The 288358-nt window shown below is 39.0% G+C and overlaps 4 protein-coding genes across 9 annotated transcripts; all 4 read right to left on the bottom strand.

Moving 5' to 3' along the window:
• Window positions 1-106461: 106461 nt before the first annotated feature.
• On the bottom strand, window positions 106462-106800 carry CTXN3 (cortexin 3). Its single transcript, XM_009476329.2, has one exon. The coding sequence runs from the start codon at window positions 106798-106800 to the stop codon at window positions 106507-106509; it is 294 nt and encodes a 97-aa protein (XP_009474604.1). The 3' UTR covers window positions 106462-106506.
• A 36758-nt stretch (window positions 106801-143558) lies between these two features.
• On the bottom strand, window positions 143559-175313 carry PRRC1 (proline rich coiled-coil 1). Of its 4 annotated transcripts, none has more exons than XM_087741916.1 (9): window positions 175178-175313; window positions 166542-166655; window positions 162325-162711; window positions 160886-161043; window positions 156914-157016; window positions 152786-152949; window positions 151316-151419; window positions 148617-148719; window positions 143559-145112 (listed from the first exon to the last, which is right to left on the bottom strand). In XM_087741916.1, exons 2-9 carry the CDS (start codon window positions 166633-166635, stop codon window positions 144903-144905), a joined length of 1323 nt encoding a protein of 440 aa, XP_087598042.1. In that variant the 5' UTR covers window positions 166636-166655; window positions 175178-175313; the 3' UTR covers window positions 143559-144902. The 4 variants fall into 4 exon arrangements, with proteins under 4 accessions (XP_087598042.1, XP_087598041.1, XP_087598039.1 ...); XM_087741915.1 differs by lacking the exon at window positions 175178-175313 and adding an exon at window positions 174913-175044; XM_087741913.1 differs by lacking the exon at window positions 175178-175313 and adding an exon at window positions 174721-174836.
• A 1850-nt stretch (window positions 175314-177163) lies between these two features.
• Window positions 177164-178213, bottom strand: LOC148050522 (E3 ubiquitin-protein ligase Topors-like). The gene has a single exon (XM_087742403.1). It carries the CDS (start codon window positions 178166-178168, stop codon window positions 177164-177166), a length of 1005 nt encoding a protein of 334 aa, XP_087598529.1. The 5' UTR covers window positions 178169-178213.
• A 1519-nt stretch (window positions 178214-179732) lies between these two features.
• Window positions 179733-286669, bottom strand: MEGF10 (multiple EGF like domains 10). Of its 3 annotated transcripts, none has more exons than XM_087742231.1 (25): window positions 286409-286669; window positions 260129-260260; window positions 257211-257312; window positions 256343-256443; window positions 246259-246351; window positions 231686-231932; window positions 230918-231038; window positions 228908-229044; window positions 225245-225457; window positions 218719-218893; window positions 217731-217851; window positions 215202-215365; window positions 211902-212004; window positions 202002-202148; window positions 199688-199822; window positions 199189-199317; window positions 195996-196124; window positions 194184-194312; window positions 191414-191542; window positions 190652-190888; window positions 189193-189320; window positions 188900-189023; window positions 186944-186988; window positions 185141-185347; window positions 179733-184185 (listed from the first exon to the last, which is right to left on the bottom strand). In XM_087742231.1, exons 2-25 carry the CDS (start codon window positions 260242-260244, stop codon window positions 184025-184027), a joined length of 3393 nt encoding a protein of 1130 aa, XP_087598357.1. In that variant the 5' UTR covers window positions 260245-260260; window positions 286409-286669; the 3' UTR covers window positions 179733-184024. The 3 variants fall into 3 exon arrangements, with proteins under 3 accessions (XP_087598357.1, XP_087598356.1, XP_087598358.1); XM_087742230.1 differs by lacking the exon at window positions 286409-286669 and adding an exon at window positions 286003-286071; XM_087742232.1 differs by lacking the exons at window positions 186944-186988; window positions 286409-286669 and adding an exon at window positions 286003-286071.
• Between the last annotated feature and the right edge of the window lie 1689 nt (window positions 286670-288358).

The raw sequence follows: 288358 nt of genomic DNA, 5'->3' as shown, positions 1-288358 counted from the left end.
TTAAAACTTTGCCAAGGGCTTTCTTTTGCCCAAAAAATACAGAACCAGCTTCCTAACAGAGGATAAAGACAAAAGGCAATGGCATTCCTGAAGTCCATCTGGGAATGTGTGGAAAAGTTTGAAAAAGCTATACTATTCTTATACAGTTCTGCCTAGGTATTAGATACTTCCCCTATTTTTCTTTCCTTATTGTACATTACTAAGGATATTTACTTGAAGACAGAGTCTTTGTTTAAGTATTCATCTTTCTTTTTCTACTTATTAAAAATGTGAAATCCTAATCCTCTGTTTGTGACATCACAGCAGGACTGCTATGGAAATTATTACACTGCCAAAACTCAGAGGACTATGACACCAGGTAGAGAATAAACAGGAGAGGCGGATGAACTGTTGGGAAACAAGGATCCCTTTTTATCCAAATATTTTCATTAATAAAGAACAAGGGAAGGGAAGGAAAGTACATTATATGTTTCTGAGGCCCAGCTGCTCTTTTAACCAAGCATTCAGGAGGATGAAGTGTGAAAGGGCCCTGTCACTCATAAGAGAAAGGCTTTAGTTTTGTGTTTGTTTTCTTTTTTTTTTTTTTTTTTTTTAATCTAGACCTCTGGCTCCTATGATTTATTTACATACCTTGATATTTTATTCTTTGAAGTCCACAGGCACCAGTGTCAGGAACGGTCACAGACAGTCATTTGCTGTGCTAACTGACCTCCAGAAACCTCTGCCAAGGACACAGTATTGTCAGTTACCTTCAGAAATCCTGAGTGAGTTCTCCAAAAATAAAGATATTTAAAAAATTGAAATCTTTATACTTCTTTCCTGACTTCTCTGCTTCTACAATAGTGCGTCGTGTTTCAAACTTCTCTTTCATAAATGTGAACACACATCAGATGAAAGTTCACATTTTCAATTGGCATTTAACCGCAGAGAATGGGGACTTTAGTGAAAACACTGAATGTAAATTGATAATGGGCAGGCTTTAACTCCTCAGTAGCAACTGGCTGCTTCTGTATGGTAATGGCTGTACTGGACTTCCACTGTATATTCATTTTGTTGATAGAAAAGTCACTGAAAACGAAAACTGACTGGGCTAACAGCCATCAAGAGTGTTATGAAACAGGGATATATAATGATAAAAAAGTAAAAATATTATTTAAGGTACATAAAGGACTGACTGGAAATGGAAGCAAGTTCCAAAACCAAATCAAGTGTATTCTCTTCCTGACCCCATGTCCAGCAGACAGGTGGTATAAAGAAGGAAACAGAGAAAAGAAGCACGTGGACAATTTTTTCTAAAAAAGTAAGGAAAAGGAAGGGGTATATTATAAGCAGATTCTAAGGTAAATAGCACAAGAGATTGTAAAAAAAGAAACTAAGGCTTTAGCGAGTACTATTCAAGGTATGTTAAGGCAAAGAAAGATGGCAAGAAGGGTATATGTCCAAAATGTAGGATCTATGGCCAAGCACTAAATACTATTAATCATACAGTGGATGTAGTTGGAGAAGAGTGTATGGCAGATTTCACAGTGGAGGAGATTAGTTGCCTTGCAAGAGATATCTTCACAAGAAAAGATCACTATCACTGTGGTCCAGACAGAGCTGTAAAGAAATGTGATACTTTACTCACTATTGCTCATGAAGCATGGGTGAGAAGATCAGATAAAACTGTTGCACACAGAACAAGAGGTAGTACTTTACCAGGGACTTTTGTCTCCCATTTCATGGAAGAAAACTTTCCAGTTGAAAATACAAAGAAAAAAAAGAATAACAAATGCACTCAGTTGGACAAAACCAGGCACTTGAAAAATATAAGCCTTGCTCTAATTATTTGTTATGCAGTAGTACTTCCAAATGGAACCACTGCTCTGTACATTGGAAACTGACTATATCAGGTCCACCAGAAGGCAACAGTGAAGAATCTCTCTAAAACGCTGAAGAAGGCAATAACGTTCTAAATATGAATGCCTAGATGTAATCTGGATCTGTGTCGGTAACTGAGCTACCCCTACTTTTTTCACTCCGACTTCTCAGGTGTGTGTGTGTGGGGAATATAACTGTAATGTTTGTTTGAGTCAGCTGGTGTGAGTTACAAATCCAGCTGATGGTGAAAGCAGAGCAGAGCAAAACTAATCAAGAATGAGCAATCTGGAGCAACTAGATCTCACAGGCAAGAACTGCTCTTTTATTTGCATGCTTACAGCATCATGCAGGCTCTATCATGCCTGAGTGCTGTGTGGCTAGTCTATCTATAACTAACTGAATGTCTCTACTAACATATGTCGGAGGAAAGGAAACATGGTACTGTAGTGTCCTTTACTCAGTCATGGAATAGCCAAACAACAGTTCATCTCCAGCTCAGAACTGAAATGAGCCCTAGCCCTTGTGAAGATCCCCGAAGCAGAAAATTCAAGGAACGTAAGGCAGAGTTCCTGGCTCTTCCTCATATGCGTTTAGGAGGTATGAGAAGGGCAGAAACTATACGTGAGTGTTCCAACCAGACACACCTGTGTACACAGATTAGAGATCTAATATAACTTTGATGTCATGATTAAGTCCTAGTCACAGAAACATAGGATATGACTTGGTAGCATTCATTACTGAGTTCTGCTTTGAAAAGTCTCTGAAAAAATGGGCTTGGGATTTCTGTCTGTATTATTTCTGTTTAACCTATCTCACATAGGCTTGGTTTATGAATCAAAAGTTTGTTAGTTGTCTCTCCAGTACCCTTCATCTGCTCATGCTTTACTCTGACTCTTGAGAGGACAGATACATCTCTCTCTTCTTAAATAGGCCAAGTAGTCAAACAGGGATTGGCATGTTCTCTCAAAGACATGGGACTAACATTTACACTGATGGTTGCAGAGTGCAACTCTGATAATAGGAATTATCAGACTGTTCTGGAGGTGATGGACCAAAATTAAGCAACTTTCACTCATTCTCCCAAAACTGGCCTGGTTTAGCAGTGCTGCTGGAAATAAAATGTCATAATATTATCTCTGAGCTGATTTGGCAGGGGTGGGGCAGGGTGTGCCTCTCTCCTTCCCTGCTTCTCCTCAGTGAAAATCTCCAGTTTGGGGTGGAAAACTCCAAAGCAATATTTTTCAATTTGGAAGCCTTATGGTCTTCTACATAGCATTTGTAGTTCAGAGGTTGAACATTCCTACTTTTTTCCTAAAGACGACTTGGGTTTCATCTACGAATCTTCACAGCAGTCTTCCTTCTTGCGGAAAAGATTCTGGTGCCCCCAACGCCACCAGGTGTCATGGACAGCAAAGTCAGGTTGGGAAACCTGACTCGTAGAAAAGTCAGCATGGTTACCTAAGCTACAACTCAGGCACTAGCCAAGCATTTCCCTACATGAACTTTTCCAGTTTGATACTGGAATGTTTTCATAGGCAGCAGAAACTTTCAAAAACAAATCCCAAATCATTTTCCACTGAGAAACTGTGGAAAATTCATAGAAGATTTTCATCCAGTTATAATAAAAAGAACATCACTGGCAAAAAGTAAGCATATAATACATGCAAGTATCAGTCCAATTAAATGAGAATGCTAACTTTTCAAAGTAGCAATAGAGATGAAGATAAAATGCTGAAGAAAAGTGTATTATTGTAGGTTTTTGGCAAGGAAAATCTTACAGCATTATTTTTACTGGAAACATAGCACAAAAAGTTCAGTCTCAGCAAGGGGTTAGGAGGAGAGAGGGGAAGCTAAAATATTTCCTCGAAATGCATGCTCTGTCTTCTGAATATCATGAATGGTTAAAATGATTTTCATGCGTGTCCATGCATTCGTGCGTGGATAAATCCATAAAATCCATCATTTCTAATATGCACTCACATTTGGGGAAAGAACATTATAATTAGACTGTTATCAAATAATATATTTCAGTAGGGTGGAGCATCATCTTATTAAGTGATTTTAGCCTTTAAAGGATTTCCCCTCCTTCAGATTAAAACCTTTGGTTATACCATAATATACTGATCACTAGTAGTCTTCTGCATATAATCATGTATTTTTTTAAATAAAAATCTAATAGCATTCTCCCTGGAGCTCAGATGTTTTCTCCTTTCTTCAGAACCAAAGAATATTTTAAATTAATGGGATGTTGGCTTAGACTTCTGACTATTATTCAAAAACAAAACAAATAAACCCCCCTTGAATTCTAGCATATAGTTACACCAAGAGTGCTCAGTCATGAAGTACTCACATTGCACTAACATGACATGAAGAAGCAATATAGACAACCCATGCTGCAAAGCTCACAGTGGAAGATTGTAACTAGATCATACATGTGTTTATATAAGGCCATACCGGCTATAACAAAGAAAGGCAAGTGGGTTTTTTTTGTACTTGTAGCACATGCAAGCGCTCTCTGTTCAATTTATTGCACCTGGTGCAAAGAAAGAAGAAAACAGGAGGAAAAAATACTGTGTAATAAACAGACTAGCTGTTAGCAGAGATTACCGTGATCAAAATAATCTGTAACTTGTGTTAATAAACCCTGTAAACTATTGCCTAATGCTAGATTATTTCTGAAGCTAAATGAAAGATTGTTCACAGCTGCATCTACTTCATCACATAAATGCAGATTAAAGCAGATTTGAAAGCATCATTATGAATAATGCATTATTTTTAAAGAACAAAGTGAATAAGGTAGCCAGCCTGTATAAACCTGGAATAGGAAAATTTTCAATCAATCAGTTGCATCATTCTCCACAATAAACAAAGGACAGCAGTTTCTTGAGATAGAGAGAGGTTGTGCTCATGAATGGGTTCAGCTCCTAAAAGGCTGCCAACAAGATACAAGGAGGGAAGAGCACTTAAAATTTTTGTGGAAGTTTCTCAGGTGGCACTGTGACTGCATTGTCACACAGACTGCATCTTCATCCATGTCTCTCTTAGTCAAGGATCTCCAAAAAGGGGAAATGGAGGTATAACTAGGGGTAAAGTTGAAGTAATGCCAAAGAAACTTTAATTTTCACAACTTTGCACAATCTGTTCCAGAAAGTCTTTCCATTCCATTCATAAACCTTTTTATTATATAAGAATTTCTGAAATAAACACCCTCCAAAAATCCATTCTGCCAGTTTGTATTGCTGGTCCTGTATTTGCTGCATTTAGTGATTCAATAACACCTTGAATATTAGAACTATGAATGCTCTAAGCATTGTATCTTGCTCTTAACAGTCACATTTCATAAATATTTATTATCCATGCAACTCAGAAATTCTTCAGTCTTCACTCAGGGAAAAGATCCTTTTGTATTTAGAATCAACAAGTTTGAATAAAGACAACTGGATTAGGTCCTTCCATTTGAAAATATGACATATATATGTGTGTAATTTTAAAATATACATATTATATATAACATAAATACAACATACAATATATCAATTATTTACTTGTATGAGTGCATTCTTTATATGTATATACCTGTATATTTAGGTATATATATACACCTATATATTCATATAAAGCATATATATAATCCATATATGTGATGGTATAGTGATCAGCAAATTAGAAATAAGAATAAGCCCTTAAAGAGTATCTTTTGCAATCACAGTCACACAGTGTACATTGTAATGAAACAGTTTGACTGATATGAACAATCATTCTTAGTGTAAAATTCTAGGCATAGTTTCCATTGCTTTTAAGATGAAAATCTGGAGGCCTATAGTCCACAGAACAGACAGCCCATCCCTGTGACAAGAATAACTATGCCATAATATGCTTCAGACATCTGGAAAAACAACCAGAACAATACCACTGTTTTACTCTGAAACAAGACACTCTTTTCCTTTTAAAGTCAATACTTTTTGAAACAATACATCTTGAGGTAACTTCACTAAAAATCTGCATCAACATACCCCATGCACTGCTGTAATTTAGTGAACAAGTATTGTGTGCGCAATCACATCAGTATCTACCATGTCATTGGTCAGTCAACGATCTGTGTTAGTGATAATGTCCTTAGACCTTTTCTGTGAACTCTGTAATTGACGGTTCATTGCATCAATGCTAGAGAATACAAGAACTAAATACTTTTGTTCAATTATTGTCTAGAACTTTTACATTAAATAGTTAAATGAAAGAGAAAAGATTACTGTCTGAATACCTAAAGCCATAGGGGCCAAGTCCTGGAATACTGCATAAGTTCAGAAAAAACACCTTTCCTAGACCTCTGCAAAGGACATTTAATCTTATCACCTTTTCCTTTCTAAGATAAAGGGTTTTCATATATACAAAAGTTATGCTATGAAGTGTGATAGCTTAACCATGTGTCATGCACCTGGTACAACATTTGCAGCTCTCATGGCCAAATATGATCAGTGTTTTGAGAGTATAAAATTTCATAAATTCAGGGGGTGAGCTGTTGTAGGTTGGAGTCTAACAGGGTGTGTCTATATAAAGGGATGAAAGAGGACTTCATGAACACTGTTTAAGGAAATGAAAAATAAATTGTTGTGGGTTTGTGTTTTTTTTTTTTTTTTAATCTTCACATCATACTTATCAAGATCCAGATCCAAGGACATAGGCTTTTTCATTTCCCTCTATTATGCTTTCTGTAAATCACTGGAGATTAAAACTTCCTCCCTATCTTGCTCTCTCTTTTTCTTTTTTTAGGGAAAGTTAGTATTCTTTAGAAACTACCAATTGTTCTTCTGCTCACATAGGCTCTTGTGCCAATTTGGGAAATCACACTGGAGTAAAGCAAAGACTAATGACTTCTGTCTGTTCTTTAAAAGCACTTAACAAGTAGTTTCACTTAATTGTTCTTCATTGTACTTGATAACTTTACGGACCACCCAAAGTGAATGAGGTTTGCTATTCTGTAACAGGTCAGCCACAGACCTATGCAATTTCACCCCAAATCTTGATCTTTCTTCCCTCCTCCCCTCTCCCCCACTTCTCCTTCTCCTCCCACCTCTCCTCTCCTCTCCTCGCCTCTCCTCTCCTCGCCTCGCCTCGCCTCGCCTCGCCTCTCCTCTCCTCGCCTCGCCTCGCCTCGCCTCGCCTCGCCTCTCCTCGCCTCTCCCTCTCCCTCTCCCTCTCCCTCTCCCTCTTTCCCCTTCCTCTCCCCACTTTTTACCCTTTTGGCATGCCAAAGCACCAATGCATATTTCTAGGGAAAACTGAGTAAAGGCTTCAGGATCTGACTCTTCAAAATAGGGCCATCTTTCTGTTCAAACGTCATAGCTTTAGAAATCACTGATTCATGTGTTATTAGCTACCACAATAAAGAATATTTTTTTCATGTATATAAAGAAACAGTTTTCCCTTACATTTTTAAAATTTATTTTTAACTACTTATGTTTGGCTTTTTTTCAGCCTCCTTTCCCTTCTAAAAGAAAGCAAGTGCTTTTAATGACCTTAATGCTAGGTCGGTGGTCCCTACTCCTCCATCTCCAACAACTCATAAGGAAAAAAATGGTCTACAATCACCACCTTCTTTTGTAATTGAGCTCTTCCTGAACTCTTTGTCGGTAACCAAAATGAGAATTTGCCTGTGATATCCACTTTCAGCCTAGCTGTTCTGACCAATGTAAATCTTTTTTTGATGTTGTTTTCCTGAATAATTGTGTATAAACATACTGGTTTAAAAATGTAATTTGGTAATATGAAGCTTGGTAAAAAAAGTAATAATACCTTATCACCTTTATCAAGGGCATCATTTTAGCATCAGCAGTAGTGCTGTTTGGACACTTTCAATCATAATATGGAAAAATATAACCTCCAGCTATGTTTTGAGAGCATTTGTGTTTGTTTACTGTCATCTGCTGCCATCTGATTTTTTCATTCACATATAAAAAGCAGTTCCCAGGAGTGTTTGGAAAAACAGTCATTAGTTAAATCTCTGCTGTTTTGACAACTTTTACCCTAAGAATAAGTATTTTTTCTGATTCTGTTATTTTTCCTATGTCCAGTCTTGAGCTGGACACCTCAGGTACAATATATCTGCAGTACCTTCAAGTTCACTCAGCACATCCAGGAGACAGAAATTTTCTAAGAGCTTATTAACTCTCTACTTTCACAGCAGCAAGCAGTATTTCTTTATCACATTCAGCAGTAATCAGGTTTGCCATAAGATTTTTGACCAACTAACTGAAAGAAATATTCAACAGAAAGATGTTTTTCTTGAGAAAAGTCTTTTTGCCTGTTAAAGCAAAAGCTTGATTAAAGATATGTTTCTATGGTTTGGTTATGTTCTTTGATATGAGCAGACTGCCCCCATGCCATCTACTCACCCCAGACTCCCTCTTGCTCTATAAACTATTCCATTGACTGCCATTGTGCCTGTTGGGTAGAGACAAGTTGGTCAGAACTCGTTTACTCAGTGCTTCTGACCTCAGTCAACAACCCCGTCATAATTCCAGCAAATGTTACTGCTTCTCAAGGCCAAGGTAACCTTAAAAAAAAATGCAACCCAGGACTCCTGGAGCAAATATTAATAAAATAGCTATTTAAGCCCTTCACTCAATGTCAGGAGGACATCTGCTTTTTGTTTTCATATAAGCTAATGTTTTCCATTAAAAATGTACTTGTTACCTTCTTTCCCATCTATTCCTAAAATATAGGAACCAAAGCCCCTGCTTTAGAAAATTACCACTATTAAAGAAAACATTTAAACACCCATTTAAATGCCACCAAAATCAATGGGAAATAGGTACATGTCTTCATAAGTCACATTCACAGTGACTGTCTTACAGTCAACACTTTGCCTTTTCCTGGGGCTTGTCTTTGTTCAAAAACCAATTAACATTTGCCAGACCTAAATGCCTGTAGGGTTTTTATCTCAGGCCTGCTCAAACCACACCAAGTTTCTTCTTCTCACCTCTTTACTCATATCTCCCCTATGTTTGCATTAGGTGAGGCATCATCAGTCTTTGTCAGACAGGAGAACACATTTAACCCTTTCTCACCATGGTCAATGCCTCAAAATTGGTGGCTGGTTCAGCTAATCACTGATAGCTTTTGCCAACTCAAAAAAAGTACTGAATCTCAGATATGAACTGAAAACTTATGATATGGGTAATATGACCACCTCTCCTTTAGTGTTTGCATTTCACAGCTTCCTTTAAGTTCGTCCTATATCCTATAGTGAGCCCAGGAGTTGGGATATAAAATTTCTGAGTTCATATTGTTTAATTACCATCCACAAACATAAGTTTAGAACTCACACTACTTATGCAGTTATGCTGCATTTCTTTTTAGGCCATTGCCCTACCAAAATCAAAGCCTATATTGAGGCTTCTTTAGTTAGATGCCTGTTTTATTAAAAAAAACAAACAATGCAATTCACATGTTTATTTCATTGTCTGTTTTAGTGCTGAGATAGTGAAACTTGGATATACAATTCTTTCAGTCTATTTAGATCATATTTTTTTTCATAATCACCTTATTTCTTTTATAAAAGAAACTTGATTTTTTAATGGAATAAAGACAATTGTTTGGCTTGACTATCTCTAGCAATCTTATAGAGTTTTTTTGTGAATTGTTCTTGGCATTTACCAGATACCAAAGGTAAATATGCATGATTCTACCAGCTTTCCCCTTACTATCTCGCATGGTTATCACAGGCCAAGAACCACATTGTTGTAAACAGGTGCAACTTCACCTACTTCAGTGACAATCTGGTTTAGCTTAAAAGAACTACCCCCATCTGTCTATTCTTTTTTCACCAAAGTGAGCAGGAAGATACCCAGACACCTAAATCACATCCAAATTCCTACAGTTCTTCCATTAAAATCAGTGAAAATGTTCATATTTTCACATGGCACTTCTAGATACAAAATGTCCTAGCAGAAAAATTCGTGATTCCCTTTTTAGATGATAAACAGAACTAAGGATTTCTATCAATTTCCTCTTTTGCCAGTCTTATACTCACCACATCTCCTTTCCTCTTTCTTTCCAATGGAATGCTTCATTACCTTGCAAAATTTATTTTATTACAATTTATTATAAAGCAAATAAAAGCTGGCATTATTATTATTTACCTTTCTTTTTCTTCTCTAAAAGAGAACTCAGTTTCAGGTGCTGGCATAATCTACCTAGTGAAGATGAACCTTTTTCTGATTATATATTTACATTGATCAGAATATTTTCTAGATTTGAATTGAATTTGCAAAGGAATAACAGATCTTTTGAAATGAAAGCCAAGCTGAACAAGAACTAGCTCAAAGTATATAGCTAATTTAAAACTCAAAGAAGAGAAAAGTAACTTTATTTCCTATTCTCTTCAGAAAAATGGGAACAGACATGAAAAAAATTCTTTCCTGCTTCAGCTGAACATAGGAAATCCTGAAAATCTTACAAGCGTCTATCTTTGACAAGTTTCTAACTCAGCTCTCAAATTTTTGAATATGTGTCAAGTAAGATTCCAAATCCCTGCAAGGCCTACCCAAATTACGGACTTCAGGCTTCTGTGAAGCAGCTACATTCTAGTTCCTTTTCAGCATCAGAAAATAGAGACAGCAAAGACTTTCATAATAATTTTGGAGTTCTTGAAAAGCAGTATTTCAAAGCCCCACTTTACTTCCTCAGAGCCTGGAGCAATAGGCACTTGGACACTTTCTGGATTTTTGAAAAATTATTTCACTAGTAAATACAAATAGGAGTTTTTGTTGGTTTTTTTTTCAAAGGAACCAAATTTTTGAAAGGAGGAGGCTTGTACCTTCTGCCTTCAATATTCAGAACTGTCTTTGCAGCTCAAGAGAACAGCTCTCTTCCCTACTACTCATCCCACTCTCTGGTGGGAACCAATACTCAAACCTTGGAGTTCAGTGCTTTTACCTTTCTTCAGGGCTTGAGAATTACTGTTTTGGAGGACTAGATCAGATGACTTACAAGGTGTTATTAGTCCTTCTGTTCCTATGTGAAAGCATCACTGTAAAGTAAGCAAAAAGAATTGCTGCCCTGTGCAAAACAAATACTCTAATGTAGATTTGCTGCCCTGTGCAAAACAAATACTCTAATGTAGATTCATCAGTTTCTTACCATGGTAACACTTCTTTTCTGGATCACATTTTACCGCACTGCCATATTACCCAGCTCCTTGATTGACAAGATTGCAGCTTAATTCAGGAGTAGGAGGCAACTGGCTAAATTGGCAGCATTTCAAATGCATTCCCTAAGGTCTTAGTCCCTAACTCTTGTTCTGTGCCATGAGTGTCTGCAAGACGGTTATCACAGCTGGGGCAGATGGAATTTCATACAACCCACGCTTTTCCTCTGGGAGAGTTCCTACAAAAATTGGAAAAACAAGAAGAAGCAATTACGTTTCCTTTAAAAAAAAGTGGCACTATAACATTTCTTCTACTCTAAGAGGATCTAAGGAATAGCAAACTCAAGAATCTTGTATGTGATGCACCCCCACCTGTTCTCTCTCTTAGTTCAACTGCAGCTGAGTGGATAGCAGTCATTGTAACAGCGTAACTATTACTTTGGAGATTTTGAGCCAGTCCGAAGAACTTCTGCCTTAAAACAGGTATAAGACAAAACAGATTACCTCAGCAAAAAGCAAACCATCACGGCGCGGGGGGGGGATATCACAGCACCATCCAGCAGTCTAGTTCAGGGACTGAGGGAACCATTCTGCTTGCCTATATTATTAGTTTAGCTAAACACCTCATCATGCTGAGCTGAACAGTCTGTCCCCTCCCAAAACCTGAAGTTTCTGTCCAAATAAGTATCTACATAATATCTTAAAAAATGAAGAGCTGAGAATTTTCTCTCTGAACCTATTAAAAGAATACCCTCCATCCAAGAGGAAGGCATTTCTAACACGCTTAGAAGTCTCGAGAAGAAATGCAGCAAATAAAAATTGGACTGAGCATCTTCAAGTGGATATAATGCCATTTCTGGGCTTTATTTTGACTATATAATGTAATAGTCTTATTTCAGGGGGAAACCTATATAGTCCTTCAGAACCAGTCATCGAAAGGAAATTAAACAGCAGAGATAAGGGAAATATAGATATTCTAAAATTCAAGGACTATATCAGTGTGGCCAAAAGGCAGTTCTTGGATACTGCACACAGGAAAGAACTCAAGTGAGACTGCAGTTTCAAATCTGGAGAAAGGCTTGCGTGCCTACAAGTTTGACTGCTTTTTCTAACTGTACTAAGTAGCTGGCATTGGTCTGGCAAGGTACTATCTTACCTAGAAATTTTGCCCTGCCTCATAATTTTACAGCATCATGGCTACAATAACTGTATGGAGAGTTCTATCTTTCCTCTCTAAAGAAAGAAAAGCAGTTAGTACAAACTAACATAAACGTGCACTTGCATTAAACACATCCGTATTTGAAGGTAAACAGAAAATTCTCCTGCGTTGATTTCTCCCTTTTTATCCCTCCATTATCTGTGGCTACAGTAAAATAACATTAAAAATCCCCAGTAGGGATTTTCTGAAATTCTCCTGTTTCTGTCTAAGCAGCATCATCAGTGCTGAGAAAAGGCAGAGAAAAGTGTCTGTGGATCACTGATACTGTTACTGTCAGATTTGCCCATCTTCCACAGTGTAGATCCAGACAAACAGTAAAAAAATGACAGCCTGCCCAATATGGCTAATGCTTTACTGATGCTAGAGCAGTACTGCAAAAATTACAGGAAAACCACAATGAATGCTGGTTCTTAATGATGAAGACTTCATAGTTTTTACATTATCTAACTAAGAACAAGCTGGGATGAAGACGGAAGAAATGGCAGGGATAAACAGAGCAGGAGGCATTCAGCTGTCTCCTTGTCACAGCTGAGGTCTACAAGCTCAGGAAAAGAGGCAGGAGCAGCAGGTGCTTCTGAAAATCCTCCTGGCACATTGCCACTGGCACACGTTTGCTGGATCATGCTGTATGAATCAATAAAACCACTCTCCCAGTTAATGAGACACAAGTGTTCTAACGAAATAACCTGTACCAGCCAGAAATGGTTTTCTTTTGAGACTTGGAGGACTTGACCTAAGACACAGAGGAGATAACTGCAATATTCCCAGTGATTCCATGAGCTTTGAATCAGCTCCATAAACTGTGGGAAAGAAGTGCACAGAAGAAATGTCACCCAATGGCCTGCCTGGGAATCTGCTCTCCCAGGCACTATGATTGTCACTGACCTTCATGGGGGCAAGCAACAAACCAAGTTTTCATACATCTGTTTTCAGTTGATCTGTTTTCAGTCAATTTACTTCTCTTGTGGGCAAACCTCTTGCGAAATAATAAAAGCAAAACATCGGAGAAACGCACACAGGAGAGAGGGATTTCTACAGGAATCACATATACGAAAACCTGTATTCAGGTAACTGTGTAAAAGAAAGAAGTGCGCATTCTGAAGCTAGTTGGGAAAGCAGACAATTACAAATGGGTCTCAGCTGTAAGCTTGCAGGCTACCCGTGAACAAATGCAACAGAGAAGTTGTCTGCCTGCTTTTTCTCCCTATCTGTGCAATCAGATAATACCTAAATTGCTATAAGCAGAGACTTGCTAAGAAGATGGGCTTCACATAAAGATCAAATCACCTGGAAAAGGTCAGGACCTAGATAATGGGGACACAGACTCCGCTGCCTGGGGCACAGTTTCTTGTGTTGCCATATCAAGAGCAGGTTGGCTTCTGCTTTTACCAGGTAGAACATATACAAATTAAATATATACAAATTAAAGTTTGTAGTTCTTTGGAATCACTTTCTGTTGCCATTGTAGTTGCATGCTTTACTCTAAATCCTCTCCTAATAGAATGGGGCAATAATAATTAAATACATATAAAAATTATTATATACAATAATAGTTATCAGGAAAAATAAAGAAGGCAGAACCAATATAACACTAGCTCTCAGAAAAAAAATTGGTTTTTGTCTCTGGCAGAGAGAGAGCTCTCTCTGTGATTTATACATATCGGTGAAAAATTTGAGATTCTTTTCAAATGTGGGTATCACGTTGTTAAAATATTATATGTATTTTTATTTTGCATATATAAATTCTCAGAGTACACCCTATAGTATATTCGCTAATAATGTATAGCACCAATTTACTGGCAGATGTTTACAAAGATTTTCTGGACTCTTTGATAACTCAAATACTGAATGAAAAATTTAAATTTTTAATAAATATCTGTCTTTCATTCCATTTTACCATGCAACAGAGCTAGAGGATCTAAAATAATTATCACTATTTCCCTGCATAAATGTCTGTATATAGAAAGTGGCCTCTGTTGGCAAAGAAGCTGAATTATTCTGTTGTTGAGTTATTCTGTATAGCATGCTGTACAGCACATTATTTTTTGCCACATGAATATACAGAAATCCTGCTGACACCTATAGCTCTTTGTGCAGGAAAAGACAGTAGATAACATTGTCAGTCAAATGGTTTATATAACACTCAGAACAAACATCTGTTTGTATAGTAAAAATAAATAGATATTCAGAAATTGAGTCATTAATGCCTTTTTACAGTCTCATTGACAACATTTGTTCTCCAAAAATATAACTCTACCCATACTAAATAATATTTCAGTCTAATAATTTTTTATTCCCTCCTTTCTAGCTGTTTATTCCCTAGTTCAGATGTTGATTATCTCTTAGTGACATCATATTGAGGTGCTGTTGAAACAACCGTCATGTCATAAACAGATTACTTACTTCAGTCACAAAAATGGGAAAGAGGACAATAAGTTTCTTAATACCAAAAGTTTCCTTTCAAATATGTTTCCAACAATGTCTTTCCAACAATGGAATTCAGGTTATTTTAAAATTTTACATTTTAAAAATCTCTCTGAAGTAAACTCAGTGGCTTTTCCAGCACCAGGCACTGAACCAGTTCTGCTCTCAATTGCATCAACACAATCCTCTAGAAGTCAATGTCATTACACCATTGTAAAGCTAGGGTGAGATTTGGTGCAAGCCTTCTTACTCTTTGAATGTGAGTATTACAGACCTTCTTTTTCTTTTCTTCTTTCTTTTTTTTTTTTAAACTCAGCTTCAACTTTTCTTTTTTTTTTTTTTTGAGCACAATTTGCCCCAGGCTTAAGTTCAGTTTGGACAATCTGAGCTGAGAAAAAAAAGCAAAACAAACACTGTTTGTCTCCTTTTGAAAGTTATTCAGGGACCAGGGGCTAGGTCTTGATTAATGCTCTCTTTTGAAGCCATTGTTATCTAAGCTCTTATACAATTTGTTTTGGAATTTTCCTTGTTTTCAAAAGTAGTGTTGAAAACTCAATGAAGTTAACACAAAGAACTACTGTAATGAGGTAAGACTGTGTCCATACCAACAAAAGGGACAAAAATGAATTATTTTATATGCTGCCAGTGAGCATCAGTGTTAAGGGAATATATGAACAGTGAAAGTTTGATTCAGTTGCCTACACAGGCATCTAGTGACATCTGAGTTGCCCTAGGATTTCCCACATGGCATTCATATGCAAATCCAAAAAGGCATAAGTCTTCCTTATTTTCTTGGGGTATCACATCTGACAGGCCTATGCAACCTCTCCAGTGTCTGAAATGATGTGAGAGAGTTTTGCTGAGGCAATTGAATCAAGCCCTAAATGTCTGTGTATTCTGTCACTTAGTCATTGCCACAAAAAATTAGCTTTACACTTTGTCGATGAAGGACACACCTATTAAATTCTTTAAACACATTTTTGAAAAATCTGCTCAATATGAATTTTACATAGTCTGCAAAGCATGAACATGAAAATAGTGAAGTCCCAGTATGGTTATGCCACATGCTTTGTTCTCTTGGCTGCCAAATTATAGCATATTCCCGTGGGGACAAATACAACCATGTTGTGGAACCCTAGTGAACCATGTAAAAGCCAGAAGTCCAAATCATCTGTTGCATAATTAGATACAGCCCCTGTGACATTTGCAAAGTTGCTCCTGTTTCATGTCATGGTGAATTGGTTGGTAATGAATTCATCTGGGTTTTAACACAATTACTGAATATAGGTATTACAGGCTTGGTTCCATCAACATGTGAAGGATTAGAGCACAGCCATATCATAAACTGCTTCCCAACCATATGCAGTGTAGAATGTTTATAAATTAAAATGAAATATTCTGAACAATTCAGTTTATAATATGAAATATATTTTTTATTCTAGATGGATCATCTAATGCTTACTTTACCCTTGCTATAGCATTTGTTATGAATATTAGGAGCACATTTTGCCCTACTCTTTCAGAATGAAAGAGTTTCAAAGTGATCTGTTTCCATTTAGTGTATGAGAAAGCTTCTTTTGAGACAGTGTTTGCACTACATAGACAAAACACAGTGTCTGTTCTGCAGCTGTCACTAATACAAACGCTTCAACCCTTTAATATGGATAGCAGGTCCATTATGTTTAGCAAACTTTGTCATCTTGTCCAAGTCACTGTGACAAGAACAGTTTCTTTTTAGCTTATTTTCTGGTTAGCTTCCTTGTCCATAGCCAGCTTGCCTTCACCTCAGCTGCTGACTCCTCCATACTACCCTTCTTACCTTACAAGGAGTGGCATGCTCCTCATTGCTCACTGCACCAGCTAACCTAGTGTTGGAGGCACTCCACCTCCAAGTTGATCAATTCATCCCATTACTGTCTCTTGGCTCCAAACAGGACCAGCTGTCAGAGCTCCAGTTCTGCTTTGGTAACCTTTTGACATTGTGTCCTGTTGTACAATGATGGCTTGTACTACCAAGAATTATTAGTGACATTCAACATGGCTTTAGAGGAGTCACTCAAAGGCAGATCATAATCTAAGTGTAAGCTCCTTTCTGTAGTTCGTTTATTTTATTCTTAATGTTACTTAAACTTAGATTTCTCTATGCTAATGTAACTATGATTATACTGACCTCTAGGGGTTTGCTTTCTTTAGCTACAGAACAGTGAGGTCAGTTTCCTCCTTGAGTTGTGCCAGCAGAGCTATATTCTCACTTTTTTTGCACATTGCAGTTTCTTTAAGAAGTAAGAAAGACAGGAAATGAACACTAAAGTGGTAAGACAGAAAAGCACATACATCCATTTTTGTAGGGGACCAGGTGAGATACAACGCTTATCTTGAAAGATGAAGAAAGCCTTGGACAAAATTGGTACACTTTTAAGGCCTGCTAGATGCAATGTCTTATGAATATAATATGAGCAATGCAATTCTGAAATCTTTTCATTGTCCCTTACATTCATCCTGGTATATTAATGGGATTAACACCACTAATTTTTATTCCATAGACCTTTGTTCCTTCTGAGAATCATTAACAAAATTTTTAGGAAGAAGGACTTGGACAATTTTCAGTGACAATTCACCTTTTGTCAAAGGTGTGCATTTGTCATATATGAAGACAAACTGGTTGCTTTGAATGATGCAAAACTGGCTTCTGAGTTATGAAATTGAGCCTTTATATCACAATGCCACATTCTAACAATACAAATCTTTCTAAAAGGACTTTTGGCATATATATAACATTGTCTAGTAGTGTGCATCAACAACAAATGTATTCAACAAAAACATGGTGGCCTTAGCACCTCTCAGCAGCACAAGTTTTCCTAGGAAAAAGTCCATAACATTAACACTACTGCAGTAAGATTTCATTTAAACACTATAGGTCAGCAAATGTAGAAATCAATGTTTCCTACTGCTTGGAAACGTACTGAGACAGTCTTTAATTACAGGATTTCATATAGATGCATACAATTTGATGTTTTTAACATGGACCTATAAACAATCTCTTCACTAGTGTACTCCACTTCATATTTGCCCAAATGAGCAGTCAATTCACAACTCACCAAATCTATTATTCATGAGTGAAAAACAATTTTCAAGCCATCATCACTTCTGACAAATCAGAAACAAGTTCTGCAAAAGCTTCACGAATTCTAACTGTGACTGAATCTAAGTTTCACTGTCACAATGTACATAGTTGGGCAACATTGATGACTCTTACCACTAGTGCCTCAGCTATAATCATAACAGAACAGAGGCCAAAAAGTTACTGTCTAAATTTGGAAAAGCACACTGGCTTTGTGCCCAAAATAAAAGACCCTCACTTTCTGCTTTTACTTGTACATCTGGAATCACCAGATAATCAGGAAATCCGTAGGTGGAAAATGGGAAATGCTATATTCTTCATCTGAAAGGGAATTCCACTGTGGAAAACCATATCAGCTAACAACAGGACTAGATACAGTATATAAAAATAACATTTAAAAAAAAAAAAAGATATTTAAACTGGGAAAGTTTAAATAAAGGGCAGAAACACAAGCAGCAGGAGATTAGTATCTGTCAGTTAAATTTGAATTTACTATGGTAGTATGATAAAATTCTTAGCTGTTTTATAAATCCCAGGCAAGACAGCCTCGGGCAATAATATCAGAGAACATTACACCTGGAGACGAATGCTGAATTCCAGTCAAGGACTGGACATGTCTCATTTTGCTCATCAAATTCAAATTCCTGGTCTTCCTTCTTCAGATTCTTTTAATACTGTTTTTAATTTCGCTTTTGTTTCCTTCAGTCACATGTAGACTTTTTATACTGATTAATTTTCCTCTAAAATTTCATTTGGGGGCTTCTGTCCCAGGCCTGTATTGACATAGCCTTTTCCTCCCCTGCCCCTGAGTCCGCTGACTGGTCCTCTGTCTTGAATTGTTTTGTATTATACTTGGGATGACTCAGGCCCCACACCTGCATGGTTGGCAATTCGTTATCTTTTTTCACTGCAAACAGACTCACTGATAGCAGACAAGCAACACACAAGCAATAATTCTGTACCAACCAATACCTCTGTGTGAATTATGATTTCTCCTTTCTTTTATCGAACACCAAGGTCTCTGTGCAGCTACCATCATCCAGTGTAAATTATAGCCTTTGAAATTCAGAATCATTCAGAATCATCCTTTTCTATTATCGGTCATCAAAACAAGCTCAAATCCTGTGCACATTTTTGGTAGAATATCGTATAGCAACAGATGACTGAAGAAGCAAATTCTGGCACATTTTCCCCAAATCATCCTATGAATGGGGTGGATGGTTTTTTTTTAGGGAAAAAGAGCTGCTATTCCATTCCCAGAAACAGTGGGAGTCCTACAAGAATCTTCCTGATGCTGTCAAGTTTGGGAGTCTCTGTTAGAGAGCTGTTCTGTAACAGCCTAGCTCCAAAGAAGCAGGGTTAGTATATAAGTACAAATGAGATTTTCTGATATGAAATGGACTGCAGAAGAAGTAATTCTGTTTAGATCTTGTAATGCATTACAGCAACCTAGAAAAAAAAAACAAAAAAACCCAAAAAACAACAACAACAACAAAAAAACCAAAGTTGGCAGTATTTTACGTGGGTTTAAGGAGATTCAATTGCAGAATGTCCCGTTGATGGATGATCTGAAATGCAGAAACATGATTACAACTTCTCTGTGGTTAACAGTACATAAAGTAGTGAAAAACAGGGATACAACCATGCAGAATCTCTATTTGATGAAAGGCCTATCAGACCTGCTTTTATAGTAAGTAATATAAACTCTAGTGCTCATCAAAAGGCTGAAGTAGAAAGTAGTACAAATACTGCACACTTAAAATTCATTTGCAGTTCTTTTTTTTTTGCTCTTCCTGTAAACATAGGAGGAATTTAGTCAGTAGTTCTAAATATTATGTTGCTAGGTGCTGCCTAAAACTAATTCTCTGTGTTGCTGTGGTCCAAATTAGAATCAGCAATAAGCAGACACTATTTAATGAACAGCTTGAAAGCTATTCTCCCTGACACTGCCTAGGGAGCTAAATGAAGAAAATGTGCGGTTTCCCAGCTTCACCTTTAAAAAGTGGGCTATTATTTTACACAAAACTAAAAGGCGGTTGTTGGTGGATAATGGAATAAAACACAATAAAGAACAAAACCTTATAAACATAATACACAATAAAAATGTTGTAGATATGATTTGTATACCAAACACATAGTGTGATAAATACCAGTTTTGTTTGACTAGCTAAATTATATTTTCCTATTCCACACTTTGCTACGTAAGCAAAGTGCTTTATGGTAAATACTTATTAACCAACTCTTCTAGTTAGTGACTGTTGACACAGCCATTTCTGAACAAAACTGAGCATATTTAGCTTAGTGAATTACATATAGAATATGTAAGCTGGAAAAAAAATGGACAATGACTGAGTCTTGAGAATTATTTCCTTGTATGTTTCTTTAATTGCAAAATGCTTGCTGTTATGGGCCTTCTTTCAGTACTCAGTCTCCAGCCAGTCATGCTTTGATACAGTAACATACATGTTTAAATTGTACAAAAATTCACATATGTTGTTTTGTTTTGTTTTGTTTTTAAAGAAATGAATAGGAAATAATCCTATCAGGAAACAAACATGGTATTCTAAATGAAATCATGTCCAGTACATTATTTCTAAATGAAAGGTCCTCTCTGGAATCTGAGCTTGCTGAATGAAATTGAAAGTCCTGTCAGTGTAGTTATGCTAATGTCATCACTGGAACTGACAAAAATCTCAGTTTCTTTCAGCCCATGTGAAATTTATATAAAGGAATGCACCAAAGATATTTAAAATTATGATGCACTTGAACTAACATTTGTGAGACACCTGTGTCTTGACAGCTTTTATTGTAGCTATTTACAATTACTTCTGTATGGACTTTTTAAAATTTTCCTTGGCTTGCTCATTATAAAATGGCTGTGCTATAATCACAAAGTCCATATTAGTCTCTTGGCAAAGTAGAAAACCCAATGGGCCTAAAATTTGAAAGAAAAATGCCATAGAAAATGTAATATCTGCATGGTTACATCTAGTTAATCTCAATACTACTCAGTGTGATCTATCACACTAAGAAGGGTTCTCTCATTCTTTGCTGGAAGAGCTGCAAAATCTTAGTGTTAAAAAGGTGTTAAATACAATAGAGAAAAGCTGCCTATAATAGTGAGAATTAAACCAAGTGCTAAAATTTATGAGAGAGTTAAAATGACATCCTTACCATTAATAGTGACTAGTACAAAGTTATTATTTGTTTATTTATTTATTTATTTATTTTTACAGATGACTAGTAAATTAGCTGAATTTGCTTATCAGAATTCCTTCTACCAGATTCAGTGGAAAATCTTCCCTTACTCTTCTAGCTGTTAAACAACTGTCATACATCTCACAAGGTGCAATTTTGCATTTAATAGCATAGAAAGGCATTCCTCTTAAGAGTGTGACCTCTGGATGTCATTTATTTTTAAAATTACTTTGTCATGCAAGCTTAATATATCTCACACACTGAGAGTGAGACTCACAGAGATGGCTTTTCAGCTTACCACTGTTCATCAGCTAGCTCAGTTGTCTCCAGAAATAAATGATGGCCTTCGTTCCACAGAGCTGCATGCAATGTGGCCTGATCAGTGATCCACTAACCAACTCTGGGTGGAGTTACACGGAGCAGCCAGGTCACAAAACAGCGCTACACTACATTGTTTTTAAGGTGAGCTATACAGTGAGGGTCCATTCTTGAAAAGGCAGTGCTACAGTACAACCTGGCACCTTGGCGCTTTCCGAAGTTGTGTGATCTGATTATTCCTGTTCCTTTCCTATTCCCATACATTGGGCCCCATTTCTGAATGTGACATGTCTCAGTTCAGAAAAAAAGAAATTTAACTGCATGCACTTCGTTTGAATAATCTTAACAAGGACACATATTAAATATCAAGTGTCTTAGCTCAGGAGGTACTCTGCGTGTGGGTTGCCCATGTTGGAAGAAAAGCCTGCTATCTACTCACATTATATAATAGCAAAGATTCAGAACGATTCATAGCATTTTTCATATTTCAACAATTCAGTAGCTAAATTAGTGTTGGCTAAACTTTGGACTGATTTAGACAGAAGACTGCGAAGAAACAGTGCTGCTATATATTCACTATGTAAACTATAGAGATGTAGTAGCATCAATAAATTTGCTTAGCTATTTCATTCTACAGTTGCAACAAGGTGTACTAGCCATACACAAGTTCCTTCAGTTGGTTCCCAAACTGCTTTAACATGAGGAACTCAAAAAAACCCGCTAGTCTAGAAAAAGCAACATATAATACCCTATTGTTGAAACTGATGAAATGCCTTAATTTATACTTCTAAATGAAACTTATTCCTGTAAATGTGTAACACCTCAGTCTGAAAAACTTATCACACTAAACTCTAAAATCTGTCTTTTACATACTACTATTGTACAACACATCAAAGCACTCTGAACAGAAGAAATAGCTGGAGTTGTAAACTCCTGTTATTCAGCAACATCTTATGCAATTCACCTTTATAACTTCCTGCCAGTTGCATTTAACCTTTGATTTCACCACTGGAATATTTTCTGTAATAGAGGCCAAAGCAAACAGCATGTACGGTAGAATCCTTTCCCATATCAGCTTAACTTTCATTCACAGAAACACACAGGGTTGGTTTTGTTTTGTTTTTTTTTTTTTTCCTTTTTTTTTTTTTAAATAAAGTTTGTTTCCACTTGGCTATCAAGACTTGTCATATCTTACTAAGCATGCTGAAAAAATGAAGCCTCAGCTAAGAACAGTATTATTTCTCTTACCTGCTTTGTGGACCAAAACCTCAAAACTAATTATCAGTCACATAAGTAAACATTGAAAGCCAGTTTCTGACAATGGGCCAGTACTGTTTAAGAATGGAAATCAAGAAAATAAGGCTAAAAAACAATCCCTACATTCTTAGCCTGATGACCAACAACTGATAAGGAAGCTTCCCCTCATTTGTTAAAAGGGGAGTCTTAAAGTACTACAAATTTTAAAGTTAGATTGGTCCATTTTCAAAAATAGTGGGAACAAAATATGTAAATCTCCCTTTTAAAGTCTTAAAGCCTAATTTAAAATGTTGATGCTCTTCAGCTGTATAAGGTTTCACCCAAATATAAGCTGTCACCCAAATGAAGATGCAATTTACTGGAAACTGGGTGCATCAAATCCTTATTGAAGTTTCTGTGATAAATCAACATCAAATCAGATCAGAGTTAATAAGAGCCTACTTGTAGAGGGTGTGCATATAAGAGAGAACTGAGAGCTCTTTCTTTCTCCTAACTACGGAATTACTGTGAGGTCATTTTTGTCTTTCTACCAGGAGAGAAATTTTCTTCCCTCCTTTTGTTCTTTTTACGTTCGAAGAGGTTTATTATGATGAGCAACTCCTGTAGAATTGTTCACAATTATTTTAGTAGGACTTCTCCCTGTCATATTCAAGAAATTTCCCAACTATGTCTTGTTTACTCTTCCACCTCACTCATCATAACTTCTGTGACAGCAGTATTGTTTACTGATGTACTAGAAAAATGATGGTAGAATATAAAGATTTCCAGAACCCTAAAATTGTATATTGACCTTGCAGGACTTTTTGTGAAAAAAAGTAAAAAAAGAAAAAAGAAAAGCCATAGCTATTAACATTCTAAAGATGACTCAGAATGACTATTTCAATTAACATCTAATTAACTTACAACATTAATTAGGGGGTTGTTTAGGTGGGGCAGTCTTCATATAAGTGTGCCTGATGAAAAAGAAATAACATAAGCAGAAAAGTCATATGTGTTAAAACTGTCACATTAAAAAAAAATGAAGTGTCTTTATTAAATGTTTTCCTCTTCACTAAAAATTGCAATATATGCTAGAAATGTCATCTGTGTTTTACATGGTAAGTAAACATTTTAAGTGGAACATATGGGAACCGTATGGGAAATTTTTAGTCCATTCACATTCCTGCTTTGACTTTTTCTTTTTAATTTTTTCATTGTTAATTTGTAAGTGCTTTAGAGTAATTAAGAAATGATTCAAATAAACTTGAATTCAAAATGCCTGCTGTTAATCTAAAATGACAAAAATAAAAACATTTTAGTATCATTTTAGTTCAACAGTAATGCTACTAAAGTTTTCAGGTAAAAACATAAAACCTAAACCATGTACTCTGCTTTCTATTTATCTTGCCCTTGTAAGTTATCTGGTGAGTTTGGTTAGATTCTATAAGTAAGATAAGCAAAAGTAAGTAATAATGAAGAACAGTGCACAATTTGATTCAAGAGTATGTTTGAGTGTACTCTATTTTCATAATTATTTCATTAGCTAAGAATTTAGCACAACAGGAAACATGAATATAGCTCCAAATTGCAAAGATTTTTTTATGGATACTCCCACTTGCTTCTTTCCAAAGTCAACGTTCCACTTAGGAAAAAATCTTTTCTGAGGCTTCTGAAGGTGTATGTCACAAAAGACCCTCTGGTAAGCAGGGGAAAGAAAGGTATCACGTCTTTTTAATTTGTCCCAAGGAGTGTAAAAAGATAGCATCACGCCTGGCAACTCTTGAGCCCTTTCTTCTCTTTCCCACCATTATTTTGTATTTGTGGCACCTGCTGACTCAGTCACCCTCCAGCATCACTGCTGGCACAACATCCTACAAAACAATAAAGAAAACAAATACACAGGAACACTGGCTTGGCCGCTGGCTGTCCAACACATTAAATACATAAAGACCAGCAATTTTGAGTGCACCCTGCAAAAGCTCATCTCACTAAAACAAGACAATTCTTTCTCTCTCACAGGCACACACTTTTTAGCTTAAACATCAACCATGCAAAATAAAATGGGATACCTATGTCACAGTTGAAGTTTTTATGATACACAAAGACTCTGAAAGATTCTTTCCTATCACCCCTTTCTGGGAGTGAGAGTTTGTTAATTTTCTCTTCCACAACAGTGATATGAAGTCATGACTTTAATTTCTTGTATATGAAATCAGAAGCTCGTTAGAAGAACTGCCACTCAGTACAGTGATTACAGCAGAAGAGCTATCTGTTTAGAAATCTCTTTGTGTACAGTAATATTGAGAGTTGAAGCATGACAGGAGCTGCCAGGCCTTGCTACAATAGAAACAGTAAATGGGATTGAAGACTTGGTTTGGAGGCTTCAGAACTACCAAAAAAGTGGACTATTACCTTAGGATAAGAAACTGAGTAGCAGTATTACAGGGGAAGGCAGCTATTAAGTGGAGTAAGAATTAGCTGAATGCACAGTTAGCTGGAAAGACCTAGTTTAGAAAAGTCATGTTCAGTGCTTTGAAACGTGTTTCAGTCATCACACCCACATGGGAAACTCAATACTCATCCTTGGGACAGACCTTCTGTACTGGGGAAAAGTCTGTGTGAGAATCCTCAGCAAGTATGCAGCTCCAGTTTCAGTCCATTATAATATAGCTAGTTTTCCAGCTCTTCAGTAAAAACAAGGAAAATACGGTATTTCTGAAGCAAAAACACCCCTATGGCATGAAAACCAAACAGGACATGATATTCCATAAGGTATAACCACAGCCACTATGATACATGCTTTAGGGCCAGTATGACAGCTGTATTGACTTTTGCTTGGAGAAATAACACAGAAATCTGTCAATGTGTTCAGGTGTGCATAAGCCTGTCAAAAGGGGACTAGTTATAGAAATGTGTGTGTTCCTTTAAATTCTTATGTATGGACAAGTCTTGAAATTGGCACTTTATTAATCTGAATTGCTTTTGCTTTTTTTGTACATCAGTGCATGTATGATTTTAGACAGATTTGTAACCTCCTGAAATGAATGAAAGCACACTTAAAGACGTGTCATGGTTTAACTCCAGCGAGCAACTAAGCACCACAGAGCCACTCACTCACTCCCCCACCCCAGTGGGATGGGGGAGAGAATTGGAAGGGTGAAAGGGAGAAAACTCATGGGTTGAGATATGAACAGTTTAATAATTAAAAAAGAAATAATAATAACAATAACAATAATAATAATAAAATGTAAGGAAAAGAAGGGGGGGAGGGGAAACAAAACCAGAGAGAGAGAAAAATAAAACCCAAGAAAGACAAGTGATGCAAATGAAAACTGTTGCTCACCACCAACCAAACGATGCCCAGCCAGTCCCTGAGGAGTGACCCCCCTGCCAACCTCCCCCCTAGGTTTACTGCTGAGCATGACAGTACGGAATATCGCTTTGGTCAGTTGGGGTCAGCTGTCCCAGCTGTGTCCCCTCCCAGCTTCTGGTGCACTCCCAGCCTGCTCGCTGGTGGGGTGGGTTGAGAGGCAGAAAAGGCCTTGACTCTTGTGTAAAGCACTGCTCAGCAGTAACTGAAACATCTCTGTATGATGAACACTGTTTTCAGCACAAATCCAAAACAGCCCCATACTAGCCACTGTGAAGAAAATTAACTCTATCCCAGCCAAAACCAGCACAACATGTATACATGGTTGAATCGAGGTGTATGAAACAAAACAGGTTTAGTTCTGATTACCTGAAAGACATCTGCGTGACCTTCTCTCATTATGCAAAATGAGCTACTTCAACTTCAACTAATTGCTTCTTTACCTTGAATTGGAAAGGACTGGTCTGCAAAGTATCCTTCCCAAGAGCTTATGGCCAGTTCAGCAGAGCCTAGGTCAGATGATCCTTTGAGTACTTTGCCAGACCACCTACTCAGACCAAGGGTCTCCCCTAAACAATCCTGGTAGGCCCTTCAGCAGGCATCTTGCTTAAGGCTGGAACACAATATGGACCAAGACATTTGTCTTGCAAGGGTTAGTAGTCTCTTTGGCCAGTGGCACTTACAAGGATGTGTTTTCTTAGAAATTTATCTAATTTTCACACTTTACTGACATAATACAAAATGCTGTTTCCACCAGAAGTACTTGCAGGAAGATATCAGGTTAATTTAATGCAGTCTTAGGACAGCTGTTTTGTTTGCAGGAGTAAAGAGGGAGAGAGAATGAGGAGGCAAACCAAAGGCTGAACTATGCAGCTACTGAACTTGGCATCAGCTTTAGAGGTTTCACAGCAGAGAAACTATACACTTTTGGAGAAACCACAATTTGTTTGGGCAACCAAACTAGCAAAATAGTCGTTAAGCAGCAATAAAGCTAATAGTAGATTAAATGACAATGTAAACAGAAGTTGTTTGAATAAAGAATAATACTGGGTGGGAATGTAACTGATAGCAAGATTTGTACAAAACCAGATACTATCTAATATGGAAATACCCAATGCACCTTTGAGAATACTAGTACAGTTAATATTTCTTCTGTTTCTGACAATTTGTCTACTGTGCTGCAATGATAACATGTTTAGGCCACTTCTGCAACTCTTTACAAATAGGAAAATTCCTACTGAATTTGTTGTGGAATTATATATAACCCAAAAGGTAGCGAATGAGAAGAAAGGCCTCCATAGTGTTAGCACTCAATTTAGCTCTTCTTTCCTTCTATGATTTAAACAGTGTTAAAGCCTACAGATAGCAAAGAATACTCTTTTCCCACCTTAGCAAAATCTTTTGGATGTTATTTTAAAGCATCTAACGTGGAAGTCAGTCATTCCAGGTCGTAACTGTGGCATCATGAGCAAGTTTCACTTTTAAAGCCTCTCATGCTGATGAGGGGAGTTAGTGTTTCTTTCCGCGGAATGCATAGCCCTTCACCAGTAGCCTCATAATTGCCCGGGTAACATTCTTTGTACTACTTGAGGGATATGAATCTAGCACAAGTTAACTGAAACCCTGGGAGAGGGGCTGTCATGTCAAACTCCAGTTGTTAAGACAGAAAGACAAATCCATATGAGGTACCTACAACCTGTTCGGGACTCAGGGGTTGAATCTGTTTTGCTTAGACAACAAAGAACCATTGAACTGCTTTGCTGAAAAACATGTTACCAAATAATTCCGTGGATAATAAGAGCCGGGGGAAAAAAACAGAACAAATTTACATATGGTTTAATCTGTATTATTGTTACAGTTCACACTGTGTTTATATATTTTTTGTAGCAGTAAGAAGGAAAGGAAATGACTATAAATTCATCTCTTCCGTTCATAATAAACTGTGACCAGCCTCAGAGTTAGGGTTTTTTTGTTTCCCTTTTTCACTCAAACTGCCCCATACTCACAGGGTATTGCTAGAATACCACATTAATTAGCCAAAGGGTAAAGGACGTGAAGACCCTCTATGAGTATACAATGGCACAACTAAGTTAATGTATAGGTTACAAATATATAGTGCCTTTTCAGCTGAAGAGAGAAACTAACCTGAAAAGGTCAGGTCACTGAGAAAGGTGGTTGCATAATTGTATACATTCCTGTTCTAATGAAAGATTTGATCTACCTCTGCTTGTCTGGGTCCAGCATGGAAAGTAACAAGTCAGGCAGTGTTGACGATACTTTGCAGCCAAACAAGTTCTTCTAGCCTCACCTAATTCTTTTACAGTGATTAAATTTTTAGGAGCAGAAGGGTTATATATCAACCATCTTTGTAACCCTTTCCCATCTACATGACATTTTAAAACTTGTTGAGGCTCAAAGAATTTAAGTAAGTCTAGTCCCTCATCAGAATGATAAATACAAACTAAACTACTGTGCTGAAGTCACGTCTAAGGTAGCTTGTCTGTGACACCCAGACTTTACTATTAATATGGCTAATTAAAAATTGTCATGTCATTTGGCTTTGTTTTGATGTGATGGGTCTTATTATACACTATGATATAGAGTAGGGGGAGGATTGCAATGTTCTACTGTGGCAAAGAACCATCTTATAATGGTCTTGGGTTAGTAGGAAAACATAAACATTATTAATCTTATTTTAAAAACCTTTAAGCACGGAAGTATAGAAAAACTTCCCCAAACCTTCCATCAAGGCTCTACTGTCTGCGTTTAAGTATGTCTTTAATCAGACTGTGTTACAGTGAATTGAGCAGAAGGGGACAGAAACTACCATTGTACCCGTTTCCTTCACAATTTTATTGCAGATTCCTGTCATAGTGACTATTCCCGAAAGTTTGAATGCAATCTTCTTCATATAGTAAGCACTGCTGCAGATGAGGACACGTAATAATTTGTGACAGTGGCAGAGTTTAAGCCTAATGCCACAAGATAAGAAGGTCTTCGATCTGATTTATTCCTGCTTTCTTTGAGACTAAAGAACTTCTAGTTTCTAACAGAGGAATAGCAGCAAAAAAAGAGGTTCAAAAGGAAGAGTGTTGGTAGTTTATTGGATACTTTTCTGGAATGGATGGGGTATAGAGAGTTTCCTTCTTCCTTCAAGTTAGCAGAGATCAAAAGTAATTACCACAGCACAATCCAGTAAAGCACTTTAGCATGTGTAGCACTTTAAGAATGTAAATAGTTTAATTTGATGGAACTTGCATTCTTCAGATGACATAAATGCATAAGCACTTTGCGGGAGTAAAGAAGACGTTGGTTATTTGTCATGTTGACAAAAAGGGAAAAGTTATGATTGTCTCAAACAGCAAAAATGCTAACCTCGCACTTTAGTCAACAAAGGAAAAGTCATGGTATTGTTGTACTTAAACTAGCACCAAAACATATTTCTAAACACCAAAAGATATTTATAAGTTGAATAGACATATTTTTGCTTGCAATAGAAGGTTTCGATCCAAGCAGTGTTTAGTATAACAGTATTAAAAATCCCTACTCAAGCTCCTATAACTTTTAACTGTGATATGAAGTCATGTTCAAAGTCTATTCAATCCTTGTTTGTTGGAAATGCAAAACAAGAACTTTTAAGTAAATAATTCCCAATATTATGGTCCTCTATGCTGAAAAAGGACAATAGAAAAAAATCCAGTATATAATAATTATACAATAGGACTTAGAGAATGAAGTTGGTCTAACCTCTAGGCCAGGTTAGGCCATCAAGAAAAAATAGGGGGATAAAAGGGGAAAAGAGTCCTAGTGTCCATGATTCAATAATTGGCCAACATTTAAAGAAAAAAAATTGCTGATGATCTCCTCACGGTGGCAAATCATGTCCCAGTGAAATCAGCAGAAGAGTCTTAATGATTTCAAAAGGAACTGGACCAAGCTCTTTCCTAAAATCTTACAGGTTTTTTACATGTGCTGTTACACCACTTGATCAGTTCAGGCTGGCTCCTATGATTTTGTTGCTGTTAATTTGTTCCAGAGATTCTGTCAATGCTACTGAGCATCTGCCAAGCAGAAACTTTACAGAAAAAGCAATGCTGGAGTCAGACAGGGAGAGAGTGAAGGTCAGATATTGTAGCAACACTGTAAGAACATGACTGATATGTAGGATCATCCAGCAAAGCATCCTTGCTACCATCAGGAAGCAGTTGCCCATGCACATACTTTGCATATTAACTCATTTAAATGAGATGTTAACTCTGACTTTTCTTGCTACAGTTTAGAATAATCACCAGCACCCACAAAGTTAACTCTGAAAACTCAGAATCCCCTTATGGTTAGTGATACATATAAAAATTTTTTTTAGCTACATTTACAGCTAGTAATTAACTGTGGTTGGCTTGGTTCCTTGATTTTGTTGGTTTTGGTTATAAAAAAAGATCAACTGGGCTGTTCAAAAGTAAGAACCTGTAAAGGTCACAAGTACTTCACCATCCTGTTCTGAAGTCTCCTCCCCATCACATGCCACTTAGCTCTAGCTTTTCATTATAAATTGATGTTTGCCCCTGCCATAGGTGAAGTTCCCACATTTACATAAATCAATATATATCCTATAGGCACTTTCACAGAAGTGGGCTTAATAGTGCAAGCATCACTATATCTGCACAGAGTTTAGTTTTATTTTAAAATCTGTGGCAGCTACAGGTGGCCAACTGTTCTCTTCCACCACCTTCCTTCCCTGCACTGGCAGAACAAAACAGTGGTTAAAGCTGTTACTTGCTAAAGATTTCCTGCTGTTCACTTTGCTCACTGTTTGCTCAGCTGTGGTGCTGGTTAACGAAAGATAGTCATGGTAATCTGTGGTCCAATGAGAGGTTATGGGAATAATTTTTTCATTTCATTGATACTGTCAGAGATCCTGCCCTTTTGTCTTTCCACTGTCAAATAAAAACCTCATATACAGTTGAAGTGGCATTACAAACTGGGCTAACTTGTCTCACTGGCTGTGTAATACAGTGGTAAGGCTCTGCTTTAACTTAGACAAATGTGCAGTAAAGATGCAGGGTAAGTCATTCAAATCAACAGATTTTCAGTGCCTTCCCACAGTTTCCCTCTCTTCAACAAAGCAAAAAACTTCTCTGACCAGTATTTGCAAAAGAATCATAAAAGAATCATTTTACTAAAGCATGGACATCTATACCATATGCTGCAGACATCATAGTGATGTACATGCTTTAGGGGAAACAATATAATCTGATAACTCAGGCTTAGCTTTTGTGTAATTTACAGCTATGCGAAATTTTCTAAGTAGTAGCTCTCTGGAGTAACTCTGAACCATTCAAACATTCATAGTCCAGTGCTTCAAGCACCCACTAGTAGACAGGTGCATATTTATTGCAGTGATTAAGTTACATTTGCCATACCCTCTGTGTCAAATGATGAAGGGTTGAGGGCTGGGGAAAGCTGTGTGCTACACAGCCCCTCCAAACTCGAACAAGTGTTGTTTTAAATGAAATGTCAGCAGTGCTACAAGTATGTGTAATGTAAATGTTTTACAATAGCATGGCTCTGTCTTCAAGCAACACAGAAATGGCTTGGCAACACCCTGACAGCCAAACCAGACTCTATGGAATTTCCTTAGTACAGCATCATAGCTCTTTATATTTAACAAGTCATGGGGTACAGTTCCACATCTGAAAACAAACAGAATTTCTTAGGCAAACTCTAGCATAAAAGGGGTGTGTGAGACACAAGGGAGGTACACATCCAAAATCTGAAATCAGAAACCCTATCACTAAATTATATCCTATACTTTTTTCTCCAGTAAGCTTACTACAAGCTGAAACTTTGCTTTTCCTCCCAAAGAGGTACTTCTTATGGCAGGAAGACTGCTACAGGAGCTGTCTTCTGTACAAAGCTTGTGAAGATAAGGCTGTAGTTTTTGGCACAACATAGGCAGGACAGTTCAACATTTGATGTGGATATTGTGTTGGATATAATGTTGAAATAGCCTGGTTACAGCAAGGTAGAAGAGGCAAGACTTTACCTCCAGAAAAATCCTAGTGGATTTTTATGTAAATTCATGTAAATTATATCATCATAAGAAAATTCATTAAAAACATGCTGATAAATAACATAGGCTTCCCTTCCACTAGGAGCATGTATATTTTGGAGTCAAGAGAGGATTCATATATTTTGAAAGTATTTGCACAGTGTCAGTCCAGATGGAAAGTGGCCTAGTGCACTATATATGTCTCTTTGTCTCATATACTTACTTAATGACCAGTGGCAACAGAAAAGTATTAATTATATATAGCACTCCACATATTTAATTAAATCATCTCCTGAGCACTTTTGCATGACTGTTGTTCTGGCAAGACAGTGGTATTAGCACTTTACTAATTAAATCAGAAGACTCCAATAATTTAAAAAAAAATAATAACTTGCCTGGAGAAATGAGCAAAGAACCAGAAGTAAACACTGATTGCCTGATTGCACAATTGACCACCGTGCGAACCTCATCAAGCAACAGCAAATATAAGGCTCCCTTTAGTTCTGCATGAGAGCCCTTTGCAGAGATCATTTAAGAGAAAATGGATTCCTAGGTCTCTCCCAGCATGCCGTAATGATAAAAACAAATAGATGGTAAGAAAACTACAGAGCTGCACTGTAGGCCAAAGGAATTTGTACAAAAAAAGATGGAAGAACTTTTCAGTAAGAAAGATAATTGTCTAATTTTGCCAAGGAATATACCACTATTTTTCTTTGTATTTTTCATGCTTGTCATAACAATATACATGCTTAATGCATGACAGGAAACGGTGGGATGGAAGGATAATCCCACACATATAAACTTGATTGCAGTATGCATTCATTCCCTACCTTATCTGATTTGTGTTTTGGAAGTAGTTTGTTTGCTTTCCTTTTGTTCTAAATGGGCTTAAAGTGAAGTAACAAAAGCATGAAGTGGGTATCAAGTTTTCTCTCCCTCAAGCATGGCTTTTGAGACTCAAGCAACACCTCTGACTGCTGCCTTCTAAGTGTTGCTGATCAGAGCAGGCCGATAACCAAAGCACTTTGAAAACTCAGTTTGTATATCCACACTGGTCTTTATTCTTCTTATTGCCATCATAGCATGTTGAAGTAATAGTATTTAACCTTGACTATGGCTATGGTACTACACAAATGCAGAACCAAAATCACTTACTACTGCCTCTGAAATTAGAGAAGCAAAATTTACAGACTTCATCCATGGACAAAAAGTTTTTTTCAGGGTGTCTGGTCCAACCTAAATTAGTTTTTATCTAAGGAAAGCCTGTATTTGCATTCTTTACATACAATCCCGTATTCAGTACCTTCCAAACTCATACTATTACTAAGGCACACAAAACAATGCAAAAGCCAGCCTTCCAGTTGGCAAAGTTTCAATGGCCCTCTGTTCAAAAAGAAACATTCCCCTTTTCCCCAAGTAGTCCACTGCAAAATTTTTACTTCCTTCTGGGCAGGTTTTCTTTGGCTGCCACTGTATCCAGTTTATAAATTAATGCCCAAAATTTCAGGCCATTTCCTGACATTCTGGGGTCTTCCCCTTTGGAAATCAATGAGACGGGCAATTCTGTCCATCAGGGTATCCAGCACTTGGTGTTAAAAACCTTGTGTACTCTATAAAGTTAAGAGATCAGCAGTGGGTTACTTGAACTAGCTACACCCTTTAAAAAAGAGCAAAGGCATGGCATAAACACTGTTTATGCAAAGCATTGCAGTATGAAAATAAATCTAAAATCTATTGTACATAAATGTGCTAAAGGAAGCAAAAGGATGTATCTGTAAACACTTTTTCACTTTTGAAACTAAAACAAATGGCAACGATTTCACATACTGCTACTTCAATTAGTGGCTACAAGTCCCCTTCCTTCCCATCTATCCACAAGAAATATAAAGACGCAGAACAGAGAAATTTAACCTTCATAGAAGAGGGGTTGAGAAAAGCAGATTGCTAAGTACCTGAGATCTGCATCTTATTAGCATATAAATTTTCACATGCATTGCTAATAAATTTAATGCAAGCAAAGCAGATTGCTATTTATAGAGCACTGAAACAGTATCCAGGTCTCTAGAGATCATATAGAAAAGTGAGAAAAACTTCTGGATGCAAAGAAAACTTGTTTCTCTGAAAGCTGACTCTGGAAGTCTAAGCTTTCCACCTGACAGGATAGAAATGAGGGAGCAGCAGCAATAGTGGAGTTTGGGGCTTTTTGACACTGATAAAAGTCATATTTGCTAACCTGGAAGTTTGCTGAAATAAAGATGCTTTGTTTCAGTTCGACATTATTCTGTCTCTGCATGAGCTTCTACAGTGCTTCTGGCAAAAAGTAGTTCAAATTCTGTGTTTTCCTATTCGTCTCTTTTATGGGTAATGTTCCTGACCTGTCTCTTCTGTAATGTAGTGTGGCACGCACAATGATAGTTAAGCCAAAAAGGCATTGCAGTGTAGCATGAGAGCAATAGCTACACAGAGAACCCATTTGGGGGATTTTTCAGAAGACAGTTTTGGTACCATTCTGATGTAAACCCAGTCATTTGTGCTCCAGACCTGCACAACTCTGGGAATCCTATTACAGTTCTCCTTATTCAACATTCAGTGAAAAATGTGAAGTTCATTTCCTTGCAAGACAGAAAAGGAATTTGCCTTCAGGACCTGAAAAGAATTTTAGATGTGACAAAAGACCATGCAGGTACAATCTACAAGCATATCAAAATGTCATTCTTCTCAGTCAGAACATCTTTCTCTGAAGCGAGAAATTCTGTGAAAAGCATCTTAACTTTGTATCTCAGAATGGCATACTTTCATTTATCTTCTAGATGAATACCCCATGGAAATCAAAGGAGGCAGCTACCTGCCGTTCAGGAGGAAAACAGATACGACCTTTGTAGTTTGTATTAAAAAGCCGTGCATCAAGACTTTGATGCTTTTCATTTAGGAGTTTCTATATGATAGAATTTAAAAAAATGTGTGCTACCGTCATATTGTACCAATGTATTTGATGGCTTGGGCTTATCATCCAATAAGCTCAGTTTAAAATTTCTGTAACGTTTGATGATTCCATTAGTAATGCACATTACAGAATAGTTGAGTGTGTGTACAACTGTGCAGAAAGAGAAACTTCAGAATATGGAATATAATGGAAACAAAAATTCATTACTTTGAGCTGGTGTGCAGTCACATAGTCAGTTTGCCCTCAGTCTTTATATTAAATTTTAGCTAACAAAAACCATTGTAACTGCAGATTACAAACACATAAAAGAATTGAACTTTCCAATTCTAACTTCTTGTATAGTAAAAAAAATAAAATTAATAGCTAGACTTTTATTACAATTATGATAATATAACTACAGATATGCATGATTCTACACTCTAAAGGAAAAAGTACAAACCCAAAATTATTATCAAAATGCAGAGGCTGAGATATAACATGCTCACATGGGAAAATAAGTACTGGATTTTCATATTTGTGTGCCTTGAATGAAGAAACTAAAATCTACTGTTCGGAACCAAAATGTATGCTGTAATTTTAAGTGCCATATATTTGAAGCTGCCATTTGATTTTAATGGGTTTGCTTCTATGTTTTACTAGCAAGATCAGAACCAGCTCCAAAGGTATGCTCTTAGAAATGTTTCAGGACTCAGTCACCTTCGATTCTGTGAAAATTCTCCCATCTTTTTGAAGGAGGGAAGACTAAGTTTGACGTATTTCTAGTTTTCTGCCTAGGGTCTGACAAATATAGGTGAGAGAAGTAAAGACATAACTTGTAAAGGTTATACATGACTGGGCAAATCAGTATGTTGCTGGAACCAAAGCAACTTCAGCCCCTCTCTAGCCTTATGTGCTAGTTTAAATACACTCCTTACTGGTCTGTAAGCATCCTGTCTTCCCACCCTGCAAATCTGAGCCCTGAACTAGATCTCCTCTTTGTAAAAATAAGCAAGTATATAGTGCTGTGAATAGGTAATTAATTTTCTGCTCTTTAGGCTTACTAAAAGCTTACAAAGTTTGGATTTTACTTTTGCTTGTATGTTTTAGAAATCACCCAGTTATTTACCCCACCAGAGCTGAATAAATGGTAAAAAGAATTTGAATACATAGTTCAAGTTGAAAATGTAATTTCACTTTATAAATGATCTTTGAAGACACCTAATTTGTAAGAGGTTACATCAGGGTGTATGAGAGAAAACAGCTTTTTGCAGTTCTTCTGTTGAGCTTAAATCATTATTTTCAGTGTTAGTCCAATGCAAATTTGAAAGAAAACTTTAAAAATAAGTATTCAATGGTCTAAACATTCATTGTTTATGTGATTACAATTTATTTGGACTACTTAAAAGTTTTAATTTTTTTTTAAGTATTTAATTATTGTAAAATGACCACTTCTTCCCTGATTCTCCTGTCCTCCCCATCTACTGTAGTCTCCTGCTATGCTTTTCATTTCCAGGATCACTAAGGTGTCTAGATGACAAAGTAGGTATCTACTTTTAAAGGCAATGGCAGTCAAAAATAAATCAGTATACTGTGTTAAGGCAGGAAATCTTTGCAGGGTATAGATGAGATAAAAATGCAGGGCAAAAATGTCCCAGTCTTTTCATACAGTGCCATTGTAGTGCATAGACAATACATGATCTTTGAACACACATACAGTAAGGTGTACTGGTTTTGGCTGGGATGGAGTTAATTTTCTTCACAGTAGGTAGTATGGGGCTATGTTTTGGATTTGTGCTGAAAACAGTGTTGATAATACAGGGATGTTTTTGTTATTGCTGAGCAGTGCTTACACAGAGTCAAGGCCTTTTCTGCCTCTCACCTCACCCCACCCCACCAGTGAGCAGGCTGGGGGTGCAGAAGAAGCTGGGAGAGGACACAGCTGGGACAGCTGACCCCAACTGACCAAACGGATATCCCATACCATAAGACATCATGCTCAGCATATACAGCTGGGGGAAGAAGAAGGAAAGGGGGGACATTCAGAGTGATGGCATTTGTCTTCCCAAGTAACTGTTACACTTGTTGGAGCCCTGCTTTGCTGGGGATGGCTGAACACCTGCCTGGCAATGGGAAGCAGTGAATGAATTCCTTGCTTTGCTTTGTTTGCGTGCGTGGCTTTTGCTTTACCTATTAAAGTGTCTTTATCTCAACCCACGAATTTTCTCACTTTTATGCTTCTGATTCTCTCCCGCTTTCCACTGGGGGGGAGCGAATGAGCAGCCGTGTGGTGCTTAGTTGCTGGTGGGGGTTAAACCATGACGTGAGGAAAGCAATAAGTGTTTATGGTCATGATTAAACTTCAAAGTGTGTTTTGTACCAAACACTTTAACTCTTGAGACTATTTGAAGTATGCCAATCTTTTATAGGCAGAGTTGATTCCCGGAGTCATTATACTGATAGTATGACAGATTATGGTGGCTAGATAAGGCCTCAGCTCTTGTAAATCTTGCTTTACAATTCAGGGGCATTACAAAGAGTATTTATCCAAGAAGAAATCTCAGTTTGGGACCAGGTGCAACTTTCACTAGTTTTGGTAACCACTCAATTTGCAATGATGTCACCATGTAAATTGCTGAGTGCTGAGAGACTTCCAGTACCTTCCATTGCTGAGAGCTCATGACAACAGAGAAATATGCCACAATAAAGCAGTAAAGAGTTACAGATAGTTCCTACTCCTGTGAAGAAAAGGAATATGTCCTAATGACATGGGACAGACTGTTCAACATGTTAATAAATTATGTGAGAAAAACAGTGATACTGAAGTGACAAAGTTTTCTCTTTCAACTATGGTTATTCAGGACAGTAAAAATAAGCTATAAGGAAGCAGAGAAGAAAAAGGGTGACTTGGGCAATAAAATAGGAGATGAAACGCGGTGCAGATAAAAGCAAAGTGAGGCACAGGAAAACGGTAATCCTAGATTTACATGTACAGCGAGTGACTGCAAGTTGAGTCACTCAGTGAGGATTGGGATTTTACGTTTATGACAGTTTATCTAGTTCTGTGAAAACGTTATGTCAGTTCTTGATAGTAGAAGAACAAAGCAGGGAACAGAACAGAAAATCTCACTATTTTACCATATATAATGCAGTATTAAAATAACTACAGTTTGAATATTGTGTGCATTTCTTATGATTTTAAGATGCTACCCATCTTAAAAGGATATAGTAGAACCAAAGATTATGGACAAATGGGCAAAAGAATGGCCAAAGATATGGGGTAGATTTCCTGTGTAGGTATCTCAGCCTGGAAAACAAATGACTGAAGAGGGATATAATTAAAGACTATAAAGCCATGCATTAAACAGAAAAAGCAAATAGAGATGGCTATTTACTGTCTTTCCTAATACAAGAGTGAATGTGCATTAAATGCAATTATGAAGTACTTAGTCAAAAAGAAGTAGGTGGGTTTTTTACACAGCTTGCAGTTAAGCTGTGGAACTCATTGCCACAGGATATTGTGCATCCTCCCCCAAAAAATCAGTGTAAAAGAGATTAGACAAATTAACAGGAAATATCTCGCAAGGACTATTAAATGAAAAGATACCACCTTTTATGGTGCGTCTGAACAAATGACACCTGAGCTGGCTGTTACTGGTAGCTGGGAAATATTGGAGAAGTATGGCTACAATACGCTGTTATACTTGTCTAAGATATCTCTACTGAACATAGGACACTGGGCTAGATGAACCTGTGATATGTTATAGTGCAGCCATTTTTTGTCCTAACAGAGCGATGACAGTATCATTAAGGATACAGTGACTTCCATACGGCTTTGCAATATGGCAAACCACAAATGTCCAAGCTCAGTGGCAGATCAGCTGAATTAATGCAGCAATGAAGACACAGCCCCTGAGAATTTGATGAAAGCTTCATCTGAGAGCTTTCTCTAGACCAGCTATAAAGTAACTGCTTACACATACAAGGTCAGCTGAGAACTTTAATAACAAGACAGTAATGTGTGCATATTATATAACACTGCTGTTTGATTTTAAATTATAGATAGCCAAAAGTTAATGTCAACAGTATGGATGATAGTTCCAGAGGCTAACTAAATGCTATTATTGTCCTGTAATGCCATGAAACAATGCTATTCTGTCCTAAGAAAATATCAAAACACCCAACGCTAGCCTCCGGCAACATAAAGGCAAGCGCTTCGCACAATGTGTTCTGAAATGTCACAGAAGCCTCTCACCATAATTTGAGCCAAACCAGGTGACTTTTAATCGCAGTTCCAACTCTGATGTATTTTCTAAGAGTGATATTACCATAACACTAGAGGACTAGCGATAATCATTGATATTTCTGCTATGTCTAAGTTAGCAGGAAATTTGGTGCAACAGGAGTCAAGCAGTAACTCAGAGGTGTTGTTGCTGAGACCTCCAACATCAACACATGATGGAGTTTGGGGGTTTTACTTTAGACTAAATTTACTCTGCCCCTCTGAATTTAACATGCATATTGCACACACAGCCCAAAGCTGCACAAAGCTCCACAGCTGTTTCTTTGAATCTGTATGTCCAGTTAGAGGCTGGGGTGCAGCTTGAGCACAGCTTGCAGTTTAGGTCCCTCTGAAAAGCATCCAGGGTTTGTGCATACCAGAGCCACTTGTGAACCAAACCAATGTGTAGTGTAGATAGGTACAACAAAGGGATTCTCTTTATTACTGCTCCACTCTTTACACTATGGCCCCAAACCACAATACTAATTCTGATGCCCATTCTTTTGCTATCAAGCAGCAGTCAGGGTACAGTCTGTAATACAGAGAATTTTTTAACCACTCGTTAAAACCAGTTAAGGAATTGTGTTGGTTAAGTACCACAGAATCACAGAATTGCTGACTTTGGAAGGGACCTCTGAAGGTCTCCTTTTCCAACCCCCTGCTCCAGCAAGGCCACCTAGAGCTGCTTGCCCAGGGTGGTTATTGAATATCTCTAAGGATGGAGACTCCACAACCTCCCTGGGCAATGTATTCCAGTCCTCGGTCACCCTCACAAATAAAAAAGTGTTTCCTGATGTTCATATGGAACCTCTTGTGTTTCACTTGGTGCCCATTACCCCTGGTCCTGTCACTGGGCACCACTAGAATGAACCTGGCTCTGTCTTCTTTGCACCCTCCCTTCAGGTATTTATATACGTTAATAAGAATGTCCCAAGCCTTCCCTTCTCCAGGCTAAACAGCTTCAGCTTGCTCAGTCTTTCCTCACATGTGAGGTCCTCCTGTCCCTTAATTATCCTTGTGACCCTTTGTAGAACTCTCTCCAATATATCCATGCCTTTCTTGTACTGGGGAGCCCAGAACTGGACACAGCACTCCAGGTATGGCCTCAGCAGAGCTGAACAAAGGGGAAGGGTCTCCTCCCTTGACCTGATGGCAATACTTTGGCTAATGCAGCCGAGGATACCATTCTTCTTCTTTGCAGCAGGTGCATGTTGCTGGCTCATGTGCAACCTGGTGTCCACCAGGACTCCAGGCCCTTTTCTGCCAAGCTGCTTTCCAGTTGGGTGCATGGGGTTGCTCTTCCCCAGGTGCAGGACTTCGTACTTCTCCTTGTTGAAGTTCGTAAGGTTCCTGTTGGCTCATTTCTCCAGCCTGTCAAGGTCCTTCTTCGATGGCAGCATGACCCTCTGGCATATCAGCCACTCCTCCCAGTTTGGTTTCATCTGCAAACTTGCTGAGGGTATACTCTGCCCCATCATCCAGCGCATTAAGGAGGATGCTAAACAGGTCTGGACCCAGTACTGACCCCTGGGGTACAGTGCTAGTCATTGGCCTCCAACTAGACTTTGCGCTGCTGATCACCACCCTCTGGGCCTGGCCATTCAGCCAGCTTTCCATCCACCTCACTGTCTGCTCATCCAGCCTGTACATCAACAGCTCGTCTATGGGGATCTTACTGGGGACTGTGTTAAAGGCTTTAATGAAGTCCTCTCCCCTCATCTACCAGGACAGTCACTTCATCATATAAGTTTATCAAGTTGGTCAAGTATGATTTCCCCTTTTTGTGTCTGAGTTTGGCCAGGAGCTACTTATTCATCCACACAGGACTCCTGGCATTTTTGCCTGACTTCTTATTTGTTGGGATGGAGTTCTCTTGAGCTTGGAGAAGATGATCCCTGAATATTAACCAGCTTTCTTGGGCTCTTCTTCCCTCTAGGGCCTTATCCCACAGGACTCTTCCAAGCAGATCTCTGAAGAGACCAAAGTCTGCTCTCCTGAAGTCCAGGTCTGTGATCTTGCTTTTTGCTCTGCTCACTCCCTCCTCTCTGGGTCCTGAACTCCACCATCTCATAGTCACTCAGCCATGGCTGCCTTTGACCTTCACATCCCCAACAAGCCTCTCCTTGTTGGTGAGTATGAGGTCCAGCACAGCACCTCTCCTTGTTGACTCCTCAATCACTTGGAGGAGGAAGTTGTCATCAATGCACTACAGGAACCTCCGGGTTTGCTTATGGCCTGCTGTATTGTCCCTCCGGCAGATATTGCGGTGGCTGAAGTCCCCATGAGGACCAGGGCCTGTGAATGTGAGGCTGTTACTATCTGTCAGTAGAGGGCCTCATCCACTTGTTCTTTCTGGTTGGGTGGCTTATAGCAGATACCCACTACACTGTCACATTTGCTGTCTTCTCTTCAGTCCTAACCCATAAACTCTCCATTAGCTCCTTTTCCATCCACAGGCAGAGCTCCATACACTCCAGGTGTGGACTCACATAAAGGGCAAATGTCCTTCCTCTTCCCTTGCCGTCCTTCCTAAAGAGCCTGTATCCCTCCATTGCAATATTCCAGTCATGGGAGCCATCCCACCACATCTCCACGATCCCAACAAGATCATAGCCCTGCAACTGCACACAGATCTGTAACTCATCATGTTTATTCCCCATACTGTGTGGGGACAAACAGTTAAAGAAATGCACTGCTTTACAGTTTCAGTTTTCTGACATTAAAGAATTTAATTTAGAACATACTTTTTCACATTTATATAGATTAAAAAGTCAAAACTCCTTAACAACTGTATATCTATAATCAGATATTCTGCTACATATTAGAGATGGAATACTTGGCCATATCAAGTATAATACTAATGGAGGTATTTGATCACTGATTGAAGAGTGTGGCAGGAAATGGAAATCAGGGTATGACAGGAATGAATGACAGTTAAGATTTTTTTCTTTAGCTCCCATATGAACAAATACTACAGCATATAGAACAAAAGAAAAAAAAAAAACACTAGTGCTTTGGAACCTATCAGATAAAGCTGCCTAATGATTGAAGATAGTGTAGTAAATCAAAAACAGCACAAAGAAAGTCTGAATGAGAATCCACCTGTTAAGATTTGGGCAGTTCATTAGTTTTAAGTCACATACGTAACAAATGCTGTCAAAGCAGTAAAATAGGATGTATACATATGGCCTTATCATTAGCACAGCTACAGAGCAATTAACATTTCTAGAATGAGCAGTATTTCAAGGAAAGTACATTTGTATGAAGACTATTTTAAAAATCCAGCCTCTTTCTGGTGTATATTTTGTCAGTGGAGAGGCTGAAAAAACATCACACTGAATTACACAGGTCATGTGGCTGTGTAAACTATAGAACAACTGTAGTTGGAGGGAGTGACACGATACAAACGCTGGCAGGGAGGAGGAAGTGCACAGGTCTGACTTTTTTCTTGTTGGGAGAATGTGCTCGGACATAACTAGGAATATCATCCTCTAAAGGTGGAATTGGCCCTGCTAGTTTGGCAACCTAAACTCCCCTGTCACTGAGTTTTTGGGTGTAATATTTTCTCTGTACAAAGAAAAGATAAAAATACATATGCAAAACACTCACAGAGCAAGTAATGAAAATGATTGTAAAGTTACTATGATGTAAGGAAGTCCAATCGCCTCAGCCTATAGTTTCAGAAATATCTGCAACACTCAGGTGCTTGCACTTTCAGATGGCAGCTGTTAAGATAGTTTTCAGACCAGAAAGGGAGTAACAGCACATAGTATGATTCTTGTCACCATTTTATTGTACATTGTCTTCCTTGCTCTGAAATTTCCAGTACTTCTAGGTGATCTGTCTGGTGAGGAAGGAGTTCCTTCTATAGCCTGTAAGACGTATTGGCTTCTTGGCCTTTCTTCTTTTTTTTTTTTTTTTTTAACTCAACATAGTTTTGAAAAGCCACTTTGCTTCCTGAGGATTTTGCTGTACTTACAGGCAAGGAAGACAGGGTTTGGTTTTGTGGGGGTTTTGTGGTTTTTTTTTCTTCCTGAAGTGCCAATTCCCCATGCATAAAACTCAGAATATTTGAAAATAAGACTACAGAAAGTCCCAGCTATTTTGTCTGTACATTTCTTCTTGGTTTCGGCTTTGGAGACAATGCTAGGTTGCTCGGGGGAAAGATGTTTACTAAGTGGTATGATGACTGAAACGATACCCAGGATTGCTGGATGAAAAGGGGGCTATAAATAGGTGTCCCTGCAGAAAAGCAAAAAAAAAGGACTTAATGTACCAAATTCTGCTCTTCTCTATACCATATGACTCTCGAGTTATCAGACTGATTTCCGTGGCGTTCCTCCAAGCTTAAACTGATGTAGCCTGAGCAGACTTCACCTCACAGTAATTAGCTGGTTTTCTTTAAATGTCATATTCCAGAGAATGCAGTCAGTTGAATACACAATTATTTTCCCAATTCTTTTATGCCAGTTTTGGAGAAATATATAATCTATGAAACCTATGGTATTACAGTTTTCCAACAGGGCATGTTTGAAAGACTTCGCACTGTCAGATCACATGTCCTCATGACATACTAAACTTTCATTTGTTGAAAAGCAAGGGGTGACGATAGGCCAGAAACTTAATGACAATAACATAATATCTCCTGACATTTCTTCCAACCCATGTCGTACTACTGATTTTTATCTATTAGAAAGTGTTGTTAAGAAAAAAAGATAATGAAGAAAGGAGGAAGTGGTGGAGGAAATTTTTTTTGTAACCGCTGAAGTGCTTTTAATGATATGGAAAATTTTTCCATGCCCCCCTTTACAGCCAAAGGTTGGTGTAGTAAACAAACATCCCTCTCAAATTCTCTCTCATGTGCATGTGGTTTTTTGTATGTGTAGTCCTAGTCATGACATAAGTTAATGGAAGTCGTGTTCCTATGCTGCTTCTCAGCCTCTCCAACAGCCATGATTAAGCCAGTTCTCTAAAGTTTCCTTTTTGCTGTAATCTAACGAATCAGTACTTGTTTGTTTGCTCACAGTGAGAAGCATGTTTACTTTCTGGTTTTATTACACTCCTAAAAAGAGAGTACACTGCCCATTCTTATTCTGTAGGTAGCAAGATTCTATCTATTCTATTTCAGACTTTAAAGAAATTGTTTTTCATTTTTATCTCACTGCTTAACAAAAACAGAAATTAACTTGAAAAGGCTTTATGCTGCTCTGAATCTAAGGACTGCTTTTCTAGGAAATAATATCCAAGTTAAACTTAATTGTGTACCTCATTTCAAAGCAAGCTGTCTCCATATTTCAACTAAGATTGAGCATACTGTTATGTTTTCAGTATAAAGGGCATGATTTGGTTTTCATTAATGTCAGCACTAATGACTGTTTGATATCAATGCCAACAGTCTCTGATTCTGCAGAAAGCAGTAGTTTTAGCAAGAGTGTGATTTATTCATAGTTATGTCCAAAAAAGCCTACTCTAGTTATAGTAGCCTTAATGACTTCAATATTTTTCATATTTCTATGTTCATTATTAGGTAATTTAAAAAAAAACATGAAACTTACATGATCTTCAAACTCTTTCCATGAAATTTATAGTTCTTTTAATCTCTTTATATACTGAAAAAACAAAAAAGTACTGACTTCCTGCTGAATGATTACGTTTATGTCTGTACATATTTCAGATCAAAACTAAACTGTATGCTTGCCATGGCACATTACAGTTAAATGAACACAGTGTATTTCTTGAAGGTTATAGTTTGATGTCCCTTTGTACTGTGTGTAGGTTTCACTGCGAGAACTACTTTATACTTTAAAAGATCTCCAGAGACTTTTAAATACTATTCCAGTTTTACAGATGATAGGCAAATTGAAGTCAGAGCTGTTAAAACTATACAAATAATATGCAGCAGAGCAAGAACTAGAACACACTGGTCTTGACTGCCAGACTTCTCCTCAAACTAGAATGATGCAAAATGCAGGTTGAAAATAATAAGCCATAACAAAAAGGCAGAAAATGATCTGAATGAGATGACTAGTAGCACTGTTGACTAGCTAGATTTTATTGTACATGCACAGCCAGAAATCAACGTGTTCAGTGAATGAGTTTATTAAGCAGACAGAACAATCCATTGTGATATGTCTTGACTGTTAGTGGTGCTGGCAGCTCAGCTGAACCTTACGGGGTAATTAGCTAAGGATAAATTAATCTGTTCTCAAATGTGGCCTGCTGATTTTTCCCAGGTTGTGAGCCCTGCTTAAAAGCATGGTTTCTTTTTTTTTCTAGTGTTTAATTTAGTCTTCTTTGGAACTTGAGTAAATAGTTGCATCTGCAGCTATGAAATATTACTTTAACATTTTAAAAGAATTTTCCTGAGTGAAAAAGCTGCATGTATTGGATTAATGTCAGACCATTTTCCAGTTAATACTGAATCTTTAGATTCTTTGTGCAAATGTTCTGCAGGAAATATCACATAGCTAGTCTCAAGGAAGACAAATATTTAGTTTTTGCAATATTGTCCTTAAATGACTACATGTAGCTTAGGCAAAAAAAGGATTTGGCACAAATCTCCGTATTTTACTTTAGCTGCCATAGATTAGGTTTGTTCACAGTACTTGAGGTTTTTAAAACTTGGGATCTTGGATCTTTTAAGCTATCCTGGAACATACCTAGTTTCTGGCATATATTACTGTTTCAAAGATTCTGCTTTAATGGTAGCTATTTCCAAATACTCTTTGTGACACTTGGTCTTATAGGTCTGTCTTATTAGAGCTGGCAGGCTAAAAATATAATTGATATTTTAATTTTCTGCAAAGCATTTTTTGAAAGGAAAGAAAAAAATGGAGAACTGCATTCAGGATACCTATTTTCTTTTAAAATCCATTGAAATCACTTCCCATTAATCCAAACTGGAAATGAGGTTGTTCTGCACAAAGAACTAATATAATAGGCACCCTCTCTCCCCATATACACCTTCATTAAAAATTAAGGTTTATTTGAACTGCTAAACATTGGATTCCCCCCCCCCCCCCATGAATTCTATTGTGTATCCCTTAAAAACCTGATTTTCAAGTAAGCTCTCCTTCACACTCAGTTTTACAGCCATTGGTGACAGGAGCAATTCACACCATGCAGAGAATATGCTAATTGCTTGCACCTACGCAGACTGTCACTGGGCATCTATTTGAAGTGAAATATGACAGCAATTGTTTTTGCCTAGAATTAGTGGGTTGTAAAAGCAGCTCTCCATTGCCTCATGAAACATGCTGTCAGCTGAGGTATAAGCACAGATCCCTCTGCGCATCTGCAGGGTTGAGGGTTTGTGCAGCTGCAGAAGGATACATTTCTGGTACTCTGCTGTCTGTGGATTCACTCCTGAACAAAAGAACTGCAAACAACTATAATTTTCCACATGCTAAGCCTCCCTTTTTAGGATTCCTATATGCTGCTTTTTAAGTTTAACCTTAGGCTTGGCTCTGTGTTTGTTAATTTTTGTTTGTGTCATCCCCATACAGATTTTGGCCCAGAGCTGCTGCTGTTGGAGACCAGCAGGCTGCTTCTCACACAAAGGTGTGAAACTTTGTAAATTTGGTCTTGAGTATTCATGCAAAATTCCACTGTCTGTCATGGGATGGTGGCTCCACACAATTACTAAATATGCGCTTCTTTATTTAAATGGAAACATGTTATACATATAACCTGCTGGAGACACACCTCCGGCTCTGTGTCTGATTGATGGTGGACATAGTGTTGGTTAGAGGACATAGGCTTTTCCTGTAGCCTTTTATACCTTGGGATGAAGCCTGTTTGCGGCCAAGGCCAAATTGAGGAGGAGGCCACCAGGGCCTGGCTTCATGCTGGAGCGCCCCATCTCACCTGTAGGCCAAGCACCCCCCACCCGCACAAAGACTGTCAAATGGAGAGGAAACAGAAGTAAAAGGACTGTAAACAGATTTTCTCACCATGCCTTCCAGGTCATGTCCTTTCCTCCTGGCTGGTCCCAGCCCAGCAGCTCAGGGGCAGACTGGGTTGTGGCGTATTTTGTGCCACTGCAGCCAGGAGCCCTTGGATGTCTCCTCTCCCCTCTGAGGTACCTGGCTGCGTACCTGCTTCCTCCTCTTTCCCATGGGTTGGCAAGCTTTGCAGTCCCCGAGGGCTCACTCCTCACTTGGTCATTTCCTCACACCGCTCCCCCGCACCACCACCACCTTCTAGAAGGTTCCCCCAGGGAGGGCTCAGCCCTCTGCTCCGTCAGGAGCCTCCTGTCCTTCCCAGCAAGGACGAGCCAAGCCCGAGGCCTCCTCTGCTGCCAAGCTGCACCCTTGGGTAGGAACACAAAAGGCTGCATGCAATAAACGGCGAACAAACAAATTAAAACAGATATGGCATTTCACAGCTGGTAACTCTTGTGGAAACTGCAGCACCAAGGGACTGGTAGCAAAGCTGAGGTGAGGAAGGCACCAAGCAGGAGCAAATACCCCCAGGCCTCACCTGCTGGCCCCACTGCTGTGGCAGGCAGTGGTGTCTCCACGGTGCTGATCAGCAAGGCACTGTGGGGAGGAAAGCACGTCTGGGCATTAAGATGTCCATCTCTGTGAGTGCTACAGTGACTTCAGCTGCCTTCGGCACCAGCTGCCTGGCAAATCTGTCAGAGCATCTTCATGAGATTTGCAAGACCTCCCCGGCTCTCCGGCCTCCCACCGAGCAGGGCCTCATCCTGTGTCTCAGGTGTGGGCGAGCTGGGCCTTCCAGCAGGAGGCCTGAGCCCAGACCAAGCGTGCCGCCACCGGCAGCGGCTTTCGCACACCGCCTGGTGGAGAGGGGAGGTTTGAGAGAGGTCTTCCACATGCTCATTTGGCTTTTTAAAAAATTTTCACTATTTGCAAGGGGTTATTCGCGGCTTTGGGAGCTTTCTGGGCTTGCAGCTCAAGTCCTGAGATGTGTAGCTGATTTTGCCCACTGCTTTTGCTGTAAGATAGATGTTGCAATAGTTTCCTGTTCCCCTGAGCAGTGTGCAGAAATCAGCTGTCATTTTTTCATGAAAACTGAAAATTAAATGAAAACTGGTTTGTACTAGCGAGTTCAGGCTTGGCAGCTTAGCTCGCCACTGCTGGTGTGACTGCCTGCATGACCACTCAGTATCTGCTTCAAATTCTTCACCTTTTTGTTAACAGTTTCCAATAGTCCATTAACAGCTTCCTAGCAAGGCACGTGGTCAGGCTGTTGTCAGCCGTGAGACTGATTTTTTCTGAAGTTTCTAAGTTTGTTCTGACAGCCTGGTTTGATTAATGGCAGCCCTGTGTCACTGAACACAGCAGGGCCAGAAAAGGCAACATGCTCCTTTGGCTCAGATTCGACTGATGAACCAGAAAAAGCTGCAGTGAGTGCAATTTTCTTTTTACATGGAGCTTGCGATCAAAACTGTTTCAGTGCATATTAACTAACAGCAGCAGGTTGGGCAGTTAATAAAACCTTCACATCAGAGGAGAGATGGGCAGAGAAAACAAGAGCACAACCTTGGGTTTCTTGGCCTGCACAGCCAGTGCCAAGCTACTTTCACATACCACTCAAGATAAGTGAACAGGGATATTAAGCATAATCAACAAGCAAAACTAGGTTGTATGTGACTTATAATTAGGATATGCTATTACAAGGCTTGTGAGATATTAAAAAAAAAAAAGAGATATAATGATAAAATACATTTAGACATCTTGTTTATTTAGGAATATTTATGTATTTAAGAAATAAAATCATCATAGGGCCATGGAATATGAGGCTGATAAGATAATTCAGGCTGGGAGGGAGCCTCAGAGGTCTCTGGTCCCATGTGCTGCTCACAGCCATGGTCAGACCAGGTTGCTCAGGGCATCATCCAGCTGGGATATGCAACCCTCTGAGAAGGGAGGGAGCCCGCACAATCCTCCTGGGCAGCCTGTGATGCAGCTTGCCTAGCCTTCTAGTGGAAGGGCATTCTTACAGCCAGTCTTCACCTTTCTTGTCCCTCACCTTCCCACCATGCCCCACTAAGAAATGCCCAGCTCCATCTCCCCAGTAGCCCCTCACAGGCACTGAAGACTGCTGTTAGGTGCCCCTGAGCTAACCCTTCTCCAGGCTGAATCAGCCTGATCCCTCGGCCTCCATTCACATCCCATTCAGACCCAACAATCTCAGTGGTCCTCTGCTAAACTTGCTACAGTTTGTTTATGTCTTTCCCATACTGGGGGCCCCAAATGGAAGACAGTATCTCAGTGTGGTCTGATGAAGGCTGAATAGACGAGGAGTCTCCTCCATTAATTGACTGGCCGTGTTCCTGTTCATACGGCCTAGGACACAGTTGGCCTTTGTACCTGCCAGAGCACGCTGCTGGCTTGTGCTCAGCTTGCTGTCCACCCAGAGCCCCAGGACTTTTTTATCAGAGCGGCTCCCCAGCCTGGCAGTCCCCACCCTGTATCACCGCAAGGGGTTGTTCAATCCTAGGTCAGGGCTTTGCGTCTGTCCTTGTTGAATTTCGTGAGGTTCCTGTTGGCCCATTCCTCCCGCTTGTTTAGGTCTCTCTAGGTGGCAGCCCTCCCCTTGAGCATATTGACTGGTGACCCCAATTTGGTGTCATCTAATTATAAGTTATAATAATCCATTTAATTTTTAAATTGTCCTCTTTATTTTTATTTTGCAAAACATTCCTGGGCAAAACAACCTTCAGAGGGGACTTCTACAGGAATTCTGACTTGTCTGTTAGTGGGACAAACTAAGTAGAACTTGTTTTATGGCTATTGGAAAGCTAAGAAAATTAAGCTGCCCTTGCTGTAAGAGGATTTTAGCAACATTTAATAACGTTTATGGCTTAAAGAGTGTATTGACCTCCTGGAATTGAGCTTTAGTTCACAAAAGCTCAACCACCATTTTGTATTCAATTTCCATGATTCCTTAAGCTTAAAATAAATTTTTGTGTTACAGTCAATGTCATCTTTGTTCAAAAAGTGTTTGAATTGAGAATAATTGGAATAATTGAGCCGAAAAGTGATAAATAAATAAATAAGATTTCATTTCTTAGCCTATGAAACATTAAGTTGCTCAGAAATGAGAGACAGAGTATAGTTTCTCATAGTTGCATTTTTCCTTTAATTTTGGAGATGTTACTATAGCTTAATGTGATAAGCTGTTTAATATTTATAGCCCCTGTGATCTGCACAGTGGTATGAGTCTGTAGATGTCCTCGGGTACTGAAGAAGGACCAAACCATTAAAGAACAAAGAAGAACATTTATGTATCAAGTTCCCTTTTATTTCATAAACCAATTTTGATAATTTTTTCACTTGTTGGCAGACAAAAATGTGATCTGTACTGTCTTCAAAATCAGATAAAGAGAAGGCTCCAGGCAAGTCTGGGAGATCTTACACTGCAGGGAGGGAGTGGGTGACTTTTGAGACAAATACAAGTCTCAGCTAAACCATACAGGGTTCACAAATCTCATTCAGCATTGAATTACACTGGTAACTACCCATGCTGCTGGCAGTGTAACTAATAAAAGAATTTTAAAAGTACTGACTGAACCCCTGCATAGAACAGGTATTTCCAGACACAGAAGTATGTAGAGTTGGTCAAACTAGTTTAGGTGTTATGTCTAATTTAGGAAAACAGCAAAAAATAATTTATTTCCCTTCCCCCCCCTTGTCTTCCTCCCTACTTTCTTTTCTCAGCAAGCTGTGTTTAATTTCCTAGAGGTTTTAGATCAAAATGCTTCAAAGTAAAAAAGGACAAAGTACAATCTAATCAAGAGCTGCCATGCTAGGCACAGTTTCCATTAATTCCACTGATAGCTGAATATTGGATGTGTTTTGGCTAGGGCCTGAAAAAGCCAGAGAATCATTGTGGAAATAATTTTAGTAGCTTCTAGCCTTTGAGTTATGCCTTTGAGAGGCATAATAAAACTTTTAATCACTTCAAGTGGGTGTCCACATCAGGAATCCCAGATGTCAGGATCTAGAAACCAATGAAGTCAAGACAAGATCTTCTGTAAATCTTTCTCCACCAGGATTATTCTCAAATAAAAGACTATTTTATTACAGTGTATGTTATTTATATTATATTAAATAAAAGGCTTTGCCTGTTAGCTTTCCATTTTATCTCCCCCACAGCCGCCTTTGCTAAATGTTCTTCTTCCATGGTGGTCTCTTCTGTGTTTTAAATGTTATCTTTTATGAAAGGAAATCTATAGGGTTCTCATGAAAAACATTTTTGGCAAAGTATTTTTAATGGTTACTGTGGCAAGTTTGCGTGATATCCTCAAGCATACTGTATCTCTGTGTTAGATCTACCTGAAGTGCACTAATTCACCCACATGGAAACAAGGCCATCTCTTACCTTTTGCACTAAACATATCCTTTCCTAAATTTGCACCAGGCCAAAAGATGTCAGTGCTCAAAAGTGTTAATATTGCTATACAAGAAGATTCAATGGTACAGATCTCTATCACACATTATATTATGTTTTACTTTGCATCAGCCAACCTAGAGAAACATTCCTCCAGTGCATAGCTGCTTACTGTATAAACCTGCATACTCTGCCTGAAATATTGTATGCATTTTTTTTGCAGTTCATAAAATACTAGATCTCCTCATCCTGTGTCTTCTTATTGTAGGTATTAAAACTAACAGTATTTGTCTGTCTTCTGCTATCACCCCAGTTTTGGAATCTGAGCACAAGTTTCTTCTCTTGAGCCATATGAGCAGTTGCTACCCAGTTTAAAAACCAAATTCTGTTTCTGTTTGTAATCGGCAAAGACAGTTCCTACACACTGAAAGCAGAATAAGATTAACAGACCTCTGGTTCCATCTGTGTCTTGCCATTGACTGGAGATGGAGCCTACACAGATAATATGAACTCTATTATCTATCTTTCAGGCAGCTAAAGCTAGGTGAAATTGTATTAACCAGATTCTCAGTGGATTAGTCAGTTTTTTAATCTAGAAAAACTGTATTCAGACTTCCTGTTTTCTTAAAATTCATAAACCTTCTTTTATATACCCAGCTTTTTTTTTTTTTTTTTGATAGACTACTAAATGAAGTTAAACTTACTTGCTAAAACTCAACTGTATGGATCAGACAGGTGTCTGATAATAGATTTTTTTTTTTGGTCATTCTGCTCTATGACTCACATGTCTGTGGCTTGCACTTTAGTCCATATTTAGGCCATGTGTGTATACATTAACACATCTGGAGTGCGATACCTTAAAAACACTTGTGTGTGATAGAAGTTGGTCAGTGCAAGCAAAAAAGTGGCATGATTCCGAAATTAATGCTAAATCACCATTTATTAGGCATTACAGGATGTTATGCTCTAGGTCATCTTTCGGACCAACAAAAGAAACCTGAGGCCCTTATTATTTGTGGTCTTGTTGTTTTTCAGCACTGTAAGATATGTCTACATGAATCCTGGTGTTCTGGCTTCATTCTATGTCATTCTATCTGGTAAAATTCCCCTCCTAGTTCTATTAGCATGTTCCAGTTGCTATTGTGTAGCATACACGACACTGAGATTAGGCAATAGCTGCCTGCACACAGTGAAGTGACATTTAATTCTTGCAGGTGTTAGGAGGATGGATGGGTATTTTTATGATTCTGTCTTTACTGCAGCCTTTTACCTTAAAATGGTCTGTGCCAACCTAGCCACCATGCCCTGAGGTCTAGGGCAGACCTCAAATTACCTTTCCTGAATACTGATAACAAAAGATAATTGCTGTGAAAATGTGCAGACACTACCATCACAAAATCTGATACCTGATTTTCCTCCCAGCCCTTCCATAAGCTTCTCCAAATACATGCTCCCAAACACATGTTCCTCCCCTCTTGCTGTACTGTGACCTGTCCCACCTTGCCAGGAGAGACCTAAACTTCGTATGGGACTTCACTGTTTTCAGTCCCATCTCCAGCTGTCAGTTTCTCTGCTTGCACTCTTCTGTCTGGTTTTAAGTAAAACAAAACACATACTTCAGCCTCAATAAAAAAGTGATGAATCTGGTTTTTCGCATCTAAAGCCGGATTGTATCAGAATGTAGGTTCAGCACTGGCCTAATATGAGGGCTTTAATCTCTCGCAGAGAAATTCTAAACTGTATAGTGTTCTGTCAGAGTAGCGGGAACTGGTAACGGGATCTAGCAAACCAGCTGGCAATGCACAGAGGTGATGAAAAGGCTAAGGATAACAGTAAGGGATCAGCTGCCACCATACAGACCTGCCTTTTCCTGACAGTTTGGTCAATGTGGACACCTTCAAAGGTTGGTCACACATCTCCAGTCAAGAGAAGGAGTACCCTTGCCTCTCCTTGTAACCCAGGGATCTCTTCCGTAGTCGGTACAAGAAAGACCAAGCAGATGCACCTCTGTTAATAGCAGCCATTTGGGAGAGGCACAATCAGACAATTGCTGCCTAAAAGTTTAACAGCTGTCAGTTGTTTAGGGAAGAACAGATCCCCATGGTAAGCATTTAACAGAACATGGTCACACTGGATTTTCAGGGTCTAGACTCAGTCAGTCAAAATACCACCTGAAGGTCAGCTTTAGCCTTCTGTTTGATTGTCTCCAGCCAGGCACCTTTCAGCAAGAAGAGAAGGAAGATAGCTGTTTAGTGCAGGTAGCATGCCTTCCTGTGTCTACCTGTTGTCACCTCTGTACTAAGAGAAGCAAGACCCCGTTGCTCGTGTGATTCCCAGCTAAACTGACCTGGGCCATGGGGAACTGGCATTCCACAACAGGAGTTCAGATACCTTTGGCTGTTGAGAGCAGAGCCATTCTGCTCTAGAGCATTTGTTTCTTTAATCTCTTGATTTGGCAGGCAGGCTAGTCCATCATCTTCTGCAGAAATGTGTGGAATAATACAATGATTTACTGGTTTAGAAATCCTGAGATAAGCTGCTTGTTCTACTGATCATAGCCAAAGACAGGCCAATGTGTACACGGGGCATGACACTAACATACTTATATTTATATGTGGTTCTATTGCTGCATTTTGAATTGCTACACACAGACTAAGTGGCAGTCATTTTACCTATGATTAGTTTCCAATGAAGATACAGCCTACACATCTCTCTGAAAAGTTTTAGATGGAAGGTTATACAAATTATTTGTCCAACCCCGAAAATCCACAGGAAAAGAGAAACACAAACTATATTGTGTGTTGAAGGCACAAGCGTATCTGTGTGCACCATTCACACCACCGAAAGCATGACATTTAAGACTAAGCAAAGCCATCAGTTATGTAATTAGTTAGCAGAGGCAAACATCCTGCCTGAAAAAACAAGAACAAAAGCTGTTTTGTTTTATCTTTGCCATTCTCTTTAAGCCAATATGCTGCTCCAAATACAGCACCACTGTACCAGTGTTCGTGTTCCTTCCTCACTAACAAAGCTGAAGTCGTGCTGCAGAACAATTCTCTTGTAGTGACATCAGATACAAATGGCCTCAGAAGTAACATATTTGTTTGAAGAAAGTCCCAGTTACTAAAATTAGCTGTATAACTGCATTTATCATGAGAGATTACTGTGTCAGTGATGCCACGCTGCTCCCTGGGAGACTTACATAATAGGTTTTTCTGTCACCAATAATTCTGATTTGGGAATTCTCTGATCATCTGGGTATAACACAAAACTTAAGCCTGCGTTCAGGCAGAATTAACTGGATAGAGAGATAGAAAGTTCCAATTACTTACATTAGCTGTATGACTACATTTATTGTGAGAGATTACTCTGTCAGTGATGCTGTGCTGGTCCCCACGGGACTTACCTAATAGGTTTCTCTGTCACAAATAATTATGATTTTGTGATCTTGTGATCAGCTGGGTATGACACAAAACTTAAGCGTGTGTTTAGGCAGAACTAGCTGTAGAGAAGGAATTTCACTTTTGGCTCTACAGAAATAATAGTGTTTATGCACTTTCACATATAAACACTGCTGCTAAGACTAGGTTACTTCAAACAAACTTATCCTCATTAGATCCAGTGTTCTATTTAAATGCTAAAACACAATAGGCAGTGCATATTTGGGCAATCATTGCATGCATCAAATGATGTTTAACCACCCATCAAGCACAATAATCCCCTAGAAATGCACCGGCTGAAATACCGTATTGCTTTTATAGACCTGAACTCACAAAGAAATAGAAAGACAACAGTCTAAATGGGCACTGGCCTAAATAGGGTACCGCCACAGCCAAGCACAAATCTTTGTTTATATCAAGTATTCTGGAGCCATTACACAATTTGATGAAGTCTCCAAGGTATTCTCAGTAATGTCCCTAGTCAGGGCTAGTTCAGCAGGATAGCAATATGGCACAATGTGTAAGGCTTTCAGCATTTGACTAAAAATCTGGTTGGTCTATATTTGTACGGATTCCATAATCACCTGGAGAGATCTGTGATAGAAAGCTACCGTTGCTGGTGTCTGGGAGAGATAGTCTGGTTGAAATGTGGAGATAAACTTGTCATTGTTATAGTTATCTTTATTTTCTTAAAAACTAAAATTATGTCATGAATGCAGATCAGCAAAAGAGGAGAGAGGAGTGATTCTACTCAATGTTAATGTGGACTTGACCTTGAAGTTCATTGTCAATTGTACTGACACAGAGAGAGGAGTCAACATAATTCAGAGGAAAAATCAATTGAACAATTCATAAATCAGGCAGTTCTCAAGTTACTAGTGAATATGCAGTTTTCTCGCTTTCTTTGTGCTTATGTTCATTTGTACTAGCAATAAACTGAAACTTTTCCAGGGATATAGTTTTGTGTTGAAAAAGACACCATAGACAAGCAGAACTAGATAAGCATGGGCTATAGCTGTCGTACTGATAATATATGTATATGAGGGCATATTGATAACCTTTAATGAATTGCATACACTCACACATGTAGATATTACTACATTGTATCTGTTACCTTGTACCAGGGCCTTGGTTATGTCTTCAGGAGTCTGATGCATACACAGGCAGGTCCAAATTAATGATAAAATCAGAGATAAGGAAGATTCCATTGCTACTTTTCTAAGCATTAATCTTATCTGTTTGACAGTGGTCAAAGACCAAAAGGAAACAAACCTTCTTGGATGTACTTTCTGAGACTCTCAAAAGCAACAGAATTTCTTGGAACTAGAACAGTCTGCTCAGATCCATTAAAGACAGAGGTTGGAGACAAAGGAGACGATGGAAACCCATGGTATTTAGTCATTCTGAAGGAAGATAAGAATCTTGGTAAGAACTCATTCGTCTTATCCTATTTATTCTCTTGTCCCTACTAGTGGTGATTTATTAGTGACATATTTAAAAAAACAAACAAACAAACAAAAAAACACAACAACAAAAAACCAACAAAAAAACCTTTTAATTTGATTGTCTGGACATTCTCAGAAACTTTAATGTTAACTAAGAGTGAACAGACTGCAGATCACTTAATTAACAAGTACTGGTCAGTCAGTACCAGCTGCCTACCATAGCACAATGTATTTTAGTTACAATCTCTACTATACATTTGGCAGAGTTCTATGAGTATAAAACCCCAGAAGAATTTCAGGACTAGGATTTGGTTTATTCCAGGCTTCCTTCTTCCTGGTAAAATGTACTCCCAAAGAGATATTCCCTTTGTTTTTCTCCTTAGGTTGTCCATCAAGATTAGGGCTCCAGCTACTTTTCTCACCAAATTGCTTTTAAGTGGGAAATATCTCATGAGACAATGCTGCACTCTGTACTAGACTCATACCCAAGTAATGTAAGGAAGTTATGGAGTAGTGCTATAACAGGGAGTCAAGCTGTATGGATGAGTAATGGAGAGGAGAATAATACAGAGGGGTTAAAAAGCTGGGTTTGGTATAGTATCATATACATAGAAGCACACACACACAGACACATCTCCCAATGTCAGAATGGTTTGGGTTGGAAGGGACCTTCAAACATTGTCTAGTCCAACCCCCCAACATGAACAAAAACTGGTTAACCAGATTATAGTAGTTTTTCCTAGGTAATAGGCATGCTATCAAAGACCTTTCTTTTAACAATTTTTTTGAGGAATAACACTTGTGTGTATATTAGCAGTCTAGAAAATAAATATTTGAACTGTTTAGAAAGTAACAAGTATCAGTTAAGGGTGCAAACCTCAGATTACCTGTTGTTTCTAAGAGAACTGTCCTGCTTCTCATTGTCTGTCTTTTATATGATAGCTTTTTATCTTTTATTACCTAGCAATCCAAAAAGTAAGTGAGCCCTTCTGACAAGAAGGGCACTGAAAAGCACACAAGCAAGAAAGCAAAATACTCTTCTTCAGTGTAACTTAAGTCTGAGTTTAGAGAAAAAGCACAAGGGTTATAAGCCCCACAGACACAGTCACATAGTACTTATTCTTCCCATTCATTTCCTGCTCAGTGGAAAAACAGGACACTTGCTTAAAATCCTCAAGAGCTCTTCTATCACCACTTCTACAATGACTCACACAGATTTTACTAGCTAATTACAGCTCTGCAAAGATGCCCAATGGCAGCTGGGCCCATTTTCCCTGCTCATATGAGCCTTTTTAGCAAGCCCAAGGGTAACACTGGATATAACTCTCAGATCAGGAGGTCATTTCTGATCTGATGTACACTAACAAAACTGATCAGAATTTGGGACTGCGTAATAGTAATGTCTCTACAGTGGTTTAAAATTAATGTAAGGAGAATCAAACTCATTGATTTCAACGGAGTTTCTCATCAGAGTAAAGCTGTCAGGACTGACCCTGGGAATCTTGTGACACAATGTTCCAGGAAGCAGCCTTTGTTTGCACACACTGTGGCTTTCATTTATTAATATGCGAAGCCAACAATGCCTATTGTCTCTTTTCATATTAGTATGTTGTCACATGAGCAGTTCAAGTGACACCAAGGATTGCAAGGCGAAGACAAGTGGTTCTCTCTGGCTCCAACTGGAAACACTGTATATTTGAATACATTAATACTCAACAAATATCCCTTCAGATTAAATCACTCACAGATTTTTTTTTTAAATTAAAAACCACCTAAACAACTATGCCTGACTAAAAGTTACTTTACGCACCTAAACAAAGGTTTTATTATGAAAATCCAGGCACAATATCTATATTTTTAAAAATATTTAACTGAATGATCTGAAATTAGGTTACAAGTTATTTAGTGCAATAAAATACCAAAAAATACCCACTTTGTTCCTGCGCCACTGGGAAATTTTAAGTTCAGAAGTATAATTTTTCTATGGAGTTTTGTCTGCTGTTTGAAAGACTCATTTTTGTCCCTTTCTCACTAGCATAGTTTAGTCTTACAAAATAAACAGCCTATAAAATATTTAACCTTATTTACATGAGCCCCATTATGTATAGTTTCATCAGAGTTTTTTCACTCTATAAACCTAGAACAATCCATTCTTTTTTGTCTTACTGTTGCTTTCTCCCCATATTTTAAGTGAATCAGTTTTGCATAACTGCATCTATTATTCCTTTCAAGAGAAGAGATGAGGACTCTTGTAAATGGTATCAGGCTAACTTGAAATTAATACAGCTAAGCCTTCAGCTAGTGTTATAGTGCAAGGAGTAACCTGGCTCCTATACATTTCATGATGGAATAAATGAAGAAAAACAAAAAGGAGGCAATGAAATACAGAGGAATTATATCTGAATTGTACTTGAAACTATCTAAACCATTGGCATGTAGACAGTACTGAGGAGATACCCTGTCCTGGAAAAGATAGGAGCAAGTATATAGAAGGTATTTTCAGAAATGCCAAAGTGCATTCCCTTTTGCAAAAATTTATTAAACACATAGACTCCAATCACCAAACGCTCCCCAGACACGGATTTCAATAGGAGTTATACACCAAAATATTTTTTTTTTTAATCTAATCCTTGAAAGCCTAAACCATATTTTGTATACTAAAGGCTAGGTTCAAAAAGTGTCTTAGATTTTAAAAATGGAATGGAATAGCTATGTCCAACATTACAATGCCACTGAGAACTTTGATATCCCTTACACTTGCCTTTTAAATCTAGTGTCTCTGTGTTTGTGGCAGGAATGTGCAAAACTTCCCAAACATCCAATGTCACCAGACTGTTGGCTCTAAACCTCAGCAGGCAAGAGAGACAAGACAGAGGAGAATATGGAAGATCTCTTTTTCAATTAATATTCCTTTTATGCAAATTAAAGCAAGTTCAGTTAGGTGCTGAAATGTAGCCTAGCAATAAGAACACTCATTCTATATGAATAGTACCTTGCTTTATATAAACAGATATCCTTGAGTGGATTGAGACACCCACCTACTTTTGAGAGCTGAGAGCTTTTATCAGTATTTCCTGAAGCTGAATTTAAGCAATCTTCCAGTCAGTTTATTGACTTCCGTGAACCCCATTTTAAGGTGAAGACTTCTTCCTGTGTCTGTCGCAGATGTTTATGTATCTAGCTCAGGACAGATAATTCCTTTAGACACAGGATCCCCCAAATGCTGAACATGCCGATGCCCAGGAAATTCTGGATGTTTCTAGCTCACATTGACCTTCAAGCATTTAAAAATCCTACTGTTTGGATTCTTAAATGTTTAAAAATCTTTACAAGTCTGGCCGTACGTTCCTTAGTTACTTAAGGTACTTCTGAACATTGTATTTCTAGCTTTGCTGTACCATTTAGATAACATTGTATAACATATGCATCCAGAAGAGATCTCTCAAATGCCAAAGGCATTTAGCATTAACCTGATTTTAAAAACTTAGGACAATGATCTCCCTTTCCCTTTCATGACCTGGGGCTCTATGGAGACAGAGAAAGGGAAGGCACAGAGCCAGGAAATAGCTTATCTAAGTAGTCTGAGTCTTTCATAAATCAACAGTATTACCATTGGAGAATGCAGCCAAGAGAAGAATAATGCCAGCATCACTGAATTGCAGCCACTGTGCATCCTCCTTGTAGGGGAGGGTAGTGTTATTGAATGGCAAATTATGCAGCTTAGAGGGAATAGAAAACAGAATTACATCTTCTTGTGGATACTCTGAAATGTACATCTCTCTAGATGAAAGGAGAATCTATAGCTTCACTACAAATATGAAGAACTGGTTTCTAAGAGTCTGCCCATGATTCTGCTGAAGTGAACAGAAGATTTACCATTTTCTTCTGAGGAATTCAGGACCAGTGCGTGATTTTTTTTGTATACCAAATGTTTGCCAGCTTATCTCTTAGAAGCCGCTACTCTCAAAACCCATGTACAGCAGTGGAATAAAATTCCAGAGATTTTTGTTGCACAGGCAGCTACCATATTTTATAATAGTTATGCAACAGGCACATCTCTGTTGAAGGGCCATGTTCTTTTAGATTCTCATCACGTGCTGTTGAAGTCTTTGCGAGCTTTGCCACTGACTGAATGGGCTCTGGATCATGTCCTTACTGCTAAATCACTCTGCAGTGGTAGATAAGATAGCTGGCAAGGAAGAACAGTGGCACCCAGTGGTGATTCGCTTTTTCTTTTCAAAATATGTTCTCATGAAAGACTTTTTCCATAGCTTTTTGAGCAGATGCCCCCATATAATATACAGCTTAGTTTACACAAAGAATATACAGACATCTATGCATCTATTATACAACAGTATACATACATGCAGATGCTGTAATTCATAAAGTAAAAAGTGCCTTTTATAATTATAATGTAATTATAATGTTGATTTAAAGGGAAATAAACAATCAAATTAATTGCACTTTAGAAAAAAAATCACTTCATGTAAAGTGCTTAGGGTGACTCTACTTGATTAATAGTAATGACATTTCTGCAGCAGTTAAAGAAATTCTGTCCTAATGAAATGTTAAAAAATTAATAAAAGTTTAATATTTAAGTGCAGGTAGCTACCCTTTATCTTTTACCTTACTGCAATAAATAAGAGGTGACCATGTTCTCACTTATTCTAGAAGAATGCCAGCTTACATTTCCACTTTTTTTTTTTCCTAACTTTGCAAATTTCACCAAAAAAAGGATGCAGCTTCTTGTAACAGTGCAATTCTTGTTTCATAAAAATCCTCTTTGGCACTGATTCATACTCCAGTTTATTAATTATTCAATCCAAAGTATATTTATTTGCTAGTCACTTTGAAAATGCTGGAGATGATTGTTCTTTGGTTTCAGCTACAGTACCCAAGCCAAATTTCTCTTTAATGTTACCTAGTTTCTTATTGCTCTTACCTGGTGTACTGCAGGAGGTACTGGGTTGTCTACATTTTTGGCTATGTGCCCATCACATTAATGCTGCATCTATACTATTAGCTTAAATGTAGTCAGGGTTGTTATCTGATGTTAAAACAAATTGACAAGGGAAGGCTTCTACATACTGTTAAATTTTTTAGTCTCCGAAACACAGGGGCTGCAAGCAAAGAGCTCGTTTGGAGGGATCCATAGCCCTTGCTAATCCCTGAGGCTCAAACAGGAATTATTAAAAAGAGTTAAGTGGCTCGGGCCACAAATATACCAGAGGTCATTATAGCAATTTCTCTGGATGGACAGTTCAGAGCTAATGCCTTGGAACATTCTCAGACTTTGCTTAAATTTTTAATATATGCATATCCTATAAAAATGCTATAAAGACCTCAAGATTTCTGAAGTCTATGGTGGTCCTGTCATGCTTGAACATGCTTTTTAGGGCTGCGGGTAAGAGTGGGGCCTGAGGTCTGAAAGACATTACAAGTCCTGGAGCAGAAAGCTCTAGACTGATGGAAAGTCAGAAAAAATTGTTTGGCCCTTGGTTGAGAGCGAGCGAGCTGTAACCAAAAGGATCAAGACGCAAATGTAGATAATGTTTAATTTTCATTTTCTGTTCTGTTGTAGTTGCAGCCCTTTGTTTAAAAAAAACTATGGGTAATAACATGGAGAAGATTATATTGTTGAAACGGTGCATAAGTTTTGGGCAAACTAACTACTCTATCAAGGAGTATAGTACTTAACTTCACCAGTACATTGCAGCCTTAGGATTCATTCTGTAAGACTAAAATCACGGAAGAACAGTAGCAGCTGCCTGGGCTGGACACACGACAGCCCATAGCACTGGGTCACATGCAGTTTGTTTGATCCTTTGCCATCCAGCAAGACAGATAATGGAATCCTGGGATTTGATACCCGTGTTTTGTAACTGGAGCATTACTAGAAAAGGAGGAGGGGAGCAGACAGCTGTCCAAGTAGCTGCACGATCAAGAATTCAGAGGGTGGACTTCCTTTAGGAAAAGGGATAGCACACTATCACATATTTTTCTTGCTTTTCTTTTATAAAGTTAGCATTGTAAAATATTTAATTAATTATTCTTGAATGAGGGTTTGTAGTTGATTGACCACCAAGACAGTCTTTCAATTTTCCAGCATTTTCAGAAGGGGAGGTTAAGCTGCTATTTGTTAAGAGGCCCTTCATTGAAAATTGTCAGGCCCTATCAAATTAAGTCCTCACTGAGTGAGTAGACCAGTAGCAAATTAGTAGATCTAAGTTTTACCTGATTTCTTTTGCAAAATCATATGAACTTGACATCAGATGTGGCTTTTGTTATTTTGATGACATTTTAGCAAGCAAAGCAAACCTTTCTAAACTGTTGAACTGTTGTAACATTTTCTGCCTCATATGCCAAGTGCTGCTATGTTCTGCAGCACAGACAGAGCATGCCTATTAGTTCAGCAAGACAATCTTTATTTGAAATGTTAGGCTTGTTTTCTAAACAGTAGTACATAAAGAAAATGTAGGATTTGAGTAAGAAGTGCTGTGTCACATATGTATTTGCAATTACAGTCTTATAAGACCTGGTTTTTTACTTACACAGTACTACATATGCACAATGTCTGTTACTCCACTGTTCAGAATACCAAATGCTAGGTAACGGTGCTGACAGCTTGTAAGAAAGCAGTGCTGTTGACCCCAATTACTACAATCTGATTAAGAAGCAAACAAAATGAAATTCACTCACAGTCTAAAATTCGTAATCTCCTGTCAGTATAAATTAACTGATGCCAGCAGTTCTGGCTAAAGCTGCTGTAACGCATTCATGTCCAACCCAGCAAATCTCCTCTCTGAAGTTAACATCAAAATTGTCGCCCTAACACTGGTTCAGTAGATTGTGATTTCTCATATCTTAATAACATACTGCTTTCAAAAGCAAGAGGATGATCAAACACTATCTGACAAAAAGGTAAAAATGGCAAACTCGAAGGATGTATGATAGACTCCTATTCTCTGTTTTTGAAAAGAGAACCTTGAAAGTAAGGTTCCTGAGAACTTACACTAACCTAGAAGAGCTTAATAGAAAAATGAGAAAGTTCCTCTAGTTCTCTTGGGCAGTCTCGCAGCCAGTTATGCACAGCCTCACTGTGCTCAGACAGAATTCCAGCTTCCAGAAAAGCCAGGAGCTGCTCTTCTTCCATTGCCACTGGGGAGAACTGCCACATCTAGCTTTAGCTGACTCCCCTCCATCTGCTAAATGCAAAGAAATCAGCACTACTAGCAAGGACTCACAGGGAAGGGCATCAGTCCTGGAGAGAATCAGTTTCCAAGCCAAGACCAATGCCAGACCCGTGGGCAGAGAGACTCACCTGGCCAAAAGCATATCTAAAGAACCCTAGCTACCAGTTTGCCAAATGCCAGTGTCTGAAGTTTATTTCTTCAACAAGACTAAAGATTTAGAAATTGGTTTTTTTAAACCTTCAAAATGTCTCCTGGATATGAATACTATCTACAAGCTGACAGCTTTTTCCCAGGAGTACCTGGTCCAACCCTCCCACCATGGGCAGGAACATTTTTCACCAAATCAGGTTGCTCAAAGGCCCCTCCAACCTAACACTGAACACATCCAATGCTGGGGCATCCACAACTTCTCTAGACAACTTGTTCCAGTGGCTCACCACCCTCATCATAAAAAATGTCTTCCTTATGTCCAAATTAAATCTACCCTCTTTCGATTTAAAACCATTGCCCCTTGTCCTGTCACTACAGACCTTGGTAAAAAGTCTCTCTCTACCTTTCTCATAAGCCTTCTTTATATATTGAAAGGCTGCAATAAGACGTCCCCAGAGCCTTCTCTTCTCCAAGCTGAACAACTGTAATTCTCTCAGCCTTTCTTCATAGGAAAGGTGTTCCAGACCTCAATAGGAATACATGATATCCATTAACTTTGTTTTTCTTTCAAATTAAGATAAATGGAAAGACTGATGGTTTCACAGATAAATTTTTGAGTGTATATGAATAAATTGCTTCAGTTTTTGAAGAATATATATTGATAAAATCAGAGAATAAACTTTTCAAAGTTTAACTTCATCAATTAGCTAGCAATATGTCCACACTGACTCTCAGTTTGAAACATCCAAAGTTTGAGATGTTCAGGTCAGGCCCTGAATTATTCAGATCTCTCATTCATAAATTAGATTCTGCAAATACAGGACATACTTCTCTATCAGTGTTGAACAGAAGTAATACTCCAGAGTCGACAAATCAACAAAACTGTATTTGAAAAGATGTACATAAGCTGAACCAAAATCATAGAAAGCTTTAAGACTACTGAAAACATTCCCTAATCGATCTTACATCACTAAGGGATTTCAAGACTGTCAGTGCTGTGCAGAGTGGCCAGCTGAAAGTTCATAATAGTGAAATAGTCTTTTTAGTCCTTTTAAGAGAGCACTTATGCCAAAAAGAGAGAGCTTCTCTGATTCTCTCTGGGTCAATCAGGCTGGACTTAGGTCAGTAGTATAGTACTCACAATTTAATGACTGTGGTTCATACCATTGGAACAAAGAATGAATTAAATGAATTATGGAGGCCTCCTAGATATACAAATCAGGAGCAAATTCACAGTCAGAAGTTTTAATCTGTAGTGGCAAAATAAGGCATAGGCTGAAAGCCCCAGAGCACAGAACTCATCAAAATGCTTGAAAGAGCTTAGAACGGACTAATCTGCATTAGCAGAAAGATAAAATAGATCTTTCACTGACTGTAGATCTGTCAGCAGTGGGTGATTACTGAGAGAATTTGATTAAACTTTAAATCCATCCTTATTTAAGTTTTTCCAAGTTCTGCTTTATGCAGTTTGTGTTCCTTGATGTTGTTTCGTAGTACAGTTAGTGGAGCAGAGTCTGAAATATAGACAAGAACAGGCAGCCTGTGAACAACATTCCATCTTATTTTGGGTAATTGCCAAATAACTCTTAAGCACCATAATTTTATTTTAAATTTCTGCCTTGAAAAACTGTCTGCATTGAAAAAACCCTTGAAATAATAATGAGAAGAAATGCTGAGTGCTAAAATTACAGAGCATTCAGTGGGCTCAGGTAGAATCATTTGGAGAAAAGTATTTCTCAATACAAAGTCTAACATTTCTGTTTGGGTGTGAGAAGAATCTCATGAATAATAAGTTTTCATTTTGTTATGTCAAGACCACACAGAAATGCTGTCATTGACCCCACAGAGCGGTAGCCATGCTGTCAAGATTTTATTATCTATCTCCCAATTTTGGTGCTGAAGAGGATCTTTTAAGTGGAAAACACCACCAGACAGTCAAATTGAAATTCAAGAAATTAGTCCAGTTCAGTTCTGTACTTTTCTGTGTCTCTGTGCTTGGAGTACTGTTGTGTCTTTGTAAGGAAAATTTCAGATTTTCACTCTTGGTCTTCAAAGCTACTCTGTCTAGTAGAAATAGGAACACTACTGACATCAGTAATTTGGGCAAAGGAGCCAAGAAGATGGAATGTACTTTCACAGCAAAGAAATTCTATTGATCTGGGAATCAGCTGAGGTGGAACGAATTTTTTTGCATTTGGAGGACACACAGAGAAACTCCATGTTTCAGTGAAGAAACCATGTGCAGAGTGGAATAAATTTAGCCTCTTTGCAGGATTATGGACAAAATCAAAGGAATGACAGGATTCAAATTGAATTGCTGGATATAATATTGTCCCAACACCGTTGTCCTCTTACTCATATTTTACACAGAACTGGGATAGTTAATTTTGTATGGAGAAATATACTTCAATGTGATCAAAGGGCAAATATTCATTATCTTATATGCAAAAAATTACAAAGACTGAGATTTCTCATGCTTGGTAGGACATGATGAAGGAGAGTTGGATTAGATCAAATGAAGAATAGAAAAGAGGAAAAAAAAGAAGGTATGCATTTGTAAGGCATAAGATATTTGGAAAAATGATGACCTGGGAACAGAAAAAAAGAAAGATCTAGAAATGATCCAGAAATGAAGAACTGGAACTGTCTTGTCTGTATTGTGGCAAAGAGGGTTTTCATTGGCAGTGAGAACCTTCATTTCAAGCAAAACGTTAGGGATCCTCAAATCTCCTCCATTAACCCCCGTAACTCCCTCAACAAATAAACTAGGAGTCTGTTGTATCATTCCTCATTCTTCTTCTTCTCTAGAGTTCTCCATTGTTGTTCCTCTCACCCTCCCCGCCCCAAAAAAACCCAAGCTTGCACTTACTACTATCCTGTCTGCCATATTAAATATTATCATCAACAGTGCAGTTAGAGGCTGTTTTACCTGCTACAAGTCCTTCAACAGAAGAAAATAAGTTTGTTTGAGAAATCCAAAGTTTGGCTGATAAAGGTGTTGACAGAATATGCTTAAAATTCTTGATGCTGATACTTTAAATTCTTAAAGCTGTTCAACTTAATATTATGAAGCAGACTAATAAAATAACAAGTGCTGTATAATACGGAGATGGAACATACTGCATTAATATAACTTCATTGTTAATTAAGAACAATTCACTGTTGACAGTGTTTCTGTTAGGATTTAGACGTATATTGTCTTGGGACTGTTGCTATATTTCCTACCAATGATAAAGTAGATTTTTTGTTGATAAACTCTGTCTGTCAAACAACAGTTCTCTTCATACAGCCAAATAGAAAATGTCTATATTTGGAAACAAGGGACATAAACTGCTGTTCTATCATGCTGAATTATACCCTCAGTGGAAGAGCAGGAAAGAACTGTGGTATAAAGATGCTTATACTGGTAGTGTTTATTTTTCAGACAGGTACTCTGATAATTAGATATTCAGATAAGAATCTTTTCCTATCATACTAATTACATTCACACTGAGAATTTTATTTCTAGTGGCAATGGTACAGATTCACAGGACGAATGGTCTGGCAGCTTGGGCTAGGCAACTTGGGCAAAGAGCATGTAGATAAGGGACATTTTCAATCAACTTTGGGGTACTTAGCTGACAATCACCCCCAAGACAGGCTAATGAAGTGTCAGTTTGGGATACGTAGGGTTTACTAGTTTGTGAGCCCTGCCGTGTGAACATAGCTAAACTAACTGCAGAATCAATTCAGAACTTTAGTGACTTAGGAACACCCAAGGCAAAAAGTCTGGAAGGTCTGGGAATCTCTCTTCTGTGCTCCCCACTGCCCTAGTTTACAAAAGTCTGATTAAACATGATATAGTGAATAGCACTTGGGTGATTTCTGAAATTTTATTGCCTTTCATTTGAGCCAATATATCTCACCAGACCTAGAGTTCTGGGAATTGCATTAAAGCAACCAAAAAGGGCTTGCAGAACTCGGTGTGAGTGCTCTGTGTGTATCACATATTATTTATATTATCCAGATATTTCTGCTCTTTAAGATATCTACATCCCTAACTGTCCCAGATAATGGAGAGCTAAATAAAGTCTCTTCATTGTATTTCTCTAGTTCCCCAGTTATCAGAATCACAGAGAAACTTACATTCTTTATCTGTTCTCTCTTGCCTGGGCTAGGAAAACTCAATTCCTTCAAAAATGCATATTCCAGATCTCTTCTGACACAATCACTCTCACAAGGCATTGCCAGAAGAAAGCATTGTAACCCTTCACATCTTCCATGTAGCAATACCATTAATACATAGGAAATGCCTTCTTTTTTTAACTAACACTTTACATCTTTGCTCATATTTGTTTTGTAATCCACTACGGCCTACAGATTTTTTCCTACAGCACTCCTACCTGGGCAGTTATTTTTCATTTTGCAAGGGTGCTTCCTAATTATAATATTGTATGTTATGTATATGCAGCTTATCTTTTACGAATTTCACCTACCAGCTTTTAGAGAAATTTGTCATCAATCTCTGACTTACTTAGACTGTGCTTGTGACTCCGCATAGCTGATTGTTGCTCATAGATCATAAATGCACTCCTCTGTCATTACAGCAGTTAGTAGCAATGTGAGCAAGACCAGGGAAAGATCGGATTGTCTTCCCATTGACCAGACTGTCCCCAAATCTTCTATATACCCCCATAAACCTGAGATGTCCCCCAGTCTGACAGAAAATAATTAAAAATTTGCTTAAGTGCTGTTTTACAATCAGGTATAGTTCTGCCTTATTGTCACTTCATGAAGCCTTATCTCCTTAGTTTATCACAAAAATGTCACATAGAACTGTTCAAAGTCTTACTGAAATAAAGGCAGAATTTCTCCTGTCCTCTTTGGTAGAGATGCTGATATGCTGCCTAAGAAAAGCACTGGATATGATTGTTTTTCTTTGATACAAGTATATTGACTATCTTTTATGTCTTTTATGTTTGTATTATTCCCTAAATGCTTGCAAAGTGATTCATATCTTTCCAGTATATTTCTGGATAACTAAGCTGATTGGCTTGTAATTCCCAAGATAATTCCTCTCTTCTCAAAATGTACTGTTTGTCCTTCTTCAGCCCACTGGAATCTCTCTCTGACTTTCCTGAGTTGTCTGTAACAGCCTGAAATGTTTCATCTAGTTCTTTAAATTTCCTCACACATATTTTATGTAACCTTTTCCTTTTGCTTTTTTCTCATCTTGCCCATTTTTTCTACCTCTCCATTGAAAATTATACAAACATCCAGCTTTTTTCTAATCTACATTTTTAAAGACACATCATAAAGTGTTATGTTTTTATCAGATAAATTGTATTTAGACAAATATGAATGATATATTAGACTGCATGTAATAGTAGATCAGATAACTTATCATGAATATTATGGTATTGACAAATGCTTAAAAGCAGAAATGTAAAAAAAAATGCTATAGATGGACTGTGGCCAACTACTTTCCCACATCTAGACTGGCAAAACCTGTCCCCTGCCCCCTTACTTGCCCTTTTCTAAAGGTCACTCAGATGCTCACAGCCAGCCAGAATCAGGACACAGAAATATTTCTGACATATTAATTCCTACTGCTGTTTTTCCCAGTCATGTCATTCTTCCAGCCCTCTTATCATACAACCAAAATGCAGGCAGCTGGTAACACAATCAGCACACACAAGTGCATCAGGAACCTAGTCCAGAGGACCATGTGACAAGGACACGTTTTGTCATGTGTTTGTGAATGCTTGCATTTTGGTCTAGCAATGGGCACAAGGACCTAATATTTGGAGCAGAACCACCTCTTTCAAGTATCTCATAGAAAAGTATCCAAAGCAGGAGGAAAACAAAAATTTTAGTGTTTGTTCAGCTGATGGAATTACAAATATCTTCTTCAGTAAATCCCTTTTTCCTCTGCTACTATTCTTAAATGATTAAGAGTTTGGCTGGAACTAAAAAATCAAGTCATTATTTTCTGAGAAAACGTTCCTGGCAAACTAAACTGTAAATGAACAGCTAATGTAATTTGAGATAATGAAGGTTTATACTTATTATTCCACTTACACATTTTTTCCATATTTGCCTGTCAGTTATATATGGCATTCTTTATAGAATCTGATGGGTTGAAAGTTAGCATTTCTTCATAGAAACCAATGACTCTTTGTAACTTCTAGAAATCATATGATAGGATTATTTTTTGTTAAGTAGTATGAACTATGAAGGAGGAATTTTGACCTGATCTGGAGGTACTGGAAGAATATCGTTAAGCAGATTTCAAACTTCATCTGTAGTGCATAGCTGTGTCAACTGCAAAGATAAACAACTGACGGATATTCCTTTAGAATGGAAATCATCCATTCCTTCTGCATATGCCAACAGGGATAACAAGAGAAATATTTTTTAAACGTCAAAAATCTGTCTGCACACCCTTGTATACAGAACAAATACTACAGCAGCTGAAAGTCCGTGATAGGGAAGGACTCATTTCCTGTATTTGCTTTGTTTGGCACTCTCATATTGTAATCCCACCAGTCCAATTCACTAAAATTTAAGCTGAGCAAGTGTCTAGGTACAAGCTGCTGTATGGCAGGTCTATACAAGAAATGACATTACTTAACTACCACCTAGAACAAAAAGGAAAATGCACCCACAGTGACCCTGTAGCCTTGAGGCTCTGCCATCACGTGATGTACTTGAGCATGATGGAACAGTAATATAGCTCTGAAAGTCCACATGTTCTAAGCAGTGTGCATGTATTTAACACATTACCTTGCATAACATTAAGCACAAAACTAGCTGTTTACAGCATCCATCACACTGTGCCTGCAATAGTGAGCTTCTGAGTATTTTTGTCAGAGAATTTAGAAGAACCACAAAAAAATTTGCCTTCTCCAGTAGTATATAAAAAGAGTCAGCACTCAGACTGAAGGACAAAGACAATTAGTTTATAACAAGCCTGGTCAAAAGCCAATAAATTTCAGTGAAATGCTTTATTTACCTTCCACAGGCTTTAAATTAAGTCTGCTAGACAAATTAAGTTTGTTTTTCCCTGTTGCCTTGTTGTAGTTAGTATCTGTATAAGGAGGGGTTTTTCCACTGGTGTTATAATCCCTTTTAAGATGGAAACTAAATTATTTTACTTCCATTTCCTAGATTTAGCTAGATTTCCATTGTATTCATGTGACTATATTACTCTAGACTTCAGTTTCTAAAACACACTAGAGTTTAGCATTGTTGCCTGAAATAATACAGTTAAGGGCCTTTTTATAATTAGTTATAACAAAGTTTCATAATTAATTATAGCAAAGATCAGATCTCTTCTAATATCTTATTTTTATGGGGAAAAAAGTATTTCACTTATTCATTGATTACTTTAGTATCATTTATGGAAGCAGTGTTTATATTTTATTGACATACCCAGTGTTTCACTTTAAAAGTCTAACTTGCACGCTTAAATTATTTGTTGACTTCTTTCTTTTGTATGGTAGATTGTGCTAGCTTTGAACTTCATATCTATAAAAATGTTCATCAGGTAACTGAATGATGTGAAATAAAGCATATCCAACTTAAACTTTTTCTTTAACGTCAAGATGTCAAAGCAATAGTGAATAAGCAGGTAGTTCTCAGGGAAGGATGTACAAGAGAAAGAATAATAGAAGGAAAAGACAGGCAAAAAAAAAAAAAATCAAAGAAATTGAAGCTTACAATCAGATATTGTCTGTCTTTCTTTTTTTCAATTTTTTTCCCTCTTCTTTCCTGATGAGAGATAGTTGACCTGGAAGAAAGCTCAGCCTACTTTAATCCTGGAAAGTGATTGGGGCTTATATCTTCAGGTGTCCAGAAAAGTAGGGCTATGAACTAGCACTCTCTTGTATTTCTGTTGCCACTTTTAAACAAGTAACTCTACCTCCAAAAGGATTTAGATTTCTCTCCTTTCTTTTTCATGTGTGTTCATTTTCACTCACCTTCAAACAGTCACCCTGAACTACATAAATACAACACTTACTGTATATGCACTAATCTCTGAACTTTCTGGGGCATTTCTTTGAAGATTAGTTTTCTCCAGGAGTTTAATTTTCTCCATTCTCTTGAATTCCAGGCTTCAAAGCAAACTTCACTGTCCAAACTGCAAACTCAAGTGTTACAATGAAAACAGTGAGTGAAAAGAACTTGAAGAGAAATTTAAAATTCAACAGAAAATGGAATAAATCCCAGAAAAGCCATACAAACTTTTTTTGTCGAAAAAAGTCTTCTCCTCTTCAGGGTTACACATATAATTCTGATGCCATAGAGTGAAGGGTGGGATGTGCCACATACTCTCTTAACATCTAGATAAAACTAGACGCTACTTTATTGGTGTGCTACATTCCATTTTAAGTAGGTAATGGGAATCAGAGATATTTTGCCCTTAATAAAGACTTTTACTGTCTTTGTAGTCTGTCAAATCATTAGTGTACTCTGAGCAGATATTTCCTCTGCTAAGCAATATGGAATAGAGCAAAACGATGGAAAATGCAGTGATGATTGTTAAGCACAGTCGTCACTTCACCTTTAGAAGACCACGCAAGTGACCCACATAAGAAAACTGGGAGAGTCGGGAAGTGGGGGGGAGAGTCTGAAAGCCATTCTGAAATGTGCCACAACTGATTACTAGAACCTCTACTGGTAAAACAAACAAAACCCTTGAAAACCAGCCATTTCAGAAGAAAACAAAAAACAATCAAAATTTCTAGACCAACCCAGTCCTGGGTTATGTAAGGCACCTATAACAGGCATGCTGTGCCTGTCACTGTATTTGGTGTTTAAATGAAGAGGCAAAGAGATACCTTGATGAACGCCAAACTATTTTATGCTCCCACATTTCTTTCCTCTCTCCATAAGGAGCAAATTTCACACAAGGAGCTCCAACCACCACTCAGCTGTTTTTGACGATATGTGAAGGAGAACGTAGGGGTTAAAAGGAGTAGAAATAGGAAAATGCTGATCTCCAAAGCACACAGATTCTCTACATAGCAAACAGCAAAACAAAAGTTCTTCCACTGGTCTAAATGATGGACTGTAGGCAAAAAGCTGATTAAAGCAGGACATTACACTCTAAAGAAAATCAAAGGTAATAATTTTAGCTATGTTAATCAGTTCTGTTCTCTGGGAGTCAATAGAGCTATGTCAGCTCTGCAGCAGCAAGGAGCTAGCTCTAAAACTTTAGTAACATATTAAAAGCTAGATTTCCCATAACCTCCAGTGGTCTGGTTGTCACAAAGCTGTCCAATTTGACTTTTTCCCATGAGAACAATTCATTCATGCGGATTGTTTACAAGGCAGGACGTTACTTTATTTCAGACAGGAACATGGAGCATGTGAGAAATGACTGTCCTCAGAAGAGAGTGTTCACTTTCAAATTGTGAGAAAGCAGAGAAGACATGCCAGAAGGCGGTTCTTAAATAAGTTACAGGCTGTGAAGTGTGAAGTAAGACAAGTGACTTTTCAGAAGTCTCAAATGCCGTATACTAAACATATGTCCCGTTATTTTTGTCTCCTTCACACTAACTACTGTAGCATGATCACTGGCCTTGACTTATTATCCACGTCGGAGAAGGGCAGACTGGCTCTTAAGGACAAAGATGTTACGCCGGTACTACACCATTTTAAGTGAGGGGACTTGCCTTTAGAAGTTGAATACCAATTCCATTGCTTATCTTAGTGAATAGAGCATGAGGCCCAAAAATGCAGCAAATCTCAGTTTATCCATCCCATGAGTTCCCTTTGTTTAAAGAGAAGTCAGTTCAATATGCTAGGCAAATTAAATATATTTGAACAAATTTTTGGCCGATATGCAAAATTTGTACTGACTGTAAAAATTTACTCATACTGTTCCCTGAAATTTCAATGACTTTATAAAATTTCATATATTACCAGTGCCAATGTACCAACAATTACAAACTTTGATTTAGCATATGACTTTTATATGACCATATAAAGACTACCCTTTATACCCACCTGCAATAGCCAATTGACTATTCAAGATGAAAATTCAGGTTAGGCCCTTTTGGAATTTATGAAAATATTTCACCTTTATGTAGCATACATTTTCAAAATCTGAAGCAATCCTACCAGTCCCTGTTCAGCCCTGAAAAACTCAATTGTCAGAGCAGCAGATTAGGATGAATCTTTCCACAGCGCAACTCCACCAATTCTCCAAATTGGTTGTCCAAGATAATACCAAGCTAACTCAATTTAGATCAAATGAGACGTACAGCCATTTATTGTCATTATGTGACAAGCAGCATTTGCAGCCCCAAGAAAGAGTCTCAAGCAAAATTTTTTCCATTGTTCAGTAGCCTGATCACTCCAGGTATCTAGGATATTATTTCCTAATTATAAATCATTAGAAAGCTCATATGCCAAATTAAAAGGTGGTGAGTGATAGCACACTGAGGTGATATTTCATATTCACATACATGAGCTAAACTTGTCTTGCCTATGCATAAAGCAGTAACCAGTGTGAAAAGACTCAGTCAATTAAATACTCAGATCTAAAACTTCAGGCTCAGATAAAGACTTAAGATATCCCAAATGAATCAAAGGGTCAGAGAGCATAGAAGCCTCTACAATTGTCTTCATGGCCTAATTATCCTGCAGAGTACAGCTGTTCAGTGAATCAGAAAAGCAGAAGCTTTCAGAGAGGCCATGTATTTAAAGAGTTATTTCAGAATTATTCCCAAGGTTTTTCTGCCCTTAGGCTTAGAGGTCTTTCTTGGATATTTTTTACTGCTCTAGTGGGCTAGTGGGGAAAAATATCCTGAAACTTTTAAGGATTTTTTCTCTGTTCATGGACTGTGGGAAGATCCGAAGACAATAGAATGGCACTGGCACGAATGCATGGAGTATTGTTTCCCATGGTCTTCTGGGTGTACAAGGACCATGTGGCTTTAGCAGAATACCCTATAAGCATACACATTACTGCATCACATGGATGTTTGTTAGCAGTTCACTGTTCTAGCAGCAACTTGCATGTTTTAACTTGCTTCCTCTTTCAAGCACAAATCTACCAATCTATAATCTAATCATTACATAGATACTGGTTGTGTTAATTTATTCTATCCTTATGAAGCACTCCCTGACTGAGAATTTTTGAAGACTATAATCTTACACAAGTTTTGCTGCAGATTGCCTGTGGCTTACTTAAGCTGGGTTGTTTGTTTTTTTTTTTTTTTGTTTGGTGGCAGAAAATTAAATGCAGCATCAGTTCAGAAGGGAGCAAAACCACCACGCTACTCACAGAAAGTCAGCAGGGTCCTAGGATGCTGCTTTTTGGTTTTGTTTTTGTTTGTGTTATTTTAGTAGTGACTCTACAATGTTGCTAATTTAAAGAAGACATTGATAGATTTGTTTTGTCAATTTGTTTCTCAATCCTAGGACTATTCAGGATTTTTCCTCTGATATATACTCTCTTCTACTTATTTCCCCCAACAGAATTACTGCAAGAATGATGCTTTCCCTGGAAAAACAACTTTGTTTAATTTTTCTTATGCTCCAATAGGAAAGCCAAAACATATTTTCTTTCAGATTTTCTTAAAATAAATCTGTATATTTCTCTATTAACCCTGAATCTGCACAATGTATACTTGAACTGCTTTAGTGCATGGTGTCATTTTCCTCTAAGACCTGGCTGAATAACACCCCAAAGTCTGAGCAGCTGTAAAATGATCATTTAAGTTTTGGATTATTTGCATCTTAATACGCAGATTGAATTGAAATTAATTTGAACTGCAAAACTGAAAATTTGAATAGTAGAATCACAGGGAAAAAATAGGGACTTGAGAGGCTTTTTACTTTATCCCTGCCCCTAAACTATTCTTAATTTGTATATAAATTGAAATTAGTGGCAATTTGTTGCTGGAGGCATACTCTTTGCAAAGTACTTTTCAAGATATCACATTTCTCTGAGCTTTCTGAATTAAGTCCTTAGCAGTTTAGGAGTACTTCTTGTGCTGGTCTGAGTCAAGGGAACTCAGTAGGACACAGGGATTTGCTTGTTTGCAAGCCATTGCCTAAATTTATAGTCCCATCAAAGTAATGCTAAAGGGAGACAAGCCTTTTTTTCAGGTAAACTTGGTGCAGTTAACTGCTGAGCAGGCAATTTGCAAAGATTCCACACTAGAAACAATAGCAACTGATTTTCCCTTACTATTATTTCACGTCGGTATTAAATCACAGTTTCCTTTCAGGTACTCAGCCTTAGTTTATTACCAAGTCATTTTAAGCTAACATTTTTACTTTTTGCATGTGATCAATGCAGAATATGTCTCCCTCTGTTCTAAATGTGTTTTGGTTTTGGTTTTGTTTTTTTTTTAAAAAGTATCACATACTCATGATATTGTGTATATGCACTTGTCTGGTGTGGGCAATATTAAAGTTACTAGTCCATTTGCTTTATACATGCAGTATCTACAACAGTAAAAATGAAACAGTATTTTCAGAAAAATGAAAGACAATAGAAAACAAATCAGAAGTTAAACACATTCAAGTAAAAACCTAAGTCATCCTCAAACTGTCTTCTGCTGTAACCAAAATGTCCTTAGTGCTCGTCCTAACGTAAATTCCCAGTATTGGATCTATCCATATCTTGCAGTCTTCAGGAAGACAGCAGATCAGATTTAGCCACAGTTTTCTCTTTCAAAAATAGGATAGCCGTGAGGTCTTGGCAACACCTTGCAGACATTTAATTCCTCTACCCAGGGGGTGTAAACATTTTTCTCTCTTGGAAGCATACACCATATATTACGGAAAACCTTCTATAAAGGAAGAGGTGCTAAGAAAATTACTTGCAAGCTACTTCAGCTACTGCAAAAGACTGCTATGACACTAGAAGGTATGTTGCCTGTGAAGGGCTTCTTTTTAGCTAGCTATCACTCCACACAGAGAAGTGGATGGACAGGAACAGGATTCTATTTGCTCATAAATAGCAAGGTCTATTTAGAGCCATAACACAGATCTCTTTTTTTTAACTCAGATAGACTTGTCAGATGTTGTAGTAGCCTATGCAGTGAAAATAATTCTCTTCCCTTCAAACAGCCCTCAGGTTAAAGTAGTCAAATTTTACAATGTTCTGTCATATGAAATATAATGTATTAAATAGTTGCAAGATCGACAAAGATGTACTTACCTGAATTGTACGTGAAATAAATCTGGGATTGAACTACAGAACCTTAGAGAATCTTGGTCTACAGCTTAGACCAAGCTTAAAGAAAACCACCTAATACTTTCCCTGAAATCTAGATATCTATAAAACCCATCATTCAAAGCTTCTAAAAGAACCAATCTCCAAACCTGGAACTAGATTTTCCAAAGATTTACCCTTTTGTTTAGGTTCTGGAATAAGTGACAAGATTTTTCAAGAGAGAGAGGAATATGGCATTTGGTCACTACATTAGGTTGTGTAAGGAAACTGGATAAGACCTGGACTTCAGGAAGCTTACTGGAAGTTCCAGTCAAAGCTTTTAATTGCAATAAACAACTGAACCATGTTGGGAGGAGGGTTGCTTGGGAGAGGGGGAGGTTTTGTCTTTGTAGCTACCAATGACAGCACAGTACCAAGCGTGCTATTTAGCTTCCAGAGCAAGTGGAAGGCACATGGGATGATGATTGGTCATTATTCTTTCCACCTCCAGGCAGCCCCTGAAATTCCTATTTAACTGACCTGGCATGCCACAACGAAGACGAAAATATGCTCTTACAGAGTGTAAATAAGCACAGAAATAGAGAAATACAGCATTCCTTTTGTCAGCAACTGAATCACAAATAAACTTAAACAATAGCCTCTTTGAAATTTGGCTAATGCCTGAAGAGAAAAAGAGGAATGCAAGACCAAAAAATCCACCCACAGTCTCAACAAACTGATAATTAAAATCATACTTGTTTACCATTCCAGATTGGTTAACCTTTTTGTGTTGCTTACCCCTACAGACTCCCACGTATTCTATTGTAAAAACTGCTCATTACACAGCTGACATCTTAATTTAGATGGACTTGGTTCTACTTGCTTCGAAATCAATATGAATATTTCCATTGCATTCAGTGAGGGCAACATTTACCCCTAAATCTGAGCTATGTTTTTTAAAATGTAATTTATGCATGAATATATATATTTAGGCACAAACACATAGCCACGTTCCATTGGTTTTTTTCCAAACTAAACACATTAAAAAACCTATGCCTTAAGCTAATACTACAGGAACTCGATATATATTGCCTTTAGTGGTGCCCAGTGTAAACATGACTGAGGTTGTCTACTGAGGTCACTGAGAAAATATTTCATTTCTCAGAAGAAACTGAAATACCTAAAGGCATTCTAAACTTCCTCACCATGTTTTTTCTCCTCTCTGAATTAACAAGTTCATACTAACTGCAATTAAATCTTAAAGAGACTAAGAATTTACCTTTTCAAATATGCTTCTAAAGAAGGCATGCTGTGTAATTACTGTGTAAGTAATTTGTAACTACTTCCAAAAATAAAAAAAGAAACTTCTGCTGAATGTCAATTCTGGGACTATTAGTAAGAAAAAGAAGTGATAGAATTAAAGTTGTGTATGAAATGGATACATCCCCATTTTCCACAAAACCTGTAATGTAAATGAAGATTCTTGATCCAAAAGTTATTTTCCTAGTGAGTTACCATTTCTCAATTATACCCTGGTACAAGCAGCTCAAGAAAATCATAAAAATAAAATGCCTCCATCTATTAAACGAAGGATTGGGACCCCATTATAACTGTACCTCTGCTGAGCCAAATTTCAGGTACTTACGGTTGCAATCCATTTATACAGGTATAAACCGGAAAGCAGCATCTGTTGGGTGGTAAATGATCCACTGAAAAATGGCTCATTTCTTATCTATAAGGGTAGAGCCTTCCACATGCACAGGAAAGGCAAGACAAGCTACAAGTTTGACAGTTAGATGGTTCTAATTGGAGTGTTATAAAATAACTGAACTGAAAGAAGGATAAGATAATAGCACACTCCAAAATTAGCTAGAAAGACTGAAAGAAACTAAAGAAGCATTTAATGAAATCACAATTGCCTGATATCATACCAGTGAGCACAGAACTGCAGGCAAACAGCTAAAAATCTTCTTACATTTTCTGCTAACGTCTACCTGTAGTTGTAAGGAACACATGATTCACAATGATCCAGATGGGACTGGTAGGTGGCTTGTTGATACTGAGAGATAGCACCTTAGTACAGCCATAAAATACCAACATTAAAAAAAAAAGTCTTCTGTAATGCTCACAGCAAAATAAAACTGAAGTTGAAATGATTAATCCAGAAAAGCTGCATTTTCTTTTTTCACCTGTTACCTTAAAATGCTTTTCTGTACCATTTGCAATAGATATTTTTACTTCTATTTCTATATTTTACTATCACTGTGAAAGTAATTTCCTTTCCCTGTTGAAATTCATTTACCAAATCCGTGAACTGGAGTCTTCTCATAGAAACTGTTTTAATGAGCTTTTTTCTTGTCTTCTGTAAAAGAAGAGTAAAAGATGAGATAGATGTAATTTCAGGTTTTTAAGTGATAATTATAAAGAGTATTTTACTTTCTTCATATACATTCTAATAATAAATCTTTTGTGTCCCAGAATAGTACAGTTATAGCCACAGAAGCCTTCCCCCAGTGAAGTAAATGAGAAATATTACACCATGTTTGATTGGTCTTGGATAAAGGCCTCAGTTAGCTGAACAACCTCATAGCCTGTTTCTAGAAAAACAAGATATTTCATAGAATGAAGACAATGATCTTTTGCACTGTCACAACTGCAAGCCAAAAAATTATTGAAAACATCTATTTTATTAGAATGATATTTTAGCATGTGTGAAACAGCTGGATTCTTTGAAAAATTATTTTGCTAGTGCTCACTTCCTCACTGCATATCTATTTCCAGTGGAATTAAAGCTCACCAACTGTTTAATAGAAACTGATTTTATACGCAACACACTATGTGCACATTACAGGTGTCTAAGATAACACTTTCTCTCTGGAGTCTTCTGTAACAAGAAGCTAAAAGGATGCCCTTTTATATCATAACCCTATTTTCCCTATCTGACATTATGGACAGCGGTGTATTACATGCACAATGCCTTGTCAGAGTGCCACATTAAGAGAAACATTCTCTAAATTACAGGAGGTGATGCATCATCGCTTCACTCTTTAAACTTTTTATAATCACCTCCTCTTGCTCTCTGACCTGTGCTTTGCTTTTGGTGTCTGTGCCATTGGTGTCACGGTGACCTTGCAGCTACAGCCTGTCCCCACTGGAACTGCAGCTCCCATAGGCTGTCACATGCAACTACAACCAGACATGTCTGGTTAACAAGCCACCTTTGCTTTCAATGTCATTGCTATTTTAGAGTCTTGTGGTAGTTTCTTATCTCCTAACAGCCACTTGAGGAGAGCCAGCAACTGTTACCCAGCCAAAGCAGGGCCCAGGCTCTTAACAATTACACATTTAGAAGGAAAACTGTCTTCCACTGCTCTAGTAACCTCAATATTTCCTACAGAAAAAAATGTAATTTCCTTGTCTATTGCTCGTTCTCTTAATCAAAGTGGCTCTTGGAGGTGAACAATCTGCTTCATTTCTCTCAGGACAGTGTAATTTTTACCCTCATTGCAAATTGTCCACAACGGGTGATAAGATTATGATTTAAAAAAAAGCACACTGATACTAGGCAATTTGCATGAATCTTTGTGCCATGAGTCTGGGCAGAAACTACCTCCAATCTGTTCAGAAGCAGGAAGGAATCAGTTCAGGCTATGGCTTTCAACCTAGCAGATGTCTCACCTCCTCTCCATCTCTCATGCATTGCAAAGGATGAGATAACAACAGCTAGGCCAATTGAAAAGGTATTTTTATTCTAGCTGGGTAATGAAAAACAACTTCTGTTCTATGTGGTGGAACTGAATCAGAAAGATGAGCAGAAACTACTACACATTACAAGAGGCATAATACCTCTGTGGAGTGAGTCCTGCAGAAAAAGATTAGCAGGAAAGGTATGATAAGTCAGAAATACAGCTCCAAACAGGCACACTGAAAGTCAGGCAGAGGTCAATTGCCAAGCTGACTCTGAAACATGATTTATTTCAGATTTAACCCATGGAAAAAATATGCCAGAAGTGATTGTTTCCCCACAGAAGATACCGAGGGAACATCAATTTTCATGAAGGAAAATATTTCTTTAGAAAAGTTTTGAGCTTTCATAACAATGAGAAGAACTGTCATGACTCAACCCACACTCCCTCATAGATGGCAAAGCTGGTGAAGACATTCAGCTTCAGTATTATATTATTTTGCTTTCGGGGACAGCATACTTAGTATTAAATATTTAATGAGTACAGCTTCATTTTGCCTGATCAGAGCCATGTGTCTTTCCATTTGATTCAGTCACTGGTCTACAGCATATGAATTCTCAAAATATCTTAGAGTAAAAAAGCAATATATCTGTTTCCAAGACAGAAAAATTTTCATCAAAAGCCTGATGTATCACCTCCTTCAAACTAATAATGTAGATATGTGTTAATTTTGTATAGCATTGGAGTGTGTATATTTTGTATATTTTGTGCTTTGAAAAACCTTTGCTTAACATTCTTAAGTATCTCAAACCTGTGTTTCCTGAACACATTTTTAAAAATCCTGTGGCTACAGTCTAAGAAAACTGTAGTCCAAAATCTTACCTATCCTTTAGGTTGCTTATTCCCCCATTTCTGGGACAAATTCTAAGCAAAAAATCTACCCTAAGAAAAGAAAAATTTTTAGTTGCTTTTGAGGAAAAATCATATTACTGGGTACCACAATGGCTTTAGGAAAGGGGTAAACTGCTAGCATAAAGCAGTCCTTCTGAGCTAGCTACCACACCTATGTTAAATGTGACACAAGTAACTCGTAACAGGAGTAAGTTAGCATTAGTGTTGCAATGGAGGACTAGGGCACAGTGCCAGAGTTTGCTGTAAGTGACTGGAGATTCACAGTCCACTTCCAACAAAACAATGACTATATGGAAACCAAATTCGGAAAGGAATGTCTTTCTGTACAATTAGATTTGAGCACAAGCTGTAAATTCAAAGCTTGCATTTGCAAAGACGTATAGATATCTATCATTCTGGATCTGCTTAGTTTAAAATTCTATATATGGTATCACAATCTTCCAAATTCCCAGAAAATTGAACTGATTTCCGTATCTCATGTTATATGAATTACGACTTCTATTTTATTAGTTTACTGAAAAATCAAGTAAGATTTCACATCCTAGAGAAGTGCTGAGTACCTAAAATTTTTATATTTATTATACTTTGCAAAAACCTCAGGTTTCAAAATAAATAGTCTATGGTGGATCAACAGTGACACTGACAACAAAGGTGAATTGTAAGATAATAAACTGCCCTCCCACACTTTCATATTTTCTGTCAAGAATCTGAAATGACAGTATGTTAAAGGACTATTTGACGAAGCACTTTTTGACATTTAATAAACAAACAGACTGACAAATTTATAGCTTTGAAGTTAAACAGTGTATAGCAGGAAGAATGCATAGAGCCCCTGTTTTCTAAAGGGAGAAGAGGGTCATGAATCCAGTAACATGGATTCAAAATTCACAGAGAATTCATGTGCATTCATTCATTCATCATGAATTCAGCAACACCACTCAAAATCCAACAGATAAGTCAAAATCAGTGTCTAATCTTTTTGACATTCAACAAGATATAACTATGAAATTAGTTGTCCTGCTTGCAACAAGGGACTTTAGCATGTCCTCATGATATGCTGAAGCGAGGCAGTAAGTTATCAAAATCATGTTAGAGACCACCAAGACATAACTTTTCTACTTCAGACTGCAATCTCAGATTACCCTCAGAATGTTTCTCATGTCTACTTATAGCACCTGAGTACTACCTTTTGAAAGAAATAAAGAAACTCAAACAGACCACAAGCCCTCAGCAATATTATGCTTTCTTCCCACTGAATGTAGTGATGAAATCTTCCATCAAGTCAACATACTAGAATACAGTTCTTGTGGCTTCTTTGGTGAGATTAGTCTTATTTTCACAGCACACCAGCAGCTGCAGATGTCAGAGCTTTCAATATTCATTATGCCTGCTTTCCTTTGGCACCTTTTATGCTGCACAATGTTGTTCCAAGCTTGTGTGTGGGTTTCAACCACAATCATGTATGTTTACTGTCATACCAAATGGTCTTTACATATAGTATAGCTTTACTTCCACAATATGGGTGGGAAGTGGAATTCTGCTTTAGGAATGTCCTCTTACAATATTTTAATAGTCTGCCACTCAGCTGATTACCATGCTGGCTATGTGTGCTCCAAAATAGGTACCAAATGCCCAAAGCAACATCCACTATTCACAGTCTTTTTGTCAATCTCCATTAAGAGAATGCTGTCTGAACAACACACTGATTTTTACTTACCAGGGAGATGGGATGAAAGCCACCTGACAACAACTAATAATGATCCCAGCTCTGACACAAGGTGGTTATCTGTGATATGCTGGCACCATCTGTGGGTCACACAAGACAAGGAGGTAAACTCTAAGCCCAAGACGGTAACTGTAAATGGTATTTTGAGCCTAGAAACATCCTTCAAGTCTCTTTAGTATCTCTGAAGTCTCTGAAACCCTATTATATTACAGCTTATAAACATTTATTTCAAACTTTGTAGTGTTTGGATCACTAGAGTAAATGCTGCCACAAAGCTACAGCAATACCGTAAGATCTGGGTTATTCTACTTGCTCTGACTAAACACAGAATATTTCATAGACAGCTGAGAGAGGATGAAAACTTTCAGATTCTACTTATGTGCCTAAGGTACACTCTACAGTATAAGTCAAGATACACGCAAAATTTATTTTAACAATCCAAATCTAAAATGATACAGGAAAACCCAAAAAAAAAACATTTGAAGAGTGTAAATATGGCAGAAGTAAATAGTCTCACTGTCTTCTCTGGAGACTGTACTTTTAAGTATTCTGAAAGCAGAAAAAGAAGTCAAAAGTATTGGGACCAGATGCTAGGTGCAGGGCACCATGAGTAGCTGTCTGCCCAGTTCCTCTAAGAGGAGGTGCCAGCCTGAGAGGTACGCACAGCTGATCTGCCAGGGAACCTGTTCTGAACCTCTGCACTTTTAAGTCCAGAATATTAAAGAAGTCAATACATCTCAGACACTTCTATCTCAAGAACGATAGCTATACTAATCCAATTTTCTGACTGTCAGCATATGTTGCTCAGAGCTGTAAACCCTTAGATTTTTTTCTGGTAAATTAATTAAATTTCTCTAATTAATTAATCCATCTATTGACTTGCTCTTAGTTTGAACTGTTATAGGTGAAATAAGAATCAGGACTGAAGAACTTTCTAACTCATTTTAGCTGCTACTTACAATAATGGCAAAGTGAAACTGAGTGCACAAATCTGCTTGCAAAGGAAGCAGAGCAATGAGTAGTTGCTATAGCATCAGATTCGAAATTTGTCCTTGGCACATGTTCTGAAATAGCTAGATTTTCATTATGAGCACTGGTAACAAGAGTCATCATGGACTCGTGCATTAGTTTTGAATATGGTCTCTCTCTTCTTTAGAGAGGAAAAGCTCTAGGAAACAGTCTAGGATTTCAATACTGCTCATAGTCACAAGTCCCTAGCCCCTCTATAAATATAATACAATATGCTGCTGTAGTCAGTGAGGTTTCCAGTTGGAATTCTGACCTTCATCAGCTTTATTGTATAGGTATCAATGGGTTATGTAAAAATCTGCATTGAAGGCACAACATGTAAACTCAGAAGTGTGATCAGAGTAATTCAGTGAAGCATGAATACTGGGCCAGAGTTCATGCAGCTTTCTCTCTTTTACAGGAGAACCAGAACTGCATAGATCTTCAAACGTCCCAACCAAGGGACCTGTCTGAGTCCTTAAGTTAGCTGTAAATAACTGTAAAAGGAGAGGGAGGGGAGAGAAACTCAGCTTGAGTTCTTTCTGGCAGCCAGAATGCAAACAACATTTCAATATACTCTTAAGTAGAGGAAGGTCTTAGAAACTGCTGAGCTCTATCCACAACAGCTGTAAGGCTGATCCAAAGCCCTGATTTTCTCGCTTCTCCTCCCCTGTCATTCAGAAGGAGAGCGCACATTTTCCCAAAGAACCTAGAAAAGAAAGGACAATTGCTAGGATTTCTGTCATAAGCAGAACTTGCTATTTTCTAAAATATACATTCCCAGCACTGTTGCCTGTATTCTCACTGAGGAGTTTGGAGGCTCCAGCTGAGAACACATGGGCTGTAGTTCATAATTTATTGAGATCAAACAGACCAAAAGTGACTCCAAACTCACATTCAAAGTTCTCTTAGCAGCCAACAGCCAAGCTTGAGCCGAAACCTGCAAAGCTATATGCAACTTTGTTGTTACATGCAGAAGACTGGCTTCAACAGACGTGTCTTAGAGACAGCAGAACTAAATGGGCTTTGGTTTCTTCTCCTTTTTACTTGCACCACGGCAATTACAACTCATAGCTCTTCTATTGCCCATCAGCATTTGCTGTTTCTTTTTGTCCACCCAGTTCCCTTCCACAGGTGCAAAAGACAATAAGTGAGGGTTGATCTACATGATCTACATCTGTGTCTGATCTGTATACCTGTGATTAGTCTTCTTGGCTTGCTGGTTGGCCACATAGAAAAGAATTCAAGTTAATGTGATGTTAAATGGAATACCCTAGTTAGTGCCTTTTCTCTCTTCTACCTTCTGTTTCTGTGGAAACTTATCTGCAAGATTGTTGATCTCATTTGGAATTTAATTGAAAATTTAAAACTGGTTTTAAAAGTCAAGGGAGACAGATAACATAATTGCAGAAACTTAGTTTCTATTCTACAATAGTCAGATGTGTTCAGCCAAAACTTAATCACTCTCCAAATGGCAAGGAGTAATTCTGGTTGTGAAACCTTGATTAAGCAATGTGCTAGCTCAACAACTTTTTTTTCTGCGTCTCTGTCTAAAGAGAGATTTCTGGCAAGTATGTGTGCTGGACATGGTATTTTTCCATGTCTTCAGACAGATTCTAAGAATACAACATTGTCTTGTTTCCCACCCTTTCCCACCCCTTTTTGGTTGACTTTTCAGGGGTTTTGTTTTCATTTTAAGGAATTAATGTTTCATTGACTTATACATTGTTAAGCTCTATTATATTGTTCTCCCTAATTAACTGTTTCTCCCTCCAGCTTCAAGGCAACCAGACTGAAGTTCATTTTTAAAGCAGAGGTTTATATAATAGAAGATGCATGAAACATGGGCAATTTATATTATTTTTCTGAACAGTTAGTGTCTGGATCAGCAATTCCTTCAGTCAGGTTGCCTTCCTGACCTGCCTAAAACACAGGGATCCCAAAGTTCCTTGTATGCAAGCTTCTTTTTACTACGAAGGATCAGCATTTTTATCCAGATTAGAGATAAATAAGCACAGCTATTTAGCTGTCTGCTTTGATAACCAATATTCCTCAATGACTAGAAAGGAATAAAACTACTGAAGTCTAGTGGTACAAAAGAAGAAACTTGTTATTTCACTTACTGAGGACAAAAGCAACACTTACCTCCTTCCTCTTTTTCTAACTTTGTCATCGTTTTACCAACTTTTCAACATCAGGTTTTCAGTAGCTAAAACACAACTGCTTACAGCAGCAAAACTGAGACTGAGCCTGAGCCTACAATGGCAAGTTCACAATTTCTTTGCAATGGGCAGGCATTCATCATATGCTTTCACAGCATTAATATTAGTGTGTTTTCAACCTTAGAAAACAATTTTGGAAGAGTAATTTTACTGATGGGTGAAGTTTTACATATGAACAGAGTTCAAGTAAAAAAATTAAAAGTGCCAGGTGACTGAGACCAGCTACACAAATTTAGTACAGCAGTCTTCATTGCTGAATAACACTAGTGTAACAATTGTTCAGGTACAGCTCTAAAGATTCATTGCTCTTCCATTTCACTAAGAAGTATACTTATGGAAACTATAAACACACCTTTGCAAAGCACCAACACATTATAGACCTACAGATGGGTAATCAGTGAACCACCCTCCAGGAAGATTAAAAGAAACACATAAGAATTTTGCTAATTTTGATAAGTAAAAAACCCAGGAGGGATAGTTTTACAGTCAAGCATGGCTGCTTTTAAAAAGTAAAAAATCAAAACACTTAGAAAATGATGTGTCCTGTTACACTAGTTCGTGTATATAGAAACCCTCTAGTTTAAAAATGGCACTTATTGTTTGGAAACAGAGCAGGGATTTAAAAGTGTGTGTCCATTCATACCCCACCCTTGGAAATAATTATTCAAACTCTCTAGAGAAGCATCCTAGCGTGATTTATGATCAGTTCCTTACTGCCAAGGTGTTTTGGCCCTTCGTTTTAGTTTCATGCTTTGGAATAAAGGAAGGTCAATAGTTACTTAGTACACATATACTCTCACATACACCAGTTTCACCCATCTATATGGCAAAATAAGTAAACTCGGAACTCTGAGACGGAGAGTTAGCCACACTAAGATTGAAGCAATTTTGTTTGTTAGACAACTGTACTGCTTTCAAGCTGCAAAATCTATTATTAAGCATATGCATATACATATGTGCCAAGAATTCTGCCTGTTCTTGATGGCTGTGGACAGAAGGATCATTTTTCCTTTCAGCTTCACCTATTTAAGATTCACTTAGCTTATTAAGAACTGAAGGAAAAGGATGGTCTCATAAGTTTTATGCAGAGATTTGATGATATAAGTTATACCCAGCAAAAGGCCCCTATACAACATGTTCCGTTCACCAACATGCAGAATTCATCAAATTCACTGCTAAAAATGTTTAGACAACTACTACTAATAGGTCATTAAATAAAATTAAGTATGTGGAGGGAAACATACATTTTGTTTTAAAATACTATTTGTGCTCATTTATATAATTCTGTTGTATCTTCTGCCATCTTTATCAATATTCCTTGCTTAAAGCTCTCTTTAGGTGACTTTCAACATTGTCCAGTAGAACATGCATGTGATATCTCTTTTTTTTTAACATCCTTGTAACAAAAGGATACCCTGTTAAATTCTTTCTCCCTCAGTTTTCAATCCAAGGAAGACAGAAGAAGGAAGGATTATTTAGGTAGATAAGGACTTCATGTTAAAAGAGTAGAAAATTTCCGCAGATGTTTTAAATACAAAGAGGAAATTTTATAGTAATTATAATAAAAGCTAAAAGGCAGCTGAAGAAAGTTGTCTGAAGACATGCAACAAGACAGTGCTTGAAGGAGAGGAGTCACAATAGAAGAACTATTTAAAGAGAAGAATAAAATGAGAGAAGTTGTAATATACCAGTTAAGAGAAATGTTCTACATTTAAACTGGAGAAGAGTGTAGAAATCAATGTTGAACAGGATCAAGTAAAAACCTCAGCAGACACTTCTGAGAAAAAGTCATAGCAGAAGTACCCCATAAACAATCTATAACAAGACTGACTGTTAGTAAGCATGGCCAGAGTAGCCTCGTGCTGAACAAAGCTTGAAAGTTGCAAGCCAAGAGAAAGGAAAAATGTTAGTTAAAAACAATTGTAAAAGCTAGAGACCTAGTCACTTGTGAAGAAAACGATGAGGATAAGCAAAAATTGAGACTGCAGTCAGGTAAAGGAAGAAGAAAATAGCACAGGGCTACCCCTAAAACAACCGGGATTTACACCACTCCCTACTTCAAGGATAATTTTCACTGAATAATCTGGTTAGCAAATGTTCACAACTCAAAGAGGAATCAGTCACTCTTTTCCCCCACATAAGTTCTTTCCTGTGAGGTTTATTACTCTGCCCACTGCATCATAGTTATGTGCTCCAACAAAGATCTCTTTAAATCATCACCTACAGAAACTGTCTAGCTTTTTGGTAATTTGAGACCAGCTATTGCGAAAAACGGAGCATCCTTGTATAACAGAGAATACTCACATAGAGGAAACAAGGATTCATTGCAGACGAGGCAGAAGAACAATAGACTCACTGTTGGAGAAAGGCATAAACAATTGAGAACGTCTGCAAAGGGACTAAGTTCTCAGAGAAACTGGCTTTTAGCCACCTGTAAATTAAGTGTGAAGCAGAACAAAGTAGGACGCAAACAAACCTGAAACGATTAGGCAAAGGAACAGCCAAATACTAGTCCTAGTCAGGCAGTCAGCATATTAGCCCTATCTGTAGGTAAAGCACAGCAGACATTTTGTATGAGTTTGTAATAGCAGTCTGCAATCTTGTTTGACTGCATGACCTCAGTGTGTTTGTGTATATACACACACACAGACACACACATGCATGCACACACAGATGTATACATAAAATCAGGCACACTCCAGCATCTGTGCATGAGTATAGGATACTATTTGTGGTCTCCAGTTGGGTGAACCCCAAAATGTTCTACTTAGAGGAACATATTCCACAGGATCTATACATTCAGTTTGGTATGTACCTTCATACACTCAGTGTTCACAGTTCCGTAACCGCATGCAAACCCTGCCATATCTCAAGGTCCCACAGCTTTTTTTTTCCAAGAGCTGTGCCTTGACCAGTCTCTAACACAAGGCACCATTTGCTGGAACCTTCATCACCCTTAAGCTGCAGCAAATTTGGGACTGTCGTTTCTCCTGGAGCCTATACGTCTTTTGCTGATGCTATGAAAAACAAAAAAACCAAACAAACAAACAAACAAGTTTAGACCAGTTCTGCATTTCTCAGGAAGATTCCACCTTACAAGCAGCAAGTATTCCAAAGCAACAGGTTTTTTCTCATCAGTTGCCTACTTTGAGTGGGCAATCCTGTGTCCAAAAGCACTTTTCTCTTTCCTTGTTATGCCTCCCCATGTGGGAGGGAGCAGGAGGAAAAAAAAGAAAAAAAAAAAAAAAAAAAAAAAGGAAGAGCAGTCAGTGCCATCTCTGGGGTGACATATCCATCCTGTCTGTGGGCCACTCAGTCTGACAGAATAAGACATTCATCCTGCTTTATCAGTGCAAACCCAGGGAGCAGAGAGCTCACAGGCTGTCCCCTGGAGGACTTGTAGATCCTGACAACTGACCTGTACTGCAAGCAGGAATCTATCTCACTCCATGCAGTTACCATCCACTATCAGCCTTGTTGCAAAGCTCACAACCCTGAACAGATTTACAGAAAAGCAGTTGAAGGGGCTATTTCTCCCACTACAGTAGCTCAGAACACCAGAGATTTCAGTTTACATTCAGATATCAGCCCATGCCACCCATTCTTCCCTCTGTCCTACCAGGACTAAAGCTGCTCTTAGGCTAAGAATCAGAAATATCTGCAGTTGCCTCAGCTGAAAAACAAGGCTGTGAGTCAGAGATATTAGTCAGCCAGGGCCTCTTGCTGCAGTGGAGGTGAGCCCCATTAATCTCATGCCCTCTAGTTTACGTACCACCTTCTTACTCCCTTCTCTCACATTTCCTTACAAACCCTCACCATTGCATAGCAACACTTGGAGCTCTAGGGAACCTCACTCAAGGTCAACCAGTCAGTCAGTCAGTCTCTCCCATCCACACATCTCCTCTCTTCTCCCCCTTCCTCCCAGCTGACATAACAGTGTATCTTACCCCGAAGCTGAACTGGGTTTCTGATTAGAAACCCATCATGCCAGCTGGGCATGTCTTTTAACACCTTTCTGACTAGCTGCTGCCAAGATGTGCTATTTCAGATGAAAGCTTAAGCTGGATTGAAAATGCCCTGACTGATGTAATAGCAAAGTTGTTGGGTGGCATTTATGGAGAACTCCAAGTTGGACCTTTTCCTTAAGCCTTTAATAAAAGAAGCTTAACAGCTTCTTTTATTAAAGAGGTCTTTTATTAAACAGCTTAACAGATATCATAACACAGGCACTCCTATGGATTTTCCCCCATCACATTCTCAACCATGACCTACTGCAAACAGCTGGGTTGTGCCAGAAGGTGTTACCATAGAGGCAGCCCTCACAACACCCATTTCAGATAACTTCGTATGGTTTGAGAAACATCTAGCAGCTTCATTGATTTGCGTTTAAAAAGTCAGTATATCCTCTAAAGAGTGCTTGGTTTGCTTAAACTCTTGTATTACAAAAACCAGGAAACAATGGCTCCTCCTCTGAAACAATACATTCAAAGAAATAGGAAGCAATCTTTGTTCTTTCTAAAATGACCAGTTTTACACAAAACAGTACATGACCTCTGTTGCTTCAGCACCATGCAGTTTTTGGCAAACAAATCATAAATATCCAGTACTGCTACAGATGCTGAGCTTCCATTTTACACAAGCGGGTGATCAGGCACTGGCAGATCTCTGTTAATGAAAAGTAAATGGTTTGCAATGATGGGGGTGATCTCTCGGTGTAACCACACGGTTTTCTGTGGTTTCTTTGTGCTGAGGTATACTTTCTTTTACTCCACTTTCTCTCTTTTTTGTGTGTGTACGTGTCAGGTTTGGTGCTGTTGCACACTTCTGTAAGTTTGTGTAAGGCCATTTGTTTCCCTTTTCTTTCAATCTGGCTATGTTTCCCTGTCTTTCTGTTGCATTTTTTCTGACCATAATGACATAGACTTTTTGGATTCTGTCTATCACTTTCCAAGATGTTGTAGCCATTACTTGTTAGAGACAGCCCGCTCACCCCCCAGTGTGTCATCCTGTTCATGTTCTTGTTCCTAGTATAACTGCAGGTATTGCTAGGACTGCTCTGTGGATCATGAGTGGGAAAATCATAGAATCATAGAATCGTCAAGGTTGGAAAAGACGCTTAAGATCATCGAATCCAACCGTCAACCTATCACTGACAAGTCCATCTATACCATGTCTTCAAGCACCGTATCTATCCGTTCTTTAAATACCTCCAGGGATGGAGACTCAACCACCTCCCTGGGCAGCTTGTTCCAATGCTTGACCACCCTCTTGGTGAAGAAGTTTTTCCTAATGTCTAACCTAAACCTCCCCTGGTGCAGCTTGAGGCCATTTCCCCTCGTTCTATCACTCGTTACTAGGGAGAAGAGACCAACATCCACCTCGCTACAACCTCCTTTCAGGTAGCTGTAGAGAGCAATAATGTCTCCTCTCAGCCTCCTCTTCTCCAGGCTAAACAACCCCAGTTCCCTCAGCTGCTCCTCATAAGACTTGTGCTCTAGACCCTTCACCAACTTCGTTGCCCTCCTCTGGACACGCTCCAGCACCTCCGTGTCCTTCTTGTAGTGAGGGGCCCAAAACTGAACACAGTAGTCGAGGTGCGGCCTCACCAGTGCTGAGTACAGGGGCACGATCACCTCCCTGGTCCTGCTGGCCACACTATTCCTGATACAAGCCAGGATGCTATTGGCCTTCTTGGCCACCTGAGCACACTGCTGGCTCATGTTCAGGTGGCTGTCAACCAACACCCCCTTCTTCCTTTGCTCAGTTCAGCTTGCCTTGCATTACAAGTTTACTTGCCCTCAGAAGGGACCAAGCCGGAGAACCAACCCTTTTCCTAAAAGCCACTCTGAGCAAAGGGCTACTCCCTCTGCAGGGAGATCTAGTACACTCCATCCAGTCAGGGAGCAGCCTGTGGCAACATCGTGCTGCTTGTTAACTTTTGCACCGAGCAAATATATTGTTTCAAATTAATCAGCCTGCTGTCAAAACACAGAAATCTGTTTCACACACTGTCATGCATCTGTACCAGTGCCCAACTGGTCAGCATCTCATTGTTTGATAGAAAGGCATGTTTCTGAAGTGTAACAAACATGATCATCATTGTTTAGGAGGGAATAATTTAATTCACTCATTAAGTTCAGCCACGTTTACCATCAATGCATGAGTAGTATTGCCAGGAAGGGTGGCCAAACCAATCTGCATGAGCCAAAGACTTTTTCCTACATGCTTTCCACACCTAGCCTACTGCCAAGAGTAATTTAGGTCATAGTTACACTAGCACGTAACTGCACCAGTTTACACTGGTATGTCTAATTTTTTTTTTTGTCTAATTCATTATTGCAACCTTTAACAGAATGATAAATTGAGCCAAATGTAGTGTTTTTATTGAAATCATTGTACTGCTGATGTAACCATTTGGGTTTGAATATGGAATCTTCTGCTCAGGAAAGACTGAACTTTAGTTAGTCTCATAAATGTCAATGGCAAAGAAATTTTGTCTAAATGTGAGCATTAAATGTCTCATACTTACAGTCAAGATGTACCATCATCGGTTTTACATTTTGTAAGGAGAGGCTGAAAAACAAGAACACAAGAAGAAATCTCCCAATAATAGCACATATACAATGCATCCACCCTGGACAATGTACCCACCTGTGGCAGCAGATGCCTGCTGCCTTGTCCCTTAGGCCAAGGTTCCCCTTCAAGGATTTTGTTTTACCTTATCCTCAGTTAAGTTTAAAAAGACAATAAAAAGCCAGCATGAACTCCAATTACAGGAAATGAATGTTCAGAGAAATTGCTGAAACAAATGCACAGGAGCTATTTTCCATGGCAGAGTTCTGTCCTTTCTCCAGAGGTCAGCAGCAGGAGTGACGTGCCTGCTCTGCCCTCCTGGCTGCTCTGCTCTCCTGTCATCTGAGTAATTCTAACCTGTTCCTACAGGTCTTTCCTCTTACTCTTCAGGCCATGCTTTCCAGATCATCCTTTCGCTAGCAGTGGGCATGCTGAGTATCACTACTCTAATACCAACTGTGAGCCTCCTGGGCCTGATCCAGGCTTGACATGTTTGATTCACCACTTCACTGTGGCATTTCCTTGCCATGGGAGGATTAAGCAGGCGTACAGGCTCTAGCTACTTTCCTCATAGCCTCAAGAGGAAGGTGTGCGTCTGGCAGTGAGGCACAGCTGACGCAGTATTGCATACACTGTTCCAGCTACTTCTGACAGAAAAAATTGTTCCTTGGGGCTATAGAGAGCTGTAGAGAAACTGAGGCAGTCTAGCTGCACTTCTGTGCACCAAAGGAGACACTAGTCGGTCCCATAATTAGAAAGATGCAAGAAAAGTCTTAAATCACTGGTATTTTCTGTCTCAGGTCCAGCCCAAACTGTGGTAAGCACACAACAGGGGGCTGGAAGAGTGCTTAACCAAATACTGTCGTAGAAAAGCAAAGAGATGCTAGCACAAATCCAATTACATGTCTTAAAATATTTCTAGTTCCAAAGGATAAACCTAGAGTTGTTAAAAAACCCCATACTCAGGGACTTTATTGAGTATTTAGCAAGAACAGGGAAGCAAGTCTCAAGGAAAGAAGAAAGGGAGTCAGTCATGAAATAACAGGGTCACAGAACAGCCTTGACATTTACACCAAGTGAAGTGAGCAGCTCCTCAGAAATCAACTGGGAGAGCTCAGAGTATAGTTGCAGCAGCCTCACATCTGTTATGAATGTGTATTTAGTTTTTCAAAGTTTGTCCCAATCCCAGATACAGTCCCACAACCAGAATAATTTGTAAACATCATCCAATTTTGAAATCCAGCACTGTGAAGATTGAAAATTGAGCAACTTTTAGCAAATTTATAGGCTTGTGTTTATATTTTCCAATTCTTACACAATATTCTAAAGATAGACATTAATTACATAAAAAAACACTGGACATCTTTGTCCATTTCAGTTTCTATTTTACATTATCTAATTATAATGGGTGTACCTAGCACACCCAAGTATATATATTGCAGATATGAAATATTATCATTATACATAAATTAATTGACAACATCATGTGAAGTAGTTAAATGGATCAGATACACTGGAGGTTTGTTATTTTTACATCTTGTTTTCCAAGTTATCACCAATGTCAAAAGATCTGTATTATTTGTAACTTTTTAAAAGTGGGAAAAAGCAAATTACTGGGTATTCAAAATAACTCAAAGTAGCTGCCTGAATACTAGTAATAATGGGGTTAGCAAAAGTTTAATACTCACAGGAAAATTATAGTAAGGACTTCAAGGACTGCAGTATGTCTGCAAATTACTTCTAATACTCAAATTTAGTCCCATTTTTAGTGGGTGGAAAAGGCACTTCAGTAACCACTATTTTACTTTAGTTTTTAAGACCTCAGACACAGAAATCAAATCAATGTTCATACAAGTACTCACAAAATATGGCAGATATTCCCTTGCTTATAGTGTGCAGGCACCTGCTTTTGGAATATTATTAAAGGTTCTTGATATACTGTGAAAAAAGGTCCAGTTTTTCCGTCATCCATCTAGGCATCCTTCTCTTGCAAATTGCCTTTGACCAGTTTAGCTTTAGTTTTATGACAAGCCTTCTACAAAGTATTCTACAAACTGTATCATCAAATACACTCATCTAATGCAGTGCCTGCTTTATGACAAAGGAGCAGATATTCTCCCTCTATCAGGTAAGTCCATCAGCACAAACCCCAGGGCTAGCTGAATGCTATCCTTCATGTTCAAGCTATGAGTAGCACATCAGAGCCACCTGAAGTGGTTCTTTATGGCTGATACTATAGAACACTTTTGATCTGCTCCATACACTTCCCAGACAGAATTATTACAGTAGAAATTGTTTAGCTTGAAATTAATACTGCACTTCAGCACAGCTAATCAGGTATGATAAACAGGGGTGATGTTTCAGAATAGTGTTAAGGAAAACAAGCTGTACACTGAACTGAATTGCTCATGGTATGTTAGAGAAGAACTGGAGCAATTTCTACAAATGATGAGCTTTTCTCTGCATGATTTTTACTGGCAAACTGAAAGAAATAAATGAATAGTCTGAAATGGATTCCACTGCATGTAGAATAATCTCATTAATTTAAAATAAAAAATGAATAGCTGCTTTTTAAAATTATGCTTTATCTTCAGATTCTATCAAATTTAGCATTGCAATGAATTGTCAAAGGCAACTCTGCGTTCCTGCAGTCTTAGGTTAGCTAAAAGCAAAATGCTTCACTTTTGCCAAGTCGGAGTATTGCATCCTACATCTATAATTCTCTGTGATCTGTCAGATTGTATTGTTCCCTGCCCTTTCACACTTCTGTAATATCTGCTGTGTGTAGGGCAGAAGAGTCAGTATTTGTCTCTGTTTTTCTCACTCATACATGCACATGTCAGAAGAGGTTTTAATTTGTCTCCCAGAATATGTTTCTTCCTGATTCATGCTGCTTCTGATATGTTCTGGTTTAAGTTGGCAGTTTGTACTACATTGATATCACACTCTGGTAGATCATGTACAAGTTCATAGTTTATTTATATAGAGCTGGTAAAAACAAGCAATCTAATAATCAATTCTTTACAGTTATCAAGGTGTGAAAGAGATTGCTTGATCTGGTATCGAAAGTTGAAGAAGGGATTTTTTGCCTTAACAAGAATGCTTAACTGTTTCCAATTTATACAAAACCTTAGTTTTAATTATCAAGTTCCCAACTGTTGTTGTAGGCCAGCAGTTTGTACTGCCCTCAATTCTATCATCAGGCTCAGAAGGATATTTGTGGAGCCCAATTTTATTTTATTGTACACAATTCAAAGGAACAGATGTGTGAACAAATAGAACTGAGCATCACTGCTCCCACCTCTGCAATAACCCTGGCAGAAAACACACTGACAGCCCTACCATACAAAAGCCCTCCAGCATTATGAACATTTTGTCACTATAAAGAGCAACCCTTGACCACGTTTTAGAAGGCAGGCAATCCTATCTGTAAGAAACATGTTACTCTCTCAGACTTCCTCTTAGGCTTTGTATGTGCTATGGTCTGTAATTCCCAGCATGTCCAGCTCTGCTCTTGAACCTATAGGAAGCAGGTGTTAGCTGGCAGGAGGTGCATTTTATTTGCTAACATCTTGTGGTAAGTCCCTTATTTGCTCCCACACCTCTGCACGTCCTCTCCTGGATGGGATTTCAACCTCTAAAAATATAATATGCATTCAGTGCGATACAGCCTGATGCTGAGGACACTCAGCCTTAGCCACACAGAACTCATCATATGTGAACTTTCTTTACCCATAACATAACTGCATCACTGAAAATCAGATGTAGTCCTGGAATAAGCAAAGTCAAAATACAGATCTTACACACTTGTCTTGATTTTGGAACTTGAAATCAATGAAAGTTGTCCAGTGGTCTAGATGAATAATAGCAATTAACAAAATAAACTTAATAAAATTACGTCAGCAGTCCACAGTTCATGAGTAGACCACCCTCTCTTAGCAGCTTCTGCTTCACAGTGTATTTGCTTAGCTTATTGATCTTTCTGTGTCATTATTCCACAGGAATGAAATTTTCTTTTCAGCAGAGGGCTTCCAGATTTCAAAATTCCTTTCCCAGAGAAATAATGGATTTTCACAACTAATGAAGGAGAAGGTGGGTCCTAACTGAGACATCTCCCAACAACCCTATTCTCGAATTCAGGAAGGATTTGAGAAATACGCACCTCTTTCTCTTCACCTCCTATTCCAAATTTTTGAAAGAAAAAATAGGAGAAAAAGACAGCTTTTCAATAAAATGTTTATATATCTTCTTGTTTTCTCTGAAAAAATAATGAATACTGGAGATCTGTAGAGAAAAAAAAAAAAAATCATTTGTCTTAAAACTGAGTATATGGACCTAGCCTCACTCAGCATAGATCTTTCTTTCTAGTAAATCTGCTATTCAAACTATGGATATACTTCTTCACGTACAACAGAAGGGCACTTTCCCTGGGTGCATATAATCTAAACAGTATAAGCAGAGTGGAAGTGCTGAAAGTCCAAATCCTGTACCTAGAAAAATAAGACCAGAAAACCTGTTCAAACAATCTCTGGTATATCCAGCATTTGAAATATGTGTTTGACAGGGTGGGGAAAACAGCTTTATGATTACTTCTAGATGGATTTGCATTTCGGCAGCAATAATGATTTGCCATTGATTCTTGCTCTCAAAAACTAGCTCCTGAAATGAAAAGGTATGTTGGCAACACTCATAAAACAATTACATGGGGGGTTCTCCTATTCTGCTGTGGAAAAGATCAGTTCTGCCATCAGTTACCACATAATAACTTGGCATTTGATAGCTTTAATGTTTATGACAAAATCGTCTAAGCATGTTAGGAAGACTATAGGAAGCCGTAATGAGCTCTAGCAGAGTAAGTAATAGTTAGGTACTCAAGTTATTTGAAAGGATCTACCAAATAACTTTGTGAAGAGGAAGTAAACTGCAAACCAGTCCTCCTCCCTTCTTCAGCTGCCAATGCTAAGACAAGAACTACCCTTGCATGCCCAAGCAGCCATTGAAATTGATTGCAGAAAAGTTTTTTTTTTTCTGTTGTTGGACTTCTTTCTGGGTGTTTTTGAATGGGTGGGGACTGCAAGGAGGATTTGAAAGGGGCTATAAATAAAAAGGAAGTAGATTTATTTTCCTACTGCCATTACAGAATCATCAAATAAGTCCTGCTGTACTTCTCCACAAAGAGAAAATTAGGAAAATTAGATTACCTACAATTGTCTCTCTGGATTTTTAATTTGAAAACTTACAGATGAAAATTTCAAAGAAAAAAATCCACCTACTATTTAATTTTGCCTGCATGAAACAAAACCCCCAGAAAATAACCTCCATGACAGCACACTTCAGGCAGTTGAACTTCCAGCGTGATCCTTACATTGCACTTGGAATTACTGAACAGTGTTGCTGTGAAGAAAACAAGATGAGCCAGCAGTGTGCCCTTGTGGTGAAGGCAGCCAACCACATCCTGGGCTGCATTAGCAAGGGTGCAGCCAGCAGGTCCAGGGCACTGATGTTTCTCTACTCTGCACTAGGGAGATCACATCTGGTGAACTGTGCCCAGTTTGGGGCTCCCCAGGCACGGCTATACTGGAGGAAGTCCAGCAGACTCCAGGCTGATCAGAGGGCTGGAGCACTTGATGCATGAGGAGAGGCTGAAGGAGCAGAGTTTGTTCAGCCTGGAGGAGGGAAAGCTCGGGTGAGACCTCACTGCTGCCTACAGCTGACCCCACTGGATGGTGCAGAGAAGACGGAGGTGCACAATGGAATGACGGGAGGCGATGTGCACAAGTTGCAGCATGGGAAATTCCAATAGGATTTTTTTTTCAGTCCAAGGATGATCAAATACTTGGACAGGTTGCCCAGAGAGGCTGTGGGATCTCTGTCTTTGGAGATATTCAAAACCCAGCTGGATGCAGCCCTGAGCGACCTGATTTAACCAGCCTTCCCCTTGTCCTTTTTAACCTTCGTGATTCTGTGACTTTGTGTGTTTATCAACAGTTTCTGCTAATGCTGCTACTAATGTGCATATAAAAAAAAAAAAAAATTCTTTCCTGATCTCTGGCATTGATGCATCCCTTGTATGTTAGCATAACTCCATAATTCTCAGACACTGTTTTTGTTCTATAAACAAAATGAATGGGTCTTTTCCAATGTTTCTTTTTTGGTTTTGCATCATGACAGCCATCCAAATATACAACTATCACGGAACTTTTAATCTGAGAGTTACATGGACTATGGCGAATGCTACAGTCCAGAGGGATGGGGATGCTTGTGAGGTTTATGCCATTTAAGTGTAAACTTTGTATCTTGGTTATCAGCACCAAGTGTCAACGAAGAGCTTAGCAAGGGCTGCTGAACCTATCCAGGATCTGCTCAGTGCTGAGCCAAATGCTTTTTAGTCCTGTGGCTGGACTACTAGAAATGTTTAAGCTTGTTACTCCAGAGTTTATTTGTGTTTTCCTACACAAACTGCAAGCACAGTAGACGTACTATATATGCCTATGTAATGCAGATATAGATACAAACTCCACAATGAAGGGCAGAGGAGTGATTTCAGGTAGACACACTGAGATAGCAGCTATTGTGCTTGTTTACATTAGGATTTTATGCTGTTTGCTATCTTCTTAGAAAAACATGCTCTATACTTTATGTCATAGCAGTGACTGCTTCAAGTAATACTGTCACATGTTTAGTTGTATGTGATTTGTCGTGTCTTTATGTAAATGAATTGGATTCTTTTTTGCATTTGTGCAATCAGAAAATTTGTCTTTTGATAAATATGAGTTTGAACAGATCAAGAAGCATTTCAAAGCATGTAAGATAATTTCAGTCCGCTGAAGTCAAGGGAGTACTTACATACCCGAGATGATAGACAATTTTTTTAAATGTACTAGCTAGCAGCTGTGAACAATTACTTTCTAAACACATTGGAGACTTCCTAATCTTGATATACCATTCTACATGGTATTTCTACATTATCCATTTGTTTTTGGCAAGAACTTTCTCTATCTATGTCTTAATCTCCAGGATATATTTAGCAAATTGTGATTTTGTTTATTATTTCTGTGTCTGCTGCTATGTAACCAGCAACACATGGACCAACCAGTACTCACTATCAATCAAATTCCACAAAACTATACATTGTAGTCACCTCAAACCTTTCATTTTAATTATTGTATACATAAGCATTCTCCTACTTTAATAACACCCATTTTCTATATGGGCTAGAGAGAAGCTCCAGAAAAGTTGAAAACATTGCATCATGTGGTAATTTATACTGTGTTACAATAATTGCTAGTGAGATATGTAGGGTCAACATATTACAGTACTTCAGGGGAAGAAGCTGCATTTTTTTACACAACCCAGTCACGTTGTCTTCTGAAGTTAACAATAATTAATGGAAGTGATTGGTTCATGTTTATGGTAAGACCTACAATGACTAAAAATAATACTCTTGACCTGGTAGCCTGTAAGCTAGGTCATGGGTCTATGGAAGACAGAGATAAAAATCACAATTCTTCAACCGTTTTAAAGCTCTGATTGATTTCCAGAATTCTTTCATTGTATATTTTGTTACCTTGGCCACTGCGGCATGTCTTCTTGCTTGATTACACCTGGAAATGACCCTTTCTGGGGGAAGAAAACCTTTGGCAACAAGGAGACAGAGGCATCCAAGTCTGGAATCCCAAACAGAAGGAAGAACTACAGTAAAAAAAAATAAGGCAGAAAAATCTGAAATGACAAGGTAGGAAGAGAAAAAAAATATTTTATGCCAATAATTTTTAAGAAAGAGAAGCAGCAATGTGTAATACAATCTCCTGGTACTAAGAAATCCAGATGGTAAACAGAGGCGACATCTCATTTTACACGACTGCCATATACATAGTAATGTTTTATGGCCACTCCTTTCTGGTTATCAAACTCTTTGCACTGTGCTGTTCACTATAAAAGACAAAATACAGAAAGTATCAGCAAGATTTTTTTTTTAACAGCTGGTTAAACTTTACACAGGTGAGATATTTTGTATCTATCCAAATTGATTAGAAAGCACTACTAAAAATGTTCCAATAACTTCAAATCAAGATTCTATAGGAAACAGGACAATTTTCAAGTCTCTGCCAAAAACTGCCCAAAGTATAAACAAATAAAAAAGCAAGACAAACAAACAAACAAACAAACATCTCAACTAGTTGTAAAGCCTAACCAAAAATAGAGTGGTAGAATAGAAAGGGAACTATCAATGGTAAATTTAATGCCTGGTTTACAAGACTGGACCCTTAATTAGTGGTCAAACACCATGAATAAAGATATGTTCTGTCACATCAGAAAGCCTGTGAAAGCATGTTGTCACCATAGTAATGTCATGGCATTTATAGGACTTGTGAAAGCTTAACAATCAATGATGTTGCTCCTAAAAACTAGTCGATAAAAAGAAATTTGACTGCACATGTATTAAACATCAGTGCAGCACTACCAATTCTTTGATGCAGATGTGTTTAGAAATTTGGAGCCCAATTCTTAGTTACACTGATGTAAATCTAAAGTAATGCAGCTGATGTCAAATACATCAAGCCAAAGCCGTGGGGAATCCGTTCCTAAGACCATGACCGTCCAACTACAAAAACTTCACAAATACACTTCTTTTTCTGCTGCAAGGATACCGTGACTAATATCACAAGATTAAAGACATTTAGGTCTGCTTTGATTTACACTGGAGTCTGAAGTGATCACCAGCATCAGCCATGGAATTACAAAGATGAGGGTCTGGCATTATGTGTGAGTCTTTCTCCTGTCTGGGACTGGGGGTTATTAAACATACTTTACTCTAAGATGTAATCCCTAGATGTTCTGACTCCAGCCTTTGTAATTTTTTCCTCATATGGAACACACAGTCAAAAATCTGTATTTTTTTGCCATGGCTTCATTGTGTGTAAAGCAGTTGTCTGCTTAGATGTAATACTCAGTATCACTTTTCTGTATTTAAACCTCTAATACCAATTCTAAGAGGCAAGGTAAGATTTTAAACCAGTCCAGATAAAAGTACAGAATCTCACTGAAAATCAAATCCATAAGGTGGAAATACAGTCTAGTTCAGGCACTGGTTATTAAGTTGCTGAGACAGCAGCACTGCACCAAATCCCCCAGTTCCCTTGGAGATCCTGCACTGGTCTAAATAGCAGATTGGGTGCAGCTGCTGCACCACTGGTTCTCACTGACCAGCGCACAGTGACTTCAACATGGGACAGAGGCCTATGCTTCACAGATCCTGCCTTAAGCACAGATAATAAGTCTTTTTTGTCTCTGCCTTGAAAAAGACCTTTCACTCCTCGCTGGTTCTTCTAGACCATGAAGATAACAATGCAGACTTCTAAGGGCATGATGGGGATTCATTAGTTAGTGTGCCAAGAGAGAAAAATGAAAAATTGCTACAGTGTCAGCTGCTTTGATGGTGATGCTAACAAAACAACAGGAGCCATGGCAGCCTCCCATATCAATGCTGCAGAAATTACACCAAATCTATGTATTAAAAAAAAGTCCAAAACTTTGCTGCAGAACTCTAGAAGCACTGAAAACAGGATATGAAATGTGGGAAAGAGATTTTATGTTGGAGAAAATTCAGGTCACGGCCACAGACCCAGTCATGCTGTACAGCAAAGGTTTTCAGCTTCTTTCCTGTAGTTCTTGGGGGTCTGTGGGATGCTTTTCAGTGGTCATCGACCTGAGCAAGTCTGTTGATCTTTGCATCATATTGAGTATAAATTCCTACCAAATAGTCTACAGATCAGAACAGAGATTGCAACTCCTAACCTAGATTTCTTGAAAGCGTCCATGAGACCACATCTCATACGTGGAGGTCTATTATCTTTGTGTAGAGCTCCAAACCTGCAAAATCCCTGTGTACCAATCCCATTAGGATCACAGGTCCATGTAGGCATACATGAGGTACCTGCAGGCCTTCTTTTGGGGGCATGTATGGTAAAAGCAGACTAAGCTATGCTTCACAGACCGCTTTGTCAAAATCAAGCATTACGCATTTGCTCAGAGTACATAGCAGGCAGAACAAAAAGTAAAAATAAGACAGGTTTGTATTCATATTTCCTCTTATTTACACAAAATTCTCTTCTTGGAAGCTTTAATTTAAAGTCCATTCAATTCTATAAACCTCATCTCTGGAGAGGGAGAAAACATTTGCCCCACTGCCAACTGCATCAGTTGGTTGAAGGGTTCTTTTTCTCTCGCAGTTAGCACAGCTGTACTGCTGGATCCAAACTTCACCTACCTTTGAAAGAGAGCTCAGATCCTGCTAGTTGCTTGGCAGTGGCAGATGTATTTCACTGCAAGTCCAACACACATGTACATACCCAGCAGTAACCCCTACATGGCTCTTGCAGAGTGCACAGAGCTGTGGATTTCTGTGGCTGTATCATTCCTGACACCTGAGCTACTTTAAAGGTAGTTCAGGTCCACATAAGTTGCACCCAAACCTCTGACCGCAGTGGAGAAGCAACATCGGGGCTGTTCTCACACACATGCACCCCAGACGTCACTCAGAACAGACTTCCCTCTCAGCTCCATGCTGTTAGGTCAGCGCTTTCATTTAAGGGTCATGATTGAGATATAAAAGTCTTGAAATCCTCATTGGAGTAAAGCAGCTTTACTCCCTGGCATCTACCAATAAAGAGTTTTATCTCTGTCTTTATTTAGCTTTATCTTACCCCAGCAGCCCTTTGACTTAAACTCCTTGTAGCTAGATTGAACAAACTAACATAAATGTGGTATTTATTAAAAAATTACACATATTCCTTCTTTTTCCACAGTATGTAAGAGTATATTTGCTTAAATTATATCAAGAAACATTCATTCTAAAAAGAGTTTTTAAAGATTGCACAGGATTTTCTACAGAAACTGATCTAATAAACAAAAGCCTATACCAGAGTGATGCAGAGCTGCCTGAGCACAGCTGCATTAGCACACAGACCCTCCCTTTTCAGTCTCATTAATATTTCAGGTCATTCCACAGTGAATACATATTTCTGTGAGGCATACCGATGTGCCAGAGGCTGCTTTGTGGACTGGAATAGTACTCTTTCCATTCAAAGTCTGGTCTGGTTTCTCCAGGCAAAGGAAAAGTGAGCTATCATGAAACTGAATCGCCAGCATGCCTTCAGAAAACTTCTGTTAGACTTTGAGAGTGCGAAGGAAAAAGCTTCTGCCACAGTGGGTGAACTGGTGTGAATTTCCTATCTATCTTTACTATAGTGAATTTAGCAATATCCACAGATAGGATGACTTAAAGTGACAGCCCAGCAGTATTAAATTCCCCTTAATAGACTGACTTATCCCCATGCTTTACAAAAATATCTCCTTGGAATGCTTTCAAACATACCAGAGATGCTGGCTGGCTAAGTCTCCAAAATAGTCCTCAGCAGCTTCCAAACTCCACACAAGAATCAAATTGCCTCACTTGAACACTGTGAGCAACATTCCCTTGACCAGAGTCATCACCTTCCTCTTTAGGTGCGATAATGAAGAAAAGTCTTTTTCTTTTAAAAGAAAATAAAATGTATAGAGTCTTCAAACAAACAGACCCTGACACAGGAGAGAAATCCCAGGCCAGAGGGAGAAACGCTGTGTTACTGCTGCTTCATAAACACTGACAGCACGTTGCTTTAGGTAGCACTGGTACAACAACAGGAACATTTCTTATATGCCACACTGTTCTTACCTTTGGGAAATGATCTGAAAGTTTGAGTTTGCTTTGATCTAGGTGCTCTGGCACTGATAGATATGTAGCTAAAGCCAGTACCTCATGGCTTCTGGAGAATATATTTGTGCTCCTGTCCCCTTCTGCCCACTCCAGCTCAAAGGTTACCACCCCTGCAACAAGCCGTGCTCGTATTTCAGCAGTGCAGATCACAGCCCAGCCTCTTTCTGTGAGCTTGGCAGGGAGCTGCATTTGGGCCTCTGGTTGCCTTCCTGTGAACTGTGATAGCCAGTGTGCAGAGAAACCCCTCCTTCCACTGCCTCTGCTACAAATAGCTGCAACCTTTAACCGATGGACAGGACAAGCAGCAAAGGGAAATAAATAGCTCTAAGTGCCACAGCTAGAGTAAGAGCCTCAGCTTGGATGAGTCAGCATAGCCCCAGCTGTACCAGCTACGGGGCTGGCTTTGTTTCTCCATTTACAGGCTGCAAGCCAAAGGACAAAGGAAAGCTTCCCAACTGCTTGTCATTATTACAGTACGAGTAAAATAGCTAAATCTAAAGCTTTGTCTGAAAACAGGCAGTGCGCACGCGTGCCTTCCCTTCCCCACTCCATGAAACGTCTAAGAAGCCCGGCAGCACTAGGACCTTTTTCAACTTTCTTCTGTGTTCAGGAGCGTGGCCTTTTCCCTCCTGGCAGTACATCAAATGTTGTTACCACTATAGTATTTCAATGCTGCTAAACAATGCTTGCAAACATTCACTTGGATGCTAAGTAGTTCTACTAAATTTTATGCAATCTTTTAAATCTTTCTTTCCCTGATCTATCATGCAGATAGGTTTTTGTTTACATTGACTTCTAGGAATGGGTTTTCATTGTACAAATACATTCAAAGACATTTATAGGTAGAGAGGGTGGTGGTTATTTATTGATTCTTAGCACCAATGTTTCAGTCATCCAGTTAAACAAAAACAATGCAATATGTGACCTACTCACCAAATAAACAGACTGAGTGAATGCTGGAAATGCAGGGTTTGAAATACATGCAGATTGAAATTTGTTTGCATAAGCTGTTGCAAGAACAATGCAAAAACCTATCTTAATAGAAATCAGTTTTGGCACAAAAAGACAAAGATAGGCCAAAATCTTTACATATCTTATTCACAACAAAGATTACAGTCAGTGATTTCTTAGTATTAAGTAGCTTAATCACTGTTTAATGCTAAGACAAAGCATCTTATTGAATACCTTGGAAAACATGGAGGAATTTTTTTCTCTTGACGTTTTCTAGCTCTTTCAATCTTATCTTACAGTATGGGAAACTTCCTCACTTGTCTTCAGAGCATAAGAGATAGAGTAAGAACAGTCTTGAGGAGCTTGAAAAGCTAATTTACTGTATAGAGATGTAAAACCACATTCCCACCTCATTTGTAAGACACTTTCCTCCACAGACTCTTGTTAATGATAAAAAGGCTATGCAAGAGAAGACGTGCTCTAGTGTCTCTTAGCTGGTTGTAAGGGGTCACATACGCTACATATGGTTCCAATGCATCCTGAAGAAAAGTTCTTCTAATGAAACCTTTATCCTTTTCCCAATGAGGAGATTCACTAATCTACTTTCAAAAATTTGATTTGCTTTGGTATTTAATTAAAATCAAATTCATTGTGTTCGTATTTGTGTGTTGCAACTCCTACAATATTTGAAAAACTATAAAGCAGAAACAAAATAAAGAGACATTCCAGGAATTTTCTTTCTTTATCAGAGTGCTGAATAAGCCTCCATAATTCTCAGTCTCTAAGCAAGGGCATAGTCAAACTGGCCTTTCTCCAGTCCATCAAGTCCATCAGCCCAGGTTGAGGTTGGCATACTCCGGTAGGGGTCGAGGAGAATTCGGAAGCAGCGAACAATGAGGATTCCCAAGAAAATAAGTAATAAAATCACAAAGGCAAATGTTGTTTTCTGTTCCAGGGTCATGCTAGAATTTGGTGTCATGTTCCCAGATGGCACCAAAGTGGCAGTGAATATCTCTCCATCCATCATCCAGGGAAGCTGAAACAAATAATCCCACAGTCGCCTTGTTTTCATCATCAGTTTGCTGAGGTCAGAGTAGAAGCCATTTAGATGCACTTTGCTATCTGTAGGGCAAGGGGGAAGTAATGTTAACTGTGAATAGCCCTTTTGTTTGTTTACATCAATACAACTTTATTGTTATGGAGGAAAATGATATGGAAAATAACTTGACAGCAGGTCTGCTTGCCTCTGTGTCATATATAAGAAACCTGTTAGAAATCCTGTACTGTTCTGTTGGCAGTGCAGAATCCAGCCACTGATATTAAATGACACTAGATCCTGAGCTGGCAGTAACCTCTCCCTACCTACCATATCATTTAGACTGGGGTAGAACATTTCTTTCCTGCAAGGGGGAGAACGAGGGGTTTAATCACACTGCTCCAGTGGGTAGGCCACAGAAATGGAAAATTGCATGCCTTGCTGCAGGACAGACAAACTGCAGTTGATGCTACTCTAAGTCGGCAGAGAGGGGTTTGAAAAACAAATATCATTATGGTTTTATATACAATGCCCAAAAATGTTTTGAGGTGGGATGGACCAGGATCTGCTGCAGGCCAATAAAATGTGTGTGTCCCTATGATGGAAGGCAGCAACCATTCAGTGCCTGTAACGCTGCAGCATTTATGAAGGAAAAGCACAAATAATTTGTGTTTGAAATGAGAGAAGATTTAGGAAGGCAGCCTGAAGTACGTCAAGTAGTAATTTAGATCAAGGGCAAATGTTGCCTCTTCTTACTTAAAATCAGAATCAGGCTTACAAACACAGTTAGCAAGAAAATGTTTTTTATGTCACCAGCTCTGCCACATCAAGAGAATCACAAGGATCTGGGTCTGAACTTGGTTGTTTCTAGACAGCAGAGCATATGCTGTGCTACTGCCTGCCTGGCACGTCTGCTCACTTGACTGTCTGGGCGTCTGCCTGCCATTACTTCCTCCTCCCTTGCACACTGGATTTTCCTTCCAGTGGAAAGAAAGCACTACTGGATGCCACAGCTTAGGTCTGGTCATCAGCACCACTGAAATTACCTGTAAAGTGTCCTCAGAAAAAGAAAGGCTTCAAAACTGGTTGAAGGACAATGCTATCTCAGCTGAATACGTTGTGTTCATGATAAGAAGAAGGAAAAGAAATAGGAGAACACAATGTGGTATATACCACGCACAGGTGAAACTTCCATGTGATTATAATCACTCTGTCACTGGACTGGGGTCAGTAATGATTTATAAGCATGCCTCAGTAACAACAGTTAATCAGTGTAAATGGATTAAGAAAGCACAGTCATACTGGAATATTGCCAGGATTATGCTAAAAACTGTACCTTAAACAAAATAAAGTATTAAAGCAACAAAGATACTGGAAATGCATGGCTATTACTGCCTGATTTAATTTATGATGGAAAGGATAGAAAGATAAAAAATGTTAACTTTCAGTCTTTTGAAAGTTTGTCTCAAGCTACCAGCTGATAAAAAATGCAGAGGACTGTCTGATAGAGAGAGCTAAAACTTTAGGAATAACCAGTTTCATAAAGCTGCCAGACTTTTTTTGCGGGGCGGGTGATAGGTGGTGAGGGTAACAATGAATTCTAGCAAAAAATAATCTTGTTATAAAAAAGAAGAAACATATAAACTGAGACAGAGTGTATGAGACTGTGGCAGTGATGCTACAGTGAAGGCCAAAGGTGATGGTGCCCCTTCTAAAAGACCTCTGGTATTCTGACTTCAGAAAGCTCTTCAGCACACACATTATGTCAGTTTTTAATGTTATTTAAGCATATGCACTCAGCTATACGCATATTATACACACTTAACAGTCTTCCCTAAAATTGCAATCACACAATACAGTAACTATGCTTGCTGTCACAGATCACAGTGTTTTAGGAAAGGTTTTCCTGACGTTTTTCTAGGCATTATCTGAATATAGTTAGCAACCATGGGAGAAAATGCAGAAGATGGAAAATCTGTGACTGTCAGGAAAGATCAACTTTTGTTATGCTGGTTTTAAATGCTAAACTTAGAATATACAAAGGATTCTGTACACAGTATCTTTCCAGTTTTGAAGAAACTTGATTTTAAAAAGATACGTGTAATTAGTGACTCAGTGATAAGAAAATGCAGTTCGTTATTTTCCTTTTGGGATCAGAGTAGGCACCTAAGTGGGTTAATACAGAGAAGAGTTAGACGTTCATTTGCATACCAGTGAGCACTATTGACTGATTTTAGGAACAGCTGAGATGTCTGATTATTTTACAATTAGCAGCTTTTCACACTCAGAATCCTAATTTTTATGCTATAGATTATATGCAGTAAAATCCTAAGACTCCATTGCAAAGCTGAAAGGAACGTATTTCTGAGGCTTCTGAGTGCGCTCATTAAACTGAATGATTGCAAGCTTTTTGGGGCAGGCAGTTTGTCTCCACAGAAAGGCAAAATACCTGGCATAACTACATCCTTTGTCCTCTTTGGACCACTTCTTTGGCAAGCTAAAACTTAAATAAGATCATTAACCGTTTCCTTTGTGACAAAATGATGTTTAACTGTCCCCGCTGATACAAGCACATGGGTACTTGAGAGGAGAAGGTAACTAGCTAAAGACATTAATTGGATGTATCTATAGACACAAGTATTTAGTTTTGGAAGCACCTTGGCCACAGCAATGTGGGCTTCCACACTCCTGGCCTATGGTCATTCACCTGGAGCAACTGGTGTAAGGGGGTCCCCGAGCCCCACACCTTCCTCCCTGCCTTTCACTTTCTGTTGTGTTAGTAGAGCTCTCTCTGCTGGCGCTGGGCACCAGGGACTCTTCCTGACATTCCCTGTCTAGGAGACTATACAGACTGTACATGGCAACATACCCTTAAGCTGTATTTTCTTGCATGGGAACCTTTGCGCTCCTTGCAAGCATTCCTCCAGCCTGCCTGAACTCCGTCCCACCTTGGTGGTACAGATAAAAGGCTGACAGGCAGGACAGAAGCCTGGAAGACGGTGCTGAAAAGCTGCAAAGAGAGGCAAAAAGGCCCTTCCCCATGACATGAGGGAGATTTCTGCTTGAGAATCCACCTCTAGTGCAGATCCCAAGAAGCAAGAAACAAAAGCATGAGTGTGATGCACACTATAGGTGTTTCAGCACAAAGTTATCCATGCAGCCAAACAGATAAATAAAAAATACAGATCATAACAAGGGAAGTGGTAGAAACCAGATAATAGTAGTAATAACAACACAACCTGAATGCATTTCTTTTCAGCTTGTTCCAATCACTAAGAGCTGAGCCCAGTTATAGCATGGGTGGAAAAGCCTCAAGGTTGTTTAAAAAATTAGTTGATGTAACCAAGATTCCTGTAGGTACAGGCCTGCTTCTTTTTTTTTTTTCCACATCTCTGACAAAATCATAACTGATAGAAAAAACAGATTGTCCTTCACTTAAATGACTAGCCCTGATTTTTTTTTTTTTTAACACAGAGGTGACCCCTTCAATTACTTTCTGTAATGGGTTCCTTGCAGATGTGGCTAATTCCTTGCTTAATGAGTACACAGTTGCACTCTATCCACGTCAGGTTGTTTTTATAATTTCTCCTTGGCAGGGTGCACACATCCATTAAGTAGTTCAGTTATAGCTCTCCCTGAGGTGGTGCTTACAGTCTAAGATACTAAATTTATAAAGAAATAAAGAAACAGAGCAAAACTTGCATATCACTAGTGGCATTAAATTGACAGGTTAGTCCTTGGCACATCCTAAGCCTTAATAGCCTTCATATAGTTTCGGATGCCCACCTGCAGCCCAGTAGCTGAACTATGAGCACAGGGCCTGGTCAAATGTCACCAAAAGATAACTTTTCCAGTCAAGCCACTAAGATTTTTGAAGTTAAAATGTCATTGGATTAATTAGTTGATAGAGTTCTCTACACATTCATATGAAAGATGCAAATTCTCAGGATTTTGAAGAGTTAAGCTTGTTCAAAGCATGTTTGATAGGTCTTCCTGTGCTTTCAGCATTTCATTTGTTTCAAAGTTGACTTTAATTGAAAATTGCTGTATGTTAAAGGATTTCCTTAGGACTCACAATTTAAAAATTCTTCCTTTGACAACAGTAGGACTAACGGAAAGAATGGCTTTAAGATCTGCACCTCTAGGAACAACATATTTACAATTAAATTTCGCTTTGTTCTGCTGTTTAAACTGCCCCCTCTTTATTACTATGAACAACTTAAATTGGGTTGTGTTTCAACACCATGTGTTTATGTTCTTACCATGAAAGACTTGTACGTTGGTGAGTAGTCACAGCCAAAGAGACTGTAGGAAATCACATCCCAGTTTGCTGAGTAGAATCTTACTTCTACCTGTTTTGTCAATTTCTGTACCCTACCTGTTCATAAACTTGCTTATCAACCCATCCATGTAGCTGCAATAAGGCACGAATATTCTGAGACACACAGAAGCTCTGGACCTGACCTGCAGTTGCTGTAAATTGTTCCAATATAGTTGGAGGTACACACAGATTAGCATTGCTGGCCCTTCATCTTTCAAAATACTGAGGAACTGGTAACTCAAGAAACTATTGAAGACATCCAGACTGAATTGTGACATACACAATCTATGCGTGCATGGATTTAAAGCAAATATTTTATTTAAAAACATTAAAACCGAAACACCATCTACGGTGGCAGCGTATGTTTATTGCTGTTTCTTGGCACATCATTCACTGCACAATGTTCTGTGTAAATCACATAAAACAAATAGAAAAGCCTCTGAAACAAGCAAGTTCAAAGGAGGAATCCGACCAGCAGAAAATTATTTGAGTCACAGGGGCTTGCAGCCTTGCTAACTAGACACAACGCCAAATTTCCTGCTACTGCAGCTAGCTACACAGTTCTGCTCTCTTAATTACCATCTTGCCCACTTAGACTTTTGGCCCTGTAAAATCTGATTGATAAAAATCACAATTAAGCAATAAACATATCAAGACATTAAACATCAAGACAAGGATATTTTCCTCTCTCTTTTAAGTCAACATCCAGGGACTTACTTTTGCCCTTCTTGTTCATTCAAGATTTACTGGCCTAGTCGGTAAGGTCCTGTGACTTCACTGGCTGCTTCACTACATATGCCTGATATGCAGGTATCCCATATTAGTGGAGCAATTGGTTTTCCATTATGAAATATCTCATGGAATGTAGCAAGCACACAGCTGTGCCAAGACCATGTGCATGATTTTCCTATACCACCCATACTAGTTTCACTGATTACTCACTTCCTTAGCTACAAAAACATATGGCAAGTTTCTTCAGGCTCAAACATCTGTACACAAACTATTTGAGCAAAGATATTTCCATGAACTCACAGCTTAGTTGCTATGATTGGCATTTTAAACCTACCTTAAATAAACAAAATTTGATTACAAAAAGTACCAGGCTAACAAACTAAATTACACATGCCCTTCTCTTGTACCCAAATATGTCTTACATTTCTTCTTACTGTATCCTGTACTGTTGTTTGCTGCACAGTCTAAATGGATACATTAACAATGCCCTTTTCACTTATGCTTCATTCTTTTCTTCTTACAAATTTGATATCAAGCTGACATTGCCCTTCCCCCCCTGCATGCACATATCCTCACCATCTCTCAACAGCTTTTAAGGACAGATCTTTGTGTGCAAAAAGAGCCCCTTGGTGCGCCATTCAGCTGTTGACATTGTTAAAGCAAGCTGATGGGGTTAATTTTAGCAATAAAACAATACTAGAAAGGGATCTGTTCTTTCTGTAGAGCCTCTCTAATACCATGCACTTCAGTTTTACTTAATGCACCGTGGAATGTTTAAAATGCAACTCACCTTTAATGTGTTAATGTGCACGCATAATATTTTGAATCCCTCTACATAAGCTGTGTGAGGATGATTTACACACGAAAGAGGTCAAAGTTATTCTAAAAGCTTGAATTACTCACTGCATTTCCTAAAGTAACTGCTACCTTTATGAGATACTACTTGTGAAGATCAGAAGTTACGAATCTGTAAAACATCGATATATTTACACCATCGAGGAATCTGTGCAGTGGTTGGAATTATGCACCCAACGCACTGTTTTCTTTCCCCTGTATACATTCTTCTTTTAAAAAGAGGGTGTACAGATACACAGGCATTAGTATTGCAACCCTTCTCCGCAGTGAATATCTTAAATGTATAGTAGTAATAAGATAACCAAAAATGCTAAAGCTGTTAAAGTCAATAACATGGCTAATATCCTTATAGGCTGGATCCTACATGAGTCAGCAAGTTGAAAATTTGTTGTCTTAACAGTCATAAATCCTTACCAAAAAAATATCTGCAGTGCAAAATGACAAGAAATGGATTTTGTACTACACTTTCTGGTATCAGTAAAAGATGAACTGTAATATACTTTCCAGAAAGTAAACAGGGAATAGACAATATAATCAGTATACATTAATTTATTTTTTGTTACTTTTAAGTCTAATGTCAGTATTCCTGAGCTGCTATGTAGGACATAATAGATAGTATTAGCCAGGCACATGCAATATGAAGGTTATAACTTTATTAAATAAATGAAGAAAATTAGACAATCAATTTCTGTGAGACAAATACCTTCATCTAGTCGAGAGGGAACTTGACCCATTTCCCACTGCAGCAGTTACAGGTAGTTACAAGTATCTTTATTTTCCATTCTTCTGTACTTGTCTTGTACCTCTAAGCATAAAGGATCAGGGACTGCCAAGGAACCGGTGAATACCCGAGTTCAAAAGCTGACTTTTGAAGGTTTAGAGTTTTACGCAAGAAACAACAAACTCGAATGAGAATCGTATTTGTGTGTTAGAAGTAATTAGCTGACAATACTGTCGTTTTTTTAAAGTGAGGCTATAATTTCAGTTCTGCCTCAGCAACTCTTCAATGGATTCTGCTTGGCTGAGTACAGCAGTCGCCTCGCAGCCTGTCTGAAACTCTCTTCAGCAGGACATTAACATTCGAGAGGTGTACCAAAAAAACACAAACAAAAAAAGCCACAGGCTGTTCCCATACCTTTGCAAAATCAGACCTGTAATCTGCTAGTGCTTCTCTCTTCTTCTCTATTGATTGTTGTCACTAATCTGTCTACTACTAACACTCCTTTTGTCAGTCAATGTGAATATTGATTACAAGTTGTGATCTTCAGTCAAATACCTTAATCCCTTACACTTCTTAAAATGTAGTGAATTATATGAATGCCAGTGGTGTACTTTCTTTGAAAAATAAACTGACCTTGCAATGGGAGAGGATATAGTCAGTTACACTTACTGCTTAACTTCTGAATTTATATGTAGGGATTTTTGCCCTGGGAGTTGTACTTGTTTCCACATATTAAAGCTGCCCTTGATATAGTTCCTTTTTATTTCATTGGAAAATATCTAATTAAAGCGAGAAGGTTCCTGTTTTCCTTTCCCATGAGAAAAATGAAGTCAGTTTTAGAATGTCAGTCAGATAGGCTGATTAAAAATGATGGTAATTTTGTGGACACCCATGCAGACAACCAGACACATCCATCCACCCTGGGGGTGGTCTGTCTTAAACCCATTCACAGTCTGGTTTTCATGCTTGATACAACTATAAACAAAGAGGAAAGCACCTCCTCTTGCTGTCACATAAAAATCTCCGTGCAGGGCTCCCTCAGCACCTTGTCCTTTGCAGAGTGAACAGGTAACAAGGGCTATCCAGGGACCCGGACTTGGCACACACAAGTATTCTGTGCAAGGGTGACTATTTCAGTTGCCAGCATGTTGCTTTGCAGAGTACTTACTTACACAAGTGTACACCACAGTATAAACCACGAGGCAGTGTGCCATACAAATCTGTTATGTTCACATCAGGGTATACCTCTGTCTCTGCAGGAAAATGTTTCAGGAAGGATTTTTCAGCTCCTTGTTCTCCTTTGCACACATGGGCATAGGTCAGACTGACGCCGTGTGTTCTGCACCTTCTGAATCCCTCAGGATCTATTCCTCTACATAAGCTTCAAAAAGGGTGTCCTAGGGCCCCTTCCTACGCTTCCCTTAGTCCCATCAGCATCTCTCGTTCTGTGACTTCAAAGAGCCAACTTGTAATTTCCCTTTTTAATTCTTCTGGGATTTTCCACTTTCTGAACCTGAACTCCACACAGCTAGATTTGATCCACCCCATTGCTATAGCAAGCAACTTCTGGAAACATAATTGACAAGGTTTAGTAACCCCTCCTTGTCTGGAAGATTCATGACAAGACTTGACAAAAGAGGCTGGATTACATTCCCAGAAGGTTTCTGGCATAGGGATTTCATAACATCAGACAGAATCTTTATATTTTGCATTTAAGTACTCTCAAATCACACAAAGTCTTACAGACTCAGTAGCACATTACTGCAGCACCACTGCTCTGTGATTCAGGCAAGCTGGTGTGCTTTCTAGGGTATACCTTTTTGTCATGAAGAAACTCTTCATCACATCCTTCCCTTTAAACAATTCTCATTGTGATACAAGTTGTCATCCACTCAGCTCCAAGAAACTGAGCAAGCCTGCAAGAAAAGAAGGAATGATTAATTTCTTACAGGAAGACAGATCATAAGAGCATGAATCTATAATCCAGCAATGAGGGAATTCCCATGGAAGGGGATGTTTGCTCCTATCACTCTATATGCATTTTATATTAAGTAGCCATTGAATTGAAAAACAAACCAAACCAAACCAAACCAAAACAAACAACAACAACAACAACAAAACCAGAAATAATCCTGGGAGCCACCTGGTTGACACATAAAGGCTGGATGCTGCTGCCACACTGTGTGAGCTGGACCCCACAGGAGGTGTATGCAGTGCTTTTGCTAGGATCTGGTCCCAGTAAAGTTAAAGCAGGAACCAGGAATTAAGTGGGAAAGCCCTGGGCTGTCTCTGACCAAGTCAGAGAGGGAAGACAGGAGGACACCCTAGTGAGTTCAAGCAGTTATTAGCCAGGGAGTGTTTTGTATCTCAGTTTCAGAGTTAGGTTCCGATAGTCCCCTTAATGCTGATTTAGGCAGCTAAAGCTTTTGGGTGTGACTTTCAGGTTTAACAGATGCTATAGAGTCAGTTCTTGTAGGGCTTGCAATGAGTGCATCATAGCCTGCAAACTCCTAGTTTCTTCTTTGAATTGAAAATAGTATGCTTCACATATGCTTTTGAATGGAAATAATGTGAAATTCTGAAATAAATATCAGAAATACATTAGTATTTCAGGTAATTTTCTACAGCACTAGTAATGAGATGAATTTGCATCTCCAGCTATGTAATAGGAAAGTTCCTTTAGTGCTCTTCAAAGAAAGTTTTTCTCAGCCAATATCATTAAAATATTTTCCATAGCCTTGCCTTCTTTGCTATAAAGTTGTGTTTTACTCAGAACAACTTTTTGAAAAAGGAGAATTGAAGATAATGATATATAACATTTAGATGTGCTTCAGTTCCAAAATCTATATCCGTTTCAAAAAGTGTAAATAAAGGCAGCCTTTCAGGAAACAACCAAGTTTTGATTAAAAGCCATAAATGCAATCCTGAGACATTCACTGCGACTCAAGAGACACTCCTGCCAACTTTTTAGTGTGCTTCTATTTTTGTCTGCTCACAGATCTGTTACTTACGTTTGGGAGGTGGAGGTGGGGGCCCTGAAGTGCTGCTTCCCACTCATTGTACAAGCAGCTGCGTGCCACGTACTCAGTAGCAGGCATCCCACTTGCAGGTCCTCCACCACCATACTTACACAGAGGGGAAAGGACAGTGCAAACCTGCTTTTTCCTGCAGAGGTTGCTCTCACAACAAAGTAAAAACCTCTGTTTTTATTGAGCTCCCCTAATCCTCATAGCCTATGCCAAGACCTAACTTTCTGTGTCAGGCTGGTAGAGATGAAACAAGGGAAAAAGATTTTGGCTGATTCAGCAGCATTCGCAGCCCAGCACAGCCTTCCTCTTCTCCCCCATGAAAGGGGAGTAGGCCAGGTGTGTTTGGCCCATGGGTCACCAGTTAAGTTGCTTAACACACTGAATCTTTTTTTTCCCCTGCAAATGGCTTTAATTGCCAGGAGGCATCCTTCCCTGTGACATGCCTTTGGCTGAAGTGTGAGCTGATTCTGGCAGGTGCTGTGAACATCCTGAGCACAGAGTCAGGTCAGGCATCTCTTGGAGAACATGGAGGTCCCCATCCCCGCTCTTCCTCCCAGGCCCTGCAGCACTACCACTGGCACTCCCTCAGCTCCACCAAAAAAAACGTTTTGTAAAATAAAGCTGCTTGCTATATTCATGCTCCCTCTGAGTCAACTGCACTGTCTTTTCAGGGTAACTCTATTGCTTTTCTTGTTTTGTGCATGCATGGGGAAATTCTCTTTGTCAGGCACATGAAGGTGCATGAATATCCTCCTTAACACAGGTCATTCCAAATAACAATGTAATTTAGACATTTTCTGAGGGTAGTAGGCAAGCAACATGACTCCTAACTTCTTATTAGTAAAACTATCTAGAGCACACATGGCTCCCCTATGGTAACCTCAGAAGAAGACCTTGACATGGCACGACCTGTTTTCCTGCCTTGTTTATTTAGCACACTTCTACACGGAAATTTCATCTCTGTGATCCAAATATTAGCCAGCATTCTCCATGGCAATTGCTTGAGCTCTCCCGTATATGTTTGGTTTGGCACCTTAAAACTATGTTTGTGGGACCAAGTAAAGCTGAAAACAATAAAAACCCAGAGCATTTCTAAAGGGTGCCTCAGCCTGGACAGCAAGTATCTACCATTGCCAGGATAAAGTGGGAAGGATAAAATGTTGGGACGGTAAAATATGCAGATGTCTGAAGGAAAAGTCATATTATAATTGAGATTTACTTTGGAGATGGTGTAGCTTCCCTGCTCACCTGTCCTAAAATAAGTGGTAATCTCATGTTTGCACCTACTGCTGTAATCTTTAGCACCAAGCAGTGCATGAAACAGTGAGCCTGGAATCCTGGCTTGGCCAGAGAAAACCATGAGAGATTTTGTTTTGCATTCAGTGTAAATATCATCCATATTCTGATGGCCAACGTTGACATATGTTTATATGATCTTAATCAACAGAGGCTTCTCAAATCTGGATAAGAACAAGGTGAAAATAGCAAATGTTGGGGTGGGGAGGGGTGTTGTATCTGGAGAAGGGAGGGGAAAAAGGGAACAAGGATAAATTGTGGGGTGACAGCACCTACTCTGGAGGTATCTAAAGCATCAGTATAATAAAGATAGCTTTAAATCAAGCTCTCACATTCCTATTTGTGTGTTTTACTTTTATGCAACTGTGCCCCACGGTGCCCATTTCAGACTCCTCCTAAGTGTCTCCATTATCATTTTGCCACAAAAGCTGTCAAACCCTGTCCTGCTTCAAACTACTTGGAAGTGCAAATTGAGTCACTCAGCTCTGACTGACATTGAAGGCTGGCAGGAATGGGGATCAGCCACCGCAGAGTGTGGTGTAATACTTACAAAGTGCCATATGCCATCATCTTAAACCAGAGGTGGCATTCAATGCACTAAGTCATTGTTGCCTAGTACCTCAGAAGCTGTGTTTGCAAAATATATTGGGCTAACATCATTGATTTATATTTCCTTCATTCGTATTCTTTAGTGTGCGCTGTAGCAATACCAAAAAAGAGCAAAATCCCTAACATTATTTACATAACTCACCATAAGAGCCAAGATTTCAAAGTTAATTTACTTTCTTTGCATTTTTCTCTGCTTCCCAATTTTATCTTAATGCAGCCTAGATGTGACACCTAACGTAACATGACAGCACTTCTGCTGCCAAAACATGAAGGTTTGTAAAAACTTCTACTTCTCTTCCTATAGTTGATTTATGCAGGCAGCTGTGTTAAATTCAGATGATGTCTGCATGTAAGAAAGTACTAGATACCTTGTGACTGGCAGCCCCAGAAAAACACTGATTTAAACTTACACCTTGCATGAACACAGCATAATAAAAATGTACAAATAGTTCTATCTTTAATCCATAGGCTTATTACTCATTAAACAAGCAATGTGCAATTTTACTACTATAATGCTGAAGATTAAGAGGTTGAATTAGAATGCCTTACAAAAGACATCACTGCATTATATAGGAATTGTGATTTGGTATAATGCAGTTCAGTAATGTCAGTCAAGGCACATTTTATGTCTAACTCAAAAAAAAAAAAAAGAGTAACATCACTGCACAGATTTTATTGTTTAAGAAATTATAAACGCTACCTAACATTCCCATTCCCACATTAGCTAGCTTGCCTTAAAAGTCATCTCAGAATAACATAAAGAGCTTTGGAATAATGAGTATGAAGAGACGTGTGAGAGCTTAATGAGCAGGGCGCTGGCTTTCTTGCTGTTTGACTTTTGTCCTGATTTTCAATAACCTTGCAGAACTGAGAGCTACTGCTGAGAAGTGCAACAGGATTGTCTCAGCAGAGAGGTTGAGTATACCAGTGATATAACTGTTGACCTTTAGAGCACTTTGGGATGATGAGTATGTTTTTCCTCTTCAAGAATCCAGCTTCCTTTACAAAAGCTGCCCCTTTTCACAATGATGTCATCCTTTGAGAGTCTGTCATGAAAGGAAGAGGTAGATCCCTTAAATAAACCCATACAGTTAAAATTTCTATACAATATGTGCTACAGAATTCCAGTGAAGGAAGCTGGTGACGCCCAAGTGATTCTTATCCACTGTTTTGGTTAAATTAGAGCCTTAAAGGAATGAAAGTCATCCTGCTGGCTAGCCCAGAAATGCCAAAGGCGACAGTGCTTTTTCAGTAAAAACCACAGAAGTTCCATAATGAATGTTTTACACACCCAGCAGTGCAACAGGTCACACTGACACAGCCGAAATGGAACTTTTTTCCCCACAGCTAGATGCTGTCATTGATCTAATATTATACACAAATATCATGTATTTGCATCAGAAAATAACAGAATATGTCAGGTAATTCAAGTAAATGTTCATAAAAGCAGTTATTTAATGTAAGAGAATACTACTTGCACAAAAGCTGCAAACAATGCATTTCAAATGTGAACATAATGATTTCATGTGACAAAAGATTATTTATGCAATTCTCTTTTCCAAATAGCATAGTAACTAGCATATCGTAGTGCTACCTCTTACTGTCTTGTCTCGTGGAATTTGTAATCTTCTGAAAATAAAGTTAGTCTCCTTAATTAAAGCTAAAAGCATGTGAGCACACATAAAGAGACACACAGAGACAGACAATAGAGCTATTAACACTGCAATTAATTTACATTCAAGATACGTTCACGTTTTTCATGATGGAGGCAACTGATTTAATTCTATTTTAAAAGGTGGTAGCAAATGTAATGAGTTTCCTTTGAAAGGCCCTTAACACATTAATTAAAATTAATCTGAAGGATTCTGTACAAAAGGTAGCATGCTCTTGAACTGTGACAAACAAGGGAAAAGTATGCCAGGTCCTCAAATGTATATTGAAAAAGATATTCAAAAGCATGAAAGCTTCCCTACATACCACTACATTTTTTCATGTCAACAAATTGTCATTTACTAATAGAAAGACACCTATAAAATTTATAACCTTTGACTTGAATCATATTATAACTACTCATACATCAATAAAACCCGTCTACATTCCTATTTGGAAAAAAAACAATTGGTTTTATAGCCCTCACTTTGTTTAGGCTGATATTTCAAAAATCAGCAATGAACTCAAATTACACTATTTTTTTCAGCCTTTTTCCTTTGCTTTGAAGCAGTAATGAAAAATTACCAAAATCACAAACAGAATCTAAGTTATTGTAAACTGCTTTTGGACATGCAGCAGTGAAAGGAAGTTAACTCTCTTCCTTTCCACTCCCTCCTACAATCTCATCCAGGTTGCCCATATCACTTCATAGAATCATAGAATCATAGAATACCAGGTTGGAAGGGACCTTGAGGATCATCTGGTCCAACCTTTCTAGCACAACCTAGACAAGATGGCCCAGCACCATGTCCAGCTGAGTCTTAAACATGTTCAGCATAGCAGAGTCAACCACATCCCTGGGGAGATTATTCCAATGATTGACTGTTCTCATTGTGAAAAATTTACCTCTCGTGTCCAATCGGAATCTCCCTGGGAGTAACTTCTACCTGTTATCCCATGTCCTCACCATGTGACTTCTTGTAAAAAGGGAGTCTCCATCTTCTTTGTAGCTCCCCTTTAAGTACTGGTACATGGTGGTGAGATCACCTCACTTGGTACTTTCTTCCACTTCAGCCACCAGGCACAAGGAACTGATGATCTTTTCTCCTAGGAAAATCTGTAGCCAGCCATTTATCTCCCTACTTCTTTCTTCAAGAGAGACTTTTCACACTGCAGAAAAGTAAGTGTGTGAGCTACTGCCAAAAAGGGGCAAACTTACCCCCACCCCACCTTCAGCCCCAAAGGCTGCCACCACTCCTTTTGCATCAGACACAGCTGTTGTGCAAGTACAGCATAAATCGGGTATGGAAAATCCATGTGGGGAATAAAAAATGAAACAAACAAACAAAAAGTTCTCATTAGATCAGTTAGCATCTCAAGAGAGGTGGGCAAAGAGGGGGGAACCTGAAGACAGAGGAGCAGGACTGCCTCTTTCAGCAGCAACTGATTATTAGATTGGCTTAGACACAGCTTGCAACCACATCCTAAGCCTTCCTGCAAAACTGAGGAGGAAAATGACTATGCAGTCATCTCTCCTTAGAGATGGACAAAGGAAGAGATTAAAACAGATGGGAGGATCCATGGCTGTGCCACAGCTGTGGTTACCTGGAGGAGCAGATATGCAGTAGAACTGTAATAGATCAAGGTTGAAAGGGAGCTGGTTACAGATGGACAGGGGTGATTTCAGCAGTTTGCAGTTAGGCTGTGTGTGTTAAGAGAGGTGAAAAGAAGCTGTAGGAGGAGATAGGGAGAAGCTGTAGGAAAGAAGGCTGAAGAGGGAGAAGATTTGAAAGACAGTTAAGTGCACGTGAGAGCAAGAGAAGAGTCTAATGACTGAAAGGAAGGGACAGGAGTCTTCTGAGTATCAAAATAGTGGAGAAGAAGACACAAGAAAACACCAGCTAACAGGATGTGTGCATACAGGCAAACACAAATATATATTAAGGTATTTAGATTGTAATTGTGACATAAACTGAGGACATTTCTCGTAAAGGAGCAGAATTATTATGGCAAACTGCAAGACTCCCAGCCATCCATACTCACATTTCTCTACGCTATTTGTACATCCCCCTTGTCAGCACCAGCAGTCACACTGCCAACTGTGAAGTGCCCTGGTCCTGGTGGATCTGTCTGTATGTCTGCTAGCAAAGAATCTGTGCAAAATAGCTGCAACTGAGTAATTTTCTTCAAGTTACCCTAGCTTGATAGAGAGCAGCCATCATGTAAAACAGTCAATCTGCCGTTTGCTTGTCAGTGCTGCATTCACATTTGTGAGGCAACGAGGGTGCCTTCGCAGCACTGACACTGCAGTTCACCTTGCGGTGGTACTTGAGCTTTCTCAGGGAAAGCTCTGAGCAAGCTAGTGCAGCTACTGCACTGGTTGTACTTCACCTGCACTAAGACTCTCTGCTTTTTAGCAAGGCAATACCCTTACACCACGACATACAACCTTGCTTTGCCATGGCTGCAATAACGGTAGGTATTAGAAACAGCTGCAAAATAATCTGTTTCTGTTGTTTGTCCTGCTATGTTGCTTGCCTAAGTGTCTTTCATTTCAATGGGTTCTAACTTCTCACATAAATATTTTCTTTTTGCCTTAAATTCAATATCTTTAAGTTTCACCCAATTCTTTATCACAATTGAGAGGGCATATTATTACATTCTCTTTGACTGTTTTTCAGTTCCAGTTCAGAAAAACCTGCTGTGCAGGTTTCTTGGTAGGCTTGAACTGTTTCATTTTTCTGCACGTCATCTTAGCAAAATGTTACAGAGAGAAGGCCTCTTCAGTAAGAAGGGAAGGAGACTCTATTTTGACAGATATTTATAATGAAAAACTCTAAAACTGTGTAAAAAAAGAAATCAAATGTCTCTGAATTGATACTTTTATTTCAGGATAATTTGGTTTCCTGCAGAGAATACTGCATTTTCTATTGAAATACATTTCTCTGAAAATTCTCAAAAAAGCTTTCATATTTTTTCACTAAAAATACCAAAATGACGTCTTCTTTAAAACACAAAAATAGGGATGCAAATCCCATTGTCCCATTCACAGCCTATTCCTGTAATTGCAAACAAAACTTGAAATTTATGTCTTTTCAGTCCCATTATTTGAAGCCAACATGAGATTTTCCTAAGGCAAAACCAATTACACCAAAACTATTCTGGCAGATGTTTGTCTAACATTCAACGAAGAATGCTGCTTCTCCTCCTTCATTTTCTGAGCCAGCTGTGTGCATTTGGATCCTGCTTGCCTGCTAATTTCTTCATTTTGATGGCTAGAATCTTCATTTTTCTGTAAGTGGAAGCTGAAGTTCTCACATGGTCACATGCCAGTAGGAACCAGGCTTTAAGTAAAACATCAAATAGCCATAATTAAATTGCAGGAGTTGGCAGCATTGTCTTAGCTTGCTGAGAAAGAAAAGCAGGCGAGTTTTTGAGTAGCTGGAGGCTCTCAAGTGGTGTTGTGACTCACACAGAGGGAAACCACACAACCTTATTTTGAGAGCTTCTCTTTGCACCTTAATCTAATTTGGCAGTCCTGGGGCTCAGTTGGTTTTCAGAAGAGCGGTATCATAAATCACTGTCATTGCTGTCCTTACCCACCAAGAAACACAGACACCATATTGTGAAACTGTCTTACACCGCTTTTTCAGACACAAGTTTGTTTGGAAGTGCTTTGAACTCCACATCAGATGTCCTTTATAGTACACATGCAAGCGTCACACAAATGTTTAAACAAGAGCTGTGTACTATTTACCATGAATCACCGAATCTGTGACTGACTGACTGACTTGAGGGTGCAGTTGTAATGCTCTGATGAAAAAGGCTGTGTTTTTTTTCTGCTAAGATGAATATTTTATACTGGACATCCGTGGATAGGTTCTCTGTTTTCCCAGTGTCCTTATGACCAAAAGTAACAATATAAAAGCAAATAACTTTTGGACTCATCCAATATGATTTTGAAAATGTACTTCCAGAAGAGTATTATCTTTAAAGAAAACGTCATAGTTTCTTGGGAGTTACGGACAAAAAAAACAGTAAGGACTGCTAAGGCAGCACAGGACAAAGAGGATAACTGGATGAAGGTCCCGCAGGACCTTAAGGACCTGTCAGCCTTAAGCAGGTACTTGATAAAACTGCTTTTCCACATAAGCATATTGAAACTCATAGGCTCAAGTGTGACCACTTGGAGACACAGTAAACTAGAAACGGGCTTGGAGATGTGACGGAGAAAATGATGAAACTTAACTACACAGGCATCCTCTCATCTGCAGACAACTGCTGATTCAGTACACAGCAATAAACAGAGAAAATAACTTTTGAGAGAAAACTGATCACAAAGTCAGAGAAAAATAAAAGAACAAGCAAAGCAAGGAAACAGGTTTGCTCCTCCCCTAAGAAAGGAGCAGCAACTTACAAAAAACTATGCATCAAGGGAGAAAAGAAAGGAAGCAAATCTTGACAAAACAGAGATTAGGGCTCAAGAAAAGAGGAACTGGGCAGGCAAAGGCTCAAGAGAAACCGGAACACAGAATGGCCTTCTAACAAATGACATTGTTAAAGCATAAGTGTGTTGTGGAGGATGGACAAAGAAGAGAAGATTCAGGTTATCTTCAAGGGAAGTCATTCTGTCCTTGGAAGATAACAACAAAAGTAGGACAACAGAATGAAGGTCAATAGGTTGCTCTGTGTTTGGATCCTTGAGAGATGGTTGGTGGTAAGCTTTATCTTCTCAATGGATGGACTCTACCTGAGTCCTTAAGTTGCTTAAACTAAGATGATGGATCTGGAAGAACTAAGAAACAATCTAAAGTTATATCCTGTTTTCAGTTTATGCCCTTACCGAAGGCAAGTTTAAGTACAATAGCCTTTTGTTGGCATAATGTTTGGTGAAGAATAAAACCGGTTATTAGCCCTAGGAATAACTGAGCATGCTAGTACTAGCAGCATTTCTTCTCCAGTCCATCTGTCAGAGACAGTGAGAACACAAAAAATCTGAAATACACTTATAAAATAAAACTAATAGAAGAGACAGAGTACAAAGATATTTGTGAAGAGAGAAGAAAGTGTCATGTAAGAAGTGAGAAAACTTGAGGACACTGAGAATTGACTAACAAGTGAAAGGAAAGACCTGGAAGTATGTATTTGATCACAGGATGAGTACAAGTACTCCAGATAATGACTTAGAGCACTTAAATTACTTTCTTAGTGTCCCTTTATATGGCTATCCATCTCTAGAGACCACAGATGAGCCTCCGAGTCCCATGAGCCCTTGTTCGTTATGTGTGAGCCCAGCATCAAAAGATAGTTCAGATGTTTACTTGAATAATAAAATTAACCAATTAAATCCTTACTGATATCTGTGGGGAAAAATGTTAAACAAGAAATCAGAAAAACCTGTGCAGTAAGTCTTGTCAGTTGCTACACTGATTTTTCATTATTTGCTACTTCCTCAGAAAGTCCATGCAGCTCTGGAAAAACACAAGATGACTGGAGGAAAACATGGTTCTAATTTAATATAGAAATGTAAGCAGAACTTTAGCATTAGGAGAGAGCTGTCCTCTAGTTCCCACAGTCTATCCTAGGTACCTCTCCTTAATAAACTAATGAGTCTGATTTTTCCAGTTTTACCCACGAAATTGGTTGAAATTCAGATTGTTGTAATTTTAATATGTTAGAAGTAAGCTAACATACAATTTAAAATGAGATGCAGACTATGCATTCTAATTTTATACTCATTATTGCCATCAATGAAGGAGATCAAGAATTCTGCAATGTGAACATGCTAAATATAGATATTTTGGGGTTGCATATTGGTTCCTTTTGTTTTAAAATTCTGTTAAAACTATTTCATCTTCATATTTTCCTATTTCAAAGTGTTGGAATACTATTATTCCCTTACTTAGCGTTTCTAACCAGTGTTTATATGAAGCCACGTTACTCAATTTCTAATGACAAACTGTGAAGAAATATCCAAAAGGGAGCAGGATGACTTCTTTGTAAAATTGCTTCTGGGCTGAAAGAAGGTGTGCATGACAGGGTATATACAGGTTTGTTAGTATAGATATATAAGCAGCAGTAGAGTGAATCACTTAACTCATGGCACAAAATTCTGTCAGAATAGAAATTTATAGCAAAATTCATCTGTCTTCATGTATTTGTCTGACTTTTATTTTGGACGATTGCTGTGAAGAGTATTTTTCTCTCAGAACTTCCCTCTGTGAATTTCAGACTCTTCATTTTTCATACCTATTCATGACAACATGAAATTCTGACACTGGAAAAAACGCACTGGGGTAGGATGTGACTCCCATCCTCCCTGCAGCTCCCCTCCTCTGCATGCCACCAAGGACACATGAATAGATTTTTTTTTTTTTTTTTAAAAAAGCCCCAATTTGGCATGTAATTAAATTGTGTGTGTTGGGCATGGGTGCTCCTGCTGGAAAGATCCATTCTGAAGTGCATGATCACTGGCATTTTTCCCGTAAGGACAGTGTTAGGAATAGGGTTTCCTCACAACCACTCTGGGATCAGGCAGCCTCTCAGCGTTTTCTGGAATGGACAAGAGCCGCATGTTTCCTTGCCGGCTGTGCTTGGATCCAGGTGTTTCCTCTTGTTCAATGACTGTATTGTGACTGTTTGTTAACCATAACTTTTATTTCCACGGCAGTGACAGGATGGGAGTAAATGCCACAGATAGCGTCTGAAACGCTCATTTTTGTGTTGTTTCCCAAGAGTCCCAGTCCACACTGAAGGAAGTGGAAGTTTTGTATCAAAGTGTACATTCCTGAGCAGGAATAGGCATGGGGTTAATAGGAACAGAAAATAACCTGACATTTACTTTTTGATTAACAGAGAAATAATTAGCCTAGGCTGATGACTAAGCTCTGAATAACATTACCAGATACATCTAGTCAAGTGAAATTAATGGGCTATCTGTAAGCTAAATGCACACTATCTATCTAAATGTCTTTGCAAACAGCCACAACACTGAGATACTAAATAGACTTGCCTTTTTCCATACATATGTCTTAAAAATAGTGAAAACTGATGATATTTTCTTTTCCATCTAGTTCAAAATCTAAGAAAAGAAAGTCTCTGTTGTATAAGAGAAAGGTTTGCAAATTTTTGCACATTAGTTGCACTGTCAATGTAGCAAGGCTGACATTGTCATAGCAGTTTGGAGTCAGTTGGAAAAGAGAGGAGAGATACTGATAAATATGGCTAGTGGAAGTAATGGGCATGAATTTTATCTGCTACGGCCTCTCTTTAAGACCTTCCAGTAAATAAGCATTATTTCCAGCATTTTCTCCAGAAGCCTGAAACAATGGGCTAAATACTCAGTTGTTGTAGATTAGTTATACTTCCCTGATTTTACATGCATTTAAACTACCTAAGGATCTACAAGGTGGTACTTTGGAGTGAGTTAAATCTGAAATACAGAGGGTTATTGAAAACAGCTCTTTTAAATTAATTTCTTTAATTTAAAAATACCTGTCTGCCACTGTTGATCCAGTGTGTTTTGATTTCTTTGGAACTGCATGCTAAAAGATCCCCCCAAAATAAAAAAAATCCAAGAAGAAAAAAAGAAGCAAAAACATTTCTGAGGCCTTGAAAAGAGCTGAATGTTTCAATTAAAGAAACATCTAAAGAAAAAGATCCCCTCACGGAAGGAAAGATAAGAGGTTGGGAGATTTCCTGCAGATGGGAAGTTATATCATCTTGGGGGAATGATCTTTTTGATTTTTTAATCACAGTTTTTTGGTTTGTTTAGCTATAAAGCAAAACTGTCTAAAAAGCCAACTTTATTTGTAAGACCTCCATGGCCAGATTAAAATTATCTGCCCAAATACTTTCAGTATTTTCATGTCTCTTTTGACCAAAACATACTCTGAGCAGTTCCAGACAATTTAAGAGATACATTCAATAGGATTTTACTACATGCCCCTCAAACTGAAAGAGTATTTTTTACAACTAATTGACCTTGGTCCCAAGCTACAGGAGACAGCATAAACACTTGAGTTATCTTCAGGGTATTGTTTCAGGGGCAACATTTCCAGTAGCTAACAGTTTTTGAAACACATCAAAATTTTAGGCAGAAGTTACTGCACTGCTAACATTAAAAGAAGCTAAATGTACTTTTTCATTACCATTACTGAGCTCTTCTGTTCAGATTCATGACTGACCAGGAGATCTCAGATTTTTAAAGCATGGTTAGCATTTATTTGTCACATGGCAGACAGCTTATCTCCCTACTGCTAGTTAATGAAAGTTATTTATTCCTCACAGGGCTAGACCCTGCCGTCCCCAGACATCCAGTGCCATCATGTGGAGACATGAACTGTTACTGTCTGGGTGCCCGAGAGCATTGAGGAGCATTTGTCCAAAGGCCCGGTGCTTTGGTTCTGCAGACAGAGAGATCCTTACGAAGGATATTTGTATATGACAGATCTCCCAGATGTATCTTTTTCACTAGCCAAGACTGAGGGACAAAGTTAAAACTTGTAAACACTTAAAAAACTTGTAAAACACTTAAAAACTTGTATTTGCAATAATGAAACCAACTTTGAAAAAAAAAAATCACATTAGTAAGGTGCTTGGCAATTAAGATCTTCCTTGGCTATTAAGATCATCCTTAACACTAGAGATCCATTCAGCTAGCTTCCACATCATCCCCCAAGGTTAAACTACAACAATCCTTTCTTAAATGAAGATGGAGTCTCTTTTGCTCTAATTGTCTAAAATGGTGTGAAAGCATCATCCTCCGGAGTTCACTGCGTACTACACTTTTCAGTGGCTTTCCTCAAGAATGAAGCTACAGATTCCTTCCTCAAAAGGAAAAAAAAAATCGGTTTTATCTTTGATTCATATATAGATATACACACATATATACATATGCACACATACATAAACACACACACAAACAAAATGTTTAACCTTCAGACAGAATTTGGGGGAGGTCCTGGTCTTCTTGTGGTCACCAGCCATTTCAACTTTCCTGAGCCAGGATTTTAGCCTGTGTGGGTTCCAGAGTGAATGGTGGCCTAAAGACATATCCATGTGAAGAAGTAAAAATAAAAGAGTAAAATAGTTTGTGCTCACTTCCAAATTGTCAGAAGTTGTAAGTTTTGAATGGTCAGGTGAAGGGCTAGAAAATACAGGTTGCAGTTGAGTGTCCTATTTGCAAATGTCAGATAGTCCTATGGACTGACACTTCTTGGCCCATGTGTTTCCTGGCAGAGAACATACATATTTGGCTTTTGCATAGCAAGTCTTCTAGGGAGGTCAAAATGACCTTCAAATGAGTAAGGTAGCAGTATTTCTTTAAAGTAGATCCACAATGGATTTTCTTGTCAGAATGCATTACTGAGAATAGCAACAGCACATTAACTCTATTCAAGCTGATACCCTGTGGTCTGCCTCATTACTATGGCTCAAACATTAAATTTGAAGATATAAACCAAAGAAAATGAGTGGTTATGTTTCATCAAGGGTCAAATGCCCACAAAATAACCACAATTTGCCATGTGACTTTGGCAAGAGTTCTTTTAATTAGCTAGAGAATGAATTAGGGTCAAGTCCATATGTTGGAAAAAATGAAATCTGAATTTCCTGCTGCAATGGTTTCTGCTCCTCCAAATGCATATGGCTGCTATGCAGAACATACACAGAAACAGGCAGAAAAGCAGTAATTCTACATTTGTCTTACTATATCTCTCCTCAGATATGAAAGCATTAACAGTATCTCTCATGTCAGAAGTAATCACATAAACAGGTTATCATCCCATTTAGCAGTGTCTTAATCAAACCAGTGCGACACTTTAAGGACCAGTCTTTCTTGCTGTGCTAAAACACTGTTTGTATGTCTGTGCTAGTCTGGTTTAACAGAAGAAAAGTACAGCAAAGCCAGCTCTCCTTCCCATCTGCAGAAACTTTCCTTCTCTTGGAGCCCAAGGCGCCATGAAAGGTTGAGTGTTATAGTTCAGAACCGTGCTTGCAATACAATCCCTTCTACACAGCTCTCATAGTCTAGGAGGAAAAAAAAGGCAAAGCATTCAAATGAGAAGGTTGATTTGCCCTCTTGATACATACATATTTTTATATACTATAAACAATCTATAGAATATTTAATAATTATTATGCATTTATATGTGATCATATATATACATGTGTGTATGTGTGTAAATATATATTTGATCAAAGCAATAGAAACAACCAGAGTTTTTTATGAGAATAGAGTTTCTGCTCTGTTTTGCCCGAGCTTCTATAGGTTGGGCAACTATAGCTTTTTCATTTGATGGGCCAGTTTAAACAAGGCCAGTAACTACCAGGTACCCAGGGTTGTGTCAGTGGTGAACAGATTAGCAGGATTCTTTGCTAAAAAAGCATCAGTAAACTGGTCTTTAAGGAAACATTTATGTTAAATAAGCAGAATCAAGGAAGAGAGTCAAGCACAGCACTGCAGCGTGTTTAACCCCTAGCACGCTCAAGGCATCACTGGCTTATGCCATACTGTGCTCTGCCTCATGATGCTTGGCACAGTTTAAATCTAGCACGAGGGCCAAAACAAAGAGGTATTTTGGATGTGACCACTTTCTAGCCAGCAAAAGCCTTGAAAAGTTATTTTAGGGCTGAGCTTGACAAATTAACAGGCTTGTGCAGTGTGACCACAGAGGAAGGGATCCAACAGCTGCACTGCCCTCAGGCTATACGGTCCCATGCTGCAACAAAACGATGGCAATGCTCATCACACCAGCTTCCCAGACAGGGATCCCTGACCAGTTCTCCTGCCATCTGTCCTTCTCCCCCTACCTCCCCCTTTCGAACAGCTGTTCTGTGCGTTTGAGTCTGCACACACAAACGGGAGGTGTGTTACCAAACTTCAGTGGCAGTAAGATTAGGCAATATATACTTTTCATCTGCTTCTCCTAGTCTGTCCCTGAGCTGGTTTCTCCCATCCAAACTCACTTGACCCTTTTTCATGCCCTCCCTCAGCCCTTTCACATTTCTTTTGTCCACCACAAATTCTCTTGTCAAGTCACCAAACTCAGATTGCTTGCCTGTGCTTAGTATCAGCCCTGCATATATCCTAATTTTATTTTATAGCACACTTTATTTATTCTGATGCCTCCTGAATGCCTACTGATACATTTTCTTTTAGCAGTCCTGTCTGATGGATATATTTCCATAAACATTTATTTTAGTGATAATTTACTAGGCCTGGACAGTATTTTCCTCTGCTTACTGAGCCAGTAACTTGACAGTAGAAGACAAGTCTATAAGGATTGCAATTTAGGCCTGCTTAGGGAACTGGCACTGCTGAAAATCGAGATCTGGATTTGCTGTACAGGAGACGGGCTCAAATTATTTCCCTCCACAATAAAATGAGTAGAGCAGGATTGCCTCCTGGAGTTCATCCTCCAAAATCTGGCTGAAAACAGCAACCATTAATTTATGTGATCCTCTGGTAACAAGGCTGCTTTCCAGTCCACCACTCGATCTCCACCCACAGTGCAGCCCTGCAGAAATCTGAGATCCAAGGGGAATCAGACACAACCTAGGGTGCATGTTTTGGGGTACAGATTTCTTCTTTTACTTAGTTGCTTTCTCGTTATCTTGTCAGACAAGCAAGAAAAGGAATGAATGGGAAGTGGCAGGCTATTTGGTATGCAGCAGTAAAATGCAAATATTTCAGGTGTGGGGAACTTGACAGTAGCAGGCAAAAGGGTGAACATGAGAAAAGAAAAGGAGGAAGCCAGGAGGCATTTATTTTCAGAAGAAAGAAGAGAAATAAATGAAAGTACACCAGAATATGTGGTCAGGCAGATACAGATATTGCTCTGCAGAGTATGGTAGAGTTGAAGAAAATAAATGCCTATTAGCTTCTCAGTCACCCATGAATAAGAGATAGAATATAGGCTGGATGAATATTTGACTTCTTGTTTTTAAGAAAATTATGGAGAAATACTTGAAAACACATTTTCTTAGTCAACCTCTCTAGAGAGTCTTAGAGGATTTTGTCAGCAGTTCTCTTGCAACATAAGATCACAACAGCCATGCCGAGTCAGGTCAAAGACCTGTCTAGCTACGCATCCTATTTCTGACACGGGGCAGCAGCAGACTCTTAACAAAATAACACAAGAACCACGCAGCACACAATGACACTTCTCATGTTAGGGCCTTCCATTTTCTAGCAGATGTAGTTTAGAGACACAGTTGTATCTGCATCTTTGTGATTAATGGCATTTTGTACTTCTCCGTTAGTCTCTTTTTGAACTCATTTATACTTTTGGATTTACCAGGATTTAGTTCACAGAAGAGTATTTGTTTTGACTCAGCAGCTGATATGTACTGCATTATATATAGTTGTTAGTTCTGCTGGCTGCTTAGTCAAGCTGTAACTTGACAACAACAAAACAAACCGACAATTTGACCCTTTCTCCCACGCTTATTTTTAAAGAATGATACAGAAGTCATTCAGAAAACACCAAAAATCAGTTTTTCTGCTTTTGTTTATGATAATTGAAATAAAGAACATGGTTCCAAAACATCTAAAGATGTTTTGCATCTGCTCTTGAAATTCTCAGGTTTTATGTTCTTGCTCACTTGGCAGGTTTGAAGCATGGGAGACAAACACCAGCAGGAAATGGGTGAACGTAGTAAAAACTTTCCAAAAATGAGGTTTTGAAATCAAAGACGTCTTAGACTAGAGCCTTTTACTGTCTCCTGTGCATACTCTACTGTAGTGGTTACTGCATGAACAACACTGGCCTCCTCTGTATGAAATCACAACTCCTTAGCTGCGTGTCCCACTCTTACTCTTATCAAGCCACAGTGGTTCCTGGCTACATAGGAAGACCGAAAAACATCACATAGAAAAACAACATCAGGACAACCTGAAGCTGTAAAGCATCTATCTGTAACTGTCAGATCAGCCCTCCTCACACGTTAGATGCTGAAGGCAGAGGTAGAGGGCCGAAAGCGTGTGAAGTTGTTCTTCAAAGAGTAAGGGTAGAGTGAAATATTGTGAAAGTCTGGAGGAATCAAGAGGTCCCTAATGGCATCCAGGGAGAGGACTACAGGCCTACCACAGCAGTAGGACTTCCCTAAAATGGAAGACAGGAGGAAATGGCCTCAAGTTGCACCAGGGGAGGTTTAGGTTGGATATTAGGAAAAACTTCTTCACTGAAAGGGTTGTCAGGCACTGGAAAAGGCTGCCCAGGGAAGTGGTTGAGTCTCCGTCCCTGGAGGTATTTAAAAGACGGGTAGATGTATTGGTTAGGGTCATGGTTTAGTGGTGGACTTGGCAGTGCTAGGTTAATGGTTGGACTTGATCTTAAAGGTCTTTTCCAACCTAAACAATTCTATGATTTTATGATTCTACGGTTAAAGCCAATAGAACTAGGTGAAGAGAATTAAAAGATGAAATGGAGGTGAGGTAAGGGAGCTTCAGTGAATCAGACTAGGTTGAGGAGAAATTAACAGAAAGATAGACTAGGATGGCTGAAATAATACAAATCAGGAAATGAGAGTTAAAAGCACAGCTAAGCATATCTGTCAGAAGCACGACAATTATTTTTTTCCTGTGCTCTGCTGCTTGTTAAAGACATTTGCAGATAACCAGAGTTTGAAACTGTAAATAAAACAGAGAACCACAGAAGTGTCCTTGTTAAAAGAGAAAAGCAACAACAAAACACAGAAAAACAACAAAACCAGCAGTGCTTCATTTTGAGAGAGTGTAACCAGTGTGAGAAAGTGAGGAGTCACAAAGACTATGTTCACATAATATTCACATGTATCACATGCCTTACCTTATCTTTATTTTGAAGTTTCATCATCTGTGCTTGTGAAGTAACACCAACATCCACCGAAAAGAAGCCATTGTAAAACCTTCTGCCCTTGGCTTTGGCTGGAGGAGAACGTAGCAGGTTTATGCAAGCATCATGTTCAGCAGAGATGCACCAGGTACATGCAGCTGCACCGGCTGCAACCCCTGACACAGGGGTCTGGCAACTCTTGTCTTTCCCTTGCTTTCTTGGCATTGGTATCCCTGGAGTGGATAATTACAGGACTGCTTTCAGAGTAGCTCATCTCCCTTTTAGAGGAGTACACAGAAGAAAATACACAATGAGGGATTACACATCCAAAATTTAAAATGCCACATGCTTTCAGCCCAGTACGTGATATGTGCAACCCAAAAAATTAATATAGAAGTACAGCACTAAGGCTGTCATATGAATAGTTCTAAATGCATGCAAAGAAGGAAGGAAGTGAACACAAGTATTTGCTCCATGGGAACTTTACACCACCAAAACACTAGCATAGTCAAACTGAAAGGGGTTGCCGTTGCAAACAGCCCCATATCCCATTAGAGGAATGTCAAACATTTGGATTCTTTCAGTTGTAACCTCTCGTGAATATTATGTCTTCGCTGAATAAAGTAAGAGATAAAGAAATAAAATCTTTAATGTGTTAGGGTACTCAAACACAAGAGGATGACTATAAATAAATACATGGACAGATACAACTTCTCTTTGTTCTGATACTTTTGCAAGCAACAGTCACTTTTATGTAGATACCTATGTAGAGTGTGCAAAACCATATGGTGTTTGTGATTGCTTACAGACGACTGTTACATTTTCTGCCTCTGAGCTGTTTTCCTACGGTGCCTACTGCACTGAAGGTGTGTAGAATACGCAATTACATTCTTTACCAAGAAATGTTTCCCCCTCACTATACAAACCTAAGTAAATAAAAAGATATGCACTGAAACTATACTATTGTTACGGTTTTATTCATACCAGTCTACTAGGAATTTCCTAGAATTTCCTCTTACAAGTAGCAATTTTCTGAGTAGGTGCTTTGAATGGCTTCAAAAAATTCAGCAGAAATATGCCTCTCTTTTAAAAATTAAATTTAAAGGCAACTCCACAGTTAGAAGGATGCTATATTGGCAGAGGCAGGATGTTCTGCTCAACTTCATCCTGAAAACATGTGTCAACAGTGACTGGAGAGATCTGCTCTCACAAAACAGTGTTTATTCAGCTCTTCTTTCTAATGCCAGATGAGTTAGCTAGCACTAACTAGAAAGGTGGTGTTGATCACAGCCAATGAGCAGCCAGATTTATTTCTGAGGCTGCGAAATACTGGGCAGCATATGAACTCCCTTCAGTTCCCAAAACTATGAGCCATTGGCAAGCTTAGGTTTCTGCGGGTTTCATTCAGGTTTTTTATCTGTGAATTCAAACTGAGTTTGTTTTGGTTTTGCCGTAACTCAAAAGTCAAAACAAACTGCAAACAAAACTTTTTTTCCTATTCAATTAATTGTATGGGAGCAATGGTTTGGTATTATCCAGTTCTGCAGAACTCTGAAAAGTATCTTATGACCTGCTGTCTTTAAATGAAACCAAATCAAAATCATGAAAACATGGGGCTACCTCATCAGCTTGCATGAACTGCTATGTTTCCACTTATGTTAATAAAACAACACTGATTTAAACGAGCAAAGGATTGAGAGTTTGACTAAAAATAGTCATGTTTCATTCAACAGAAATGGGAGAGAGAGGTGGGCTTCTGCATCAAGAAAACAGAGAGCAAATTGTACGCAATATAAACAGCCTGCAATGACAGGTAATTAAGATTAGGAAAGCAAATTAAATACATCACTCAAAAATGGTACCAAGGTCGTTTGTGGGCAAAATGACAAAACTTTCCCTTTCATACTAGGAGAAACTTTACTACTAGAAATGAACCTAAGAAAAGGTAGAACTGTTTTTGTTTCTGTTGTCTAAAACTGTGTGCATTCACACACGTGACTTTATGCAAGTATTGTACGGACTTCGCTAGTACTGCTTCATGTGCATCAGATTATAGCCAGTCTTTATTCTGTTTCAGTGTACCAATCTAATCTGTAAATGTTCAACCATTTCCTACCCAGTATCAGACAGTCCTCCAAGAATAAGTAAGAAAAGCAAAGTCGCTCACGCAGTGGCTTGCTAAGTTATTTTGGACAGTTACAGTGGCAAGAGAAGATATGGTGACACACACCATCATCAAGAGTGGCTGGATTTTGCACCAGCTCTGACCCACACGCTTCCACCCCCCTTTCTTCACGCTCTTAGTCCCCAAAATACAGCTTCAACTCCTCATCCTTATCATTTTACTCTATACCATCTTAAATTAGGGTTATATGCTCCTTCCCGCTTCAGCTTTGTGTTACATACTTTATCATCAGCTAGGTCTTCTGCAGCTTCCTATGGCAAAAGTACTGTTCCCACCATGGATGGATTCCTATACAGCTACTGGCAACCAGAAACAAGCTCTGAAATCCAGCTGAAGTCAGCCATGGCATCTGCAGGCATCAGCTTTTTTTTCTTGCTTGCACTTAAGAACCCAGAAAGCAAGAAGAAATTGCGAGCTCACTCCCAAGTTTACAGCGGTTCAAAGTTGCTTGCTTACTAAGTTGGCTGTCACTGGTGATAAAACAACCTGCCCTCACAGATTCATGGGATTTGCAGCACTTCAAAAAATAACACCAGAACACCTTATCCCTACTGATAATTTTAACTTCTTAGATTTATCAATTTAAGACCAAATTTTGTATATCCTGTATTACTGAGTTGCAACGTCCAAGAAAATAAGCTCTGCAGATACAAAGCATTGCATCCACGTAGGACACAGAGAGCTTATAATGCTTACATTATAATGCTTACAACCTTCTAAGTATTGGGATGTGCATTTTTATAAATATTCTGAGGTCCACAGATGAAAAGAACCACATAACCGTGCAATTATTGATTACAGTAGCTCCCATTACATTAAAAACAAATATTCTCTCCTTTCCTGTTCAGACACAAGTTTGTTGATTTTGTTTTGGTTTTAATATGTTTTATCAAAAACCAAATTCCAGTATCTGCCTTGCCTGTGCATAACTATTCTCATTCATCCCACAGCAACATCTCAAGTACACCGCTGATTGCAGGATAACCATTTGGCCTGTCTGGGAAGACTTTCTAAACCTGTTGCTCTGCACGACACTGGTTTTTACCTCTTGTTGGATGGCATAGCTATTTCAGAATCCCACCACTGGTCGAAATACTCTTCCTTACACAATATACAACTTCCTGCACTTTTCCAAGAACTCATAGAACAATCACCACTTATTTGCAACAGTTGTTCCTGCAACTCTAAGAATTAGATCATGAAAATGATCCCTAAGTACTATGCATTCATGTGTGGTCTATTGTAAAAGCAGAAAGAACAGCTCTGTGTTTGATATTAAAGGAAAAAAATAAATTAGCGTGCTTGTCACTGTGGTTAAGTGCCGTTCTTTTCACAGCCTGTCCCAAGTTGGTAAACATAGCCAGTCAAGAGAGTTTAATTAAGCCTGTATCTCTTATCTACTCATTTTCTCACCAGAAGACATAATTAATCCATTTTTAGCCTACAAGCCGGGCAATAGCTATACTCTTCTTTGTCACTGAGCTGAAAAGAAACAAGTTCCCTCTAGTATCCTGTTAGATGAGAAAAGTGTTTTCTTTCATTAAGAAATAGTCCTATAAAATTCAGAGCAGAATTGACTCGACTGCTCAAGATATAAGGCATGAGCATACAGATACTCAAACTAAGCCTTTCCAAGTGAAAACGTAAAAAGAGAATTTTTGATGAAATACAAGAGAAAATTGAGGGAGGCACTTGACTCAGTGGGTCAATGCATTGTTCACAACAAAGCTACTGCGTTAGTTAATTTTAAGTTTGATCTTTATCAAATACATGCAGTTTGCATTGATCTGACAAAAATAGATTAAAAGAAGTTTGAAAGTCTTGATGCATAATTCCTAGCACCAGATCTTAAAAAAAAAATAATTCACATTCACTCCTCTCACAGATTACACTTTTACAGGAAGCATGTTTTTGTGATTAATAACAAAAAACCCAGACGTAACACAGAATTCATATAATCTTGTATTAAAGAAAGCCAACATAACCTTGGAAAAACAACTCATCTGCTCTCTCCTCTACTATACGAGGTACTTCCCTATTTTACAGGGAAGTCCGTGGCTACATTCACTCACACTTGTAGAATGCAAAAATAGCTGGAAATAACTTTCTCAGCACAAAATATTTTAAATTTGCCTGTAACCTTTTTAAAGCTACATCTACTTTGATTCCAGTATATGAAAAATCACTGCATTAGCTCAGAAGCAGCAGTTGAGTGTTTTTGGATCTGTTATTCCTCTGCAGCACTGTGTATTCACAATTCAAATCACAGGTCATAGTCTGGCTGCTTTACAAAGTCAACTGGCTGGAATATCTAAAGTTTTGACAGAATTCTGCACAATGAGATGATAAATCAAACCAATTGGCATTTTTTCCTTTTAGGAACTGTAGCTCTATACACCATTACTTTCATGTGAATAGTTTTTCCTTAATTGTATAACTATGGATGGAACAGAGCCATAACGTCAAAGCCAAATGGCTCTGAGATTCAGGATGTCAAAATATGAGTGCTTGATAGATTACAGACAGACTTAATTGTTGAAGTTAAAATCCACGTCAGAAAATTAACCAAGTTTGAAGCTATTTTATTCTGGTTTTCAAATCTGTTAACAATTTTTGATGGGATACAGAATGTTCTCATTTGCTACTTGTTCCAGTGTCTATTCACAGTAGGAAAAGAAGAAAGGCTTTTTTTTTTAAATTTGCTTGGTCAAAAATTATTAAATGTAATTGTAATCTAGACCCACAGAGTTCTGTCTTTCAGAGGGAATACTGTTCAGTGACAAACTCTTATTTTCCATCTGCAAAGTTTACATCACATCATACTATTATTAAAAAAAGGCAACTTTTACAAATATCCTTAAGAATTTTTACTAAAATTCTCGTTTCCACAGGTTTATACTTATGGAAGTTCTTCAAAAACCTCCCACTTGAAAAACACTCACTGAAAAATCTACCCTAGGCTGCATGCAAGGGTAAACATCAAAGGCAACTTGTAAACTTCATTAAACACAGATACTGAATCACAATTACGCTAAACCTCTCTACTGCAAGACTTATATGTATGTGTTGGTGCTCTTCTAAAGCCAGCCAAAATCAGCAGTAGCAGACACACACAAGTTGTTCTTTAGAAGTATTCTGGAATTACATTGTATTCCCATCCAGTTTCTCAACTACCCTCTACCAACTCCTGCATCCAGAGCACTGAATAAAAGACAACTGAGCTGCTGTACCTTCTCCTCCATTCCTCCCTAGACAATCCTGCTTCTCTGGGACTCTCCTGATTGCTTTCACATCCTTTCATACTTCATGCTTTTCTTTGCCCTCTTCTGCCACTGCTCACTACCTTGCCCAAATTGAGCAGGTGTCTCAAAATGAAGGCTGGCCTTGGAAGGCATTTCTAAAAATCTTTTGTTTGTGTGAGAGCAGCCCCAGGTAACTTCAGCTGATCGTGAGCAGAGAGAGTTTATTCTGCTCGGAAATCTGCAGGGGCAGAAAGCTCCACCGAACAAGGCTGTAACACCCTTAAGCCACTGCAGCTGCTTGTATAGTCAATGTCTGACTAAGTCCACAGTGTAAGATCTGGGATAATATATACTTTCTAATGCAAAAAGCTGTTCAGTCTACTGACCCTGTACAAATGAAGTCCAGAAAAAAGTTTCCTCTGAGCAAAGCAGTTTTTGCACACTTAAATTTCCAGCCCTTCTCTACTGATAACCGAGTCATACTCTCCTTCAAAATCCTCACTTGTGACATCATGCCTAAAATTCATCTATCTAATCTTACAGAGAGGGCACGCCAGTGTATTTGTTCTAGAAAGTACTTATACATGTTAAGAAGCTGAAAAGAATAAGTAACAGTTATTTGCATTTATTCATGGCTGCTGCATCTTTAGTGAAATCAAATCAATTGCAACAGGACTGAATTTGACCCTGGCATGTATTTGCAGCACACATCTCATTTTAACCTTTCCTATTCTGTATTGTGTAATCTCAAGGCAGGACACCATAACAAGGTGAAGGTGGAAATGCAGCACACATAGCAACACTTTTGCCACCTGTACCTTGACACAATTAGCAAGTGTTTTGAAAAAGCAGTGCAATGGGTTTCATCGCAGAGTATCAACCAGTCGAAAAGTATCCAGAACCCAAATACATCCCTGTGTTTTTCCTTCTGTTGTTATCTGCATTAACTAGAATAAAATTAGCACATGTAAGCTAATCACTGCTGCCACCCCATGCACACTTTGTTTCACAGATATACCTGTAAATGGTAGGCACTAGTTTCTCTTTTTGAGGATACTACTACTGAGACAGGTATCTGGCTTCTTTTTCCAAAGCTTTTGGCTTGGACCTCTGTTGGATAACTTTTAAGCACGCTACAGGTATTTCCAAAAATATGGAGTATCTTTTTTTTGTACAGAATGGATACTCTAACTATGGGACCAGAATATTGGGAAAAAGAGATAAAACTAAGGCTAAATATTTCACTCTCTCCTAAACACTGATTTTTGAACCAGACGGGCAGGCAAACTGAGTGCTTGCAGCAAGCCTTTGAGAAACTTCCTTTCTCAGTTCTGGCCTCCCAGTTTTCTAGTCACGCAGTCGGGTCCAACATTCACAATTCATTCATTCTGCTCCTGGGAACCTCTCAGCCCATTAAAGTTTTCAGCCTCATCACTGCATGGGAATATTTGTGGGGATATTCCTTAGCTGAGCCATCCTTTCACATTTTCTGCTTAGTTTCTTTGAACATTATGCACTTGTGGGGGATTACTTCTTGTGAAGTTAGACCGAAGGGGCAGAGTACATTTATTAAAAGAAAGATCGGAATTTCCTAAGCCCATTGATAATAACAACTACCCAAAACTCCTGCTACAAATGGGAAAGCTCAATAGTGGCCACTAGGAGTTACCTGTCACAGAAAGTATATGCGACACAGAATGTCTTTTTAACAGGATGGCTGTTGACATAGCAGGTTTTTTCCCCTCAAGAAAAGCAATTAGAATAAAAAAGCTGGAAAAATACCTTTAGCTTCTCTCTGATCTACTAAAATCTCACTTGCAGAAACAAAGAAAAATTCTTTTACTGACTCTTAGAGCTGGCATCACATGCACATAATAAAGGAATTTCAGAGGCTTCTACACTCGCCAGCAGGCGCCAGCTCTCATTTCTTTAAACAACGTTGTTAAGTCCTGAAACTATTTTTCAGCCTCAGAATAAAAATCCAATATTCTTTCTATATATAAAATCCTTGTGCTGATTTTTCTGAAGACTGATCCATCTCTTATTAGCCTATACAGATCTTATGAAGTTCAACCTCAATTTATCACAGCTCTGCTAAATACTACTTTCCATAACCACAACTAAAATCCTGCCATTGTGCAATGCACAAGTGACTTAAAGACTCACTACCTTAATGTGTACAAAGCAGTGCATTTAAACACTTAGCATGAGAGGGGCTGCACAAAAGCAGCAAGCATTGCTGCTTAGGGTACCAGGCAACAGCAGAGCTAGTGAGCTACCTCCAACATTTTAAAGACTCTGCTTCCGTTTAAAGATCATTTAGATCTGCTTCAATTTAATGCAAACTGGAAGAATTTGGCTGCATCTATCTGAAACACTCTTTAAAAAATGGTAGTATAATGGACATGTATTTTGGCATGCATACAGATATGTAAAGGTTTTTAATCAGGATATCTTTGTCAGAGTCATGAAATAGCCATTAGGCAGTGCTGAGAAGCACCGGTGCAATCATCTGTCACGTTCCAGCCCCAAGGAACTGAACTGAACATATGCTGGCAGTGAATGAAATTACAGTATCATTATAAAGAACGTGCAGCAAAAACAATCAGTGCCACCAACACCGCAGCAGAGCATGCAGTTATTACTACATTTTGGCTTACCTGCAGATGCAGACCATCTCTCACAGCCTGGCCTTCTGCTCCCTGCCGATTACGGTGCTTTTACATTTGACTGCCGCAAGGCAGGAGCTACAATAGAAGCGGGTCAGGCCAAATTATGTTCTTTATACAATGTTATTTATCAACATGTATTTCCTTGCTGAATCAAGTACCTCCAAAACGTCATGAAAGTACCAAACAAACCCACGGTCATGGAAAAATTCCTCTCAGTACCGCTTGCTACAAAAGGTACAGTAAACAAAACAACTAGAGCAGCAATTCCAAATGTGGAAATAAAACACAGCAATCAATATAGCTGGTCTCCCTTCCTTCTGGACATATTGCCAGGACCATTTTCAGCAATCCTCAATATCCCCCATCTTCACACGTGGGAGCTTTCCTGATGTGTTTATGACACTCATATTTATCCATTCACAAAGCAGCAGAAAAAGCTACAGTGATGACGAGCAGGTGAGAATTGTCTTTGCACGTCCGAATGTGTTCTGATATCTGCTTTTCTAAGTTGATTTCAATATAAATTTAACACAGGATGTCGGTGTCTTACCCCTTGAGCTTCCTCTCCTTCTATTGCCTACAACACAGTCCAGGAGATGGTAAAAAGCTGAATGTTATCTTAACTTGCTCCAGAATTCATCCATGCCAACTGCAACTCAGACCCTGAAAAGGGTCTTCACTCAGATTGGAAGTAAATTGAAATTTTATTAGCTTTCCAGAACACACTGCAGACATTTTTCCTTTCCTTGGTCTCTCAGGGAAGAAGCTGAGCTCCTGGCTTTTATGTGAGGATATTATTTTTTATACATAAACAAGTAATGCTCAGTAAAGGGAGAGAACTAATCAAAAGTTATCGAGTAGAGCCATTTTAACTCTTAGGTGAGCAACCAAAACTACATCAAAAGACCTTCATCAAGCCAGAGACTTTGAATGGAGAAAGACTGTTTCACTTCATCATGTCATATCCCAGCACCCGACCACAAGGATAAAGTATACAGACAGAAGAGCGGGCAGTCACTCTCATTTTGGCATAAAGAAAGCAAATTTCTACAGGAGAATAGAGATCTAAAAATTCTCTAAGGCAGGCCAGGGCAGCCTTGGAGTATGCCACATTAGCAGCCTCGTAAGATAGCTGGAATGCTGGGCCAATGTCACCACAATGAACCAGGTGCTGCAAAATGAGAAGCCACCTTCTGCCTCCACTTTTACCACCTCTGAAAAACAGAAGGCCAGGGCCAAGAAAGGAAGAAGTAAAATGGAAATTCCTCTTCAGTTTTAATTTTAACTCATGCCAGGGCACATAAACCTACTGATATTTCACGTCCTCTTCCTTTGCATCATGGACAATGCTGTAAGCAGGGGACTGAAGGGCAGCATTCAACATATCGTACACTGCAAACTGAAATTACAATAAAAGCAAAGATGCTTTTACTGAACAATGACAAAAAGAAGTCCCTGTATCATCCTTTTAGTTTATGATACAAAGAAGTGCTCCCAACAAGAGACCTCAAGACTGCAAGAGTCAGGTTCTGGTTCTGTTTGTTTCAGGTTTTTTTCAGACAAGACAGGCATTTAAGTATGTGCCAAATCTGTAACTTGACTATGTAAATATAATTTCAATAAACAGATGTTCATCCGCTATATTAAAGAATAAACCTTTAAAATAGATACAATCCTCTAGGAAAAACATTTATTCAACTAATTTACAGAGTAAGCCAATTAAGGCAAAATATATTACTTGGAAATAGACAGGCTTTCACTGGGTACAAATATGAGCTGACTTAACAGTATATTATATATAAAAATGTCCTTTGAAAGCATCTAAGAAATTTAAAGGCAGAGCAATATAAGCTGAAAAACTGCTTCTTTAAGGCAAACAAAAAGTATTCGTTTATTCTTCATTTCTTAAAAAAAGTATTATTACCAAAATATTTTCTTCACAATTACTTCCATATTTCTAAATAAAGATTTAAGATTGTGTGAGCATGGATAGAGGGCATTTATAGCCATGAAAAAAATCAGACACTACTGAAGACTTACAGGAGAGACAGTGAGCTCATGACATCAAGAAGGCATTTAAGACTTAAAAATGTTTAGAAAACCCAAGATAACAAAGCAAGTGACACACATATCACCATTTTCCACATCAAATTGCTGACAACCATAACTTGATAGAAGAAATTACACAATTCAATACAAAATATGAAGTTTGGAAGCACTGGAGTAAATTATGTTGTTGAAACTGCTGAGATAATTTCATGCATATGTGGTACCTGATGTAAAACCCACAGAAGCAACTTGAAATGTGTCTAGTGTTTTAATTGGACATGAATTTCATTACTGTTACATAAAAAGAAAAAAGATGCACCATGGAAAATGAGATTTCAAAATTATTTAGCAACAACTTCAAATAATGGGGTCTGGATTTGTGCTTTTCTTCAGCAGCTCACTGTTATGTGTTGTAAAAATTACTCAGCATCACTCCTGAGAACTTAAATGCAGACACCAAACCTATGAGGTGTTAAGTACCACCTAACCACAGGCCCCAGGAAACATCTAATACAGAAGGTAGTCTCTCTGGGTGAAATGCATATATAACATACACGTTATGCTGTCAACATGTTTATATTACTAATATAATAGAAATAGCTAAACAATGAACCCCTTCTTTAAAAAAGTACACTAACTAAAATATCTCAGCAAATGCCTAATAGCGTGTCAAATAATAGCACATTCCACTTTACAAACTGTAATGCTATTTGTCCCAGTTATAAATATATGTTTGTTCTGGTTTCCTGTTTTGTGAATCATATTGGAAATCATAGAGTAGTTAAAAATTGCAATTGCTCATTTCCACTATTGGAAATTACCTTCACTTCTTAAAAAAGTAAAATACAGTTTACAGTTAGATTACAAATCTGTGTTGTATCCACTGAGAATTAGAACATGTAGCTTTCACTTCAAGTCTAGAATCAAAACCAGTATTCCTTAGTGTTGTGGATCAGCCTTCTTTCAAATGGTCCTGGGTGGTAACTGCTGTTTGTACATTCCCGCTAGAGCCTTAGCTGCACTGTAGATCATCTGTCGACGGGACATGCCAGTGAATACCATGTGCCAATCAGTCCTGTTGACATTCAGTATACTCTTCTCAAGCACTTCGCCCACGGTCACCAACAGGCCTGACCATCTCAGATTGTAGTCCTGAGGAGTGAGATTCTTAGCCTGTGTAACATTTTGAGAAGTGATTATTGAAAGAGTTTGAAATGAGTAGTTTTGTTTCTATCTTCACCATTACCAACTTTCGTAAGTAATCATTCTTATACCAATAGGACTACATGGCAAATTAAAGGGTATCAGAATCCAAATTTCAGACTGCCCCATAATTTGCTTAGCCAATTATACTCTTTGGATTTGTACGTGTCATGATCCAAATGACATCTGAACAGTATAAAACCAAAATATGATGCTTAACAGAGTAAAGACATTCTGCCATTGCCAGGAAGTAGTTTTCTCTTTTAAAGTAGCTAACAGACGGAATCAATATTGATACATATTTATACAATAACTGTTACCCTCCAAAGGTTTTAAAAACGGTTAAAATGTCCCTCTGAAGCAGGCAAGTAGCCAAATACAAGAGGAAAGCTGAGCCTGGCAGAAATGGAGGACTGAGCTATTTGCGTGATATCACAGAGGGATTACATACTGCAATTCCCTGAAGTGGGAAGCAGAAGGGAAACAGTGGGGGAGGTATCACTGAGTTTATCTGGTCTGATGCTCATCCTAGGCAATCAACTCTGGCCACTCTTGCATACATTGAAGGGTAGAAAACTTTTAGCCTCAGTAAGACTGTTCTTACTATTACTCAGTTCTTCGTAACATTGCACATTGGGCCCAGTTCTTCATACAGATTTTATTTTGACAAATATTTGAGTTAGTCTGTTTCCAGTGCATGTACAGCAGATCAAAGTTCATTAGTGTGTTCCAGCCTTCCTACAACTACTGTCTTGCAACGATGACAGCATATATAAATTTGCTAGATACGCAGTCTGCTCCAATATTGAAATAACTTGTTATTATCAAGAGATACTTAAAAGGCAAATTTCTTAAACAAAGGAACAGGAAATTTTCCTTATTAGTCAGAACACATTGGCAGTAAGAAGTAAATAAGAGCGCATCTAGCTGTAAGTAGGGACAGAATATCTGATTACGATATCTCCATTATGACCCACAATCGCACATAACTTCATAAATTAATTATTTGGAATTTTTAGTGCTAAAAATCAGTAAACTTCAAATAAAATTAAAAAAAAAACACAGCCTTGCAGTAGTTGCTCATCATGGTTGCAATTTTTCAGCAAAAAACAAGATGACACCTTGTCTATTAACAGAAAAAGGTTCTCAAAACAAGCCCTCAAATCCGCCTTTTTACCTCCCCAAATCAAGCAATATTTAGAGTTATGAAGAGCCATGAGTCTCGTATTATGGGCTCAGAAAACTCTATGCCATTGGTAAAGACATTAACAAGAGTATCTATTCTATACAGACAGTTTTACCAGTATTTCCACTACATAGAACAATAAAACACATAGCTAGCAAGAATTTTGAGAAACATAATTGCTTTTAATGTTGCCTCTATTAAATCTTTTGTACTGTGAGTAACATTGCCTGTCCAACACATATTTCTTCTCTGCTTTTAGTCTGAAATACAATTATACAATTGCTGGGTTTTTTTCCTGTCATAATCTAGATTTTGCTTAAAGATATTGGACTGGATTTATTCAAACATATGTTTCTTGCACACCCCTGAGAGAAACCCAGTCTGATTGTAGAAGAGACATAATGGGAATGAAGGTAACAACTAGTTCACACACACAATTCAAGTTTAAAGACTTACAGTTTCACTGAATCTGCACTATACACCAAGCTATACACTAACTGTGTTGCATAAAAGTTAAAACAAGAATGTTTTCTACTATTACGAGGTAAACACTACTTTTCAAAGTTACAAAGTACGTTTACCTAAAAGAAAAAAATATTCAAAAAGTTAAGCTATAATTAAACTACAACTATTAAAAATATAAACTATAGTTTTTAAATTACAAAATACAGAATATTCTGTGAAACAAAAATTAAAGATACCTATTGTGCTTTATGTTTAAAAAAATCATTTAGTTCGTATCAATGCTCCCTACAGAATGTGACATTTAAGTAGTAACTTCATACTGCTGTGTCTGCTTTCATAGTATCATAGAATGGTTTGGGTTGGAAGATCATCTAGTCAATGAAGTTGTATCTGCTTAATTAATATTTTTTTCCTGTAGCTTCATGTCTTTCTCCACTCTTTTTGAAAAGCATTCTGGACAACTACACAGAGCAATATTTCTCCTTTTGCCACTCATCAAGCTTTTCAAAGTTGTAAGAACTCTGACAAGAACTAAAACCAATCCCACAAATGTTCACTTTATTGGAACTGGTACTACCAAAAAAAGAAAAACAATTAAACAGTTACTATTTCTTTTCTCAAAACAACCCCCTGAGGATCAAACCCCAAACAGTTTTGTTTTTAAATTCTTCACAGAAACATTGATTTAAAAAGAATTTTCAGACCAGGGTTAACTAATGTATGACTCATATCTGCTATCAGGCAACATGCAGGGACTGGAGTTTGGAGTAATTCCCAGTGTGTACCCAAAGAAATGTAAATAATCTCATGAAAAACTTCTATTGGTGACATTTAAGAACTGCACAGTACTGCATTATTTTCAGTGGGATGAACTATGATATTTCCAAGATTTAAATTTTTCCATTTCAGAAATTTTACATCCTTGTCAGAATAGCACGGTCAGAAATCAGTCTTGCCTTTTAGGTGAGAGTCTGTATGTTCATGGTGGAATTAAGTCCAAGGACAGATCTGAAGAAGGGGTATCCTTTATTTATTTTTTAGGAATGAGTTTTAGGAACACTAATCAGTACAGTATGCTGTCTGTTTGCTGGTAATTAACAACATAAATACCAAAGCTTTATGAGCTTTATTAAAAATTGAGTCATAAGACCTCAATTTATAAACTCGTGCCTAAATGAAGTGTAAGCTACTTCACTGAATTGCTAACATGTACGTGTGTGCACACAGACACTTCGCTGCTACAGCTTTGTTGGCATTAGATGAAACTCTAATACATATGTGAAGTAAGTTAAGGAAAGGTAACCGAGCCTTCGGATGGATAAGAGTGCTTACTGCACTTCCCTGGTGCAGTTGCTTAGTATATTACCTAAGCTCCAAAGACCTCCTTCCACAGCTGAGGAAGGATGAGTGTTCTTATTTTATCTAAGTAAAGATTCACGAGGGTTAATTGTGAGTCACTGAACCAGACTGATAACAATACTTCAATGATTAAAGTTATATTTCCTTTTTGAGGGAGTACTTCTTTGTGGTTAATTTCTTCTTGGAATATTTCTTCTTCGTTAATAGAAAAGTAAAACTAGTGGTTCCAAGTGCCATGTATTGCAGAACGAGACTCTTGATCAAGAATTGCTTTGCAACAAATGCCTAAAGATTTTTAGGTAATACATAAACATCATTCAAAAATAGTTTTTATCCTCATTTCATAAATTAAAACATTCAAGTGGAGCAACTGTCAGTAAGAACTGACATCATAAATGAAATTAAAACTTAAGTCTTATGTCTCAACTGTTAATCCAACATCAGTAAGAAAACTGAAAACTCACCTGCTGAACATATTGCAAAGGCACTGGTGTTGCTTGGGTAAAAGCTTCCAAATGAATTCCATGAATTGGATCCTCAATAATCAGACATCCAATGTCAAACCACCTGCAATGACATGCAAGTTACTTTACTTTTGAGTGCTGAGTGTCACTCAACTGAAAAACAACATGCTTGCAGTTGAATTATGACCATTTTACAAACTCTACACAAATGTAGTAATAATGTAATAATGAGTTTCATCAAAACATTCTAGTATTTTTCAAGTAAAATTTGCATATATCGATTTTTATATATATATAAAATTATAGTGCATGTGTATGCATATCAAATACATATTATACATAAAAATACATAAAATACCTAAAACTTACAGATCAAAGAAACAAAGAAAGCTGGTGAGGTGGGCATGTGTGCAGATATGCTCTTTTGGCCATATTTGTTATGCTACAGTTTAAATTGAATATTTGAAAGAACTTTTCCCATTAAGATAACCTTCCCTAACAATTAAAAAAAAAAATCTATTTATCATTCATGTTCTATATTCAGAAGATTTTTGGTATGTCTAATCCTATAACAATTATTTCAATTATTTATTCAGAGAATCATTTCTGCACCTTTCAGAAAAGATGGTGCCTGCAGTAGCAGACATAGTGAAGGCTACAGAAGCAGCACCTGAAATGGTTCCCTATCTAGCTTGCAAAAACATTAAATCATTTCTCCCTATCAATAAGCTAACAACACTGACATGATCCAGATAAAACCAAGGGTAATGCATCATCATCACCTCACTGTATTCAATTCCTACAACAGTTTTACAGTTGAGTCGCCACAGGAGAAACATACTCCAGGGAAGGCACAAACACAAAATCAAGGCCAAGAATCATAAAAGATTTAAAAAGGAAAATAGTATTGTAGTTGTTGTTTCATATATATTATACACATGTCTACATATAAATTTTATTTTATTCTTTAAAGCATGGGAAGAAAGGATGTTGCTATAAAAAGAAATGCAAGACTCCAGTTTTAAGAAACAACTTCTGGGTCACATAAGCTTCATGTTAAGAGTTTAGTGGAGCAAGACAGGAGGAAGTCCTTCACTTGCATCATTTTCATAGTGGGGAACAGAGCACTGGAATGCTCGGTGATAGAGGACTACCTCACTTGCAGCTATGAAAGACTGTTGAGAAAGCTTCATGGTTAAAGATAACTTGCTCCCAATTAACAAAGGAGATAGAGTCTAAAGGGTAAAATGCACATAGAAGAGTTTGCAACCTTTTCTGCAAATAGTATTCAGCACATCCAATTGGAAGAGGAAGTAAGGTCCTTCTGCTGTCTGATGGACAATTGAGAAGTTTAGCTGTGAGCAGTGACTGATCTGTTAAGCGTTAAGTGCAGAGCTCTTCGTATTGGTGGGTGGTTACCTGGAAACTCCTCTCCTTTGGACATGCGTAAGTATGGTAAACAATATCAGCAAAACACTGACTGCGTCACCCATACTAGAACTGTAACACCACAATGTTCACTTCAGAATTAATCAACTACTAGCACCGTGAACTAGCATTTCATTGCAGAAAAAAACAAGGGCCAAAAATAGTTCAGATGGTTTTTGTAATACCATGCAAGGAAGCTTTCAATGTTGCCTACTGAATAAAAATTAAAGCATGCATTAAGTTATTCTTTGTTTCTACTGTAACTAATACCCAAGATCAAGACATTCTTAGGGCCTGTAATGTGTGGACAGAAGAGCTACTATTCCTTTCAATAACACTGCAGTCTTGGGGGAGCTTTTTCACGTCGAGTACTTTAAGCAACATTTTCAGATTTAGGAATGAGTAAATTCAAAGGATGAGAACAGCAATTATTTTGAAACAGATCTCATCGTCATAGTTGCTCCCTTTTGGAAAGACGATAAAACAGCTAAATCAGACTACACAGAAATAAATACTAAACAAAAATTAAAACACTTCCTAATTCTATTTAGTTTAGAAAATTCACCATCCATCTTCCACTAAGGATACTAAATGTACCTTTAAAAATGGAGCAAGAGCAGAGTATGTGTCAAAAAAATTAAACAAAGCCCATCAAATGAACAAAAATGCAAACATTAGAAAAAAACTATCTAAGTTTGCATTAATGTTTTGGAATTTAATTATAAAGCTACTTCAAGAACTGTCTGTCAAAAAGTATGAAATCAAGTAGTAATGTATTTGAATACATCACTGTTATGTCTGTGCAAATTAAAAGTGGTAAGCATATTCTCAGTGAAAGGAAAATGGATAATATATTATCTGATAAAATCATATTACTACAAATGCCAGAACATCTCCCAACATACTTTCTGAACCAAATACAACTTCAGAGAAAGAGAAAAGAGAGTGCGCACACAAGAGTGAGCAAACTACGAGCCAAATTCCAACTTTTACAGCTCCTTAATTTTGTCAGTTCAGTATAATTTCATTGTGTTTTTATGTTATGAATCTTGAAAAACCTGACAAGGATTTCATATATTAAAGTCTTAAGATGTCTGGACAAAAAGCTGAACATCATCATCAAAATCAAGTCTTCCAAAGCAGTACTGCAGACAGACTCTCTCCTTTCTTCTGCTCAGAGTGATACTGCCAGCAACTCTTTATAGACCCCTTTGAGTCAACAAAGAATATTACTTCCCCCCTCCTCCCCAGAATATATTTAAGGTTCTCACTTGTCAGGAAGCAATTCCTCAATGAAGTTTTCTACTGATACAGCAGGCTGTTTTTCATGTATTACTCCTGTCCGACGCAAGCTGTCTATCCTTTCTTGGGCTCCCTAAATGGTAACATAAGCTGTTAGACAGCATTCTCTTTGAATCACAACATAGTATAATGCTTACAGATGAATGCAAAAAGAACTCTGGAACATACTTTTCAAGTTAAACAGAAGATATGAGAGATTTTGAAAAATGACTCTTATTTCAACGTTAAGAAAACTAAAAACAAAACTTGTAAAAAGCCATACTGAAATCCCAAACAGTAACAAAAACTACGATAAAACCAATTAAATATTTTTAGTTTGTTATTTTTCCATGAAAAAGACCTAGATTAGCATACAAAGAATTCCTAACCTGTAACTGTGTCAAATTTCACCATTAGTTAAAGCATCAGTATATATTTCTGTTACTCACACTGACATTTTTGCAGCTTAATATTTGTCAGGTTTAGATCCTTTAAGAGCTTTGGACCAACTTTGTAGGACCAAGGGAGAGAATCTCTTTGTTGTGGTGCCTATCCAACTAAGACGTAGGAATCGTTCACTCCAAACCTGTTATCACTCTGAAGCTGTAATAAAAATACTACTACTACTACACTGCAGTAGCTAAACAGGTAAAGGAATATACACATTATCCTCCTTTACCTCAATATAAAATTGTATCAGCTAATATGTTTCTATGAGGATAGACTTTACTCAGCTGTGAACACTGCCACAGCAGTTAGGAGAAAATACATCCTCTAATGAGTAAATGATTTGCTTACATTTAAGAAACAGAATACTAAATATAGTTGTTTTCAGGGTTTTTAATTATTGGCCAAGGAGGTGGTTGCACTTAGATACACGTGACAAACACGTGCATTTTAAAAATCTGGTGAAATACCCTTTGCTAACCTTTCCTCTGGGCCAGTAGAGCTGTTTGCAAGGCTGCACACACTCAATTCTTACTTTTTAAACATAACATAGATCTGTTTGGGAAGATCCCTGACAAGTGTTGATCAAAATGTCTTTGATCTACGGAATTAGTGGGAAGACAACTCGGTCTCAAAGAGTCTCTCTTAATTTCTAACATTCCCAACATGGTGTGTTAGTAGTAGACTAAGAAGAAATGCCTGATATACTTTGAAACTACAGTAATATCACTGTATGTATGCTAGATGTGATGGCAATCAATGACAGTATAAGAAAACTGATATAAATATTCTTCATTTGCTGTGAATGTGTTTGCAAAATAACCCAAAATCTATTTCAACAAGCAGCTTTAAACTGATCTAATGATCCAGATGGGAATGAAAAAAAAAAAAGGAAATGTTTACCTATCCCACAAATCGACCTTCCCTTAATGGAAAATCAGATTCTTCTGGGTGAATGTTTCCACACTCTCTTTGAATTGGAGGTACTTTAATACTGTTATATATCAACTTACTTTTAAACCTGCAGCATAGCCCACAGGTTGGGGTGCAATGTTAGACGGTGCAGCCTCTCCAGTAACAACAGCCATTCCAAAGACTTCTTGAAAGGCATCTCGAATTGCTGCAACTTTTACCTCTTTGTTAGAAGTAACCACTATGTCCAGTTCTCCCCCAGTTTCTGTAAAATATATATATATATATGTGCATGTGTTTTTCCTCATTCACATTATAAGCTAGTTCAAATACATTCTACATCTTGACAGTGTGCTTCAGTTAGTCTTCTCTTTCTCATGCACTGCACAAAAGTTCTTTCATGAAGCAGAAATAACTTAAGTTAGGAAGTAAAAGTTAGATGAATAGCTAAGTAATTCATGGATGAAAGACAGACAACAGGAACTGATGGTTGTTCAGCACCTGGAAAAAAGCATACCACTCATTTAAGATGACAATTCATGGATTTAGGAGAATAACTCAGACATCATTTTCTAAGGATGTTTTGGTGTTCTGGGAAGTGGTAACAAATGTTGGTCTGACACACAAACTCTTCCTTATGAAAGAGACCAAGAGCACAGATGCAGTTCATAAAATCCAATGAACAGCCGTCAAATTACATAAGCTTTAAAGAAAGGCTCACATTACTTCCTAGTTGTCCTTGGACTGTAAATTTCAGTGCCATTTTATTGCTTGTCTGCATCCCCACAGCTTTATTCTGTTTTTAGTTATTTATCCTGTATTTAGATATTAAATATCTATGGAACTAGAAAGTTTTAAGTATTTCTGAATCATTTCCATATGGCAGTATCTCTATAAAGAAGGATGAGTTTTCACTAAGCTTTTTTAAAATAAAACAAAACAGTTCATGAATTAGAAGAAATCTAAAACTACTACAAAAGATCGATGCACTCAATTATACCTCACATCTGTCTTTATCACAGCTGGATCATTTTTATTGTCAAACTTAACTTATGCAAAAACATCTCATAAAACTTGTCCCTGCTGTGACAAGCTTTCTTAAGAACAGCTTAAACTTTTTTCAAACATGGAATATGACATCAGAGAAAGCTGTGTAAGTAAATTGCATCAGCAAGTGTAAAGGACAAATTAATGGACAACATGTCCACAAACAGGTGCTAAAAGTGATAGCTATGGACATGCCTCTTGTCATCCTTATTCCAGTGGCTGTTGGTGATGCAGGAGTACAAGGAGAAAGGACTACAGAAGTCACCAGATCTACTGTCATTTACCATAGAGCATCTCCTGTTGGTTCTGCTGCAGACAGAATATTGAGCTAGATGAACCACTGGAGTGGAGCATCTCTTCTATAAGGAAAGACTGACAGAGCTGGGGTGAGGGTGACTAAGCACTGGCACAGGTTGCCCGGAGAGGCGGTGGAGTCTCCATCCTTGGAGATACTAAAAAGCTGCCTTCATGCAGTCCTGAGCAACTGGCTCTAGGTGGCCCTGCTGAAGGAGGGGGGATGGACAAGATGACCTCCAGACGTCCCTTCCAACCTACACCACTTTGTGATTCTGGGATCCAGCAGGGCATTTCTTACAACAACTGTAGCAAACTAGTGAAGAAACAGCCTTTTAATCTGTCATTTCGCAGGCTCACTGACTGTACAAAAACATGTTAAGCTACCTCTTAGAAAAAAAAAGAACAGCGCCCAATGGTTTTGCTTCTAAATATTAACACTCCACCTAATTACACATGCTGACAAAGTCTGAAGTATTTATGGTGATGTAAGAAAAATTCCTCCATTGATAATAAGCCTGGAGCTAAAATTCTAAAGAAAAGAACAATTTATTCTTTGGCTCGTATTACTTAGCAGACCTCAGTTACAGGAAACATCATCTTTTTAGGAAAAATTGCCAGAGATATGCCAGAACAGTAGTAAAACATTCTATTTGGGTTTTTTAGGCTATTTTTTAACTTTTTATTTATCAATTGATTTATTGAATGGAATTGAGTGTACCCATCACTGAACTTTTGGGCAATTGTTTTAAACACTAGGTAACAACAGGACTAAAAAATTATAGAGAGTCTCTGTTTCCATTGACTCCTTCTTGATAGAAATCAAGTTAACAGAAGTAAACAAGTGCTTAAAATTGACTGCAGGCTTTTGCTGAAGTTAGCCTTGTTTGAGTGCCCAGGGATAGAAAAACTGTTACAGAGTTTTTAATGCAACTAAAAACTAACCCATAACATACCTAGTAAATTACTGCATAGTAACTTAAGAATGGTAACTGTGCCCCATGTTTGTGCATTGCAATAGCAGAATACAGATTATGTTCTTTGGTATTACGGACCATCATATATCAAAAGCATATCTTTGTTCATCACAGATACTACAGAAGGGAAACAAAGATATTATATGCATTAAAAGAAACAATTTGTGACAAGACCTGTCACACATTACGGTCATACAGCAATACTGAAACCTAAAATATAAGCCTTTTCTGTTTCTCACAGCACCCCACCACTGAGTAGGCTGGGGGTGCACAAGAAGCTGGGAGAGGACACAGATGGGAGAGCTGACCCCAACTGACCAAAGGGATATCCCACACCATATGACGTCATGCTCAGCATATAAAGCTGGGGGAAGAAGAAGGAAGGGGGGATGTTTGGAGTGATGGCGTTTGTCTTCCCAAGTAACTGTTACACGTGATGGAGCCCTGCTTTCCTGGAGATGGCTGAACACCTGCCTGCCAATGGGAAGGTGTGAATAAATTCCTTGTTTTGTTTTGCTTTGCTTGTGCACGTGGCTTTTGCTTTCCCTATTAAACTGTCTTTACCCCAAGCCATGAGTTTTCTCACTTTTACTCTTCTGATTCTCTCCCCCATCCCACCAGGGGGGAGTGAGCAAGTGGCTGTGTGGTGCATAGTTGCTGCCTGGGGTTAAACCATAACACCTTCTCAGTGATTTCATATCCCACTATCTCCTCACTAGTCAGCTGCTGTGATATTTTTCCTTAAATGTAAGACAATTAACTACTCCTCAATAACTAGGTCATCTTCCCCTTTTATTCCACATATTGTCCACTGGATTAGTACAATAGTGCAGAAACGTGGTTAGCTGGATCACAGAATAGGTCCAGTTGAAAAACAGCTCAGAACAACAAAATACAAAAACATTTTAACCTTTTCTTCACAGAATTATCAGCTTCCTGACCAGCTTCACCTACACGCAGACAAAGGGCAATACTGGCATAACTAAGATGAAGGACTGCTTACCAGACTGCTGGAAGGAAAAAAAAAAGAAAAAAAAAAAAAACAAAACAAAACCAAACCACCACCCTGGACAAATTACATCTTTTGCTTCCCCATTTTAACAAAGTAGAAATCTCAGATCAGTTATATGTGACACACAATGCAATCTAGTAAAACAAAAACTGATTAATACCACAATGCTTCTCCTTCCTATTAATTTTCAAGCTGTAATAGAAATGCTATGCTTTTCCTTCCAGGCTCAACACTCAGCAATACTTCAGACTTCCTTAGACCATTTTAGAATTCTAACATTCTTACTAACTGATACAGGAACTGTTTCAAGTTTGCCGAATTTCCTAAAAATAGTGTAAATACTATTAGGCTAGAAAAGTGGAACAGCTGAAAGTCAGAAGAAAGCCTCAAAAGCTATTTAAATACCTCTGTCCTGTGCCTCTCTGAGTATGCCTACCTTTTGGCTTGTTTTAACTTTAATGTGATAGCTTACACAGCAGTATTTCAGCATGTGATCCAACAGAACACATACAGTGTATTTTGAACTCAACTCCATAAGGATTAAATAGAGGCACAGCGGGAAAAAACAGTACGCAACTTAGGGATTACAGACAAGGTCTCTTCATTGTTTTTCTCTTTATAACTTCCTTATCTTTCACAATCTAAGTTAAAGGGTATTACTATGCTACTATCTGAACTATAGCGTAACACAAAAGTCAAATGAACCTCAAAACACACATAAAAAGTCAGCCTCCAGAGTGAGAGTTTCACTGTACAATACACTTGAGAAATCAGTACAGTATTGTGACTTTGAATTAACACACTACGTGTACAAATTTCAAGTGTAAAAGTAGTTTGCTATTATATTAACCTGTCTAACATTTACATGTATTACTTAATGGTTTGTCACAAATACTTACTGATATATGGAACCATGCCAGGATCCAGCGTTGTGATCATGGTCTCCACTGAATGTTTGGTTTTATCAAGAACAGACTTCACCATGGGATTCTCAGCTACACCCTAAATTTAAGCAAACGGATTTCCACATCATCTTCTGTTTTTTTTCCCAAGAAACTCAAAATGTTACAGTTAAAAAGCAAACAAACAAAACCCAAATATTAAGCTGCTTTGTGTTTTTCTTACCACATTTACACTTTGTAACACCTATTGTATCCCACTCCTCAGCACAAAAGCTACCGGGTATGACTATCAGTGCATGACTTTTCAGTTACAACATAAAGTTCAAATATCATCTTTACCATCCTCTTCTGCATTAATGCAGAAACAGCCCCATCAGTGATGGTGGGCAACACACTTGATCTAGTCCTATTCTGGGACTGGAAGCCTTGAGCATTTAGCAAAGTTGTAAATTCCAAATGCTAATTATAGGTATGAGCAGACTAGGTAGCTAGATTTAGACTGTGATAACTCAAGCTGAAGAGTTTTCTAACCTTCTTAAAGACAATAGGATCTATTTTTGAATGGCCCATTAGTAACAAGTATTTCTAGAGCAATTGAGCTGAAAGTCCTAAATTTATAAATAGATTCTAAACATTGCTGGAAAAATATTCTACATTCTCCAGCCAAATCATAGGTGGAGCTGCTGACAGACCTAAAAGTTCATTAAATATAAACACAAACACTGTGCTGTGTCTTGCAAATAGTCTTAATGAATGTCTGTATCTTGTTGAAAGTTTATTTAAATTCAGATAAGATCACAGGGTGAAAGAAGAAAGATACTAATGCTGAATCAATGAGAGATTAAAACACTGGAAACTATTTTAGAGAAACCTTCTATAAAATTTCTTTAGTAAACAGATTGCTTTCAGTCTAATATTAAAACTGCATATGCTTGTATTTGTTTCACTAAATGACAAGCATTACACAGGACAGGACTGTGCACATACATTTTTCCAGAAAGTGCTTGCTTAATACACCTACACAGTACTTCAAAGAACTGCAGAATCAGAGTCGTTTTAATTATCTCAGAATAACTTTTGTTCAGCAAAGCTTATTTCCCATAGAATGATTTGGGTTGGAAGGGACCTTAAAGATCACCTAGTTCCAAGCCCCCTGCCACATGCAGGGATACCTTCCACTAGATCAGGTTGCTCAAAGCCCCATCCAACCTTTGAATGCTTTCTATTTCTTTGTAGCAAGCTTAACAAAGAAAAAAAAAACCCACACTTCTACAACTACTGAGATATTGTATAGCTACTAATAATGATTATCTTATCCCATGCCTCATGCTGAAATAGTTCACTACTGGGTTCAGGTACTCTTCTCACCACTGTGCAGAACACTAAGCCTGACTGTAGAATTTGGTAAAGAAAACAAAACAATTACTCACACTCTAACGCAATTAAGCTTTTTCAAGCCAGAGCCCACTGTAGCCACTTGTTTCTCATTAATATAACACAAGACTTTTCTGAATAGTAGCATTCACTGAGTAATAAATATACTCTTGTGACTACTCATGTACCCACAGGATGCCATCAAGAACAGGGAAGTTTACATTCCTCCTTCAGCTCTCTCATAATTTGAAGTTTGTCTCTTGTTTTAATAAAAACTGAGTGAATGCTATGAGATCCTCAGAAACATTTTAAGTAGCAATTTCCAGTTCTAGCATCTTTCCAGTAATGCAAAGCCAAGCAGTACTTCTCCAGTCAGCAGCCTGGCTGCCTAACTAACATGAAGTCATTATACAGCTCCTGCAGATAATCAGGTTCCTGAGCAGCAAGAAGCTGCTTCTACCTGTGGAAGATGCCTTTATGTTCATCAGCCTAGCAGCAGCAGGGATAAATAATCCATAGTTTTATATCAATGCAAAACATGAAGTTATCACAACACTATGAACCATAATGCAGTTACGTTTGGAATTTCTACTGAACCATTTCTAAGCCAGCATAAATCCAAATAGCTCAAACGGAGAATCTTCCACGTCAGCAGAGTGCAAACACAAATCTTCTGGAAGTTCAGGTCCTGGCTGCCTTCATTGCTCAAACAGTCAAATATGCAAGCTGTCAGGTGCAATGACTGCAATATCCAACTTTGCCTCTGATATATTACGTAGAAACCAATTTTGGAACTGCTATGAGACTGCTCAGCCATCTTTGACAGATCAAAGGAACTGAAACAGTCTCATTTGATTCTAGACCGTTAATTTGTCCATTTTAGATTGTCACAGTCTTGGATATTATCTAGCTTGAAGGAAATCTGGAAGAAAGGTGTATGATTGCTTAAGAACACCAGAGGGAAAAGGGTAGTTCAAACTACTTCAAGAACAGAAATAAAGATAACTGCTGCAACTACTGTGTGAGCTCTTCAACAGGGAATCCAGGACGCCATTTCTGTAATAATTTCCAGTTAGTCTCCCAGATTCTGGCTGATCTTTAAAAAACACAGTCTGATGTGTGCTTACACACATCAAGAACTCGATGGCTTCAGCACAATTAATGATTCCTCATTTTTCCACCTAGGAAATTCTCAAAAAGAGGTCCCTGAACACACAGAGCACACGGAACACATAATACTTCAACCAAAATCTAGATTTTATTATTGAAGTCAACGATACAGACCTTCTCCATAAATAGAAACAGGACATCTTCAGAATCCTACTGGTATAAAGGCAACAGTACTGTGGATGAGATTGGCTTTTCAACTAATTTGCAATTGGAAGCTCTGGTACTTTCAAAAGGGCTACAGAATAAAGTTATAAGAAAGATGTTCTCTTCTGGAATATTACCATCTATGGCAAATATTAAGAGGAATATGATGACCAAGAGAACGACATTATTATTTAAAGGAAGAAAGAACATGTGTTTCTATGATCACAAGAAGACATCTCTCCTTGAAAAGGGCAGCATGACAACTCTGCTCTCACTGTACTGATGAAGGATTAATCTTGCTCTTAAAGACTGTATCACTGTCAAGATATGTATTCCTGGAGTAGGGGAGGGCTCAGTCTGCCATGTCACACACAACTTTTTTTCACAGCTTTGCCTGTTCAAAAGGGCTTGAAAGTCCCTCCAAAACTCTGCAATCCCACTGGGACATCAATCTTCTTGATTCTTCCTTCACGTTTAGCATGAGACAGTACAGAAAATGGTGTTGCTCTTGAAGGTGGTTCAGTGTTCATGCACAGTCCTTAGACCTTTTTGCCACAATCTTCATGACGCCAATTATATGTAGCATTTGTCACAGCTCCAAAAAGGTTACAGGCTAATGAAATTCTACTAGTTGATATTGCTGCTTATTTCCTCTGTATGATTAGATCGCACCACAAGGAATATCTGTTCTGCACTACATACTCCATGCCTTCTAGCAGAATAGAAAAATCCTACACAGTATCTTAGACGCTTCTTAGGTAAACTGTTCTTTGCGGGAAGAAATATGTATTTGCCTCTCCTTGAAGAGACTTGTTTGTTATAGAACAGGCAGGACTTGCATCCCATAGAAATCAAACTCAGTTCATTAGGAAATTATAAAGAAACGGGCTATGCAAAGGGTTCTGCTGAAGTAAAACAGACTATCTTTTTCTGCATCCCGTCGCTGTGAAGTAAAAATTAGTTTTCAGGTCTTAAAGTGGTTCTAAATTTTCACTTGATTTAAGAACACATGACAGAACCTGTTAGGTATGCATACCTTCCTGTCACAAGCACTAAAATTAACCTAGAACACCTACATTTGTGTAGTCCTCCCTCTTCTATACAGAGGAAGTGCAAAAGCATAGTTTCAGCAGACACCACTATTAAAAACAGCCACCTTGCACATGAAGCCAGAGAAAAGACAGGATTTATAGCAACATGCATTTAAAAAATAAGGTATGTCTTATTATAGTCAGCAAAAAATGGTAATTCCTCGTGAAGGGTAACAGATAAACCCCTTACCTTTATAAACCCCCACAGTCCTCCAGCAGGTGTTCCACCTTGGGCAGTAACTACTCTGGGGTCTTCACGCTCCTCAGGAAAAGTGATTGCAGAACCAGTTCCAGGAGCCAAAGGTGATGAGAAAGTTGCCTGTTGAGTAATAGGATCTGCCAAAACACCTAGTAAAAGGGAAAAATAAAACATAAGTGTTCATTTATATTACTGTATTTAATTTGTTATACTGTAGCAACATGCAATTGTTTAACAGGAAAATAAGCAGGAAGAATAGAAGAATACTGGGCTGATTCACTTCATTTCTTGAAGGCCTCAGAACAATTCTGCTTGTTAAACGTTAGCAGATATAACTACTGTAAATGAGTTCAACAATATCTGCTAATAGAACCAAGATTGCCTGTATATTATGTCTGAAATTAAACAATGATTTTTTCTTAGCAGGTTAGTTTAACAGTGGTGCTTTTTATTGTATTCAAATTTTCATAATAAGCCCTCAGTAGAGGAAAAAGAGAAATGGGTGTTGCTCCCTCAACAAAGAGATAGGAATGTTCTCATACATAATAAAAGAGAGAGAAGTAGGAAATTTTCTAGCCCTGAATGCTAAAATTAGTAGCAATAGAAAAAGGAGCAAGCAAATGAATAGCTTTACATATTTTAAAGGAAAACAAAAGAAACTCAAACAGTAGAAAATTTAAGCATGAGCTTTTGTCCCATTACTCAAGCCTATTTTAATGGATTTTCCAACGCTACCCTTAATCAAGAGTTATTTTTATTTTACACTGGTCTTTTTAGGTCTTTTTAGACGTTTTCCTAATACAGACTCCTTAAAAGAGATATCACCAATAATAGTAAAAGCCTGGCCCAATTGCAGTTGAAGAGCCAAGTTTCCATTCCACTAGCAGAAAATGACATCTGTTCAGCAACTACAGCAATTGCTTGCATGGAAGGTATGTATTTTTAGCTATCCCAATGCAATTTAATGGCTGGAAACAAGAAAATAGAAGCTGGTGTCATGTGATGGACAACTTGTTATACATAGCTTTTCAGAACAAAAAACTGAAAACTATGAGATTACAGCCTGAGATATCATATCATTCTGTGGAAATATAAATGCTGAAGTTGACTCTCTGATCTAAACAAAAGATATGTTATACATGTTGAGCTGGGTTTTCCTATGCAAGTTGACAAAAAATAAAGCTCTCAAACAAAGATTTTTCTGTAAGCCTGAATGCTAGCAGAACCCTACTAGAGGACTCTCTGTCCTAGACCATGTCTGCATTTTAAAGGCTACTCTCCCTTCTTCTGAGTGCAGCTACATTAATTAAGTGTACCCAGAATAATAAAGAAGCTGAACCTGCAGGACTCTAGCAGAGTGGTGGAAAAAGCCACCCAGAAGGTCTCTCATCTTGTCTCACAAACATGAAAGCATATAAACAATAAGTTACCTGTGACCGGAGGTGCAGAAAACGATGGCATCAGTGGGCTCTGTGGTGCTCGACCAGCATGACCTCTGGTAATGTCATAGGTTGAAGACATGGAAAATCCTGAAATGGGGGGACCAGTGGGAGGTGCAGGAAGACCAGGGCCAGTAGTAGAGCTTAATGGAGGTGGTGTAGAGAACTGGGACATGGAGGTATTAAAAGATGAAGGGGCAACAGGGGGTGGGGCAGGAGTTAGAGGTGGAGCAATAGTAGAAACCGTTGCAGAAGGCACGAGTGGAAGAGAAGCTGAAGTCATCATAGGAGCAGGAAGTGGAGACACTCCAGCTGGCAAAGGTGGTGAGTATGCGGGAGAAGATGACATGCTTGGTGTAGCAAGGGGACTGGACAAAGCTAGGAAAAATGAGAAAAAAGGGATTTTAGAAATGCTGAGCCTTAACCGCAGAGATTCAGTTATATAATTGTTCAGATATTTTATAAATAAGTTTTGACCTGGTCTGCTTTTTTCCCTTCAAAGTGAATTTTAGTTCTGCTTGAGTTTGCATACACCACCAACTGCGCTCAATTTTTTCTGACAGTATCGTGTAAGCCATATCTCTTTCCCTTGCATGACCCTATTTGTCATAAGCTTAAAAAGATGAGTCAACATTTGACTACTGAATTTATAGCAGCTGAAGTCTGCCTCAGAAATTTCTAGCTAGTACTGTTCTTTCTGACTGACTGCTTAATCAACACAAATAATAATGATGCAGGAAGTGCCCATGTTTAAGAATAAAACACACACTCGTAATACCTGGGAGGGTGGGAGTTACTTCAGAGGTATGGTTTTATGAGATGGGCTGAGCACCAGGAAGCCCTCTCTTTCCTGGCACCCAGCCTTCTAATCGCTGTGCTTTCTCTGTTTCAGTATGGTGCTCAGCTGATCCTTGGATAAACCAATTTTGCTCTCTAAACCAAGTTTAGCCAGAAGATTGAGTCAGAAAAATAGAAATGACTGGTGTTGATAGCAGTAAGCTCTTGGATCAGCTCAAGCATCTCACTGGCCTCAGCCTAAACATCAGTGACAGTCAAATTATATGCCAAGTTGCACTAATGCAGTAGTCTCCAAACTTTATCACACACACCTATCAGTAAAAAATTTTTGAGCGTGCACCCCCCCAACATACGTAAATATTTATTTATAAATTATTTACATGTACCAGTTTACCAGTATATTATGTATATTATAAAACATACACAATAGAAATTTTAAAAGGATGAGATAGATGAATGAAAAAATTTAAAACTATTTTTTATTTATTAACAGTACGGAAACTTTTCTACTCCCACTGAAAATTATTTTAATAATGTATTATTAATATAATTATATACTATGTTAATAATGGTTAACATACTATATAAAACAATTATTAATAATAATTTTTTAGCGTGAGAAATGTGACTGAAGAAGCCTCATTATTTTTTAAACCTTGGTTTAACACCTCATTATACAGTAATTTGAAGGTCTGGTTCTATGTTCAGATTATTTTGATGCTTGGCTTTAACGACTGTCAGAGCTGGAAAAGGTACCTCACAAAGATACATAGATCCAAATGGAAGAAGTGCATTGTTGGCTGTGCTTACTAAATCATGCTATTCATTCTCCACTCCCACCCACCAATTATGCAAAGGTTTTTCTTGAAACTCAGCTAGCAAATTTCCACCTTCCCTGATGTCAATCAGTTGTTCTTGCTAACTAATCAGAAGGTGTTGCACTTTGGTATTTTTAACAAGTTGGTTCAAAACCCAACGAAACTCCTCATTTGGAAGATTTTTTACACAGGTCAGGAAATTCTCTTTACAAGTTTATGTGTACAGATCTGACAGCTTTTATACGCAACACCTGCATTGATTTTGGCAACAGGATTGGATAACAATGGAAGCATTTCCAAATACCAGTTTTCAAAATGCTCTCTCAAAAGCATGACTTTCTTACAAAAAGTAGTTACTGTATCACTCCTTGTTAAAACGTCACCTCTACCTTGAAGGAACAAATTATGAGTGCATATTTTTTTGACAATATCTACTAGGTGGCACACTGCTGACCGCCACTTGTCATCAGAGAAAACATCAGCAAATCTGGGAGATTTGTCATTTTATAAAAGAAAAACGTTCATATCACCCTTAAGTTCAACAACTCTTTTAAGCACCTTGCCATATGACAACCAGCAAACCTCTGTGCAATGCAAAAAAATTTCAGGGTCACTCCCTATCTCATTACAAAGTATTGTTAAAAAACCTACTATTTAAAGATCATTTTTATAAAATTAACCACATTGATGACATCCTGTAGCACTTTGTGCACTTCTGGCTCCAGTTTCTTTGCTGCAATAGCTTGCCTATGAATGAGGCAGTGGATACATTTCATGTGTGGTGATATCTCTGTAACCTTATTCCAGAATCCATTTTTATCCTAGTTAAAGCAACTGCTCCATCAGTGGTTACACTTACACAGTTTTAATAAAAACATTGCTTTTATTAAAGAAGTCATTTACTGTTGAGGATACATCTTCTCTGGCACATCCCTCCTTTAGGATTTGACAATAAAGTAGTCGAGTATTTGGTTATTGAAACAGAATTTCACAAAAATCATAACCTGAGACATGTTAGGGACATCTGTACTTTTAGGCAACTGTATAGCAAACCCCCCACACTGTGTAATTTATTCTAATACTTGTTTCTTCAAATCTTCAGCCATGTTTTCTATGCGTCTTCCAACAGTATTTGCTGAACAAATGCATTTTAGTTTGTTGCCATATTGTTTTCCACGTATTATTTCATTTTACCATGTCAGGAAGAACAAGTGTTTCCCCAATGTACATAGCTTTTTGTCTACACTATTAAATAAGAAATCTCCAAAGAGGCTTCTAAAGATTAAGTTTACTGAAATTTTTTAAGTACTGGATTGAGTACTGTATGACTTGAAACATTACCAAAAAAAGCTGTAGGTTTGTTTTCATGTTCTGCTTAGTTTTTAGATGTCTTGCTAATCATAGTGGCTTCATATCATCCTTAGCTAATATCTCAAGGCACAACATACACATAGCGTAAGGTTCATTGTTAACAATGGCAGAGGTAAATTTATATTTCAAATAGTCCTCCTGAAAATTTTGGAATTTTTTTGGCCAATTTTTTGTTAGATCTGATTAGATTGTTAGCCATATCACAAAGTAAAACCAATGGCAAAGAACTCATACTAGGAGTCAGAGAAGTGTCAGCTCTTTCATTTTCTTGTTGTTTGCTTGCGCTTGCATTATTAGCAGTATTTTCAATCCATGGCCTCTTTGCGAGAATCTTTTTTAAGTCACTTGTCCATTTTGTGACAGTTAATATAGGTAAAACTAGATAACATAACCCATAAATCCGCTTAAGCAGGCACAGAAATTGCTAGGTGTTGCAACATGATGAAAGTGAGCAAACAAGTGAGGGTGCCACTGTCAACCCCTTTGCACTGTGGAACACCCACTCTTCCCTCAGGACATTTCAACATCCAACGTATGGAGGAACTGAGTGAGGACACCAGTGTCAACCAGTATATTAAATATTAGTAAAGCTTAATTTCTTTCTTATTTTTTAGATAAAAATAAATATTAATGGAAGTTCTAATATTTTCTTCCTGCACCCCAATGGATTGCCTTGAACACCCCCTGGGCTAAGGGGACACCACTTTGGAGTCCACTGCACTAGCGTGACTCAAGATAACAATACCAGATGTGTCAGAAAATTAAATATTTGGTATTCAGAATATGGTGTTCAGATTCTTGAGAAATCAGATAAAGTGCTTTGATTACCACCCACAATATTAAAAACCAAGTGATTATCCAGGTTTACCACTATCCCCTACAAGACTGTAAATTTGTTTTAACTCCCTTCTATGCTGCTCATCTAACTGTGCACTGTAGTGGAAGGTATTATTTCCCTGGCTCTGCATCCTTAAAAAACACAAGTGCATCCATATGACTTCATAAAAAAGTTTCAAGAATAAAAAAATGTTTAAAATACTCTGTGTGTCAGATGCATGTCAGATAAGAAGCACAATTCCACTATTAAGAAACAATTTAAATTCTTCCAATTAGTCTGGAGAAGGGCACTGTAATTATGCTGATTGCAGCACTTTTGGATGAATTGCTATGCTTCAAAAGACATGAATAAACGTGACCAAGTTGCTGAGGAAGTTTCTGTACCTAATGAGACAGGTGTAGCAGCAGCAGCAGCCCCTGCTGTGCTTGGTGGGGGCGTGCCAGGTGGAGTTGTCTCTATTCCACTCTCTTCCATCATTTTCCTTCAGCTACAAAAAGCTGTGAGGGAAAAAAAAAAAATGTGTATCTTGAGAAACAAGGGAAAAGATTTTAAATTAGAACGTAAAAGCCACAACACAGTGATTTACATTCCTGAACAGAACAGGTAATTCAAATGCCAACTCTAGAAAAAAGAAAAAAATTGACTGATCTCAAGTACATAATTATCCAGTATGTCTCATTTCTCCTGTATCTTCCCTTTATTTTTAGCACTGTGATAATACCTCAAACTCTATGCGTCTTTCTAAAAACCTTACTGTGCATGCTCAGTTACTGCTTCTCATATATACTGGTGGTACTTAGATGACTAATAACAGAGAAGTAATTACACATTGAAAAACCCATACCCCGTTGCAAGAAAAACTCAATTACGGGGTAGTATTTTGCTGTGTTATTGAGCCGTAGTAACTCAAACAAGGACCTGTTATTTTCAGAGCTGATGCACTGACAGGATGCAAAACGTGGCAAGAGGCAAGATAGAGGACCGAAGTCCCCCCCTTCTGGCAGCCAAGAGCCACGACTACCCGAGACAGCTACCCAAGATGTTGTAGCCCTCTCAGGCTTAGGCACTTCAGCAGATGCTCCTGAGCATCACACCCAAGCGCAAGCACCTTGCAGAACACCATGAACAGCGGCATAGCTGGCAACAGCCCAGGAGTCCTGACTCTGCCACCTAAGCTCTAACCATGACCTTGTCTACCTTAAAGCAGAAGCATTTCGGGGTCAGCTAAATAAACCTCCAGAAAAGCCAAATGAAACCAGCTAAAATTCACTTCCAACACGCATAAAATTACACTGAAATTAATTTACACTGAACAAGTTTTCCAGTACAGACAATTCCTGTAAAATCCAAATACCATACTGCTCTGGTGACACTATCAGAAGTGAAAATAATTGGAAACTTTAGCTTTTATTTTGAAGGCCAGATTATGTTGGGAGTATCTTTTAACATCTCTGAATAAACCTTTAAAATATACTACTTCTGGAAAAGTGAAGCTATATGCTTATTTAAAAATCTTAAATTAACATAAAAGGGTTTAAGAGAAGAAAAAGAGAGGGGAAAAAATTAAGACTTTCATTAACACCTGGAGATTTTTGTTCTCCCGTGCAGAGGGAGCTAACAAAAAACCCTGTGTCCTCCAAGTCTGGTAAACTAGACAGCAATGATTTGTACCACTTCCTGAGGTAACAATTCTTAAGGAAATTTTAATGAAATAAAAATCCTATATGAAGTAATTATAGGTATGAAAAATAGACTTAAACGTTTTCCACCATATTCATTACATCAGCAGCTACTGAGGACTGCCAGCTTATTCCCTTTAACAATTTACAGAGGAAAAGGCTTAGATAATATGTTGAGTAAAAATATCCATGTGTATATAAAAAGAACTCCACTTACAAAAGCACAGGGGTTTTTCTCTCTTTAAAAAAAAAAAACAAAACAAAAAACCCACCTCATTGCTGCATTGTTGTTTCACATGTATATACAACTCTTCAGTTTAATATGAAGGAAAAATTACTGTTACTACCAAATTGAAAAATTGAAAAAGTAGGATGTCAATGTTAGTCTTGACAGGCTTACAAAGAGTCTCAAAAACAAGTGAAAGCATCAAAATCACACAGGGGAAATTATAGTCCCTCTGACAAACCAGTATGCTTTGCATAAGTGATTCAAGATTAAATGTTTGAGCCCAGCCTCAGAAAGCGAGTAAATGTGGTTTATGGGCAGCACTCTTCATGAAAACTCTTATGACAGAGGGATTTCAGGTTCTGAGTACCTCTTCAATTCATTTAAAAGCTTCTCTTCAGCTGGGATGAAAGGGTCAGTAATTGCCTGGTGGGGGACAGACTGTCCTTGCAGAATGAATACCTCTCATCATCCCTTAGAAAGAAACTGCACAGTCTTCCATTAAACTTCACTAAGCGGAAAAATTTGCAATAATAAGATTTTGTCTTTTAATCAGGCTACAGGAGTTTACATTCCCCCTCACAGATGTATTTCTAAAGTCATTCTTCTTCCAATTATACACTGCAAAGCAAGAAAAAATTTTCCATTGTGCAACTAAAGTAATCATTGACCAAAACCTCCTAGAAACATTTTATTTTATCAAGGCTCTTTTAATCTGCTGCTTGATTTCACCTAATGTCATGATTAAAAACTGCTAAGAGGCACTACTTAAAATAAATACTGCAGCCATGTAGAATGAGTGAAAAAGTTCCACAGAGCAGCTTTTCAAAAACTCTGTACAAAGCTTTTTCAAAGCTTCTCAGAGCTATTAAAGTTGGGGGGAAGGGGAAACAGGAACACCCGTTCCCCCCACCCCCTCCCAAAGTAACTTAAGTGACATCTGGAAAGTTAGAAGTTAGTAGAAATGTTAAATAACTCTGTAGTTGCTTTTCTCTATTAACTTTACAATAAGAAAAGTGAAGCGAGCACCAAACAGAAACAGTAATCCCAAACTTGCAAAAATTATGAGTCGGTTGCTGAAATACAATGATATAAAAAGCCATGGAACTGACTTAAATTTGAATGTAAAAAAAGCAAAGATCAGTAGTTTCACATTTTCTCCTTTCACTTATAAGCCTCTCTGGGAAATCCAATCTGCAAATCCAGCCTGGCCAGGAGATGGAAGCTTGAAAGGGGAATCCTGCCAGTTGTATGACTTATTTCCATTCGCTCGGACTTTCCAGGTCCAGGAACGCACCCCTAGGCAATGTGTCCCAGTAAGCTGGATACCCTCAGAGTGATGCTCAGTCAAAAGCATACTGCTATCTCCCTTCTGTTCTGGCTTGAACTGTATCCTTTGACCCTAATACATCCCATACTCTTTCATATATTGTCCACTATAATCAACTGGGGTTTTGCCACTAGCTGGGGAAAAGAAGACCTCTCCCTACCTTTTGCTGGAAGAGTAAACAAATTCCTTTATTCTCTCACATAACGCACAACCACAATAGCCTGTATTATCTTCATTGAATCATGTAGGTTGGAAAAGACCTTCAAGATTATCAAGTCCGACCGCTAACCTAGCACTGCCAAGTCCACCACTAAACCATGTCCCTAAGCACCACGTCTACACATCTTTTAAAGACTTACAGGGATGGGGACTCAAACACTTCCCTGGGCAGCCTGTTCCAATGCTTGATAACCCTTTTCGGGAAGAAATTTTTCCTAATACCCAATTTAAACCTCCCCTGGCGCAACTTGAGGCCGTTTCCTCTCGTTCTATTGCTTGTTACTTGGGAGGAGAGACCAACATCCACCTCACTACAACCTCCTTTCAGGTAGCTGTAGAGAGCAATAAGGTCTCCCCTCAGTCTCCTCTTCTCCAGGCTAAACAACCCCAGTTCCCTCAGCCGCTCCTCATAAGACTTGTGCTCTAGACCCTTCATCAGCTACGTTGTTCTTCCTCGGAACTGCTACAGCACCTCAGTGTCCTTCTTGTAGTGTGGGGCCCAAAACTGAACACAGTAGTCGAGGTGCGGCCTCACCAGTGCCAAGTACAGGGGGACGATCACTTCCCTGGTCCTGCTGGCCACACTATTCCTGATACAAGCCAGGATGCCATTGGCCTTCTTGGCCACCTGGGCACACTGCTGGCTCATATTCAGGCGGCTGTCGACCAACACCCCCAGGCTCTTTTCCACCAGGCAGCTCTCCAGCCACTCTTCCCCAAGCCTGCAGCATTGCATGGGGTTTTTGTGACCCAAGTGCAGGACCCGGCACTTGGTCTTGTTGGATCTCATACACTTGGCCTCAGCCCATCGATCCAGCCTGTCCACGTCCCTCTGTAGGGCCTTCCTATGCTCCAGCAGATCAACACCCAACTTAGTGTCGGCTGCAGCCTTACTGAGGGTGCACTTGATCCCCTCATCCAGATCCTTGATAAAGATATTAAACAGGACTGGCCCCAACACTGAGCTCTGGGGAACACCACTTGCGACCAGCCACCAACTGGATTTAACTCCATTCACCGCAACTCTTTGGGCAGGCCATTCTGCCAGTTTTTTACCCAGCAAAGAGTACGCCTCTCACTCTCAACTTCTTCCTTCACTCTTTTCTCTTTCCCTCTACCCACCCCCATGCCGATTAGAGGACCCTGAAGCCTAAATGATCCTGTATTCTTTTTCCTTTAGCTTTCTCATCCCATCACACAACCATCAATCTCATTGTCAAGTCCTGACCTGACAGGGACTATCATGAAGCCTGCACAAATAACAGCTTTCTACACACTGAATTCTCAACATAAGCCAGTTTAGTCCACATGTGCTGCATAAAAAAGTAAAAATAATCAAAAAAAATAAGGTTAAGGAGAAAGATAAGACATGGGAGGAGGGAATACACGAAAGGAAAGCAAAAAGTACAATAGATGTAACTGGAAGCTAATAGCTTATCATGTTGAAAGAATCCAGCACTACATATAATTAAAACTGATCCTACAGGATATATGGTTTAACACTTGAATCTAAATGGCCTACCTGAAACCAGTTATATGTGAGAAATTAAGAAGCATTGGGGTGGAAGAAGACATGGCGGGAAAAACCCCAAGCAATCAGCAGACTTCAAGAGTGTTCAGTCCTCAACAAAGTTTCCACTGAGGGTTTCCAATTTCCCTTAGGGGAGTTGCAGGGAAAAAGTTCCCCGGTAAGATCAGCCTACAAATCTTTAGCAACTGCTGGGTGTGGAACTGGACTGTCTTTTCAGTGATTTAAAAAAAAAAAAAAAGTAATAATTCTTCATAGTCCAAGCCACAAACACGTAATTTGCAGCAAGTAGCACCTGAAAATTCAGCCTAGCTTCTTAAGGAGGTGACTTTTGTGCCTTGCAAACTAGACGTTTTGCATTACTAAACCGAAAAGACAAAGGAGAAACTCTGAGACAGGCAAATTGAAGCATGTGCAATTAGGTGAAAATAGCAGCAGTATTGCCATCTAGTGATTTGTGATCATAAATTGATTTCACAAATTTGATAATCTCGCCACATTTAGCTAGAAGAAAATCTTGTCTTATGCTTATATGAAAGTAAAAAAGAAGGGCTATGGAAAGAGAAATACAGAAAAACACAGGAAAAACTTCATTCCCAATGATCAGTCATCCATCATCCTTAAAATAAGCCCTGTAAGCAGAAGCATGAATTTTGTTAGGCTTCCATCAATTATTTGTTTTAAAAAAAAAAAACAAAAAACAACCAACCTTGTCAGTACTAATGAAGACACTATAGCGATGATGTTAAACCCCTACAATACATGAAAAAAATATAATATACCCACAAGGTCTATCCCTAGTTGACTAGTAACTATGTTTTACTGATTCTTACCAGCTGAATCTCATCCATTAACCTAAAGCCAAATGTCAGCCATTAACCTAATTCCCAAATGTAAGGCCTGTGTATATTGAAGGGAAAACCAGGCTAAAGTTCTCACTGAAAATTTTAATAGGGCTCATGTTAAAATCAGAAAAGAAATAATTTGATTTAGAGACTAAAAGACTGAACTGGAAAATTATTCATCTTTTGACTGAAGCTTAATAGGAAGTAATTATATTTGTGCTAATATTTTGCAATAATTTTAACGACATAACCTGAAGAATGCTTCTCAAGTATGGTTATTACTCTAAAATACAGAAATTCAAAGTTAATGATAAGATTACCTACAATGGAGATTGGCAAATTTCACATGGATAAAAACACATTATCTAGAAGAGGCCGTATTTTCAGTCATCCTTAATTAAACCCTTCTGGTATTTCAGTAGATGCTCCTGCTAGTAAAAAAAAAACCCACAATATACTTAAGAACCCTAAGAGGCAAAACTATTCTCTAAACAGAGCCTAAAATGAAACAAAACAACTCGTCTTTAACCATAATAGGCATAACTATTTTAATTAAGTGTGTGGAACAGTACTGGTTACACACTTTGTTAATGGCTAAGCACAAGTTGACAACTGTCCAGAGTAAGTAGCAGGCAGTTATTTATTTATTTATTTGAGCAAATCAATTGTTTGGAGCCTTTCCCAGTGCAACAACCTCTTCAAATAAAATGTTACATCCTAGGTTGCATTAAATGATGGACAGATTCACAGGCATATACTTCTGTTTAACAGGAGAGGTCAAAGGGAAAAAAAGCCAAAGAATTCATAAAGATGCAAACAAGAGAGATTAAAAACAGAATGACCAAGAAGAAAGCAAGAAAGAAAATTACAAAAGAAAAACCTTCCGCTATTAAAGATGGAGTGAAGCTGACATCAATCAAAAAGACAACACTCTTCAACACAAAACAGAGTTGGAACTGTTAGTATACTAAAGTTTCATCTGAAAAAACTCTCACATTGGTTTATTACATTCTAGAAAGGAAGAGCACAAAGTCAGGGATAAAACTTCCTTCAGACTCTGGTCTGTTAAATGCAAGCAGGCCCCAGAAGACATACAAAACCTCACTGAATCCAAAGGAAGGGCATAGAGGGATAATCAGTTTAATCACCTGGTATTAAATGACTTGTTCTAAAGTCCAAAGCCGTAAAGAGAGGCAATCAGGAAAGGGGGGGGGGGGGGGGGGGGGGGAAGAGAACTCTCCTATACCTGTTTTATATTCATAGTGTAAATAATGTTAATCACAACACCCATATCACTTTTTCACCTTAAAAAAAAAAAGTCTGTTTACCAAGCAGAATCCAGCATGCCTCAGACCTAACACAGTACCAAGATAGCTTGAAACACTCCACATGCCAGAAGCGGATGGCCTTGTCTTGAGACTACTGCAGAATGAGTTATCATAGTCCACAGATACCATAAAAAATAAGAAGTTCCACTTTTCTAAAAGCTTCCCAATCTCTAAGAATTATTTTGCTTCCCACATTCTTAGTGCCATTGCCAACCCTTGGGATTTGTTCCAGACCACACACACCCTTACTATCAAATATTTATTTTTAAATATCACAAAGCTTATGTAGCTCTACGGATCACTTATGATGACAGTTAGAGAACTACTGATCTAGTGTACAATGTTACATACAACTACACAAAACTATCAAAGAAACAGTTAAACAAAACCACGTACTTTCTACCAATTTGCACCAACAGCTACATCATACGATGTGATGCAACAGCTCCAGCACTTTCAGGGGTTCTTCCCCAAAAGAAATAATGCTTTTTTCATGTGACAATAAAAATAAATAAATCATATAAATAAAGGGCAAATCACTTCAACAATGGCTCCAGAGATATTATAATAACTAACAGATCTCCTGAAGCATCAGTTCTATCAGATACTAATAGGTCCTCAAGGGTGACAATTTCCACTGTCAATCACGCTAATTCAAGCTGAAACCACACGGTTTTACCAGGACCAGCATTTCCATCCCTAGCTGCAAGGCTGGAACACACAGCCCTGAGGCCAGGCATCCAAACTCTCCACACAGTGCCTGAAGGAAGCTTGGTTGCTCCAAGTCACCCTCCAGTGACTCACAAGAGCACAGCAGCATATGTGATCTAGCAAGGTAGCAGGACTAGCCTACTGGGAATTCTATGGAGTGCTGGTCCATGCCTGTGTTTGCAATGCCACCAGTCACTAAGGCAGCAAGGAGTCCTGCTCCAAGGACTCCGATCTGCATTCATAGCCCCCTGCCCTCACCTTACAAGCCCCAAAGCGTGTTCCTGTCAGCAGGGAGGACAGGAGCCGCTGCTGCCCTTTAAAAGGACAAGATGGCTCAGAACAAGAGGAATAAGCCAGAGTGCCCGCAGCAGGGTCAGGCCCCTGGCTGCTCTCCAGGACTGAGCCCGGTGAAGGGCCGACACCGTGCAGCGCCAGGTGGGCCGCCCAAGGAGAACAAGAGCCGGGCGGGAGGCGTCGGGACGGCGCCCGCAGCTCGGCCCCGGGCCTCCACAAGCAGACACGCGGCGGGGCCGGCAGCCGCCCCGCAGGGCCCCGGCGCTGACGGGCCGCCGGAGCGGCTATTCCGCTCCCCCCCCCCCCGCCCAGGAAACACCTCAGCGACCCCCCCGCCTCCCACGCCGCAGCCTCCCACGCTGCCCCCCGCCCCGCCCCGCCCCGCCGCCCTAACCTCCGGACCTGCCGCAGCCGCCTCGGGACCGAACGGCACCCAACGGCCGCAGCCGGCACCCGGGAGCGCGGGGAGGCCACCGCTGCGGGACGCCGCCACCGCCCCGCCAGGCCCAGCCCTCCAGCCACTCCCTCCCCGCCGCCGGGGACGACGGGTCCCGCCAACGCGTCCCCACTGCCCGCCACGACAGGCAGCCTCACCGAGCCCAAGCGCCAGAGCCCGCCGCCTCTCGCCGCCACGGTCCGCCCGGCCGCGCTCGCCTGGCGGGGAAGCCGCGCCCCGGGCCCCGTCGGGGATGAATGGGGGCGCCGACGGGCTCCGCCGCCGACTACAGCTCCCAGCAGCCATAGCGGCGCCGCGCCTGCGCAGTGTGCCGCGCCCGCCCCGCCCCGCGCTGCCACGTCTCCTGCGGCGCTGCCTAGCGACGGGGCGCGCCCCCCTGCCCCTGACGCCGCCGCCGCGCACCTGGGCGCCCCCCGGCTCCATGGCGGCGCGTCTTCCTCCCCGGGCGGCGGGGGCCGCGCCGCGCCCGGCGTGCCCCTGGGGCGTCCCGCTCCCTGCCTCCAAAATGGCGGCAGCGGCGTGCAGTACGCCTCTTCTGCCACGTTCGCGGGCGGCCGCGGGGAGGGGCCGCGGTGCGCGGCGGCGGGGAAGGCAGAGCGGGCCGGCGGACTGTGCCCGGCGCGAGAGAGCGCCGTTGGGCGGCGCGCGGGCTCGCTACTCATCCCCACCCCCGCCATGTTTGCGCGCTGTCTCGCCCTCACACCTGCGCAAGTCGTCAGCTGCGTCCAGTTGCGCCAGGGGAGGTTTAGGCTAGATATTAGGACAAGCTTCTTCACTGAAAGGGCGGTCAGGCGCTGGAACAGGCTGCCCGGGGAAGTGGTTCCGTCCCCATCCCAGAGGTCTTTAAAAGACGTGTAGATGTGGTGCTTAGGGACATGGCTTAGTGGTGGACTTGGCAGCGCTAGGTTAACAGTTGGACTTAATGATCTTACAGGTGTTTTCCAACCTAAATGATTCTATGATTCCTGTAAATGGGATAATGTTGGGTAGCTTCCAGTCAGCAGACACCTCCCCAGATGCCCAAGACCTTTGGTAGATGATTGAGAGGAGTCCTGCTGTAACATCCGCTAGCTCCTTCAGCGCTCTGGGATGAATCCCACCAGGCCCCATGGACTTGTGAGCATTCAATGGATACAACCGTCCCCTCATAATTTCAGGGTCTGCAAATGTGTCACTGTTCCCACAGCTGTGCTCCTCCAAGTGAGAGGACTGGGCAGCCCCAGGCCTATCGTTAATATTAAAGACTGAGGCAAAAAAAGTGTTGAATGCCTCCGCTTTCGCTGCATCCGTGTTTGCCAGGGGACCATCCACATCAAGTGTCAGCCCAGTATTTTCCTCCTCTTGCTATTAACTTACTTAAAAAGCCCTTTCTTGTTGTCTGACACAAAGCTGGCCAGTTCCAACTCGAGCTGAGCTTTGGCCTTCCATGTCATAGGGACCTGGGTCTTCCTTTGGCACCAAGCAGCAGCTCTTGGAGCCAAACCCAGCAGCCGCTGTCGGTCCCTCCCCTCACCTTGCGTGGCCGGCTTGGCTGCAGAAGGGGTCCCAGGGCGGTGTGTGAGAGGAGGGCGAGGGGCCCTGGGGAGCACAGATAAGATGCGCTGCCATTTCTGCGGGGTTGACTCGCAGCAGGGGAAGTCCTGCAGAGAGCGTGCGATGGGGAGGGGTGGTGGGGGTGGTGGTGAGGGGCGCTGGGGAACTGATGGCATCTGTCTGCCAAAGAGGGGTCCTTTCCACATGGAGGAGAAGAAATGCCAGCGCCAAGGCTGGATCTGGAAGAGTGAGAAGAAAGCCTGTGCTCGAGGGCAGCAGCATCTCCATCTTTCCTGGCTCATGTCCCCGTAGCACCTGAATGAGGGGAAAGAGTGCCCAGCAAGACCAGACAATGCAACTCAGTGGTGCTCAGACCAGCACAGAGGCCCTTCAGGTCCATAGGGCGAGGCCCCACAGCACTCGAATCAGGGGAAAGGGCCCCTGCAAGAGCACAGGGCCAGGCACCATGGTACCTTGTCGAAGGGAAAGGGGCCCTGCAAGAGCAGAAGGCCAAGACCCACGGCGCTGTGCTCTGGGGAGAGATGCACCCAGAGAGCACAGGTCCAGCCCCATGACAGCCAAAGCAGGGCAACGAGAAGCCCCGTGGGGCCCTGCTGAGGACAAGGAGAGCAAACGGTGGGCACAGCTCCAGGAAAAGGGGGAGAAAGCAGCACGGGTGGGGACAGCAACGCCACCTGCACTGCTGGCAACACCGAGACTTGTTCTGCAGTTTTCAGGCCTTTATTTTCTTTTACTGCCTGACAGTTAGACTTAGAGGGCCGGGAGCCCTTGAGGGCCAGCGCACGCCCCAGCTGCTGGCCCGGCCCTGGTTTCGGCAACACCTGGGGCCGCCTTCTAGTGCTGCCGGCGGGGTGGCCTCTTCTTGGCTGGAGAAGAGGCCTCGGGGCTGCCAGCCCTCCTCTTCGGGGGTTGCCGTGGCCCCCCAGGGGAGCGTTCTCTGCCCCGGCTGGAGGCAGATGGAGGTGCCACAGCCTCGTCGGGCTCCTCCTGGGGCTCTTCATGCTCCCTGGGGAGAGGAACGGGGGCAGAGGGAGGGCTGCCGGCACCCCCACGAAGGGCAGCTGCTGAGGTGCTGGGGAGCTCGTCCGTGTTGGTTCCCTCAGAGCTGCTGGAGGGGGTCGGGCCAGGTGTAGGAGACCCTCCTCGGGAGGCCATGGGGCCGGGGGCAGGCGCAGGGCTGCCCTCCCGGCCCCCGCCAGCATGGCCGTCCTCCAGGCCCAGCAGACGGCGGGCCTCCCTGCTGCACCGTTGCAGGGCGACATCAATGAGCTGGTGCACAAATGTCGCCGCGTGGTTTTGGAGGGAGGCCGCCAGCAGCTGGACCAGGAGATCTTCATCCAGGCCGAAGAGGATCAGGAGGGGCATGACGATGTCCTCCACTATGGCTGCCCGCGAACGCTGGTTGCCAAAGATCGCTTGCAGCTCCTGACGCACCCAGGTCAGAAGGGGCTGGAGGAGAGCTGGGTGGTCCCAGAAAAGGGATGCCCACGTGCTGGGCTGGAGGCCGCCCAGAGGAGCCCTGGGCACCATCCCCACAGGCTGTGGTTCTGTTGCTGCAGGGCTGCGGGCAGCTGCACGGCCAGGAGCGCCTCCTGCCTGGCGGCCGACGACTGCTGACGCCGCAGATGGTGTGATGACATGCTCCCCAAAGTCATCGTCCGCCCACACCGAGTGCATGATGGAGAGGATCCTCCTCTTGCAGAGGGGGCACTCGGGCTTGCTCTCAGCCCACCGCAGGATGCACGGGTAGCAGAACTGGTGGAGGCATGGTGTCACGTAGCTGGCCTCCTCCCAGCTGTCCAGGCAGATGGGACAGTGGTCCTCCAGCTCTGTGGCCATGTTCTCCACTCGCTGCGGTGGGCTGGGGGGAGCTGGGGATGTTGAGCCGCTCCCTCTCACCAGAGCTGCAGGAGCAGGTGTTGCACTAGAAAGGGAAGAGAGGCCACCATCATTGGCTGGTCCAGGGAGAGGTGGAAGAAATGCCCAGGTCCCTCAAGAAGGAAACCCTCCCAGCTCCCCCGGGGGAGATGTCCCCGCACAGCTCACCTCTGCTGCTGCGAGCACGCCTCCTGGGAGTCCCGGCTGCCTGAGCCTGTCAGGGCAGGGGAAAATCGTCTGATGGCTCTGGGGTCGGGCACTGAGAGCTGCAAGAAACAACTCCCCGAGCACAACACCAGCACCAAAGGCCTCGCTCAACACTCCACACCTCGCGAACTCGCTCAGCTGGAGTGCGGGCACGAGCCGGCTGGGTGAGGCTCGGCGCCCGAATATAAGCAGTGAGGGACGCCTGGTCACAATCCGTTGCTCAGGGATGTCATAGTCCATCGCTAGGTGACGTCACAGTCCATCGCTTGGGGACATCACGACGGGCCATCCTCGCCCGTCGCACTCACCCTGGCAACACTGCAGCCCCAGCACATGCATCTGGGGTTACAGCAGTGCCACTGCCCACTCCATCCCCCCATCTCTTGTCTTGTGCTCGGCATCAGTGTTTCACGCCAGTCACTGAGGCCTCAGCTGTGGCTTCCCAGGGCCCCATCAGGTCACTCTGGCCATGGCAGACGTCTCCAGGCACATAAGGCAAGAGGGTTCACTGGGTAACACCTCGTGCCTCCCTGGGAGGTGGCAGGACAAAGTCCCACGGGCTCTCCCCACACCCCAGCGCTGCTGGCCAGCCCCGTGGGCTCCCCTGCTTCCTTCCATGGGGTGTCACAGGCAGCACTTGGCTCGCTCTCGCAGGGTTTCTCCTATATTTCTCTCCTTCCCATCCAAACCATTCTATGTTTCTATGTTTCTATGATTCTATGATTAGTTCTTAATGCCAAATCTCTTGTCCTTGATCAAACTGTGATAGTAAAGAACAATTTCCCACACCATCTCTCTGTAGCCAGTGTTTTAGATTCATCTTAGAGGGTCAGACTTACAAAACAGAAATTTCAATATGTTATCCCCTTTTATGCCATGTTTGTACTTTGGTTATTGGCTTTTTAATGGTTAATCCAAGGATATTATCTTATTAAAAAGTGGAAATGCCTTGCTATTGGCAACTCACCTCCCCATCTTTCTCAAGGTGAAAGCTTTAAACATTCAAGAGACAGGCTTGAAAGAATCACCCTGTTTGCAGAATTAATTCCTGCAGGAACACACAGTAATCACAGAAGTTCAGCATTTCAAAATCAGCCATGATTTTCTGCAAAGCATGTCATAAACTACTTGCTTTTTTATAAGAGGGAAAATAAAAAACATTACTTGGTGGTCCAGCATGGGCAAGGATAACATTTTTTTATACTTCCCATGCTATTTCAAGATCTATCCTAAGCAAATGAAAAACAAAGGAAAAAATTTCGAAGCATTTCCCATCTTTCATTAGAAACTTTATTACATTAACCTACAAGTATGTGAAGTGAAATAAATGGTAGTGAAGGGCAGAATGATGAATGATCAGTCATCTTTGGAAAATAGATATATTTTCACAACAAAACACTTTTTTGTTACAGCTAAGAAAAAAAGCCAGACATACTTGATAGGTTTTCTTTAAAAATATATTACAGTTCAATCATATCAAAGTGAAGTCTTGTGGGCTAAAAAAACTGAAGATAGAAGAGTTAGGTTCAGTGCTCTAGCACTCGTATGCATGAACCAAATGACAAGATTTTCTGTACAGTGATTAATAAACATGCACCCATTTGTTTTCAGTCATTTAAACTACTATATATACAATCTTTCATGTAAAGCATTTTTGTCAAAATTAGCTCTGTATTCTTCAGTCTGGACTTTAGAGCTTCAGTATAAGGATTATTATTTGGACACATATCTAATAAAAAATTCAATTGTAGTCACAGTACTTGGAAAATCCAGTATATTTTAAATAACACATTCCCCCCTTTTGATTTTGTTTTATCCCAACTTCACTTCAATATTAACTTGACTTTGCAGATTGTCTCACCAGAAAGTATGAGTACAATGAAATCTTCTTTCCCCTGTAATCTGCATGCACATCTCCAATTAAAATTAGTGGGAGTTCTCTGTATAGATCAAGATAAGGATGAATTTTATGTGTAACAGTGTGTTGTGATTAAAAATCTTTGATACAGTAAAAAGCCTTGAGGTTCATTATGCTTCTAAGTGACCAGAATTAATATGCCTACAATATTTAAAACCTAAAGTTTATACTCACTACTTAAAAATCAGCTATTAACTTTGTGCAGCATTTTGCACTTTATTAAACTGATAACAAGTTGCTAGGGGATAGCTATCTCCATTCTCAATGCTATGTTTCTCACTATTGTAATGTGAATATATAGAGGTGAGGCATCTCTTTCCATTCCTGTACGTGGTGAAGCCAATTCTCTGAGCCGATGGTGTTTGCTAAAAATATTGTATCAACTTATTAAGTTCCCACCACAATATAGTATGCATGTTCAGAAATACTTAAGTTCTCTAAAGAGCATACTGCGATCTACAAAAAGGGCTATGTGACAGTCATGAGGATTGAGTTGGGGGTCTCTTAAATTGACAGCAGAGCGTACTCCAGAGCAAGCCTCCCTAGCCTTACAGGAGACAGCAGGATTGCTAATCCAAGTCCCATGTGCTTTTTTTTCGTCTGGAATGATACACGGCTATCATTTTACAAGAACGTATTACCCCTGCAGGCAGTCTGTTTTCTGAGTGTCTACCAATGATCATTCACAGAAGTAAATTCACAAGTTGTTTACTTGACCTGTATGTATTGCAAATCCATCTTGGATACATGCAGACATTGCTTTTGCTGACTACACAGCAGGAGTTTTACCCACATATAGAAAGGCAGACTTTGGTAATGTGTATATTTAGAACATACACAATAGGCAAAACTACCAGAAACTCATCTGTTTTCATGAATATTTGGCTGAATGTATCACTTGAGGATATGTGACATACTGGAAATTTTCAAACAAATACAATTTATTCAGCTCTTCACATTTTCATATAAAAAAAGAACTGTTTATGTTATGAAGATTAATTTATCTAGTGGTCCTCAAATTTTACACAGAGTAAGAAAATAAGTTTTTGTGAGCTCACAATTGCTAAATACGGCATTTGCAATTCATGGCTGCAGAGAAGAAAGGTTTTATTTTAAAGTCTGTTTCACACAGTACAAACACATGTATATACCAGTACCTCTACATGTTATCTATATGCACACAAACCCAATCAATACTTTGTCTTACGGAGGGATTAAATGGTAACTGGCTTTTGAAATCTTGTAGTTAATTTCCGTACTTGCAAAATCCAACGATAATCAAATTATTTATTCCAAGGATATACAAGAAATGCTCAGGGAATTGCAAAACAGCCAGTGCTCATGGCCAGCAAGAACCAAGAATGTTATGGGGCACTTCATACAGGCATATATATTCTCAGGCTTGGGCACATCTGCAACAATGTCTTCCGATGCAGATCTCTCATTTATCACCACTTCAGTGACAACAAATAAAAGCAAATTGTATTTCCATTTCAGCTCTGGGTTTCTTTTTAAAAAAAAATTCCAAACTTTTTTTTCATTTTTTCTTCCAGTTGATCCCCTGCTGTTGCATTTAGTATTCCAAAGGCAACTGGTTGTGATTTTCTTAGGAACATATCAATGCTGTCACAATAGTGGTAACTCTTTGTCTCAGACTGTATTGCAGTCCAGATGTAAAGACAAAAACAGTCATGGCACAGCCTGTGCTAAGCCGGAGAGCACATACACCAAACTCTTGACCTGTCGACCACCCTTCACATCGTTATAGTATATGACAGGTCTCATGTGCCAAAATGTGACCCCAGCACAGAAAGAAGAGAGGATTAGTGCTTCCCATTATATGCCATACGATGCAACCGCCTGTATCCTTTCCCCATCAATCAGGGATATACCAACCTTTGGGACAAGCTATCCACAAGAAGCTACGGTTACCGCCAGAGCAGGGTGGAAGAGCCTGCAGGGGTTACGTTACAAGCATGTTAGCAGGTAGCATCACTAACAGCAGCAGCAGCTGGAAGTAATACTGCCACATCATTTTTAGGTTTCTAAAGGTAACTTTCCACTGAAAGAGAATGTCCAGTCTATATCAACCATTTTATGTTTAGGTTGACATGTTTGGGGGACAATTTTGCTTCAATGGATGGATACCTTGGCAAACTTAATTTCCACTGAATTGCGCAGTGCTTAACAAACTGTTTTGGAGGGAGAGAAAGGAGGCTTTTGGAAAGATGGTCTCCATCCATCCAGTCAGCAGAATAAGCTAGACTTTAATGAGGGACTGTTTTTTACTTTTCTTCTGCATTCTTGTTATTATCCTCGACAAAAATGCCTTGATTTTTTTTCCCCAAATAATTCATTAAAAGTTAAACTATTATGTATTAGCTAATCACCTCTGATTGATAGACATCAGTATGACATGAATTCTTACTTTAATCCTCTCCCTCTGCCCAGAGGTCCCTTTAACCAGACAAAATAAAGGCCAGTTGGCAAAAATGCAAAAGAAATGGACACATAGTAGAATATTTTTGCAATTACAAGCTAGATCACTAGAAACACAGACACACAGCGTAAAAATGGAGACACAAGTTAATGAAGAACAGGGGGTACATGTGTCACATTGTTAGCAATGCAAAAGACCAGCTTAAGCATGTGTTTCCCTACATCAACTATAAAAAAGAAAAGGTGCCTTTTTAGCAAGTATGCACAAAGATTGCTTAGTTATTTCTAAGAAAAAAAATCAGAACACTTTACTATTTTTATCCTATATTACAGTCGTTATTACTACCTGTTTATAAAATGTAAACCTTTCCTTGCAGTTAAGATTTACAGCAGTCATCACCTTTGTCCACTCCTTACATAATCAGTCCATGGTGACAAAAATAAACTGATTTAATTTACATATTTTATGAAGTAATTACTGATATGTTATGGATTATTAGTTGTGTACAGCAGAAACAGTGGTCAGAACTGCAACATAATGGAGTTGAATGGTAGCAAAAGATTTGTGGAAGACTGGTGATGGGTCTGGAGTACCAAGAGATCTTGAGGCATCATATAATATTGATGTATGCAATGCTTTTATCTCCAAAACTATTCAAGCAAGGTATGCCCACCACCAGTAATGGACTAAAAATCCTGACGATGCATTTCCCGAACAACTGCAGTATTGTGCTTACTTATCCCCATCAGATCTTGTTTCTTAATATGTCTTGACTAAAGATCAGAATGGAAGGTAAAATTTGGCAAGGCAGTTTTTCTTCTACATAACTCGAGAATCAGATCACCTGTACGAAGTGGTATTTGGTAAATTGCACTGTTCTGGGAGCATTTCTACTCTGAAACATGACAAACATGAAGTCTATATTTAAAGTCGCTGAAATGGGATGCTATCAGAACTGATCTGCAAACTAGTATTTTTAAGCCAGTATATTACAGTATAAATGTCTTGCATACCTGTTTCTGTAAAATTTACTGCCATGAAAAAAGAATGATCAGGATCCCCAGAGTGTGGCATTTGTCCATCTGTCACTTGTATACACAATACAAACCTCATGTTGAGATTCTGTTTAATGTACAGCAATTGTCTGCTGGACAGATTAGGAGCCAAATATGATGGTAAACTAGAGGAAGGAGCACAACCATGCCACTTTGCCCCTTGAGAGTCCCACTGTGCTACATATCAGCTTTTGGGGTCATTCACTGCTGACCTCCTTCGTAGAGGATGTGGGGCTATCTCGAACTGGTAGCAAGTCATAATGACATGGAATATGGCTGTTTTTTGGAAGGTCATAAGGGTCCTGGCTGAAACGTCCGCTGCTGCTGAATGCTCCCTGGACAACACTCACCGTAGGTTCTGTGATAAAAGACAGCACATACATTCAGCACTAGGAGTGGCAAACAGAAGGCAAACACTGTATTTCATTTCAGTCTGCATTACAAAATACCCTTTTCTTCCTGCTTCAATATAAAGATTCCTTGTCATGCTGGGTCCTGAAATGCAGATGTAGAAACAAAGGTTGATGTTAAGGTGTTTTGGCCCTACGCTAAGTTACACCTGTGGGCTTGCAGCAGGGCCCTGCCATGAGTATATTTACTGACAGAAGCAAGTGGACCAGCATCTGTTCTTTGTGTGTGGACAAACTAAAAAAATTTGGGACTTTTAGTCAAGATTTTATAAAAATCCTTAGAAACACAATGGGGATATTGATGGATTTCAGAGGAATCTCTAATTGGGGACAGAAAAGGAAAATGGTACCCTATGACATGTGACATACACTTTATTCCAGTCCAGAGACCATGAGGATAACTACCGTTCCACAAGACCCCAAAGTTTACTCTAACTACAGTAACTACAGTAATGCAGTAACTAGATAGGGCCCATATCAGTGAAATACTACATCCGTGGGTGAAGATGCTATTTTTTCTGATCAAGAGGAGGAAACAGGTCTTTTCTATCCCTCCCACACACTTACTCCAGTTGCATTCAGTACTTAACAGCCTAATCTAGAGTTGAATTATATTGCAATCAAATGCTAAGCTTATCTTACGCTGTTGCTTAAGGAAAGGCTTTCAAACCAGGGAAATTCGAAGGTACCTCTAGGTTTTAGAACAGAGCTGAAGGTATTTCAAACTCTGTTCTTGTGAATTACACCACTTATCTCAAAAGAGTGTGATTGTTGTTACAGTTTTTGAGCAGAAAATAGAATCTGAACACATCATCATTTTCTTCAGTGATTTTTCATGTGTTTTGATTAAACTGTGCTCTTTGTTCTTAACCTTTAACATCTAGAAGTAGATTTTGTACTTACCAACTTCATAAACATTCTTGTTGGCTGAAGCAGAGCCAGCGATCTCAGCATATGGGGAGTCCCTGCGTGCTGGTGACTTCATTTCAACATATCCGCATTCTGAACTTTTTGGCACAAGAGCTGGTGGGTCTTTTATAGTGGCATATGGGTTCTCAGAACTACTTAATGAGCAATTACTTAAATTGTATTCTGAGTTCTTCACTAGATCTGCAAAAAGAAAAACATTGCTCTCTCAAGCATGCTACATACTATGGACATTGCTACTAAACAGGGCATTCTTTAATTTTGAGTTCTAAAAAGTGACTTATGAATTAAAATTTAAATGGAAACCAGTCATAACACTTCAAAATTGTTACACAGCACTTGATGAGAGCACCTCTACTGCTATGTCTTTTTATGGGCTTGATCTTGCCACCAGCAAATTCCTGTTGCAAAGTCTGAGCACCTTCAATTCTGGTTAAAATAGTAGCTAGCATTAAATACAGACAATGTGTAGAATCAGTTTTTAATAGGCACTTCAGAATACTTTTTGCCTTTCCAAGTGCTGAACTGAGGGCACTATTAAAGTAAGTGATCTAAGACTGTTCCCAATAGCAATGTCTGGGGAGATGGTAAGGTAACTTCTAGGGATGACCGTTCGGTGTAAAGTTTGAGTATGCAGCCACACTAAAAGAGTAACCAGCTTCTTATAAGTTTCTGTAAGGTGCACACAGGAGAACTGAAAAGGAACCATCAGGTGGCTTGTCATTTCAGGATTTAACTGAAGGACAGATAACTGTAGTTTAAGACAAGACGTATTTTCACATGCTGGGAAGAGATTTTGTGGTGTCTGTGCTACTTTGTTCTCTGTGTTGTTTTGTGATATGCTGTGTTATTTAAGCTTTAGAGCTGAGACTTTCTCAGCTTGTTTCTGAGTCTGAATATCCAGCATGAGACTGACCTTGGTGAACCTGTCAGTGGATAGCTGCTCATAACTTTGTGACTCCTTTAAGATACTTTAAACCGGGCTTCCCCTAATCCTCCAAAACCAGGAAATGTCAAGTAGAATAAATCCCTTCTTCAGCTTAATTGTCCTGTATTATACACAAGGTGACAAAACAGCTGGTTTTGTCTACATATTTAACTCATTATTCATATGGACTTAGCTACCTTTTTTTCATTGTTTGGATATCCAGGCATTCTAGTCACCTTTGGCATACCTTAATCATACAACAAAAATAGTGACACACACCAGTATGGTCCAGTATAAAGTCTTATGAGAAAACTGGATAATTCCAATGATCAAAATATCATCACTACCCTGAACTTCTGAAGCTTTTCATTCCTGATTATGTATTCATGTTTTGATATCCTTTACAAAGGCCTGCAGTGAATGTGATGAAGCACTGCAGGCATGCAGTCATGCGGTCCTACATTGACCATGCCAGCTGCAAAAGGAACTGGCTCTCTTTTAAAGCCTTTCATCAGAGGCAGCATGCATCCTTACCTGGCTTACTAGGCTGAATTCAAGGGCGATCCCCTTCTTCTGTCTAGAATAGAGCCATTTCATGACTCAAGCATTACAGAAACATTTGACATATGTGACACATAGGGGACTTAGAAAGGCTTCGCTTGTTACTTTTTCTTTAAAAACCCTCCCCTCAAAAAAATAAAAAAACCCCACACAAACAAACTTCATGCATTGATTCGGTGTCTAGGAATAATTTAGTCCAAAATTATTTTACATTCTCTTCACACAGAAACCAAAGATAATTTAGAGGGGTAAATTGAATGTCTATGTAATTTCATCTAAAATAACCTCACCTTTCAGTGACTTTCCCAAATATCCCCTATCAAGTCCAAAAGCACCTGAGAAAAATGATATAAAAACAGAGTAGTTTTAAAATCAAAGAAAAGTGATTAGACAACAGCTTATAAAGCTTTAAAAATTGCTTTGGGACTAATTTCTACCTCAGCAGAATAATTCTCTTATAAGCACGGTGAAACTGCCCAGTATAGGGTTACAGAAGCACTGTTACTATTTGCTTGCACACTTTCAAACAGTAGCTTCCTGAACAGGGAAGGTGGTTAAGGTCATAAGGGACCATTAAATTATCTAGTTTGACCTCACATATGTCACAGGCCATTACATTTCCTGCAGTTACTCTTGAATGAGCTTAATAACTGCTGTTTGATTAAAGCATATTTTTTGTCTGGAAAAAACATATCTACCAGAAAAGCATCCCATCTTGACCTGAAAATCTCAGCGTATGCAAAGTTCACTCCAATTCTTGGTACTTTGCTTCCCAAGTTAATCACTCCCATTGTGTTGTCCAAGGTCACTCTGTTCCTCTACAGGAATGGCCTAAACACCTAGTGCCTACAGCTTTGCAATTATCTGTTAGTAACAGATTTCTCTCAGTATAAATCCTAATATAAACATCAGCAATCAGCAATGCCTGGCAACTGTCTTCAGAGACCTGGCACTTACCTGGTTACTAATCCATTCAAATAGCTTTGAGTGATATCATAGAGTACTAATTTTTTAATCAGATTGCATTGTGGTACTATGCTAGAAGCCTTACAAAAGCCTAAAATCATTTTATCTCTACAATATCTCTATAAACAAAATTTGTAGTTTCCAAGAATGAAATTATGTTATTTGAGGAGACCTAAAGCAATTAATTTTATTTCTACGCCATCTTTATTTATTACATCTCATGTCAGCTTTTCTGTTGTTTTTACCAAGACTAATGCCCAGGTCACCAGCCTAGGGTTACCCAAATAATCCCATTTGATCTTCTAGAAAACAGACATAATATCAGCACTCATCCAGTCCTCTAGAATCTCCCTGTTAAGATCTACTGCAGTGGGTTAACCACAGCCAGTATCTCTTAGGAGTCTTAAGTGCTAGTACAAATGCTCTAAGAAAATGTGAAGTTGAACGTTGAGCATTATGACTGAAACCCTTTTCTAAAAAAAAAAAAACCAAAACCAAACCGATCTGAGCCTGAATTGTGGTTAGACCAAGATTGGGGATAAGCAGGAAAAAAAAAATGCTGCATACTGTTGTTCTCACTCCCAGAATCTGATACTGATATGGACCAAATATGAAGGTAGTTAAATGACCTAAATTATACTGGCACTGAAAGTCCCTTTTAAGGCTTTCACTGGTCAGTGCAATCCAGCCTTTTTGGAATGCATGAGATGATTGGGAAAGGATGAAAAGACAACAAAAGATAGCATAAAGCAGGATACAGCAACTCTCACCACTTCTCAGGACTTTTCCTTCTTAGGGACAATGCTCTGTCTTTCAGCAAACAGGAGGCTTAGCTGGGAAGATGCTCCTAGAATTTACATCTGAAGCAGGTCAGATGATGAAAAACTACTTTTTAAAGCATTCCATTTGGTGGGGATTAAAATAAAAAGGATATATACAATCTCTCATTTATTTAATAAAAATATGTAATTTTGCCAAAGCAGACCCTTATTTACAATACCCATTGTTTTATGAAACTAATTAATAAGCAAATCTTTATAGACAAATAATATGAGATATTTTGCATATCATGTCTGCACTGGGCATCAGACTGATTCACCATTCCTCACAAGGAGTCACTTTTTTATCTCTAAGGGTACTGCCTTAAAGGAAGGTCAAACCCATAACCCTGAACCTCACACACACTCTGACAAGCCTGGCATTACCTTGAGTGGAGAACCAGGAAAACGTCCCAAACACAATGAATAACATTCACATTCTCCTCCTTTTTTTTTCCTTACCAAGCTCATTGAGGTAGCCACCGTGTTTCCAGTCTGCAGGCAGTGTTCCTGTGTAGTCCACAACAGTGCCTCGTTTTCCAGGTTCTACATTTTTAAGGTTCACAAACAGCTGATTGTTTTTTGCCTATTTCAAAGAAAGATAGGTAATAGAAACTGAAACTGATAGGAAGTTGCTGAATTTCCGGGTGATAATCAGGAAAAGCAAAAATAAACCAAATATGAAACAATAGGGAACAAAGTACAATAAACCAAAAGCTAATTTACACAGAATCATCCAGATTTTTATGCTTTACCTTTGCCAGGGTCAGTCTGTCCATGTTGTTGACATGAGGTGGGGTAGTGCATTGAGTTAGAGTATGATAACTAGGGTTAGAGAAATAGTGACTGTTAGCATTTCCACCATTACTGTGAGGGATGGTTTCTGAAAAGAAAAAGAATGAAAATGAACAACGAAAAATAACATGGCGTTTCTTTCTTAGCATATGTTTTTGACAGTGCTACACTGATTTCAGAATCTGATTTAGAGTTTCTTGAAAAAAAATCTAAAAATCTTGCATTCATTTAAAAAAAATTAGAGATACAAAGCAGTAACTGACTAGTCATGTCCTCACTTTCAGCGAAGAGCATTCACAAGTGTAACTTGCTAATTTCTCTTTCTGTGGTTCCTTGCTCTCTTCTACCTCTGTAGCCATAGCATTGTCCTAGTTATAGACACTTTCACCATCAAGTTCACAGCAATGTTTTCTGGTGCTTCAAGAGCACCACCACGTTTGCTGATACATCTTTCTTGACCCTGACAACTGTTTCTGCTGGCTTCTTTACCTGCTGCCTTCCTTAATAGCTGTGTGCAAAAGACAGCTTTGCCTGAAGTTTCATGTACCCATGGCATCCCAACTCATATGCACTTTCATAGGTTGAAAACTCCTGTTTTGATTCAGGAGCATCGCTCTTTCCCTTCACGTGTTTCAAACTCAAGCCACTCTGCTATCTGCCTCTCTACAGAATCTTGCCACAGCTAGTGTGAAATCCTGATTTTCTACAGCTATAGCAGCCTTTCTATATTCAAGCTGTTGGCATTGAATTTAAAGTCTCAGTAGAAACCATATTTTGCCACACTTTCCAATTCTGTTTAAAAATAGGCACAGAGGAACAGAAATGTCCATACTTCCGTTGTTTAATGCAGAAAAACATCTGAGGGTGCAAAATGTTACACTGTAAAATGAGGTATATGGTCATTTGTTCCTTACAATTAACACATTTTACCAGGGTAAGCCACCTTCATAGTATCAAAAGCAGAGATTAAAAGACAATGATGCAGAACAAACTAAGCAGCTATAGATGCTGGGGCAGCATCCTTCTGAACTCGGGTGAATTGCCTCTGATCGCCGAAAGGTAAGCACACAAGTCCACCATCACATCCCACTGGTCTCGTGTTCCAGTTCACCAGCACCGCTGTCAGTGTGGTCTCAGGGGCTGCTCTCCTGCGAAAGGCAGCTGAGAGCAGTGTCTCAGTCTTCCTAAAGAGGGAAACCCTCCCCTGCCTCTCTTTCCAGGAAGGCTTCCAAGGCAGAATTGTAGACACCCTTTTCAAAATCGAGTGTGTTGCTGCGAGCAGCAGCCCTCACTAATGCGAACAGGTGAAACATGCACATTCAAGCCCCGTTAGGGGCAGATCTGAACCCCTTCAGAGCTCAGCTGAAAAAGCACAAAGTCAAGAGATGGAGAAAAAAAACTGTTCTAAACGTCACTTACCTGAAATGGTGTAATCTGCATTGATGACCCTCATAGCAGGGGTATAGGTCACTGCGGGCATATTTGTTTCTTTGCCTTTCTGCTTATGTCTGTAAATCATGAACAGCACTAGCAGGAAAAGCACAACCAGGACAAGAATGATGATCCCTGCTATAGCCCCTATCTGGTAAGAATCAGCAGGAATGGCAGTGCTGGTACGGCTTAAACTGTTCAAGTTTCCCACTATAATTACACCAGCTGAAATACAAGAATAAATGAAAATATGTGGCATAAATTCAGAGGCTTATGCATCAGGATCAGAAGACAGTATTTCACTTATAAATCTTTCTGTTAATATAACTGTATTTAATAATGCCAAAATAGAACTATATCAGAAACCAATGTGAAGACAATCCTAGCCATAAGGAAAAGCATTCATCTTCTTCATGGAAAGAGATATTTTCATGGAGTTGAAAAAGTAAGAACATTCTCTAGGCAAAAGCACAGAGCAGGTAAAGCACCTGCTCTATCAGCACCTTTGGACAGCACAGCACTGTAAAATATTTCATGCAATCTACACTTGAGTGCTTTGCTCCAATAAACCATCACTGAGGCATAATACTTACAAAATCTACAGAACATATATCATTTAATAGAATAGACTATTTAAACACATGTGCCTTATCAGATTAATTTAATGAATGATACAGAGATGGCATTTAATAGGTTAATCCAAGTTTTATATAAAACAATTACAATAATTTTATTGCATCTAGGCTTTACCTTGATCACACCTGGCTCCTTTCCAGCCTGGGCTGCAGTAACATGTTCCCGTGATGTGGTCACAGGTTGAGTTGTTCAGACAGTCACATATCTGCCGGCATCCATACCCATATGTACCTTGAGGACATTCTGCACAAAATACGTGCAAATAAAAATCAGACATAGTCAGTACTTCTTAAATGTTTTGGTACTACAGATCTACAGCACTATGCATGCTACCATTTGTTTCTAACCCCGTACGTTTTTGTACATAGCCAGCAGATGGCAATGTGTTATTAGTGCTAGAGCTCCACGGAAAAGATTTTCTTAAGAGCACCTCTCTGCATGCAGGGGGGGGGTGTGTGTGTGTGTGTATGTGCAGGAAAGGAGAAGGAAAAGGAGAAGGAAATTGTATTCAGAAGTTATTTTCCTTTACCTATAATGTTGCTGCCACTAAGGCAGTGAAATTAGGCAAGAAAAAAAAAAAAGATTCAAAGGGTAGAAGACAGTGAAGAAATGGACAAAATGTGAATAAAGTGCCAGTTCTACACCAGAATGTCAGGTCTCCCAGGTTACTCAGATCCCAGTGCTTGAAAAATCATGTAATCATATGAGTGGAGCCAGACAGCTGTCTGGTGGCATGTCAAATGACGGATGTGCTGATGTGGTAAAAGAGCAAGAGATAAGGGCCATAAGTCTAATATACACCATGCATTAATATAAAAATAAAAGTGGTCCTAGGCTGCTTATAGCATACTTTGATACTGTAATGTATACACTGAGAAAATACCTACAGGAGAAAAATGCTAAATTATGAAGAATAAACTAATTGGAAGAGTTTTCCGTGATTCTTTGTCTCCCAGAATGATTTGAATACAATAATTAATTACTGATCAAATTGTTTCCCACATCATGTAATTAGCATGTTAGAGAATTATCCTACTCTGATAAAAACTATTTCTTTTATACTGCCACCTCTGTTACTCTGTGGCTTGTTACATTATTGTAGTTCTGATGGTTTGAGGAAGTGTAGTATTTCTTCACCTTCTGAGGCTCAATTTTCTGAAATCTCTCAGGAGTTTTGTAACTAAATAGTTTGTTTTTCTTTTTGTCTTTTTAAAAGAATCTAAGTAATGTTTTGTGTATTCCTAATTCAGAATAATTTACAAGATAATGTAACAGAATAGGTGCCCAAGAAATGTTCTTGAAGTCTTGATAAATCCAGACTCAAGTGGAATTTCATGCTTATATACCTTCTCCTCTTGGTTACATTCAATAAAACAAGTTTATAACAACTGAATCATAGAATCATAGAATCATTAAGATTGGAAAAGACCCTTAAGATCATTGAGTCCAACCGTTAACCTATCCTGAAGCCAATGGCTGAGCAAAAACCATCACACCATAATATATTTTGGCATTTTGAAATCTGAATTGGAATGAAAAGTCAATTTTTAAAATTCAAATTCAGAAAAACCAAAATGTTTAGTTTAATATTGTTAAATCATTATTAACAAATTATAGGATAAAATATAAACTCTATAAAACATAATAATAAAGTTAGATTTGCCAAAGTATTCAAAATTATTTTTTGATATCATGTCATCATGAGAGGATCTTAAAAAGTTTATCTTTTCCTAAACATTATTGCTCTTTTGAAGTGAAACATTGAAATCATCAGAGTAGAATAAGAAAGTTTAAATAGCTAGTAATTACCTGTTACCAGCTACTATTTCATTGAAATAAATATGTTCCTCTAAACCATTTAGATTTTGTTGCAACTGTGTTTTTCTTAGGAAAATAAAATCCACTTGCAAATTTTTAGTGCTTCTACTATAGGTGTTGATTAGCCTTGAAAACATAACTCCCATTGCAGCTGGGGCTAGACCCACTGCTGAGGGAAGAAAGTGTGTCTGTAGGGATGGTAACCTCCCCTCCTTTCTGTTACAGCGCTGCCAGGTGTGGCACATGCTACCTTGGCCATTGCACAGCCCTTCACATCCAGATGCAGCTAAATCAGTCCTGGTTGTAGGTAATACATAGTGTCCTCCACACATCAAAAGCAAAGCCCTGCGCACGACACTGATGCCAAAGACAGGTTTAAACCTTCACAATAGTAAGCTGAATGGATTGCTTTGCACTGCAGTATAATGCATGAAGTGTGGGAGCACCACTCTGTAATGTTAGCAAAAGTTGGACTAACAGTTCTGTGTTATGAGCCTGATTATTCTTTTAATGTTGTACGTTATACCACCATTGATGTCAGTGGCATTATTCTTGATTTTCTTGGGTAAAGAATCACACGCATATGAAAACAAAATGCCATCTATTATGCTTTTATAATCCAATTGTATTGTAAAACAACATTGCAAAGATTAATTTTATCCACTAAGATTGGAGTGGTACTTCTTATCTTTAGTTTTCTAACTATTAGTTTTTATTGTGGTTTATGCTAATGACGATTACTTGGAGTCATTGGTTACTTTTACATGACAGAGTTGTTGGGATTTTTTTAGCATTATGTCCAAAGCAACTAGAATGTAGTACAAATGCCTCTTACATGTAGCTACAAATTGAAAGAAACAGCCATCACAATCACAATCAGTCTTAATAACTAATTCTGCAGGCTTTTATCTGTTTGGAAGAAACTTAGGTCCAACTCCTGAAGCTCTTTCCCCACCAAAATTCCCACTGAAGCCAAGAGGTTGTATCACAACGGCCAAAACAACAGGGAGCCAGCTCAGGGGTTAGTATTTGCTATCAGGCATGAACAATTCCTGTCCCTACTCACTCTGCTCACAGTGCTTCCCCATGAACCCCGTGCGGCAGGTGCAGTGCCCACTGATGTGGTCGCAGTCAGCTCCGTTCTGACATTGGCATATCAATGCACAGTCCTTCCCATAAAACCCTAGGGGACATCCTGCAATACAAGGAGGGGGTGAAAGGGGTGAAACAACCGCTCTAGAAATAAAATGCAAATATTCTGGTTAAGAATGTTATTGAGAAGTCATTTCTGTAGCCCTGCTACTCAACATGGCATTCTATAAACACAATAGATCAAGACCTATGCTATTTTATGTGGTTTAAAATACACATTAGGCAAAAACTACATAAAAATGAGGTTGGGAAATTGTGAGGACAGCAGATGTTGAGAAGAAGGCAGCAAGAAGGGCTCCTCGAAGAAATGGGTTTAAGAAGATATTTGAAGGAGCAGAAAGAGGGCAGTTTGTGAATGAAAGCAGGGAGTCTGTTCAGTGGTGAATGAACCTTTGGACACATTTTCTGCACAGTTGATGCTGAAGCATAAAAAATTAAAATAATAACATATTGTGTCTCAGCTCCTCACAAAGATACCATTTCAGTATGAAGAAGACATATCACTGCAAAGAGATCATTATTCACCAGCGGGAAGCAAAATAACCATGATAGCTGGCAGCTGAACCAGTATAGTGAATGTCTTCCAGAGCTGCATCCATATGGCCCTATAATATATCTGTTATTTCCTGCCACTATGACATTATTCAGTTGAAAAAGGAGAGTTCTGATTTTATGAAAAACGTGTATTTAAACACTGAATGCAAAACACAGTTCGCAGTCTTATTTTTCTTGAGTTCAAAGATAATGGTTGTGCCCAGATTACAGACAGTGGGGGTGCCTGGACTGAAGATAAACCAAACTGAAGCTGTAATATGATAAAGATAAGAAGCCAACTTTATCAATATCTATCTCTAACAAATGCTTATTTCTCAAATGTTGTATGAACTCTTACCCAGCATATAATGAGTGCCATATACCTACACTCAGTCACTGCACTGCTTGTATTTTTATTTTAATGAAAAGCTCTTGGAAAAAAAAAATTAGTATTAATGTATTAATTACATGAAGAAATTTCCAAAACAAATTATAACATTACAGTGTAGTGAAGTTAAGTTTCTAAGTTGCAAATAAAATAGCTTCTACAAAAATATTTGAATTACAGGTGCTGAGCTTGAGCTGTTGTTGCTGTTGCCCCCAGGAGGTAGCAATTACAGATATGAGATGTACTGCACGATCACTTTGCGGTGACAACTGGGACTGTGCCTCAGTAGACCACAGCCACAGCTAAGACAGAAGCTATTCTCATGGCTCTGGTGAGCTTTGTGTTATCTTACAATCTTGGCTGTTGGGTCTCTGCTGCTAGAGTACTTCTTGGTCAGGTTGCAGAGAGGGAAGGAATTAGATATGGGGAGTGCCTGCAGAGCTGACATCATCCTGACATGCTACGGACTGCAGCCATAACCGCACATCTGCAGTGGTAGCATCTGAATGTCAGAGTTATTCATTCTGCACGGGCACATGACAGACTTCAACAGGGATGTCTGGCTGTGGCCAAAAGTTGTCTTCCTCTGAAGGGAGGCTAAAGAGGAGCCCAAATGTAGTGGCCAGCACTCTGCCAGTGCTTATACAGGACCCTACCCTGCAACCATGGAGGTAATGTGTTGCATCTTCTGGATCAAAAAAGGTTCAGCAGCATGGCAAGAAATCAATGAATAAAGTGTGAAACTAGTGAAGGAAAATTTGTCACTGATTTGTAGATTAAGAATGAATAACAAAAGTCACTTACTCTGTGTACAGTAAAGGCCAGTCCATCCTGGGGTACATTTGCACTCGCCATCATAGGCACTGCAGTAAGCTCCATTATGGCAGTTGCATGTGTGGATGCAATTTGGTCCCCAGTGGGAAGGTGGGCAAGCTAAAACAACCCAGAGCAATTAATTAATCTCAAATGACAAAGATCCTTGATACCCATGAATATTTCTTACATTCACGTATGAGCACTGCTTCATTTGGGGTTTGTTGTTTTTCTTTTAAATGCATTTTTTGGGCGGCTCCATTCTGAGCAAATAGCCACAGATTTTTTTTTTTTTAACTAAGGAACCATTTTACCCTGGATAAAAAGTGCTGAAAAAAATTAAGTGCGTGAAAGAAACCAGTGATACATACTTGATACTCAGTAACTAGGACACTCATACCAGCTTTTTCATAAAGAAAGCCATGTAAGTTTCCTTTCTTGATTTATTTTTTAATCTGCAAACAGTTCAATTGAGCACAATCAAGAGGGTAAGCCTTTTAAGCCTCAAAAGTGAAGGGGAACAAACAGAGGAGGTTGAAACACATCTTATAGCGTATAGCTTTAGACCCAATACTAAGCTTACTTCTTGTATTTCCACTGTTAGATTCTACACAATTGCCTAAACGTGGTGCGTATTATCAGGACTGCACATTAATCAAGTTAACTCGGTTGCTTCTGTGGGTCCACAATATTTCTAAAAAACAAGTAATTATCTATAAAGTAGAGCTTTTTTTTCACTCACAATCACATCGACACGTTACGAGACAGAATTCTACTGACTGCTTTGAAAATGTCATGGTGAATGAATTTGATACTATGTGCTGCCATTAGAATAGTGAAGTGGTTCCCAAATGCTAATTACTATTCAGACACAGCAAAAGATAATTTTCTTCATGTCAGAACATCGCTAAGTGCAGAGGGTACTCTAAGAATAGCCCCTTTCTGTTGATTAGGCTTCACATATTGAGGTTTTTATTTGTTTCTTTAGTAGAGAGATGCATAATTTAAAAATAGTTTTGTGGAAGTACAACATGAGTATTTCACAGGAGAGAAGAAACAGGTCAGACACAGAAGCCTTAGCTTTATTCCTGTGTAAGTTTAAAAAGGCTGATAACTCCTTATTGTTGTGTACTGATTTGGTTGTCCAGAGACCTGTCTGAGAGCAATAAAAACTCTTGAACCCTTTAAATGTTTGCATAATGACTCATCTATTTGTGGGCCGTATGTTTGCGAAGTGTTATCTTTGGCCAAATTTCACTTCATTGAGAAATATACTATGTTGTATTGAAAAAAAAGTACTAAGTTTGGTTTTTGTTGTTTCCACTTCAGTTGTGCCTTATAATGATTTTTATTATTGTTTTTTGTTTGAAATTAGTGGTCAACTAAGAAGGAATGTAAATCACATACAGACGAAAGGTTAGAAGTTTCAAAAAGGTTGCTAGTTCCAAAAGAAATTAATGGAATCATTATCTCCCATGTGAACGAAAGGCCTTTATACAAAGCAAATAAACTTCCTCTGTTACGGTCCATGAGCACAGCCTCAATAGACGCTTCCATTCATATTGCTGGCACCATTTTCTTGTTATTGATTCAGTGAGTAAGTCCCTCCTCCTCCTAAATACCCCTATTCTGCTACTCTCCCAACTACCTACTTATTTTACCATAAAAACAGGGACCTTTGTTGCTATTGGCTTCCACAGCAACAGGCCCAAGATTTATTTTGGTATCATATTGAGTTGTGCATGCTAATTACTTCATAGAATTTAGCCAGCAAAGTTTTTTTTTCCAAACTGACCAGATGTTACATCGCACTGGTACAGAGCCAGTTAACCTGGACCAGTCAAACCGTAAATGATATAAACCAATGAGGCATGTTATTAGGAAATGCACCTCCCTGGAAACCCCAGCACAATGTCTTTTGAATTTTAACATATCAGGGTCTGGTACAGCTTCTTTTATTCATAAAAATGGGTTGACTGAAATTTCGGCAAGCATATGTTTCAGACTGTGTGGATTTTGGTACCTTATGGAATTGGATATGCTGCTTATGAGAATTTCGCTTCAGACATTTCTTCTCTGTCATTAGTAATTTGCATAGACTCAGCAAGGCATCTGGAGAATGCCTAATTATTTAATAAAATAACTCAATGAAACATAATAAAATCAGGGCCGAGCCTATCTCCTTTTTTAAGTCACTAACAAAGTCTTTACTGAGTTTAGCATACCAAGACAATACTCATCGAGTGAGGTAGAATGACACTAAAATGTGTATCTGTGAAACATTCATAAAAGGAAGAAAGAGAAAAATCCATCAAAAAGTTATAAGCACTTAAAAAAAGTTATAGTGAAAAATTTCTTTACAAAATGTTCAAATGCTTAACAAGAATAAGGATGGTCTTGCAGCCAGAGCACTAACTTGTATCTGAGAAAATCTTGGCTTTGTTCTGAGCCTTGCCAATAGCTCTCTATGCAACTGTAATAAGAAAAAACACCCTGTAATTCAGTGCCTCAGCTCCTTATTTGTAAAATAATACCTCTGTTATTCATAAGACTGTCCTCAGGATACAAGCCCTGGGATATTCACAACACTACTGTGATAAGACTACAGACAAGCAAACAACAGGTCAAGAATCCTCTCTGCAATGCAAGATTCATCAAGTCACAGCCTTTTTCATGTTTGAAGAGACCTCTAGCATCACCTAGTCCAACATCCTACTCAAAGGATCTTCAACAATGATAATTTCACAACCTCTTCCAGGCTGGAGACTTCAGAGCCTCTCTGGACAGTTGCTGTGCTTGACCACTCTCACAGTAAGGAATTTTTTTCTTTTATCTAGTAAAAGTCACCCTTGCTGCAACCTGTGAGCATTGACTCTTGTCTTTTCACAGTGCACTTCTGAAGCAAGTCTGATGCAGCTTCTCTACAGCTCTTCTTTGGGCAGTGGAAGACTGAAAATTGATCCTTCCTGTCGTATGCTCCAGCCCACTTATTAGAAAAATCATAGTGCAAATGTATTTCTGATAGTGCCGATGAAATGCAGAGAAGTTTAGGATCTCTTCGTTATATACTATGAAGTCCTCATTTCTGACTTAGGCAGTGTTTCTTTACCAAAAAGTAGAGAATTTAAATAGCCGGACCCTGATTAATTGTTTTAAAAATAAAGGGAAAAAAGGTTGTACTTACGCTGAGAGCAGTCACTACCAATCCAGCCAGGGTAACACTGACAGGATCTATCAATAGGATTACATGTTCCATTATTGGTGCAGGTGCATATTCCAATGCAATTCTTGCCAAATCTGCCACTGGGACATACTGAGAACAAGTTGTCAGAATTAGAACTCCTTAGTAATCAGAACAAGATTGTATTTCTTTTCTTTATTTCAAGAGAAACCAACTGATCTTTGGATCAAGAAATTTATTGCTTAGTATAATGTTAAAGTAAGGCATTATAAATTCTGGTAAGCCCATTATACATACTCATTATGCAAAGAAGAATACAGTGGGTTTCATACTTAAGGATCAAATGTTCAAACAGCTTAAACCTGCTTAAGATTCTTTAATTTATAAACTGCACATACTACAAGAGAAACTATTTTTGGTTTTATAGTTTCCAAGTGATGGAATGAAAACTATTACAGTGCTTAGTCTCTGCATCCCATGAAGTCTTTATTATAACTCGTACCTTCATTACAGAGGGCTCCTGTAAATCCAGGTAAGCAGTCACATAAGCCAGTAATATGGTGGCAGGGACCACTGCTGTGTACACACTGGGGGCATGTCTGGCTGCAGCGGTGCCCGTAAAACCCAGGGGAACAAACTGGAATCAGAAAGAACAAACTGTCATTGCTTCCTGCACTTTCTATACAGCCGTGAACTACTTCAGGGCACTTGTTCCTGACTTTGAATTAGCTCTGCTTTCTAAATATACCAGAGTTGCAATGGTGGTTGTTATTATTCATACAGTTCAATGCTTTGCACTCACAAAAGATTTGCTCGTCTTCCTCAAGGATTTACTATATTCAAGTTAGTAATGACTTAGCTGACATTCTATTACTTGTCAGGCCACACTGTACTTCGGTTATGTTTGAAATGCATATATACTTCATATATTATACATATTAGGCTACACATTATATGTCCTCTACAACATTAACATCTTTTAAAGCATATTTGAAGAAAACTAATTTAAAAAAGCAGAGTGGATAGTGTAGATGAGCAGGGTCATCTTAGACCTTGACTTCTCATGTGTTTCCTAACTTGGAATACAAATAACCATTACTTCACTGAGAATAACGTACAAATGTTTTCCAGTCATCCTTTCATTTAGGTACTCACTGTACTCATTACATGGTACAGGCAGCTACACATCACCTAACTTTTAGAGAACCTGAGACCAGAAATACAAAGTCATTCACTTAATTCTTATGCTAAACGCACTAGTTTCTTACAAAATAGAAAAAAAAGGGGGGGGGGGAGGGTAGGAAGGCTGTCACATAAAATCTCCTTCTTTATTACTCTAATCCCTTCTGGTGTTTATTTCCTGATAAATATTAGGTAATGCATCAAGAGAAATACCTGTTGCACAGCAGCAATTAGCACTGATGAAAACGAACTCAGAATCTTGTCAATATTTTAATTTCATTCAAGATTCAGCCTTTTAATGATACACTTGATACAAGTTATGTGGCCAGATCTCTCTAGAGAGATTAACTTTTCCAAGTGAAACAGTGCCAAAAGGTCTTCCTGTTTACTGAAAAGGCACTTTCTGACTGGGATCCAAATTATTCATATGACCTTTGTCTTCCCAGCCTCCAGACTGTGCATCAGAGAGGGGCTCTGAGAGCCACCGGACTGGAAGCCTCTTGTCCAGGTTATAGGCACAGTTCCAAAATACAGGGAACATTTTTACATGTAGCATTACACTTAGTCTACTTTTGGATTAACTGATTAACTGCAAGGCCTTTAGAGATTAGATAGTGAGAATAATTACTGCACTTAGTTACAAATGCTTAAGGAATACTAATGCCACACTAATGTGGGATTTTGTAGTGCCATAGGCAATCACATTCTTCAGCTTGAAATCTTGCCATTCCTAGACTGTTAGGACTTCATCCTCCTCTGGTCCTCCTTGTACCTTCTAGTAATCATTTCATGTTGTCTCCTGCCTTTTAAGCCTCTTTTGGAGGACCTAGTAGGATCTCCGCTTGGCCTTAGTCCACCTGCTTCTTGACCCTTTTTCTGGGAGACCTCATCTGAAAACCCTCCAAGTGCAGAGGACTCACTGCACTCTTCTCCAAACACCTTTCCCTCACAGCTTCAACAATTCAAACTGAAGACAGCTAGACTGCTGGCAAACTGTGACAAATCTTCTTGGGAGGGTAGATATTTTACACATCATCTTATTTTTACCTCCCTGTTTCTGGTATGATTTGCCTCAGTTCATCTGTATCTCTCTTCTTGTAACATTTAAATTTTATAGACACAAATTTTTCAAATGAAACTATGGGTACCTATGATATCCTCTACTTACTGTGAGGCCTGATCCCACTGGCCATTCTTTGCTGCTTCAAAATAAGTGTTAAAAAAAAGCCATAATTAAGCCAATGATTCCTGCCAGACTCAACAGGAAGCTAAGGTTTCTAGCTTCTGAAACTCATGCATGTTTTATTTACCTATCAAAATATGTATTACAAAATTAATATTCGTCAATCACATTTGGAAATGCTTGCCTTTAGAATGGAAGCCCCTACTAAATCCGTTTCTTAGAAAGTCATACGCATAATGACGTCACGGCACAGACACTGAATAAAAGTAAAGTTGTACCATAACAAGAAAAGCACTACTAGTTGGAAACATTTGTTAATTTCAGATAACTCCTATTTCTGTATATTCATACATTTTGACAAAATGATATCATATGTATCAAAATGATATCATATGTATTCCAAGTAAGTGAGGGAGAAACAGAGATTTTAAAGCATTTATTTTGTCCTTACTTCTCTGACAAGTGGTGCCTCTGTATCCTGGTGCACACTCACAGATTCCGTCATCTGGAGAGCAGGATGCTCCATTTTTGCAGTAACAAGACAACGAGCAATTTGGACCCCACTGTCCCTCAGCACACACACTGTCACAGTGAATGCCTGCAACCACAAATAAAACGGTCAGCATTTGTAAAGAACTCTTATGCATAGTTAGTTTAAACCTTTGGTCCTCAGAGGACTCATTTTTAAAACACCGCTCACAAAACCTGTTTATGAAAATATCACTAACATCAGGAAAATAGAGCAAGAACAGAGTAAACTTGCATCTCTGCTCCTGCCTTGCTCCAGAACAGTGAATTTCTTTCGCATTCCAGTTTTGATGAGATGTACATAACGGCTGATCCTGAGTTCTGTAACAGGAAAACACTTCTGCGGATTTAGATGGAACATAAGAGCTCCATGGGATGCTACCTCCAGGCTTCCTGCCCGTTGATACTTTAAGATCTACAAAGATGAATGCAAACGTCTCAATAGTATAAAGAGTTCCATAATTTTCCAAGACCTTTATACATATAAAAATTTAAAAAGGTCTTTTATTCCTTTTATTCCACTTTCACCACTGGTATCAATAAAGAGAATCAAAAGTAGAAAGTAATTCAAATGCAGCAAAATAATGGCTTTTGCTTCCTCCATAATGGCTGTTTCAAAACAGCAAAAGCTTATTTTCAAATTTTACGTTAGGGAAATGCATGACAAAAGGTATTGCAGAAACCTTTCCTTCTGAATGTAAAAATTCTTAAGGTCTGACCTAATTTTGTGTAATAATGGGGTGCAGGACACAGAATGATTTCTAATTAGTGGTGAGCTGATTACTGCTAAGCCTCATACCAAATGGAAAAGTATAGCACACACAAAGGGTTTCCAAACACACCATGTGAGCATTCCAAAACGCTTAGCTGCAACAGTGTTAAGGATGCTGGTCAGTCAGTGCTTTGTCTAACCATTTTTGGCATAAAATTGATTATAAAATGGCCACAACCTGAACCCCTATACATAAACCATAACACAAACCACTAATTATAATCATCCAATCATTGGATTGTTTTTTTCTTTGCAATGCACCAACATTAAATATAACTTTCCTGTTTGTTTTTTCCACTATCTGCTTCTAAAAAGCATGCTGCATGTTAGATGCCAGCAGGCACCACTGTGGAACTCAGACCATATTGTGTCTACAGTACTTTGCATTAACAATTAAGCATTATTGTAGCGCCTCTACTGAATGAAGCCTAAGGGGAAAGTGGACTGAATCCAACCACAAGCATGTCTTGCTTTGTAAGTATTTCCAGCAAAATATGCCACAGGTTCACTGGCTGCCAGAGTCCTAAAAAAGCAAAACAGTTTCACACGTGACAAGAAAAAAATCTTTAACTTTGAAGAGCAAAACCTACTGTTCGTAACCATACTGAAAAATAATTACACTGTTTACTGATAGACCGGTCTCAGAGGTGATTCCTCAAACCCCACAGCATGTGCCTTGTAGAGCTGCCTATATCCAAAGACTAACTTTCTAATTAGAGGTAAGGTGAAACTCCAGACTCTCAAATTGTTTGTTTCTCTGCAAGACAATCAACAGATTGAATAATCAAATATGTGGCTCAACAGATTGCACCAACTAACACTAGCAAGAGAGAAAACACTTGTCTTTTAGAATCCAGATGCTAATCAGCAGCAGACAGTACACAGGCCACCTAAAAGCCCTAATTGTACAATGATCATTGGTTAATACTGACCTAAACCAAATTTATTGTCAAAACCCAAAAGGGTTCTTATATCATTACTTTTTCATTTTTGCCTGCATAGGCAATGTCATTCTCCTATCTTCATCTACATTTGAGAGGCAATGTAGACTTGCTTCTCAGTAGCCTGCGTCAACTTTTTCATTAACTCCCTGTTTGTGTCTAAATAGATAAAAGATAGTGGTTTGATTTTGAGAGATGCTGATGCATATGAGCAGGATGAGATCATAGCATTTTTTTTAGGAACAAGACCACTTATTTCAGATGCGTGAGATTGCTCTGCTTGAGGTTCACAACTTTTAGAACTTGCGTTTATAAGTCTGTGAAAGCACAAGCAGGCACATGCAGAGGATTTCAGAATTGAGCGTGGCATTCTGTTCACGTGAGTGTTATCTGTCATATCATACATAGCTTCACTCAGTGAACCCTGCTAGAGAAAAGATATTTTTCCTGGAGTCTTAGTGGGTTTCAGTGGTGTTCAGTATACAATGGTCACTATTAACAAGTCAGTGGTTGCCAAGAGTTACCATAGTGCATTATCTGAGATTATGTAGACCAGTGACACACAATAACACCAGGCTCAATTATATCGTCTTGATCTGTGCACAGAGGATGCTTTATGACAGCATGGTGTCAAAGGGTGATACTGGGCACACTGGGATAGAGAAGACAATGGGCCCCACGCTGCGTAGAGCCATGATACTTAAAAAAGCCAACTACCATTAAAAATGAAAAAGGAAAAAGTTCCTCCAGTACACATCAAGGAAAATTATCCATTAGGGAAACTGAAAAAATTACCTTTTCTTTTCCACTTCTACCCCTTATGAGGAGGTAGTCAGGTGAAGAATGATATTCCTCTAGTTAGCAAAGAAACAGTGTATCCTAAATGTCACTGAATAATAATTCTGACAATGTAACATACTGAAAGAGTGCTGAATATGACTTCTGTTTCACTATAAAAGGAATTGTATTATATTCACTACTGACCATAAGCAAAATCAATTTCACTCCTGTATGTGAGTGTCAAGAATGAATGTAGCAGAGTAGAAATACTAATTCATTTAGTGATTTATTGTGTTTCTACTTATAAAAATAGTTTAAATCTCACTCACTCACTGTTATTTAGATAAGTTCACAAGGCACTTAAAAACAAGAAACTGAGTTTCACATCTTATAGCTGTAAAAATCAAATATGTGTATTTTTGAGAAAGAATAAGTGAGAAATATTAAAAGGATTAAAAAATTAAAAAAAAGAATTTTCCAGATCCTGATGCTTTATATGAAATTTCAGCAAAGAAAGCTATCTTTATTACAGAAAAGCTAGAAATTAGTGAGGAAAAAGAAGCATTTTTACTAGGACTTACAAAGCAAGATTAGACTCAGCTTTTACAACAATGGTATCAACAGTGTACTGGCTTATGATTGCCACAATTTCACACAAGTATTAATCTCTTATGCAATAAAATTGGTTTTGATAAATTTTCATGTTGTTTTTGATACTGATAAGGATATCTGCGAGGAAATGTTTTTGCTAGAGCTATGGACAAAGAGCTCTTTGATGGCCTTCACAAGTTGCTAGGCAATAGCTGAATGGTCATGATAAACTTCAGCTAAGCTGCTCTGAAGAAATGCTCATGCATTTAATGCCCAGTGCTTTATGCTGGGGGCCTCATGTCTAAATCAGCATTCTCCCAGCATTCGTAATTGCATGAATGAAGTAAATAATTCTTTAGGGATACCAGTGTTTCTGCCCATGCTAGCAGAGTGTTTACATACTCCCTATGCTGTATTTTTAAGTTGAGACTCAATGATCCATCCAAGTCAGATCAACGGAGAGCTAATTTGTTTTAGCACTCAAAGGGGAAAAAATCTACCAATTATTTCTTACGATCTTCCCTGGCAAATTTATTATTGGACTAAGCGTTATTTTCCAGCTTATTATGTTTTCATTAGTCTGATAAAATTTATCCAAACTTTAAAAAGAATTATTTTTTTCATAAAGAACGTGTATTTCCTATACAATTTATCTTCACAACACATGGAACTTTCCAGTATAGTCTCTCAGAATTAAAACATATTTGTATATTGGTGTACTTCCCATATGTCAGAGCTAAATTGAATATACAACAGCCTAAACAAGAGAAGGATCAAGCCCTCAAAACTTGGGGAAATCTTGGTGTCATTAAAGCTAATGATACATTTCTATTATGGTCCAAGACCTCACCCTTCATATTTGAGAGAAACAAATGCTAGATCACTTCTGTTCAAGGAAGCTGAGACTTCTGATGGTGAGAATTGCTTCCCTACTTCTCTGTCAAATGACGGATGAGCAGCCCAAAGAAAGGGAAGAAACAACACAGAGAAGTGGTGAAAAACTTCACAGGCACTATTTAGAAGTACCCTCATTGTCTTTAAAGGAAGAGAAGTACCTTGCTCCCTAGCTGAAGATAGCCAGAAGACTACAGAAAAGTGTCTCAAATTAAGGACCTAATGAAAGGATCAAAGATTTTTCTCTAGAAGTTCAGACTGCTGCTTCTTCACTGGAGCAGCAGGAGAGTTTGTGCCTGCAAGTTTTGGTAGGAAGCCAGCTACAAAAGCTTGTCAAACAAAACCAGCGCTGTATCAAGTTCGAAAGCAAACATAAGTATCTGCAAATCTTAGTGCAAGAATCACTTTTCAGATATCCCCGGTACCTTTCTGAAGGCCATACTGTTGCTACATACTGTCATCCACTCCAGTGGTGGTGTTCTTTTCATCTACCACATTTTAGGTAGCCACAAGAGAATACTACTTCTCCTTTTCTTACCTTCTTGATAGTTAGAAAATAAATGTACTTAATCTACTGATTTAAAAGTTCTTCTTCTAAACGAGTGGTATTTCTTCCACACAAAGACCCACCACAATGCACAGGCAATAGAGATACAGACACAGTAAAGTCCAGACATAGGGTACGCCAACCCTCTTATTGAAGAATTCATCTCCCTACGTTCGGAAAATAAATATGCCGTTTATTATGACACAGTGCCCACATATGATTTTATTTTGTGGCACACTGAATATTCATCACAATGGGACCTCATGTTTCAGGAGCCCACGGAAAACTGGCCAAGGTGGAGGGAAACGCACACTCTTGCAAGAGGTTCTCGGCTTGGGTGCACCCAGAACTGCAACAGCTCGCTTCTCAGTCTTAAGGTGAGGGACACCCATGACAGTATTCTTCAATGTCTGTTTTCTTCTATGTAGGAGGACAAAAAATGTGTACACATTAAAAGCAAAGGAGCAAGGGAGAGTTCTAGTTCGTGCTTCCCAGGGGACCTGGTTATTTGCATCAGTGGGGCGGGTGTCAGATGACAGTCCTCCCTGTTATAATCCAGCAACAAATGTGCCTCTTAGAGATACTGTCAGGAGCACATGGAAAGACACAGCACTTCCTCACAGAAACAACACATCTGGTGATGGGCAATCTGACTAGTGTCAGCAGGTGTCCAGCACAGCAAAGAGTCACCAACACCCTATCTGCTGTAGCATATGGATGAATACTATGCATGCTGGTAAAATGTAGGCTGATATTACTGCATCTGTCTTTTCCATAAACCAATGCTATTGTTTTGGTACAGATAGCAGACTACTGGTATTTCATAATCCCTGGCACCACATAACCTTTAAATTCATTTTAAAAATAACAAATGTCCTATCAGTATGACGTGACATTTCTTCACAAACAGAAAGGTCCAGCAGAACTGCACCCAAGAAAGCACAACAGTAACACGTTATCAGTAACACTCACGTTACTGTAATGCAGTAATAAACAAACTCTCTGGAGAAAAACCTTTGACCTTATTACAATGCTTTAATGTGAAATCTCAGTTTGCAAGAATATGAATTCTGTAATCTTCTAGGCAATTTGGAAAAATTCTATTTTGACAGCTGCTTGCAGAACAGATAAGATTAAGGGATGAAATTAACAGTTACCATGGTGCTTGCTGGATTGTGATCATTCAGAGAAGCAGTAGAGGTGGCTCTTAAATGGAAGTTAACTTAAAGTTTTGGTATAAATTATTAGGAGAATTAATTATCATTACCTATTGGGGGACTATATTTTCTGTGTCTTTCTTCTGCGTTCTGTTTTAATGGTTCTTACTCTTTTCCACTGTCTAGCTATTGCGCTCCCTCCAAATGAAGAAAAGTTATTTATAAGATACAGTGAAAATGTCAAGGGACGAGAGCATTTGGGGCAGACATCATCCTCTGTGTGGGCGGATGTTTCTCTGCCATCCTGTCATGTGGCTCCTGGAACGTGATGGAATGGTCAGATTGCCAGGAAAAAAACATCACCCTTAACTCTTGCTTTTCTAAGCAGAATTAAGCTGCTGTATAGGGAGCACTTGGTGTAAACTACAGAGAGGGTAGGATTTCTAGCAGGAGTCCTATAAATGACGTCACTTTTGTTTAGGATGAAAAATCTAAGTATACTCCTAGGCAAGAGAACCTAAACTAAAAACAGAAACGCTAAATTACAATAGAACCTAATTAAAACCAATTTTAATTATTTCTTGAGTTTTATAACAGCTCAGGACAATGCAATAGTCAATAACTGAACTTACACTTTCGTTCATAACTAGGACCTAAGAAGCAAAAGATAATATATTGGGCATGTACAAAAATAAAGAAAAAACTACTTAAAAAACTAAACCATACAGCATCTTATTATTGACCCAATGTTCAGCTGCAGCTGTATCTTCAGACTCAAGTAAAGGGTAGCATGTTAGCTAGGCTGCCCTTTGGTACACAACAATAGCACTTGTGCCCACTTCAGCAGCTCAGAGCTCCCTCACTGCCTGAGGAAGCATGCACCGTACCGGGCCAGTGACACCCCTCCCCGTGCAGCACGTTTCCTGTTCCCCAGTGTTATGGTACAACTGTGTCATCCAGCAAGGGAAAAATCTTCCACTCTTCATTTATTTCTGCAAAGTTATATAAACTATTCCCTCTGATGAAATTCCCTGGGGAAAGTGTAGACAACTGCTCTGTTCACAGAGCTGAGAAAAATATCTTTTTGGAAAGTTTATATAATTTTGGTGGCATAAAAACATTGGGGAAAGTTCACCTTGGATTCATCAATTTATTCCTGTTGAAAAAGCAAAAAGATTCACAAGTTCACATTTTTAAGCTTCTTCAAATGTATTTATTTTTTAACACTGCCCTCCCAATGGTTTTTAAACAACTAAATCCTTCATTTGGGTTAGATAAGCATTAGACTCATGCAAAATCAGTTTCTCCCTCTCTTTTTTTGCTTTGGTAGGTAATAGTAATCACCAAAACCTAGTACGTCTGATGGTTACTTTAACAAATTTAACAGAAAAAATCTAAGCTATTCTAACATAACTTCTTGTATTTCAGTACCTTTCTGTATTTTCACAAATCCTCCATCTGCTTCTCCACCTATTATGCATACAACCTCCCTTCTTAATCCTACAATCTAATCCTATCTCTGCAATGTAACATTACAGTACAGCTATTTGAGAACCTGTTTCTAAAGTATTCCCTCCTTTTTTTAATCGTTCTAAATATAAGTCTCTACACAAAGACCAGATTCCTTATGGGCATTGCTCTGACATGTGAAGTGTGGGAGGAGGATTTTTCCACACACTGAGTATAAAGCAAACTATGCCGTTTATGTCATGTTGTGTGTCTAGACATAACCAACATGTTGAAACTGGTCTGTTACACATGCTGTTGTGATGACATCATCCAGGGACAGATACTCAATTTTATCTATAATCACTCATGAAGTCTCTTTCTAGTGAAATCTTTTTCCTTTCTAAATATCAAGATGAAATAAGATTTCACTAAAGGCAAAAATATTGTCTCCTGTTCAACACCTGAGCTCAAGCACAGTCAAGGTTTGTGCTATGCTTGAAGCCTTTGTCACATCCCAGGTTAGTTATATCACACTGGCTAGGTAATTTTCATAACCTGTTATAAAAAGTTGCTAGATCTTTAGTATGGTCTTTCAAAACTACCTATTTTAATCTGGCTTCACTCATTAACATACTTTTGGTCTCTGATGATTTGTCTCAGCTTTCTAAAACTCACAAGATGTATTTTGAGCAGTGCATCTGGAACTTGGGAACAGCTCTAACTGTCTACACCATGGTTGCTCAAGATCAGCAACTGTTCACATGTTTCTAATGTGGGTATTCTTTGCTTAATGTATTTATTAATTTAAGAAATCACATTTTGAGCAGATCCAAATACGAGTTTGAGAAAGTGTGTCCAAACACACACACACAAATACCTGAAACTACCTGAAAGTCAGAACCATCATCAAAGGCCATTAACATAACAAAATACACACAAATACAAAGTAGTGTCTTACAAAACAGTAATAGATGGCATAATGCTAATAGTATTTTTTCATAATTCACTCAAGCAACTTTTTTTATTTTTGCACTCTTGTGGTAGTCATTTCCCAGAGGTATCTGAGTGGCTGATGGTAAGTCACACTGCAGCTTGTGGGAAGAGAACAACACCAACAAACTCCTGGCTCAGTTAGGTGAGTGCTGGCTCTGGAAACCTCTCTCTTTCACACTGAAAAGGGCAACAACGGGGAGACCCAAGGGATGAGACAAGCCTTCTCAAAGAACTCGGAAGAAGCTTAATATACAGATGAATTGCACAAATAAGAAATGGCTTTGGTCTTCTAAAGCAAAGCAGGAGCGCTTCCTGCCCACGTCTGTATCCTCTACAGACTTCCACTTCCTACTCCGCAATAATCATAAAAGTCATGTTCATCTGAACAGCAACTAGAAAAAGCACCAGGTAAGCTGTAATCAACTACAACTAATCAACCTGAACTGCAGACACAGAGTATTATGTACTTTGAACAAAATGCCTGTGATCCATTTACACAGTTAGAAAAAAAAAAAGCATAAGTTAAAAAGATAAAAATCAAAGTTTGAAAAAAACTCAGTAAAGACTGTATCTGAGGAAGTCATAAGCTTTACACAAACTTTTGTGGGCACAATGATCTGCTAAACTTGTCAAATAAATGACTTGCTGCACATTGTCTGCTCACCTCCATCTACTATGTCTGGAAGCACCAGAGAAAAAAGGAAACAATTATATCATGAACCCTCAAGTCAATTAGGAAAAATACTAACTTATAAATGAGTGAGGGGATACTAAATAATACTAGGTTGTATCTAGAATCACAAAAAGCCTCTCCTTTCTTCTCACAGCAAAAACATGCTTTGTTCATTTAAGGTGTGTTTTTCATGCTGACTTCTCATTATTAAATGGAAGGAGTCCCTACAGATGGGTGACATGAAATCTGACCTTTGCAATGCTACAGTATCACAGTGAAACACCAAGCCCAGAACACTCCGAGAGGGGCAAGCTTATAGTGTCAATTAATCCTTATTGAAGATGGAAGAGTCTTCCCAACACTTAGAGCTTAGAAATCTATGTGAGAACTAAAACCACCTCCTAGAGATGAAGGGAACATTTCTGCGTAGTTTCATCACGGTTTCAAAAAATCTTGCTTTCCACAAACAAGAAAGTGCAACAACAGTGTCAAACACAAATTTTGATGAATAATTAAATATATATGGTTCTTAAAAGAACAATGAAAATGCTGGAGAGACTTTGTGAAAGAAGTGCAACGATTTTCATACAGAACAGCATATGTGCAGAGAAAGTTATTTTTTTCAAAATCTGAGAAACTCAAATGGCAGCACAGCTTCTGCACAATTTACCCTCTTTTTGGCTGCCTGAGCAAAGCTTTCTGGGTTCTTGGATGTGAGGTTTTACCTACCAAAGCTGGCAGCACAACCTTGAATATTTATAGTTATACACCACTTTCATAAGGAATCACACTGTGGAGGTGCCCAAGTTTTAAGATTTCCCTTTCTATTCCCAGTTTTCTGTGGATCCCACAGTCAACAAAGTTTCCATGCCTGTGAATCACAGAAGGGACACAGCAGCCACAGAACTGGCCGTTTTTCTCCTTCCAACCCCACATACTCCTCCTCTACCCACAATACCGAAAAGGAAAACCAAGTCCCACCATAGTGGAAACTCCCATTTTCCTTCATGACGGTCTCTTTTGTACCTGACCATCCCGGTAGACAGCGACAGTAACCCGTGGTGGGATGACAACCGTCCGCATGGCTGCAGTCACAGCGTTCAGCACAATCCATACCATATGTGCCGTCCTGTGGCAACAGAAGAAAACAACCCAGAGATGACGACAACTGGGAGTTAGAGGAGAACATGTTCTGGTCAGACCTGCCTCAAAAAGCAACCACAGATCTCTCCTGAATCCATAATATGCTTTCTTAATATAAAACACTTCTGGCGTTTGGAACATTTTAGCATCCTGCATTTTCATTCTTTCATTTAAGAGGAGAAGATAAAGAATTAATTACATTCTCTTCAAAAATCCCAGACTAATTGACCTAGAGATTGTGATTCAGAACACAGTAACCTACACTATCAGAGGCTGCAATGAAAGCTTCCTTGTACCGTCCCTCTAATCTCCCTTACAGCTGAGTTCCTACTCCAGGACCTGGGGGTCCCTTGATGGGAAAGCAATTCAGTCTCCTTTCTGCCTCAGACCCTGAGCTCTCTACGTGTTGGTCAAGAAGGATACCACATAAAGCCACAACTTCTAAAGAAGAGTAGTAAAACATTAGATTAAAATACATCTTCAGTGTGAAGTTTATTGCATAGAAGTTTATTGCATAAACAATGCAAACTTTATCACTATCTTTTGATTAAAAATCATTCCCTCTGCACTACAGCATATACTATCTCAAAAAGAGAAGCTCTTTGGCTATGAGACAGTGCACAAAACAAAATTATTTTTTGGCTATGCAACATTTTTTGAACCAACAGGACAGATCAAAGTTACAAGTTGAGCACCTCTCTTGGTGTATTCACCTGTGCCAAAAGAGCAGAGCTGATTTTCATGGAACTACATCTAAACATTTGAATTTGCCTTTTCTGCTTCTTCCATAGAAGGTGGCACATACATTTGAGGGCAATTCCATACAAAATCAATCTGAGAAACTGAAAAGAGCAAAATCTTTACAACTGCGTTCTCAAAACAAGGCAATGTACAACAGTAAATCGATCTTACAGAAAAAGTGTCAAAATCAAATTAAAAAACATGGAAAAAAGCCAGTATAATTTAAGGCAATACTTCTCAGATTACCCACAGCAAAGGCTAAAAAGGAAAAAAAACATGTCAGGCTTAAAACCCAAGCATTTAAATTTGAGACTAAAAATTGGTCTCAGTCACATTAAAAATCAAAATAAAACGTATATGAAAATTCCTCTGCTATTGTTTGATGTTCACACCTGCATTTCTACCGAGTTCCACAGGATTTAGCTATTCAATTCCCAGTCTTTCAAGTCTAAAGTAGAACAAAATCTTACATTACTTGAGTATAAGGAGCCTTTTGCTTATCTCAACAATACATTTTTATATAGAGGAAAAGAAAAGACTAACCAGTTCCTTTGCATATAATCAGATTTGGAAAGAAAGGAAATCCTCAAATATGCTGTTGAAAAGCAGTATTTTTAGTTTACTATGTATTTGGACTGAAGTCCAAAATTCAGTCAAATCTTGAGTAACAATCTGGGCAGTGATATTAATTTTCTGAAGTTATTGAAACAAATTGAAATACATTGATTTAAATAAACTCTCTGCTCAAACGAAAAAAAAATTCAGACAACACTGGACAGATTTGAAAAAGTTTTCTCTTTATTCTCCTGCTCTGGAATTTTGAGGCAGAATATGCATTGAAATATGTAAATGTTTATGGACATCATTTGACACAGAGAGAGAGAGAGAGAGCGCGTGCAAGACAATGAACATGGGCATGCTAAATTATCTGATACAGAAATGCTTTTAAGCATTATTTTGCTAAATTTGGAACACTGAAGCAAATGCGACGAAACAATACCTATCTTTTTTAATAAGTCAGTTTTGGAAGAGCTAATGGAGCTTGGGAGATCTCATCATCCTTCAGAATCAGACACTAAGTGATAAATAAAGCTGCTTTAGAAAAAAGAAAAATTAGTCTTCTGATGGAGATGCATTGTTGGAAACATTGCATAAACATGCACAGTTGGTACTCTAATCAGCTTTCCAGAATATTTTAGAATTTGTTTGCCACTTTACTGAGTGTATCAGTGTATGTGTACCTCATCTTAAAACCAAAACCAACCCCAATAAAATCACTTCTGAATATTCCGAGAGCAGTTCAACAGAACAATTTTCCTTCAAAACGAAGGTGTGGTTTCCAGTCTTACATTGTAGTTCAGCTACTCCTATCATGTTATTGCTCAGTAGAGCTAGTCCAAACTGACAGAAACTTGAATGTGATATGAGAGGGGAATTTACAAGGTTTATGTTCAGTTCAGGTGATTCCTTTACAATTACATTAAACCAACAACCTGCTATGCAGATAGTATTGCAAAAGTGAAGACAAGACAATGGAGAGGAAAAGGAGAGCAGAGAGAAGTTTATTTAAAAAATGAAGTTTGTTAAAAATTTCCCAGAAAATTGAGGTCCATCATTGGAAAAGATGGACTCTGGAAAACCCCATTTTTCATAAAATATTTCATTTTTTTGTACAAAATGTAATTGAAACCAAACAGTTACATAGTAAAACGAATCAGTTTTGAATTTTACCATTTTTAAAATTTTGAAATTATCTATTTTTATGGCTTCCCCAAACTACAGATTACAAGGTGGAACAGAATTAATGAGGACCATGCCTTTGTCAACACAATGATTTCTAATTTTGCAGTTCTCAAAGACTAGGAGACAGTGGAAGTCAGAGCCCCAACAGAAAGGCAAAGACCTGTCATAGGACTGGTTAGTAAGAGTGCCTTTTCATGTCTGACTGAGAAGGAATGAAAGGTATTCATTCATTCTGTACCATAGACATAAGCTAATTTAATTAAAATTATGTTGTTTGATCTGGAATATATTTTTGGTACTTTTTTTTTTTCGTAATTTTTACTTAAAGTAGTTTAACAGAACCAGTTTGGATAGCATTTGATGCTGACAGGGAAAAATTTGGCTCTGTTTTTCAACAAATTCTAACGGAGCTGGTGAAAATTTTGAGGTCCAACTTTAAAGTGTGAAAGCAGAAAAAGTGTTCATCTGTGCATGTTCATTTTGTGTAGTCATTTTTTGTGTGCTTTGGTGTGCTGCACAGCAGAATTCTTCCAGAAGAATTGTTGGTGCACGTCCCTGATCTTGAACACAGTTGTATATGGGCTACCAGGTGCAGTGTTACTTAGGGACTTACCCCCATGAAGTCAGAAGAATGACAGGAGCACCCCCCCTGCCCAGTATTATCCTACAGTACAAAATTCAGTTAAATCATTAAACTACCTGGCAAGGGAGTTCGCATTTCTCTCCTCTCCAGCCTGGGGCACAGGTACAGGTTCCATCCAGAGCATTGCAAGCCCCTCCGTTAAGACACTGGCACGTTAAGTTACAGCCAAGTCCCCAGGTACCACTGGGGCAATTTATTGAGCAATCTACACCGTGCCAACCTGCCAAAAATAAGAATTAAGTGACAAATTAAACATGTTTTCCCCCATTCCTTTCTGAGGCCATGTTTCCCTCTGCCTACCATGAGGCATCTCGTGGAGATGCACAATACCAGGGTAACATTAACTACAGGCTAATATCAGCAGTTTCAGCTGAGCACTTGTCCAGGTTTGAACAAAGGTGCTCAAGGGCACCTTGTAACATCTGTGCACAGCACACATTTGCAGATGGGTGCCAACATACAAAAGCAATTGATGGGAGATCTGAAATGAAAACAGAGACACCTTGAAATTTCACTGAGAAGCACTAAACTATACTGAAAGTTTTAAGGCATAGCCTGAAAAAAATTAGGAATATTTTCCCTAGACTTAAGCTGCTGCTTTTATAATTCTTCAACCAGTATTTGATACAGACAGTTCTGCAATAGGGTTTTAACAGAAATCTTAGCCACAAAAAAAAGAGACAACATAAACAGTGCACGAGTTGGATTTATCCAAGGATACACAAAAGACCTTTTAGATTATTTCTGTACTTCTCTCTAAATACAAAAAAGAATGTAATGGAAAATGGTTCTAAAATGCAGCATTCACCACTGATTATGTCTGATAGCAATGATTCACAGACTGTGCGCTGGACATACAGAAATGTAAATAGGTTTTAGAAAACGTGATCATCTATTGGATACAAGAGAAACGGCGTGAGCCAGTCATACGTTATCATCAGCAATGACACAAGCCAAGTTTCTAATTTTGTACCTTGTTTACAGTAAGCGAAGGGAACAATATTTCTGCACTGAGCCTAATCAATAGACTATGCAAAACACATGTATTGAAATGAAGCTGCCTCGTGCCCTGGATTGACAACTTCCAATTTAGGGGTCATTTCAAGAAAAAATGTTATACTCTACTAGCTAGAAAATTGAGAGACTTTCTCTCAAGTGTCTTTCCAGGATTTATAAATTTCCTTCATTTACATGACAAGTATCTGGATGTAGTTTAATTTCACCATTTGCTGTCTTTTTTCATCATAGTATGACTAAAACTGCACGATGCACAAGAAGACAGGATTATGCATGGCTCAAGGAATAGTTTTTCTCCTCACAACCTAGCTACCTAGCAGTAGCTACTTAGCTACTTTAACAGAGTTAATTCAGCTCCAATGTCTCTGGCAAGAGTAGAAGCTGGAAACTCTCCACATTTGCTACACAACTGATTTAATTGTATCAGTCCCTGACAAATTTAGTGGCTATTTGTCTAGGTAACTCTAACGCTTCTCCCCAACTCTCAATCTTCGTCTATTTTTAGAAAAACATTTTTAGAGAGGGGTGTCTACAACGTAGGCTGGGCACGGGATTTGCTTGGGAGCATTCAACAGCCTGACCCACTCTTCTCAGCAATCCGGCACCACAGCTGAGGGATGCTGGACTTTAAATCCTTCCTCGCAGCAGAAGTGAAAAAGAAAACAGGTATATTGCAAGAGCAGATCTTTAAGTGGAGTTTAGTAGCATATTTTGGGTTGAACAGGGACACCATGTGGCCCTGTAGACCTTTATATGGGAAAAGATCTCTGCAGAATCAGTGCTGGAGGATGTCTTAGATATCTTTTTTCCAGCCAAAGGCATGTGCTACTGGGAGATGGAGAGGTGGACAGGCACATACAGTTTCTGGTAGAGCTACACAGACCATCAAAATTACTTTTGGGAGGAGAGAGCCAGGCAGAGGGGGTTGAGGAGCGTGAATCCACTCACACTAATACTGGGAGATTCAGAACGTTTCTCATGGAAGCAGGGAACAGTAGAGGGCACAGGCTGGGAAGGGGGTTAGGCAAGGTTTTGTCAGAGAATTGCTGAGGAAAAGAGTATTCAAACAGAAAAAATTGCCAGTAGATATCAACATCAGTGCTAAATGGCAGGAAGAAGTCTGTGCCTCTGTGATGCTGAGAGGGGTAAGGGTGGCAGCCAGAGGTGGTGCTCACCCGTGCTGAGGGGAAACAGGGCTATGTATTTTGACTAGGAAGGCTGACATCAGATAAACGCCAAACCAGTAGTCCTTCTAGCAGACCACAGCACCGCCACAACAGAGAAGTGGTGGCCCATCTCAGGGTAAACACTAGTAATTCACCCAGACACAGTATCCAGCCCACTGAGAACTGCACCGAGGAAACATGAACACAAGGTACGCGCATGCTTCTCTGAGCAGATGTTTTCCTAGTCTTTGCCTCCCAGAGCAGGAGAAGCATAAAGTATCTAGTGATATGGCCTTCAAGGTGGTCTGCTTTTTATTAAGTTTCTTTCTTCTTCTCTACTTCAAAAACTCAATTTCGCTTTATGATTACAGAAAAAGAAAATTAATCTGAAGAGACACTTACCTGCTTTGCAGGCACAAGAACCATCTACTGGTGAACATATGGCTTCGTTTTTGCAGTTGCACACAGACGAACAGTTTACTCCGTATGTCCCCGGAAGACAAGGAGTACCACAGGCAGCACCCTGAATTATACAAAAATAGAGTCTAAAAACTATTTGAGGAGTTTCAGACAATACAACTAATAAATGACCTACACTGACTCAGGTGCTGCAAAAGCCAGAAAACATACAGCCCATCACTGTCCTAGGCTGTCACTAAGTTATCCTGAATTTAAGGGAGAAGGAGTCCTTCATGCTTTTTAAGTCTACAACAAGCATTAGTTTTCTATTAGTTGCTGTGAGAGCTCAGGTCACATAGCTAGCAGCACTTGGTTAGATCAATGGACAGTATTTACTGTAACAAAGAGGCCCTTTATGAAACCAAATCACAGTCAGACAGCAGTTTAATGGAAAATGGCGTTGATAAGTAAAATATTTTTAAGCATTAATTTGGCTGAAGTTTTCACAGTTATTATTTCTAGAGGAACAGTCATACTGTAAAATGTTTTCTATGTTAGATTAGCATCCAATGCACAGGTAACAGAAAACATGTGTAAAAGCTGCAGAATAATCTGTCCTGAACTGTAAAAACAAATGTCTTTTTGTCTAGAGTTTCTCTGGATGAAGCATGAGGAGATAGTGCAACATGATAATGACTGAAACCTATCATGCCTCCCTTTACTTACACTTTAACAGCACACCCTCATTCTTATCAATGTCTTATAAAGCAACCAACTTTTCTTTCTTAAAATGGCTTCATTTCAGTACTGAGAAACAACCACAGATTTTGCCTTTTCAGGGTCTTATCTTATAACACACCCAGTGGTATCTAAAAATCCTTACCTCTCTTTTACTGTGGTGGAGAAAGGACACTCTGGCATCTTGAAGAATTTGGCACTTAACTAAAGGCAATGGAGTCAAAAATGGACTGTGAAAGTGAGACTTATTTACCTTAAATCCAGGGGCACAGGTGCATTTTCCAGTCACACTATCGCAGTCAGCACCATTTTGGCAGCTGCAGATCTGCTGACACGACTCGCCGTAGAATCCCGGGGAACACGTCTCATTGCAGTAGAGCCCAGACCAGCCAGGCTTGCAGGAGCATTCCCCAGACATAGGGTGACAGCTGCCAGGAGGGGATGAAAGCATAAATAATTCAGGACTAAACATGACATCCATTTTTTTTTTTTCCCCCAGAGAACAAAATGCTGTTATAAGATAGGTTGCATAAAGGATCTTGCATGCTATGCATAGAGATGGTTTTACTCCCCAAACCACAAAGCAAAGGTTCTGTAAATGTATATAAAAATGCATACCAATTAAGATAAGAAATGTAACATCATACAATGTACAGACATTTTGGGAGGACATAGGAAGAAAAGAAGAGGTATCATTTTTCTATAGCTAGTTGAAAAGAAACCTATCTGAAACACAGTTTTTACCATAAAATAGATATCCATGGTAACAAATATTAAGGTGATTAAACCATTAAATTCCCCAAAAATGTATTGTTAGCTTTCCACTCCAAGTATAATAGGATCATTTTCATAACACTGCCCAAACGCAGCAGCATATTGTCTGAGAAACATGATGCTTTGGTGAAATAGCATGGCATCCAACACAAAATAATAACACAGCACTCAATGAGTAGCAAGCATGTTCTTGTCTTTAAATCGTTGGTTGAAAAGAGGACAACTGGCATCTTTCTGGGAATGATACAAAATTTTTTGCATTGGGCAGAAGTCAGATATACCATCAGAGCAGTGACCTTTTGGAGAGTATCTCCTGTATGTTGGCCATACCTGGTGGCAGACCAGCTGTCCCTACCTGGAACAGCAGTTTCATTGAAGGGCCAGTCAGACAGCTGTTGTCTCATAACAAATGGACATCATCAGCTGTGCAAAGATATATATGCTGGAAAAGTGGACACAATGGGGTACTCTGTAGCACTCTGGCAGACAAAGCACTTACTTAATTCTCACCAAAGGAAAGCCTTAATATCCAAATCCAATATATTTACAATGGGAAGACTGTTTAAAGATATTTGTCTGTCACTGATTGAAGTGAAGTTCCTTTAAGTGTGCTGGAAAAAAAATCTGCCTTCATCCAGACACATTAAATGACCCATGACAAGAGCCTGATTTTGCAAGACTGGCTGACTCCTTGTGTGGGGGTGTGTTTGAAACGGAGTATTTTTCTGACCATTTGAAAGTTTGAAAAAATACCTACTGCACTTTTAGGTGCTGTAACATAACATTAAAACAATATTCTTTGAAAAAGTTGCAGCATAACAAGGGAATGCAATATCAGTTGCATCTGCTCTTGGACTCAAGGACTACTGTTGTCAAACTAAGAGTTTCCTATTGCTGAATACAACCAACTGACAACATACTGCTGATCAAGGAAAGAATGAATTATCAAGGTTGGAATGTCATTATGCATTCTGCTCTCAATATATTATTGCTTACGTCATAAGGATCTGGGGGTCTTGAAGATATTAAAATCTCTTTTGACAGTATTAAGCTGGTTTACGTGAAGTGAGAGGAAAGGTCTTTTCAACTACATGATATATGCAGAAATGATTCAAAACTCATGGTGTTCCTAGCCAACAGTCCTGGTTATTTGTTCAGCTATAAGTATACCTGCCATGAAATAAATTGAAATGGAACTATTCTCATATAAAATACATGCAAAATTATGAAAACACATGATGCAGCAAGATAATCAGATTTGTTCCTTATTCTTAACTGCCCATAGGCATCCAGTGGCATTTTGTATCCATTTCCCTTGTTTCTTATCAGTGGAAGAATACAGGCCAAGGAATATGAAAAGATTTTTCAACCCACAACTGAATAGTCATTAAGATATGAATTAGAATAGATTTCTAACATAAAATTAGTAGTACTGTCATTTTAAGACATAAATCTCAGTGGTGTTTGTTGTTGAGTTTTTTTCCTTTCAAGAGAGGGGGAGACCACACGCATGAGTGTGCACTGGATATGAAGCAGAGGCATTGATATTCTGTGCCCCCCAGTGAGTGTTACTAAGGCATACTTGCACATATATTGATTGACACCAAAATTAGTATTCCATAATTTGTAATTAGATGTAGGAAGCTGGAGCACTTCTGAAGCTTTTTGATGGGTTCTCATGCAGTTAGCTTAATTGGCAATAAGATTTATATATTAATATAGGGAAATAAAGAGATGTTGAGAGATACTGCCAATACATCTGCTTTTATTCGTGGTCTTTTGTTCACACTTTCCACAAAAACAACCGTACTCTGTACAGAGCCACAAAAATACTTGTAGGTAGTTGATATTACATTTGAAGGACTTAGATAAACTTAATGATTTTCATGTGAGTTATGTAAGTGTTTCACTATTACAATATCCAACTAAATTCTGTAGCACCCTGTGCAATATAAAATTTCCATGAAAAGTTCTTGTACATATATGTACAAGTCCATTAGAAAAATGCAAAATTGCAAGATGCCCTAGTCTTGACTTTAAAAACACACCCAGACTATATGAACTAAGCATGTACCACACCATAAAATTCCACTCAACCCTATATATGTATCTCAGAAAAACTATGAGACAAAAGAAACCCCATAAGAGCTCATGTCATGAATAAACCCTAATTCCAGCTTGAACTATAGCAAATTAGTTGGTGATACAAAATGACTCAAGCTGATCTTACCTACAGGTGTGAAGCAGTGGTGGAAGATCACCAGAAAGAACTTACAAGAAAAAAAAACAGGGACATCTCAAATTTAGCTTGAAGATCGACCTGAAACCAGTGCATATACTGTAACACAGGTGTAACAAATATCCTTTGTAAACCCTCTAGATAAATGTGCATCTACAGTCTACCATTTTTACATTTGCTGAATGATCATCAGGTGTCACTTGAGTAAAGGCATGACAAAACCCAGCCTAAAAGTGGTTTAGGCTAGAAGAACATTCCTGTACAAAACGAAGTCACAATGTTGATGAAGGCAGATCGAGGTCTTTTTCGCTCATTCCTGCAAACTGGATCTTCAGAATGACAAGCTTCTGTAAGCCCAACAAACTGTGGATGGAACTGGCAGGGACACATGGGTCTGCTCACACCAGCTCACAGCACTGCCATCGTACCCCATTGAGGAAGCGTGTTTTATGTGGTCTTAGTCTCAGCCAGCAGGCACTCACTCTAGTTTTTTTCTTGACTATCGAGTAAAAAGGGACAAACTGATAGTGTCACTTAGTCACAGAGAACAGAGGTCTGTGTCTGATTTGCACTGTAGCTCAAATTCTTTCATATATATCAAATGATGCAACAGAGAAGAAACATTTGTGAAAAAACTCTTGGCACAAGAGGGTTATTACCTGCTGCTGTCCTCTGGACCCCTCAAAAAGAATAAAGTCTCTCAAGTATACCTATATCTAACCCTTTATGAAGCATTTAATAAAGGCTGCTGATACAATTAAGAACAAGGATGGGCTTGCCTTTCATCCCCAGGAGCTGCCATCAACCAACAGCAGCAGCAAAATCCCTGTAGCTTAGCCTACTCAAAATGCAAACCATGAACTATTGCCAAAGCTGTTTTGATGCTATTTCCTCAATCATAAAACAGTAGGAGAAATATGTATACATTTTTGAACTATGGTGTATCATAATGTTTTTGTGTCTTTAAGTATTTGAAGAAAATGGCTACACATATACCTGTACACAGCAACTTATAGAATCATAGAATCCTTAAGGTTGGAAAAGACCCCTAAGATCATCGGGTCCAGCTGTTAACCTACCACTGCCAAGTCCACCCTTTCGGTGAAGAAGTTTTTCCTAATATCCAACCTCCCCTGGCGCAGCTTGAGGCCGTTTCCTCTCATCCTATCGCTTGTTACTAGGGAGAAGAGACCGACCCCCACCTCGCTACAACCTCCTTTCAGGTAGTTGTACAGAGCAATAAGGTCTCCCCTCAGCCTCCTCTTCTCCAAACTATACAACCCCAGCTCCCTCAGCCACTCCTCGTAAGACTTGTTCTCTAGACCCTTCACCAACTTCGTTGCCCTGTTCAGACACACTCCAGCACCTCAATGTCCTTCTTGTAGTACACATATTTTACAGGAATATTTTTTGGTGCTCAGTGGTTTTTTAACCAACCTTTAGTTTGTTTCCACATCTATGAATACTAAGAACGTAAGTAATATCCTAGGGCTCTAAGCCTACCAACAGATCCTCTTCAAGGATATCTAAACTAGTGGTCATATCCAGATGAAAAAAGCTTTTACAATATCAAGTCCCCTAGAAGTCCTAACAGAATCCTAGACATACAGACACACAAAGTGTATCTGAAGAAGGGATTTACCTCCTTTTTCATGCCCTGGGATTATTGGTTGTTACATTGCTGCTAACTGGGTTAGTGCTATGAAGAAGATCCTTTGGCTACATCCACCCCAAATAGCACTTGTGGTAGGCAAGTAAGAGAGGAGGATATTCCCTGATGGCTTAAAAATTTGTCTCATGGCTGACTGATATTTAGTGAGAGATGAAGACAGCTAGACACAACTGGTTTCTCAAAAGACTGCCAAAAGCATAAAGCGCCCGCAGGGAGCTTTGTCTTCTATACCATTACTCAGATGCCCTTTGATTTCTGTTATTTGGTGGTCTTAATCACTTCCTGACCCAGGGGAAAGGAACCTATATAAGAAAAATACACTTGTGAAGTCATGAAAATCTTTTGTTCTCCTCAAAGATCATTATGCCCTTGCAAATATGCTCCTGCACCTACAGGGCTGTTATGTGCCTTTTGATTTGCCATACAGAGGGGAAAATGTTCAAAAAAAGACCAGCCATATGCTGCTGTTTACATGTGAACATTTGTGATCTGATTTGACCACAAGCTGTATTCTAGCAGTATAAATGAAGGAACAGCTGTGTTGGACATGAATCAGAAGTAATCCCTGTAATATCAGAAACACTATACAGTGTAATGCATTCCTGTCAAACAAGGCTGCTACAACAGTCTACAGAAAAATTTTCAGAAAAGCAGCTAACCATAATTCACAATACAATAGTATTTGGTCTACTAGCATAATTTGAGAGCTAGATAGGTCAGCATTATGGTGCCATTTGTTCTTGAATGCATTGCCCAAAGAATTAATTGCTTGATTTTATGTCAAAAACTCTGTATTTTTTTCAAAAGACATTTCAAGTAAATGGGATAAACAGAAGTGCAAGCACACAACTGTAAAAGCATATGAATGGAAAAGAATTCAGTTTGCTGTCACATGGTTTGTCAATGAAAGGTATGTTGAACAACTTAGACAATCCACAAAGCAATTTTTCACAGAGGCCTAACAGAATAGGTATTTCCATGTATGTGCTTGAGTGCTTTAACATCTCTACTAAATTCTGACTAAAAGCTTTTGTTTTATCTATGAGGAAAAGTGCATCTTATATACAGCATTCTATGCGACAGTCAATAGTTTCTGAAAATTTTTTTCACAGCTCTTTTCAACAGCAAAAATTCAGATTATGCTCACAAACCTTATATAAGGTACTGTGATTGGTAATGCAATTAAGTGTAAGTGAATGTACAATGACCAAAGTATTTCAGCAGAAGAACTGTGTTTTGTAACAAGAGAAAGCTGTGCAGAATTGTTCTATAAATATGTTGGCTCGCCTCGACTGACATCTGACATTCCTCCCTCACAGCTGAAAGTTTGTCTCCAAACAGCTAGTTTTTAGATTTTCCGAACAATACGCTGAAACACTGTGAAATCCACAAAGACACACAAAACTCAAAAAATAGGACGCATTACCACCTGAATAAGGAGAGATAGTAAAAGGTAAGCCAACTGGAAAATTATTTTCATTCAATTTCCAAGGATCAGATTTTACATGCTTTCTAGAAAAATCATTTAAATGACAAAAAATATATTTTTTTAAACCTAGATTTACAATTGGTAAGGCTTCGGATATTTTGTAGTAAAATAGTCCACCTACACCAATACTTATGTATGTACACAGAGAGAGAGAGAAATGGATTCTCCTCTCATGTCCAACTCATAAGACTATACATCCATTCATTTCAATTCAGTTATTTCTTATCTACAGTACCCCAGAATATGCAAGGGACATATGATGTATACTGACTTTATACAGTGAACAATATAGTGATTTATTCATGTGGTAAATATAGACAAAGGTCACATGTTGTCTTAACATTTATTTCATGGGTCAGAGACCAAATACAGCTGTGAATATTAAGATCAAATATAGTTGCAAGAACTGAAATTCAGAAGGTCTTTTAGGTTGATATTTTCTTTCTTGATATGGTTAGACAATACCATATACTCTTACAAGTCTTTAGCTGCTTCAGTTTGCATGGAAGTACTAGAAAAATCAGGATGTATTTATTTCCAGATTATATTTGGATTTCTATGTTCTATATAGAAAAAGAAAATAGGCTAAAGGGTGTAAAGCCTACCTCCAGGTATTGGGCATGTGGCAGGGACATTTTTTATCACACTTGAGACCATAAATTCCTTCAGGGCAAAGCCTTGTTTCACAGTGCTCTCCGGTATATCCTGGTTCACAGAGACAGGCACCACTAATATGGTAACATTTCCCACCATTCATACACTTGCAGGTCTCAGCACACTGCACTCCATAAGTCCCCACTGGACACTCATCTTGGCATCTGTGAGAAAAACAAACAAACAAAAATTATTTTTCTTTCTCAGAAACAAGAGCTTTTGGAGATTTAAGGAAAACATGGTTTATGAGGAATCTCTTATGCTGGTCTGAAACACCTCTTAAGTAGAGCAGGAATTTATATAGCTTCATATTTAAAAGTGCTTGTCTCTCTGGTTTCTTTTGCTGCTCAGCTCGACAGGCTTAAAAAAATTGGCTCTGCAAATTCCTTTGGAAAAGATCTCCCTTCTCTCCAACAAAGGAGACAACGTGAATACACAGACCATTGCACTTCACATTCAGGAACCAGAACAAAAACCAACCCTCTTAAATCAGACCTGAATCATGAAGGAATAAATTTTCAAGTATTTTGTTTCAAAAGCCATCCATCTGTAACTTTTTAAAGTGATCTAGATTCTCCACTTAGTAATAGTGTGAAGAGCCAGCAGACACCCACGCCCCTGCAGACGGTCAGGCCAGGAAGTTCCCTGGCAATCATGCTCAGTAGTCTCTGACAAGGATATTTTCTACTTGTGTTTCCAAACACATGATGTTTCCAGAATTTTTTTTTTTTTCAGAATTTAATTCTAAACCTGTTTTTTTTGTTGATTTTGCCCTTCAAAAATTCAGAGGATGACACGGAACAATCTTCAGGAACCCAAAACCCTTCTTTTCATCTGACTTTTCTAATAAATGAAAGTGAAAATTAGTAAAGACTTGAGTTTAACCCATATGGGAGAGTAGCAATGATTTTTGTTGCTCCTTAAGGAAAATATATTCTAATAAAGAGACTTCTTCAAACTTTTCTCTTTCATTCACAGAGCTTTTAGAAGATAGCTACTTTTGCTAACAGTTTATTTCTTTAATGTTTTACACATGAAAGGCATTATTTAACCTAAAGATCAGACTGTATGTTTGGCTGTCCAGCCTGACTACCAAAAGACAATTTTCAGTATCCTACTTCTAAAACTTGCAACTCATTTACTAATGAGTTTCCGGATAGCAATTTCATTTGGTGATGTATTTAAGAGATACAATATGAGTTTGATGTTTTCAGCTTTAACTTCTCTATGTTTTATAACTAAATTGTTAAAATTCAGAATGCCAGTACTACTACAGCATTACTAAAGGCTCCAGCACTAGGTGCCCTTAAAATATTTGATTATGTGTATGAGAGCAGACCTCTCAGCTCAACAGGTTCATGCTGCAGAGCCAAGAATGACAACATTTCATAGCTTATGTGTCAGGAAAAATCCCCATGTTTTTCAATGTAAGCATCCTATCAACACTGAATTATGTTGACATAGACAGAAAGACAAAACAGCTAAATCCCAAAGCTTAGGGCCAGAACATGCTGACATTGAAGTCCTGAGGTGTGCTGTGAACTCAGCAGGTGATATCAGGCACATAACATCTTCTGCAAATTGGGTACCTGTAAGAGTTTTACCAAGTTACAGATTGTGCAAAAATATTACTTTGTAATACGCCACATTATTAATGGTTTTATCAGCTTATAACATGCTCATTTCCCCTGTCTTATAAAAGAATTTTCTTGGTGGTCTCTTTCCATTTTTCTTATATACTTGGCTTTTTTTGGTTTTCTTTAGTATGACTGGTGATTTATTACAGAAGAATTTCAAAGACACATGATACAATGCACTGCAAAACGTAACAGAATTTAGCAGAGCCCTGTGACTGAGGTAAAATGGGTATGCATGTTCATTTCATGCTTCTGCAGTACTTGCCTCAATCTCATACTGTTATCCAGAAGTTTCAAGGTATTTGTAACTCTGCCCTTACTGAAGCCAGCAATAAAATCCCCTTTCCTTCAGAGGTGTAGCATAATAATAGTGCTAATAACCCTGTTTAAACATTTCCTAACGAAGTTATACAAATAAAGCTGAGAATGAATTTCCTCCAAATGATAATCAGGAATCCCAGCCAAATTAGACAAAATTTAACCTTGCAATTTTTTTTTTTTAATTGCATCTTCATCAGCTTCTGAAAGACCGTTTTTCACTTTGTGGCGAAGACAGGTATCAATCAAAAAGTATTAGGCAGAACAATTATAAAGGTAGTTTAAACTAGATTTCTTTGTGTTAACTCAGATCACCTAGAAACTGCTACATGCTCTAGTCGTCCTCTTTTTCTTGCTGTATGACCACGTTCCAGGAGTTAGCACCACACTGAAATCTCAGAAAAATACTGTTGAAGTTACACGCAGAAGTGGACAACAGCTTAGCACTTTTAAAAACTGTCCTTTTTGCTGCTGGTATGTACATGCTAGCTCAGCCAATGCCCACACATTTCTTGTAACGCTGCCCTCCCTTGACAGTCCACTGACATGAAATAAGAACCAGGTCTACAACCATGCTTCTGACCCATTCCTGCCCTTGGAGTATCTTGAAAAACAAAAGAATTGCAAATAAAGCCTGTTTTGCAGGAAAAGAGGGAGCTCAGACTTGCAAAAGTGATCAAAAAGCTGCAGCCTGTAAGGCATTTCAGATTAAAGTCAGATCTCAATTCCAAGACGAAAAATTTAATTGCTTTTAGAAACACCAGTGTAGTGCAGTGTGTAGACTCATATGGATATTCCTTTGATTTCCCTGCTGACTTGTCTGTGTCTCTGTAAATGCATTTACCACCTTCTGCACTGTTTCTTCACAGACGCAAATTTAATTTTGGCATCTAAATGGCCCTGGACTAATTGTTTCTCTTCTTCATGAGGCTTTTTTTCCCCGTTATGTCTGGCACAGCTCTCCCCATATCCTGTGAACACTCGCGTGGCAAGTGCATATGTTGTAATATGTACTATTGCTGGCAAAGATTCCCTGGACTGACCTCAGTGATTAAGCTGCTGCTGACTTCAGCAAAAGAGTTGTGTGCAGTTTAAAATAAATGCAGGAAAACACTTCTTTCATCACTTTCCACTGCCTTCAAAAATGATGTCTTGCTATAATATCTTTCCAATCTACCAAAGACAATTTTTAACAATCGAGTCAGAAAATAAAGAAGTTTCACTTCTTCATTTGAATGAAATACTTTAGGAGACAACTCTCCAGCTTGCTCACTTTGAAGAGGAACCAAATGAGCCTTCCTTGCTACTATGACTGCCAAACATCTCCACAAAACCAAGAGCTTCCCTCCTCACCCCTCCACTGTACCCCAAACTGCGTCATTCTGCAAACCACTCAAGTGAAGACCCACGAGACACTGCCAGAGCATGGGCCACAGCAGGAAAATCCTGAAACCAAGCAGTTGCTCATGGAAGGGTAATCACATAGGCACTTTGAACTTGTGACCCAGCATCAGCTAAGTGACATGGCAAACATTTCATAAGACTCTTTTAATTGTATCATAGATATTTTCATTCTGCTTTCTACCAGCTTCTTAACTCTCTCTGTCGTAGCAGACCCCTTCCAGGTTCAGCAGTCTGGTAAAAATAAGATTTCCTTACCGTTCCCCTGTGTAACCTGGGCTGCAATGGCATTGACCTGTTGCTGAGTCACAGGTCCCTCCGTTGTGGCACTGGCACTCCTGGGAACAGTTTTTCCCATAACGACCCTCAGGACAAGGCTGACCACAGACCATGCCCTGCATGTGCAGAAAAAAAATCTTAACATTAGATTTGGGATTACAGCTTGAATGGACAAGGAAGAAAGATTTGTAACGAAGGAAGACCAAGGAGATCTTGTGTCACTCGTCTAGTGCTGAGCTTGGAAATGCCAGACTCTTCAGCTTTAAATACGGGGTATGTTTCAGCACTGCAGGAATAATCTTCTAGGATTTCCCTTTTGGAAGCCAAAGCTAATGAAAAACACTATCTCTAAGCAACGATGAAAACACTTAGACATTTAAGACCAATTGATGTCAAGTTCTTCCCAATTTATTTATCAGGAGTAGTATACATCAAGACATCCAGAAATGCCCTCCAGTGAGTAGTGGTGTAGAAATCAGTAATTGCTGTAATGCCCCAATTATACTACTTTATGATAAGTTGTTTTTTTCTGATGAAAGGAAAAGCTGTTTGTAATTTCATTGAAAGCAGCATATCTTAAAAGCTTAGGTAGGGTGTCTGCTTCCCTTCAACAGATTTTGAATTTTTGCACTGCTATTTACATTCTTGGAATTAATTATGCTTGTGTAGTGAGGGGAGCATCAGATCTTAAGACTTTTAAGAAGCCATTTTGAGAAAACCATATTTACAGGCATCTCATCAGACAAAAGACATGCAGGTATTTCAGCTAAAATAAGATACTGCAGAATTTATACCTGGCTACTTTAAACCCTCCTTACAGGAAAAGCAAAAAAGGTTATACTGACAAAATTGTGTTTCACAGAATTGAAAAATCTAAAAATAACAGAGAGTTATGCTTAAATAACTACTTGGAATGGAAAATTAGTCAAAGGACTAAACTGTAATTTATTAGTTAAGACACACACTAGTATAACATTTTCGTCACTGCTTCATATGCTATCTCATTTTTCTTTAGCTGTATTTAGGCAGATAAAAGGAGTCAAGAATTTATGCAAACATTTGTATTCTATGTCCAATAATTTCCTTCTTCTAACATGAAGTGGAACAAAAAGTAAAGATGGCCATAATCCAAGTCAGGTAGTCACGCGAGTGGTGCTATTCAAACGCACAGAGATTTATAGCTATGTTCTCTACTTGGTGAAAAACTGACCTCTGCTACAGATTATCTCAATACACTATCTCAATTATCATGAGATAATTAAAAGTTCAGTAAATGTGGATTTTCACCCAAAATGGGCATTTAAATAGAAAACATTATTAACAAATACTACTGATAAATATTATCTACAAATGTATTTAAAGAAATTATTTGGGCTTTAATCACCTTCCAGCCTTTTGATCACCTTCCAACTCCATTATTTGCCAACTCGGAGTTGGCAGCCTGGTAGCAGGGGAGGCTACTTGCAGCTCCGAGGTCAATTCTTCTTTCCCTACCCACTGACAAAAGTGTAGGAAGTCTAAAGATAACGTCGAAGTGCTGATGTCCCATTTCCATCACCAACATTTAACACAGTATCTAAAGTCTGGGGGGTTTTGCCATGCATACTATACATATGAAACCAGGCACAAAACTCGCTGCTAAAATATATAATGGTGTCAGCTCCCTATAATATCAAATTATATCTAGAAATCAATAACTTCCAGAGAAGATCTAAAGGATGTTGCCTCGTCACAGTACAACTCATGTCTTTTGCTTCCCAGAAGCTGATATGGTTAAAAAGGCAGTGCAGAACTGGAGGATTTTCAGTAAACAGATGGGTTTGCAAGTATTTTATTCCAGTCCCTTATGCTAAAATACATTTCTCATTACTCCTGGCTACAGGCAGACTGCATTTGCTATCCTCATTTGCTACCCTTTTCTGATGCTGCCCGAAATCTACAAATATGGAAATTCTATGGGGTTGTGTCGATTTCAGAAAGTGTTTTTACCATCCATCCTGGTGGGCAGGCACACTCCCCAGTGACGTGGTGACAGACGCCTCCGTTCTGGCACGGGCACCTCTCCTCGCACTGTGGCCCATGCTTCCCGGGGGGACAGAGGTCCTCGCAGCTGGGGAGGTGGTGGTATACAACAGAGACAACCGTTACTTCGGCACACGCTCCAGTCTCTAGCCACCTCTTTATTTTTAATGCTGTCGTTAACTTTTCCAGCCAAAAGTATGAAACAGAAAGCAGTCCAACATAAAGAGATGCACACTGAATATTGTATAGCACCCGTGCAACAAATCTAAGGAAACAGACCTGGAAATCTAGAATTATTTCTTCTTAAAGATATTTCTTTCTACACTGGTTGGTGGTCATTAATTGCTACTGACAAAGCTCCAACCTGGTATTCTATGATGATTCTACGAAAATCTATTCTGGAATGACAAAGCCAAATAACTCCATGTTTCAGTGTGATTTTCCAAACTTGTAGTCAAACAGTTTTCATGGTGGTCATGAAGAAGCTCCTGCTGCTACTTTTTGTAGCTTTTACTTAGCAGGCCAGATCAAGAGGGCTTTCTCTCAGCTACATATCTCAATGTGCACTGCAACATGGTTTGCCCAGCTGCTTCCTAACTACCAGCCCTGCTTCCCTGCATTACACAGCAGCCAGACCAACAGCATACTGTAAAAGTTAAACTGAACTTAATTTCTCTTGTTAGTACTATTTAAAACTTGTATCTCTCCCCCATAAATGATATACCCACTGCTTACAAGGCACCAGTGTATCCAGGAGGACATCTGCACTCTCCAGTCACATGGTCACAGGTGGCTCCGTTTTGACACTGGCATTTTTGATGGCAATCGTTTCCATATGTCCCTTGATCGCAGCGTTCCTCACAGCGCCAGCCTTTGAAACCCGATGCACAGTGGCAGGCTCCAGTGATGGGGTTGCACAAGGCTCCGTTTTTGCACTGGCAGCGGCTGCTGCAGTGAGGTCCCCAGTGGTCACTGTCACATGCTGAAAGAGCAGAAGGAAAAATTTACAGCAGTTTTATAATAGCTTATGTTACAGTGCTGAAGATACTATGAGTCAACTGTAAAAAAAAAAAAAAAAAGAAAAAAAGAAGTTACCAAATTGAAATAGTTATGTAGTAACTCCCTTGTTCTCCTTGGTCCTCAAGGATCTTGGCAGGCAGACAGAACTTAATTTATGCACACAAATTAATTTCTTAAGTATAAAAGCAAACACTTTAAAATGTGAAGCTGTGAACTAAATGCAAGTTCTAGTCTCTTCATTGTCAAAACTCTTCGTTATGACTCTCCACCGTCAAATAACACTTATAGTTGCAGTGAGCTTCCATTTACACAGAGAAGTCTTGCTAACTTAAAAAAGTAAAAAAATGTAGTCTAAATCCATAAACAACTGTCTGAGTCCCACAAGGAAGTTGCAAAGCTTACTCAACATAAGATTATAATTTTTTTTTTCAAATCCAGAAGTTCCTACTTGTTTACATAATTGCAAATATTTCCTTTTCAACCTTGCAATATACTGATAGGGCAAAAGAAAACACAGTGTTTCACCAAGCAACAGAAATTAACAATTATACGGTTAAACTTCATCTGGATGTTACAAATTTGGTTATCCAATGTGTCTTCATGATCATTCAAACACATCTTTTCTTGTCTGCCCCAATGCAGCCCATTAAAACCCTAAAAGCAAACCATGCAGAGGTTATTTCAGCATCAAAAGAAAAACCTTAATGTTAAGGAAGAATTTTCTTAAGTGAGAAACACAGGAGTTCTGTAAAAAGCCAGAAGATTAAGGTTACCTAGAGTTCAACAGAAATGTGCTAATCATATGGTCAAATGATCTGACTTTATTCTTATGTTCTGTTGATATCAGCAGTACAACGGGAAAGCCTCAGTTGCAGCGGCTGGAAGCCCAGGCTCTCCTCTTGGAGACTGACAACCATTGTTCTCCCAGTCTTCTCCTGGGGCAAAAAAGCCAGGCAGAGAACAGGCACGCTTTCCTAGACTAATGCAAAGTAATTCAAGAATCCTCCTCAGGGTAGGAATTATTCAGCTATAGGAGCTGTTCACTCAGGCTACACAAATAAAAAGGGATTAGGGTCTTTTAAAGAATCTACTCAAGATTTTTTTTTCCAAGAGGTCACTAGAACATTCATCCATAATGGAGATATTGTGAGCACCTACACATAATAAAATACAGAGCAACAGAAAGTATTGTATGTATTATAAACACCCAGCAATATAGAACTGTCCATCTTATTATTGGTCTCTCTCTTCAAAGATGTGTGGGTTTTGTTTTGGACTATAGTACAACACACTGCTGTCTACAGAATACAGCGTCTCACAAGTTGCCTTTCCCCATTATAACGCACATTCATTCAGAACTGCTATATGTTTGTTTTCAACATGTCTGTATGGAATAGAAAGTGTAATCCTCATCTTAACCAGTCCTCAAGTTGTTGTCAGGAAACTAGCTATTTTGGGATATATATAAATAAATGTATGGGTGGTGAGACATCTGGGACAGTCGCACGTTCTGTCATGATTGAGCAGACACCCCTACATTTTTTTTTTGCTTAACACAAATCCTGCTCCCAGACAAAATAGGCGATTTCAGTTTCAGCCATTCCTCATGGAATAATTAAAAAAAAAATTTAAAAACCCTGTCCTGGCATGTCTGATAAACAGAAGAATTCAGACTGATCGCCAGACCACAACTGTTCCAGTGCAGAGGTCAGTCAAGGATGAATGTGGCCTGAACACACTCTAGATATAAAGACGTGACAGGCAAGAGGAGACCTATTCTTGGTTGTAAAGTGCAAGCTTGTGTTCTTTCACCAATAGCTGGAAACGGGATATTTGGTGCAGTGCAACACAATTCATGTAGCTGCTTGAAGACCCAGCATAATGAGTCTCAGAGCCACACAGACCAGCAGCACCTACTACCATGCATCTGCCATTGCATCCAACACCCAGGCACCAAAACTGCCTTGCTAGAAACCACTTCACTTGTGAAGGAGCGGAGGCCTTGTACTCCCTCTGTTCTTTTTACAATCCCATCCCCAGTCTGCCTCCCTGGGATGCACCCCACTGTCTCCTAGAGATTTACTGATGTTCAAGGTGAACGTGCTGTGCCTGTGAAGTTGAACCTTTCTCAACTATCTTACTGTAAGAGCATGTGCCACACAGTACATAATAATTTATTAGTTTCCTGACGTGATCTTCTCATTATGTTTGCAGGAAATCATTAAAATAGAAAGCATCATATGGCTGCTAATAGGATTTCCAGTCGCACAACCATTCTCCTGGCAACAGCCAGGTCGGTAACAAATATTGACTACACAATTTTTCACTACAGCACAATGGTGAAGCCTTCCACCAGGACAAAGGTGGCTCCCACCATAGTACGACTGCACCATAGTCCTTTATGCAAGGTCTATCACCAGCCTAGCATCTGTCTGTGAGTTACAGACAGAACTGTGGAGAAATTTGCAGGTTTAACGGGAATAAATAATAATTTTGAATGAGATGGATAAATCACATATTTTACCTCTATCAGTCCCCTGACTGATAATCAATAATGTTCCCCTTAGGAAATTAAAGTGATTTCTCAAAAACTGATGTTCAGTTTACAATTAAAAAAGAAGAGGGCAAAGGGTAGAAATGTTTCCTGTGGTGAGTTTGGTTTATTTTTAATTAGTTTTGGAGGCTAAATTTACCAACTATTACATCAGACTATTTCTGCTGCTTCCTAGTATTCAGACACTAAGAAAGCTAAGCTGGAAGTCACACAGCTGCTAATCTGGTGGAATGGGATAGTCTTTGAGTTAATGACTATCGTCAGGTTACAGACTGTCAGCTGGAGTTTAATCAGAATAGCTGCTCTGACTGTCCTGACTGCACCAAGGTCACAGGCACACGCGCATATGCAAACACTACATGCACGCACACGCAAAAGTGTCAGCTATTGGCTTCTGAACAGATTTGGAGCTGTACATCATCTGTCTCAGCACAAGGAAAGGGAAGCAAATTATAGAGACAAGAGCCCCAAGTTCAGCATGGTTTCGACACAAGGACGATGCATGTCAGCCCCAGTAACTCCTGGAAACAGTCTGAATCCTGCAGAAATGCAAAACCCAATCAGTAAACCAGGGTTAATTTTCTGTATTGATCATACAGAACTGGCCTAATGCTGCTCTGTTTTATGCAGAGCACCTTCCTTACAACAGTCATTCTCGTTCCCCTTTTCACATCTGTTATATTCACTCTCAGGTTTTTCAGTTTTAAACAGAGCCAGCTAGCTGTACTGCTTCCTATCAGCTTCCGTAGTAGACTCACAGAGTCCTTTCTCACCTTACGCTGTAGGGAAAAAAAATAATCAAAGTAAACGTTTAACACCATGGTATTAGTGCTACATCTTGCTGTCATTTTTCTTTTTATACATTCTGTTCATCTGGGAATATCTTTTTTGTCACCACAGTACATGCTGTGCACATCACACTGCTACAAATACAGGACAGAGAACTTTTCTCTCAAAAGACTACTCAGTGAAAGCAGAAGTTTGCCTTTAGGAGTAAGGGCACTGCATTGTATAAACCCTCATTTAAAATGAGCAAGTATGGTAGGGAACTCTAACACAATACAGGTCTACCATCATAAAGAAATGCTTGCTGAAACGGAGTGCCAAACAATGACTTTAGAAACATAGAGAAGCTTAAGGATTCAAGGGTGAAAAAATCACTTTCAAGAAGAAATTGAAATCTGTGATGCAAATTGCTATCGTTTGGGGCCTTTTGTAGCATCTTTTAAGATCTAAAGTTCTGTATTTCCTAGTATAATAACTTCAATGCGCATTGTTATTATGCTGGGCTAGATGTGGTTTTATGCACTTGGTTTCTGTGAGCAGCTGGTGATTTGCAAATTGGGATGGAGGGAGCCCTGGTATTTTATAACACAAGGTATGAATGCTTATAATAATCCAAAGCACATTTGAAGAATTTGGTAACTCCTTTATTCTTCCTTATAAACAAAGACATTTTTAACTAAATGTGGTCACATACTTGTAAGGGTTTTTTCTGCGCTTTTTTTTTTGTGGATTTCATTAAAAGGCAACAAAAAGAAAAGTGCAAATGAGTCTGAGTTTATTCCTGACAAACCCACCTTGATCACCCACAATTCTGTACTTCTCTAAAGAATGGCCTATAATGAGAACAAAATAAGGCTATCAAATCAAGTCAAAGAGCATTTCAGAAGAAAAACCTCCTTAGAAACTCTGACTTGCAACTATCTTTTAAGTATACTACAGTTTCTTTATAACATGATATTCAAGCCAGCCAATGTTTATTGCAATGGGGTTTTTTTAAGATTTTTCTTCTCGTTTTGTCTTTCTTTTTTGCTAATGGGGAGGTGAAAGTGAAGAATCACAGCAAAACTAAGATTTACTTTTCTTGCTATCATTTTTTGTAGCTGTCTTATACATAGCACCAAGACAAGAGAATGAGATTTTATTCTGGTTTATACATCTTTCTGCAACACACACTGCTGTGTGTTTCTGGAAATACGTACCACTGTCGCCAAAACAGAGGAGATTCTTACTGCAGCATTAGGCTCATGTATTTTTATGGTCTTTTAAAACAACTGAAAACAAAATTCCCTACCACAGACAGCAGAAACAGAGTGAACACTCCCTCACTTGGAATGCAATATTGTGAAGTACAAATTTAAAATAAGCAAACAGTGACAAATATGCAGAATTCCTCTCTGTCTCCTCAAAACTCCAACATAATTTCTTCAGATAGGTTCAAGGATCCACAGCCTTTACTAAGTGAAAGCTAATTTTCCTTGCTCCTTGCTTCAGCAAACTGAAGCTGCCCATAACTTCAACATCATCTTTGACTGACCTTTCTTCCTTTCTAGGTTGTCACATCAAGGACAAGCCTAAATCTTTGTGCCTTCCTTTGCATCCCTCCTTTGACTCTCAGATGTCTATTGCCTTGTCCTTACTTTAATAGCCTTTATGGTCTATCCCTCATCTATCATTTCTCATCCAGTACCCAAATATCAACGCCGACACTTACATTGCCCATGACATTAGCCCCTTTGTTGCATTTTCAGACTACTGTCTTCCTTGTTTCTCTTCAAGTGGTCTCTACATCTTGGCACAGCTTGCCATACCCCAAGCCATAAAACTGCCATGATGTCCTCCTCCACATCCCTACCTTATAACTCCTCCTTCCTGTGAAGCCCTCAAAAAGTTCATGTGGCAAGTGTGTCAAAACCACTACCTGCCACAGTCATTTATCAGTGTTTGCTTCCTTCCTCATCTCCTACATGTTTCCAGCTTTGTGTTATCTCTTTTCTTTTCCTTCAACCACAGGTTCTGTGGGGCAGAGACAACTTTCTGTTCTGTATTTTTACTTGCAGAAGGAGTCCACAAATGCCCAGCAGGGACAGCCACAAGGTCCACCAAGGAGCAAGAACGACCACCATCTACAACTATAAGTAGACCAACTGTATCACGCCCTGTTTAAAAACTGTTCCAGTCTTTTGGAGCAGAGGGTATAAATAAGAAAAGAGTAACATTTCTAGGAGGGCCCACAAGTGACTTGCATTATCAAGGAATAACCACCACTAATAGCCAAGCATAGCCAATGTAAGTAAAATAGGCCAGTACTGAGAAAACTTTGATTAATCCAAAGAAGTAGCCACTGACAATCGGGTTATCATAAATTGCCCTAAGGCTGTCCAGAGTTTAGCATTTGAAAGAATGACTTTTCCCTCTGTTCCAGAAGCAAGAAACATGCTTGTCTTAACATAAATACACATTTGTGGAACTAATACTTTAGATACCTGACTGGCAGTAAGTAGAATCTGATGAATCTCAGTAAGAATTTCACAACAAAACAGAATAACTTTTTATGAAGGTGGCATTTGAATTCATAAGTGAGAGAAGCCACTCACCTCAACTCTTTTTCTGATGACCTCAGTAAGGAAACACACCCAGGACAAGTCCTCCCTTTTCTCCATCAACAACAGATGCCCATCTAACTTTCAAGTGTCAACAGAAGAGAAATTTAATTCTAATTCATTTGTTAGATAGTCTTGTATTTTCCAGACCTGAAAATGTGTTTACTGTTTTGCCCAAAGAGAGTGCCATAATTACAATATGAAGGCTTGCAAAGACATGGCATACACCACACTCCAGATTAAAATTTTGTCAGAAAACTGGATTGATGTCCTTCTTGACAGGAAAGAAGGTATTTCACATACCATGACAACAGTCTGATAGGTCATATATTACATAAAGGTATCACATACCTTTGGTCTATGCAAAACTAAACTTGGATAATGTTTTATGGATCCTCAATTCCTCTTAGCTGATAAAGACATGAAAAGTCATAGCCATGTAGATGCTACTCTTAATGATCTACATTTCTGAGTGTGTTTGTGTTCAGAACAACATTCATTGATTCACTAAGCAAAAACCATGACAAAAATATCAATGTTGTCACTAATCTAAATCCACATCATCCTTATTGGAAAGTTTAGAGAGTATTCTTGAAACTACTCTCTGCTATTATGATTTGGTTAGCTGCAGATTAAATTGATAGCATTTGTTTCCCCAAAGATATTCCTGCAGGATAGGAAACAGATAATAATTCTCCTAACTGGAATTTAAACTGAATAAAAGTAAATTCTCACTGATTCTGAAAGCTATAAATACTCAAGCATGTTCAAAATTGGACAAGATGCATTAAGCCCCTAGTGACATCAACCTGTATGTCAGCCTGGATTGCAAGACAGTAAACGTGGAACATGGCAAACAGATATTTCAGAGATGAGGCAAAAAGCCAGAAAACAAAACCAGCTATTCTGAAAAGTAGAATAAAAACATCCTTTAGAAAACCTTCAAAGTCTGATTTAATAAAAACATTACATTATTCTCCATATATTTTTATATGCTCTCTTCTAGTCACCTCAGGATGTTATGAAAATATATGCAGATGCATATCAGAAAAGAAATCTTTTTCCTTTAGAGAATCACTTATAATAATTACAAAATATCAATGCCTTTTAGTAAAAGACGTATTTTACCTACATCCTGGACACAGAAATGCATAGTGGTATTTTTTTCAGAATGCACCTTCTATTAAATCTGGATTTTCTTTGAGTCTTTTGTTTTTATCTGATCTTATTTGTTATACTGTAGGCTTTTTACCCTGTGGCATATTTTTCATTCTTACTTTTTGTTTTGTGTATAAGAAAGGATTTTTATTCAAAATGCTAAGCTTTAATTTAATTTAGGGATTTTTCTTTTTTACTTTGTAAAAGCCTTTTGATCCGTGAAGTGGAAGAACAATGAAAATGTGTTTTTCAGATCCTATAAAAGACTGGAACTGTATGCCTTTCACATGCCATAAATTTCAGAAGACTCTTTAAAGTGCTTTGGACATCAGAACACAAGGTTGGATAATTGCTAAGGAAAATACACACAGATGGCTCTTGGTGTTCATTTTATCTTGCTACTGAGATAAAACCTGTTTAAAATAATCACTATTATAGGAAAAGTTACAAAATTATAAGAATCTGATTGTACCGTATAGAATGGACTGTTGCACAGATCTCCTTGTATGACCATAAATTAGCCTTTTTCCTTTTTTGCAATGACTTGAAGGTCATCTTAATTTTTAAATTAGCAACAAATATTATCCTTCACATCCTTGAAAACCTGCTAAGTAAGCCGCTGACAATACATAAGTCTGCCAAAGGCAGATTGAAATTAAGGCAATACTAAAAACACTTTTGCACTGCTACTAGAAAAAAAAATTACACAGATATTATTCAAGAAATCAACTTAGGTCAACACCACAAATATACTGAGTTTACAAAATAGTGAAAAGCAGAAATGAAAAGCATCTCTGATCCAGAAAATGTTCACGAATCAATAAAACTATCACCATTAACTGCAACGTCTTCCTTCAGTAAATCTCAACATAAGTAAATTTAATAACTCAGTTTTGTAGAAAATATATTTTGTTTCTGCTTTTGCTTAAAGACTGGAACTGTAAGTCAGCAAAACGCTGAAGCATGTCCATAAATTCTATTAATGTCCCTAGAACTTCAAAACCAAAATGCTTTATAGGACAGAAATTATATTAAACATAAGAATAATATAATTTTAAATACATCATTGTACTGAATTCTAGAAAAGCACAGCTGCTATGTAGCCCTGGGAATTTTGATATCACCTACCATAGTGACACCGTAGCGACTCCGTCCACAATGAAGGTGACGGCAACTTCCATTAATACCTGTTTTCCCTATTTGCACCTGATCTAACTTGCTGGTAGGTTAGTTTCTCAACCCAAAGATATTCATCCTTGTTAGAGGAGAAACCAAAGAGTTCAGCTGACAAAGCTGAGGAGATGTCAGGGGAATTACAGAAGTAATAATCACAGAAGAATTAAGGGTAGTGAAGAGTATGGAGAAGACACGTGTAATAAGAAAAGGTTAAATTTAAGACTGCTTATGACCTGCTGTCACTTTTGCTAATAGGATGCATTTGTGCACGTGGCTGTTTGGGAGCCAGGCTGGGCACGGCTCTGCATTACTTGAATGAGCTATTTCTCTACATTTTCCATAAAAGCAAATAGCTCTCTGTCAGGATACTCTGCAGTTTCACTTGTACGTTTAGCAGTTTCTCAGTTCTGGGAATCAAGCCTTTCTGGTGCAAGCATGTGGTTAAAACCAGAACCTGTTTCTACAGCCTGTTGAATGGCTTGGAAAACTTAAGGATGAGCTAGCTCTCGAAGCGTATCTTGCATGCCCTGTTAGTCAAAATGCTTTCGACAAACAAAAAGGAAAGCAATGCCTTGGTCAAAGAAGCTCAATTCAAGATTTACAAGCTGTGCTGTCAGAGTGTACAAGATGCACCCAGGCACCTTGCCTGGTACCCACACTAAGGGGGCTGTTTCAAGTGTGGTGCAAGTGTGTCTGTGGAAAACAGTCAGACATCCACCTCTGCAGGGTTAACAGCAATTATAAGCTTCACTGAGAAACTGGCAGTGCTTGTAACTCACGTGAGTGTCTCACACAAGCTATGCCAAGGGATCCAGTTGCTGCCATATTCTGCATCTGCCAAGTCCCATGAAGAAAACAGTGAGATTTTCATGGAATTTGTGAACTTTACAAACACCCATGACAGTAAAGGAAATCTGACAGTAGCAGAGCTACTGTACCTTAAAAGTTTCCTTAACAAGTGCGTTCAAAGGTAAGAAGATGTTTCTCTAAGATGCCAGCTTTAAACACTCAGCTTAATGCATTAAGGAAAAGGCCAGTTCTCTTCTCATGCTTTATAAAACGTTGGATCCAAATTACACCTTAGTGCCACTTGTTCTACCCCCATGCCCTCAGACTATAGTCCCAATGAAATTCTATTAATCACCAACAGAATCAAATTACAAATTAAAATCCAATTATTCAAACAAATCTCAGATTACTTAAATACAATAAAAATAGAAAATGCCTATTCACATTTCCACAAATGATCCTAACATACTTGTCATAAACCAAAAATGTGTCATTCCCTTTTTTATTTACTACTTAGGCTAGCTGGGGGATCACGAAGGCTATAACCTTTGCAGACGAGTCAGTGTAATATTGATTTTGGCCTTTTGCCTCTGCTCCAGCTTATTCAGAAAATGTCCTATTGATTTTGAAGGAATTATTTGTGGACTACTAGGCATGAGAAGAAAAACAAAGTGAATGTCCTGATTGCTTAACAGGGCTCCACGTCAAGCTGCATGCGTATCTATCTTGCGCACACATTCAAAACTGACAGTCAGGTCCATATATTATGTATTACAGCAAATACTGTTGCAAGAGTGTGAGCAGTAAACAGGCAGAAAACATAATTTACAAATATAAAACATGGTTTGATCATCTCTACACATCTAGATAGCCAACTATCACTATATGTAGCAACTTTTACAGAAGACTGCTTTATATACAACCTGTAGTCAAAAATGCTCTTATAACATCTAACAATACAATCTGACCCATGCAGGTTAAAAATTCGATATAAACAATAATCCAGTTTGGGAGGGAAAGGTTGTGTTGGTTTTTTTGTTTTTCAATAAAATGAATTTGTTTACATTTTTAATCTACAAACATACATATCTTTACCACTGTGTCCTTTTTTCTAACTTTTGTCCTTGTCCCCAGCCCAGAACCAATCAACTTATACTCCTGAAGTTCACAAACATTTCTTCAAAGGGGTGCTGACAGCGCGCTAGTTGTGCTGATTCGCTCTCTCCAAGGGATAGGTTCAACACGTCTTCTGTCCACTCATTTGTCATTGACCTGACTACTCTGTTCGGTCAATAAATCTTTATTAGAATAACTTGTTTCGCATGACTGTCATCCCTCCCGCTAGAATGGAAGTGTTCTACAAATGAGTGATCTCTCAATCCAAGCAGTATTTCTTTTCAGATATATGTATGTTATCATCATCTCCTTCATCATCTCCCACTGAAATTCACTGCAAGCAAACACTGCCTAACACAGTACATTTCCTTTACCTAAAAAGAAAAGGCCTGAAGAAAAAAGCACATCTCACATGGGAAGTGTTCCCCAAGGAGATATTATTTAATTAGCGAAATTCCAAGACCACCACTCCGGTTTTACTCACAGAAAAATACATCCACTCCTATTTGCCTCTCAGGTGGGATGTAAGGTTTTCAGAAAGGCAGGGGATGTAATGAAGTCGAGAGTTATGCATGGGGCTAGAATTAAGCACTGAAAGAGGAGAGCCTCAGTAGTCTAGTCAAATCCGCACCCCTCTTCTCCCTAAACTGAAAGCACCCACTGACCAAGGCTATTAGGAATTGGATAAGACTCATCACAAAAAGGAGCTAACGGTTGCTGCAAAAGGAAACGGGAGTCTCCCAAAAAGTTTAGTCCCTAGAAAGGTTATTAGGCCATAGCACACAGTGGTATGCAAAGATAGGGGAGGAAGCTTGCTGATTCAGCTTTTACTCCACGATGCATGAATTTAGGCCATGCAATCACTGTCATTTTTGGAGAGAACATTACAGCATTTAGGAAGCACTTGTCTGCAATTATCACCCAGAAAGCCACTGCCACATAGAAGCCGTGGCATACGGTTTAAAAATTTATTTTAAACACATTATGTAAATACAACTGAGAAGCAACAGATAAAATCAAGCTGGGGGCTGGCAGATGGACAGATGCTGCAATAGTACTAACTGTTCTCAGATACTTACAGATTAAATTCCTTTGTAATGAGAATATTCAATCCTTATAGAGAAAGGATAGTACTTTGGAAGAAAAAGTTTAGTTCTGCAGTTTTACAAAAAGTGTAGTGCTTAGGTAGAACAGTTGCTTCCGACAAGTTTGTTTCCATGAAAATGAATAGATCACTAAATCTGGAAGTTTGCCTAATATCTCACACTTTGAGAATAATCTCTCCCTTTCAGTCACAATATTTCATTTGGTCATCAGTAACCATTAAATCCCTGAGTATCTGCCTTACAAAAATACTGGCCTGCCTTGTAATCATTGTTCCTTCTCCATTAGTCAGTTAAATAGTTACATAGTTAAAATGTTTATATGATAGACATTATTACAGCATGGCAATTTGCATGTATTTTTCTTGAATAAATAACTTGCTATATCAACAAAATTATTATTTTAAAAAAGCATCTCTTTATTTTATGTCATTGTACCTTTCTGTTAGTAAAACTAATCCAGTTGGGGATCATGCAGAAAATACAGTTAAAGGCAAAATATGAAAATCTCCTATGTGGGGCAAGCAACAATAAAACAGTGTCAGAGAGCCAAAACCCTATCACTTACTGTCTTTCCAACGCTATCCACTGCTCTTCAATTCAATTTGATCTGCGCTGTAGCTCTCAGACACACATATAAGGAAATCATGCACAGCTAGCAACAAACAGCAGCACTCAAACTCAGAAGGACAATCTGGTGAAAGCAACATCTTGCCTAAGTTTGTCCACATGGAATGGGATAAATTCCAGAACAAATGTCCCTGCAGCACATGCACAAAAACATCCTCTTCCTCAGCCTACCCACCTTCTCCTAGGACTACACTAGCAATCCAAAGCAAATTTCAACAGTTCCAGTTAGCTCTAACATTACGCAGAAGCTTTTACAGGATCAGCTACTTCTCCAGAGATCACACTGTTCAAAGGTACATGAACAAAGGCTCTTTCACCTTTGGCCTGTTGTGTACGCACACCAGAAAGTATTTTTGCTATTGAGGCTGCTGTGACAAGCAATCAAAGGCAACCAACTGAGGAAGAAGCAGAGGAAAAGAGCTGCACATGTATTCAAAATTAATTATACCAGACATGCAAGGGAAATGGACTCTAGAAAATCCTGTGAGAGGAAGGATTATTTCCAAAGACAGATTTAGAGGTTCCTGTCTCATCTAAAGTGCGCTTTCAGCGAGTTTCGAACCTGGAATCTCAATAAATAACAGTATCTCCCCATTCTACACTGTCTAGTGATACACATTTCTTCTGCACGTTTGATTAGTTACAGAAGCGCTCAATACACAAGGCTTTCAGAAAGAAAGATAACATTTTTTTGACAATTTCTTTTGACAATTCAGCACACTCGATTAAGATCAGTATTACAGTGACATTGCATTGCTAACTCTTTCAGTTTTACGCCTTACACAAAACTTTGTTTCTTTAGAGCTGGTTTTATTAAAAGAATCACATGTAAGTATATACAAAGACTGTACAACAAATGTAATAATTTTAAATGGTTAAGTTCTTCCTCATGTAATTTATTATCAATTATTTTTATTCACACTCTCTCAAATTTCACAAAATATGCTGCCTGAACAACAGATCAGTTCCAGAAGAAGAGTCACTGTAGCACCTTGTTTGCAAAAAAGAACATTTTCCTGGTTTTGTTAAGTGGAAAAAAAATTAGGGTGAAAATACAACCATATTATTTTTGTCCTGCTGATGATCTAGGTTTTTCACAGTTGTTATTTTTATAGGAATCCCATGCTAGGTAAACTAACAGCATAATATCTTTGCAAGACATCAAGCTCTGGTTTATGAATTAGAATTTTATATGGTCTGTGAAATGTAAATTACAAACATATTTTTTTATTGTTGACTAAAATATGTTCCTTTCAAGTGGACAGTCACTAGCAGTGACCCATTTTGAACTTGACTGTAATGAAGTATATGGTTGTAATGTTAGCCTAAATGTTACATTTCCAAAGACCTTACAAAGAGGAACAGAAAGATGGAATAAATAACAAATTATAATGAATAAAAAAGTCAAGAATTCCTCTGAGAAACTCTATTTCAGGCAAAGGGAAGAAAAAATAACAATTCATGGTCTGCACAAACGATTACCTTTGACAAAGGAAGGCATAGTGCGCAAACATGCCAGCCCTGCCACTGAGGCGTTTCTGCCCTCTGTACAGATCTTATTGCCTTATTGCAGCCTGCAGTGACTGGTTTTACACTCAAAGAGTCTAGAAAACAGCAGTGACTAAAAAGGTCATGAACTGATATTATTTTACTACTTCACTTTGTGTTTTTGACAAGTTCTTGCATCAACCGTGTGATGGCCTTGATCTTATAATTTCTTTATTAAGCGTGACCACCTGCTCACTGGGTTGCATGTGACTGCACCCACATGCCAAGCAGGAAAGGTGCCAGCCTGCCCCTGTCTCCTGCTGCGTGTGTCCTCAATACTCCTCTCTTGCTCCCCTTGCCTCTTGCATGCACTCTCACGGCAAAGGGGAAGGAGAAGAAAGTTGGAGAAATGTGACTAGTAAGTGAGAATAAAATGGAAAGAGACTGACCAGACAGGGAGCGACTAATAATGCAAGAGGGGAACACAAGGAGGGGAGAAAAGGACAAGTTAGTGGCAGAGTGAAAAAGGAGGATAGGGTTGTGAGGAAGGCTTTGCTCATAGCTATGAAACATGACCTGGCACCATCATTCTTTACGCATTGGGAAAATAAAAAATTAGAGATTTTATCTAATTTATTCCAGATACTAAGTTCTGTATTAACTGGTGTGGTTCTGAGCACAAAATAGAGACATTTAGTGCTGCTACAGGGTAACATTGTTTGCAAGTAAATGAAGAAAAATCAGGTCACACAGAGTAACCTGATAACTCAGAGCAACCCCTTGACCAGAAAGCAGGAGCCCAAGCACAGGATCGATGATAATCTGCCCAAAAGAGAGGACAACACCATGGAAAGAGCACAAGACAGGCAGAAGCAGGTGAAAACTCACCACTGGAGCAGTTGGGTCCTCCCCAGCCAGGCTCACACTGACAGGTGTTCGGAGCAATACAACGACCGTGGACACATTTATCAGCACAATGAGCTGTCAGAGAAGGAAATAAAAAAAGAATTAAAGAAGAAGAACTAGCACTAGGAAAAATATTCTAAACTTATTCCTAATCCAGATGTTTCATGTCTCAAGTACCTTTTAAAAGCAAAATAAACATTAGTGTATTAATGTTTGATGGCACCTGTTAAAAATAAATTTTCTTACTTTATTCTCTTCTCTTTATCCTATGTTTGAAGGCTCAAACTAAAGCCATGTTGGTGCTACTCAAATACTTGTGCATTTAGCAACAAGAAAATTGTCCACATTTAATGAAAAAAGAGTCATAGTATGATATAGGTTGGAAACCCATCTGAACACGGCCCTGGGCAAGAGGCTCTAGGTGGCCCTGTCTGAGCAAGAAAGTTGGACAAGATGAATTCCACAGGTCCCTTCCAACCTCAACCATCCTGTGATTCTTGCAAGCAAACGAGACCACGCCAAGGAAAAGGGCGGAACTTCTGCATGCATAAAAAGAGGGATTCTTTTGCAACAGCATGGATAAAATACGATTTGCAACACATCAGTATTTTAATATTGATTTTTCTGAATGGTTGCACAGTTCAAAGGAAGCACAACAAAACAGTGATGATGATTAAGGTAAGGCACGAAATAGAAACCCTATGAATCAGTGCAACCTTTATTTCAAGTGCTAAGCAGAGCTGCTTGAAATTTTTCTTTCTTTTTTTTTTTTTTATGATTTGCAAGCATGTGTTTCTACAGTTAAGGCTTACTTTGAAATAGAGCTTTTACTTGAAACTTTTAAGAAAAACTTGAAATGGCTTCGATACCCAGCACATCAATGTAACTGATTCAGAATACAACACACTGAAGAGAAAGAATCTGCAACCAGCAAGAGTTTCCTGGCATCATATTCCACACAAAATACCCTTAACTTTCCAAAATATATATACTGTAATACTTTTCTTCTAGTTTGAACAACAATAAAACTTAAAAAATTTGCACAAGACGAGAATTTTCTTTGTACCAACAGTTCCAGAGAAACTACGGCAGGAATCTGATCGGTATACCAACGTATATAAGGTGAATGATGGGGAAAAGACAAAGTTGGTGTTTACAAGGAGTTTCATGGGACTACATGTGAATCATTTTGGTTCTGAATGGGCTGAAAATGCTCTACAGTAATTATGAAAAATACTTGCAAAACGTCCTGTTTTTTTCCTAATTAAACATGATGAAGCACGTTGATCCTCTATGTATTTTGTGTGGCCAAGAAAAAGGAAAGCCACACAGAGATCAATCATGTATATTATTCAAATCTTTGGTTATCTGGGATCCCAGCCATTAACTGCATATTTTTACAGCCTTTAATTTTCATTCTCAACTTTTATTTCTAATGAGCTACTTTTCAGATGTGCATTAAAATGATCTTCATTAGAAATCAACAGGGAGAATATGAATTTTTAAATGTTAGATGGTACAAAATATTAATACAAAGCTATTTCATTGTTCTCTATTTATTTATTATGAAAAGAATGACTTTAAATAATACATCACAATTTTCCATTAGTCTTATAAGAGACATGAATTACTTGTATCTTTGAAGATTCCTGCCTAGGAAGTGCTGCCTTGGGCACTGAAGCTCTCTCTAAACTAAATGTGTGAAAAATCTTACCAGTAAACCGTAAGACAACAGACGGTAGCTGTACACATACCTGTCTCTACATGTGCACATGTATGAATAACTTAGTGAATACCAACATACTCAACCCAAATTCCTGAGCACTACGGCTAAATACAATAAAACAACATCTCATCACATACTCTGTGAGACAGATGGAAAAAAATACAAAAATCAGAATGTAAGAAACCGGACCCAGCAAGAGATACAGAAGAAGCTCTTTGAGCATCTCCTTGGCGCTGCCCCTCATGCCATGCTGAGCCCATAGGTCCTTCCCACAATCCCTATGTAACAGCATATGCTATGGCACTGTGCAAATAATCATCAATTACTTCCAACAATAAAACAGAGTTGTCTTAGAACAAATGTAGAACAGATGAAACTTTGGGTCAGAGTGTTTACAATGCAGAGTCATCTTGCAAGTTAGAGCTGTATTCTTTTCTTAGCCACGATAGCATAAATCAACAGTGGCTTCTCTTCAGCCACTGAAGTTGTGTTTCAGTTTTCCAGTAGTAGAATGTAAATCAAATATAACTCTTCAAAATAGGCCACCACTACTAAGTCTCTATAGAAGTTATCTATAGGTAACAATGTCAGGGGTTTTGACAGCCAAACATCTGCTGACTCTAATGACAAAGAAATATGGGATAAGGACCACTGAAGGAGGTTGTATAATATAAATACTGCTGCTTCCAAATAAATTCAATTAAGATCAATTAAAATTACATATATATATATATACACATACACATGGGCATAAAAATACACAAATTTCTTTCTAAAAGAAAGGGTATATGTAATTCTTTACTTTGAAGAAGCTAAACTAAAGCCAAGAGTGTTTCAAAAAATGTTCAAGATATACAAAAGAATTAAAGATATCCAGTATTTCCTTTTTTTTTTTTTCCTAAGTTTCTTAATGCCCCAAAATCTATCTGATCAAAGAGTGATTTCTTTCTACACTCTGGATATACATAAAAACCTATTTTGTAACCAAAAGAACTTATTCTCTAGACACCTTATGGGCTAATTGATTCTTGGCAACTGAATCCTAGTTAATATCCCTAAAGACAGCATCTGTAAAAAAATTATTGCACTGAACATGGGGATAAGAGAACCAAAATTTACTACATGACCTACAAAAAAGTGTAAGGTGAGGACAACATGAAAAGAGTTAGAACAAGCTCAGAAGACAAGAATGACATCAGGGACAGAGAAATTATTTTCTCTTGGTTTCCTATGGAATTGTTGGACATGATATAAAAAAATACTTATGTGCAAGAGCAGGTGAGAAACTTAACATGAAGTCTTTTTGATACTGAGCAGTGTAAAGAAGCACCAAAAATTCACTGGCAGCAATACATTGCATAAGTCATCTCTTCGTCTTTTGTAAGGGAAAAATCAATTATCATATGAAAAGCAACCTGAGCTTACTCTTGCGTATTTCCTTTTACATCTTATTTCCCCTTTTATTCTGTGTCTTATTGCTTCCTTCATACCCTTCTCTAAAATCTTCCCTTGTCCACCTTACAGGTCTATTTCAGTGGATCATATCCTTTCGTTGTCTTAAAAAACAAAGGGTAGATTTGCTCTTTCATAGAGTATCAGCCAGCTTGAAGTATCTATAAAGTATCTGCTGCTGCATGTGCAATTCCCTGTAGCAGCCCTCTCTGCACCATGGGAGGAGCTGCTCTGTCCCCTGGACACAAGTGCACCAGGCTGCTTGAGCTCTGTTCCGACCTCAGTTGCAGGCATTGGTACTTCTGCAGCCAGCTGAATGAACATGCCCTGCTGAGGAAGCTCAGCAAAGTGTATCAATGTGAAAAGACGTGTAAGCCACCCAGGCCATTGACACCATTATTGCAGCAAGCTGGAAGCAATGTGAGGCAAGGGCTTGGCCAACATGCTCCCAGACATGCCTTAGCACCACAGCTTCGGGAGGGGAGCTCATACCAGAGGAATTAAGCCAGTCATGCTAGAGGCATAGAATGTACAATATAATTTTAGGTCAAGTTGCCACTTTCAAACACTGATCACGTGTCTCATACTGATATCAACGAATAGAGGGAGATGGTGCTCCAGCTCAAGAGAAGACTGCAATTCAAACGCCTACTTATATGCTGATGGGCTCCAGCATACCCCCTGCGGTGCAAGCCCAGATTGCTCCTCCATTGCTATACCTACTTAAAGTATTACAGTTGAGTGGAGTAACTCCTGTGCCTCATACTACTTCCACTTCCACTTCTGAACTAGAGCATATATGAAGAGTGGAACGTTTTAAGACTTGAAATTTCTGAATGGCATTTTATGAATCTGCTCTCTGTGATTAAGAAAGTGACATGAAGTTATTTCATTATAAGTCACCACAGGCAACATTTAGACAGCTGTGCATTAACATTCTCTAATAATAATAACAGCTGCGCATTTAACATTATCTAATGTTAAAAGAAGATACAGAAGAATTTCCAGTAATAAAATTTGAAATGAAAGTTTATGCATGCATTTTAGGATCTGTTGCTTTTTCATTTTGAAAAGCCAGGCATAAATCAATTAATATAAACAACGCTTGAAATATTTCAGCTGTAATTATGCACATAATAAATGACCAGGAGAATCAATCAAGGTTCCGCAATTAGACTTTCACCTTTTAAACAAATTAATCACATCATCAAATGGAGTAATATCTGAACTGGGCCTAGTTTTGGATTGTAAGTAGATATCCATATTATTTTTTTCAGACAAATGACTTCTAACAAAAGAAGTCATACTACATGCCTGACTGTGCTTTGTGTTTAGCATTTCTGCTAATATCACTCTATCCTGATCTGGATACCTAGTCTTTGAAAAGAGCAAATTGAAGAAATATATCCATTTGAAAAAAGAAAAAAAAGCTTCTTTAGCTGTTAAAGTTCTCAAAATCTTGTGAATTAAATTTGAATGCACAAACCATTTTAGACTGGAAACAGAAAAAAAACTCTTCTACATATTCCATAAGGTTTAATTTCAACTTCCTCAAAATTAACTAAAATAAGGTCCCTCAGCACTTATTGCATAAAATTAAATCCAAATATCTTTTAAACTACATATTATAAATGTGTTTTTTCAAAGAAATTCTTCACTTGTGTACTGTATGCTAGAACATATCCTTTGGTTAATCCTTTTTTCCTACACTTGATGACTAGTTGCTATTAAAGTGAGTGACACCCAGTTATGCATTAGATGGTTTATTTTCTATTTCATGTATGGAGGAAATTCAACAGCCATAATTCTCCTTTGATGTTCTTAGAAATATGCTACACTGTCAGAAACTCCATGTGAAGTTAATGTTCAAGCTACCAAAATGCTACTACCTGCTACTACATACCTTCTGAATGTGTGTCAATCTACAAGAAAGCCACCAGAAGACATCTTAAAGTCTTTGAATTCTTTCATTTCAGAAACATGCTAAAAATTGAATGGACTTTGTAAATGCAGAAAAAAAAATAGAAGGTTGCATTTTTTGTAGAAACTTCTCAGTCTGTAGCTTAGCCTAGCATCCATATGCCAAATCTCCTAGCGATTGCCACTGATATTAGGAGAGAAGTCACAGTAAATTATTTGGAATAAATAAGAGACTAAGTCAATCACTCAACTTGGTATGGCCTTTGTAAGGCCAAGAATAAGTTCCTTTATAGAACTTAACAGAATGATTCTATCTTTGTATCTGCATATAAACTGCATTCACATCACCTCAGAAAGTCCATCAGATCTAAATATTAATTACATGCACTGTAATTTTTAAAAGCAAAAATAAATAATCACCTGAGCTCCAGTTAGCCTACTCTTCTGAAGAGATACTGGCAACAGTGAAGACAGAAGTCAGAAATTTGCACATTATTCATATCCTTTATAAACAGGTGTTATATGAGGAGAGCGCAAACCAGGGTAATACTGGAAGTACTAACAGGTATCTTCGTCCTTATAAAACAGTCCAAATACTGACTCAATACAATGTTGGAATTAAGATTAAAATATAATTTTTTTACCCACCTGAAGACAAACCCAAATGGCACAACTAATAAAACACAGGATCATTTTTCTATTCAGCATGATTGAACACTGCTTGCCATAATAAACTCAATCTGCAAGAGAATATATGTATACTGGCCAAAAGTTAAAAAAAAAGAAAAAGTGTCTATTATAATATTTATTATCATCATTGAAAACCTCCCCAAGAGGTTCCCTGAAAAGTTTCCAAGGGCTGCAGATGGAGGCTGACTTCTGATGCCACTTTGTTGCTGACTAATAGTGATGTAAATGCAGCACCATTTCAATAAACTCAGAAACATTGGAAAGGCAGGTATCTGAGACAATTAACAGACTTTTTTTTTAAACTTATGACGGCTGCAGTAGGGTGGTCTTTTCCATAAAACTCTTAACAGGTATCTACTTCTAATGTGACTGTCTTCTTATCAATGGCCTTGGTCAAAAGAAGAGGATACTAAAACTCTGTATCAGAGTTTGGACAGTTTACAGTACAACAGTTATTTTTAATTTAGAGAAGAACAAACAAAACGAAAATTTCCACGAGTGATAAAAAAGGCCTGTTTGTATATTTTCCATGTATATATATATGCCATATATATATTCCATATACACACACACACACACACACTGAATCCAAAGACAAAACACAAAAGGAATTTTCATCAAAAAGTGAAAATGTAACACAAGTTTCACCTATTGAAAGTTTTCAGGAACAAGTATGGAAATTGGAGTCACAATTCCACAGAAATCTTGTACCGTAAGATGAATTCAAATTCATCTGTTCAGACTGGACTCCAAACAACTGAAAAAAACCCCACTTAAATTTCAGCCAGTGCTTTTCTCTCGCTGCTGGTCATTCTTTTCCTCTGCGAATACAACATTTACAGACTTTAGCAACATTAGGCTGGCATATTCTTGCAATTCTTTATGCAGTGACAAATAATTCTCTTCCCACTATAGGCAGTGAAGTGGCACTACCACTAGTAAATACTACCTCTAGGGTAACAGTAACTGGTGAGTATTCACATTGTAGATTCCTAATTATTATTTTAAAAGGGAAGTCACAAGATTTCAGTTCATCACTGTATGCACTGAAGTGTTGAGTCACAGCAAAATCATCTACCAGCAGAATTTTCTAATTGAGCTTTCTAAATTGAGAAGTCAAATAAAGGAACAAACAAAGAACAAAACCATCAACAGCACCACAAATATTTTAGCCTTTTAGAAGCACCCTACATCCTCCACTAAGTAAAGAATAATCCACACTGCGTGGAAAATAAAACTACCTTAATGGAAATGCTGTGCGCATTGTGGAGCAGCAATAGCATAAAAGAAGATACCCCCAACACTTCAAATGGCTTTGATTCTCTTCTATCTTTGCATATAAAAAAGGGGGGAGGTGCATGTGTGGTTTTTAATGGGGTCACCATTTTCTTGCAGAAAAAGATTTTGTGTTGGCTTTCTGCCAGTGATATTTCTGCTATGATGACATAGGAGAAGAGTCCTCCCCATATCACTATCTCTTACCATTTGATCTCAGCTGACAGCATCACTCTTGCTTTCCAAGTTAAACTGGATGACTAGTATTACCATAGCGTGAGCAGGCACCATCTACTCTAGCATGTACAAGTTCACTATGAAGAAAGCTGATTGAAACAATGGAAAGCATTAGATATTTGCCGCCTTCTATTAACTACTGAGCTCCTCCTTTGCCCTGAATCCTCAGCTCCAGTTGAAGATCATGAAGACTGAAGGTCTCTCAACGCCTTCCAGGGTCAACCATTACAGAATCAAATAAATGCAAAATTAGGTCCACTGAAGGATCTTTATTTTTACATAGTTTGAAGTCTGAGGCATTCCAAAATTGCTTCGAAAGTCAGAGCAGACATGTCCTGAATATAAGCATTTGCCATCGTTTTATGTAGTAACAGTAAAAAATTAGCACATCCAGTGAGATCTGAATTTACTAGGTTCTGAGTATTACTATGTTAATATAGAATGAATTTACTACATATACTACAGCTATGTAAAAGCTGTAGTCACATAAAAGACTCATCATCGCACTTCTCACGTGATCAGTCGAACTGTTATGTACTTCAAAAAGTATGCTACTTAATCAAAAAACTAAATATGATCATTCATATATGCCGTATAATAATCAAAAGTCGTTAGAAATTGGTTCTTATAAGTCTAATGCATACACGTTAAAAACAAAAAAGTTTTAAAAAACTGCCAATCTGATCTCAGATAGATCCATTTTTTTAAAAAGTTTTTTTTTAAAAATATCATTTTGACCTTGCTTTTTCATGTGCAGAAAACACTTTAAATCAAAGATCTTACTGCTGCATTTTCAAACTCCAGGAAGTGCTGTGAAAGAAAAATATAAATGAGGATAGTGCGATGTGTTATGACATTCACAGGATATAATTTTCCAGGGATACAAATAAATCCTGTCGGTCATTTCCAGTATGTGCCTCACAACAAGTTGACAGGCACAAATTAAGAAACTCTTTTGCATTCGCATTGAATAAATAAATTTAACATACATACTGATATTGATTTTCAGACTCTCGTTTATCGGTAAAGACCAAAGACTTATCCAACGCACTGCCATCTCCTAAACTGGGTTGCAAAATCCAGTGGCAATGACAAATTTCTTGTTATCCGTTATTTCAAAGAACTTCTTCCTGGACAAGCTTCTCCATACCTCGAGTGCTATGCTTCACCACTGTCGTTACAGCCATAAAGCAGACAATAAAGCAATGAACATATCTCCATTTTTCTCATTCTCAGTTGAGAAAAAACCACCACGGAAAGCAGCGTGCCTTAGACAGTTAGGCTGAAAACATGCTGTTACAGAGCCAGCTATTTGCACATGCCTCGGTCCAGGTCCCGCTCCGGGGTGTTCAGAGTGTGCCGGTGGTTTCCCCACGCAGACCAGCTGAGTCGGGGTTTGACTCGGGATCGTGATGCAAACCTTCACACGAGAGGAGCCAAAACAGCCGCCAAAACAACCCACACGCTGTGGCTTTCCCAATAAGCTGGGCTTTTCACTTTTTTCTCTTGGCAAGGCTTGCCAATCTGTTGCCTGTTCAGAAACTGGGCAGCAAGCCCAAGGGCAGCCCCTGCAGTACACACGCTCCAGCCCCTCGACAGTCTGCTCTTACAGGGCTCCACGTTTCCACAAAAAATTCAACTATACCACCTCAGTCCCCCTGACATTGTTCGTTAAGGTTCTGCAGGTTTTTTAAATCTCATCATTAGAAGAGCTGAAGCAAAACCGAAGAATGGATATAGCTGTTTTCCACTATAATGCATGCCCTTTCTGTCTCCTAAAATTAATAAAAGTATATGCACAGGTCAACATCACAAACGACGTTACAGACAAAAGATTGCCCCTGATGAGCCCAGTTTTTCAAGGAGATGAAATGAAGAGAATTGGTTCCCTGACTTCTGGAAAAGTTACTGTTGCAGTCCATGCTGTGCATGTGCATTCACAGGGACAAATAATTTGAAATACTATTGAATTAATTCCATTTTTAGCCCTACACATTTGCCCACCTCCAAGAATATGCTATCCTTCACAATTGCTTACCTATCGTAAGTTCCCTGCTGTCAGTCCTGCCGACACAAGCATCTAGGTACCCAACCTGCTGTATGACTTTGAACAACCCTACGTTAAACTACTAACCATGCCCTTCCAGGGCTCTGGATTAACACCTCCTCTATTTTCATGCTGCCTTTCTATGATGCTCTTGAATGAATACCATTTTAAGAATCAGACCTTCCTAGGCCGTACAAGAGAGAGAAAGAGAGCTGAGCCAAGGCCATTGCCAGGCTCTGGACACAGCTCTTCCCTCTTTAGACTTAGGAGGATGTGGAGATAGGGGCATGTGCCACACAGAAAGGCAGTGCTGCTGCCTTCAAACAGTTGTTACAGATCGCTGTATCTGCAAGAGAGGCTAAGCATGGGCATCAAGCGGGGCCCATGCTACGGAGAAAAACTTTGCATTTCCCTTCTGGTTTTGAACCTCTTATTTATTTACTGTGTTGGAAAATGCACTGACACTTGTGCCATGCATTTTCCATACAATCATTAGTTAGAATCACATCAAGGCTGGTTACTTAAGACATCTGAGATCCAATTATCCTGTCATTTGCATATGCACAACACCAATTGACTTCAACGAGAGCTGCACGTGCACCACTGATGAGTAACTAAGGCCTCATAACTCAGCTTCCACAAGTTGCCAATCAAAGGGGAGTCAAACCAGCATTATGATAAATGTATGGAATTTCAAAGCAAAAAGAAGCTAAACTTACGGACACACATTTCCCTGCTTTCATAAAATCCAGGACAGCACTGGGATTTACGCCTGTACATCGTTTTTTCACCATGTCTGTAAGCAGTACGGTAACTGATCCTAAAGAAAAGAATGAATGGTTGTTACATACAATTAATAGTTCATAAACAAGACAATATATTTTCTTATACATTTTAAAAAGCATTCAGGTATCAGTAAGAGGAGAGAAAAAAAGCTCAAAGAGATCTTGATTGATTTATCTGTTGCTGAGTTTAAGAGTCCTACTGGCTCCCCAACAAGCCTTCTGTCCATGGGTGGCCAGACAGTAGGAAAACAGTTAAGGATTTTGGCTGCTTATCTAATATGCAAACCAGAGCATCACTGCCTTTGCCATTAGCATCCTCTGTGGAGGCTAAAGGCTGGCAATACAAATCAGTTTGCTTGATCATTACAGCTATCAGTTTCCAAGGGAAAGACTTCTGGGGATCATCCTCCCAAGGATGAGTCAGTTTTCTAGGGGCAGAGATGTTGTGAGAAGAGAAGTCATGGTTAAGGCAAGAGACAGGAGGGCTCAAGGGAGAGCTCGGACCTCCTGTGCAGCCGGCAGCACTGTACGGCTCTTGCCAGGGGGGCGGCTGCATTTTGCTGAACGTGGCCCCGCAGGGCAGTGGTGAGCAGCTCGCAGAGAAATCAGCACATAAACCTGTCAAGAACTGCAAAAAATATAGCTTCCTTCTGACATGAGCAAGTAGTACTTATTAGATGTGGGCTCTCCCACTGCTCTCTGCTCCTCACCATATCATATCATGCTTGATTTTGACAGACACAAAATCTTTACAAATATCTACAGTATCAGCAGTTTGACAATATTAACAGTTATACATCACCTGTGTCGTGTGCACTTAAACCAGTTTAGGATGTCAGTACAACTGGTGTAATAAATTTGATCAAAAGGATGCGGATATGATTCTTGCACTGTAACTGAATAACTGGGGGGAGAGAGAGAGAGAAAGCAGAAAGATTATCGAGCAAGTCCTTTATTTTACAGTCTGATTTAAGTAAGCCTTTTACAGAGTCCTGGTACAGTAAGGAATAAATATAACAAAATACTCAGATGCAACAAAAACTCACAGAAAGTTCAAGTTTAAGTAAAAAATAAACCAGCTAACTTTATGAATTGGAAGATATCAATCAAAAGGTTTCTCTTCCACCAAGCAAAGAAAAATACACATGCTGAGAGCCATCATGTCTCTACTGTGTAATACATTTGATGAAATATTACTACTAGACATTTGAAGAAAAGTAATGTAAGCCTAAATTTTAGAAAACCAAAACACCTGTGTCTCAAACGAGCAGCAAATTGAAGTAGCATGTCGTACATGTTCTCCTATGGCAATAAACTTTTACTAACATCACTGGATAGCTGGAAAACTAGTTAAGAGCCAGAAAACAAGGCTTCTGCTGTTATCATACAAAACAGAAAAATCTCACTCGATTTTCTGAGAAATTTCTTTTAAAAACTGTAGCCGTATCCATAGCAAAACATCTTCTTTGGTAGTGGAAAGGTTTGCCTGTGTATTTAGATACTAAGTAGCTGTCAGCACAGAAATACACCTAAGTAATAATTACTGAAAAATGATATAACAATTATGCCATCAAACAGTCTATTCAGCAACCAGAAATTATAAAATATTAAAGTCCATCCCTTATTTTGTTTACTGGCTAATTTTTAACATAGAACCTTTTCTCTTTCAAAAATACTATACTGAAGTCCTACTATTATTTTCTGCCAAATTATAAGTGCAGTGTCCTAGAAATAAATCTGTGCTTTGAAGTCCAGAGCCTCCAGAGCTGTCAGTGAGGCAAGAGGAACAGAGCCCTGTTGCAAAAGGGAAAAATATTGAATCATCCTAGAAAACTCTTCAGCAGGCTGTTTGTGCTGGCAGTCAGTCAGCCCTTGATTGCGCAAGGGGGTTAGAAAAGACGGGAATGCATGGCAAGTTCCTGCAGCAGGACTAATTCCCAGGACCAGCCAAAGCACTTACTAAGTATGTAGCCCTTCTGGTTTTCACTCACTTTCACTCAGAGCCTCTTTGACCTCTTAGCACCCACTGCAGGGTAAAACAGCCACAGTCACCTCTTCCTACTGTCACCACCTGTACTGAAGGAAAACACATCCAGACCCACTTACTCTAACTGCCCAGAACTTACTTCCTGTTTTTCCCATGTCCATACGAAGGCAAGCAACCCTAATCCACCCAGCTGTCTGACCTAGTCTGACAAAATGTTGGTGGGGTGCCGACGCTTGCCTGAAGCTCTGCGCTCTTTGTTCGAGGCAGGGCACGCTCTGCTCCTTCTTGCTGTGGTTGCAGTTCATTTGTAAAGACCGTTTTATTCCTGGCTGGGGTAGATTTATTTGAAGTATATAGTACTGCCAGTGACAGCAGCAGTAATGAGCTTGTATCTGGGGTTTTACTCTTTCATACTTAGGTACCTTTGTAGCCTGCTCTGAGCAACAGCATGAATGTTTTGGTAAATTTACTTGGAGTTCCTCCCCATTTCTGAGACTCAGCAGAAGGAAAAAAGTTCATGCAACAAAACGGACATGCTTGCTAGATATGTTTTTCTTTCTGCAGACTTTGATCAGCTTGTTTTAAAATACATTATGCCATGTAAATAGTTATATTTGGGCTTTTTTCCCATTTTGCTTTTGTTACGTTGTAGCTTCCCTCAAAACCACTTTTATCTATAAAAATAGTAAACAAAGCATACACAATATAGACAAGCATCCAGTAACATCGTAGACACGTGCCTGAATACTGTAAACAGGTATTTAGTATGGTGACTGCTTCATATACACATTGTTGTGTAAGCCAAATTTTACACAACGGTAGGCACAGAGACTCCAAATGCTTAACATGAAGCTCAGATAAATTCCTGGGGAAAGCCCTTGAGTGATATTTTTTTATATAGAGACTTCATAAAAAAGTAAATACAAGTTTCAATTTGCTTTGTAAAGGTTCAGCCATAACAATCCCAAATAAATGTACAGTGGCTTAGAAGCACTCCCAGTGATTAAACATAAACCACAGGTTACCTTAAATGCAGGAAATACCGATGTCCGCAAGTGAACAGGTAGACTGTCTCAGGGATTAGCTGATCAATCATGGGCATAATAATAATAATGAGACCATAAGGCGTGGTTTCACTACTGTAACGTTTACACATGAAAAGAAGTAGAGCAAATGTTTGTGGCTCAAACTTTCCTACCCACTGTAGCGTTCTGCTTGCAAATAACGTGGAACTAGGTGAACAAACAGACCAACTAAATTGATTAATTTCTTACTGTATGTTACAAATTTCTGAACCTCATCAAAAAAATTAAACAACAAATCTTAATTCAGATTTTGTGAATGTTGAATAGGAAAGAATCAGCATAATCAAATTTGGCCAAATTCCAATACAGTTAATTATATTTTGCATATGTAAAAGCTTCTTTTCACTTAAATTGAAAAAAGCTATTTTTATTCCCTTCTTGTATCCAGATGGTTGTGTAACATTGCTGGTGCCACTGTAGTGTTTTTTGCATCCTAACCCCTACTGCAAAGATGACTGCATTTCAGCCCATTGTGAAATAGCGTTTTACTTGTCCATAAACTTACCTTGCCCATGCAGTAATGTGAAATTTTTTCCCAGTTCATTACTCAACTAAACGCTTTAAATAATTTAAAATGAGCCAAGTAAAACAAACCAAAATTATTACAATCAGAATTCATGTCATGGATTTTCCAGAAGAAAATATTACCTTTCCCAGTGGCTACACACATTGGGATCTTCCAGATTCAAAGATAAAGTTGTCCCCATCCAATGGTACAGGAGTATGACAGGGAAGCCAAAAAAGGAGCTCAAATGAAGAACCATCTTTCCAAAAAGATGGCTGTAAGAAAAAAATATTTATAATACATTAACAATATTCTACAAATGATAAAGGAGCTAAAACTATTGACCCTTATATAATCAATACATATGATAAAAAGCAACAGGTACTTCAAGAAACATATACTGCTTGCCTAGCAGCAGCAATATCCTGACCATTTTGGAAGAAGAACCCAAATGGAGTAGTTTCACACAAGTGGCACGGAGGTCAGCCAGTGAACAAACTACACTTTAGAGGTCCCACTGCCCCATCAAATTGCAGGCAGCGAGGCTCAGTCTGTTTAGTGATGGTTTGTCCAAATGACAGAGCTGCAATTTAAAATAAAGGCTGGAATTTGCTCAAGACCGCAAGTGTAGCAAGGTTCAGCTGATGACACACCATCAGAAATCCTGCACATCACTTACTCACAGGTGGGGTTTGTACTACTCTGTTCATTGCCAGCAGCACTCCCAATTCCTGCAGCCTATGCTTACCTCTTAAAAACCCCAGATGCTGTCCCATCTCAAGCAGCACCTTTTGTAAAAAGATCTTCGCCCAAATTACACACTGACTTCACTACGTGGCCTCCCTAAGGATGCCTGAGCACCCAGGGCCTGGGCCAGCAAGAAGGGTGATACCCATAGTCTGCCTGGGAAAGGCTGCACCCTAATTCCTGGGCACTACCTCAACCTACGTATCTCCATAAACTGCCTTCCTACAGGGCCCAGGGAACAGCATCATGGGGAGAGACGCAAGTCAGAGGAACAAAAAACAATACAAGGATGTTCTGTGGCACTCAGGGGGTGGTGCTCTTTATTTTTTAATGCAAATATATAAATTAAATTCTATATACGCATGAATACTCCTTATCAGTTCTTCAAGATGCTAAACAGCACTATTGGGAGGCGCAGTGAGAGCTCAGGACTTGCAAAAAATGGCATGGTGCTTTTACTAACTAACCTATAATTCTCATGCAAACAAATTGATTCATCAGGCAAAGGGTTTAAATGACTTTGCTTTACATTGTTAACAGACAGCCTCACATGTTATCCTGCATTGTTACTGCTCTTTAAAGTTGAATTCCCAAGATAGTTTGCAAAAATACTCCCTCCTCTGCCAGTCGTACAATTCCCGAATAGAATAAACATTCTGTTCATTAAAAAGTTATTGTAACAACATAAAAATCTAAAAGATTATCCTAACACTTTGACTAGGTCTATCTTTGTTTTCAAATAAATTATTTTAATTTGCATACTGAAACACTTTTAATCCAACCTGCCATTAATCCACAAATGCCAGAATGAATGCTGGTACTAGGTAATTTGTAATGACTTAAACTACTATATTCCCCTCTCAGTGAACATTTGACCTTATATCCTCATTTTCACACAAATTTTAACACTATGTGGCTACAGAGATCGCCAAAAAAAAGAGATCATTGAATCCAATCTGTCGTATAGTAAGAAAATAATTTCTAATAAGTATGTTTGTTTCGAAATAATACAAATATTTTTTTTAAAGTAAATTAATCAGAAATAGATGTTTCTTACTTTAAATATTATGGAACAGAATAAAGCAAACCACACCAATAACTTTAAGACAAAGAGGTGCATGGGGCCATGAAAAAAAAAATAGTGATGAAATAGTCTTACTTCACAATACCTTCTTCAGAAGTCAACACAAAAAAAAAACTCACAAAAAGATACTATTATATTTAAGATATCTGAGGATACAGAGATGATCCCATTTTGCTAAATCCTTCTTGAAAAATCAGGGCTGCTGAAAGACATTTCATGGTCTGCAACTGTTCCTCTGCATGCACACTGCATAGCAGAGTAGTCAATGTGCAGTTGTTTAAAAAGCAGTAAAAGCAGCTGTATTTTCAGCTAATAAATTCAACAAAGTGGTGATTTCCCTCATTGAAAACAGTCGCTTTGATTACGCAGACTGTAAACTGTATTTTCTTTTTTTCTTTTATTCTCAACTTCAGTAACTTTCCTTTTAGATACATTTAATAAAATTTAAAATTAAAAAAAAAAATCATTTGCATGAGCCCCCTAGTGTAAAACTTGATTGCATTCCAGATCTTTTGCTTAATTATAAGGAAAATCAAAACAGAAAATCAGTACAACTGATTAGCATTGCTAAAGTGTTTATATTAGCAATAAAAAATGTAGATGACTTATTTAACTCTTGCTGTCTACAGTGTGCACTGAGATACCCTGTTCAGAGGTTCACTTTTCTTATTATATATTGCTTAAATTATATCACTCAATAACACATTGGTATCTTCACTATCTACATATACATGGTACCTGTGGTTTAAGTACTGAAAATGCTCATGTTGGAGAATGCCTTCTCTATGCAAACTACTGATTAGTAGATGTATGAGAGAGTAAATAACTCATGCTAAAACAGAAAGCTCCTCTGACCTCCTAGAGCATATTGTATAATTTATGTTTCTGAGCCGTAAACAGGAATTTTGCTACCAGGCATTGAGCTTTCTACTGTGAGTAGCACCGTTGACCTCCATGAGAAAGAACTTTGAAGAGGCAAATAGCTGTTCCCAAATTGCGCTCCAATATCCAGTAACACATTTGCATATAGGGGGTGGGTGGGGAAGACATTTTTCAAACTTCATATGGGAGTTAGCAAAATACTTTTTCCAATCATTTTGATTGCCAAAACAGCACGTACAACTCTCTCAGTGCAGGTGAAGTCTCTGACTTCACAACCGAACTGACCACACAGCAAGTTTAACCCAGCCCATGGCATTTTACTGCCAAGTCTTTCTTCCACTGAAGTAGACAACAGAACACGTATGTCTCAACAGAATACTAAAATCTTATTGCCCCTTAGAATTTTTTATACTATTTGAGGCAAAAACTTTAGTTGACAAAGCTGCATCATTACTCTCATTTGGGCATGAACTTTAAGGCAGCTCCTGTGCAATACGAGGTCTGTTCAGCTCAGAGACTTCTCTGTTTCCCTGGACTTTAATACAGGCCCATGGTTTAAAAATGTTAACAGGAAAGCAATGCAGCTGCATGAAGCAATCGTAGACTAAGTTTCTGTAATCTAATTAAGGAAATTTAGCTCATTATACATTTATTATATCAAAGGAAGATATTAATAGTCATCAATAATAGTCATATTAAAAAATTAATCTGATCATCTCAAGGCATATTATAATTACTAACAAGCTCATTTTAAAATGGTCTAACAGGTGTACAGGTATCCCAAAAATACACTCCCATAAATTACAGGTACTCCCCTAAAACACATTTTAATGTGAGCAACTACACGAACTACATTCGTCTCGCTAGTAAGCAGATGAAAAAGCCTGCATGTTCACCATATAAACACAGACAGTTAACCATTACTACCCATTATCTGAGATCTGTAGGTACTTTCTCTGCCACTACCAACTGTGTTGACAGTTTTGCACACGTTTTGCTTTGGTTTGGGTTTTTTCCTTACAGAGTTCAGGATCAAAACCAGAGAAAGAATGTGTAAGTAAAAAAGACAAACAAATGCTTCTCCTCTGTGTAGTGAAAATTGAGACACAATTACAAATTAATCTCTCCACCCACCCAGAGCAGAGCCACAAGCTAAACTCAGGGCACACAGCTCTCCCTCAGATTCGTCGTAACAAAAGATAAATAAATACGAGTGAACTGGGGGAGCAGGGGGAGGTAAACCAATGCAAAACATAAAAGAAATGAAGGTTGCTCAAGGCTGCAAACAAGTATTTTTTGGTCAGCAAAATCAAGTGCTGCCAGTGAATTAAGCAGGATTAGAACCGCACGAGCAACAGAGAATAGTACGATACAGTTGCTAACATAACATAATGGACCCAAGACCAGGGGAAATGCTGATGTAGCTTTCTCATTACTGTTGCAAAAGCATTTTTACCACTGCAACATAAAAAATGCAGCAGGAACATGCCATTTAGTTAGAAGATGAACTTCAGAATACTAAGAGCTTTTCGTACTCTGTCATGGTATCTCTAAGGTTTTACAACACTCATTTCTGCCTTTCTGCAGTGATACGGCACAGGTATGTCGAACTGCTCTCTGGGCTGTAAGCTCATGGGCTATTCTTAATTAACACTTGCATTGCATTAACCTGCATGTACAGCAAATGCTAGTTTAAAAACATCTTAATTCTGTCCATCATAGTTAAACTTTCAGACTGAATTGTAAACCACACAGTCACGACTGCAGAGACCATTGCTGGTGCTTCTGTCTTCACGCTCTCCAGAGCATGACAAAGCCAGCATCCCATAACAGGCTTAGTGCCCACTACCTGCAACTGGAAATCATGGCTTCAGATGAGATAAAGACTTTTTCTAAAGATTTTCTGGTGAAGAATTGTTTGGTCCTTCACTTCCTACACAGTGTTTTTCATAACATGATACTCTCCTCACTCCTGAGGATCAGCTCCTCTACGAGGGGCACAATTTGTTTATAAAATCATCTCTTACACTACCAATGCCAGGCAAAGCAAAATTTGAACCTGACCTAATCTTGTCAATGATGATTAGTCGCACGTTAACTTCTATGAAAAAAAACCTGATTGCTTTTATTGATTACATTACAGAATTAATGGATGAAGAGCAGAAGACATTTTTCCTTTGGAAATCAGTAAATCAGTTTGATGCTATGTCACGTGAAACCTCACTCATAAACCAAATACGAATTAACCTGAATAGGAGCATTATCACACAGACTCTAGACTGCCTGAAGAAGTACAATCACAGCAAATGTAAATAAAGTGACTGTTCTTTTCTCAAATCCTCAAAATATGCTACTCCAAAGGCATCATCACCAGTTAGGGGAGCTCAGAAGAGACTGACATGCAACCCATCTGGCAAGGCTGAGACTCTGCTCAACAGAAAATGTGTGGGATCTGGACAGTTAATATGACAGTTTGCTAAATGATAACCCAATAGTGCCCTAAATGGAATGACCCTTTCACACCCCCCATGATCATAGATTACAATGGCCCTTCTTGATGCAGCTTAACCAAATCTGACCCTCTTAGCTCGTGCTTCTTTACTTTTAAACCTTACTGCTCATCCGAACGTGTGCTAACTGACAGGTATTGCCTTAGCCACGCACTCACTGAAAACCTCACCCTGCTGGATGAACCAGCTAAATATATGACTAGCCATAAACCGTACTAACCCCATCACTGAGCCTCCCTCAAAATGCAGTATTAATTTCCTTATTTCATACCCTAGCACACAAAAGTAACAGCCCCTCCAGTTTTCCTCTTCACACGTTTATTCTTCTGCAAGCTTTTTCACTCCTGAGGTCTCTCTGGGGTGGCAGCCATTTATGCCAAGTAACACAAGTTTAGATCTACAAGCCAACACAGATGCATCCAAGGCTTCCCTTCTCAAATGCTAGCAGGTCTTGCATGAAAAAGAGAGTACTCCTAAGCCACCCAGTTATACCACAGATAAAGTCTCAAATTTGACTTAGTATCTAAGATTCAAAGTGAAACAAACTGACACACTTGAAGAGTTCAAAGGTGATTAAGATGGACTAAGCGCATGAAACAGAAAAAAAATTAATTTAGACTGGTACCTGAAGAATAACCAAATCAGAGGCTGAGTGTGCTGGAACAAGTCTCCTTTATGGGGACAGATATACTGCTACTTTTTTCAAGTGCCATGTTATTAAGAAAAATAAACCATTAATGAATTGTCATTTTTCTTCAGTTAATAGATAATTTTTATTTTTCTGTCTCTCTCTAATTATCAGAGGTTTCTAGGAAAATGAGGTTTATGTAATCACAGTGTTTGGGTATGTGTTCTGGCCTCATGCCAAGTAACTTCCAAAGCCATTGGTCATTTAAACTGGAGTTAACAGAAGTGAAGAAGTCTGGAATTGTCAAGTTCCAGAGAATCCACTGATAACCCACAAGTCTGGAGGAGACCAGGCTGTACTTGCCCATAAGTCATGGAAATACCTGTTTTGAAAGCTATGGCGTCACAATCCTTTAAGCAATGTTATCATTTCACAGGCTGCATAGCTGTACCATTCCTTCTAAATATAAATCCAATTAATACATGATCTGATCTTAAATAACAGAGAGCACCTGTTAAACTGTATTTTGGAGTAGGCACCTTCTACTTAAACACGAAAACTTTCAGGTGGAAGCCTGGCAAGGTTGCGAGCTGTCACACCACACATTGTTTTATAAGTGTCAAACCATCTCTTGGACTGCAATTATAAGGACAGTCCCATTTCCAGAATGAAATAAGGTAATTACGAACTTTGGAGGAAACAGAAATCTTTAACTCTCAGCAAACATCTAGCTTCATAGTAGCAATGCCATGGCACAGTCCCAGATGGCTGGCCCCTCCATAGCACTGCATGCCCCAGCATCACACTGCAGTACAGATCGAAAAGCACAGTGCTATTCCATTACCAGCCTAAACTGCGTCCTTGAGGACTCTCTATTTCCCTGCAAGTCATTCAGCAGTATCTTTTACAAGATTTGTTCTTACAGTAAAAGATCAGATGAGAGTTTCCCTAGGATCTTCTGGCTTCTTGAAAAGCAAGACTCCTTTTGGCCCAACAACTTCACTTACTGCCATGCAACATTCTCACCATACACTGAGAGTTTCCGTAGCCGCTAAGCTGGCAGGGATGATATACCCATTTATCAGTCCTCTTCTCCCTCAAATCAGTATTAAAAGGAGAGGGAGAGAAAGTTCAGTGGGAGTCAAGTTTGCATGAGGCAAGGAGGCATGGTAAAGACGAATGCCAGCATGCCAGATCCTTTGCAGATGGACTCATTATTATTCCTCTGAGGCAGGCTGCCAAACATCACAAGCATGGGGTCACTTCACTTCAGAGCACTGTTCACATTAAAAGATTTTTTTTTGCAGGCAGATAACAAGTATAGGTCTTGAATATGCAAATCTGTGATCATTAAGATTACCTACAGCACGTGGTACTGTATGTTTAAAGATTATTCATACAGGAAGTCAACAAGATGAACTGTTTACAAAAATCTTTTGGCTAAATGTGCTGTCTGGTTATTTTCCACCCAGATGAAAAGTTACCAAATAAAGACAGTTAAAGCTGTCTAGAATCCAACCCAAAGTATCTGAAAAGCACACTTGCAGAAATAGCAGCTAGAACATAAACCCTGATAATACTTCTTTTACACACGACACTCTAAGCGAACCATATAAAACTATGTCAGGTAAGTATACTTATTATCTATTTCTGGTCTGGGTATTAGTGGGCAATAATTTATTGCTTTAACTTCAGGCTCTCATAGCAAAAAAAAAAAAACGGGAAAATTCCTCAAGATTCTTAATACTCCTTCATCCCAAGCCAAATAATGAAACAAGAGTAAGTGATGGACAGAGAAGCTATATGTGAGATGAAGAAGGACAAACAAAAGGAAATTGTTTCTAAAAAGAATTTATAATAAACCAATTCTGTTGATGGTAGCATTGCCTCAGGGTCATATTTTTGGGTAATGGCAACATGCAGCTTGTCGCCAGGGGACAAGTCGGGACCAAGAGTAGTTCCCCCTTCCACGCATAGGGAAGGGCACACAGGAGCCCCATTTTAGAAAGGCCACCCTCAACCACCATCTCTTTCACTGAAGCGTGTGTACATCTTCAGAGGTCACTGTTTCCCAGCTGACTGCCTGTGTGCAGGAGCGCTATTGCAGCTGTTTGTTGCCTGCACCCTCAAGGTCTTCCTCCTCCCCTTCCAGCCCCTCTCCACGGCTGTGGATTGCCCTGGGGCTGGCCAGCTGGTCCCAGGGAAGCCACAGGCCACATTCTGGAAGAAGACAGTGGTGGGATGCAGAGACATGCAGGAGCCAGGGGCTGGCTGGTGATGTCACTGGGCTGGGATGAGGCTACCAACGCAGGGACCAGCAGCCTTCAGTCCATACACAGGTGGCATCTATCAGCCCTGGGCATCTTTCCCAGGGTGGCTGTTGACAGTTAACAGTCAGTTAACAGTAATGAAAGCAAATAACATATTTTAAGAGAGGTTATATGGTATAGGGCTTGCTACAAAAATCATATCCATACAAACAGACTTCCTCTCCTCCCTCTTCCCGTTTTCTTTTTTTCATCAAATAATGTATTTCTTACTGGACCATCAGTCTGTATATTAATCCCAGGGCTGTTTCAGTAGTACAGGTGAAGGCTAGAAGGCTAAGAGTAAAAATGGCTGGATGCATGTGTTTAAGGAAAGTTATTTCTCAAGTTAGATGTTAGTGGCATGTATGAAAGCTCTTGTTTATTACAAAATAACATGATAAGAAATCTGTATCGAATTTTTTAGCATAGCCCCTTAAGCAGACAGCATCACCAGACATCTGATATTTCATTTTTTTCTAATGGGAATCATAAGAGAGGATATTGCATTCATGGATGCAACTGTGAAAACTTTGTGGTTACTGACAAGTTGCCTGGGACAATCCTGTGGTTGCCTAAATACAGCGATGCCCTGGTTCCACTGCTGCGGAAATTCTCATTCATTGTTTTACCCTCTCTTGACCATAGCTTTTGTGATCCCTCTTTTCCTGTTATCTCAAGTACCAGCCTTCCAGACACTGTGCCACTTGCAGTTTATTGCCAGCATATAAGGGAGCACAATCAGAGGACTCAGACAATTCCTTTAGCTTCCTATGCAATTTAGGATCCATTTCTAATGTGCCGGCCTTCTTTTAAAAGTCTTCTGCTTTCTTGTTTCAGCCCTCTTCAAAGACCACCTCTGTTTCTTTCCTTCCCCCATTACATGCATGTTCTCTTTTTCCACATACATTTCCATCATACATTAGATTCTTCCCTTTCCCAGACACAGCCTCTGTTATCGCTGGCAAAATTCTTCTGTCTGCAGCTCCCCACACTTGTCACAGCCTTTCACTGGACCCTTTCATTACGAAAATCAGACATACAAACACCCTCATTTGTTTATAACTTCTAGTTGCTAACAAGTTGTTATAATTTGTGAGCAAATACGTTGGTAACACTGCTTCAGCACATTTATCTTCGTAAATCATCCAAGGAAATGCCATTTCACATATAACGCTCTACAGAAAATAAAGTTGTCATTCCATTTAGCTCCTGTTTTCATGATTTAGACTGAGCATTTTACTCCTGTAAATCCTTATCACAGTACTTTGTTACAGACTTCAATTTTCAAATGATCTGTTTTTTTAAAAAAAAAGTTAATTAACTCTGATGCAATCTCATTTTAACAGCTTCTGAACATTTCAATGCATTACTTACCAGCTTTTCTCTTCCACCTGCAGCAATCTAGTTCAAAGCATCTATGATACATTGCACAAGCCTCCCATGCCCCCTGCCCATGAAGCAAATACAAAACATTCTGGTAGAAGAATGGGGAACCCAGAAGTGTTTCCTTTGACGCTTCATTCAGTCACTTCTTCCATCTTTTATTTTGGTGCTTGCACAGGTTAGAATGGATGTAGTACTCCCGCATTCTTTCCTCAAAGCGGAAAATGGAAGACGGTAACGCAAAACCAAAAGAGACTGGTTAATTCTAGTTTTTTAACAAAACCACAATTAAAGGGGCAAATCCTATTCCCATTAAAGTCAAAGGGAATTCTGCCCTGAACAGCTTTCAGTGAGACTACAATATAACCTGATGAGGCCATCCTATAGAGTGAGCAACATGGTAAGACTGTGGTTTTCACAGTTAAACTGGCTCAACAACATTGGGAGATCCTTTCAGTGCACCTTTCTACTAGTTGCTACTAGCTGGAATAAATGGAAGGAGCTCTATAGACCAACATGTGCAAGACCAGACCCATTTTCCCACCTACTCGTTTAATTTCTCACCCATCTCCCTGTCCCTTTCCACCACAGTTAATTTACTACTGCTGAAGGCCCTAACGAGGTGCCATCAGGTGATCATACTGTGTCCATTTATACTGGTGGCAGCTGCATATCATTGCGACTGCCCCAGGAGAACTGGGGCAAGGCTTAAGTTTTATTCTAACTGTATATCTTTCATAATGCTTGTAAGCATATGCAGTTGTGGAAACAATGCTTATATCTGTGAGCCTTCTCCCTGACCTTTACTTACTACCTTGTTTGATTTGCACTGCTCCTTGACATTACAGGGTGACAATTTGCTCTCATTATCCCATCTGAGGTCTGTAATATCTATAGACATAATACGAACAACAGGTTAAGGAGCAGCTGAACATTTAAGACACCTAAACTCAACATTACATTCTTTTTTAAAAATATTACAAACTTAAAACCATGTTTGCAGTTGTATAATTTTAATGCTTAGTCTCCCTATCGGTCAGCAGAGAAAAAAAATATTCCTAGGGAGAAATTCAGCTTGGCAGGTGCCAATGGTGTTTGCAGGTTTTCTCTCTTTCATATGTGTGTGTATGTGCACATGTGCACCTGCACACTGGTGCATATATATATATGCAGGTAAAGTACACAGACACAGACAGATTCAGCATACTCCTAGATAAATAGCTGAAGCTATATGACAAGATACTGTGCTTTAGTGAATAAATAACACCTCTAAGAAATAAAACGGCTACCAACACTCATGATGGGCAGTAAAAAAACATGTTCTTTCCAACAGTAACAAAGTAAACAACTTTGTATTTTATGCATAAAAAGACTTTGATACTAGAAGAGTAATTTCATATCAAAGTTTCCAGTTCTGATTTATATCAGTTTCAGTTTTCTCTTACCGTAATTTTTAAGACACTAAATTCTTAAATTAATTTCTTTTAATGATGAATCAGACTCTCCTTTAAAAAGAGCGCCCGGTACATCATTAAAAGAAACTAATGAAGGCAAATGCCTTAGAAGCTCTAAAAATCAAAAGAAGACTTTTTTGGTTGCAATTAATATCTTTTTTCAAGATAATTTCTCTTATTAAAATATGTTAATTTACTTTGGTTACAGGTTATCTGAAACCTTCCTAAATGTCTGCTGCTAATTCCAGCTGAAGGCAGTGTAATTTGAACCCAGAAGAATCAAGACCACATTTTTATTAACTTGAGCACAAGGCCCTAAATCCCTCAAAATGTTATCCTTCAGGACATATGTTGCCTTCTTTAAACCTGTACTTCTTTGCAGTATGGGTTGTAAAAGGACAGCAGTAGCACGAGCACATATCTGTCATTACAAAAATGGTCTATTCATAGCATTGTCTGACAAAGCACCTTTAGTAACAAGGCACCCTATTCAGAGATCTAATTTTTGCAGACATTTGAATGCCAAATTAAAAAAATCTCTGTGATGGTGGGTTTAATGAGGTACTTTGTTATTCTCTGTAATAAAAATTAAAAGAGAGAGACAGAATTCTTCAGCTTAATTGCCACATCTGTTATTAGGCACTTTACTGTGATTGACTGGAGTGTATGTGTCAGAGACTGTGCCAGAAAACAGGCAAACTTTGTAAGTAGACTTATAACTTATAGCCCAACTGACATTAGCAGCATCTCTGTTACAACTTCTGCTGCCGCTCAGTTAAAACTACAGGAACATTGGCCTTGGTTCAGTCATTCATTAAAAATAAAAACAAGTACTGCAAATTGTGCATGGGTTTTTTTTTAAAGGGAAATTACAAGCATTCACTATTTTCCGAAGGAAATGCAGTGGTCATCTGAATGTGTGAATGTGTCATCTCTCATTAATGGATAAGAGACATAAGCAATCCAGAGTTCGGAAACAGCACAGAACAAAATTTCATGTTCAGCAGTACATCTGCTGCTTTCTTTTGCTAGCAGACTAGCAGCCGGCTGAGAGGACAGTGAAAAACAGCATAGCATTTGCAGAGGGACTAGACGATCATGGTGAGGGAGCTCCTGGGAACAGCAAAAATGGAATGGACGCTGTCCACAGCTCCGCGTGGAAATTTGGGATGAAACCTGAACTCACTCATGAAACTGCTTGTTCCCTCTGAAATCCAGAGCAGCCCAACAGCTCAACTCTGCCAGTGTTTGCCAGGTCACCTCACTGGCCACGGCACGGACACTCCAGGCAGCTTAGCAGGGCGCTTCGTGCAGAGATAGCAAACCCGACTGCAGCTCCCTGGCAACAAACAGTGCAAATGAGTAGGGGAAAGCAAACCCCACGTAAGAGGGAGAGATCCAAGGAACCACTCTGAGGGACCGTGTGATGCTGGGAGGAAGCGCATCCCTCCTCCTGCCCATGGCCGTATGCTAGGTGGTGCTAACAAGTGGTGACTTTGATGACTGAAGACTCAGATTCACGATCACAACACCTGGTGAAAACTCCACACTTCGGCTGGCCAGTAACTGCTATTACACTGTTTCTACTACCAGCTGATCTTCTTTTGGCTCTGAAGACCGAGCTCTTAGCATCTACCAGTCCTGACACAGCAAAAGGACTCTGAGTTTACACACACTTTCTCCCTCGACTAACTGCTTCTTTCCAATTTCACACAGGCTTTCTACTAAGAGCACAGAAATGTATGTTGCTATTGTCAGCAAGGAAGACGGACAGGCCAGCTGCCATATTGCTTAAAATTACTTCTTTTCATCCAGTAAGGAGCAAGGGATTATTTGACCTTCCTTACCGATTTTCTGCACTGCTCTAGAGAGTGCGAAGAAAGGTAGGAATGTGTAGAAGAGCAATGAAAACTGTACCGATATCCATTGCATCCGCTCCTGGAAGGCAGAAAGATGCCCTTGTGTTGAAAGCTAAAGTAAAGCTGTCTACCACAGGCTGGGGCAAGCAACGGGCGCGTCGTCTGACCCACCCTATCAGCTGCCTGGTGAACTAATCCATGAATAAATCTTTCTTCTCTCTGGAGGGCAGATTGGGACACTCTAATTCCCTCCCTGCAGGAGAGCAAGTGACTGTGTTTTTGGAAAGAGCTTCCCTCGACGGGTGAGATGAGCCCGGGCAGATGCTCTCTGTCACTATCTGAAGGTCTCTGTTGTGCTCTCAGGAGTCTAAGCCTGCTCCACGCTGCAAGGGGTTCCAGCAAGTTTCCGTGTGGCTCTCTGTCTCTGGGGTCTCTTTCCTCTCATACAAATACCTCCTCTTGCAAATATTTGATCTCCCTCAACCTCTTTAATTTAGCAAAAGATAGGATTCACTTGCTTAAGCACCCTTATTTTTAGGTGTATGTTATGTAATAATCTCACATAGAGTACTTCTATCAACGTAACTCCCTATAAGATCTACAACACTTTTTCTAACACCGTAAGGCTTTTTGTTCTTAAGGCTACCTTTAATAACCACACTGTATATGGAAAGTATTTAGACTCCTGGCTAAATGTTTTCTCTCACTCATTTCATAAAACAAATCAACAACAGAGCTGAAAACAGAATTTAGGTCTGCTAGTCTCCATTTTCAGCCTACCCTTAGGATCTGTGCCTCCAGTTTGATACTTTGCCACAGTGGCAATAACATGCACATCATGCTTTACAGTGCTTACCATGGGTACAGCATCAGAATCATGAAGTACAAACTTTTGGGTCTTAGACATTTATAAAGGAATCACCATGCACAATATCACAACTGAGAGAATTTTTAACAGATTTGGGTCACCTCTGACGAGGCCAGTAATGCACTCTTGTCTGTCTGCTTTTTCATTTCTTTATTTTTCCCATTGGTATTCTTGTTGTAAACTGCAATGAAGAAAAACACACATATACGCCTAAGAGAAAACCTGGATGTACTAAAACTTTGGTATTTCCCTGGAGATAGGCAATACAACAGAAAGCAGGGTAATTTTTGGAAGTGTAGTGAGAGCCTCCCACAGGAGAAGAAGAGGAAGCTTTAAGTACATCCTAGGATGCATCCTCCAGAGATGTTTCCGAATGCCACTAGACATTTTGGAGTGACTGCAATGGATTTCTACTTCATTCCAAAAACTTCCTACTGAAGACCAAGAGGCAGCAACCTCAGACTTTTTTTACATCTTCTCTCATTGCTAGATGAGAAAGAGCATTTGCTCTCTGCATCCCAGCACTATTTTAGCAAACCAAATAAAACAAAACAAAAATCTATTTTCTGAAGTTGATCCACTGCCAAAATAAAAATTGACTTGCAAAAGGGTGTGGTACACACAGAAAGGTTGATGGTCTGCAAAGACATAAAAAAACTATTCTGTATTTTAGTGGCTCAGACTGGAACCCCAAATCACTGCATCCTTTGAGGTTCACTTACCATAAACACATATCCTGGCTGTTGTTATTCATATACAATGCAAATTGGCATGAACTAGTGTTCAGCAAGAAAGAACGGAGCATATCTTAAAAGTGCATTAAAGTTGCAAATGAACAATATTGTTCCAGAGACGAGATTAAGTCTCCCAGCTCTCTGAAATGGGTTATGGAGATGGAAAAATCTACTGACAGCAGTGGGGATACTTAAAGCAAGGAAGCATCTCTCTTGCTGTGTTTTTGTTCGTTTTTCAACAACTACTCACTCCATCTTCTTATTCAATAATGAAAAATGCACTCTTTTGTGGGTTCAGAGTTTAAACAACTTCTCTGGAACTTATGAAACTCACTTCTATCCAGTACCATCTTCTATCTTAAAGTGATAAAGCCCTGTGGCATACCTGCACAGCAGCATTTGCCACATGTAGTGCCTTTAATCCAAAACAACCTAAAGCATAAAGAGCACTAATGTTGCTATGCATTCTCAGCAGAGTCCATTACAGAGCTGGCAATTCAGCTTCTTTCTAAAAGAAAATTTAATAATCTATTAAAAGAGGGCAGTTGTTCTGGCTTTGGTGGAGGCAGCTTTGGGATATCTGAACTACACCGACGTGTGCACATTCACAGATCCTACAATGCATTACCTAGGCAATGCACAAGGGACCCATGTTCATGCACCTCACCTCAGTTACTCTGAAAGTCCACTGATTTCACTTCAGTTATTCCCAGTTTACTCAATGCAGGTAAGAAAATCAGGCCCTCAGCCTCTGTTCTCTTATGCCTTTTATTTTAAAAGAAATGAAACTAGCTAAAGTTAATTTATAAAAAAAAAAATAAAGCACATTCTTTGCACACAGCTAAAATCTTCATGAAATCTACCCCTCAATGTAAAATATGCATTTCAATCTCACTGGCAGGTACCCTTCAGAAACAGTTGTTATTTACAATATCAGTCGGGGGGGGGGGGGGAAGATTAAAAGATCAAGTTACTCTTCACTTCCAAACAAGCCCAGCCACAGCTGTACATCAGCTTCCGAGCAACTGCTCCGCAAACACACAACAGGGCTTCTGTCTTCCCACAGGGTTTGCTCGGGTCACCCGCATGTGGCATGGATTAAAGCAGCACTAAAGCTCCATTACAGAGCAGGCAGAGCCCCGAGTTAAATGAACAAGCCAGCGGTGCTGCTGGTAAATGTCCCCGTCGTCCACAGCTTTGCCACGGCCGGGGCAGAAAAAAGGACCCAAACAATTTTTTGCTTTTATGTTTCCACTGTCTAAGCAGAATGAAGTCAGAAGGAAGGAGACAAGAGTATTAAGAGAGGGTTTTGTAGGCAAAAAGAGGAGAGTGAAGAGGCAGCCTATGATTTCAGTGGTGAGGGAACAGTGGAGTCAGGCAGCCTGTGCAAATTGTGAAATTTTCTTTAGAAACACCATTATAAAAACTGAAAACCAGAGGAAGGCACAGTCCCCATGTCAAACTCCTGAGTACATGGCGCAGAGGCCCCCCATACAGGGATGCCTCCTCAGCCTACTGGAAAGGCAGAGCTCGTCCCTCAGCACCCGGGTGGGCTACAGCCAGACTGCCCAAGCCCACACAAAGCCCATACCCTGGCCAAGGTTTAAGACCTCAATCCCCTGCCTAGGAAGGGAAGGATGCAGTTTTACCAGGGCTGTTACGCTTGGTAGACCACCATCCTTCCTGCACCTCAGCCAGCTGAGGTGGGTTTTTTGCTCCTGGACTTACAGTTCCTCTCTTCATAGACATCACATTGAGAAACTGCAGAGTGTTATGTATTTTTTCTTTCCTGTGGGTCATGCCAAGAAGACAACATCAGTGTAAAGCAGCGGCAGCAGCCATCTGGCCACAGGTACCCAGATCTTCATCATGGCAGGAAAAAAATCAATGTCTTAATTGGCATTCTTATGCAAAAAGAGCAATCATGTGGTTAATCAGAATCCACTACAATAAATAAATAAATGAATGAATGAATAAAATAATAATAATTAATAATAATAATAATAATAGTAATAATAATAATGATAATAATGATAATAATAATAGTGCACTGCAGCCAGTGAAACATTCCTCAGCTGCAGTATATCAGAAACTCCCACCAAAGAGCAAAGCAACACCACCCTGCAGGAATAATGGCACCAGGCATTTTATTCTGCCTCTCCTCCATGCTCTCCAACCAACATACAGCCAATGTAGACAAGTATTAATTACTCCTTAACCGCTTCACCTTTGCTGCTTCGAGGAACGTGGCCTTTGTGCAGGAGAAAAGGCTGTGAAGTAACAGCAGGGGATGTGCAGTCTCTGATGGAAGAACCGCCCAGGGACTGTGGATATTCACCTGCTCACTCACAAAGCACATGAGAACTCACAAAGCAGGCGAGTAATGGCTCTGGAAGTAGCACCACAAAATTAGGGGCAAATAGGACAATGGTTCAAATGGGACTCCCATTTAGGAGTTCACAAAAACTCTGTTTATTCCTATTACAATGATCGAGATTTTCTATGAAAGTAAAGACTACTCTAGAAAGGATATAAAATAAGACTTGTTGAACAGAACTGATAAATCTCCTTTCCATCTTTCCATGAAATCTTGACGTGTTTAGAATCCTGAAAGTCTCCTAGTTGCATCACAAAAACCAGAATTTCACAGGTTTCAAAGTTTCCATATTTTGATGTCACTGAATACAGTAATTAGGATACTTCCAATGCAATAGAAAATACCAAAAGGGTGGGATGACCTGACAACATCAAACAGGACCATGAGAGCTTATATCATGAGACATAGCAACACCTATACCAAATCGTATATAGCAGGCAAGAATCATACAGCACCATCTCTGTATTAAGCCATACCCGTAACTTTTAAAATACATACTCAAATGTCCTTGTCTTTTGTGGTCCCAAAAACCAAACATGGTACAGGTGGATGCAATTTGAACAATAAAGCACACCCGGGACATCAGTTCATTTGTACAAGCCCAAATATTAGTATTTGGAAGTAATAATTCCCTTTTTCTGAATAAAAGGGCCACATGAGAGATGGGATTTCAGATTTGGAGAGGCTGTTTGCTGTTTCAGGAGACAGTGTGCTGTTTCACATGACATGCACTTTTAGGACATTCATAGGGACATTATAATTGAAGAGATTCTTATGCACAAAAAAGTAATTATATGCATAATTAAAATCCATTGCTGTCATAAGGCTGTGCAGTAGCCTACAAACATCCTTTAATGGCAGCACATACAGAGATCACAAGCATCATTTCCATACTGCTTGCAAGAGAAAAGCAAATCTTAACTTCTATGTAGTCTGGCACCCTTCTAACACAGTTTAAAAAAATTATTAAGTACCAATCCTTTTCTTGAAGACTGTTTGAAAAAAACCAGTCTGTCTAGCCTAGCTTTACCCTCAGCAAGCATTTATTCACCTGACTTATTCAGGCAGATCACTGAATTTCTTAGACCAACAGTTCAGTCTCCCTCTGACACCAGCTGGGCTGTAACCTCAGTATTTCTTTCTATCAAAAAGATGTATTAAAACATGTAAGGTAAACATTGGAGCAAGAAGCTGCTCAGGAGTCTAACTATGCCAAGCTTGCTCCCCAAACCAAACACCTCCTGTTTTTTCCCCAGGAACAGGAAGACTCTTCAAGCACAGTAAGGTTAAAGAAAGAAGCAACAACCACCAAAAAAACATGCAAGTGTCAGGCCAAAATTGATTGGGATTTTTACTGACATGTAAAATTCAGATAAAATCATTAAGCTCTCTAGTTTTGATCCTCAACCACAAGCAACTTGGCATAAAAAGGAATTTATGAGCAAAAGTGCCAAGTTCATACAGAGCCTGCAACACCTCCCGAGAGCCATGTTTTTGGAGTGCAGGGGGTGAGTACAAGGAAGGGCTGGCTACCGGGGGCAGCCCCTAGCACATGCTGGATGGTGCAGGACTGAGCTTGGCCCTTCATTGGTGCAGGTGGGAGTAACAAAATCATCAGCTCTTCAGGCATTTGTATTGTGTATTTAAGCAGAGCTACCAATATACCATGCTTATTGATTTATCATTTGTACCCCAAACACAAAATACAGCCTGACCCTCTTCAGGTTAATTCTTGATCACACAAAACTCTTATTATAGGCATAAGTAACTTTGGTGATCATCTCTCCCAAAAGTATAGACAAAAAACCCTCCACAGAAAAGCCTAATGACAGAGAACTGAATAAATAAAAAGATGAATTATTTAATACTACTCTGTCACCACTTGCAAAAAATGCTTTCTGTTCCTCTTTGCACTTCAAAAGCTTCTCTAAAGTAAAATATTCACTAGGAAAGTGCAAACAAAGTAGGAAAAATGTGTCAGTATAACCAAAACACAACTGCAGAACATGAAATAATTTTATATTTTGAATTTCTGTATTCAGAAAGTGTAACAGTCAGAGCAAAATGAAAAAACATATTTGAACCTTATGTGAAATTAAAGAAATGGAACTCATGGTGCTTTGTTTTTATACTAAAAACCAGGCAAAGACTGCTCTGTAAATGACATGTTTCCCTTAAGCTAAGTGTTTAGGAGCAAATACCATTCAAAAGCAAGCACTAGTTTAATAACGTCCTCAATCAGAATAAGAAAAAAGTAAAAGGAAGAGAGGGAAAGAAAACAGAAAAGAGGAGAGAGCAGAGAGGAGGAAAAAGTGGCGGCAAAGAGGGAAAGAAAAAGGAGAGGGGGGCAAAAAAAAAAGTAACATACAGCAGTAGCTAGGGAATGAGGCCAAAGCGCCTTTGCCAGGTGTGACCACCAGCGACTCTGGTCATCATCGGGTGCCACCTCCTGTGCATGTAGTGGAGAAGACAATCCAGCCCTCAGGGCTGCAAAGGCAAAACAGTTGTTTCTAAACAAACACATTTCTAATGGAAGAACTTTCCACTCCAGCTGCCGTATCCTATTTTTTAAGTAGATTTACAAAGGCTGACGCAAGTATGCTGCCTTTGAGGCCAAGATTGCCACAGCTCACAAGTTGTCAGGGACGTTTCTTCATGTATCAAGTGCTCTGACTCTTGCCGGTGGTCTTGACCTCTTTAAAGAGGGTTTATAAGTCACCAAACAAGTGTTTCCCACAAACACACATAAGCATTATTTCTGCCTAAGTTCCAGTGATAATAACGTGTGTGTTGACAGACCAGTGCTGTCCAAATTCTTGTAAACATTTTAGAGGAAACTAAAACTCAGTTATACATGCTCAAAAGCACGCTGCAGGAACCAACCTTGTAGCACAAAGCAGAGGAACTGGAAGATCTACTTGGTCTGTTGACATACCCTGTCTTATTCCCACCATGTCTGCCCTCAGTGACACGTTACAGGATTTTTGCTAATTCCTGACAGCAACTTCCAAAAAAACATAACCAAATCAATTATGTCATTTTGTACTTACAACTTAATGGGACCTCGGTGCGCACACACACACATGCGCGCGCACGCACACACACATGTCTTTTTCTTCTTTTTTAACATGCAAGTGCTTCCAGTTTATTCACGTTCTCGGGGCGACCAAGCTTAGTCTGACTATTGGCTTTGGGAGGATCTGATGCCAGCCAGCCGTGCATAATGGCCTCTTTGTCTGGCTGTCACATGAACAGCGTTGTGTTACAATCATTGTCACTCTGGGCTTAAACTGCAAGGCATGCTTTCACACAAAACATTCACTTTGCGGGCTCCTTTTGGCAGAGCCCTGTGATCAAAACTCTTTCGCTCCTCTTTAGTTAGTCAGTTCAGCAATGCTGAAACTTTAAAAGTCAGGATTCAAAAGCTCTCATCGAAACCAACTGATTCTGAAACTTCTCTATGGGTCACATGAAGAAAGGGGCATGTAACATAAAACAGCCATCATCTAAATCACTATGCGTGAATCAACACCAAACACAAGTGTTGAGCAACATGGTTAATAAAAAATAGACTGCCGTAGTACAAAGGGCCTGAATGAAGCCAACAATAGTGGAAACAGAAATAAGTTTGATTTAGTTCACCTTTGCAGTATGTGAGGTCAGAAGGATACCACCATGGTAGTGGGATCCCCCTAAAACCCGGGTTAGAAGACAAGCACAGCATCGCAGCAGCAAATTCCTCCATTTTGTCCCACCAGCTAACAACCACGCTGTTACCTGCATCTACAATGCAAGGGCGATGCACCCTGTAGCCCTGATCTTTATAGATGAATTACAATAGTCAAAACTGCATGTCAAAATGAGACTGCAGCATACAGCTTCCTCCAGCACATGCTGGCTCTCCATGCGAAACCCCAGCGCACGGGCAGAGCCGGAGCTGGGGAGCTCTCAGGCAGTTCCCACACCCTGGGCTGGCACTGCTGCAGAGCTGCCGAGTGACTGCAGAGTACAGGCGCTGCGTGGCACTGCCAGATCCACTGCAAACCATGGATAGGAATCTCATCGTGACTTTTCCTAAGCCCTTTGATAGCAGAGTATTTTGTTCCAAATAACAGTTGGGGATGGGAAAAATCCCAAGTCAAATTTATCTGCACCTTGAATATTTTTCTCCTGTACTTCAGAAAAATGTCTGCAAGATAAAATCAAAACATTTCCACAAGACAAAAATGAGTAACTTACCAGGTGACAATGTTATTACTTGCTGCGTAAATCCTTTAAATTCACTAAGTACCCAAAAAAAAAATCCTGAAAAGTAGATAAAGAAGATATCTGTATAGGAGAAACTTCAAAAGATGCTGTGAACACGCTGAACTCATTAAGACCCTGCACGGATGTCTTTGTTTTCATTAACAAAAAATACTCTCACAGGGCTAACACCAAAATATGTTAAGAACGACATCCTCCTGCCCTTACTGCCTCTCTGAATCATTTTGCGCTGCATGTATGTGTCTCGTACAGTTACTTATGGAATACAGGACTACTCACTTTGAAGAGAGCTTACAGGATCTACCCCTGAAGAAGGTAAGTGTGATGTGGCAAGAACTCATAGCATAATGCTTGCTATGTACAGAAAACTTTACAAAGCAGTGGCTTCTTTCCAAAAGAAACGGGGGTGTGCATGGAACGACAAACTACCAGCTTGCTTATTGTTTTCTGTCCAGTTAATTTGTCTTTCCTTTGCAGTCCGTCAAAGTAACATATCTTCTGCTAAGTTCTGATTTGCTATTCCACTGTGCAACTGTTCATGGACGGGTCAGTCACTCTAAACATACATTATGGCTCTCTTGATCATTTTTCTTTCTTGAGCAGCCTTCGCCAGCCCTCCCTCTTCTCTACATCCTCCACCACTGTTTCAAGCACACCCTCCCAGACCAGCACTGCCCATGACAGACACCACCGGGCTGAGTCAGGGCCCCCCAGTCTCATGCCTGGACAACTTCACCCACACCACAAAACCCTGATGCTCTTCTCTTGTCCAGCCTGACAAATCCACCGTCTGCGTCGCCCTAAGGTCATGACTTCTCTGAGCCTCCCCTTGCCTCTCATGGTCTCTTCCCATGCCCAACATTTCTCGTACTTAACAAGATGTTGACCCCTTCTTTGGCAGGGCCATGGCACCAGCCCTCATTGGTAATGTACTGGTGTTTAAGAAAGGTAGTTCTACACTGTCTCCTATTTGAAGACTCCCACCTGAAAAAAACTATCATTAATCTCTTTAAAAATTTTAATTTCCATGATTTTTGATGAATAACAAGATGACCATGGCTTGACAGCTGTTTCCATGATTTCATTGTCATTCCCTATTTCCTATTGTCTTTTGTCTTAAATTTTAGATTATAAAAGGCAAGATCATTTTTGCTAGTGTTTTTGTTGTACAGATCCTGTGACTGGAGTGGTGGGACACTAGAGCCATACAACCTACAACTGTTAGTGCTGGTGTTTCTATTCTAAATATATGACACATTAATATGAAGTCTTTATACTCAAGTTTCTTTGCAAGAGTTAACTTGCATCTCTGTGTTCAACAAAAATAATTTGGTAGGCTTAGAAGAGTGTTCTTTTACAGCAGCAGAAAAAAGATTAAACTTCTTTCCTGAGGTCACACAGCAAGTCAGTGTCAAAGTTAAAATTATGCTTTCTGCTTCACAATCTATATTCTTTCATTGTCTTGCACATGAAAAGGGCTCAGAATTAGTACCTCATTGCTGAGTATGGGCTAATTTCTCTGACAATCAGATACAAAACATAGATAAAACATGAAGAGCTGGCTGTATACATTTTAATATAAAACTAATGTGTACATCCAAAGGCATGAACCACAAATCCTTACACAAGCAAAACACCAATTAAAGACCAGACAGTTTGAATGGGTTAATTAACAAGAATGCTGACACAATCAATAAAGCTATTCTAGTAAAGCCAAGCCCTCTGCAGAATACTCCTCCTATTTTTCTGACAGATGGCTTTACATGATACATACTCTTTTCATAAGAAAAACATTTGGAATATCAAGACACAGATTCTTCTCATAGATGAAAAAATAATGCAATTCCATCTAAGTTCATGATGCTGATTTTAGCATATATTTCAAATCTTCAAAGGGGAGTATGAGTACCAATTCCTGGGAAACTCATCTCTTAATATTAAAAATGAGGGTCAAATTCCATTGCTGACGGTGAGTCAGTAACATAACCACTATATAGTGAAAGCTGGTGCCACTGGCATCATTCATCAAGGAAGACACTGCTTAATGGGAATAAGAACGTAAGAACTTTGACTGTAATTCCACTACACCATTCCACTCCACATGTAAAGAAAGGCTTATAGTGGATTTTTACTGCTCTACACTGTGTTCCATTTAAAAAATGAATATACTGAATAGCATCCATGTTCCGATATTCTCTATGGAAGAATCAACATATCTTTGTTTTGACTAAAATTGTAGCACATATGCAAAGAATCCTTTTTTTTTCCTTCCTCAAAAGCCACTTACTTCCCCTAATGAGAAGTGAAAATGCCTAAACAAGAAAAAGGTATGTAGAGACAAGGTACAAAACTCCTGCCAAGTAATCTGAATATAAATTCAAGGGATCCTTACCAGCTGCAGTCAAAAGCCCACTCCAAACTCTGTTAGATGTTAATCAAACTTAAGTATGTTAATGCTCAGTTCTCGTGTTCTTTGCATAGATGTGTTAACTGCTTTTGTTAAACTGCATTTTCTTCCCTGGGTGTATGCCCCCATACAGCAGAATACATCCTTTTGCAGAAAAAGTGGTTATGAGAGTCACTGAAGGACTGTTCACTTGGTCAGACTCTTCTGTTCACCTGCAGGGCAGGAACAGCTCATTTAACACTGTAACCCCTGGACAGGTCCTCCTGGTGCTCACCCTGGGAGGACACAACCCCACACCTCCAGCTGCACTTAAAAGTGTTGGCATTAGCTATGCATATTTTAGCTAGAGCAGCTAAATGGTAAAATTTGTGGTATACAAAGGGCAAAAGCATCATGCTATTGAGGCAAAGACAGCACCGTTTCTGTCTATTGGGGCTGTCTGTGGGGAGTCAAAACTGGTGTGCACAGCCCTGACAGCCCCCGGAGAACAGTGCAGGCTCTGGACCATTTCACCACCTGATACTCAACACAGGGGAACTCTGAGAAGTGATTTCCAAGGAAATTAAATAGAAGCAACCAGCTAACTTCACACAGCTCACAGAGCAGCCAGCAGTTGAGAATTTTTTTGCAAGATATGGATTGCAATCAGTGAGCGAGACACAGAAGATTCATTGACAATCCTGTGAATTGCTCATCTTCTAGCAGAGACTTGTAACACTCCAGACTTACAACTGCACCACCTTAAGAAGCCAAACGCAAAGCCATGCCATCTCCACAGCATATCAACAATCTATACTAACATGATGCAACTGATCCACTGTTGTGGGAAAAATATGCATTTAAATTTGATTGTATGACAAGGCCACATGGTGACTGCAGTTGTCTGTGTAGGAAAAACTAAATAAATTTTACTAGATAAGGTCCCACATTTTGATGCTGTGCATGTGCATGAGTTATATGAGCTAACAAGTAGAAATTTGGGCCTAAATTACATTGTTTGTCCAGCTTATTAAAAATCCGGAGCACACCTGCCTAGCTGGCCCTTCTGACTTGAGACAGAAAATAAAAACAGTCTTCCTAATACAATTCCATTTGCAGGGCCATTGAATAGCAACCGATACAGATAATTTGGCCACCCAGGCTGTTATTTTCTTAAATTCTGTCTCCAGCTCAGACAGTTGCACGCCCCCCTGCACTTCAAGAAGAACGCACATACCTAATTACATATGCTTTCCTCCCGGTATTGTGTTATTGGGCACAAATGCCATTTAGGGGTGTTGACAAGGAAACTGAAGCCTGAAGCCAGCTTTCAGTTTCAGTCTCACATCAAACATGCTGCTCAGTCAAAGCATCTTAAGACTTTTCAGTGTAGGTTTGTAGCTTATCGGCTAGGAAACAAATGTCACTCCCTAGACTTGGCTTTTTTTTTTTGTTCTTCCAAGTTGGTGGATAAAAACATTTTTCCTAAATAGAGTCACTATGTTAATCTGCTTTCCAAACTGCTGCCAAGGCTCAGTTACAAACCTGAGAAAGTATGCTGTGAAACATCTTCAGTACTGACGGCATATTCCAAACTGAGGTTTTAAACTCACGCTATAATCAAAAGTTGGTACTTGAAAAAAACTTTAGAGCTGCACACGGTTCTGGGAAATACATGTCTGCTTTGACTACGCTTAAGCACTCAATGACTGGCAGCAACATTTAAGTAATTTCATAAGATTACCAAAAAGCCCTGCATTCCCAGCTTATTCTAGGAAAAGCAGCTGCTTCTTTTTCCTAATTGATTTGTACTTACATTCCCAGATCGAGCCTACTTCTTGGCTGAAACATAAAATAGGAAATATTTACACTGCTATGACTGTCGCCAAAAGAAAATCTGCACAGGATACCACACAACTGAGAATTTCTCTAGGCAGCTTCTGCTGAAAGACATATGCTGGAACGAAGTCCAGTTATTAAACAGATGTGCATTTTCACGTGCAGGTCATGCTTATTTACATATATACACAAACATCCCTCTCTCTCATGTTCCAGTCTCTGTTTAGGACTGCCAAAAGCTTTCCGTGAAAACGAAGGGTAACCTTTAAGAAAAAGATCTTTGGCGCAAATCCTCTGCTCTGCGGAGAGACTGAAGTGACTCGTCCCGGCTCCAGAGCGGAGACGGAGGCGATGCGAGCTGGGGAGACCGAGATGCGTCTGCCCGCAGCCCCGGAGCCGCCCCGCCAGCCCGGTCACCCACCAGCCACCACGCGGGGAGAAACCGGCGTGGGCGCCCGGCAGCCCGCCGCCGCCCGAGGACACCTTTGCCGAAGGCGACCCCCGCTGCGCTCCGCTCCGCTCCGCTCCGCTCCGCTCCGCTCCGCTCGGGGGGCGATGCCGCCACCCTCCCCCCCGGGACGCCGCCGCCCGCCCCAGGACGCCGCCGCGCTGCTCCGCCGCACCCGCGCCCGCCACCGCCGCGTCCCGGCGCCGGCACCTGCGGGGCGGGAGGGGACGGGTCCCTGCCTACCTGTCCCGCGGGCGCCCTCCCCGTCCCACCGGCCGCCGGGAGCCGCCGGGTGCCGCCGCCGGCTGCCGCGCCGCCGCTGCGCCGAGCGAGGGGAGGTGTGGGCGGCGGGGCCGGCGGGGCGCAGCCCCTCCTCCGCCCGGCCCGGCCCGGCCCGGCCCGGCCCGCCCTCGCCCACGGCCCCAGCCCCGCCGCCGGGGAGGGCGGCGTCCGAGCGAGCGGCGCGTAGCCACGACGGACAGACGGGCAGACGCTTAAACGCTTCGGCACTTTTCGGGCTGGTGTCGCCCGCGGGGCGCCCCGCGGCGCGGATGCTGCTGCCTACGCCCCAAAACAGCCTCCCTCCCGTCACTGGCAGGCAGAGCCTCAGAGGTCGTTTCGTCCAGCCCGGTGAAGGATGGGTACCTACCCAGCAGGGACCGAGGAATCAAATCGTCAAAGCTCCTTAGGTCCCACGGGCGGGAGCTGGTCCTCGGCTCCGTCAGGAGACCCAAATCTGCAGGAGAACAAACGTCATGTGCTCCCCTCCGGTACTGCCTGAGAAAGGAAGGACTTCATTACTTTTCCACTTCTCTATATTCTTGCATATGTAAGTGGAGATGCTTGTTATTCCCCAAATATTTCGGGTCAATCAGGCCCGTGAGCCTGCTTCGTGACTAAAGTTGCAGCGTGGAGCACGGAAAGGAAAATGTTTTGTGAAACCAAGCAACCACTAGCTGTGCCTTTATACAAAAGAGAGCGCAAAAGAGACTGGCAAATACCGTCCCGTCCCCGCCCCCCCGCCACACACACCCTCCTTTTAACACAGCCTCTGGACGACAAACAAATATTTTGAATATGAAAAGCAATCATAAATAATGAGGACAGTAGCTAATCTACCAAATCAGCTTTTGCAAGGGGAAATCTGCCTTGCATAACTGGTGTCATTTTGCCTATAGGCGGCCTTTTGCTCTTTGCGCCTCACACCGTAGGAAGTCGTGCCATTAAAGCATCTTCTTCTTTACAGAAGAGCGGGCAGTTTTGTGGCTGCCGGTAGCCGAGGCTGGGGTGGGAGAGCAGCGGGCGGTCTGCGGGGCCCGGGCCGCGGCGGGGCCTGCGGGGCAGCAGGGACACCTGCTGTTGCTGCGGGCGCCCCAGGAGCTCGGTCAAGTGCAGCAGCAGGGCGGCTACACAGCTGGAACAGCTGGAATACTGTCTGTAGGTAATATCTCCATTTATTTAAAAAAAAAAAAAAAAAAAGGCGACAACCCAAATTTTCTTGTCGTGTATATTCCTAATCCCTCTATCTAACCCTTTTAGAACTACTGGTAGGTTTACTCTGATCTCAAGCCTAAATGATTAAAAAACACCAAGAAATATCATTAAGATGGCAAATACAAAAAAAAAAAAAAAAAAAGAATTTTTTCGAGCTGATTCAAATTAAGTGTCCTTATTACAGCCAGATTTTTTGAGGCAATCCAGAACAAAATGGTAATTGTCTGCACAAGGAGTTGATCTAGCCACTTGAAGATCACCAGTGTTGTTGGTATGCTTGTTGCTTAAATTTGGTTAACTTCATTATCCTTCATGGGAGCATGTATCTGTTTGCTCCTTCTCAGTGTATGTGCCTTAAGACTTACTAGTGTTTTAAAACACTACAGTTTCTCCAAAGCAGTAAGTTTGTAATTTAGTTGCACATCACTGTTCCTCCAGTTTTGGTGTCAGAAAGATATATTCACTCCCAGATCCCCAGTTAACATATCACATGAAGTTATGTCAATTGTGTGTTACTCCTTTTTGACATCTCTTACAACTTGAAGAACTTCCTCGCTGTTTCTCTTAATCATTTGTTCATCTGTAGTGTATGCATATAAATGTGAAACCGTAAGAAAATATATCTATATTTTTCATCCTCTTTTGCACTGAGAACCACATTCTGCTGTGAATTGTCTCATTTTCTTGAAGGGAAATTGTGGAAGAATAAGGAACTACATTACAAGAATATATCCCTAAGTGCTCATTTGAAGAGAACTTCCTACATAGTACACTTGTCATGGAAATACACACACCAGGTAGAAAACGAACAACCTTAGCAACAAATGATGGAAAAAGAAGATATTCTACCAATTAAGTGGGTTGCCTTTGATAAGAATTTTCTTCTTTTTTCTTTTTTCTTTTTTTTTTTTTTTTGGCATACCTCTTCAAACTGAACTCTTCAAAGTAGTCTGAGGCCAATAGTCCTGTCTTACTATCAGGATAAGAATTAGTTTAAAGATGCACAAGACAAACAAATCAGGGCCAGAGCCAAAATTATTTGCTTTAGAAGCCAGTTTCCACATCTCTCCTCAGTCTAAAAGTCCACACTGTTTCCTGGTTATTT

Source organism: Nipponia nippon, unplaced genomic scaffold (assembly GCF_047370975.1).
Source record: "Nipponia nippon isolate SJK-2023a ecotype South Korea unplaced genomic scaffold, ASM4737097v1 scaffold_8, whole genome shotgun sequence".
In the NCBI taxonomy this organism is placed as follows: Eukaryota; Metazoa; Chordata; class Aves; order Pelecaniformes; family Threskiornithidae; genus Nipponia; species Nipponia nippon.
The sequence above is the reverse complement of the archived record's forward strand: the minus strand, read 5'-3'. Positions and strand labels throughout refer to the sequence as shown.

Coding starts and splice junctions, on each gene's coding strand:
- LOC148050522 (XM_087742403.1), bottom strand. CDS start 178,168: ATGGCCACAGAGCTGGAGGACCACTGTCCCATCTGCCTGGACAGCTGG.
- MEGF10 (XM_087742231.1), bottom strand. CDS start 260,244: ATGGTTCTTCATTTGAGCTCCTTTTTTGGCTTCCCTGTCATACTCCTG. Junction 199,823..202,001: donor AGGCACCACTTGTCAGAGAA/GTAAGGACAAAA, acceptor TTCTGATTCCAG/TTTGTTCCCCTGGGTTTTAC. Junction 190,889..191,413: donor AGGAGCCAGGTGTGATCAAG/GTAAAGCCTAGA, acceptor CTTGTATTTCAG/CTGGTGTAATTATAGTGGGA.
- CTXN3 (XM_009476329.2), bottom strand. CDS start 106,800: ATGATGAAAACAAGGCGACTGTGGGATTATTTGTTTCAGCTTCCCTGG.
- PRRC1 (XM_087741916.1), bottom strand. CDS start 166,635: ATGATGGAAGAGAGTGGAATAGAGACAACTCCACCTGGCACGCCCCCA. Junction 157,017..160,885: donor GACTGTGGGGGTTTATAAAG/GTAAGGGGTTTA, acceptor GCTTAAATTTAG/GGTGTAGCTGAGAATCCCAT. Junction 145,113..148,616: donor CTTTGCAATATGTTCAGCAG/GTGAGTTTTCAG, acceptor AATGTTACACAG/GCTAAGAATCTCACTCCTCA.